This window comes from Dipodomys spectabilis, unplaced genomic scaffold, assembly GCF_019054845.1.
Source record: "Dipodomys spectabilis isolate Male_0828 unplaced genomic scaffold, ASM1905484v1 ptg000140l, whole genome shotgun sequence".
In the NCBI taxonomy this organism is placed as follows: domain Eukaryota; kingdom Metazoa; phylum Chordata; class Mammalia; order Rodentia; family Heteromyidae; genus Dipodomys; species Dipodomys spectabilis.
Genome location: NW_024870817.1, coordinates 24,373,745 through 24,662,102, shown reverse-complemented (window position 1 = coordinate 24,662,102; position 288,358 = coordinate 24,373,745). Strand labels below are relative to the sequence as shown.

At 38.5% G+C, this 288,358-nt stretch overlaps 3 protein-coding genes and 2 pseudogenes across 13 annotated transcripts; 2 read left to right on the top strand and 3 right to left on the bottom strand.

Annotated features, from left to right (window-relative positions):
• Positions 1–26,694: 26,694 nt before the first annotated feature.
• Srek1 (splicing regulatory glutamic acid and lysine rich protein 1) lies at positions 26,695–65,219 on the bottom strand. Of its 2 annotated transcripts, XM_042691035.1 has the most exons (12): positions 64,951–65,219; positions 56,047–56,180; positions 49,803–49,918; positions 46,284–46,448; positions 45,721–45,899; positions 44,482–44,612; positions 43,534–43,648; positions 36,653–36,772; positions 35,938–36,300; positions 32,856–32,951; positions 30,572–30,716; positions 26,695–28,986 (listed from the first exon to the last, which is right to left on the bottom strand). In XM_042691035.1, exons 1-12 carry the CDS (start codon positions 65,109–65,111, stop codon positions 28,837–28,839), a joined length of 1,875 nt encoding a protein of 624 aa, XP_042546969.1. In that variant the 5' UTR covers positions 65,112–65,219; the 3' UTR covers positions 26,695–28,836. The 2 variants fall into 2 exon arrangements, with proteins under 2 accessions (XP_042546969.1, XP_042546970.1); XM_042691036.1 differs by lacking the exons at positions 56,047–56,180; positions 64,951–65,219 and adding an exon at positions 50,203–52,178.
• Positions 65,220–87,183: 21,964 nt separating this feature from the next.
• Erbin (erbb2 interacting protein) lies at positions 87,184–212,232 on the bottom strand. 10 transcript variants are annotated; one of them, XM_042690780.1, is made up of 27 exons: positions 212,072–212,205; positions 172,222–172,269; positions 168,813–169,009; positions 166,030–166,147; positions 154,505–154,583; positions 152,229–152,318; positions 151,176–151,232; positions 146,164–146,227; positions 144,559–144,633; positions 142,757–142,901; positions 140,569–140,641; positions 139,981–140,110; positions 139,587–139,702; positions 137,797–137,866; positions 132,333–132,432; positions 124,298–124,419; positions 122,986–123,159; positions 121,787–121,972; positions 112,986–113,100; positions 111,008–111,191; positions 107,014–108,559; positions 98,959–99,102; positions 96,106–96,225; positions 92,616–92,744; positions 91,198–91,290; positions 90,426–90,500; positions 87,184–89,194 (listed from the first exon to the last, which is right to left on the bottom strand). In XM_042690780.1, the coding sequence occupies exons 3-27, from the start codon at positions 168,999–169,001 to the stop codon at positions 89,087–89,089; spliced, it is 4,302 nt and encodes a 1,433-aa protein (XP_042546714.1). In that variant the 5' UTR covers positions 169,002–169,009; positions 172,222–172,269; positions 212,072–212,205; the 3' UTR covers positions 87,184–89,086. The 10 variants fall into 10 exon arrangements, with proteins under 10 accessions (XP_042546714.1, XP_042546713.1, XP_042546712.1 ...); XM_042690779.1 differs by having other exon boundaries at positions 92,616–92,822; positions 122,998–123,159; positions 212,072–212,203; XM_042690778.1 differs by having other exon boundaries at positions 92,616–92,822; positions 212,072–212,202.
• Positions 89,902–90,002, bottom strand: LOC122117391 (annotated as a pseudogene).
• Positions 212,123–213,734, top strand: LOC122117319 (uncharacterized protein DKFZp434B061-like). Its single transcript, XM_042691053.1, has 2 exons — positions 212,123–213,022; positions 213,120–213,734. Exons 1-2 carry the CDS (start codon positions 212,123–212,125, stop codon positions 213,732–213,734), a joined length of 1,515 nt encoding a protein of 504 aa, XP_042546987.1.
• A 46,504-nt stretch (positions 213,735–260,238) lies between these two features.
• Positions 260,239–276,247, top strand: LOC122117318 (annotated as a pseudogene).
• Positions 276,248–288,358: the final 12,111 nt, after the last annotated feature.

The following is a 288,358-nucleotide window of genomic DNA, read 5'->3' as shown; positions in this document are numbered from 1 at the left end:
TTATTCCTAAGTATTTTATTGAGGCTACTGCAAATGGGATTGTTTTCCCAATTTTCCTCTCTAGCTGTACATTGTTAGTATACAAGAAAGCTACAGAATTTTGTGGGTTGACTTTGTATCCTCCTACGTTGTGGAGCTTGTGGATAGAATCTCTCAGGTCCTTTAGATATAAGATCATGACATCTGCAAAAAGGAATAGTTTGACTTCTTCTTTCTCTATGGGAATCCCTTTATGTCTTTCTCTAGCTAGGGATTCAGTATTGCATTGAAAAGGAGTGGAGAGAGTGGACATACTTGCCTTGTTGCTGGTTTTAGAGGAAATAGTTTTAGTTTGTCATCATGTAGTCTCATACTGGCTGTTGGTCTGTCACAGAGTCACTTCACTCACTTTCACAGCAAGCCTCTGTGGAGGGTATTGTTCTTCTGTAGTTTAATACCAACAGGAGGGCTGGGAAGGTGGCTCAGTGGTACAGCGCTTGCCTTGCATGCATGAGGCCCTGGGTTCGATTCCTCAGTACCACATAAGCAAAAAAGAAAAAACCAGAAGTGGCGCTGTGGCTCAAGTGGTAGAGCGCTAGCCTTGAGCTGAAGAGCTGAGGGACAGCGTCCAGGCCCAGAGTTCAGGCCCCACGGACCAAAACAAAAACAAAAAAACAAATACCAACAGGAAAACAGAAGTTCAGAGATGTAAATTAACTCACTCAAGGCCACCCAGCCAGACACCTGGGTGGGCTGATTTGCGCCTGCAGACTTACTCATTAGTTTCTATACTACCTTCCATACTCACTGATTCCTGGAGAAGACCAGACAAAAGCCTTTGAAAATACTGAAAGGGCCACACTGCCTTTGTGTGAGGGTAACAACATGGGTACCCAGGGTGTGCCATGTTTGGGGGAGTTAAAGACATGTAGGTGGCTCCTGTGTTGCTCCGGCAAATGGCAGACTCTGCTCCCCCTCCTCCATGGAAGAAAACAAAAGCAGATGAGTCACAACTCCGGCCGATGGAGCACAGCTCAGCTGTACAAACACTTCATTTGGTCATGACCCTAGTGTCAGCGCTGACCACTCTGGCCTATGAGGAAGGCCAAGGTCATCTGCCCAGAGGAACAGCACAACCAGGCTCTCTGCTGCTCAATCCTGCTGTCTAAGAGGCTCATTCTTCATTGCCAGAATGACAGATTGCCTTGTGTCACTGGGGAAGACACACGCACGCGCAGTCCAGGTGTGTACACACACACACCGTGATAACTCAAAACTCAGCCTCCTTGAAGAGCATGAGGGAAAATAAATGAAGAAATTTTGCTTACATGTGTATTTCCAAATGGGAAAACCAGGAAGCTAGTTGTTGTTGTTGTTGTTGTTCTTATTCAATCAAAGGATGATTTAAAACATGAAGCTGAGACCGCAGCCTCTCCACAGGCAGGAGTGTCTTGTAAACGTTCATTGTCAAAACTGCAAGTCAGATGCAGTTCACACAGGGCAGGTCAAGGTCATCTGGGGGGTAAAGGGCAGAAAGCCCACATCCCAAAGGGCACAGGAAAGTCAGAATGGCAGGCAGCAGAAGGCTAAGTGTCAGCGTCAGCTCAGGGTTAATAGCCACAAATGGATTAAATGGCTGAAAAGAGAGCTTAGGCCTCTGGAACTATGAGCTGATTTATGAATGGTAATAATGATAAACATATTAATTTATTGAGAATCAACTGTGTACCAAACAAAGGTGATTTCCAACTTACAGAGCGGGAAATTGAACCTTAAAGAGTCCTGATGTGGTTCTGCGGCAGAAGTGGGGAAGCAGGAGGGTCTCTCGAGGGACCCTCAGAATTTCACTGCATCTTCTACTGTATCTCACTGACCAACACTAAAGGCCACAAAGCTCTGAGGGGAACTTGTCTGCCCCCTGCTGGCGGGGAGGAGGGGATGTTCCTAATCAGATTGCAAAAAGTCTGATTACAGAGAAAAGGAGAAAAGGGTCAACAGTCCTTTTTCTTTTTTCTTTTGCCAATCCTGGGACTTGAACTCAGGGCTTGGGCACTGTCCCTAAGCTTCTTTTGCTCAAGGCTATCGCTCTACCACTTGAGCCACAGCAGTGGTTTTTTTCTGTTTATGTGGGACTAAGGAATTGAACCCAGGGCTTCATGCATGCTAGGCAAGCACTCTGCCACATTCCCAGCCCTGCAGTCCATTTTTTTACCAGCCTGTACTACATTATCCCAATTACACTGATATAATTAGAAAAAATTATGTTTAGGTACTTTAAGTAGATGTATAAATAGGTAGACTTGCATACTCTGTCACATACATATGTACCATATACTTGAGGTATATATGTAGCAACATAGAGCATGTATGTAGAAATAGATCTAGGCCATCCATTGAAATCTACACATTGAAATACAACACAAAAAAGAACATCTGAATAGCCAGTAAGTCTATTTTTTTAATGGCAGTCTTAGTTCACCATAGAAATGTGATTCAAAACCCCTAAACATCTCTACCTAGCCATGGCTAAGGTATTTAAAAGTAAAAGCCAAAAATCCTACATGGTGGTTAGTATGGAGCTACTGGGACCTTTACACAACCACTGGGAACATAAACTGGTAGAACTACTTAGGAACTTGTCCACATCTATGCAATAAACATGTGTACACCCTCTGGCCTAACATATTCCATCTCTAGCTACATACCCAAAGGTAAGGCACATGTTTACATCAAAAGAAATGTGTAAAATATGCACACAAAGGCTGGGAATGTGGCTTAGTGGAAGGGTGCTTGCCTAGCATGCATAAAGCCCTGGGTTCAATTCCTCTGTACCACATAAACAGAAAAAGCCAGAAGTGGTTCTGTGGCTCAAGTGTTAGAGTGCCAGCCTTGAGCAAAAGAAGCCCAGGGACAGTCCCCAGGCCCTGAATTCAAGCCCCAGTAATAGAATTGCACACAAGTATATTCTTAATAGCCCAAATCAACTCAAATGCTCATCAACAATAGAATGGCTAAATTGTGAGGGTTGCTTCTTTTTTTTTTTTTTTTTAATGAAATTGAATACTGTATAGCAATGGAAAGGAAACATACTACCACTAACAACAACCTTGATGATTTCTTTTTGTCAGTCATGGCTTGAACTCAGCCTACATCTTGTCCCTGAGCTATTTTTTTTTTTTTTTTTTTTGCTCAAGGCTAGCATTCTACCACTTTGAGCCACAGCACAACTTCCAATTTTCTGGTGACTAACTGGAGATAAGAATCTCACAGACTTTCCTGCCCAGACTGGCTTTGAAGTGTAATGCTCAGATCTCAGGCTCCTGAGTAGCTAGGATTATAGTCATGAGCCACCAGCACCCAGCATAAATTTTTAAATATTAAACAACCACAAAAATTACCCCCAAAAGTACATATTTATGCTTCTATTGATTTTAATTTTTAAAAAACTTTCAAATACAGAAATGAGAATAACAACAGAAAACTGTTGCCTTAGGCAACAGGTTGAGTAATCTGGTTTGGCACAAGGAAAAGCAGTGGGATATTGCTAGATCTCAGCTGTAGTTTTACAGTGCATACATTCAAACTATGCACTTAACAGTTGGTCTCCGCTGCATAGTCCCCAAATTAATTAATACAATTAGTTTATGACCAGTCGTGGTGGCACATGCCTGAAACCCCGTCACTAGGAGGACTGAGGCAGGAAAAATCTGGAACTCAAGGACAATCCAAGCTATCAAGAGAGTCCTAGGCAAATATAGACTGCCTAGCATGAGACCATGTAAAAAAGTTAAGGTTTGTTTAAGTGCATTTTCTTTAAACTATTAAATATAAATAAAACACCTCTCAGGGAGAGTTCGCATTTTAACCCATCCCAGACTATCCTGAATAGAGACTGGTTTGGCAGCAGGCTGACTGCAAGCTTCCAAAGAGCTTGTCGTGTTGGCCCTGCGCCCCATGGCAATGTGAGAGGGGCTCTGCCAGCACATGCAGCAAACAATATGTGTTGCTGGCTGGCAACCAGCAGAGGACGCCAGAGGACACAGGCGGAGGCGGTCCTCGCTGACAGCAAAACCCACCTGAGAACCTTGACCCAGACAGCTGTTCCGCCATCCCTTGCGCGGCTCTAGGCCTGTGGGCAAGAGCTCAGCTTTCACAGTCCTCCTGACCTTGAAAATCACCCACGCTTGTATCACAGACCTTACTGGCTGTTCCTGGGGAGAGTGACTAAAACAGGCCATGGTGGATAGTGTTTCAAGGGACCTGGCTGTTCCCAGCAGAAAGAGCTCTTTCTTGGGGTGCTCTCTCTTCCTCCCCTTTCCTCCATTGAATTTCCCCCTTGTTGGCACGTTTAGGATTTCCTCGCTGACAAAAATTAGACCCATGCAGCTGGGCACTCATGACTCATACCTGTAATCCTAGCTATTCAGGAGATTGAGATCTAAAGATCATAGTTCAAAGCTATGAGACTCATCTCAAATAAAATACCAAAAAAGCCAGAAGTAGAGCTGTGGCTCAAGTGGTGGCTAGAGCACTAGCCTTGAACATAAAAGTTCCACTCAGGCCCTGAGTTCAAGCCCCAGGACCAGAAGAAAACAAAAAAAAAAAGCTTTCTTGGCTTGGGCTGCCTAACAGGTATTTGGGACAAGCAGCTAGTGTTCAAGAAAGGATGTAAGTCAGGTGCCAGTAGCCCATGCCTGTAATCCTAGCTACTCAGGAGGCTGAGACAGCTCAGGCAGGAAAGTCCGTGAGACTCTGGTCTCCAATAAACCACCAGAAAACCACAAGTGGTGCTGTGGCTCAAGTGGTAGAGTGCTTGCCTTGAGCTGAGGAGCTGAGGGACAGCACCCAGGCCCAGAGTTTAAGCCACACAACCGGAAAAAAATATATATAATATATATGGTAGAACTCATTCAGGAGGCCTCTGTCATGAAAAAAAATTGTTCAAATAAATGACTGCATATCTATAACCACACGGGAAATTTATCATCTCATTCATCCCAACTTTGCTCAATAATCTGTGTGTGCATGTACACACACACACACACACACACACACACACACACACACACACACACACACACACATGCACAGGCACCAGTACTGGGGCTTGAACTCAGGTTCTAGGCATTGTCTCTTAGCTTTTTTGCTCAAGGCTGATGCTTCACCTCTTGAGTAACAGCTTTACTTTCAGCTTTTAGCAGATTTGTCTTCACTGACTGATTTTGAACCACGATCATTAGATCTCAGGCTTCTGAGTAGCTGGTGTGAGCCACTGGCACTTGGCTCCAAAAATTCTTTAAATGTTTGTCCTACGGGGGTCTTGAGACGCATGTGATTTTAACCAGTGTAAGATTCAAACATTACTAGCTTTTATCAAGGCTGAAAATGTAGCAAAGTAGGACAGGGCAGCCTGCAAGCCGCTTACAATGAGAGAATGGGACAGGAAATGAATTTTTTTTGGGGGGGTAGGGTGTCATGAGGTTTGAGCTCTGGGCCTGGGCACTGTCCCTCAGCTCTTCAGCTCAAGACTAGCATTCTACCACTAAGCCACAGCACCACTTCCGGTTTTATGTTGGTTAATTGGAGATAAGAGTCTCAAGGACTTTCCTGCCAGAGCTGGTTTTGAACCATGACCCTCTGATCTCAGCCTCCTGAGTAGCTAGGATTAGAGGCGTAAGTCACCAGTGCCCAGCAGGAAATGGATTATTTGTTTGTTTGTTTGTTTATTTATTTAGTCTGTCGTGGGGCCTGAACTCTGGGTCTGGGCACTGTCCCTCAGCACTTCAGCTCAAGGCTAGCACTCTACCACTTGAGCCACAACACTACTTCCAGCTTTTTCTGCTTATGTGGTGCTGAGGAATTGAACCCAGGGCCTCATGCATGCAAGGTAAGCACTCTACCACTAAGCCACCTTCCCAGCCCCAGGAAATGAATTTTTGAAATGGAAAATTAAACAGTGAGCCAGCTGTAGTGGAACACATCTGCATTCCATGCTACTTGGGAGGTAGAGTGACAAGAATCACAGTCCGAGGGCCAGCCCTGGGAAAGAGAGCTTGAGACACTCTCTGAGAAATAACTAAGGCAAGGAAACAAACAAAAAGCCTAACGGTATGATGGGTCTAGCTCAAGTAGTAGAGAACCTGAGTTCAGAACCAGTACTACTACCACCCCCCCCCCCACCAAAAGAAGCACCCACTTCGAAAGTTTAACACTGTTTGTCTTACAATCAATCACCAGGACCTGTTCTTGTGGCCATGTCTGACTGAGACCTAGAGTAATGCAAACAAGACCAAATCCACTTGGCAAGTAGAATCTGGGGAGATTAGGCTGACGACATTGTGTTCCACATCATGTAAACCAACTGAGGCCCAGTTAAATACAACCCAAAATGGAGAGGACTAAGCATGTTTCCTATAAGCCAATCAGAGTTACTTCCAGTATCCTACATACCCCATAACAAAGGGAAGAGCACTGATAGATGCCAGATACTCCACCTATAGTCCTGAGACACCGATTTCCATCAGACAGCATGGGCCACACCCTTAGTACCCCACAGCTCTCCTCAAGGACACCTCCAATTAACCAGCAAAAAGCTGCAAGTGGAGCTATCACTCAAGTGGCAGAGTACCAGCCTTGAGCATAAAAGCTAAGAGACTGTGCCGAGGCCTTGTCCTGGTACCAGCACAGAAAAGGAAGGCAGAAAGATAGGCAGGTGAGGAAAGAGGGACAAGAGGGAAGGGGAGGAATTAAGGAAAAAGTACAGCTGATGGGCAAATGTGTTTGGAAACTGACCCTGCTTTCTACCTTCATAGGATCAGGAAGTCCCAATAGCACACAGCAATTGCAAACTCCACTTCACGAATCCACCTATGATCTGGAGACTGAGCTGGAGTAGGGAAGACAGATTGCTGATAAGAAGAAACTCTTAAAAAACCCTAAGAAGTGTTAAGACCTGAGTGGGTTGGTTCACGCCTGAGTGGGCTCACATGCTCAAAAATGACCACTACCAGCTGGACTTGATGATCCAAGTCCAGGCCACAACTGCCTGAGCTACACAGGGAGACCTTGTCCCCCAAAACAATAGCAGACAAATAAAGCAAGTCATTATGGCTGGGTGTGCAAGTGCTGGGCCTGGGGTTCAAGGGTCTCTAACAGGAAAGTGGGCTGAGGTATGGCCTCACACAGCCATGAGCTCCCAATTCCTGGAACCAATAAAGCATACCTTATGAACTACAAGGTCTTGGCCCATGGGATTAAATTGCCTTGGACATCCAAGTGCCCTTATGTAAAGGAGACAGAAAGAGATTTGATACAAACACAGTGAAGAAAAGAAAAAGAAAAAGAAATGGGCCAGGTGCTGATGGCTCATGCCTGAAATCCTAGCTACTCAGAAGGCAGAGATCTGGGGATCACAGTTTGATGTCAGCCCAGACAGGAAAGCCTGTGAGACTCTTATTTCCAATTAATCACAGAAAATCCAGAAGTGGAGCTGCGGCTCAAGTGGTAGAGCATTAGCCTTGAGCAAAAGAAGCTCAGGGACAGCACCCAGGCCCAGAGTACAAGCCCCAGGTCCATCAAAAAAAAAAAAAAAAAAAAAACCATTCCCTAATCTAAGGCATAAAAATATTTTATTTTAAAAAATACACAGCAAAATGAAAGCAAGAATCAATCACTGAAGCTGAGTGTGTTGGTACACAATTGTAATACCAGCACTGGTAAGATGGAGGCAGAAAGATTGCAGATTCCAGGCCAGCATGGACTACACAGTAAGAATCTATGTCTGTGCTGGCGCTGGTGGCTCACGCCTGTAATCCTAGCTACTCAGGAGGCTGAGATCTGAGGATTAGGGTTCAAAACCGACTCCGGGCAGGAAAATTCATGAGACTCTTATCTCCAATTAACCAACAGAAAATTGGAAATGGTGCTGTGGCTCAAGTGGTAGAGCGCTAGCCTTGAGCTGAAGAGCTGAGGGACAGTGCCCAGGCCCAGAGTTCAAGTCACATGACCGACCAAGAAAAAAAAGAATCTATGTCTAATATCTCAAAACCTAAAATAGAACAGAATAGCTCGCTGAGTTACAGAGAGCTGGCCCAATGGAGATCATGTAGCTTTGTATCTTATGTGGCAGTACAGCTGAGGTGCTCAGTCAGGAGGTGACTCTCTTCTTCCTTCCAGGCAGTGATTAAGAGACCCAGACCCCTTCTACCTTGTGGTTCTCACATCCCTGGAAGCCTCATTAGCACTTGCATCCTGCCAGCAGGAGAATCCTGAAGAAAATACACCTGGAACTTCAAAGTCTTCGCTTGAAAGCGACCCGCTCCCCGGCCACTGGTTAGATCATACATGCATGTGTGAGTCTGGGAAATGAATTCCTAGACTAATTTACCACCCTCCCTCACAAAAGGAGATTTTGGTGGACAGTGAGCTTTTCTGACAAGGAGAAACTTTCTTCTCCTTTATATTAGTTTCATAAATGCTCTAGAATGAAAAAGTATACTTTTCTAACCAAGATAAGAGGACAATGTTCATGTATGATTCAGTAACTTCATTCTTTTAAGTCTAGGGTAAGGAAATAAGCAATGGGGAAAGATGACGGCTGGGTGGATGCATAGACGGACAAGCAGGTGCATACATAGAGAAAAAGACAAGCATTCGTGAAAGCTTATTAGCACAAAATGTGAGTAGGAAAAGAATTTTCCTTCTAACATTGCAAAATATTCAATCATGGGATACAATTTTTCATAGTATACACAAAATCAAAAGTAAGTGGAGTTTTTAAATGGCCTTTTTAATCTATTCAATTAGAATACATATTTTAAATAAAGGCACCTCACTTGACATGAGTGCAGAAATATGAAAATATTCTACATAGTTACCAATCCTCAATTTGGCAATCAGTATAAAATGTCTTCTTTCCTCAACTACATTCTAGAATTTATCCAAAATATAAAAGTAGAGATATGTACAAAAAGAGTTACCTCTGGGGCTGGGAAGGTGGCTCAGTGGTAGAGCGCTTGCCTTGCATGCTTGAGGCCCTGGGTTCGATTCCTTAGCACCACATAAGCAAAAAGAAAGAAGCTGGAAGTGGTGCTGTGGCTCAAGTGGTAGAGCGCTAGCCTTGAGCTGAAGAGCTGAGGGACAGCGCCCAGGCCCAGAGTTCAAGTCCCATGACCGCACCAAAAAAAAAAAGTTACCTCTATGAATGCTAATGGTGTTTATTAGATTTTCATTCTAAAAGAAAAATTTGTAAATAACCTAAATTTATAATTTCTGATTATTTATCATTTAATATATCTGGTAAAGAATGTAATAGAATATTATGCAACCCTTAAAATATACCATAGAAGATTATTCAAATGTATGGAAAATACAATGTATTAGGTTATTTATTTAATGTGTGTGTGTGTGTGTGTGTGTGTGTGTGTGTGTGTGTGTGTGTGTGTGTGTGATGCCAGAACTGGAGCTTATACTCAGGGTCTTGTACTCTTGCTTAGCTTTTTTGCTCAAGGTTAGTGCTACACCACTTGAGCCACATCTCTAGTTCTGGCTTTTTGCTGGCTAATTAGAGGTAAGAGCCTATCAGATTTGTCTGCTTGGACTGGCTTTAAACTTTGATCCTCAGATCTCAGCCTACTGAGTAGCTAGGATTACAAACATGAGCCACCAGAGCCCAGCCAATGAATCAAGTTAAACCAAAAAAAAACAAAAAAACAAAAAAAAAAACTTTCAAAGTAGTATACATAATAATTTAAATATATAAAATTTATAGAAGAGTGAAGAAATTCCACTCTGTGTTCACATCAAAATGTTGAGTTATTTCTGGGTAGTAGAAATACAGATACTAATTTTGTATTTTTTGTGATGTTCTCCTTTTCCAACATTTCAGTGATAGATAAGACACTTGGAAATTCAAAATATTTTACTCATATTTTAATTTTTTTAATATTTTAAAAATATTTGGGAAATTCTCATAATAATTATTTTAAAAAACTAATCTGTTAATCTATACATAGATTTCAATTGTGTTTAAATGTTTATAAAGAAAACACACAGCAGCTACTTGGAAAATGGAGATGGGAGTGCTGTGGTCAAGGCTAGCCCAGGCAAAAGTTAGCAAAATCGTATCTCAAAACAATCCACTACATCCCTGTAACTCGTTATTCAGAAGTTGAAGTTAAGATGATTAAGTTCCAAGGCCAACTTGGGCAAAAACTCAAGACCCTTTCTCAAAGTCACTAAATGACTTGGGGTATGGCTCAAGTGCTTGCTAGGAAAATGTGAGTTTAAATCATAATACTTAAAAAAAATACATTGAAAGAAAAGATACCAACACATTAACAATGTTGATTTCTTCATAGTAGTATTCTAAATCTACGAAAATGAAAACAGTTCTTCCTCTTATTCCCCCACTGAATCAGTTTTCTTTTTTTTTTTTAATTTAATTTAATTTTATTTGTGAACATACTGTACAGAGGGGTTACAATTACATGGGCAGGATAATGCGTACATTTCTTACCAAGCATTGCAGCCTCCTCCTGAATCAGTTTTCTGTTATCAAAATAAATCAAATTAGCTGGGCACCAGTGGCTCATCGTGTAATCCTAGCTACTTAGGAGTCTGAGATGGGAGGATCATGGTTCAAAGCCAGCCTGGGCAGGAAACTCTGAGACTCTTATCTCCAATAAACTACTCAAAAAAGAAAAAAGTCACAAGTGGCACTGTGGCTCAGGTGAAAGAGTACTTGACTTGAGCAAAAAGGCCCTTCAGCATAGCATGTGTGAGTGCATGCATACACACACATATACACACACCCTGTACACGTGGTAGATTGGTTTTCACAGGCTATTTAGTAGGAAAGAAGCAAAGAACGCCTATAATCTCTGTTATGTCCTTGGGAACATTGATTCTATGACTTATATTAAGAAATATACAAAGCCAGGTGCTGGTGGCTCATGCTTGTAATCCTAACTACTCAAGAGGCTGCAATCTGAGGATGACAGTTCAAAGCCAGCCTGGGCAAGAAAGTCCATGAGACTCATCTCCAATTAGCCACCAGAAAACTAGAAGTGAAACTATGGCTCAAAGTGGTAGAGTGCCAAGAAGCTGAGACAGATTGAAAGTTCAACACCACCCTGAGCCACGTAGCAGGATCCTCATAAAAACAAAAGTAAGAAAAAAACTTCTTGAGGGGAGAAGGGGGAAGTAGTTGTGGAGGTGGGAGGGAAAGGATGGTAGGGGGAAAACAAAGGAGGAGGCAACAATGCTCAATAGGAAATGTACTCATTACCTTGCTCATGTAACTGTAACCTCTCTGTACAGCATTTTTGCAATAAAAAAGTACAAAAATAAAAAAACTGGTAGAGCCTTGAGCAAAGAGCTCAGGGACAGTGCCCAATCCCAGAGTTCAAGACCCAGGACTAGCAAAATAAATACATGCATACATCCACACATACATGAATTAATTAGTAAGCATCATGGCACACACTGTAATCTCAGCACCTGGGAGGTGAGCAGGAGGATAGCAAGTTTGATATCCATATAGATCTTATCTTAAAAGAGAGGAAGTGTGAGGTTTAATTTGTGCTTACAGTTCTGGAGGTTGGCCTCATCGCTTTGGGCCTGTGATGAGATAGCACCTTGGGGCAGGAGCACGTGGTAGGAAAATCCTGTTCACCGCATGGCAGGAGCAAAAAAGAGGAAGAGACCGATGTGGGCATCTCTCCCCACACACCTCCCATGAGGCTCTGCCTCCCAAGGCTTCCTACCGCCTTCAAGCAGCACCGAGATGAGGACAAAGCCTTTTACACACAGGCCTTTGGGAGATGTTGAAGATCAAATTCACTTGGTATAGTTTCAAGCAGCATCTTGTTAAAGAAGAGCCAAGAGTGGCAGGAGGGCTGGGAAAGTCAAGTATTGAAGAGCTACAGAGCCAGTGGAGAGCTAGCTATGTTTTCAACTTGGACAGCAGGAGGATGTGAAGCGGGGGACAGTGGAGAAGAGGACCAACAGTGGGCAGCATGAAGTAGTAGGCGGGTCTCCTGGGAGTGTCAGTGGTGGCAAAAACCCTGGCCTGTTAGGGAGGGGCACTTGCCTAAGCAGAAGACCCCTGTGCCCTGCAAAGCCATTGCATTGCTGTCACTATCTTACCTGTCTTACCAGTGTTTGCCCCCCGAAGGAAGACATGATTTAGGGCATGAAGGGGGAGAACAAGATAAACAAGGCCTAGCTCTCTGGTAGGAGACCAAAAAAAAAAAAGACATTCTGGGAACCAGGAAGTACTGAAGGAAGCAAACCCCCAAAAGTCATGAGGCTTGCCTCTGAGCTGCATGACGTGCATCTGGCTCGAACCCTTGACCAGCACAGCACCAATGTTGAGATAAATCAGAACCCCAGTGTTAGATATGAGTTGGAACAGAAAGAATATTCTCCAGACCAGAGTAAATCCTGTCATCAAAGGTCTCTCCCAGCGCTGCCCTCCAAAACCCAACTTCACTACTCCTTACTTCCAAATCTTTAAAGCCTTTCCCTCCCTTTACTTGATACCAGCTTAGCTACATGAGGGTCTTTTAAAAATATAACTGGGGACTGGGAAGGTGGCTCAGTGGTAGAGCACTTGCCTTGCATGCATGAGGCCCTGGGTTCAATTCCTCAACACCACATAAGCAGGGGGAAAAAAAGCCAGAAGTGGTGCTGTGGCTCAAGTGGTAGAGTGCTAGCCTTGAGTGGAAGAGCTGAGGGACACACCCAGGCCCAGAGTTCAGGCCCCACGACCGGACCCAAAAAAAAAAAACTGATAATAATACTAATAGTAGCAGCTATATGTTAGATCTACCACTTAAGATTACTTAATAGACTATTAAGTATCTATTAAGTTTCTTCTTTGTTCTAGATACTATGCTGGACACTTTATGTGTTACTTCTAATTCTCTTTGTGTGTATCTGTGCAAGTGCCAGACTTGAACTCATGGCCTCATACTCTTCTGGCTTTTTCTGTTTATGTGGTACTGAGGAATGGAACCCAGGGCTTCATGAATGAAAAGCAAGCACTCTACCAGTAAGCCACATTCCCAGCTGTAGGGCCTTGTACTCTTTCACTCAGCTTTTTCCACTCGCAGCTGGCACTCTACCACGTTAAGCATGTCTCCAATCTAGTATTTTGTGGTTAACTGGAAATATGGTCTCTCAGATTTTTCTACTTGGGCTGACTTGGATCCATGATCTTCAGATCTCAGCCTTCTGAGTAGAATTACAGTCTCACAGTTATAAGCCTTCAGAGCCCAGTTTTTATAAGTGTTATTAATTTTTGTTGTTGTTGTTGTTAATCATGGGGTATAAACTTGGGGCCTGAGCACTGGCCTTGAGCTCTTTTGTTCAAGGCTATCACTCTGCACTTTGAGGCACAGTGCCATTTCTGGTTTTCTGGTAGTTAATTGGAGATAGGAGTCTCACAGACTTTGCTTCCCAGGGCTGGCTTTGAACTGTGATCCTCAGATCTCAGATTCCTGAGTAGCTAGGATTACAGTCATGAGCCACCAGTGGCCAGCTTATTTCTAATTCTTAACAAAATACTGTGAAGTAGATTCGGTCATTTCCACTTGACAAAAGAGAAAACAGAGTTGATTGTCATAGTGACTTTTACCGTTGCATTATGTGTAATAATTAGGCTTACTAATTTCTGCTAAATTATAGCTAACCTGAAGCCAGCATCTCCCAGGTTTAAAGAACCCGACCCAGAATAACCTTAGCATGTGCTTCTACTTTAGTCTTTGAATTCTAAAATGGATAAAATTGGGCTAGTTGGGTTTGTTTTGAAATTGAGTTCAACCATCCATCTAAAAGAAGAACAGGCCAACAAAACAGTTGGGGACAGGTAGGGCTTGGATGTGGCTCTTAAGCATGCAAGAAAAGATGTAGACAGTTGGGAGGATTTCGCACCAACTGCAGAGCCATTCTGCATTCTTGCTGAGGTCAGAATGAAACAATTTACGTTTGAGAGCGTCAATACCTTCCACCGACCTTGCTGCTGAATACTTTATTGTGATTTTTGTGCAGCAGCACATTCCAAGTTGAAAGTAAGATAGATCTATCTTAGTAATCCACGCTGGAGAAAAATCAATTTCTATGATAAATGGTGTGATTCCTGTCTTGTCTAGGGGCAGCTTTGGCAGCTCAGTCTGAGTACAACACATGCATTGCCAAAAGGCACAGGGCTGTGTGCACACAACTGCTTGTTACCTTGGAATATTTCTGGCTGAGCTGAAAAATGCAGGACAAGCAAGCCTATCTAATTATCCCACTAAATATCTGAAGAAACTTTTCCTGAAGGCAGCATTGGGCCTTGAAGGAGCAGTGAATTTGAGCTTGGAGAGATGAGATTGGAAGGGGGGGTGGGTGTGCAGAGGGCATTGTAAGTTGACCAGAGGACAGGAAATGGGGCAGTAAGATGGGGTCAGAGGGTGAGTGGAGAACAGACTGTCCAATCGAAGGAGGAAAATGGAACTTGGACCGGGAAAACTGATGGGGACTGCATTAGGTATGACTTTTTAGTAGAGTAACTGAATCTCACTTCAAACAAACATAGTGTGTGTGTGTGTGTGTGTGTGTGTGTGTGTGTGTGTGTGTGTGTGTGTGTGTGCGTGCGTGTGTGTGAGTCCTGGGGCTTGAACTCTGGACCTGGGTGCTGTCCCGAGCCTTATTGATCAAGACTAGCACTCTACTACTTGAGCCACAGTTCCACTTCTGGCTTTTAGGAGGATAGTTGGAGATAAGAGTCTCACAGACTTAACTGCCCATGCTGACTTCAAACCCTGATCCTAGATCTCAGCCTGTGGAGTAGCTAGGTGAACCACTGGCACCAAGCTTGGTGCCTTTTTTATTAAAGGTAGAAAAGTCATTATTTTTTAACCAAGATTGTCCAGAGATACTGTAGGCCAAAGATATTTTGGCTCCAGATACTAACAAACTCCCGTTTCTCTCCCTGTGTATACCTCCAAGGCCAGCTTGTTAACAGCTGTGTGGCCTTACTCCCTCTGACTCAACTTCCCTCAAGTTACCTTGCGGGTCCGAGAGTCTAGAATGCAGAATGAATGGGATCAGCCATATCCCCAGGCCTTCCATGCTCTGGAGCAATGGAAAGCTTCTGAATGGTTTTCTTTGGGGGCAGTGCCGTAGCTTTGGAAAGAGCATGAGCAGTAGAGAGGAAGACAGGTAGGAGAGCCCTGGACCATCCAGGTGAGGAGCAGGAGGACCTGGCCTGGTCCAGCCAATGTAGGGAGGGTGGTGGGGAAGTGTCATGTGATGCGAACATGATAGTGGGTGGGGTACAAATGGGACTGAAGCTACTTTTTCTGGCCTGAACTGCTGCTTGATGATGACAGTTTTAGCCCCCAAAGGAGGCTATGGGAGAAAGAGAGCTTTCTCCAGGGCAAGTATCTATTGGCACTACAAAGCAGCACCTGACCCCCTGCCCACCCTCAACACAAATGCCTGGTAGGTTAATTACTCCCACTATTCATGGGAATCACTACTAGGAAGGCCGGTTGGATAGAGCCCTACGTCAGCCACCCTTGCACATCTAGAAAACACCCATCTTCGCGTCAGTGCATCTTGTTGCTCAGGTGAAGCCACGCAAATCCATTCTAATATTCCCCCTTCCTCAGCACTTTTGTGGGCACTGTGCTCAGAGAGCCATGCCTTGCCCTTCATCAACAGCGCCCAGGCCTCAGCAAGCAGCTCAGCACACTTCTGGATGGGCTGGCCGTCCATAAACGCTACCCTTCCCACCCTTATTTTCTTCCACACTTAGTTCCAAACCCTCAAGCTCATCTTTCCCACTCAGCCCCTAGGTCTTGCAGGCCCATGCTATTTAGGCAATTTCCCGTGGCTTTCCTGTTTCATCTGTGCTCAGGGCTGTGCTTTCAACTGACTCTAGCTCTAGGCTGGAGGCAAATCCTGGAGGGGCAAATCTCAGAGGGACAAATGCCATCTTGTGATGTCATGCAAGTGTAGCTGGCTACCTTGGCTGCCCCAGGGTATAAGAGGGCAGGAGCCGGTGCAAAGGGCACTTGCTCTGCAGTTCCAGACTTTAGTACAGCCTTAGGGAGCTAAAGAATGCTGTAGAATTTAGTCAATGGGTGTCAGCATCTGAGTATGCATGAAGTTACCTTCCTCGATTGTCCTCCTACCCCTACGCCTCCTTACCCCCACCCCCATCCCCAGCCAAGAGCACACAGTGCCCAGGCTCCCTGGCTGGCACTGTTCTGTGGGGCTCAGTCTGGACAATAAGGGCCCTCAGAAAACATGGCTAAGGCAATTGGGATCTGTGAAGCCAGAGAACATACTCCGTCATTTTAAAAGCTTGTTATTTTTGAGGCCCCCAGCTCCAGAAATGAATTCAGAAAGAAAATGAAAACCAAAACCAAAACAAGACAGATAGCAGGAGCCTGGCCTCCACTAACAAAGGCCATTAGCTGAAACCAATTTGGGCAGCTCAGCTCCGTCTCGGCTCATGAACTCCACTTTACTTCAGAAAGCCCTTCAGCACAGCATGCATGGGTGTATGCACGCATGCACACACACACTGTACACATGGTAGGATTGGGTTTCACAGCTATTTAGTAGGAAAGAAGCAAAGAAAGTCTATAATCTCTGTTGTGTCCTTGGTCACGTTGATACTATGATTTATATTAAGAAATATACAAAGTCAGGTGCTAGTGGCTCATGCCTGTAATCCTAGCTACTCAGGAGGCTGCGATCTGAGGGTGGCAGTTCAAAACCAGCCTAGGAAAGAAAATCCATGAGACTCTTATCTCCAATTAGCCACCAGAAAACTAGAAGTGAAGCTATGGTTCAAAATTCCCAGCGGGGCTGGGAATGTGGTTTAGTAGTAGAGTGCTTGCCTAGCATGCATGAAGTCCTGGGTTTGATTCCTCCGTACCACATAAACAGAAAAAGAAATGAAATTTAAAAAGTGATAGAATGCTAGCCTTGAGCAGAAGAACTTAGAGGAGACAGTGCCTAGGCCCTAAGTTTAAGCTCCACAACCAAAAAACTAAACTAAATAAAGTATAGATTTTGTCTGTCAAGTTTTATGGCCCTAAGACTTTTGGAATCTCTTTAGTGATAAATGTCTTTTGGGGATACTAATTATAGGATCGGGCCAGGAACCGGTGGTTCATGCCTGTAATCCTAGCTACCCAGCAGGCTGAGATCTGAGAATCGAAGTTCAAAGCCAGCCCGGGCAGGAAAGTCCTTGAGACTCTTATCTCCAATTAACCAACAGAAAACCAGAACTGGCACTGTGGCTCAACTGATGAAGTGCTCACCTTGAGCTGAAGAGCGCAAGGACAGAACTTGGCCCAGAGTTCAAGCCCCACGACCGACAAATAAAAAATTAAAAAAGGAACATAGGTCCCATGGTTTCCCTTATTTGCAATATCTAGTATAGGTATGAGTCAAGCGGAAAAAGTCAGAGAATGTGATGTTAGGAAAACGAACCCTCAAATATGTATTTTAATGTTCTTGTTTCTTTCATGCATGTGTTTCTAACGCATTTATAAGATTATTTCTTTGTTGCTTTGGATGTCCCTCCCCCACAGTGTAACCCCCGCTTTCACTATATTTGATGTCAGTATAACATGTGGAGGAGATGGGGACAAACAAGTCATTTAAGGATTCAGGTGGACCTGTTGCAACAATGAGAAGTACAAAATGTCATGTCAAAACCAGCTTTACAATGTCGGTGGGGGGGGGAGAGGGGGTATGATTGGGTGGGGGGGAGGGGGGAGGCTGGGAAGGGAGGTGAAGGGTAAACAAAGGAGGAGGCTGCAATGCTTGGTAAGAAATGTATGCATTATCCTGCCCATGTAATTGTAACCCCTCTGTACAGTATGTTCTCAAATAAAATAAAATAAAATTAAAAAGAAAAAAAAATTAAAAAAGGATTGGATTGGGAGTTGTGGCTTAGGTGGCTTGAGGGTAGACAGGGGAACAACCCAGGGATTAGAGAGAGGGCTAGAACTTTCAGTCCCTCATTCTAACCATTTCTCAAGGTGGGGAGAAGGACTGAAAGTTGAGTCCAATCACTTTTGTTAGTCAGCTTTATGTAACTATAACAAAATACCTAAAGTAAAGAACTTCCTAAGGAGAAGAGATTTCTTTTGGCTCTCCATTTTAGAGATTTTCATCCTGGGTCCAGGCTTTCCTTTTGAGCCTGTGGAAGTTTGTCTTGGTGGGGAGTCTGTGGTCTATCAAAGCTGCTCACATTGTGGCCTGCAGAGCGGAAGCAGAGAGGAAGAGGCCTGGTACCCAAGGTTTCCTTCAAGAATACACCCTCCTCCTACTGGGGCCCAGGTTCCATCGCCTCCTCGCCCACTGGAGATCAAGCTTTAATTAACTCAGGCCTCAGGGACATCTGCACAATACTCCGGCAGTTACCAGAGGCCATTACCAATCATGGCTACATAAAAAAAAGCCACTGTAAACACTCAGAAGGACGGCACTCAGAGAATTTCTGGGTTGTAGAACATGTGGAAAGCACACCCAGAGAGAGCGTGGAAGCTGCCAGGGCCTTCCCTCACAGCTTTCTCTACTTAAGTCCTGCACCTGTGCTCATCTGTATAAACCCATAAGTAAAATGCCTTCACGAGGTCTGTGAGATAAATGCAGAGGGGATCATGTATATCCAGTTGGGCAGAAACACCTGGGATTTGCAATTCATATGAAGCATTGAGTTTTTGTGGGGCCAAGTCCTAAACCTGGGGATCCTGACTCAACTTCAGAATTGAATTGAACCAGAGGATGCTGGGTTGGTATGTGCTGGAGACTAGCTTTTTTGGGGGAAAATGCCCCAGTCTATTTTGGTGACCAGAGATGAAGTACTGCCGTGAGTGTTAAGAGAATAAGAGAATCCTTTGTTTTCCTGCTAGAATACAAGTGTTTTCAACTTACCACATTGTTTATTTACAGCCCCTCCTTCCCCAACAAAATCCTTATGCTATCATAGGCTTTGCGATTTCACTTGCCAGTAATAACTCAACACCTGGTTTGGGTCTTTTGCCTCTGTGGTCTCAAAGAATGAGTCCATGGACACAGAGGGAGAAGCAAAATGGCAGGTCTCTCCCAGGGGAGAGACCCATCTGGAGTGCATTGAACAGAGCTTAATGAGTTATCTCTACAATGGGTACCCATATCTCATGCCTGCAATCCTACTCAGGAGGTTGTGGTCTGAGGATCATGGTTCAAAGTTAGCCTTGGCAGAAAAGTCTAGACGATGTTTTTTTGTGTGTCAGTTGTGGGGCCTGAACTCTGGGCCTGGGCACTGTCCCTCAGTTCTTCACCTCAAGGCTCTATCATTTAAGCCATAGTGCCACTTCTGGCTTTTTCTGCTTATGTGGTACGTAGGAATCGAACCCAGGGCCTCTTGCATGCAAGGCAAGCACTCTACCACTGAGCCACCTTCTCAGCCCTGTATGAGACTCTTAATTCCAATTAAGCTCCAGAAAAGCAGAAGTAACACTATGTCTCAAAGTGGTAGCAAAAAAGCTCAGGGACAGTGCCCAGGCCTGGGGTTCAAGTCTCACAACTGACCAAAAAAAGAAGATACCTGAGGAAGTATGTTAACCCTCTCCCCTATATGAGAATTCAGAAGGCACCATCTTTGAGGAAATGGACCTTCTCCAGACATCAATCTGCCAAGACCTTAATCTTGTACTTCACAGCCTCTAGAACTATAAGCAACACATGCTGGTTTTTATAAGCTATACAATCCAAGGTATTCATCATAGCAGCTCAAGCAGACTAAGACACTACACATGTTGATTTTTTTCTAATTAATACCTCAGTTTCATGTTAACCACTCGTTTGTCCACAAGCAAGTGGTGCCCTGCATATTTCTACTTTCACCTAACTCCAAGAGCCCACGAAAACGATGGTAATTAGTGAGTGCTTGTACTCACAGAGATACCAAAGTGAGTAGAATTGTCTCCTCTAAAATAATGCTTACAGGCTACCTCGTGACAGCTGATGAGTATGTGATTTTATTCAGAAACAGGCTTATTGCAAAGGTACTTTGTTAAGATGAGGTTAGTGGAGCAGGATGTGTCCTTAAAAGGAGACACAAGGATACCCACAGGAAAATGTCAAAGGCAGAGAGAAATTGCGGTGCTACTTCTGTAAATTAAGGAATACCAAAGGTTGCTGGCAACACTAAAAGCTCAGAGAAAGGTACTAAACAGTTTCTCCCCAGAGTCTTCAGAGAGAACATAGCCCTGCTGAACTTCCATTTCTGACTTCAAACAACTTCCCAAACCCATTGTTTTTGCAATTTTAAGTCCCTCAGCTGTGGTGTTTGAGAACATGGGACTATTTCCCAAGGGAAATCCAGCTCTCAAGTTTGTGGATTTACTCAGCAGTATTTAGAAAAGAAGTCAAGTGAAGAACTTGGGAGGGTTGGGAAATATCTCAAGCAGGTCCCATTCCTTGAAGGTAAAATTTTCTAACCAGAATTCTGCCATTCCGTTTGAAACAAGGTCACTCCAACCTTTGGAACAACAACAACAAAAAGCCTGTTTCATCAAGCAATTAAATTGCTCATTAAACTTGTGCCACTTGATATGGAAGAACAGAAAGATCATATTAGAATGCATTAGGAGATATCCTCGTTTATTTTAGAATCTATAATACTTTTTATAAGTCATGTACTAAAAATTAGGACATCTTTGAACATAAATTGCATTAAATCAGATATCTTGGTCGATTGATCAAGAATAATGAAATTACTACTGCCAGAAACCAGGACTTCCTTGAAGACTGTATTTTTCCAAATGCTATAAATAACATTTGCAAACCCTGTAATCATCAAACCAAAGAACTGATTTTTATCTGTATTTTTCAGGTGGATTGCAAAACAGCACATTGAAAGAAAATCTATCCAAACTTGACTAAAGTGGCAATTAACTGTTGGAAAGGAAAAATGATGATGGTCAAGAACTGGTCATGGATGGAAACACAGCCTAGAATCACCACATTCATGGGCAGGACACAGAGTACCTGCTTCTCAATTGGACCTGAGGCCCCTCCCTGCCTCCTGCTAGAGCAACTCACCTGTAAAGTTAGGAAGGAAAGAACTAATTCATTTCCATAATCCTCTTAATGTCCTAAATTACTGTCGCCTCATGCAGTCTGTCTATCTATCTATCTATCTATCTATCTATCTAATCTATCTATGTTGGTCCTGGGGCTTGAACTCAGAGTCTGGGTGCTGTTCCTGAGCTCTTCTGCTCAAAGTATTTTGAACCACAGTGCCATTTCCAGTTTTCTGGTGGTTAGCTGGAGATATTAGTCTTAGGACTTTCCTGCCTGGGCTGGCAGATCTCAGCCTCCTGAGTGGCTAGGATTACAGGCATGAGCCATCAGCACCCTGTGCAGTTTATTCTTATTGGCCTGCAGTGTAGTTACATGAGCCTAAGATTTCAGTTACATTCTGAACCCTTCTCAAGCCAATTAATCTCTTGGTTACATGGTAGTGCTTCTATTTGTTTAATGGGACAGTAGCGAAAGATTTGCTGTCACAGGTGGCTAGCCATGTCTTATGAGGTCTGTTTATCACACAGTGCTCAGAACAAGGAAGCCTACATGCCAAACTGAATTCCACTTGCCAAGCAATGGACCAGGAGGTTGCTTACAACTCTCACTAACCCTCACTATTTAACAACTGAACTACAAAGATTATAAAACTGAGCAAAAGCAAGATCAAATTACACACTGCCCACACAAGAAGCACTTTAAATATAAAAATGCAAAATATGAAGTTAAATGATGAGAAAAGACCATGCTAATGTTAAAAGTAAATAAAGCTGGGAGCTGATGGCTCACACCTGTAATCCTACTCAGGAAGTTGAAATCTGAGGAATGTGCTTCAAAGCCAGCCTGGGCAGGAAAGTCCATGAGATTTAGCTCAAATTAAATACCAAAAATAGCCAGAAATGAAGCTGTGGCTCAAGTGGTGGAGTGGTATCCTTGAGCAAAAGCTCAGGGACAACATCCAGACCTTGAGTACAAATTATCCTGGCATGAAAACAAAACAAAAAGGGAGAATTTCATCTCAACAAATAAACAAGGTATGGTGGTGCAATGTTCCAGCCTACCTAAAGGTGTGATTTGGCAGTGGAGTACTTGAAACATAAGATCCTAAATTCAAACACCGGTACCACCAAAGAAAAGCAAATCTAAAGCTTGTCAGAATTCAAGACCTTTCACTAACTGGGGGTGTGCGGGGAGGAGAGGAAGGGTGGGAGAGATAAGAATATCGACCATCAGACAATACCTTTTTTAAAAAAGTGCACAAGGAACACTTAGTAAAGTGATTTATTTTGTGGGCCATAAAACAAGATAATTTACTTATGTGTAGGGAGGAGGTTGAGAGTTGATTCAATGGCTTAACATTAAGACTAAGTAATTTAAAAGGAATAAAATCATACAAAGTATGTTCAACTGCAGCTTAATTACAAATTAGTAACAGAATTGTTTGAAAATTTCTAAATATTTAGATGTTAAATAACACACAAAACCTAGGAGAAAATTATGAAACATTTGAACTGAATGAAAATAGACTTCAAAACTTAACCGGACGAAAGCTGTGAGCAAAAAACCCAAGAGAAGTCAAACTCAGTACTGGCACAAAATTTGTGAGGATGTAGTTAAAAGTAGTGTTTTAAAGAAATGCATAGCACCAAAGTGTATGTGTGTGTGGGCGGGGCGGGGGGAGGGGAGGGACCCAAAGTCAAAATAAGTGAAATATCACAAGCCAGGATACCATAAAGACAATTGCACATCCATGCTCATTGCTGCACTATTCACAATAACACAATGACTGGAAACAGCCCAGATGTCCTACAACAGATAAGTGAATGCAAAAAATGTGGTACCTATACACAATGGAATTTTACACAGCCATTAGAAAGGATAGTATGTCATTTGCAGGGAAATTGGACCTAGAACAAATGTTAAGCGAGGTAAGCCAAACTCAGAGAGACCATGGTGCATGTTTTCTCTCAGAAGTTAGATTGAATATAAACTGGAACATGGCAAATTAAGTAGGACTCTGGACATTCACATAGTGACATCAAAGGAGGATATTCTTAGGAGTACAAAGGTGCAATGCCTATGTGTATCTGATCATATAAGATATTTACCAAAATGAACTCTAGGACATGAAAACAAGTTTTTTCTTTGTAGTTTGTTTTTAATTTTCCTTTTGCCTTGTTCGTGTCTTTGAAAAAGGGTGGCTGGGAAATAGAGGGACAAAGAATAAACAAATGCAGCACTGGCACTCACTAAACACTGTTGAAAATGAACCATACAAATTGTGGGTGGGAATGGGAGGGAAAAACTGGAAGGAGTGGCATTGTCCACTCACTACCTGACTTTATATAACTGTAAACCCTCTGTATTATCACCTTTATTAATAACAACAAAAGTTTTCAAGTTGTCCCATATTTCAATAACAAACATTCAATGTGTCAGATAACTGTAGGCAAATACCTACATAACTAATTCTATTTACCACCTCTCACTAGACACTATAGCTATATTATACTTTCTAAGAGACTTTTTTTCAGTGAATCTTAGGATGTTTTTCTAAGGTTAAAAAAAAAAAAAAGAGGGCTGGGAAGGTGGCTCGGTGGTAGAGTGCTTGTCTTGCATGCATGAGGCCCTGGGTTTAATTCCTCAGCACCACATACACAGATAAAAGCCGGAAGTGGCGCTGTGGCTCAAGTGGTACAGTGCTTGCCTTGAGCTGAAGAGCTGAGGGACAGTGCCCAGGCCGAGTTCAAGCCCAGGAGGCGGCTCATGCCTGTAATCTTAGCTGATCGAGAGGCTGAGATCTGAGATCTGAGGATCGCAGTTCAAAGCAAGCCAGGGCAGGAAAGTCCATGAGACTTTTATCTCCAATAAACCACACAGAAAACCAGAAGTGACACTGTGGATCAAGTGGTAGAGCACTAGCCTTGAGCTGAAATGCTCAGGCCCAGAGTTCAAGCCCATGACCACACACACACACACACACACACACACACACACACACACACACACACACACACCAATTATAAAAATTACATGTACTATAAAATTGTGACCAAATAATCTTTTAACGATTATTGGATGGGTATTCTATTAAGTCACACACAATTCTAAACTTATCCCAACAGGTAATTTTTAAAAAAGAGGTATTTTTGATTAACAGGCTCTCACTTGATGATAACTATATCAAGTATTTAAGCCCGCTGACCAAAGGGATACTATACTTCCAAAAAATGGGGGAAGGCATTCATTCCACTTTTCTGTTTTAAGACATGGAGACTATTTTTACTGCACAAACATCCTAGGAGGCTGATTCCATGAGCAAAAGGGAAGCTCAGAGAACAACTGTCATCTACTAGAACACTACAAAAAACTGTTCAATATGAAAAGCAGTAACCCCAATTTTGGTAATAACTTTGATCCCTAGAAGAGCCCAACATTACCTTGCAGTTATAAAAGAAAGTTGAAAAATGCAAATTGTGTCACAAATGTGAAATTTTAAGATTTCAAGATTCTCATTTCATTAAAAATATAGCAAAATATCATCATTTGATAAAATTATATTATAAAAACATTTAAAAACAATCCTACTCCCATAAATATAGACCCAAACTCTGACCTGGATAATCTGTAGTTCTGTTCTATTAAACTATACAAGACTAGGACAGCTTTTTTAAACTATTAATTATGTATCTATATATATATATGCTCCACATTATATTCAAGTTTAATGTTGGTGGCAATTAGGAGTTCTCTAGATTATTCCTATAAAATATGTTGCCCCCCCCAATACCTTTAAACTGGTAGAAACCAATCTCTATTCTTCATGTGTAATTTTCACAGACTTGAATTAATGTAGTTAATTACCTAGCAAACAAAAACTCATCAAGAAACTACTACTCCATTCCAAGATCTGGTCTCCCCAAAACTGCTAATTTTCCAAATTAAAATGTATTTGCATTTAAGCTTTAAGGCAACAAATAAAAAACCCATCTTAAAAATATTAGAAAACGTTGCGTTAGAAGTAGAGGGTATAGGACACTAGGATGTGGGATCAGCATGTGGGCTGATCCTCAGCACCACCGAAAATGAAGTTACATTAGATATGAACTGATCATTGTAATTGCTAGAAACCATGAATTACTTTAGATTGGGATAAAAAAAAGAGATTAGTCACTAAATCTAACCTAAATATTGACCCCAAAAAAATCCTAAGTCACTTTAATTTTTTTCTAGCTTTATTTTTCCTGAGCAAAAGGCCAAATTCAGGGCCTTGAATCTGCTAGGCAAGTAAGTGCTCTTCCATCGAGTTAAATCCCCAACCACAAATTTTAATTTTTTTAAATAATATTACTTTTAAGGCAAAACAATCAATAGTAGTAGTAATACTAGTAATAATAATGTCAATAAAACAAAATAAATCATCCACAAACCAAAGATTAAAGTAGGGAAATAGTTTTATTCTAGCATTACTTTATATTTATTCTAGATACCTGCTTCCAGATGTGCAATTAAACCTTTTTAAGAGCACTAATTTTGAAATATAAAAATAATTTGAGTGACTATTAGTAAATTAACATGAGAGAACACTAATTATACACAATAATTAAAATAAAAAATACAAAAACACTAACACAGTGGAAATGGCTTGACTTCACCTTTTGTGAAAATATAAGACATGACTCATTGATGAAGCCCTTCTCATGGATACAAATGTTAAGTCAACAAGTAAAACCAATTAAGTGAAATAAATCATAATCTATATTTGTTATATATGTAGGTTAAAAGTCAAATTTTAAAGCTTATTAGTAAACATTATAACCCTTAAATATGGAAAATTTTCAGCTGAGAACAGGTCTAGATTAAGTTTCTTCTTCTGGTTTTGTTTTTTTACTTTTAAAATAAAGATAGCAATACAAAAGAATAAAAAAATTATTTGACAAAAAAGTTTTGTAATAAATGCCAGGTTTATTTTTGAGTATGTCGTCTGACACTTATAAAGGTCAACATAACAATGAGCCTGTTCAAAAAAATTCCAAACACAGAAAAGGTCACAATCTTACTAGTGTATATAATTATCAGCTATTTAGATGAGGTGGAAAATAACATGGAAATAATTGTCCCAGTTAAGAATATTTAACTCCCCCATGTGAAACTAGGCAGTTTATAAAGGATTTCACCTGATGTTATCAATTAGTGTGCACTGCTAAAAAGTCAGATTAAGAGAGGGCACCAACACAAATGGTTCAGAACTGTGAGAAAGACAAGTCACTCCGTTACCAGGCTGTCACGTGAGAACTACCTCAAGTTTTCCTGACATATACCTTGGATGAGAAAGGAGTCTTAAAGAAAAACTAAAATACCCTGAAAGAAATAGAAACTTACCAAGTCTAAGTGAACAACAGAGAAAAAAAGTCTATCTATATCTCTCATATACACTTGCACCTCTAGACCTAAAGAGCTTTGCTTCCATGTAAAAGTCAAATCCTACATACAAACTAATTTCACTTTCTAGATCTCTTATGTTCCTGTCCATTTTCAACGTTAACTATTAGTTCTTCATGATTGGTATGATTATTTTAGTGCTGAATAAATTATCAGCAACAACAACAAAAAAAAGCAGTAGGAATCAAATTAAATATTAACTTCCAACATAAAAAATATTTTAATGAAGATCCAGAGTACAAGAATACACTTAAATTTTAAAAGATTTTTTTATAGTCCCCACACAAACATGCACCCTCCCAAAAACAATCTCTGTAACAACTAAAACAAGAGCAAGATGAAGTTAGATGGTTTATGAAATGCATAAACAAACAAAAAAAAAAACTTTCCTCTAAAATACTTAGCTTTATTAGAGAAATGGTACTGAAAAATAACAAAGATCCAAACATATGCTCTATTCTACTTACATATCATAAATAAGACAGCTGTTGATGGAAGACACACACGCCTTCACAATCTTCCCATATGCATCCAAGCATTCTTATATCAGAATAAGCTGTTTACCAGCCAACATATGTGGCTGAATGATTACAATGACCATTTATACTTTACATAGTAAAGCATTTTCTAAAATTTTAATGTACACAGTGAAAAAAACACAGTAATTCTGAACACATGAAGATGATTAAGCAGCTTCATAATCAAATCAGGCTTCATTACTTGCAAAAAGGGCAACTCCTTCCATTCTCCACCAAATGCTTAAAAGTTTCAACAGTATTAACATTAAAACTCAAGTTGAAACCAAGTAACTTATGTGCTACTTAGCTTTAAATCTATAACTCATCCCATGAGGTAAGGCAACTGAGTAATTTGATTGTATTAGACTGCATTAAAATAATTATACTTGATTTTTTTAACATGCTAATTTATCACTTTTTTGGAAATGTAACAATGCAAAGAGTTCAGAGACTACAGGTAATAGTTTGGGGAGAAAACTTTAGCACTGTTGTCATTTAAATACTTTTCTGTGAAAAGCAAGCCTAATAATGATGGATGACCTATATTTTAAACTCAAGTAAATGCATCTTTAAACATAAAACAAGATCCTGTATATTCCTAGTCCTCCCTTATAATATAATTTCTACACATCACTTAGGAGAATATGATTGAGAGGTAATAATTAAGGCCATCCAAAATAGTCAACTAAATGGTTTGATTTGAGGAAAATAAAAGCATGTTCATTTTCAATTATCACAGTATAAAACAGATGGTCCCAAAACTGAATTGTTGTTTAATTAAACCCTAAAGTCTTCAAAACAGGAAGTAAGCTCTTCTGCATACCACTTATATGCTTCTCTATGGGTGTCAATAGAGTAACCATTTAGATTACATATGAATTGAGAATGACTACCACATATAAAACTCTAGAAACAGTATACCACATTGTAGAAGGCACTAAAGCTTCAGCTTGTGCTCCATAGCCCATTTTGAAAACCCAGTTTCCTTTGCCACCTACTGCTGAAAAAATACACTGCAATAGTACTCATAATAAGCTTGGAAATATCAAGAAACTTCTAAAAGAAACAGTTACTGTGTGGGTAGACCCGTTGACTCTAAACACTGAATACTAATATATTTTTTTAGTATTCAGCACAGTTGCTCTTCCTTTTTGAAAGAGAACAGTAGCATGCATTGTCAGTTGTTTTATAATCCACTTATTTAAGTAACTTTAATCTGTAAAACTATTTAAAGAAAAACTGCTGTCCTAAGCAGTGAGCAAAAGAAAACACAATAGTGAGAATTTACCACAATCACTGTAAATCCTGTGAAGTAACTGTTAAAACATCTTACATACTTTGCACTTACAAGTGTGTGTATATATATCTGCACCGATTTCAAGCACATCAACCTATATATATTGAACTTTTTTTTAAAAAAAGTAAAACAATACAAAATTCAGTAACTAGCATTTTTTAAAGAGTCTCCAATGCTTATCTCAAGTCTTTAGGGAAAATAGAAAGGTGGATCTTTGATGTTTAATTTGTTTGCAATGGTTCTTGGCAAACACTAACAAACCACACAAGTGTGTCAGCCACCATGGAAATGCACAGATTTTAGATGATAAGTTTGGGTAACATCTGGTATTTTCATGTTGTCCATGCTTTATTTTTCTTACTCAGTAACAAGATGTCCACAACATCAATTAAGAGTTGGAGAAGCTTTAGAGCCTATTTTTATACTCCATTAAGGTTTCCTTGCTGTTTACGTCTTGCTGAGAGAATGGAAAGCTTTGGATTTTATTTCAGCGTTGACTATAAAGGTACATTAGTCCTATACCACTTCTGTTTTGGTAGTGAGGCTCTCTTCATTTGGCTGACAATTCCCATTCTGTTGTACTTTGCTTTCTTCAGTCCTTGGTGCATCTTTGTCATCTACTTCTTTGCTCACATTTGAATCTGGTTCTTTATTGTGCTCTTTCTCCTACAATATTAAAGTACATATTTACTACTTTCAACCTGCCTATTTTCACTAAATGATGTAACTTCATCTTTGGGGAATAAATAAAACTGGAGTCTTTTCTTCCACTAAAAATGCATGTATCTGTGTGTTAATGGCTCATGCCTAGAATAGTAGCTACTCAACTTAGGTTGACATCTAAGGATGGCAATGGGAAGCCAGCCTGGGCAGGCTAGTCCATAAAACTCTTATCTCCAAGTAACCACTGAAAAGCTGGAAGTGGAGCTGTGGCTTAAATGGCAGTGCTGGCATTGAGCACAAAATCTCAGGGACAGCCCCCAGGCCCTGAGTCCAAGCCTCAGGACTGGCACATATACAAAAAGAAGCATGCAAAAAGCTATCAAAATTTGCCCTTTCTGCTTTCTTCAAAAGATGGACAATCCACAGAAATTAAAATAAGTGAAACAAAAATTCCAAGTGTAGAATGAATGTTACGGAAGACCTAAGAACAGGAGCTATATCTATTGAAACAATGCAACTGCTTTCAGCCGGGAGCCAGTGGCTCATACCTGTAATCCCAGCTACTCACGAGGCTGAGATCTAAGGATCACTGTTCAAAGCCAGCCTGGGTAGCAAAGTCTGTGAGATGCTTATCTCCAATAAACTCCTCAGAAAAAGCTGGAAGTGGAGCTGTGGCTCAAGTGAGAGAGCACTAGCATTGAGCACAGAGGCTTAGGGGCAGTGCTCAGGCCCAGAGTTCAAGCCCCAGGAATGGAGAAAAAAAAAAAGAAACTGCTTTACAGATCCAATGAGAGGGCTGGGATGTAGCTCAGTGCAAAACACTTGCCTAGCAAGTGCAATGTCCTGGGTTTGATCCCCAGTACCAAAACAGAAAAGCCCTGCCCCCCCCCAAAAAATAGTTAAAAAAAAAAAAGATGCAATGAGAAATAAAAATAGGAGAATGGAGAAAATCCTATCAGGAAAGACTATTCTAGAACAGGCCAAATTCTGCCCTCAGCTTAAATGAGAACAAAGAATATGTGGCACATATTGAATACACATTCAATAGATATTACTGTTATCACCAGTGATGGCAACAAACCTCTACAATGAGAGTAAGTAAAAATTACGTAATTTTAGAACTCATGATGTACAAATATAAATATGCCTTAAGGATAGTAAACACATACAATTCTGTAAGTATTTAAAATATCCAAGAAAAAGTTTGTTTGGTGGAAAATGGCTTTCAACTATGTATTATTCAACAAACCTGACTTTAGCTATGTTACAAAAGCAGTAACAGAAAGCCTCGTCAAATTTGCAGAAATGTATATATTGAGGAAAACGGCATCAGGAAGAAATCTTAACCAAATATATTTATTAGCTGTAGATTTTCTAAAATATTTTCTTATTGCATGCCACTTTCTGAATTCTCTAAAGAATGCAATTGCACAAATACTGTCTCTTTAAATTTTAATTTTAAAAATTGTTAATAAATATTAATAATATTTACCAACACTATCAATACACAGGATACAGCTGCTTCAAAAAACTTGCAGTTTAAAAACAATCTCAGTTATTTTATGCCCAGGTCCTGATTGCTCCTTACTTTAACTGAGGTGCTGTTCTTCTCCAGCTTCTCCTTCCCATCTCTGTCATTAGAACTTTTCCTAGTGGACGTTGAACGTTCTCTTTCTCTTCTTTCACTGATATGGTCCCTTTCTTTTTCTCTCTTTTTGTCTTTCTTGTTTCGACTGTAAGAATATTGATATATGTCAGTAAAATTCTAAAAAACTACCTATTGTATTGACTAAATACCCTTATTTAATACAAGATCTCTAAAATAATCCACTACAAATGATACTATTAAAATGGTTTGATAAAAAAAAAATGGGATGGGGAGCCTATGATCTGACCTGTACTCTTTAGCTCAATTCGTTTTTTACAGATACATATCATTTTGCAGCAACCACAATGTGTTCACATAAAACATGACACACTGTCAGTTTGTATTACTTTTTAAATATTCAAGACATTTATCTACTGGGATAAGGACAAAAATAAGACCAAATACAGTTGGCTTGTATCTGTGGATTCAACAGAATCCATAGATTCAATTAACAACAAATCAAAAATATATGGGAATAAAGACGCATCTGGGCTGAATATGTGGCTTAACGGTAAAGTGCTTGCCTAGCATGCAAGAAGCCCTGGATTCCATTCCTCAGTACCACATAAACAGAAAAAGCCAGAAGTGGCACTGTGGCTCAACTGGTACAGTGCTAGCCTTGAGTGAAAGAAACTCCGGGACAGTGGCCAGGCCCTGCGTTCAAGCCCCAGGACTGGACAAAAAAAAAAAAAAAAAAAAGGTGCATCTGTACTAAGTATGCATTTTTTTGGTGGTACTGAGAACATGCATTCTACCACTGAATGACAGTCCTAGCCTTGACATTTTTTCTTGTCTCTAAAATAATATAACAATCGTTTACATAGAATTTACATTGTATTAGGCATTATATATAATCTGGAGATGAAAAAGTTCCCAAGAGGATGGTGTACATCATTTATAAATATATCACTTTGTGTAAAGGTTGAGCATCCATGAATTTTGGTATCCATAGGAAATCCTGGATACAATCACCCGTGGATTAGGGATTAGATGTAATTGTGCAGTATTTTCTTATGTATTTTTCAAAGCAATATGGGAATAAAATGGACTAATGAAGGAAAAACAAAAATAAAGAACCAGATGTAGCTCTAGGCAGAGCTGAATGACCACTAGCAAAGTTCAAATAACCTACTATTGTATCACTAGCCTTCTCATAGGAAACATCTGGCCCAAAGGCCACAAAGTTATTAGGTACATGACTAGACAGACACATATGCTTCTTGTGAGCTGTCTGCAGTTATTAGCCTTTGTTATGCAATATTTTTTTGGGGGGTGGGAGTGTGTCCGGTCCTGGGGCCTGAACTCTGGACCTGGGCGCTGTTCCTCAGCTCTTCAGCTCAAGGCTAGCTCTACCACTTGAGCCACAGAGCCACTTCTGGCTTTTTTTTTCTTTTTGCTTATGTGGTGCTAAGGAATCAAACCCAGGGCCTCATGCATGCAAGGCAAGCACTCTACCATTGAGCCACTTTCCCAGCCCCTGTGCAATGTTATAAATACCAAAATTGCCATTGGCAGACACAGGGAAGGGGAAGAGAAAAAGATAGGAAAAGATAGGAAAAGTAACTGAAGACAAAAAAAGGCTGAAATAAAAACTTAATGAAAGGGGCAAAAAAATTGTACACTGGAAAAGATAACACAGTGCTGAAAGACATAAATAAGATTTAAATATTGTTAAGATTAAAATACCAACCAAGAGCAATGTATTGTCTCAATGTAATCACTATCAATATTCCAATAGCAGCCAGGTGTTGGTAACTCAAGCCTATAAACCTATCGAAGCAGGAAACAGACAAGGAAGGAATCACAGTTTGAGGCCAGTCCTGTCAGAAAAATCTGCAAGACTCCATCTCCTAATTACTAAGCAAAACGTCAGGGTGGAGATATGGCTCAAATGGTACACCTCCAGCCAACAAGTGACAGGCTCTGAGTTCAAACCCCAATATAAAAAGAAAAAAATACCAATAGCATTGGTTTGCAGATACAGAAAAACATTCTAAAATTCATATGGAATCCTGATGGATCTGCAAAAGACCATAACAATGTTTAAAATAAAAAAACAAAAAGCTGGAAGACTTTTCTTGATTTCAAAATAACTGTAAAATTACAGTAACTGAAAATTTGATACTAGTGTAAGAATCAAAGGTCTGCAGAAGAAAGCCAAGAAATAAACTCTCATGTATAGGGCCAAATTGTTTTTTTAAATTATTTCTTATTATCAACCTACCTCCTAGGGGATGGAGACCTAGAAGATTTTCTTTTTAAGGTTTTTGATGTTCTTGGTGATCTGGAAGAACTCCTGCTTCTCCTCCTCCGCCTTTCCCTACAAGTCAGAAATGTCATTTTTAAAAATCACAACTGGGTAAAAAAACAGTAGTGTAAAAAATGTAAAAGAAAGTTGGGCACCACTGGATCACACCTATAATCCTAGTTCCTTAGGAGATCAGAAAGACTGAGACTTAAGGACTAGCTTAACATACATTCATGATTCTTTCTCACTTTGTAGCTGGGTATGGTTTAATTGTCATCCAAGCTACAGCAGCAAGAGTAAAATAGGCAGAGATGGTATAGGCTCAGACCTGGGCAAAAGCAAGACCCTACCTCAATAATCAGTGCAGAACAAGGCTGAAAGCGTGGTTCACTGGTACAATGTCAGCCAAGCTAGCATAAGACTTGGTTCAAACCCTGGCACTGCCTTAAAATTTCTTTTAAGTGTGTATGTGTATATAAATGTAAAAGAGACCTTGATATTCTCAAATAAGTAGTATTCTTCAGAAGCCTGTTTATTAATTTAGACAGGATCTTAAGATATAGCCCAAGCTAGCCTCAAAGTCATAATTTGATTCCCTTAACCTCCCAAGTGCTGGAATTTCATAAAAGCACCACTACTCCTTATGTGTACTTTAACACCCCCCCACCCTGCCTTTTTGGTGCTAAGAGTCACATGAAGGGACTTCCTTCAAGATAAACACTTTACCTCTAAGCTACATCTCTAACCCCCTTAAAGGCCAGTTAAATTCACATTCTTTATAAATATGTACTATTATCTGATTTTAGTGAAGGTTAAAATATAAACCATAAATTATACAGACTTACAAAACCATCATGTAAGACTTGAAACGAGAAAGGGTATAGGATCTCATTTTTATGTTACACATAAACAATAATTGATGTCTCATATTCTTTCAAGTTAAATCTTCCTTAATAATTTATAATGTTTTTCCTATAGGTCCTTAGTCATGCATCTAATTACGCTTCTTGCTGCCCTCTGTGGAACAAACTTTCTGTGAACTAGTATTCGGTATCTCAAAAAAAAAAAAGGTATGTAAATTACTGTTTTATAGAAAAATTGCCATTCCCACTATTATTGTTATCTATCAACTTAATAATCAGAATCTAAATATGGCAAGGTAAGCAATAAATACCAAATAGTTTAAAAACTATGGTGGCTACTTGGGAGGTAAATACTGGGAGCAATGCAGATCCAGGCTATCCTGTACAGAAAAATTCATGAGACCCAATTTCAACAGAAGAATTGTGGTCTGGACCTGCCTGAAACAAAAAACAAGACATTATCTGAAAAATAATCAGAATAAAAAAGCATTGGATGATAGTGCAAATGGTCAAAAAGAAATGTCCTCAGCTGGCCACTGGTGTCTTATGCCTGTAATCCTAGCTACTCAGGAAGCTGAGATCTGAGGATCATGGTTCAAAGCCAGCCAGGGCAAAGAAGTCCATGAGACTCCAATCAACTACTCAGAAAAAGCCTGAAGTGGTGCTATGGCTCAAATGATAGAGTGCTTGCCTTAGACAAAAGCAGCTCAGGGACAGTGCCCAGGCCCAGAGTTTTGCTCTAGGACCAGCAAAACAAAAAAACAAAAAGGGAAATGTACTCATTACTTGACTTATGAAATAGTAACCCCTATACATCACCCCCTTTTTTTTTTTGGGGGTCCGGTCGTGGGGCCTGAACTCTGGGCCTGGGCACTGTCCCTCAGCTCTTCAGCTCAAGGCTAGCGCTCTACACTTGAGCCACAGCGCCACTTCCGGCTTTGAACCCAAGGCCTAAGGCATGCAAGGCAAGTGCTCTACCACTGAGCCACCTTCCCAGCCCCTACATCTTCCTTTATTATATATAATAAAAACGAATTTAAAAATTTTTAAATATCTAATTTTTTAAAGAGTAAAAAAAGGGCTGGAGATGTAACTCAAGAGGCAGAGTGCTTTTCTATTAAGTGTGAAGCTTAACCTTCAGTTTCCTATAAGTCTTCTAATAAGCTGTTGTGAGAATTAAGTAAGATGAGACATGAAAAAGTCAGTAGACATAGTATTTGGCACATAGTAAAGTACCCAACGAAAGTCTGACATTACCTCTTATCTTTTAATATTAAAGGCTATTAATAAATTGTAAAAGCACAAATTTAAAAACCAGGAAACATCTCCCTTTATCTCAAATTGTCTTCAATGAAAACTCATCATTAATATTTGCTGTATTTTTTTTAACATCTTTATGAGACAATTTAACAAGTTAAGAAATTCCTATTTAGTCATGGTTTCATAGGTTTAGATAACTCTGCGGAAGGTTGTCTTCTGCAGCCTTCCTATGGCAACGTGCTGCCACCCGATGGCAGTGTACCTATTGGTAAACTGAAAGGTCTTAAGACAAACAGCTAAGCTGACAAAGGACAATCAACATTTCAGTGTTATACACACAACATGAAAGATAAAATATTAATCCAGGTGACTACGAAACAACTTTAAAAAATCATTTTTGGCTGCAATGCTTGATAAGAAATGTACTCATTATCTTGCCCATGTAATTGTAACCCCTCTGTACAGTATGTTCACAATAAAAATAAATAAAATAAAAAATCATTTTTGCCTGTTAAAATTTACCACGCTATTTCAAAGAATAATAGAAGACTAGTAGTTCAATTTAGATATATATGTAATTTCATATATTACTATATACATAAACATCTTATATATAGTTTAAATTTTAGTATTTTTGAATACCTACAGTGACATCCTACCCTCCAAGAAAATAATTACAATAATCACCTGTGTTGAAATAGTGTACTGTAAAACACAGCTAAAATTTTTCAATTATCTTGTCCAACATCACCTCCTTTCTCATAGATTCAGTACTGTAGCAATCCTTCTCAAGAACTATTTGCTTTGCAATTAGGGGAAATGTTCCGAGAAAAGACTGGTACCATTTTCAGTTTATCTTTTCTCTTTGGCTAAACTCTAAGTTCCCATTTGTCATTAATAAATCGCTTAGTGAAAAACATTAATTATTATCAAACCTGCTGGTACTACGAGATCGTCTGGAGGCATTGTAACTTCTGGGTGGTGTTCTGGACTTCTTATCCTTCTTCCTTTTTTCATCTACCTCTTTGGCTTTGTCCTTTTCACGCTCCTTTTCTTTGTCCTGCTCCTTTTCTTTTTCTTTGTCTCGTTCTTTTTCATGTTCTTTTTCCCGCTCTTTCTCTCTATCCTTTTCCTTGTCTTTTTCCCGTTCTTTGTCTCGGTCTTTATCTTTGTTCCTGCCCCGTTCCTTCTCTTTTTCACGCTCCTTTTCCCTTTCTCTCTCTTTTTCTCTTTCTTTGTCTCTATCTTTAACTCTTTCCTTTTCCTTCAGCTTTTCTCGTGTATCTTTTCTCTTGTCCCTTGAAAAGCAAACAGAAATAAATTCATAACTAAAATAATTCTACGCAAAAAGGACCTCCCCCCTTCAAAAATTACCAACACAAAATAATGTATAATGGCTACAGATACTACATATAAATTTCTATATAACTCAGGTGTACACAGAGCTGGTGAATGAAGTGATTACCAGGCTAAGTAGTTTGGAAACCTCATGAGTCACAATGATAGTCAGATTCAAGTAAGTGACAATGAGTATTAATCCTAGATTACTAAAACAATCAGAAAAACTTATTTCTCTCATAAACATAAACCACACAGATTTTTAAAACATGAAACCAATGACAGCTTATACATAATTTCTCTGAAGCTCACCGTGAACGTGAACGACTCCTTGACTTCCTCCTCTCTCTTGACTTGGAGCGTTTTTTATGTGGGCTCTTAGATCTCCGTCTATCTTTCTGTCTTGAATGCGATCTGTTGTGGGATCTACTTCTGAAGAAAAACAAATGTTAGGAAATCAAAACTTAGAACTTCAACTATAAAAAAGTTACGTCTTTCAAATAAGAAATTGTAAACATTTATCCTAATAGTATTAATAAATATTTTAAAACCCTCTTCGTTTATTAATGAGAAATTTTACCAGATGTCTCAATGTGTAAAACAGGAAGAATTAAATAGTTATTTCCTATGTCAGACTTACGTTGATATTTTCAGGAAAGACTTCCTTTTCCACCAAAATATTAGATGCTTCAAATTAAAGATTTTTCTGTTAGCCTAAGTTTTCACACCATATACTGTCTTTAACTCTTGGTTTGCTTGTAATCTGGTTATGATTCATCTTGACAGAGAGTTATGTGGCTCAGTAAGATCTATAAATGGGTGTGTACTAGTTTGCCACAAAAAAATAGAATCTGGTGTATGGTGTATAACATGTGTACACCGTTATATGTTATTGACTGTGTTAGACAATTTGCTCCAGGAACGTTAGAATGAACTTGTGACTTTAAATGAGCATCATTATTCCACAATACTGTGAAATTCGGGAAATTATGTAATCACTTAATCACAATCAAAAAAAAAAAAACCTCGGGGAAGGTAGGGAGGGAAGGGATGGTAGGGTGAAAACAATGGAGAGGGTAACAATGCTCAATAGGAAGTGTACTCATTACCTTACTCATGTAACTGTAACCCTCTGTATAGTATCTTTACAATAAAAATAAAAAAGAATGTGGAAGGAAATATATCACAGTCCTTCATAACAGTGAGACAAGAAAATAAAAATCATTACACATGAAGTTAAGCTAGATGCACACAGCTTTAGTAACAAAGTAAACAGCTTCACCAGCTTTGGAGTTTTGACAATGCAGCCCTAAAACTTAGCTCTGACACACATACTAACCGTGAGCTCTGACTAGTTCCTATCCTGTCTAAATTTCAGTCTGTAGAGGAAGATTCTCACCTAGACCTCCCATAGGGTGTCATGAGGACTCAATCCCATGTATGTAAAATTGCCTAAAGCCTTACAGAGTAAATATTTAAAACTTTAATTCAAAGTATAATTATTAAAAAAAGAAATGTGTACTTTTTTTTTGGGGGGGGGGGGGTCCGGTCGTGGGGCCTGAACTCTTGGCCTGGGTGCTGTCCCTCAGCTCTTCAGCTCAAGTCTAGCGCTCTACCACTTGAGCCACAGCGCCATTTCCGGCTTTTTTTCTTTTTGCTTATGTGGTGCTGAGAAATCGAACCCAGGGCCTCATGCATGCAAGGCAAGTGCTCTACCACTAAGCCACCTTCCCAGCCCCGAAATGTATACATTTTAAATTATATCTTTATTGCAGAGAAGTCAAATGAACTTTTTGTAAGTATTTTTTATATAACAAACTCATTTTGATGGTTATGCTTTTAATAACCTAGAATACCTACTTCTTTGTGTGTGTGTGTGTGTGTGCTGATCCTGGGCCTTGAATTCAGGGTTCAAGGCTTGGCTCTGCCTTGGCTTTTCTGGGTGGCTAACTGGAAATAAGGAGTCTTATGGACTTTCCTGCCTGAGATGGCTTCGAATTGCAATCCTCAGACCTCAACTTCCTTAGTAGTTAGGATTACAAGCTTCAGCCAATGGTGCTTGGTGAAAACTTTTAATACATATTCGTAGTCAAAATTTACTTCCCTACAGATAATTTTCAACAATTCGTCTATTATACAGCTTTAATTTTAAAAAAATCTTGATATCACATTCTTTCTTGGTAGTACTGAGACTTGAACTCAGGGCCTTGTTCTTGCTTGCTAGGTAAATGCTTACCACTTGAGCCGTGTGTGTGTGTGTGTGTGTGTGTGTGTGTGTGTGTGTGTGTGTGTGTGTGTGTGTGTGTGTGTGTGTGTGTGTGTGTGTGTGTTGGTGAGAGTCCTGGGGCTTAAACTCAGAGCCTCAGTGTGTGTGTGTGTGTGTGTGTGTGTGTTTCTTTTTGGTGAGAGTCCTGGGGCTTAAACTCAAGAGCCTCGGAGCCATACCTGAGCTTCTTTTGCTCAAGAATACATGTGCCACACAGCTCTACTTCCAGCTTTTTGGAGTTATTTGGAGATAAGAAACATGGATTTTTCCCAACCAGGCTTGACTTTGGACTAAAATCTTCATATCTCAGCCTTCTGAGTAGCTAGGATTACAGGTATTAGCCACCAAAGGCTAGGTAATAAAAAGTAATCTTTTAAAGTGCCTTTGCTTTTATGTACTTAAAGTTTAAAGATTTCTAGTCTAGTAAACTATGCTAAAATATAAATTCTTGCTTTATTTTCCTCAAAGCAGTTAATTTCTAACATTACTCAAACAAAGGAACTTCTTTTCTTTTCTTTGTGCCAGTCTTGGGGTTGAATTTATTTATGAGGGCTTTTTTTTTTTGGTCCAGTCGTGGGGCCTGAACTCTGGGCCTGGGCGCTGTCCCTCAGCTCTTCAGCTCAAGGCTAGCGCTCTACCACTTGAGCCACAGCGCCACTTCCGGCTTTTTTCTTTTTGCTTATGTGGTGCTGAGGAATCGAACCCAGAGCCTCAGGCATGCAAGGCAAGCGCTCTACCACTGAGCCAACTTCCCAACCCCCCCTGAGGGCTTTTTTGCCCAAGGCTAGTGCTCTACCACTTGAGTCACAGTTCCAACTCTGGCTTTTTTAATGCTTAATTGGAGTTAAAAGTCTCCTGGGCTTTCCTTCCCCAACTGGCTTCAAAGCATAATCCTCAGACCTAGCCTTCTGAGTAGCTAGGATTACAAGTGTGAGCCAATGGCACCTAGCTTGAAACTTAAAAAAAAACACAACCACCAAAAACCTAAGCATAGGCTGGACCAATCACTTGCTTTCTACTTCACCAATTAGATTTAGAGTTCAAAATCCACTGCCCAAAAGAAATTGCATTTTAGTTTCAGCTCTATCTTACCTACCAACAATTTTGTGATTATGAATGCTAAATGTAATCAAGAGTAGGGATAATCTAGGGCTGGGATGTAGCTCAGTGGCAAAGCGCTTGCCTAGCAAGTGCAACGTCCTGGGTTCGATCCCCAGTACCCAAAATGAAAAGACAAAAAAAATACAGTTAAAAAAAAGCCCAAATCAAAGAAAAGAGTAGGGATAATCTAGCCAAAGATGAAGATACATTATCACTAGTAGTTTTTTCATTCTTTATGATTTGTAAAATTATACTTTTAAATTATAAATAAATAGTAACTTACTGTCATGTTCTAACAAAGTTCATTTCTAAGTTAGCTGCTTTTCATTAAAACATAGTAAAATGTCTTATAGTTCCTATGCTGGTCTATAAAGCTGACTTAAAAATACAACATTCCTACTATACTGATATTAAGAGAAATGAACCTCAAGATAGGGACACAAGAGGTTTTTTTCTTTGTTGCTGTTGTTTTTAATGTACAACGTGGGTTGTTTTTTTTTTTTAATATGTTCTTCCCCCATGATATAAACCCTATTGTCACTGTATTTGATTCCAGTACCCTGCATCTTGTATATACATTTTTCTAATTTGGGGAGGGGAAAGGAAATTACAAAATGCTAAAACAAGGATACAGACTGACCCATTGAAATAATGACATACAAGACACTATGTGGAAAACAAACTTGGGGGGGGGGAGGAACAGTAGGGGACAAACAAAGGAGGGGATAACAATGCTCAATAGGAAATGTACTCATTACCTTACTCATGAAACTGTAACCACTCTGTATAGTATCTACATTCCTACATTTTCTAACACTATCTCTCTGAAGAAAAAATCAAAATTTGAACGAAGTAGAAACATAATTCCCAAGTCCTAGCCACAAACATCATCACAAGAAAAATCTTCCTCTCTTACCATCATAAGGGGAAGGAACAATGGCGAAAGGGAGCGTAAATCATACCAATCTTTCCTTAATTGAAAAAGTTTACACATTTGTGGGATACAGTGTGATAAATCAATACATATACAATATGTAGTAATCAAATGGGAATTTAAAATTCCATCTCCTCTAGTTCTTTGTAAAAGGTATAATAAACTCGTAAACTAAAACCATCCCACTGCAGTGTGGAATTTAAGAACATATTCCTCCCATTTAAGGGTATTTTAGTGCCCCTTTCCAACTTTCTCTGCTTCTTTCCTTTTAGGAACTAGAAATTCTGTTGAATGAAACTCTGTGAGCTCCCACATGGGCATAGTTTTTTATCTGGTGAAGAACAGGTATAGAAGTATTGGAAAAGGCTGAAAAAGTACATACGGTTGGCTCAGGAGCAAGACCCCTGCTAGGTCTAGAGGGTAGAGCAAGACTTGAGGAATTCCAGCTGCCCCTGGCAGGGGAGGGAAAGCCAAGAAAGGCCTGTTACCATCCCTGACTCCTGGAGCCTAAGAGGCTCCTTCCAGGTTAAGATCCTTACATCCAATATTTTTCCCTCTTTCTTTTAAAAAAGAATGCATCTTCTTTTATATCTGTTTAGGAACTTGTTAAGATTACACGTTTCTAAATGCATATGTAAAAACAGGATGTGCTGACCAAAAAGAACATACATGTATCTATGTACTTGACACACATGTGCCAAGAGCTACTATTTTCTAATACTAGCTATATAGGTACACTTATATGAAAGTATTCTCACAAATATCAAAATCAGAATTTTTTTTTTTTTTTTTTTGATTCAGTCAGGGGCCTTTAACTCTTAGCCTGGGCGCTGTCCCTCAGCTCTTCAGCTCAAGGCTAACGTTCTACCACTTGAGCCACAGTGCCACTCCCGGCTTTTTTTTTCTTTTTGCTTATGTGGTGCTGAGGAATCGAACCCAGGGCCTCATGCATTCAAGGCAAGCGCTCTACCACTGAGCCACCTTCCTAGTCCCAAAATCAGAATTTTTAATTTCAATTTTCTCTTTAAACAGGAAAATACCCAAATACATAGTACTTAAAATTAAAATGTAAATAAAACAATAGCTGGGTGCTGGTGATGGTTCTCACCTGTAACTCTAACTACTAAGAGGCTGAAATCCAAAGCCAGCCCAAGCAGACAAATCCAAACTCTTATTTTCAATAAAGCAATAAGCCAGGGGTGGAGATGTGGTTCAAAAATAGTAGAATACCAGCCTTGAATGAAAAGGCTAAGGAAGAACATGAAGCTCTTGAGTTCAAGTGCCAGTACTAGTGCATGCACACGTGTGCAAACACAGGCACACACACACTTTTAGTGGATAATAGATAAAATATATGGCTCAACTATCATAATTTCAAAAACACATAAAAGCTACACAGAGATTATCAGCACTTCAAAATGAGATCGAAGACACTAGTCTTTTTTTCCTCCTCAGAAAAGTTATTACACTTCAGTACAATTTTGTATTTCCTTGGTGTCTCTTCCTGGTCCCTTTCTACGCACATATATTGTCAACATACAGAAATGTCCATGGTCTCAAGCCAATGTGCTTCTGGTTCTACTTTCCTTCTCCAACTCTGGCTTCTGCTGCACTGCTTTATTCCTTCTACACAAAATTAACTTCTTTCTCTTTCCCTTGGTCTTAACTTGCCTTACTGTAAGAGCTCAGAGATAATAAAACCATATCCCAATAGATTTTGCAAACTAAACAGTAACAAAAGTATGTATCAATATTAGTAGTCAGGCAAGAATCAAAGAAAGGTCACAGTATCATATCTCATTCTTTGATTTTCCTTGGTCACCACAAAAAAAACCTCAACTGAGCTTGTAGGTAAGGCTGAATCCACAGCATCCTCCTCTGCACACATCCCCCACTGCACACAATTTACACATATGCTTATCCCTCTCTCCTTAAGACATGAGTAACGTAAGTAACATGCAACTAGTAACATAAGTGACATGCAACTAGTACTCAATACACTTTCACATTTCAATAGCCCTTTACACATGTTATGGAAGACCAAAAATTTATCACTTCAGTCATGTCCATAGGAACCTACATTCAAGATGTACTGCATGTTTACATTTTGAAGTCTTCTTTGCACAAACACAAATCAATGACAGATTATAAAGAGAAAATCTGACTGTCAAAGCTATGATCATAAACCAAATAAATGACAGAAACAAGAGTTTAAGCACAGCACAACAACAGTACCAAGGTTACAAGTTACTCTTGAAGTTTCATGCCTAAAAGTGGACAGAGGAAGCTCTAACCCCCAAAAGTACCAAGGTGCTAAAGTGCGCCATTTGATACAGCACTGGAGATTAAAAAAATATATATAGTCCTAGAGAAGACTAGGAAAAGATGACAAAACAGCTGCAACTTGAACACTATTTTCAGCATTAGCCACTAAACATGTTCCCTTGTTTCCAGGTAAGAATGTAAACAGATTTGCCACTGCTGTGTAAAGACTCACTTAAGAAACATAAAAAAGCTAGTCTTTAGATAGAAACTCAACTTCAAAAACTGAAAATTAGGGGCTGGGAAGGTGGCTCAAGTGGTAGAGCGCTAGCCTTGAGCTGAAGAGCTGAGGGACAGCGCCCAGGCCCAGAGTACAGGCCCCACGACCGGACCCAAAAAAAAAATAAACCTGAAAATTAGTTGAAACATTAAAATTAACAATTAGACAAAGTTCCATTATTATTACAGTATTATGATCAGAGCAATAGTTAATGGTAACCACACTTTTAGGCAAACACTAATTTACAAATTTCATTCTGAATTCTTGTATTTTTGACAAAACTTCTTAAAATCCTTTTTAAAATAAAAACTAAAAAGAAACACTAAAATATGGTGTTAAGAAATTCTCACCTGTGTTTTGATTGTGATCTTTTCCTTCTAGAATGGGATTTTGAGCTAGACCTGGACTTTGAGCGACTGTGGGAACGAGATCGACCGCCTTTTCTTTCATTGCTCTTTCCAGACTCTGGGAGGAAAAAACCACTTTGCAGTGTAAGCTCAGAACAATTAAAGATCCCAATTAATAATTAGGCACAAGTGGAATGTACCACATATATAGTGCAAGGGGCCTACTCTCTGCACATCCTCCTCCTGTGCAATTATCCTTCAGTAACATCCAAGAAAGTCATTGCATAAACTCGTTGAGTGCAGCCACCCTGCAGCAGTACATATAAACCAGATGATTATAAACAGCTGTTCGTAGTATTTTGTTGCTGCCATAATGTATGATTAAAACACGTCTGTAATTCCTATGACAGTGAATTTAATGCCTTCCTCTATTTATTTTGCTAGAATTGAAGTTTAAGTACCAAGTATTAACTCAGAAAATCTACTCAAAGATAAAATATTTTAAATTGGATTCTTATTTATCTGCTCAAAGGTAAAAACACTTTAGAATAGACTCCTTTACCCTGCTAAAACTTATCTGCACATTTTCTAAATCATGGTTTCTCTAGCATTAGAATTAAAATTTACAAAGAATGTAAACCTGCTTAATTGTAACATTTTTAGTGTACTTACTCTTTTTTTAGCTTCACAATATTATTCATACTTTGCTTTCAGGCAAATCAGTTCTGGACACTGATTGTGCTCACAAAGTTTCTAAGTAACTCTTTTGCTTTAATTTAGTATTACAAGAAAACACAATTCATACTAAATCATTCTTTGAGCAAGCCACTTACTATTTCTTGAGTTTCAGTCTTCTCAATGGTAAAATGAAGGAACTGAACAATACGATTTCTACAATTCCTTCCAGTTCTAAGGTTCTATAATATTTAAACTGCAAGGATATGGCCTTACCTGGTTCAATAGCTGCTGAGATAAATGACTGTGCCTCTCGTACTCGCTTCATTACTTCTTCTAATTCCTTAGCTGCAGCCTGAGGCGTCATCTCAGGGGGTTTTACTATTGCATTGTTGGAGTGATTTATTCTAAATTAAAAATATTAGTGTATCACAAATACACACATTTGGTGAAACATGAAACAAAAAAAATGTTACACATATTTATAAATCTGAGGATATCTCAAGAAGCACATTAAAAATGACATAGCTAAATGCAGAGTAACCAAAGTCAGCCTCAAAACCAAGATTCACTTTTTTATCCTCAACTCCCAAAAGCCAGGAAAAAAAAGAAAACTTCTTTAACAATAAAAAGACCAGATCAAGTATTTTCTACACATCTTACAATTTTAAGTTAACGTGTGATATCAATTTGAAAATGGAATCACTTTTAGATATGATTTTGCTGGTAACCTGTACAAGCTAGCAGGATGAAGAGAATACTGTGCATCAACCCTGTCCCACAGGTGAGTCAGACACAGCTTCAAATAAATGTGGGAGGCATGTGATAAAACTTCTACTAAACAAGAGTGGCTTCTCTGACAGACAAATGAATCTGATGTGTCCTCCTCCATCCCCTCCACACTAAGAACAGCTATTTATTCTGTAACCATAAGCTCCTGATCAAACTGTGTAACTGAGACAATCATGAAATTCAGATAAAACTATGGTTGTCTTAATAATCCAGAAGAAATACAGGATTACTAAGTACCTGAAAGAACACACCAAATTTTTACAAACAAGGAGGTGAGCAAACATTAAAAGTTAAAATATTTGGCTTGCTGGGTATACTTAATGTTATTTTTCTTCCTTGGATTTTGAATTTACCAAATTTTTAGTACTATAAGTATTATACTCCCATCTACAGGTTAAGCTGTTCATTAGCCTCCAGTCCTTATTATACAACCAATATAACTTCTTAAACCAAATAAAGACACAAAACCATTACATGTGGTTCATAAATAGTAAATCAAACCTTAAAAATAGGAAGTGACAAAATAAACATCTTCAAACGTATGAGAAATATACAGGCTAAAATGTCGTGTATTTGATTTATACTTAGCAGTCTTCCTTTCCACAAATTGACAATTACTATTAAAAGAAAAAAAAAGAAAAAAAGAAAAAAAAGCCTTAACTACAAAAAATTTAATTAAAAATTATAAAAACCATTAAAATTTCTTTGTTTAGGATTTCTTACTTCAGTGGCCTGTCTCCAAACATAACTCCATTAAAAGCAAGGGCCCTTGGTACAGAATTTTGGTCTGCAAATTCCACAAAAGCAAACCGAGTTGGCTGAGTCTCATCACCTGCCATCCGTACAAACTTCACTTCTCCAACTTGTTTAAAAAATTCAAGTAGTTGATCAGCTGTTGTTGTCTGAGGAAACAAAGTGACACTTCAATGGAATGTACTGTTGTTTTCTAAAATAAAATCCAGTAATTTTTTTTTTTTTTGGTGCTGGTCCTGAAGCTTGAACTCAGGGCCTGAACACTGTCTCTGAGCTTTTGTGCTCAAAGCTAGTGCTCTACCACCTGAGCCACAACTCTACTTCCAACTTTTTGGCGGTTAATTGGAGATAAGACTTACGGACTTTCCCGCCCAGACTAGCTTAGAACCACAATTCTCTTCTTTTAGCCTCCTGAGTAGCTAGGACTAAGTAGGTGTGAGCCATGGGTGCTCAGCTAAGGTAAATATTATTTTATCAACTGAAAATATTTTTAAAAAAGAATGAACTACCGCATTTGGTTTCTTCTTAGTTACCTGGGAATTCAAATTTCCAACATAGACTGTTCTCCTAATTTCATCAATTTTGGAAGGGTCTACATTCCCCATAAGCGGTGGCTGTGGGATCTCTCCAAGTGTGGCAATGTTGGGATCTAGTGCTGCTGCTGGTATAGCTCCCAAACTGCTAAGTGAAACACCAAGCTATATTAAAAAAAAAAAAAAGCACAAAACATACATTTTCTATTTGTATCCAAATTATCATCTGTAACTTTGAGAATACAATAATTCAACAAGAATGGAGAGGAAAGACTTCTAACTTTAAGCTCTGTATATTTCCAAAACTGAACAATTGATTCTTATTAGTCAAAGTAGTTATAGTCTATAAAGTTTCATAAGCAGCATTACTTGATATTGGACCCACTGATCCTAGGAAATATGTAACACTAAATATATGGAAGCCTCTAGTTACATTTTCATCAGGCAATAGACAATTTTCTTACATACATTTCTGTTTGAAGGCTTCTTAATTAGTATATTATTGATTCACCTATCAATGTTATTGATTCACTGGCTCCTGGTCAGCAATCCTACAACTCAGCTTATGTACATGTGCATTTTCTTCGTAAGGCCTATTTTTCCTTTAGCACTATGCTAAGTGCCTAGAAGTATAAAAATTCAAAAACTGTGACACTAAACAGACTGAAAAATTACACGTTTACAGCATGTGTACTGAAACAAGGAAGTGCACCACCTATTTGATTTGGGAAATATGTATATCAAGCAATTGAAATTGCTTGTCAAGCACAATTGTCAAGCTCTTTATAATCTTACTACTTGGGAAATGAAGAAGGGTGAGAGTTTGAGGTTAGTTTGGGCAAAAAATTAGAAAGAACTGTTAAAGAACAAGCCAAGCATTGTGGGGTACGCCTGTAATCAGGTACTAAGAAGTCCTAGGAAGACTCTATCTCATGCCCGTAAGCGTGAGACCCTACCTATCTGAGCAAAAAGCAAAAGGGTAGGAGGCATGGCAAGCTTGTATACCAAGCACAAGTCCCTGAGTTCAAAAATTCAAAATCAAAATTTGTTTTTCCAAAAAAAATGACCACAAAATCAATGCTAGTACTACCCAGAGAAAAGGGGACACACAAAAATTTTTACCTAATATAACTGAATTCACAAACAATGAGGATTAACTGTACTTCAAACCCATCAATTGTCAGTTTCTGATTAACAATCGTAACATTTCATTTTGCCAAATTATTAATATAAGCCTTGTATGAACACTGTGGTTTTATTATTGTTATGCCAATTAAACAGACTAAGACATAAGAAAAATTAAACAATTTGCCCAAAGCTACTTAGCTACCAGTAAAAGCAGGGTAACAAGCATCAGATTTTAGGAAAAACTTCACTGTAAGCTCTTACTTACACTGTGGTACACAGAAACCTTTGAGAAAGCTTCCCAGAGCTTTAGTAAATTCAATTACTAGTAACATACTAGTGACGATGTTAACTATACTGTGAATTTAAACTAGAAGAAACAGAACATCTTAAGAGTTTAAAAAGGGAAAAACTGGGCTGGGAGTATGGCTTAGTGGTACTTGCTTAGCATGCATGAAGCCCTGGGTACCACATAAACAGAAAAAGCCACAAGTAACACTGTGGTTCAAGTGGTAGAGTGCTAACATCGAGCAAAAGAAGCTCAGGGACAGTGCTCAGGCCAAGGACTGGCAAATAAATAAACAAATAAAAACAAAAGCATTTGGCAAAGACGAAAAAAATATATAACCACTTTCATTTCTACTACGTTATTTTAGAAAATACAGACCACCAACAATACCTTCAAATATATTTACTATAAATTAAGGTTTAATAACCATTAAATAATCCTTCCCAAAGGTGAAAACACAAGTTTATAAAACTAATGCTAATTACTCTTGTCACATCAGCCACTTTGATCTTTTTTAAAAAAAAGCCAAATCATATTATCATACTTCTTAGGAATCCTTTAGCAGCTACCAATTTCCTTAAAAATAAGATGCAAACGCCTCTCCATGATATAAAAACCCTTAGGAATCAATGTCCTATACATGTCCAAACATCCACTGCCTTCCAGTCATTCATTCACTACACTTCTCCCACACTAACAAGGGTTGGTTTTCAAACAGTTTGAGCTATAGGCAGGGCTTAGTGGTATAGCACTTGCCTAGCATGCCCCAAGTTCAAATCCCAGGATCACTGAAAAGAAATAAGTGTTCCCTCACAGGCCATAGTCATGCTCTCCAGCAGAACAATGCTATATAAACATTAAAAGACGTAAAGTTTGTATTTCAAAGTTTTGTATTTTCTTTAGTCTTTTCCTCCCCAATCCTGGGGCTTGAACTCAGGGTCTGGGCACTGTCCCTGAGTTTCTTTTGCTGAAGGTTAGCACTCTACCACTTTGAGCCACAGTTTATGTGCTACTGAGGAACTGAACCCAGGCTTCATGTAAGCTAGGCAAGCACTACCACTAAGCCACATTTCCCCACCACCCTAGACTTCTTTTTTGGTATTGGTCCTAGGGCTTGAACTCGGGGCCTTGGTGCTGTCCCTGAGCTTTTGTGCTCAAGTTTAGCACACTATCATTTAAGCCACAGCTCCATTTTCAACTTTTTGGTGGATAATTGTAGATTAGTCTCACAGACTTTCTTGCCTAGACTGGCTTTTGAATACTATCCTCAGATCTCAGGCTCCTGAGTAGCTAGGACTACAGGTGCAAGCCATAGGCACCTGGCTCTAGACTTGTTTTTCAAGAACATAGTGTAAAGAACTCTATTTTTCCCCCCTGCGGCTTAAACTAGGGCCTGCACTCTGTCTTTAAGCTCCTTTCAATAAAGGCTAGCGCTCTACCACTTGAGCCAGGTTCCCACTTCAGCTGTTCTGGGGTAGTTTATTGGTGATAAGAGCCTCATGGACTTTCCTGCCCAGGCTGGCTTCAAACCATGATCCCCAGATCTCAGCTTCCCAAACAGCTATGATTACAAGATGTGAGCCACTGGCATCTGACTCTCATTTTCCTTTTTAAGATGAATATGACAAGAAAAACCAAGTGCCCATACTATTATCTGGTTTAACCTTACTTGGAAATCACTAAGGAGGAATACATTCTGTGATTAATGAAAAATGTTTTTACCGTGTTTGTACCTTACATTTTCTCAGCATCAGATAAATGTTTTTCTAAAATACTTTTCACGTTAAGGTTGTGGATCATCATATATTAAGATGGATTTAGTCTTCATGAACTAAATTTCAATAACTGAGTTTCTAACGAATTATCTACCTTAGTTCTCAAATTTAAATGACTCTCCAATTAATTCCAAAAAACTAGCTCAATTCAGTGATAACATATGGGAAAGATCTAAGTAGATTTTTCAATCCTCTCCCTTAATAACAACAACAAGAGGCAAGTTTAAACTCCAGTACCACCAAAATATAAAAACAAAACAGGTCCAAAGTAGATAAATTGACTACATAGTTCAACACTGACTTCTTTTTTAGATAGTTTATGATACTTACTGTAGTCAAGGGATTTGGGGTTGGTATGGGAAGCAATCCTGCCCCAGGCATCAGACTTGTCATAGTTGGAGCAGGAGCCAATAAAGACAGGGCTTTGGATTCCTCTGGGATTTTACCTGTAGAGGCAAGTTCCAAACATTATGGAAAGCAGAAACACCACACCAACTTTACACTATGATTTTACAATTACCCTTGCACTTAAAAAAATAATAATAATAAATGAATCTATTAGATCCGTATAAAGAAATAAATAAGAACTTAAGTCTTTCCTTTTATCCTGCTCTACTAGGAAAAATAAAAAGTGAGCAAAACTTCAAATACTAACAATCTCATTAATGGAATATTATTTTAAAAACTGAATAATGTAGACAATTATTTAACACTTTGAGCTATGGGTCACCTGTACTGGAAACTTAATGTTCATGAACCAAACGATATCAAGCATGGACGCTTTCCCAGGACGGTGTTTTCGCGGTGATCGAAAGTTGTGTTACACATGACAACCGTTCGTGTTGGCTGCATCACTAATAGCACACAGAACATCAGATACAGAAAAGAAGAACATTTTTTAAAGTTTAATCCCCAGAAATGGCAAATAACCAAATTAGTCAAAAAAAAAGAAAAAGAAAAAACAAATATGTGCGAATTGAATTTGTTCCTTAATGAGTGCCTCTACCCTGTTACTGAACCTACTTGTGATGCAAATAATTAGGATTACCCTCCAAAAGATTCAATATCAAATTAACAGAAGAAAATAAAAACCTACTTCATGTAATCGGCTTCAATTTAGAAGGAAGTCTACACCAATTCAGTTAATAAGGCCTCTCTCCAAGAATACATATCTGATACTTAAGAGAATCTAGTTCTATAGAACAGGCTTGGGAAATTATTAAAAAATTATATGAGAATTAAAAAAAATTCCTTGTCTTTGGAAACTTCTTAAAATATTAACTTTTAGAACCAACTTATGGATACTTATAATTAATAAAATCTTTTAATTAATAACAAGAGTAATACTAATCTTAGAAACTAAGGGAAAAAAGTCTACACTCTAAAAATCAAATTTACTCCAAAGTAAATTCATGATTAGCCATATTCAACTGCTCAATTGTAATAAATTAAATCTAGTACTGAAACTTTCACATTCTCCTTATCTTCTTAGCAAAGAAAATATTTTTTAAAAGTTGACTACATGTTGATATGTTTAGAACTACTCATATGTGGCAATTGGCTATGTATTCCCATTATGAAATCATTAAAAGTACTTTAAAAGTGTACAAAAATTACACTAAGCTGAAATAAATATATGTAATAAATTATCAAAAAGCACCATGCCGGTTTCAGTGGCAAAATCCTGTCTAAAACAACCAGTGGAACAGAAGTAAATATCTAAACAACATTATAGAATTCAAGATGGAATTACAAACTTGCTTTAAGTAATACTCATCTCATCTAGTAAGCAGAATAAAATTATTTTAGTAGCTTTAGCAATTGCCTATTTTCTAACATTACAGTACTAAGTTTATGTTACTTTAACTTCAAAAGACAGTTACTTCTACATAAATTTTGAATAGACTTAACATGCATAGAAACAAAAAGGCCTTACTGAAGATGTGAAATCCTAACTTATTTTATATGTATTAGTTACTTATATTAACACATGTTATCTATGTAACCATATATATTATACTGTTTATATTGATATTACATTCATTTTATCTGTTGTAAAGTTATTTTAAAAATTGTTGTAAAACCTAAGTACCTTTGATAAATCAATTTGGGTCCTGAGGTGCAAACTGTCTTCTGCTACCCTAACTTTTGTACACTAAAAATCCCAAACATTCCAATCTAATAATGTGACAGATTTAAAGCGGCTTGCCAATTAATATGCCAGACTACATATAAAGAGTGTAGAGACTTCACAAACAAAAAAGGATACTCAACAGGGGCAAAAAGTTGATTATACTATGAAATCTCACTTCTACCTTAAAAACATATCTACAGGTTGTCAGATGCTTATTTCTTTCCATGATAGTAATAATTGATAATTAGGCTGACACCTGTTAGGTTCGACTTTATCTTTCCTAAGTGTTAACATTTTAAAAAGAAATATGAAATTCACAACAAAAAATACTTAAATCTGTTAAAAGTCAACTGTATATTTGATAGTTTTCGTCTTAAATTTGATTTAAGGTGCTTTAAAAATACCATTCCTTAATTTCCAAAATAAAATTCCTTATAAAATATATCCTCTATACTGTCAGAGTATACAAAATTATAAGACAGTTACTTTTCCCATATTGTACTCTTCAAAAAAACCAGAGTGGGATAAGGGGACAATTTCTCTTACATTATTAAAATATAAATCCTAGGTATCAGTGGCTCGTGCCTGTAATCCTAGCTACTCAGGAGGCCGAGATTGGAAGATCACAGTTCAAAGCCAGCCCAGGCAGAAAAGTCTGTAAGATTCTTATCTTCAATAGATTACTCAGAAAAAGCTAGAAGTGGCGCTGTGGCTCAAAAGTGGTGGAATGCTAGCCTTGAGCACAGAGAGAGGCTCAGGGACAGTGCCCAGGCCTGAGTTCAAGTACCAGGACCAGCAAAAAATAAAAAATAAGTTAAAAAAATATTTTAACGTACCTATGTGTGTGTAGATTTAAAGGCTAGTAATCTCTAAAGAATTTCAATAAAAAACTCAAGCAAACTGAAAAACACGAATAATCAACATTTTCTCAAATATCCATTCACCACATAGGGTAAGAAAAGGTCTTTATAAAACAAGCTAGAAAAAAAAAAAAAACCCTTTCCTCTCCTTTTAGAATGTTATATAAAATTTACTTATTTTAGTTGATAACTTTTTATGCCTGAGTTCTAGGGGAACAAATTGAAAATTAGAAGCTATCAGTTGTTTTTTTAAGATGTGTAGACTAGGGGGAAAGAAACTTACAAAAAAAAACAGTGCACTGAGATGAGAAAGTATTCCTAAGATTCTTAAAGGGTTTTAATGTTTCAAAAACAAAATGTACCTCATCAAACTATAAACACCAAATAGGACTCACACTGAGCTTCACAACACTATAACTTACTGCATGAAAATGTATCTTAAGGCTGGGTTCTGTTAATCATCTCCCCATATAATTTGCAACACATTATGAACTTTTAATGGAATACCATTTACAAAGAACTGGAAAACCAGCTCACAAGTTAAAAGTGAAAGAGATTTAACAAAACAAAAAAAAAACAAAAAAACAAAAGAAAAAGGGACAAAATAAAGAAAAAGAAATGAAATTAAAAGTAAAACAATAAAAAACAGAGACAGGGCGTCCATCTTCTGCGGTTCAGACTCCGATCGCATTTCCCCAATGAAGGTTTCACTTGACGGCAGGTTTAGTGGCATGGCAAACAATGCCTAACTCAGGCAAGTGTAACAGGTCTGCCTTGGCCAGTCTAGTCATCTAATAATGCACAAATATCACATAGAGAAAACATACAAAACCAAATTAATAGTCAAAATCCATCTACCAGAAAATGTGGACATAAAGTTATGACTGATGATTAGGCTGACACCTGTTTTGTTTGACTTTATCTTTTCTAAGTGTTAACATTTATAAAAAGAAATCTGAAATGCACGCAACAACAAAAAAGAGGTCATATTTAGACAAGTATAATGAAAGTACATTTTATTTTCAATGGCATGTTTGATTAACAATAGTTATTGCTTAATAGTTGTGAACTTGTTAACATAATACACCAAACATATTAGCCCCTCTAATCTAAAACCAGCAAACTGAAGAAAACTGAAAAGACTTTTCACAAATATTTTTTCTAGAGTTTTTTTCTCATCTACATCATGCTATTACTTCTATGGTTGGAAGAACAAACACAGTTAGCAGTAAGTGCAGAGGCTGCTTTTAGTACTATAGAACATCTCCCTAGAGCTTCCTCACTATCCTTGGTCTATTTCAAGCTGCCTCTGCTACCATGTTTTAGTGTAAGAATCCATTATTTCTATGCTGGTAGTGCATAACCAATCACTTTTAATAGCTGTGAAATCTTCAGGTTCCACTGTTCACCCTCATATTTAAATAACTAATGAAAATGTTTATCTGAATGTTCTTAATACCAGTTATTTTACTGGTTTGTGTTCTGACATTTTTACTTACTCAAAGTGCAATAAAAGTATGCTTTAATTTGCAAATCAAAAATTTAGTAAACTGTCTTAAAATAGTAGTATTAAAAATATATTTATTTTGTAACTAAATGCCCATTTATCCATCTCTATATCAAGTAAAACAAACAGTGAGAGAGACCTCTACAGGCTCTATAGGCCCATAACCTTGACCATTTATAACAAAATAGGGCTTGCTTCTCTAATATATGAATGATTCTATGGGAATATGTTATCTAGTTCTTCACTCCTTCCAATTTACCAATAATGACCTAACATAATATAGATCCTATGCTACCGGTGGTACAATTTTCTTATATAATATTCCAGTTTTACAAATTGCATTGTGTAATTTCTTTTTTTTTTTTTTTTTTTTGGGGGGGGGGTCCAGTTGTGGGCCTGAACTCTGAGCCTGGGCGCTGTCCTTCAGCTCTTCAGCTCAAGGCTAGCACTCTACCACTTGAGCCACAGCGCCACTTCCAGCTTTTTTCTTTTTGCTTATGTGGTGCTGAGGAATCGAACCCAGGGCCTGAAGCATGCAAGGCAAGTACTCTACCACTGAGCCACCTTCCCAGCCCTGTGTGGTTTCTTAGTATGAATTTTAGAACTAAACACTAGCTCCATTCTCATTTCAATTTCCAACTTTGGGCTTTCTATACGCTTACAGAATATCCAATAAGCATATATTAAGCATAAAATTAACTGTAATCCATTTGCACATTCCCTACCTATTCTAACCCCGAATCCAAGACGTCTTATTCTGGGACTTCAAAATTACCAGCCTGGTAATTTTTGACATCCCAGAAGAGACATTCTGAAGCAAGCAGCAAACTACTTCAGATACCCTATAATATTTTAATACGAAGCCCAGAACAAGTTTTTTTAATTACCTATCAAAGTCTATTAAACTGTTTGAGAAACCTTTCTGTTGTAAAAGTTACCATCATCCATCAGAAAATATCTATTTGACAGTACACTTAAATCTATTAATAATTCTAAAGTCTGCATATACATGCCAGTCAGTGCTCTAGCTAATTACAAACCAGAAATGTTAAAATTCAGCAAGTCTATTTATTACACGTGAATGGTTCTGTAAAAAGAATTTACTAAAAAGTATTAGCAACAATTAGATCTTTTTTTTTTAATTTTTGGTGCCAACTCATGGCCTAGGCACTGTCCCTGAGTTTTTTCCCTCAAGGCTAGCATTCTACGACTTGAGCCACAGCTCCACTTCTGGCTTTTTTGGTGGTTAACTGGAGATGGTAGTTTCATGGGCTTTCCTGTCTGAGCTAGCTTCAAACCATCACCTCAGATCTCAGCCTAGCTTGGATTACATGCATAAGTACCCAGGAATAATTAGCTCTTAAAGTAGTTTAAGGCATAAAATTTAACAACTATCTGTAAGGCCTCTGACCCTGTACCTATCTTTGATAACTATTTGTTTGATGGAAACTTTGAAGAATGATTTATTTTTTTCAACTTATCTCCCCCAAAAAAGCCAATAAAAGGAAAAAGTTCCAGGTGTATAACAATTACACTGAAAATGAATCAAGTCACAGTAATGATTAAGGTAGATTACCTTTAAAGGATATAGAAAAGTATAAATTAGGAATATTTTTCTAATGAATATAAATATCTCTCAGCATCAAGTTGGCAAAATGTGTACACTGTCTTACTTATAATTTTAATACTGAACAAGGGTAAAGTGAAATATTTTTCCATTTCAAAAACCTTTTCATAATCTGCAAACTGACTATAGAAAGACAAATCAAACTAGAGAAACCAGAGTCTGAGAATATTTCAAATGGTAAGTTGTAAAACCGCATATGGAAGTAATAAATTAACCACTTTAATTTTCTATTAAAGTTCTTTCTTTCTCCAAATTTCTTTGAGTGTGGATGTGTGTACACAAAAGTGTGAGTGCACCATGTGCATACACATGTGCACATATACATACCCACACACCCCAGAGGATAGTCTACTTTACATGACAAGTTCTAGAAGAGCCAGCTAGAAGGCTGTAGCAACAGATAAGACAGTTTAAACAATAGTATAAAAAAAATTCAAGATACCAACCTTCTGCACAAGGAACAACTATCAGAGCTCTGTCAATAAAAACCGTGTTAGTTAGATGCTGGGCCACACCAACACTTGATGGGTCACGAAACTTAATATAACATACTTTGGAGGAAAAAGCAAGAGGTGTGTTGCTGCAAGATAAAAAAAAAAAAAGAAGACTAATAAGCATTTGGTCTTGTCAACTTACATTTAAAATTTCTTCCTTACATCTCTACATAATCTTACCTAACCAAAACTTGGGAAATTTTTGTTGCTAGGGATCATTTAGACAGGAAATGGCAAAAACCTAGTTATTTAATGATGATTTGTCTAATGAAAAAGAAAGCAATCTAGACACTCATACAGTCAGTCTGGGAGGCCTGGTTGAAACACAGTCTCACTGTGTATCCCAGGCTAGCTTCAAATTCACCAAGGCTGGTCTCAAACTCAGGATCCTCTCTCAACCTATCTGGGTAAGGTCTATAGGTTTAATACATAAAATTTGAAAATCAATCCTAATTCCAGGTAAAATTCAAAAACAGCTTTATGCAACCCAAGTGTTCAACCAGTGTGTCATCGTAAATAGGCAAAAATATCTATAAACTCCAATCTCAAGACTACAAATCTGTAACCATTTCAACCCTTCACTGAAATCACTAAAAATGGGTTAAGAGTTGTTCACTGGTAGTATATAAAGTCCTGGATTCATCCAAAGTACTGGTTAAAAAAAATTCATAATTAGAAATTAGAAACAATCAAATAATATGAAATTAAATTAAGGTCCTTCACATATGCCAGATGATTCGGAGTAGATAGTAATGTAATTTTTTTTTTTTGCCGGGGCGGGGTGGAGGAGGGTGTCAGTGATGGGGCCTGAACTCTGGGCCTGGGCGCTGTCCCTCAGCTCTTCAGCTCAAGGCTAGCACCCTACCACTTGAGCCACAGTGCCACTTCCTGCTTTTTCTACTTATGTGGTGCTGAGGAATCAAACCCAAGGCCTCATGCAAGCAAGGCAAGCAATCTACCACTGAGCCACCTTCCTAGTCCCAGTAATGTGATTTTTCTACACAAAAGATTTTTACAAACAAATTTTGCAAGCCAGGCGCTGGTGGTTCACGCCTGTAATCCTCGCTACTCAGGAGGCTGAGATCTGAGGATCGTGGTTCAAAGCCAGCCCGGGCAGGAGAGACCGTGAGACTCCTATCTCCAATAAACCACCAGAAAGCCGGAAGTGGCGCTGTAGCTCAAGTGGTAGAACACTCGCCTTGAGCTGAAGAGCTGAGGGACAGCGCCCAGGCCCAGAGTTCAAGCCCCACAACCGACAAAAAAAAATAAAAATAAAAAAATATATCAATATCCTATCTCATAGGCATTTTGTTAATTTATTCATAATTAAATTTTATTGAAGTTTAGAATTATCTTTTAGCAAGAAAAAGAGCTAACCCATACACACACACACACACACACACACACACACATATTCCATAACAGAAAGCTACAATCATTGGAAGCATTAAGATTTTTCACACTCAAAAAGATAACACAAAAAAATCATACATGACTTGCACAGTAACAGTACTAAATACTCTGGTTACAAAACAGGTCTAGAAAATTATCACAATCTAAGAGATAATAAATGAAAAAGTTAGTATTTAAAACCTAATCATCTAATTCTTAATCACTTCAACTAATCAAGATTGGTAAAATCCTTTATTTCATATTATTTGTTTCTAAAAGTACTATGAATTTTTAAATTTGTTTCCCAAACAAATGTGTGTTTCCCAAGTATATAAGCTGCGTTGGATATAGAGCTGACAATGATTTCAATCTTAATTAGTATCCTAAAGTGCTATATTAAAATTTAACTAGATTGTTCAATCAGTTGCTGTTTCAAAAGTCTCACCATGATCACTATTAAGTTTTGTTATTACAGATTTGATCCTCTGCAGCATTCACAGTCAGACCCAGAGGAATAAATAACTTTCACAAGTATTTATTGGCCAAACTTAACTTACATTCTTAGTAAGTTGCAGGTAAGCCCTGCTTAAAAACTATTTCTATTTCTCTCCTTGTTTCTTTAATTGGAATTAAAAGGGGCTATTGGCAAAAACTCTCATTTAACCTGCCAATCACTCCTCCTCCAATGGGACTCAAATGCCAACTGGGACATGCCATCCCAGTAATGAGCAAAAACACCAACTAGGCCATCATACCAGCAAGAAAAGACCTCCTACACCCACTGGGACAGAACTACTCCTGGTGACAAGGGTCCACTCAGAGACAGTTGAAAAAACTGCACAGACAAGAGGGGGAGATGGTGTCAGATCCTAAATGGAGTCATTTTGTGCTTGCCCTTTCAAAATTAACCAGAGCCAGGTCAAAGAAAAACAGTTCATATGCGTGCCTATCTACTGCCCATACCTGTCTACCTTCTCACTGAGCAGGAATTTATATCTATTCCTTGTTATTTCTATTTATAGTGGACATCCCATCCAGTTTCTATAGCACAGGAAATGATCAAGGCCTCACACTGGGCTCTTAACAACTCCAATCCAGCCCCAACTTCTGAGTGGTTATTCTTAACCAGTCCACCATACTCTCCCCTACCCAGTTTGCCAGATGTTAATCAGTCAGGAATATATAGGGATATGATCTACCAACTACAGGACCGCCTGAAACCCAAAACTGCCTGGGACCCAGGAGACAAGAACTAGCCAAGTCATCCAATTTTTTCTTTTCTGCCCTAAACGGATTGCTGCCCTTCCTTCTGCCGTTTATAGGCCTTCCAATGACTCTTTTATTGTTTGGCCCATCTTGTAAGACTTCTTTCAGATTTCATGCAAAGATGTATACATCATTAAACACCAAGAAACTAACTGTTGCTGCTACCTTCTCCTGGACTAGACAACATCTCTGCCTTTTACCCTTAAAACCTGGCCACCCTCAACCAGTGGGAAGCAGTTAATTAATCTCGCACACCCTCTGCCTTTTATTTTTTAGATCTATACATAAAAAAGATGGGAATCTAAGGTATTGGAGTCAGCTTGAAAATCCTGCGAAGTCCTTGCCCAGCATCCCTACCAGTTTACAAAAATCTGTTAAGTTTTTATTTCCCCAATGGTGTACTGTTTTCCCGGTGTGATATACAAATTCCTGCCCCAGTTGAGGCACTCTCATTACACTCCTTGGAACAAGACTCTCTCCCCTAATTATGGTAGACCATATATCAGCTCCTTCAAATGCCTAAATGCCCACAGTCCACATTATGTGACCCATGTGACTAACCCCTAATATTCTGTTTAAATTTTACCCACACCTGTCCACTGCTGCCACCTCTATTCCCACTTGGAGCAGTACAGCAGGTCAGTTCCCCAATAAAGCCTTGAACCCACATCAGTGGCTCACCTCATATCTCTTTTTTTTTTTTTTTTGCCGGTCATGGGGCCTGAACGCTGGGTCTGGGCGCTGTCCCTCAGCTCTTCAGCTCAAGGCTAGCGCTCTATCACTGGAGCCACAGCACCCTTCCGGCTTTTTCTGTTTATGTGGTGCTGAGGAATCGAACCCAGGGCCTCTTCCTTGCAAGGCATGCACTCTACTGCTGAGCTACCTTCCCAGGCCCTTACCTCATATTTCTTACAGTTAACACATATGATCAAAATTCATCATCCTCCCTCTTTACTATATGCTTTTGTCATGTACTTCCTATCTTAAAGATACTATTACATTTCTCTAAGTTGAATTATGGGAGTCACTAGTTTAACCGTCATTAGTGATGTTTGCCAACATATTTCCAAACTGCCTTTTGAATACTTGGTAAAATTCCATTTTCTATTCCTTGAACTTAAGGTTCAGCCATGTAAATCACTTTTTTCAATTAAACATGAGCAGAACATGTCTTCTGTAGAAGGTTTAGGAGCCATTGACTTACTTTTGAGCTGCCAAAGGAAGCAGTAATACAAGGCTGATAGATCAGCTTCAGCTCAGAGTGCCCCAATAAGTCTATATTATTCCCAACTCTGTCAGTTTAGTTTAAGAAACAATCTATTTTGTCCAACAGGTCTTGATTGTTTTAAAACCTGCCAATCTAAACCAACCTTGAGTTCCATCTTCCTCATCCAATTGCTCAATAAGTCCTACTGGAGACTATCTTCCCAAAACCTGTTAACATTATTTTGTATCATCATTCTTATTATCAATGCCTCAGAGTTCAGGACTGAAGCATGTTTTACCTAGATTACAACTGCTTCTAATATATCACCCTTATTAGTACAACTTCAAGTGTTCATTAATAAGTCTTCCTCAAAAGCTGCCAGTGACCTTTAACTGCTAAATTGCATCCACAATTAAATTTCCTCAAAGGTACCCTCTGTTCTTGTTTCATCTAACTGCACTCAAAACTCCAGATATAAACATATTAGTTGTAGTTCAGAAAGCCAGTCCTCAAGAATTCAAACCAATAATCGGGGTCTTTGCATCTGCTATTCCATCTAGAGAATTAGAGATCCTCCCTAACCTCTTTTTGTATGGAAATTCCATATTTCTTCAAAGCTCAAGTTTCAATCCTTTGGGCATGGGGGGGGGGGGGGGGGATTGAGATAGGGTAGGAGGATCAGAGATGTTTTCCTCTATTTTCCATAAAATGATTCCTAAGATTTGCATATGAAGTGCCAAAAAGTTGGCTCTCAGTTGGTGGCATGATGCAAAAACTTCAGTTGAGAAGTATGGATCATGAGGGTTATAACTTTAGAAAGTCTTAATCCATTCATGAGTTCCTACTGAGAAGGTAGAGGCAGCTAATGAAGTAAGTCACTAATGGTTATCTTTCCCAAGAACAGGACCCTTTCTCCAGTCTCATTGCTTCCTGGATCCCTCAAGTTAATCAGCTTTCCTCCAATAATGATCTTCCAACAGGATGTTTCTGCCTTGACACAGGCCTAAAAGCAATGGAGCCAGCAGATATGAAGTGAAACCTCTAAACTAAGCCAAAATAAATCCTTTCTCCCTTAAGCTGTTTCTGTCAGGTACTTAGCCACAGCAACAAAAAGTCACCAACACAGTAATATTAATTATATTTTTAATTAAATAAATGTAAATAGTTGGTAGATTTCTGCATTTTCTTCTTAGTACTTTGAAGAGGGGGGCTAGAGGTGTGCTCAAGTGTAGAACACTCACCTAGCAAGTAAAAGATACTGAGTTCAAACCCCAGTACACCAAAAAAATAAAAAATAAAAAGGCAACTTTTTCTGGGCATGATGGTAAATGCTGCAATCCCAAAACTACTGAAGAGGCAAAGATTGTAAAGTCCTCAGCTAAAGACCAGCCTGATCAAAAGGTTACCAAAACTTATGCCTGTTATCCCGGCTACTCAGAAGTGTAAATAGGAAGATGCAGGCAAGCCCAGCATAAATGTGAGGCTCTAGTGGAAATAAAACAAAAACAAGAAGCATTAAGGGTACAGCTCAGGTTGTAGTGACTAGAAAGCATGAGATCCTGAGTTTAGACCCCAGTCCCTAAACGTACTCAAAATAGAATTACCCTTAGGGGTTAGTCACTTGGAGGTCACAGAAGAACCTGTAAGGTACTAATACTCCTGATCTGTATGCTCTTACAATAGTATGCTTACTTTGTAAAAACTTCAGAGCTATAAACCGATTATACTTCAATGAAATGTTTACTGAAAAGGGTTTTAAGCCAGGCACTAGAGGCTTACTAAAAGAATTTCAAGCTGGCACTGGCTCACGTCTGTAATACTAGCTACTCAAGAGGCTAAGATCTGAGGGTCAAGGTTCAAACCCAGCCAGGGCAGGAACATCTGTGAGACTCTTATCTCCAACCACCAGAAAACCAGAAGTGATGCTGTGGCTCAAGTGGTAGAGCATTTGTCTTGAGCTGAAGAGCTCAGGGACAGTCCCCAGGTCCAGAATTCAAGACCCATTACTGACCTCCTTCCCCCCCAAAAAAATTCTAGATAATTAATCATATGACAGCACAAAAAGAAGTGACAAATAAGAAGCAGGAATTAGTGTTTACATTTTAAAGCCCCAAAAGTAAAATGAAACTGAATTCCTACTCTATGCTAAACGAGTTAAATTTTTTATCAGTTTTATACAGCAACCAACTTTCAATTATAAGGAATGGACCCAGGGCCTCCTTCAAATGCTTCACTAATTACCTTCTTCTAATCTATAGTCCCATAAAATTTTAGTATCATTTGACTAAAGAAATGTATTTCCAACTTTAACACAAATTAATTTTTCCCCAGTTTCTAAAGATTAATCATAAAATACTGTCTATATGGCACTGCAAAAAACAAAACAAAACAAAACACTACACCTTCAATACAAACACTGCTACTGCATTTTTATCTACTTCAGCCCAAGAGTGCTAATTCTTCTTCAATGTAACAACCAGGTAGTGGCAACCTAATAGAAGAGAAAACCTGTTAATAAGGCAGGTCAACACCACTGAACAAGGATATAGCACTGCACTTATGGAAAAGCAAGTTAAGGATTTTAACTGGCTTATGTGTGTTATATTTATGCTACAGTTTTGCTATGGAGGTCCACAGTTACATTTTAATGAACCAGATATTTAAGCAAAGAACTTTTTATCCTCTTTGACTTTTAAGCTCCAAGTAATAACAATTTGTTTTTTAGTAAGAGACAATAAATTTTATTCAAAGCTAGCTCTGAAGAGGAGATAACTCCAAGCTCTTATCTTCCAAGTGGTAACATTTAATTATGAACACTCAGACCCAGATTTTAGTCACACAATTCAACCACACAATGGTATTGTTTGGTAAGGAAGAATATGTGGGGCTAGGCATAACATCAGCTGTTACACTAATACTCTAGAGGATGAAGCAATAGGGTCCTGTGATAGATTTCTTCTAATTATAAGACCCTGTATTCCAACATTAGTATTCAGTACAGAATATTTTACTGACTGGTTCCAATTCTTCCAAGATATAACACTATAACTATTTCTCAGTTATTAGGAAATATTATACATTACAAAATGGCTGAGCACACCTTCAAAAGTTAAATTAAGATAAACTGTAATACCGTAGCTCTAACCAAAATGTACACACACACATTTATGCAAGATTTTGTCAAAAGATATTACTTAAATCTTATGAAGAAACAATCTATAAACTCAGATTTGAGTCATATAAGACAAAATAAACTAGAAAACAAAATGTCAATACTGTGACAGATCCAAAAGATGAGGGTGAAAGGGAGACATCTGTTGTAGACTAAAGGAATTAAATGTCATGAGTAGTCTTTGATGATACACTAGAATAAAAGAAAAAAAATGGGGAATTTTAATAGTCAACTGTGGCAAAAAAAAAAAAAGTTAATGAATGCATGTGAAGACAATACTGATGAACAGTCAATGAATTATTTCAACTTTTCTGAAAAACAAAATGGGAAAAAAAACTTTTAAGTAAATTTGAATATTCAAATGAATCTTATTAATCTGCATAACTACTGCATGTTGGGAATAAATAAATGAAAACTAGGTCTTCATGCATCCCTACAAGCCAAATAAATCAAATGCAATTTTTTCCAAAACGATTAGATGTTACTACTTTCCCTTCCTTTCAAAGGATTTTGATATAATAAAATGTGGTATACCTTAGTATTCTAAGAAGCTTTCTGTGTTGGTCGTGAGGCTTGAACTCTGGGTCTAGGCGCTGTCCCTCAGCTCTTCAGCTTAAGGCAAGCACTCTACCACTTGAGCCACAGCGCCACTTCCAGTTTCCTGGTAGTTAATTGCAGCTAAGAGTCTCAAGGACTTTCCTGCCCAGGCCGGCTTTGAACTTCGGTCACATCTCAGATTCCTGAGTAGCTAGGATTACAGGCGGGAGCCACCGGCGCCCGGTTTCTAAGAGGCTTTTTAAAAAAATGTGTTTGCAGAAATCTTTACGACTTGTTTTCTCATTAGAATATAATGTGCTTGGAAATTTAGCACTTCAACAAAGTGTCCACAACCTGTAAGTAATCGTTACGATCTGGATTTAAAAGTATACAATTAGTATACAAGTGGGGCTCCAATGATTCATGCCTGTAACCCTCACTACTTAGGGGGTTGAGACCAGGAGGACCGGGGATCGAAGCCAGTCTGGTCCGCAAAGTTTCGGGATGTAGGTATGCTCAAGTGGCAGTGTGCCATACACGAGCAAAAACAAGGCAGAACGAACAGCATGAAACCCTGGGTTCAAGCCTCCGAACCAGGGACTCCCCCCTCCCCCCCAAAAATACAAGTACTGAGCAGGGACAATCTTGTACACATATATTTACGTAATTTGTTGTTTGCGGTTGCTTATGGGTACCACATATGATCATATGTAACATGTGTTACATACACGAAGGTTTGGGTCTGTATGTCCTCCTTGGAGGAAGACGTCAAGTGTGGCTGCCACAAGGACGCATTGACGCGGTTGGATGCACTCAGACGGTGCTCAATCTCCAGCACACACGGGAGAACAAAAACCAGCCCGATCCCGCCGGGCGCTGGCCGCGGGGTTTCCCGCTGGGGGCCTGGGCCGTGGCCCCGCGCGTCCTCGGCGATTCGTTCTCGGTCAGGCGCTGGCCGGGAGGGCTACTCCGGCCCACCTGCGGCCATCTTAAATGGGGGGGGGGGACAGGGACACTGGACGCAAACGCCAGGCCGCGACCGCAGGCCTCAGAGGCTCGGAAAGGGAAGCCAGTCGAAGTCCGGCCTAAGGGTTCGGTGCCGAGGTCAACCCCACAACCAGAACCCGGGGAGCCAGGGCCGAGGGCCCGGTGCCCTCATCAAAGATGGGCTCCGCGGCGCGCCCGGCCGTCACGTGACCGGCGCGCCCGCGCCTCCCCCCCCCCCACCTCCCCGGGTCTCTATGGCGCCGCGCCCCTCCCCCAGCCGAGCCCCGGCACTCACTCTGGGGGGTAGAGCCGCAGCTCCTCGATTTCTCCTAGGAAAGAAAAGAGCGTCCGCATCTGCTCGCTGGTCACCGCCGACGACAGATTGGTCACCTGTATAACCGCCGTGGGGATAAGGCCGAAGCCTAAGCCCAAGCCGAAGCCTCCGCCGCTGTTCATCCCGAGCCCGCGGCCGCCGGCCTTCCCGCTCCCCAACGTCTACGACGCGTCAGCGACCGAGCCGCGAAAGCAAACTACGCGCGGCCGCGAGCGCGCTCCCGCGGGCGAATTCTCGGCGCCGGGCAGGTCTAGCCAAACATTTCACCACTCGTCTGCTCTCAAGGCGGCGCGCCCGCGCGCCAGCCGGAAGCGTCGCCCCGGCAACCGAGAGTCTCGCGATGCTGCGGCCTACGTTCCCCCCAGCCTGCCGGGCGTCTGGTGCCGCTGTGGACTGGGGCTCCTGCTCGTCTCCGCGAGGTTTTCACGCGTGTCTAGCGGGACGTGCCCTCCCGACTGCGTCCTGTTCGTGGGTTCCTCCCCACCTTGGAAACCCAGCTCTTTCCGCTCTCGACGCCTGACTCGCGGTGCGGCACGGTGAGGGCGAGGGACGACGCCCGGCCACCGCAGACAGATCCTACACCCAGCTCTGGCGCCGCCCTTCCCGCCCGCGTGTGGCCCGGGCCGGCGTAGCCCGGGCCGCTGCCCCCGTGGTGAAGCACCTCGCGGATCCTCGGCGATCGGCTCGGCTCTGCCCCCAGCTCCACCCACACCTGGGCCCCTCCCACCCTGGAGTTCCCGCCACACCGCTGGCCCCTCCCTCTCCCCGCCCCGTCCCACCTGAACTCCCACCCACCTCACTTCCTACCCCCCAGACCCTCCTGGATGGGGACCGAGGCCTTGGGCTCCCTCTTGGGGGACCTGTGGCCCCTCTAATAAACCTGATAATAATCTTCCCCCTGTGCCTGCCTGCCTCTGCGTGGTCCCCCGGGATGGATGCGTGGGACCCTTTATTGGACCCTTCATGCATATTTTATTCAACAGCGAGGTTCCGATCGAGTTTCAGGAGGAGGCTTGGCTCTGCAGTTCTTCATTCATTACGTAGGTATTAATTCTGACACGGTTAAGCGAGGTCACATGAAGAACGAACAGGCCATCTAGAATTTGCAACTTAATAAATAAGCGACCCCCAAAGCCCCATAATGCTTGGACAGAACCCCGAAGGTCACGAAGCCCCTTCAGTACGTTTGCAAGATCAAGAAGGCCTTCGGGAGAATCCGAAGATTGTTGACCTTTTCCACCTCGTTGACATTTGCACCGATAGTCTAAAAACAATAGATAGAACTGCTGACAACTTCACAGGAACCCAAAGTGTCCTAGTGGTCCACTCAGTCCACACTACATTCAGATTTACTTGTTGGTCAACGTAAAGATTCCTTAAAGAAGAGCCTCTTGCAGGTGGCTCACTCGTGTAATTCCTAGCTATCCAGGAGCCAGAGATCTGAGGATCACGGTTTGAGTGAAGCCATGAAAGTCCGTGAGATTTATCCCTTAAGTAACTGCCAAAAAACTTGAAGCAGTGCTGTGTGGCTCAAGAAGTAGAGCACCAGCCTTGAGGGGAAAAGCCCCACTATTGGCACAAGAAGAAGAAAATTCTCAAAGAACATCCCTGACCAAGAAATAAAATGATAGTTTGATCAAATCTGTACCTTAGCATATATATCTTTTAAATGGTAACTGCAGCAAGTATTTTTGTTCCCAGTAGGATAGTTGTCTCCAGGTAAAGCATTTGTGTGGTGCTTTTCACATATATCCACACACAAAATGAGTCTTGTTAAACTTGTACCTGCCACCTTGAGCTTAACTTGTTCCTTTGTCAGTACTTAAAAACTGGCAGACATCACCAGTGATATTAACAAATGTATTTCTGGAGTATAGATGAAATAACATTTGGACTATCTCTGCAACTCAGCAATTATTTGGGGTAATATTAACCAAGATAAAAAAAGATTCTTGAATATGAAAGAAAAGACATGGATTTCAACATAGTAGAATGTAAAAACTTTTTGGTATGGTCTAAGTAAGACTCAGTCCACATTGCAACTACACACTTAAACACCACATGTCAAGTTTGGTGTAGAATTGTTACTAGAGCCAGCAGCCAATAAAGCCTAGTTCTGGGTCCAGATGGTTGCCTACATTAAGAAAAAACAACTTCATGTACATAAAAGTGAAAAAAATGAATTTGTGGACAGTTTTGGCCACAAATGGAAAAAGAAATTCTGTCTGTCTCCATCTTTCCCATAGCAGTATTAACTTATAGAAAAAAAAAGAAACCAAAAGTCAGGCATTAGGTTTATATAGATTTATTTATTTATTGCAATTGGCTTTCGGTCCCAGCATGGTATTTTCTGCAGAGATCCTAATTCCTAGCCTCCTGAGACCTTTACACCATCAAAGAAGAGTGTCTAGAATTATCTGAAAAGGCTAATAGCAATGCTTTTCCCCTTTTTAGCTCCTTATCTGTGTGAGATAAGATTCTTCTCACATTTTTCTACTAAAACATACTGTAACAGATTAAACACACAGATAAGAGAATCTTGCAGTTTCAGAGAGGTTTGAAAAAGAAAACAATGCCACTATTGTAAACATTAAATTTCTATTCCATTAAGTCGGGTTATGAATACAATGTATCTTGATCAATGTCACCCCTTTATCTTTCTCCCCTAACTCCCCATTTTTATCCTCAAGTTAGTTTAATTTTTACATAGTGTACTGAATATAATGTATATATAATATAGTGTATATAATATAGTATATATAATATAGTATATATATTATATATAATATAATATAGTGTATTGAATATAATGACTATATTTGTTCACTTTTCCTCCCTCCATTCATGTGCTTTTTCTTTGTCCAACCACTGAAAGAGGGCTCTTCATGGAAGATCGCCCAGAAGAACTAGTGCTTGGGCAGAGTCTTTAACAATTAGAAATTGGCCAGAAAAAAAAAGAGAAGAAAGAGTGATAAAGTGCATTCCATAATAAGCAGGCAGAATACACAAAGGCAGGAAAATATAAAAAAAAATGAGGCCTAAGATAGTCAAAGTTTATTAATGCTGGACCAAAGGCTACGAATGTATTCAGATGCATGCGAAAGAATAAGCCTTGTTAAAAGATTTGTCATGCTAAGAAGTTCCTTTACCCTAAATTGACAGGCCTTAGAGCTGGAAGTGACCATGATGAAATGCATGTTTCAAAATGATCACTAACTCTTCACCTTGGAGGTATGTTGAAAAAGCAAAGATATTTAGAGAGACAAGGTATAGAAATAAGATATAGCATGTGATTTAAGATTGAAAGTAAGAAGCTAGGCACCAATGGATGGCTCATGCCTATAATCCTAACTATTCAGGAGGCTGAGAGCTGAGGATCTCAGGTCAAAGACAGTCCAGGAAGAAAAGTTCATGAGACTCTTAACTCCAATTAATCACCAAAAAGCCAGAAGTGAAGCTGTGTCTCAAGTGGTATGCCAGACTTGAGGGAAAAAGCCAAGGAACATTGCCCAGATCCTGAGTTCAAATCCCAGTACCAGCACATACACACACAAAGTAGATACATTTGTGGCAGAAGTGCCACGCATAACTTTAAAGAGACAAAAATGATAAAGAGGCAAAGGGTCAAGGTAGAAAGTCTTTGCAGAAACTAACTTAATGAGGTCCTGCATAAAGTTATAAGTGGTGGTAGTAAAAGCAATGAGCAATTTCAAATTTGGGACATAGTGAATCCACTTAAAGATGAAAAGAAAGTTATCCATGAAGAAAAAAACATATAGACACACAGTTTTATTTACAATTACTGGTGCTTTTTTGTCTTCCTGAAATCTAATCATGGATTCCCTAGGACTGACAACTAGTTTAAGACATTGGGTCTTAGGTTTCAGTGTGTGTCCAAAAAAAAAAAAGGGAGGAAAAATCAGCCAGAGGGCATGTTAAAGCAGATTGCTGGCCATATTCCCAGAGTTTCTGGTTTGGTAGGTTTAGAATAGGACCTACAATTTAAAAACTTTTAGCCAGTTTGCAGGTGGTCTGCACTGGTGGTCTGTGGGTCTCATTTTGAGGTTGATTACTGGTTTACAAAATTGGAAAGCAGCACACTCGGCAGACTGGGTAATGTACTGTTGGTAATAAAGCCAAAGGAGAAGTATTGAAGGATTGGGTCAATGATACCATAATTTCAGTTGAGAAAAAGACAACCTTGGTGAGGAAGAAGCAGAAAATACTGAGATTCATATCAGTACATTTTTGAAAAGCCATTTAAAGAAAATATCTAGAAATAGGATATAGTTTATGTTTTAAGAATCCTAACTATTAAGAAAGCTGTGGTCTAAGGATGTCAGTTTGAAACCAACCTGAGGAGGAAAGTCCATGAGACTCTTACTAGCTTCCATTAATCACCAGGAGAGCTTTGGCTCAAGTGGTACAGTGCCAGCCAGGAGAGAAAAAGCTAAGGGACAGCACCCAGGCCCTGAGTTCAAACCCCAGTCCTAGTATGTACACACTCACCCCCCACACACACACACAAACACACACACAGTAGGTATACTTATGGCAAAACTGTCCTGCATAACATTAAAGGGACAAAAACATTAAAGAGCCAAAGACAAAGCCAGGAGGAGAGCTTAGAATGAAGATAGTCACAAAAACTAAGGAAGGAAAAAGAAATGGTGAAAGATAACAAATTCTCTGAGGACGACAAGCTAGAGATAAAACATGCCCATACTTGTAACCTCTCCACTATGCTCCACTAACCACTCCACATGCTCAGCAGGAACAAGTGAAAGCTTCAGCTGCTTCTCCCATATGTTGTGTGTGTGTATATCTTTCCACCTGTACTCCATCTTGGTTATTGTAGGTTTATAATAAGCTTTAAAATGGAGACTGTAAAGCATACAATCTTTTCCAAAAAATGTAATATATATGTTTATATTAGTCTGTACATTAATTGTACAAATAATAGCCTTCATTGTATTCCCCTCCCCTGCTTTTTTGCCAGTCCTGGGGCTTGAACTCAGGGCTTGGACACTGTCCCTGAGCTTCTTTTGCTCAAGGCTAGCAATCTACCACTTGAGCTACAACACCATTTCTGGTTTTTCTGTTTATGTGCTACTGAGGAATTGAACCCCGGGCTTCATGCATGCTAGGCCAGCACTCTACCACTAAGCCACATTCCTAGCCCTGTTGTGTCATTTTTATACTTGCATGAGACCTACAAATATTTGATGCATGATTTAATGCAGACATCATTAACTCTGGCATATGGACTCTTCTGTGAAGCTGCTATGAATCCTCATTTCTCACTGCTAATGGAGCACCAACTAGAGACAAGGAATTTTGCTAGATATAAGTAAATTCAAAGAATTAAATGATCACAAATTTGAAATTTATTGCCTGGTGTTGGTAGTTTATGCCTGTAATCCTAGCTACTCAGAACACTGAGATCTGAGGATCATGGTTTGAAGCCAGCCTGAGCAGAAAAGTCCATGAGACTATCTCCAATAAACTACTCAGAAAAAGCTGGAAGTGGTCCTTGGCTCAAGAGATAGAGTGCTACATTGAGCACAAGGAAGCTCAGGGACAGTGCCCAGGCCCCAGGCCCAGCAAAAAAAGGGAAAAAAAATGAAATTTATTGACAAAAACCATGTGTGTATGCTAAAAGTGTTACACAGTATAGAATGGGTAATGGTAAGATTGCAAATTTCCTAGGGATATGAAAAAGGGAAATAGTCCCTTTAGTTGGCAATGACAAGAGAAAAGTAGGCTGAAAAAGCTAAGCAGAAAAGGGACCAAAATTGTTTTTAGCTATTCTAGGTTTTGTTTTTCACTTGCTTACAAATTTCAGGATCTGCTTACCATTTTTTTTAAAAGCCCTTCTAGGATTGCACTGAATCTATAGTGAGATTGGAAAATCTGAGACTTCCTGGTCATGAATATGAATATATTACTTAAGGCATTCCTTACTATCTTTCCACAGCATTTTGTAGTTATTTTGTATTCTTTGTTAAATTAATTCCAAAGAATGTCCTTCTTTTTTTATGCTATTAGAAATGGAGTTATTTTCTTAATTTCAATTTTGTTCATACATAGAAATAGAATTTTTATTTTTATAAAGCTTACTAAATTGTTGAAAAATTTGTGTGTGTTGATCTTGTATCCTGAGACCTTATTAAATTAGTTTGAACACCTTAATGTTTCTTTTGGATTTTCTGCACACAGGATCATGTTTGTCATCAGGAATAGTTTTATTCTACTTCTAATCTATATGGCCCGATTGTTTTCCTCAATTTTAAATTCTATTAGTCTCATGCACAGTATCAAAAAGAAATTCATGATGAGGACAGACATCTTTGTCTTGTCCTAATCCTAATCACTAGCTCTGAGTTTTATTTTGTTATGGCTGCTGTTTATAATGCAGGGGATCAAAACCAGAGTCTTGTGCCTGCTGGTGAACACTCTACCATGAAGCTACACCCCCAGGCCTAATTCCCCCCCCACACACTCCCCGCCACTAAAGAAAGTTTTTATTGTGTTTTGTGGTTGTTTAATTTTGGTGGTGGTGGTTTGAGACAAGGACTCACTGTGTAGCCCAGGCTGGCCTCTAATTTAGTCTTCCTGCCTTAGCGCTTACCTCAGTTTCCTAAGTGTTGGGATTACAGGCACTAAGCACCATGCTCAGGCCTAAGAAAGTTCTTACAAGTGAGGAAGTTCTCTTGTATTCCTAGGTGTTGAAAAGTTTTAACATAAATAAATGTTGTTTTTCAAATGCTTTTTTTTGCATCTGATGAGATGATTTCTGTTATTTGCCCTTTAGGATAAATACCACATGGTCATGGCTTGTAATTTTTATTATCTGTTGTAATACATAACTTTGTAAATATACTATTAATCATTTGTTGGAAAAAAGGTATCCTAAAGATGCCTAGTGGCCTTTAAACATCTTTCAACCCTAATATTAGAAATTTTGCCTTTTTTTCTTTGAAGGCCTAGCTAAATGTTTATAAATTTGCTTAATCTGTTCAAATAAACAATTTTTTTGTTTCATTGATTTTCTCTATTGTTTTTCTTTTTCTGTTTCATTGATTTCTACTCTGATTTATTCCCTGGCTTCGGCTTGCGTTGGGTTTAATTTGTTCTTTTGTAGTTTCTTAGCGTAAAAACTTAAATTATTGACTTGATACTTTGTTTGCTAATAATATCACTTAATGTCATATGTTTTTCTCTAAGCACCCTATAGGCTGTTCAGATGGTCTCTCACTAGAAGCAGAATCAATACAAGAGTCCTTTGTTAGTAATTTATAATTTGTTTTTTGTTAGAAAACATGCTACGAATAACTTTGAAATTTGACTTGTTTTATTTCCTAGTTAATGTCCTACTGGATATTGTTCTGTATGCGTTTGAAGAGAATATATGTTCTTCTGATGTTGAATGGGATGTATAAAAATGTCACTCAGTTCAAGTTGGTTGCTATGGACCTTGTATGACAAGGAAAGATTCTTGATATGACATGTTTGCAGGATAGTAGCTGGAGGACCTGCTCATGATACAGCAGCATGCTTTTTTGGTGGGGAGGCAGAAGGGGGAACCATGTACACTGCAGTAGCTGGACTCCGGGAAACCCATGCACTCTACAAGAGATGCCCAGAGAACACACTGGAACCAGGAGGGAAATTCTTTCCTACTGATTTTCCAGCGCCCTCTACTGACAATATTTAATGTTACATCATCTGGCAAAGGAAAACAATATAAACGGCGCAGATTCATTTTCACAGTGGTGCAAATCAAGGGTGAATTTGGAGCTCAGAGCCACCAAATCTGTCTCTTCTATGGTAGGTAGCAATTTATGTCCTAAATCAGTGCTTGAAGTTCTTACTTGTACGTATTAGCTTACTTCCCAGATGCCACCCTCTCTGTCTAAAGAGTCAGATAGATGCTGATTGGTCTGAGAAAATGCTAAAACAAGGCAGTAGGATTTCCAGTCTAGGTCCATGGATGTTATAGGGATTTATGACTATGTTCAAATTTCAAACAATTATCAATTATTTCCCAAGTGTTTCTTTGTACCAAGTCTTCTAGGGTGCCCCTCACAACTGTGTATAAGCCAGAGATACGGAAAGTGTTTGTCCATCCTCTACATAGATTTCTTGATAGTCAGTAGATCTGCCATTTTTTTCCCAACCAGAACCAGAATTGGAGATTAGTAGAATTTTGTACTTTCTCCCATTCATTTCCTATCAAATTTACTACTTATACTAGTTTTTACTGCACATAGAGCCTAGATGCTGCCCCTGAACTCTCTCCCTCTCTGCCTTCCTCTCTCTTTCCTTCTCTCTTTCTGTATCCCTCTGTATCTCTCTTTCTCCGCCCCCCCCCCCAATCTCCTTCCCCTTTCTCTGCTAGCAATCTATCACTTGATCCACAGCTCCACTTCTAGCTTTTTGGTGCTTAATTGGAGATAAAGGTCACAAGGACTTTCCTATTCAGGATGGCTTCAAACTGTAATCCTCAGAATTTAGCATTCTGATTAGCTAGGATTACAGGCAGGAGTCACTAGCTCCTGGCAAATCAATTATTAATGTATAGACTTTCAGTTAATCTAGACCATCATGAGACGGTCTGGTAAATTGTTGCTGCTGTGGTAATCCTGCTAAGGACTACAAGTTTAAATATGTGGAGTACACATGACTGAGAAGCCAACGGAATGAAGCTGCCATCTGTGAAATTATAACTGAGTGCTTCCAAGTTAGAACCTTGCCCAGGTGAAAAAGTAGTTTTTTTTTCTCTCTGACCAGATGAGGCAGGGAGTTGAGTCCTAAGGGGTTCATACTTGTGGCACCAAGTACCTGGTTATAGCAGCTGGACAGGGCCTGTAGTATAGACAGTGTCAGCTGTGGAGTTTGGGAAGGTTCACCTATAAAATCATTCCATTCTTCCTTTCCAATTTGTGTGCCCTCCCTTCCTTCCTTCCTTCTTTCCTTCCTTCCTTCCTCTTTCTGCATTAGTGAAGTTTTATTACTTTTTGTTTATCTGTCTGTTGTTTTGTCAGGCTCAGCTCAGGCTGACCCTGAGCCCCTGGGCACAAATGGTCCTCTGGCTTCAACTTCCTGAGTAGCAGGGATTACAGGTTAATAGGATTCCAGTACAATGTTGACTAACAGTGACAAGAAGGGCCACTATCCCTTGCCTTGTTCCTGATCTTAGGAGGAAAGTGTCTAATTTCTCATCATTCTGTATGATGTTAATGATGGGTAATTTTAGTTTCAGACATTTACAAAGTAAACAGAAAAGGACAGGCATCCCCCAAAACTAATCACCACCAGTTTCATCAATTATTTATATGCTGCCTTTCTCACATCAGTTATGTCTCCATTCATACACTCTACTTCCACCCAAGACTTAGCTTCTTTGACTTTTCTAAAGTTGAAACTTTAAAAAATTTTACGTACTATGAAAAATAAAATAGCTCTCTTGAAGATAGAGAGCTGTGGGTTCTGACAGACAGAGTTGTGTGAACACCACTCCAACCAAGATGAACAATAGTTCCACTGTCTCAAAATCTATCCTGATCTTCCTGTAGTGAAACTCTGTTCTCTTCCCCAGTGTGTGGCATCCTTTACTCCAATTTTCACCTCTGGAGTTCTGCCTTCTCATATAATAAGTATATAAATGAATATAAACAATACATAAATGGTGGGGCTGGGAAGATGGCTCAGTGGTAGAGTGCTTGCCTTGCATGCCTGAGGCCCTGGGTTCGATTCCTCAGCACCACATAAGCAAAAAAGAAAAAAGCCGGAGGTGGCGCTGTGGCTCAAGTGGTAGAGCGCTAGCCTTGAGCTGAAGAGCTGAGGGACAGTGCCCAGGCCCAGAGTTCAGGCCCCATGACCGGACCCAAAAAAAAAAAAAAAAATCCATAAATGGTATCACATAGTATATAATACAGAGACTAACTTTTAAAATGTGATGTAATGAAGTTGAGACTGACATATATTGTGTAACGAAAGTTTTAGTTTTCTTGCTTTTTTTGTGTTGTGTGTTTGAGACAAGTTCTCCATGTAAGCCCTGACTGGCCTTGAATTTACAATCCTGCCTCAGCCTCCCAAGTGGCTGGATCATAGGCATGAACAATCACACCTGATTTAGTCTGTGTCTGTCTGTCTGTCTGTCTCTCTCTTTTTTTTTGGTTGGTTGTGAGTCTTGACCTCTGGGCCTCAGCACTGTTCCTGAACTCTTCAGCTCAAGGCGAGTGCTCTACCACTTAAACCACAATGCCTCTCCCAGTTTTCTGATGATAAATTGAAGATAAAAGCCTCATGGACATTCCTTCCCGGGCTGGCTTTGAACCACAATCCTCAGATCTCAGCCTCTTAAGTAGGTAGGAATTACAGGAGTAATCCACCAGTGCTCAGTTTATGTCTGTCTCTTTCTACTACTCAGTAATATTCCATTGTACAAATGTACTCATTTATAAATTGAAAAACATGTGACTTATCTCTTGCAGTAATGAGTTAAGCCATTATATAATAGTGCATCAGGGCTTTGTGTGAATGACATTTATTGGGTTCATTGTATGTAAAATAGTCTTTAATTATGTGGAGGGTATTTTGAATGTCATGATGTGGGATGTGAGAATATAGGTCTTATTAAAACAAAAATGTAAAACAAAATGTCCTGGGGAAATGTGTGCACATATTAAGTCTGGAAAGCTACTTCTATCCCACTTGCTATGAGCTATGGTTCCATTGTGAATTCAGTTTCCAGAGCTTTTCCTCATTTTGGATCTGTCCCATGTTTGGCCTTCTCAGGAAGTAGGCTTGATTTATTGATGTTGATGTTTTTGTCTTTAATCCCAGTTTTTTGTTTTTAATCACAGTTCAGCATTTGCATGAAATATGAATATGAATCAAAATGACATCCATCTCACCACAGACAGAATGGCAATCCTAAAGAAAACAAACCACCACAAATGTTGGTGAGGATGAAGGGAAAAAGGAACCTTCACATGCTGTTGGTGGTGCATCCTCTATGGAAATCAGCATGGTGTTTCCTCAAAAAACTAAAAATAGGCCTACTGGATGGTCCTGTTATACCACTCTTGGGCATATATCTGAAGGGATATCTGCCTAGAATAGAGATACTTGCTTAATAACAGCACCCATGTTTATAGCAGCACTATCCACAATAGCCAACCTATGGAATCAACCAGGTGCCCATCAACTAATGAATGCATAAAGAAACTGTAGTATGTATACACAATTGAATAATACTCAGCTTCAAAAGGAGAATGGAATTTTGTTGTTTCAGGAAATATATGGAAAACATCGTGTTATGTGAAATAAGCCAGACTGAAAAAGAAAAATATAGTACGTTCTGTCTCATATGTAGACCTGAAAATTTTTTTTTAAAGAATGACAGTGTAAAGCAGAGATTTTTGGAGCATGGGAAACATGGTGAGGGGGGGGAATCAGAGGGAGGTGGGCAGTGAATATGATTAAAGTACTTCATACATAAGTATGAAAAGAGAATAATGAAAAACATTTAAAATTGTTCAAAAGCAAGGTAAGAAAGAATAGAGAAAACCAGGCTCAGGTGGCTTACTTCTGTAATCTTAACTACTTAGCAGCTGAGGTCTGAGATCATGGTTGGAAGCTAGCTGGGCAGGAAACTCTGAGATTCTTATCTCCAACTAACCACCAGAAAACCAAAAGTTGTGCTGTGGCTCAAAGTGGTAGAGTGCTAGCCTTGAGCAAAAAAGCTCAGGGCCAGCACCTAGGCCTTGAGTTCATGTCCTATACCAGCACCACCAAAAGAAAGAAGGAAGGAAAGAAAGAAAGAAAGGAAGGAAGGAAAGGAAGGAAGGAAAGGAAGAAAGAAAGAAAGAAAGAAAGAAAGAAAGAAAGAAAGAAAGAAAGAAAGAAAGAAAGAAAGAAAGAAAGAAAGAAAGAAAGAAAGAAAGAAAGGAAGGAAGGAAGGAAGGAAGGAAGGAAAAGAAAGAAAGAAGGAAGGAAGGGAAAGAAAGAAAGAAGGAAGGAAGGAAAGGAAGGAAGGAAGGAAGGAAGGAAGGGAAAGAAAGAAAGAAAGAAAGAAAGGAAAGAAAGAAAGAAAGAAAGAAAGAAAGAAAGAAAGAAAGAAAGAAAGAAAGAAAGGAAAGAAAGAAAGAAAGGAAAGAAAGAAAGAAAGAAAGAAAGGAAGGAAGGAAGGAAGGAAGGGAGGAAGGGAGGAAGGAAGGGAGGGAGGAAGGAAGGGAGGGAGGGAGGAAAGGAAAAGAAAAGAAAGGAAAGGAAAGAAAAGGAAGGAAGAAAGAGAAAGAAAGAATGTACTACGTGATTTCTTTTTTATTTTGTGTTTTTTCCCCTAGTTTATCCCCTGTTGTCACTGTATTTGATTTTGGTACTCTGGGCATTGAAGATATGTTTATCTGAATTAGGGAAGGGAAGGGGAACAAAAAATAGCGAGATAAAGGACAAAGAGGGAACCAACGCAACAGGCAGGGATACTTACAAGACAATATGTTGGAAATGATCTGTACAACTTGTGGGGGTGGAAAGGAGGGAAAGAGGGAGAAAAATGAGGGAGGAGTTAACAAGTTTGACAAGAAATGCACTCACTCTACCTGACTTGTGTAACTGTAACTCCTCTGTATACACCTTGACAATAAAATTAAAATTAATAAAAAAAACTAAAAAAAGGAATAGAGAGGATGAATTGATCAAAGTGCATTATGTGCACACCACAGTGAAACTCATTTGCATACTATGCAACAATGAGAAATAAATATAAAATGGTCTTTTCAATTTCACTTTGCGTTTGCCTTGCTTATGCATAGCTCATGATGGTCTGTGTCTTGTGTTTATGCTTTCATATAATCCTGCTCTACATGAATTTTCTCACATTCTCTAGTTCCCAGGGCCCCACTTTACTTGTCCTCTGGTCAGACAGATGTTTTTGCCAGGAGTTTTAGCTGCTTACACACTATGCAGCTCCTACAAGCCTCAAATGGTGAGATAATAGTGATTTTTAAAAAAAATTTAGTGGGAGTCCTGGGGCTTGAACTCAGGGCCTGAGAGCTGTCCTAGAGCTTCTTCTACTCAAGATTAGGGCTCTATGAATTGACCCACAGCTTCACTTCTGGATTTTTTGGGGAAGATGAAGAGGGGTGAGTTTAATGGAGATAAGTGTCTTACAGACTTTCCTGTTGAGACTGGATTTGAACTGCAATCCTCAGCCTCCTGAGTAGCGAGGATTACAGACATGAGCCACCAGTGCCTAAACTGATTTTTTTGCATGATCTCCCTTCCTTTGTTTCTCAGTATCTCTGGGTTTTCTTTCAGACTTGTAAACTTGTAAATCACCAGCAGTGGAGAAGAGCTCTGTGACTCAGCCACTCTTGGGGGGAAAGCTAAAAGTATTAAGGAGGAAAACTTTTTCTCACATACTTTTTGACTCACAAGGACCCATTTTCCTTCCTCTGGACAAACTGGCTGGCAGTGTGTCCCTAGCATTCTTTCCACTGAGCTCATTTCATAGTTGCATGCCATTTTTTGCCTTTCCCCAGCCAAAGCTGGAAAATAAAATAGTGGAAAAGCAACTTCGCTGATTCGCCCTATGCTGTGTGTGTAGGTCATTCTCACCATTTGCGTGATTTTTTTTTTTTTTTCTTTTTGGCCTGTCCTGGGGCTTGAACTCAGGGCCTGGGCACTGTCCCTGAGCTTTTTTGCTCAAGGCTGACACTTTACCACTTGAACCACAGATCCACTTCTGGCTTTTTGGTAGCTAATTGGCAGTAAAAGTCTCATGGATTTTCTTGCCCAGACTGGCCTTGAGCCTCCTCAATCCTCGTATCTCAGACTCCTGAGATAGGATTTCAGGTATGAGCCCAGTGAGATGCATTCTTTTAAGTTGTTGGGGTTTTTTTTTTTAGCGGTACTGTACTTTGAACTCAGCCTCATGTTTTCTAGGCAGGTGCTCTATCATTCCCTGAGCCACTCTGGCAGCTTTTAGTGCTGGCAGAATTTGGGGACATAAGAGCAAGCCCCAGATGGGGTTCTGCAGAAGGGAGAAGTCCTAAAAACTCTGCCTCCTAAACCTGGTCAGTCACAGCCTGGTCAGGTAGAGGCTGTCCCATAGCAGTGGCAGAGACAGCTGCAGGCAGTTGGCTCAATGGTCCAAGCCTGGGCTTGGTTTCAGTGTTCTTAACTCTGCCTTGAAGGATATATAATTTTAACCAAAATTAATGGTTTCTTCATTTGTTCATATAGAAACTCTCTCACTTTTTATGGCTCATGGCCTCCTCTGAGGTCCTCTGAATACCGGCAATGATTTTTCTCCTTCTTGCTACTTGGGGTACCGTTGTTTAACTAATTCTTCTCTCCCTGGAAGAGTATAAGTTGATTATGGAAGAGATGTCTTGCATGCCTTGTATCCCTAGCATCCAACAGAATTATGTATTGCAAAAATAATCATAAACCAATACTTCAGGCTTAAATGTACAGGGTACAGGCCAATTGAAATATGGGGGAAGGGAAACAAACTATATCCCACAAGTCTGTCTCAAAAATAGAAAGAACTCAGGGCACTTGTAGGATCAGGGCACTTGTAGAATAGCACTGCAATTCCAAGACTTGGACTTGAACTTGCTATCTGATGCTGTACACTTATTGGCAAGTGCCCTACCACCTGAACCATGCCTCTAGCCCCGACCCCAAAATAAAATTTTGTGGATCTAGATCAGTTCCTAATACAGTCGCCCCTAGCCACAGGTGACTATTAATTTAAATGTAATGAGCACTAAGTGTAACTAAAACACTAGTTCCTTGGTCACACTTGTCATATTTCAGTGTTCAATATCCAGATGAGGCTATCAGCTACAAAACTGTACAGACCAGGCAGAAAATTGGTTATCACTTCATAAAGTCCAATTAGATGGTGTTAAATGTATACTGTATATATTTTTTGAGGAAATAATACTTTCTTAAAGACATACTTCAATGGAATAATACTTATTCATCTTTTCATATAAGACAGATACTAATGGTGTTGGCAAGAAATAACAAATGAAAACATTCACTTTCTGATCTTAAGATTTATTATTTAGATTTGTTGAAAAAAATATTTTTGATAAAGGAATGTTTGCAATGTTTGAAATACCATCTACCAAAATGAGCAGAAATAAGAAAACCTCAGAAAATGTCTCAGCACTGATTTTTCTAGGAAGTAGTAATCACTGTCTCTCATGATGGGACTGATAAATTGACAAAAATAAAAACAAATACAGAATCCACATACCTCAACAGGGCAGTGAAGATAGCAGCTGCCACGCACACACGCTGCTCCCAGCATCAGCAATGGAACACAGCCACATTCTATCTTGACACAGGTTGCTAACCCGAGTCTTCTTAGAATCACACAGGTTAGCATTTAGCTGTGTTATAGATTCTTGTGAAACACGATTAACTAAAATTATATCTCCTTTAGTTTGGAAATGGCTTGAGAACGACAATTTGGTTTTTTTTTGTGGGGGGGTACAGCAACATTGATAACTACATTCAGGGTCAGAGAGGGTCTGGACTTAGTGGAAAGAGAAGGAACTTTGCAGTGACATATGGCAACTCCCCCCTCAGGCTTAAGAGACCATAAGAGACTGTAGGTCACCTTTCATGTCACATACATCCAGATGATCGAGCTACATTCCAGAATGAATATATTGATTAATTCTCAGATAAATGAAAATTATGAACATTTGAGAAATGAAGATGACCCATTTATTATGAAAAATAACTGCCTTCCATGTATAGTAAATGCAAAAATATATTTAGAGAACTCAATCCTTTTAGAGAAATATTTTAATCATTTAAAATATATTTGGTTTTTAATTATATACACTGCCTACTTCCAAATTCCTCTAACTAGATCTGGTAAGCAAATATTTGTTATCATATTGGATAATGACTGACTCAAGATAACTACTTTTCCTTGAAATTTAGGTAACAAAGCTACTTAAATACCCTGTCTTGCAAGCACTGGTGGTTCATACCTGTAATACTAGCTACTCTGGAGGCTGAGATCTGAGGACCGTGGTTCAAAGCCATCCCCAGCAGGAAAGTTTATGACTCTTATATCCAATTAACCACCAGAAAACCAGAAGTGGTGCTGTGGCTCAAAGTGGTAGAACACTAGCCGAGGGTCAAAGAGTTTAGGGGCAGCATCCAGGCCCTGAACTCAAGCCCCCTGACCAACCCCCTTCCTCCCCAAAACCCCAAAAGACTCTGTCTCAAAAAAAAAAGAGGTAATTATTCAAAAAAAAGTTTTGAGGGGCCAGGAATATTGGTCAGGTGATAGAGTACTTACCTAGCAGGCACAAGGCCCTGGGTTCAATCCCTAGGACAGCAAAAAAAAAAAAAAAAAAAAAAAAAAAAAAAAAAATTTGCTGATAAGGAACTTTCCATTAACCTTTCACTGCAGCCATTCCATGTTTTCTGTAGCAGCAATCATACGTTATTTACAATTACGCTTAATCTTAAGCAATCTTAAGCATGCCATAGCATTTGGCTATAGTCTTCCTATTTTCCTAATTATCATTAAAAATTTTTATACTATTAACTCTTCTCATTCTATTGCCTATTTGTGTTTTTCCAGGCTTTTTGCTTATAACTTTGTAAGACAGAAATCTTATTTTTACCTAATGAAAACCAATTCAAAAGTTAATGCTCTGCTGGGTGTCTGTGGTTCATGTCTGTAATCCTAGCTACTCAGGAGGCTGAGATCTGAGGATCCAGGTTCCAAGCCAGTGCAGGAAAAGTCCATTTAGACTCTTATCTTCAATTAATCACTGAAAAGCCTGAAGTGGAACTGTGGTTCAAGTGGTAGAGCTCTAGCCTTGAGGAAAACAAAACAAAACCCTCAGGAACAGCACCCAGGCCCTTTGTTCAAGCTCCATGACTACCAAAAGAAAGGGGGAGAAGGATTTAAATATGTGCAGTTGTATATCGTTTTGTCATCATAAGTAGTAAGAAAGTTTTCAAAAATATTTAAATAGAAAAGTTGGCATACATCTATGTCAACACATGTATGGTTTCCTCATTAACCAATAAATGCTTGAAAAAGATTACATCCAGCTAATTTTAAAATAAAACCTAGGATAAATATATATTTTGGGGGGGGGGAGGGACTTTGTTCCTAAAGGTAATGAAGATGCCATTGAATTGTAAAAAAAAAAAAACAACAACAAAAACCTGAGGATGGAGAGCAGATGGGAATTTTGGCAAACCTTAGGCAACCCTGACTGCTGGCAGCAGGAACTGGCTAATGCCCTAGCATATGGTGCTCATAATATCTCAGTCAATTAAAGAAGTGCCATCAGAGTCTGCCAGTCAGAAGACATCTTAACTACTTTTTAAGCCAAGAGCAGTAGCTCCTTTAAAACCTCCTGTGAAGCCAAGCAACCATAGTAGAATTCACTTTTGACAGCCTCCGTATTGTCAATTTTCCAAGGACTGTATAAGTTCATGCCTGGAAATATTGCTAATGTGAACCATTACTGCTTTGTGTGATATCATGTTACCATCTGACTAGCACATGAATAATTTATTCATTTATCTGCAAATATTCATTGAACTCAAATGCTGAGTGCTTTGACATAACACATCTTTTGTTTTCAAAGCTTGTAATATGCAAAACTGCCTAGAGCTTCCTATGAATGCCCATGGCTCAGTCTTCCTGCACCTCTATTTGTCACTTCCTTTTTGTGCTCAGGTCATCTTTACAATGCCCTAGAAGACTGTGTATACAAACTTCCTCTGTATCTGATACCATGACCTGTTCTCTCTCTGATTTCAATTTGTGATGCTACCAAATCCAGCTCAAATCTTGGAAGTCACCGCTAACTCTCCAATACTGTTTTCATTTCACTTGACTGACATTTGCTTTATATGTCCCTGGGTAGAGATCCTCTTCTTCTATTCCAGCACTTTAGCTTTACTGGTTTGCCACAATCTTCTATTTTACCAACTCCAGGATTCTATTTTACCAACTCTGCACCACCATCCATTTTACATACAGAATAACCATTCAGGGTTCAAATCATTTATAGCACTAAGACACCCTTAGCATATCATGTACCTTGTCTAGAGGACATTCTTTCTGAGCTGAGAGGAGGAAGGGAGATGTTCTCCCAATGTCCAAATCTGACAAGCCCTAATGGGGACCTTTGTGACTCAAAAGTGGTGGTTGGGAGAGGGACTTTGTGCCATTTACCACTACAGGTTACTGACCTCTAAGCCTTTTAGACAGTTCTTTTGCCCACTTTCAGTACTCAGCTGAATTCACAAATCAGATCCTGTGCAGATCTCTGGTCTTTGGGGGCTGCTCTTTCTTCATATTCTTCCTGGTGAAGTCAATAAGATACCCGCACTCCATCCCCTTGTCTCAACTGCCCACGTTCAGTTTCCTGGGACTTATACTTCATCTTATCACAGGTTATGGGGCAGAATATGCCTGAGTTCCCTCTTTCTGCTTGATGGCTTATCCATTTTCTCAAGAAAGCAATTCAGGGACAATCATAGGGTTCATATCTCCCGGATGCCCATCCCTCTGTACCTCTATCCTTCACTCTTGATGTTCAGTATTTTTAGTCATTGTTTCATATATTTTGCCAGTTTTTGTTACTTCAGGAGGGATCCTAAATCTATCATGGCCAGAAATATGCATGCCAAAACCTAAAATGTATGTGGAAAACCCAGGGCAAAATAATTAAGACAGTTATTTCCAGACCACAGACTTCAGCACCACTTGAGAATTTGTTTAGTTAGAAATGTGAATTCTTGGACCCCAACCAAGACTTAGTGAGCCAAAAGCACTGTGGATTGTGTCAATGAGCCTTCCAGGTGACTGATATACATTGACATTTGAGAATCACTACTATAACAAATGTAATTTTAGTTAGAAAAGTAACCCAACGCATAAAATCACACACACAAAATCATTAATGTACAGAAAAAGGGTAAGTAGAAAATTTACCACATTGCTAAAAATGATAGAGGAACAAAAACAGACTATAAAAGACAACTTTAGAGAGCCCAGAAAGCCTTGTATGCATTAAATACCTAATATATAATAAAATTTGCACTGCCTATCAGTAAGAATCACTATTTTTAACATAGATGGTGGACTCAGGTTGGACTAAAGATCTGCTCAGTGTAGGGATTCAGACTTGGTTATCACAGCTACTTGGGAGACAGGACTGCAATCTAAAGTTGGCCCAAGCAAAAAAGATCCTTTTGAAGTTATGCTCTGGAACATTTTAAGGAAGGTCAACTTAGGAAATCTATAGGCTTAAGCAAAGTAAGATTTGTAGAATGCGAGGGGGGCAAAATTTTATGACTTAAGAGATCTTCCTTTAACAGGGGTAGTTTTTCAAATTTTAGCCTGAAATGAGAAACTGACTGAGAAGCTAAATAGACCATACATGGGCCATCCATACAGTGATGATAGAAGACCATCACTGTTTATAGTTATTTTTAAAAAGACCTATCTGGGGGGGAGGGAGGGAAAGAGGGAGAAAAATGAGGGGGAAACAAGCTTGACAAGAAATGTACTCACTGCCTCACTTATGTAACTGAAACCCTTCTGTACATCACCTTGACAATAAAGACATTATCTCAAAAAAAAAAAAAAAAAAAGTTTGAGCCAGTATACTATCTTTTTTGCTTTCAAAAATTGAGATTAAGGGGCTGGGAAGGTGGCTCAGTGGTGGAGTGCTTGTCTTACATGCATGAGGCCCTGGGTTCGATTCCTCAGCACCACATAAGCAAAAAGAAAAAAGCCGGAAGTGGCGCTGTGGCTCAAGTGGTAGAGCGCTAGCCTTGAGCTGAAGAGCTGAGGGACAGCGCCCAGGCACAGAGTTCAGGCCCCACAACCGGACCCCCCCCCAAAAAAAAGAAATAAAAAATCCCTGCATATAATAATATTTAATAATGATTTTTATTCTTTCTAGGTAGGTGAGCAGGTAGGGAGTGTTAAGCATGAAAAGTGCTAACCTTGAGAAATTTACTAATTACCAGCTCTGTAAGTGGTTCTTACTGTTCCTTTGAAGGATGGTATGTGAACACAGGATGGGCCAAGTGTTAAGACATTTTTAATGTCAGTAAGATTATAGCTCCCAAGAGTACTGAAAATGAGAAGACATAACCATTTATCCTAAAATGTAAAATTCCTGTTCATGCATTTGATTTTCCATTTTTCTTAGTTTTTCCTTTATTATTATTATTGACAAGTAAGCACTGAGGAGAGAGTATGTCATTGTTTTTTTTTCCTGGTCCTAAGTCTTGAACTCAGGGCCCAAGTACTGTCCATAAGCTTCCTTTGCTCATGGTTAGTGCTCAACCACTTGAGCCACAGCTCTACTTGCAGTTTTTTTGGCAGTGTGTTGGGGATAGTCTCATGGTCTTTCCTGCTCAGGCTGGCTTAGAACCACAATCCTTAGATTTCAGCCTCCTGAGTAGCTAGGATTACAGGTGTGAGCCTCTGGTGCCCAGCCAGCCCTACTCTTTATAATAAAGGCATTTAGAAACAAGCAAATACCCAAATTGGTTGCCTATTAAGTAATTCAGAATCCCCTCCTTACTTTTTAAGGCAGCATCTATCTATTGTCATTGCCACTTATACATATATGTGTGCATATATATATATATACCCACATATGTATGTTCATTAATGTTCCTGATAAAATTATATTAAATTCTTACTAAATATCAAAATACATTAATACAACACTGTGCATGAAAAAAATCTTTCTGAATCTCTAATGGAAAAACATTTTTCAGTCTTAATGGCTTCTGTTAGAAACAGAACTCCAATACTTTGAAGTAAATTAAACTCAGAAATATAGGGGTTTAAGATAGTTGTGCATGTTTACTTTAATAAGAATTCCATAAAATAAACCACACAACTTTAAATGGCTTTACTTTATTTTCTATCTTCTATGTGCTACTTCCAACAATCAATCATCTATCTATATACATAAAAGTTTAGCATGGTAAATAAATGCTGACTGATAAAGTTACAAAGTTACTAATGGGATTTTTTTTAAAACTGCAGCAAATTAATACTTAAAAAGTTTAATTCTGTGTTCAAAAGATTTTTTAAAGTATGTACGAATGTTTAAAGATTAGAAAGATCAGAAAAATAGATCAGAAAAGATCGGAAAAATATTTACAAAAATAGGAATTTCAGAGTTTTAATGATGCAGATGAATTTATGATTCTTTAATCAGTATATATCTTTTTGTCAGTAATTCTGTACTAAACAAGTCAATGTGATTTTTTGTTGTTGGTTGTCGGGCTTAAAGTCAGGGCCTGGGCACTGGTTCTCAGCTTTTTTGCTCAAGGCTAGCAAACTGACACTCGAATCTCAGCACTACTCCTGGTTTTCTGGTAGTTAATTGGAGTCTTACAGACATTTCAGCCTGGGCTGGCTTTGAACTGCAATCCTAAGATCTCAGCCTTCTAAGTAGCTAGGATTACAGGCGTGAGCCACTGGTGCCTGGCTCAATATAATTTTTACTGGTAAATTTTTATTTTAAAACTAAAAATAATAAGAGTTCTGGTTAAAATCCATTCAATACTTGCTAAAAATCAGTTCTGGGCATTGGATGATTTACTGAACAGAATATAAATAAAAATGTCTTGTTTTCCTAAAAAAAAAAGTTAAATGTTGAAACTATTTTTCTACTCTAACAAGAATTTTAATGAAGGTTCCTTATAATTTAATTTTCCAGTATTCTTGAAGAAAACTAGTAATTAAGTGAAAAACTTCTTTGAAAATGCTATATATAAACGATATATATTACTCCTTTTGGGAGCCAATTTCTTACCCAATTTTAAGTGCTGCAAGAACATCATAAAATTTGAAATTAGAATGCATAAGAATGCTAATGCATTTCATGTTATGCATATGTTAAAATTAAAGGTGGATGACTAAAAAAGCCCCAGTCTTATAGGGAATAATTCCTTTTCCAAAATTATAATATGTATATCTGGTTCAAGGTCAAGCAGATAAAAACTTCCCAATTATACTCACTTTACATATCCTTATGAAAAGAACTGTGTGAAAATATGAAATCACTGAAAGGACAAGGTGACTATTTTAAATGTCAAAATCAGTATTTTAACGTAAACTAAGAATAATGAGAACACGAAGACTAGTCATAAAGAAGCTGTTTTGTCATTATTTTAGAGATTACAACACACATACAAGTGAATTTTATCAAAATACAGCACATTTCTTCTACTATATCCATAAAAATCAATCCTATGTAAATAGTACTGAAAATCAACTAAAATGAGTTAAAATTTACAAAGAGTTGTTAAAGGGTTTCAATCAAAATACTAAAACTATACAATACAATAACCAATTAACATTTGAAAGAAGTGCAGTATTTGAGTTCACATATCTTTTTAAAAAGTGCTGCCTAAATATGACTAAAAGAATGAGCTGAACCCAACTCAATTTTGCAAAAATTAATGTTGGTTTTTTAGCTAGCCTGTAAGTCTTAATTAAATCAAGGTTGAAAAGAAAGCATAATACATTAAAAATTCCTGTTATATTTCTTTGAAATTAAAAATGAACATAATAATTGCATATTGCTTTAATAAAAGATTTCAGACTAGCCTCAACTAAAACAGTTATTGGTCTTTTATGGCACATTTTTCTGGTCCAAATAACCATGCATTAATTCTTACCATTGCATGTTACTCAAATTTTATTTGATTACATACAACAAAAAATTTAATAGTTTGGATAAACAAAATTAATAAACCTCTATCATTCAATACTTGTTACAGTAAGTAGAAACAAAGGCAGTTGGCGGTAAAACAATTACAACTTAGAAACCCTTTAAAGACTCTGAAGTGTCGAGTTCACATTTAATGTTACCTGTAGGAACAGCCCTTTATTTGAACATCGTTAGATACTGGTAGGCCTCAAGACCCATCCTTCTGCTCTACAACTTTCCACAGCAATTCTCTATCACTGTGCCAGTTTCACAAACTTACTTTGGTTTCCTAGCTCCATGTTTCCTTTTACTTTACCAAGGCAATACAAGGCCAAAAACTCAAAAGAGGTATTCCTGAACTTTCTTACATTTTCTGTCACAGGCAACATAGTCTTAAAACTGGCCTAAAGTTTTAGTTTCATTTTCTGCTTAAAACAAAAATTATAAATTAGATTAAAATGGAGTACTAATTATAAAACAGATTGCAAAGTACCACCATTTGCCAGAAAAAAAAATTAGGGGATTTCCATAGTACAGAAAATTCATGAACATGCGCTACAGCAGAGTTAAAAATTTCCTGTAACTAAAAAATTAAAAATTGAGTCACCAGTAGCAAATGTAAAGTCAGTGGCTATGACAAGAACAGAACTTGTAGAGTTCATAAAATGCAATTATTGTCTTTTACCTCTTTAAAAAGACAGGACATTTTATTGCATTATTCTATTAATAAAAACACATGAACAGACAGTTATTGTCTCATTCTTTGCTTCCAGATTTTTATAGGAAATAACTTTTAATCTGGCCTTGGAAAGTGAACCCACCAGCACCATCTTCACCTACTCATTCTTCAATTCAATATACACATAGCAAAAACCAACATTTCACATCTCTTGCCCACATCAAAAAAAGTAGTTTCAGCAGAAAACCAGTTGAATAAAAACAAGGGCATAAAAGCTATGAGATAGATAGCTCTGCCATCTGTCTCTGGGCTACAATCAAGGCTAACTATTGCCTTGCATACAGTTCAGTCATGTGTATGAAATCCAAAAATAAAACTAAATTTATACAAAAACAACCTACATTTGTTTTTGTAGCTTTGATTGCTATGTTTAAAAACCTAACAAGTTTTATATGGTATGAATTCAACAATCTCCTTTATATTCTGTACAGTGGTTCTTTCCCTCTAACCACAAGCTCCATTATTTCATTAATGTACAAATTTGAACATAATTGAATTCTTCTTTATATATAAAAATAGTCAAAATATTAATTTCCCTGCATGTATCTTCCAATAAATCTTGCTGTCCTTCCCCCCATTTTTTCCACAGTGCTTATGAGGAAACTTCTCGTACAATGATGAGTTCTACTATATTCTGGAAAGTTTTTAGCAAGGATACTGCTTGTCCATGTTCAATATTGATAAAACTGTAGCCATTGGCCTAGAAGAAAAAGGGAAAAATGCTTTTTAGAAAAAACTTTTCAGTCACTTATTTTCATTCATGCATGTAAATTTTTGCTAGGTAATTCATAAATCTAGCAAAAAGAACACAAGAGAACCACTTGGGCAATTTAAAACAGCATGAGGACTAATATACCCTATTCTATACCTAGGAAATACAACCTGCGAAGATGGAACCCAGCAATTCATACTTTGTTCAAGTTCTCAGACAATACTGCCCAGTCAATGATAGAGAGGACTTGTCCAAGAGACTGTCAGACAGGGTGCTCTGTGTATGTCCATGCTGTGCATCCGGGTGGACCAAACTGCAACAGGAACATATTCTTCCCATTGTCTTAATACTTATTAAGGTTTTACTCTGCACCAGACACAGTTTCAAGTGTTTCACATGAATTAATAAATCTTTTGATTTTCATAACACTAAAAAATTCTTTCCACTTATTTAAGAGAAAACACAAGTACAGACAGGAACAGTAACCTCAGTTACAAAAATGAAACCACCAATTCTCAAATGATTTGTAAAAAATAAATGACTTTGAGAGTAAGTGTGTGGGTGTAGAGGGAAGGAGAGGAGAAAAAGAATGCTAAAGATAATATGGTAGCCAAATGAAGTACCGACAAGTGTTGGTTATATTGTTATACAAATTTTCACTGAGCTTGAAATTAAAATTATACATTTATTTTTCTAAAAACTGTTTCCTGAATTTGTATGTCATCTTTGCACAGAGGTCATGTTAATCTCCTCTGCATCACCCCAATTTTAGTATATGTAACATTCTAGTGAGCACTAAATTTCAACTACTGAACTCTAATGTCTTTGTCATTTTTGATTTGAAGGTTCACTGTCATCTGAGCCAACAACAGTGAAGGTAGGGATAGAGAAGGAGATGCATTTGTGTCTAAGGCTTGTCTTTCTATAACACACGTGTTTAGGTAAAATGAGCTGTTCAAGGGATAAAGAAAAAAAGGGGACATGGGAAAGAAAAAACATTTCTTAGATATTCCTTTCCACTTTGACATGATAGTCTGTCTCCAAGAAGTAGTACTTTGAGTTCTAAATTAGTAAAAATTAACATTTTGGAACTTAAAAACAAAATGCTGTATGAGACATAAGTATGACTTGCAAGGTATAATATGGAAATAGTTTAAGCTACAAAAACATTAGGAAGAGTTGAAAATGAAAAAAAAATAGAAACATTTACATTAATTACCTGAATAATTTTATCACCTGGTTGCAGTAATTTTGATGCTGGTCCCTCAGGCTGTACCCTTGTTACAAATATACCCTTTAATAACAACAAAAACAAGGTAATTTAAAATAACAAGACTAGCCATGTTAAACAAGCTGTCTCCCTGACATCTTTGAGTAATACTGAGACAACCTAAAGTAGTTTTTGCTTATAATAATTCTGACTTTAGGGATTTCTGGTAAAGTGACAAAATTACTTTGTGTGTGTGTGGGCCCACACATAGAACATTCCCGCAACAAGCATGCATATGCATCAGAGTACTGGGGTTTGATCTTGGCCTGGGCATTGTCTCTAAGCTTTTGAAAAGTTAAGACTGTCAACTTTACCACTTAAGCCATAGCTCCACTTTTGGCATTTCACTGACTAATTGGAGATAAAGTCTCCCAGGCAGGCTTTAAACCATGATCATAGATCTCAGTCTCCTAAGTAACTACGATTACAGGAATGAGCCACTGGCATCCAGCTGAAATTACTTCTTTTGATATAGAGAAAAGCAGTAAGAAAATTAACAATCACCTGGTAGTATCATGCATATTTAAAACTTTGGTTATTTTCCTAAAACATTAACGTAAACGGACCAAGTTTCAAAACAAAAAGCTAATAGTAAAGAAGGTAGCAAAAATTAATAGCTATATATAGATTTACATAAATATTCACTGAATTTTTCTATTGCATATAAGAACTGAAATAAACAAAACTTTTAATTGTTCTGGAATATATAATTAAAACTTACATCATCCTCAGGTTTGAATGGGTTTCCTCTACCCCCAACACCTCCTGATATGCTAAATCCAAGTTCTGGATCTTTTTCTATTCTTACACGAATCTGATGTAATATGAAAATAAAGGAAACTTTACTATTTCAGAAATATTTACATGACAACATCCATATTTAAATATTGATCAGGATGAATTAAGTTCAAGGAAAAGGGTATGTAAGGATTCATCAAAAATAAACATTTGGGCAGATGAAGGGAAACTACAACACAGAACATTATGTTAATGAGTTAGTGAGTTAAAGGCACAGGGGATTATAAAGCATGGCTCCTAACTTCATTGCTTATTTTATGAGCTAGTGAATCAACAATGTCAACTTTATTTTACTTTTTAGACATTATGAATTTCATGACATGGTGCATACATTCAGAAAATATATAGTATTTTCACTTTCCATTTGTGGAACATCTAAATTACACAATATTTTTTTCCTCCTGGCTTGGTTTTTAAAATAGCTTAAAAAATCCCTTAATTTCTTTTTATAGTGACTCTTCAATTCCTTATTCTATTTATATGCTTCAAAGGAGTTGGGAATTTTTTAAAAACTTATCAATTGGTAATACTGTTTAACTGCTGTAAAAGAAGATGCAAAAACTTTTTTTTTTCTTTGAGACAAGGTCTTGTTTATGTATACCAGGTTAGTGTGGAACTCTTGGAATAACTCAAAGCTGGCCTCTGCTTCAGCCATCTCAATGCTGAAAATTATAGATATATGCTTAGCTTATATATACACCATGCTCAGATTCAAAAACTAAATTCTTTTTACAAAATCTTTTACCAGAAATTCAACTAAAATAAAGCAACTTATCTCTAAGCAAACTTCTAATAAGCTAACAAGATATAAAAATGACATGTAAGTGATATAACAAGATATATAAGCCCATACATTTTAAAAATTAAATACTTAGTAATTTAGAAACTACAGTCAAATTTCAAAATCTGAGAAGACTGACATGAAATAAATATGCCATTTCAGTTTTATAGTGTATTATTTATATTCCTGAGAAAGGGCTATCATCAACCAATTTTGGAAAAGCAATTGCCTTAAGAGTTAAAAATAATACCCATGGGGTTGGAGGCAAGGCTCAGGTAGGTAGAGCACCAACAAATGAGCAAAAGCATCAGTTATCAAGTTTGAGTTCCAGTCTCAAACAGAAAAGTAAAAATTATGGCAAAAATATTAAATCCTATATCATATGTTCATAAAGTCAAATTAAAAACTACAATTTAACACTATAAATTTAACAGAAAACTCAAATTTTAAACAAAGAGGTAAAAATGTTAAAACTCTGTATGAATTTATTACTAATAATTAACCTGTAAAAACACAAGGAAAGCTTTGTCTCAATTTCAAACAGTCTTGATTATTCTTACCTCTTGCTTTGCCAGTTCATGGCCTTGTCTAGGAGAACAATGGGGCTGTGCATATGGAGGCTGGTGGGCCACTTTCAGCATCAAATAATCAATTAGTTGTTCTCTAGAGGGATGCCTTGCCACAGATGCCTGAGGGGGATGATGGATTTGACTATAATTTGCCTGAGCCCTGAGAGGCTGGCCCATCTGTCCATTACTCAAAGGCATCTAAGAAAAACATGAAGTATCTTAAAATGACCAATAGTAAAGTATTATTACAAATACTTGGGTTTTCTTTAGGGAGTATTACAAAGATCACTACAGTTTTACATTCTAAATCATACAGAAACATGCCACGGATTAGTTTCCTCTCTTTTTAAACCTTAAAGGAACACAATGTCTTAATTCTTGCTTGAGTGCTGGTTAATTCATTCTTTTAAGCTCATCTATATACATTTTAGAAATCTTATATTCTTTCATTCTTTAAACAAAAAATCATATTTACATGTTAAATTATGTGAAATATAAATATCCTTCTTACAATTACCAAATGTTAAATAGCAAATAGGAAGCCAAAATTTTGTTAATTAATTGAGCCTCTTAGAAGTGTATCCTTTTCTCCTTCTATATCTAGACACACATATGCAAAAGGAGCATTTAATGTTTTTCCTCAGGAAATAAATTAACCTTGTGGTGTAATTTTTTTCCTAAGCTAAAAATATTTTTCCATAATTATTCCTTTCTTTTCAGAATTAACAAGTCAACCCAGTCATCTGTGTAGTATAAATTGGTTTATTCTTTACATCTGTGAATATGCATGTATCAGCAATTTTAACTTTGTAAATATTAATTCCACAGAATAGCAACCATAAACTTAAATGCTGCTACTCTAATTTTCATAAGATAAACAAAAATTGAGACTACTACTTTGTTAACAGACTATCTTTAATATTCAGTTTTTATAGATTTAATCTGAATTCAAACTTAAAATGACTTATAGAAATGCAGCTAATAACTCTTGTTAATGTGAGGAATTTGGCTGAAAAAGTAGGCTATATTTGTATTATAAATGTTTGCATATAAAAAGATTTTTTGTAGCCAAACATGGCAGCTTGCTTGTAATCCCAGCTACTTGGGAGGCAGAAGTAGGATTCTGGTCTAAGGCCAGACTTATGGGAAAGCTGGAGACCTTATTTGAAAAACAAACTAAAGCAAGAAAGGATCCGGAGATGTGGCTCAAGTGCCCTGAATTCAAACTCCACCAAGGGGTGGGAAGAGAGATTTTCTTGCACAGCAAAGCAAGTAAATGCTTAAAGCTATTCACTCACTTCAAACAACCTGGTTGGTTGTTAACACAAAGGTAACAAGGAAATTTCAGGTAAGTATGAGGAAAATAGATGGGCTCCATTTCTCTAAAATCATTCAAAAGTAGCAATGTTTGGAGAACAGTTTGACAAAAGTTTCAGAAATGAATGCTCTTTGTAATGTGTATCTTCCTGAAAGATAAAAAAGAAGTTTGGTTCTGGTGAAGAAAATTTACCGTGATAGTAATCATTTTGATTACACTAATGTTATATTTAAGAACTTAGTTCTCAGGTCTGAGAACAAGCATATGTGTTTGATGGCCGGGCACAAGGATATTACTCTGCAGCAAGTCCTGGTGAAGAAAAAGCAAAATGAAGTGCTGAATTATCTCTACAATTTTTGAAAATATAAAAAAAGCAAAGCAATAAATTATGGTTGTTATTACTTGGTAACTTGACTTAAAGCAACTAATATGCCAAGAGTAATTAACCCGTTGTGTTGTTGCTTTATTATTTATCACAAGTATGTAGATACTGTTGGCTTTTCTCTACATTTATACTGTTTAATCAGTGTCTTTGCCTGAGAAAAATCAGAAATTACTGGTGACCTCTGCCTTTGTGTATATGTGCACATGCTGTGCTAGAGACCTAACCCCAGGGCCTCTCATAGGCTAGACAAACATGTTACTACTAAGTGTTATATCTCCAGAACACTATTAAAAAAAAAAATCAAAAAACGATAAATACACTGGATTTTCTTCTGTAGCCCAAGCTAGCCTTGAACTTTTGATCCTCTTTCTCAGCCTCCTGAATGCTGGGATTATGGCATGTAATACTATGTGTGGCCTAGCCTATTCTTAAGGTTACCTGACACCTGCACATTTAGTCGTACCTAAGCCAGGGTTAAATACATGGAATACATATTTTAATAAGCTATGATTAGCAAATGCCTTGAAATTTTAAAAAAAGAATAAAGATAAACTCAGTGACCTAAACCACAAAATGTACATGGAAAGAAAAGGAAACTGCATAGCAGTGCCTGATTAAAAGAGATAAAATATACAGCATGTATGAGGGCCTACCCTCAAGAGCAGTATACAAGTTTTAATAAAGTCCTTCATAATTATATCTAGCTATATTAGTGGCATATAATTAGTTAAGAAAATGAGAAAGAATAGCTGAGTGATATCTCTGAAGGTTACTATATATCTATATTGGCCACAAGCAATCTTTATGTGATTACTACTTGTTTTTGCAAAAAGTTCAAAGAATAAAACCATTACTTATTCTGCAACAAAGACTTTCAGGGTGATTTTTAACCATATTCAATTTTTTTTTTGGTCATGGGCTTGAACTCAGGACCTGGGTGCTGTCCCTGAGAATTTTTGCTCAAGGATAGCAGTCTACCACTTAGAGCCACAGTTCCACTTACTATTTTTAGGTGATTTATTGGAGGTAAGAGTTTCACAGCCTTTCCTGCTTGGGCTGGCTTTGAACTGTGATCCTTAGATGTTAACCTCCTGAGTACCTAGGATCATAGGCAGGAGCTACCAGTACCCAGCTCAAAGAATTTTTAAATGATTTAATAATAGTAAGAGTGAATGAAGAATGAAGCATTTAAGAGTAATTTATCTTCAACTCTCCAAATAGGCTTACTGTCAAGAATGCAAAAAAGAAGAAAAACCAAATAAAAAAACAAAACAACAGTTCCCGACTGAAATAATAAGTAGTGGCTTCTACAGAAATCCAAAAGCAAAAGTAACATGGCTTTCCAGTGTAGAGAAATACATTGAGAAGCAGCAGGCAGTCAAATACTACTTTTTTCTTGTCATTTTTTTTTTTTTTTTTGGTTATAGTCCTGGGGCTTAAACTCAGGACCTAGATGCTGTCCCAGGGATTTTTTGCTCAGGGCTAGCACTCTAGCCACTGCTCCACTCCTGACCTTTTGGTGATTAGAGTTAACAGCCTCAGGGACTTTCCTGACTAGGCTGGCTACAAACCTTGATCTTCAGATTTCAGCCGCCTGAGTAGCTTAGATTACAGTCTTGAACCACTGGTACTTAGCTCTGAATTCTTTTTAAGCTGTACTAACTAGAGTAGGAAAGCTCTTATGCAATTAATTAAACCGTGTATGAGATTTCTAGCTGAAAAGCACAAAGTAACAGTAATCTCCCAGATACATCTGCATGTATTTCCTAAGCACCTACTTTCATCAAGCTGTCTGGAAGAACATCTTTGTGACTAAGTGAAGCTGATGAGTAGTTCTGCTGTCCTGAAATGAACATATCATCTTGGCAAGGATCTCCTGGACTGGATGGCTGAGGATGCTTCAATGTAGAGGAAATAAAAAGTAAACAAATGATAATACTCTTTGTGATGTAAAACCAAAATAATGATGATGCCTGAAAGATGATTAGGAAAATATTGCTAGGCAGTATAAAGAGGCAGACCCAAATCAGAGTACAATCATCACTGCTATCTAAAGTTAGTACCTTTAACTTCTTCCAAGCTATGTAGATAATCTATCACTTAAGCCATGCCCTAGATAATTTTTGCTTTTTTTAGATCGGGCCTTATGTTTTTGCTGGACTCCAGTCCAAACCATTATCCTCCTTTCTACAACTGCTACATAGTTGGGGTTATAGCTTGAGATAGGGTCTTGCTCACTTAAACCACAATCCTCTAGCTCTCCGTCTCTAAAAGCTGGGATAAGAGGCATAAGCTGTCATATCTGGTCCTAACACTCAATATTCACGAGCAACTAATATATTCCCATTGAACACTAAAATTAACCGTTGTCTTTTCTGACAGCATAGAAGCATATAGAATTAAGAAATTACAGTGGTGAGCACTATCAATAAGCTTATGGTTCTATAAAACTTGGAGTATCTTAATTCTGTCACATTAACATTAGTCCAGTATTTTAAAAGCACTGATTTGGAGAAATGTTTTAAAATGAATTAGCTCCTATCTTCATTTACCAAATAATATACAATTTACCCTCCCAAATGCTTTAAAGATAGAAAAATGAGATCCAATATATCAACTCTGCGTCTTTCTTTTGACAAATCTACTGGAAAATACATGATCTGTATTTTTGACTATCAGTTCTATTATGCATATATAGCTTAGAAAACAGAACAGATTGTATTTTTACAAAGAAATGTAAACTACGTCATACCTGAAAATAACCTGAATTCCACATAATGTTATACTATAGAAAATGTAAGAATTTAGAATTTAATCTTAAAAGAAACTGTATTTGCATTAGATCTATCACATGTAATTAGTAGTTACTTCAATCTATGGCTTAGCATTTTTTGGATATGGTTTGATCTAATTTCATGTATTCGGAATATACTTCATTTTCCTTCTTCTCTCTTCTTGCAATATGATTTCAGGATAACAACTTAGGCCACAGCTTAAATTTGAACTCAAGCCTGAATGTGTACCTATGTTTATCAACATTTTCAAAAAAACAAGCATATCATGAATGAAAACACATAATTTTATAGACTCAGACGCTGAATTTAAGAAAACTAAGCACAAATGTGAAATGATTTGGAAAGAACAATTGCTCCACACAGCTATCAGTGGCAATGATTACCCCTGAATTAATAAAAAGTGACTGGCTTTACCACATGGACTCTTTTGAGATGAAGTTTGAATAACTATCACTCTTTTATCCCTCCTTTACTTAAGTTGAGAAGTTTCAAAATGACTGCTGCTGTTGTAAGCATAGAAAACAAATGATAGCAGGTAACAGGACAGAACAAGACCAGACCTGGTGAATGCAAAGTAAACTAAATTCATGAATGGACTCTTACTCTAAAACGTAACAGATTAAAGCCAGAGACGCATTTAAGATGGGGTGGGTGCTCAGAAATAAAGTGAAGAGCTCAGAAGAAAGTGAACAATGAAGCGAAGTAAAAACAAAACTATGATGAGGGTGAAATAAGAGGGGAAAGATTTTTCCAGGATTAAAAAAAAATTGTCTAGAGTTCTCATGAAAATATTCTTTAATGAGTCACAGAAATTGTTCTGTTCTTCATGGTAGGGGGACATCCTTTTGACTTACCCATTACTTTCATTAGAACAGTAAATCTGTCATGATTAAGGATGAAATGTGAACAATGAAGCATTTAGGATTTGCCTTCCCACTGATAGTTATACAATTTCTAGTCTGAAATTTATGTCCAACAAAATACGATTAAACTTAGGTACATATAATGCTTTCCAATGGCCAACTTTTCAATTAATGAAGTTAAAATTATTCTTTCTTATCCAGAAGTGTAACTTCTCTGAACATTTAAAATACTATTTATTAAAATGAACTCCAAGGAAATGCAAACACGTTTTTTTTTTCTTGTTACTGTTGTTGGTGGGGTCTTTGCTTTCACTTTTTTTTTTCCTTAGAGGGAAAAGAGGGGGCCAGAAAGGGAATGACAAACAAAAACTTATTCCTCCTTAGCTGGATGCTGGTGATTCATGCCTATAAATACTAGCTACTCAAAAGGCTGAGATCTGATGAACAAGTTTCAAAGCCAGCCTGAGCAGTGGCTCAAGTGGTAGAATGTCAGCTTTGAGCAGAAAAGCTAAGGGACAATGCCCAGATTCTGAGTTTAAACTGTAGTACTGTTAAAAAATATCCTCCTTACAAAAGCTGTGGATTACATATAAAATAGTCCTATAACCATGAGTTTGGAAAAGCAAGCTGATTTTAACACTAAGATTAAAAACACTGTAAAGAATAGTCTTTAAAAACATTTCAAGTAGTTATTCCTACTGTTTACCTCTTTTTGCATAAATGAACAAGAATTGACTATATCATTAGCTTCTGATGGGAGAAACTGAGGAAATAAAGGTTTGAACTAAATCATAACTCAACAGAAATAAACCATACTTGAAGAAAGTTTTAGAACTAAGCGATGAAAGAACTCAGAGGAAATGAAAATTTCTAACCAACAGAGCACTTTTTTTTTCTGAAAATGTTAAGGCATTTGAATATTTTAGTTTTCTCTTCTATGTTCTACAAGTACTGGTCTACTGTAGGTACTCACTCGAAAAATGTGCCCACCAGAACCTCTTCCGTCTGCAACACTCAAGGCAAGACTGCCCTGGCTGCCATGCAGATCCCTAGAGCTGCCATAGTGACAGCTGCTTACAGCAGTAAAATTGGAATTAAAGGACCTTGACAGCATACTCTGAATAAAGAGGGGATAGAGTTAACAGAGATTAGTGTAGCATGCAAAATCCACAGACATGTTATGTATGCAGATTTACTTATAAGTATCCCCACGCAATACCACATGGAAATAATCATGCAACACAACTTTCTGAGCCACTGAAACTGGCACTACTTGCCACACATTACATGACAACACACACATACATAAATTACATGTAAATACAACCATTCACATGTTTAAGCACCGTGGAAGAAAGTATGTACACACATTTGCTTTAATTTATTAAGTAATATTCTTTCCTTTACTCCTAACATGACAGAAAACAAAGTGACATACCCAGCAATACCTGAACTATTTTCTCTATGTAAGAATAATTTTACCAGCCAGTAACTAAGTCCAATGCACTTCCATAGACTCAATTTCATTTTATATAAATTTTGTCCAAGTAACCTGAGCATGTAAGTATACATACTACTAACAAAATATATTGGTAAAAAATACAAGACTAATGGACTAATGGCTCACTGAAATTAAAAATTATCCCCCACACTTAGGAGAAAAGAAATGTAGAAAATGCATGTGTAGTGAATTATTTGTCCTTCAGATAAAAACACATTAAAGGAGAGGTAGTGTTGCAATCTCCCATCCTGGGTTTACATGAATACCCTAGCCAGTAACCCCAAACTGAAGTCGCGATTCTCAGTGTTCCTACTTGTTTATCCCCAAACTTGTTAAGCGCTTGCTGTTCTTTCATGTGGATGCTTTTAGTCACATCCCTGAGTATTAAGAACTGGGTCAAACTGGGGAAACTAAATTTTTGCCATAGCTTGTTATTAAAATTTCTTAACAAGCAATTACATATTAGTATTAGATAATATATACCTTCTCTAATACAAGAAAAAGCACAGGATTTCAGAAAGAGCTGTAAAAGTACTACAAAAGTACTACATACTTTTTAGTCATTTTGTGGTTTCTAAGGTAATAGCTAATTGAAAAACTAAACACTAAGGTTACATGTTCTCAAACAAACCATTTCTCCAAGAATAAGGATTTTACAGAGAAATTTCAGGTTTTTTTTTTTTTTACAAACATTTGATCAGATATGAAAATAGAGAAATCCTTATGTATGCACATAAATATATGTAAACACAGAGCATTAATGTGTTGGGTGGTAGGAGCCTTTTAATATATGCAGATCTTGGAACAAAGCTTTTCCTGTCATCTCTAAACATATGTGAGCTTACTGTAAATATTGAGCTAATAATAAGGCTTAACGCAGACCTCATACGGAATTCGGGGTTGTACACAGACATCATCCATGTAAAATTGCACTCCTTGTAACAACGTACAGAGTTCTATGAAATGCTAAACAAGATATTCTGGGTGATGTTGTCCATATGCTGAAGGATTTACAGTAAGTGATTAGTGTTGGACAGGATTTGGGGTTATGGCTCAGTATAAGCAAGTCCCTGTGTTTGATTATCAGTATTAAAAAAAAGTGAACATGGCAATTTATCATGTATTACTCACATTATAGTTTAAAAGAGGTTTGTATCTGGGTTTTCATAAATGAAAGAATATTATCAAGTGCAGCAATTCAACCTTGTGATTAAAAAAGCTATTTCTTTTCAAATTTTGCTATTTTAATTAAGTCATGAGATTTTCAAGGAAAGGTCTGTGTTTGGATTCAAAGTTTTTATTGGAGAGGAATAAGTAGGTTGCTACTAAAAAGGCTTAAAACTAAGTTTCAATAAAATATCTCATATTACTAAACTTTACTGTGCAAAGAACTGTTCAAAGTACTAAATTTTAATTTCAGGAGTTACCTTACAAAGTAGGGTAGGAACTGTAAAATCTCCTGGGGAAAAAATTAAAATGCCTAGTCTGTCAGAGCTATGCTGTGTACACATATGTCCATCTGTCTATGTGCATGTAGGCAATAAATAATGATCCATATAAATCATGTGCTGCTAAAGTTCCTAATTGGTAATATATTTATGTAGTGCTTTCAATGTGTATGCTGCTGTTTACTATGATTCCTATATTTTATGAATAGCAGCAAAAAAGAATACAGAAAAAGCAAACTTCTAGAATCATATTTAGAAATTTTTGAATACAAGAAAATATCTGTTTAAATTGCATTGGGGACTTACAGAAATAGAATTAAAATGTAAGATTAATTTTTATCATGTAAATTACTCAAATTATGCTTCAGTATTAAGAATTCTAAGTTATTTATTGAATGAGACTTTTAGGAGGAGGATGTCAAATAGTACTAAATTATCCTCAATAAAAACAACCACATATAACATTACAGGATCAAGTTTTCAAACTAAGTGCAAAAAACCCCACAAAATGGTCAAAAATAATCTTTAAAAATCTCCAAAATCCCTAGAATCTACATGGTAAAATATAAGAACCGCTCATCTAAATTAAAGGAAAAAACATAAAAATCTACACACAAATGTTTGGTGGTCTATACCATCAATGAAGAAATTCCTGGCAGCAAGTAATGGGGATAAAGATAGAAGATGTTGGATAAATCTCACATATGTATACATGTGGAATAATGTCTCTAGTACCACTACAAATTTCAAATTAAACAAATATACATGCATATATATTTTGTTGCTAGTAATGTAGCTTGAACTCAAGGTCTCTCACTTGTCAAGCAGAAGCTCTACCAGTTAAACCATGCCTTCAGCACCTTTTTCCATTGGTAATTTTTTTTTTTTTTTTGGGTCTGGTCGTGGGGCCTGAACTCTGGGTCTGGGCACTGTCCCTCAGCTCTTCAGCTCAAGGCTGGCACTCTACCACTTGAGCCACAGTGCCACTTCCGGCTTCTTTCTTTTTGCTTATGTGGTGCTGAGGAATCGAACCCAGGGCTTCATGCATGCAAGGCAAGCGCTCTATCACTGAGCCACCTTCCCAGCCCCTCCATTGGTAAGTTTTGAGGCCAAGGTCTTACTTTCAGCCTCAGCAAGCCTGAGTTGTGATCCTATTACTTGTGCTTCTCCTTTTCTCTGGAGATGAAAAAAAAGCACAAACCACAGTACCTGGCCACTGGTTGATATAGAATCTCATGAACTGTCCAGATTGCAATCTCAGGATACCTATCTCCCAAGTAGCTAGTTACAGGTTTAAGCCACTGTGCCCAGTTTAGATCTCTAATTTACGTCATTAACTCTAATTTTATTTTGTGTTCCAAGCTCTTTGTACACCCTATTATCACGTTAAGTATGTTCAAAACCAATTACCTTTTCCTTTTGCTTAATCTTTCCACTCTACTACATTACTTCAAAGATTCCAATCTCTCTACTACTAATACTTCTAAAAAATAATATTTATGACCAGAAACCAGAAACCTCACTGCTTCTTGAATCCTTTATTTCACACAATCCCCACAATTGTAAAACACTTTATCAGTCTTTCAGATTCATTTCCAATTTCAGCCACAATCCTAGCCAAGGCATATATTATTTGGCAGTTCATGACTGAACTTATTTCCTAAACTAACTCTTACCAGCTCATCTGGAACACTTTTGCCTGAGATATCCTAAAATAAATCTGCTATCACGTCAATTATCAGTTCAGAAAATGAAGTGGCTCTCCTCATGTTTACATTGTTCAACTGAAATTCTCCTTTTGGGCTTTTAAAGTTGTTCCATTCACTTCATATATCATACAAAAATGTTAAAGTAACAAGAGAAATATCAGATTTGGTTTTTAATTTTTTTGGTGTTAGTTCTGGACTTGAACCCAGGGCCTGCCTCAGCTTTTGTGCTCAAGGCTAGTGCTCTACTCCTTAAGTCACAGCTACACTTCTGGCTTTCTTGGTGCTTAATTAGAGGTAAGATTATCATGGACTTTCCTGCCTGGGCTAGCTTTGAACCCCAATCCTTGGATATCAGCCTTGTGAGTAGCTTATAGGCATGAGCCACCAACACTTGACATAATTTTTTTTAACTTTTAATTAAAACAATTGTTTAAGCAGCATACCACAACCTATCAAAAAACTATTTTGGTATTCTAAATAAAAACAATTTTAATTGGCTGACTTTTAAAATAGTTTAGAGTATTATGAAGCCATGTTCATTGCAGCACTATTTACCATAGCCAAGGTATAGAATCAGCCTAGATGTCCCTTAATGGAAAAATTAATCAAGAAAATGTCCCCCCCCCCAATATACACACACACTATATATTGGGCTGGGAAGGTGGCTCAGTGGTAGAGCACTTGCCTTGCATGCCTGAGGCCCTGGGTTCAATTCACAGCACCACATAAGCAAAAAGAAAAAAGCCGGAAGTGGCACTGTGGTTCAAGCGGTAGAGTGCCAGCCTTGAGCTGAAGAGCTGAGGGCCCAGAGTTCAGACCCCATGACTGGACCCCCCCCCAAAAAAAATTCCATTTTGTGTGTATGTATGTGTATATACATATTCATATACTAAGAGTGTGTACGAAAGAATGGTATTGCACTATTTGTTTTCTGTGTTTTCTTTTTGCTAATCCTCGGGCTTGAACTCTGGGCTTGGACACTGTCTCTAAGCTTCTTTTGCTCAAGGCTAGCACTCTACCACTTGAGCCACAGTGCTACTACTGGCTTTTTCTGTGTATGTGGTACTGAGGAATTGAACCCAGGGCTTCATGTATGTGGGGCAAGTACTCTATCACTGAACCACATTCCCAGCCTTATACTGCACTATTTGTAAAGACTTGGAAAAAACTATGGTAAACAAAATAGTCAAGCCCAGAGAGACAAAGGATGTGTATTTCCCCTCATATAGGGAAGCCAAATTTAGCTTACAAACACTTAAGTAAATATATTGGGTGGCATGCAAGTGTATACAAATGTATACACTGAAATACAGCAGGTTCAAGAGACATCTCAAATAGTGTAATCCCTTAGAAAGCAAAAATCAAAATTCAGCAAAATAAAACACAGGAAGTGAGTACTTGAAAGGGGTGGGGTATGGTCAAGAGGGAAGGGGTAAACAAATGAAGAGAAGAACTCAAGGGACAAGACTCCAATTTATCTAACTAGAAATTTAAGAAGAGTAAGGGAAAGAGTGGGTAGATGAGGGTTGAGTGAGTATACTGAAAGGGGTGACACTGATCAAGATATATTGTGTTCATAAACTGCTTTGTTAAAAGGCAGCTCCTTTCTATAACTAAAAAGAATAATTATACTAAAAAATATGCACATCTATAGTCTTTCAGAATAAAGACTTTTTCAGTAGCAATGACCAATACTATTACATACATATGCTATATAAAAAGAAAATGATAGTAACAATCACTATCACATATATCAGATACTATTCTATCTATTAGCTAACTTAATTTTTAATAACAATTCTAGAGTAGCCCTTGCTTTGTACCTATTTTATAGATGAAGCAAGGTAAGGGAAATCTAAGTTTACTTTTCAATTAGCTTACTATGCATTAAACATAGTTCTTTTAAAAAACAACAACAATGGATTATAGATTTTATTAATATCTACCTAACAGGAAATTTTAGGAGAATAACTTTTTTTTATTGTAAAGGTGATGTGCAGAAGGGTTATAGTTACGTAAGTCAGGTAATGAACATTTCTTTTTGAACAGTGTCACCCCCTTCCCTCATTTTCTCCCAGAGAGTAACTATTTTCTTCATGAAGTTTTTTTAGTATCTGAGTGTTTCCTTCAAAAAATAAACTTAGATATCTTCTGATGAGTTGCTTTCATTTCTTATAAGAAAATGTTATCCTATAATGTACGATCAAATAAAGAGAAAAATTTAATTGATATTTCTTGGTTATACTCACATGCATTTACATATGTATACTTACTTAAAAAGTACATGTAAATTTAAAAATAAGTCATTAGGCATGTAACTTACATTGTGCTTCCATTAGTATAATTGATGAACTCTGTTACTTTATGGAGGGAGTTGCACTTTGTAGCTGAACAGGTAACAATATTTTAAGTACCTGGCTACACCTGGCTTTTAATTCCCTGTTTATCTGAGATATTAACTCTGATAAGTGGGAATATTTGGTCCATATCATAGGATCAAACTGCAACACAGAAAGATTTCTGAACAGTAATGCTATGTAAATCCTATACAAGAAAATGGCTAGTTCTTTTTTTAAAGTTTTTTTTTTAATTTAAAGAGTTAACATAATTATTTTAAATTGTGGAACATCAATTTTTTTATAATATACCTGAAGATAAAATTTTTACATAAGCAGTCTCATATGTAAACGTTAAGACCAGAGAGAATAAAACATTAACAAAATCAGTTTACTAAAAAACTAGAGAAAATAAACTAGAAAAAATATGGCAGAGCTCTTAAAAGCAAACATATTCAAGATATTTGCTGGAAATAAGCTGGACGATATGACAACATACTCAACTGGCTATCTGAGAAGTCAATGGCTTGGCAACCACATTATGGGAAAGAGTATCATGTATGTATCTTTAGAAATAGGGAGTTAGCCTATCGGCTGCAGATTTGTGTTCAGACAGTCTTCCTTGTTTTTCTCTGAAGGCCTCTCTTAGTTTCACTGAATTCTTACCTCTAAGTAAGTATACAACCAGAAAACTACTATCCTATGTTCTCCAAGAAATTGTACATCAAAAAAATCTCTTCCTCTAAATCTATAACTCCTTCTCTATGTCCAGTAATAATGGCATTTCTAGTAATCAGTTATTCAACATACAAATCTCAAGCTTTATCCCTTCACTCCAATGACTCAATATAGGAATAAAGTAAATAAACTTTGGTAAAGTCTGTTTGAGAACTGTCTCTTGAACTCATTCCAGTTTCTCAACTCTATTTGAACAGTTCACATTTCATTTCTTAAATGAATCACTTAGCAGTTTCATAACTCGATTTCTTTTCCTCTTTCCCCTAAAATCCAGGTGCATACTGCAATCATCAGTTTACTTATAAAATAGAACTATGTTCAATAGCCTCAACCGTATGTACAGTTGCAGCTGAAACAAAACAAACAGATGGGAATGAAGGAGCAGATGTCCAGCTGCTCAAAGTTGAGAACCTCACTGAAAAGAGCAAGCAATCACAGGCTAGAATTATTCAACTGATAGGCAATTAAGGATTTATTTTTAAAAAAATACTGTTTAATAGAAACTAAACATGGGAAAGTAATAGAGAATATACATAGGAAAAAATAAACATAGGAAAGATAATTCTTGAGTAAAACCCACTGAGAGATATAAAGCTAAATCTTAATTTTTTTCCATATTTGGGTCCTATCACTATTATAATAGCAATTTTATAAACTATTCTTTTAACTCTTTTGAAAGATAAAGATCTACATATAAAGTTATACAGTGAGCATAAGCATTTACCAACTGCACAGAGCCATAAAATACTCATCTGAGTTCAAGTGTATCAGAAATGCAGATCAGAGAAGTCAAGAATAAATGCCATGCCAGAGTCATCTGTGTCAGTGACAATGTTAGTTCATTTAACGTGGGACAAAAAAATCTTAGATGAAAAATGTACATTTGCAAGGGTTTCCTGGTATTTTGTTAATTATACAGTAAACTATTTTTATTATGTTATATATAATATTTACATTATCAGTAATTATTGGTAGTCAGATAAGAAAAATTCTGAACAGAGGTAGATATGTGAGTAAATCTAAAAGGTATACACATAAAGATATAAAGTGAGGATATAACCACTAGAAACACTACATAGTAAGGGACAAAGAAGCCTACAATAGCATCTCAACTCTCCTAGTTAAATTTAAACATGGAACTCTGTTCTTTGTACTAGAAAAAAGTTCCTATGAGTAGAAAATAATTTAGTCTTCTTTCACTTTTGATTTAAAAAAAAAAAAAATCAAAGAATGCCAAACATTTCTAAGGATAATAAGTTTAAAAAGAATAATTTTTAAAAATGTATGTTCAATTACCTTTTCCAACTTTTTGGCTTCAATGTGTCGAAGTACTTGTTCTCTCCAATCATGAGGAACTTTACTTTTTCCTGGAGGATCTAATAAAGAATGTTCAGAACCAACCCTTGCATTTGGTCTTCTCGAAGGACTAGTCCGTGAATAATTGAAGTCACTAACTGACATAGTTCTCTCTGGTATTTCATTAATAGAAGGGCGAGCACTCTGAGGCCTTGATGCATTTGGACCATCCATGCTGTATGTTCGGGCAGAAAGAGGTCTCTGAGATCCTGACATCCCTGCAGGGTTTCTTCCCACTGAGTGTAACTCTCTGTATGATAAATAATCTCCTTCAGGAACTTGGGCACGCCTTGTGGGACCTTGATCACCAAGATTTACAGAGGCTGTTGAGGACACACTACTTTGTCGCTGAATTGTAGTTCGATGAACTGCAGGAACTAGCCGGTCACTTGGTGAGATGGCCCACATTTCTCCAGGTCTTGCCGAACCAAGTCTCTGATGTAAATGGTATGCAGTATTAGCTCTAACATTGTTATGGTTAGAGAAATTCATATTGGCAGAATGTTTGGCGTAACTATGACTTTCTGTGCTTTCTGATCTAGGAAGGCGCTGAGGAGGAAAACTGACAGGCTCTATCTGGGGACTCTGTTTGGAGTGCCACAAAGTGTCTTTGACTGTAGCATTGCTATATTGTATATTATATTGTGGAGGACCATATGTTTGAGGTGTAGATGGTAAGCCACTTACTGTAGGGGCTCTTACTGTATCTGGCTCTTCAGGATTATGATTTGAATCAAACTTGAAAATTGCCTTTGAACCTGATATTAAATCAGAAGATGAAGAAGAACCAGTAAATACTTGCAATGGTTGATCATACAGTAATGTGGCAGACTTGCTCCTTACAATATTTTTCCCATCATTGGCAGATGTGATTTTACCTATTGTACTTGGCTCCTGAGGTCCATTATCACTAAGAATGTCATAAATTTTTAGCCCTCCAGAATCCATATTAGTTACGCTATGAGATTTCACAACAGATCCAACTGGACCACTTTTCTGAGGGGAAAGATTTTCAGTGCTCTTAGAAATACTCATGTCAACCGAAGAATTAGTGTCTTGTGGTTCTGTTGTATTAGGAGACTGTGGTGTTTCCTCAGAATGACCATTTACCTTATTTATGGGTTCCAAATTAGGATACTTATTTCCATTTTGTAAGTGCTCAGTTTCCCTTTTAGAATTAATGTTCAAAAAGCCTGTTCCAAGGACTATATCCTGTGTTTTTGATCTTTCCATTATCTCTGGTTGAAATGTATCATTAGTCACAAGTTTATTAAGATTCATGTTGATATGGTCTAGTTTATGAGATTCATCAGATGTGGCTGCTGAGTCAACACCTTTCCCAATGAGAACTAATTGTTCTTCAATGTTCAAATCATAATGAGGTAAGTTAAAATCTTTTTTATCATGAACTTTGATTTTTTCTTCTGGTGAATCGTTTAAAATATCTCCATTTTGTAAGAGACTGTTAAAATTTTCATCTTCTTGCCTAAAACAAAGATAATTTATGAAAAAGTCAAGTTCTCTTGGTATGGGAGACCATTACTACCTAATTATAAGATGTCTACTAGCAGAAGTTAAAGAGAGCTGATAAAAGCCCAGACGGTAAGTATTTATTATGCATGTACTTTATTGTGTATCAAAATACATATATCAAAACATTACCATAACCTATTTATATGTGTAATTTTTGCTGTTATATATTAACTAAATTTAAATAAAACTTGAGCAGTGGTACTCACTAGACACTATTGTGAAAAAGAACTATACAACCTGTGGGTGGGGACAGGTGGTTTGGGGACAGAGTGAGGGAAGGGGTAACACTGTCCAAAAAGAAATGTACTCATTACCTGACTTATATAACTATAACTCCTTTTTATATGATCTTTATAATAATAATCAAAAAATTTTAAATTGTCTCTCAGGGTACTTGGTGGCTCATATTTGTAATCATAAATACTCAGCAGACTGAGATCTGAGAATTGCATTTTAATACCAGCTCAACCAAAAAGTCCATGAGACTGTTATCTTTAATTAACCACACAGAGGGGGAAAAAAAAAGCTGAAGCAGAGCTGTGTCTCAACTGGTAGAGTATTAGCCTTGAGCAAAAAAGCTCTCAGGAATGGCGCGCGCGCGCGCACACACACACACACACACACACACACACACACACACACACACACACACACACACGCCTCTATAGACAAGTAATAGAAGTTATAGTAAGTTATAGATAAGTAAAACTTACTGATAATATCAAGATTAATTTACTTGTCTATAACTTACTATTTTTTCTGCCCCTTTTCAATCCTTTCATTTTTTAAAACTGTCTCTCAGGGTACTGGTGGCTCAGGCCTGTAATAATAGCTACTAAGCAGGATGAGATATGAGAACAGCAGTTCAAATCCAGCCAAACCAAAAAGCCAGTGAGACTTTTATCTCTAATTAACTACATGGGTGGGGGAAGCCAAAGTGAAGCATATGCTCAACGTATTTTGTCACAAAATGTTTTAATAGAGCTAAACTATGAAGAAAGTTGGAATTATGTATTCCCTTCTGTTCCTGAATCTTTTCATAAATATGCTAAAAAAATGAAAGGATTGAAAAGGGGCAGATAAATTGAAATAAAGATAGTAACTTGAATAATTTAGTAAAAAGGCACAGGACATTTTCATAGGTAATTATGAAGCTTTACATTAGCTATACATAATAATATTAAGTATTAAATTCAAATACACAGGCAAAGATAGTATATAAAACAAAGAACTGCACAATCACCCAAAGTTCTGTGTTAATTATGTAAAAATGATCAGAAGAAAAACTAAATCTGATAACTAGTATCAATGACTATAGTGCATTTAACAAATGTTTTATAAATGATGCTATTCCAAAATTATACAAAACATTTTATTTCTATTTGGTAGTATACAACATATTTGTGTCCTCTTGAATGTATCTTGTATTGCCATATGCATTGATTGCTTGATCAATCCTTACTTCGTAATATAAAAAGCATGATTTATAATATGCTATACTTTCCCAACAATAAAACAGTAAAATTGTTAAATTTTAAAATTAAGCATTATTTAACAGCTAAGTGATTATAAACTAGTATTTTAAAACACTAGGTCATAGCCTAAAATTCAGAGAACAGATACAAATGATTAAATATAATTGCAACTACATAATACCTAAAGGCATTTTGAAACAGAAAATTCTTCCTCTTTGTAGAATGATATAAAATAATTTTCATTAGTATGCCTGTTCAGAACTTAGGAACAATTTAACTCTACATGACAGTTAAAAATATCTGTACTAGGGGCTGGGAAGGTGGCTCAGTGGTAGAGCGCTTGCCCTGCATGCCTGAGGCCCTGGGTTCGATTCCTCAGCACCACATGAGCAAAAAGAAAAAAGCTGGAAGTGGTGCTGTGGCTCAAGTGGTAGAGTGCTAACCTTGAGCTGAAGCGCTGAGGGACAGCACCTAGGCCCAGAGTTCAGGCCCCAGAACCAGACACACCCCCCCCCCAAAAAAAAAAGAAAAAAAAAGTACTATTAGCAGTTGGTTCATCAGCAGTCCAATCTTTCTCCTATGCAAACTCTAGCCAACAGACTGGCGTGGTCTTGCATTGATCTTGCTTTGACAACCAAAGAGCTTAGATAGTACAAATTAACTTTAAACGTCCGCTAAATTCTTGGCTACAGCAATTGTTAACATTTACACTGATCTCCTAAGGTTTGTCATACAAAATTAAGTCTATGCCAAATATATACAGCTTGTCATGAACATTCAACGGTATTTCTCCAATGATGCGACATTTCTTACAAAAATAACTTCAACATAGGTTGTTCACTAATGAAAAGTATTGATGTATAGTCATTTCATCAAGATTAACAATTATTGTACAAGTATTTAATTTTGTTATAATTTTCACAAACCTGATTCTGGAATTAGTATCAGTATGAGTTTGTTTCACTGGAGAGCAGAGTGAGGTGTCTTGACTACTATCAGTATTAAGAGAAACTGAATCAGACATCCGAGATGGGGAAGAACAATTGCTGTTATTCTGGTTGCTATTGTGTGTAACTTCATCTGATAAAGAATCTGTATCCTTTGTATCATCTGAAACAATAAAAAATTTAGTATAATGAAAAACTCACTAAGAACTTACGAGAAATGTTTTGCAGTTATGAATAACGAAATTTATATCATTCTGATTCTTTACAACAGTTAAAATAGATTACAAGGATAAGATAATTAGAGGGACCTGCAAAAGTTCAATCTTAAATATATACCAAAACCCATCAATTTTCAAGTAATCAAAGTTAGGTTAACAAAGAATTTGATTTAGTTTACTGACTACAACTGAAACTGTAAATCAATTAATAATTTAAAAAATTCTTGGGCTGGGAAGGTGGCTCAGTGGTAGATTGTTTGCCTTGCATGCCATGAGGCCCTGGGTTTGATTCATCAGCACCACATAAGCAGAAAAAAAAAGCCGGAAGTGGCGCTGTGGCTCAAGTGGTAGAGTGTTAGCCTTGAGCTTAAGAGCTGAGGGACAGTGCCCAGGCAGAGTTCAGGCCCCACAACTGGACCCCCCCCCCAAAAAAAAAAATTCTTGATGAAAAGTTATAGTTTACCATCCTAAATTTATGTGGGTAAGAAATTACTTCATATGCACATAGGACATTTAAAAAAAATCTTTTCTAGTAATGAAAATATGTAATCAATATACAAACATACAATAAACAAATAAATGGATTTTTCAAAGGACAGTTCTCTCTAAATGTTTTTATGGCAACTTAAAGAACTATGAACGTCAATCTCTCAATTCATGAGATGGCTGTGTATGTAACAATTATATTGAACTCAAACAGTATGTTCTAATATAAACTAGAAGGGCAAAAAGTAGTATGTTTTGAAAGTCACCATAAAAAAAGACTTCTAAACTCTATTGTAGCTAAATTATAGAAATAATGTATATAGACACATCCATGGGAGACAAGGAACTAAGTTATTTTTGCTGTTCTCAGATCCTAGAAGCAGAGCTCATGTAGTTTTGTAATCTCATTTTCAAGGTAACTAGGTCTTAGATTTTAAAATGCTTTCCTATACATATTTCTCTTATTTCTTCTCTTTATAAAGTTATTATGACAACCAGATAATAAAATGTAAAATATTAGTATATTACCTAAACTAGTAAGTGAAATGCTCAATAAATAAGAGGTATAACTACCATAAGGGCTATGTTGATAGTACCATTGATGCCATGAAGGTAAAAGGCAGGATAGACATTTGATATACTGTAAAGATAAGCAGGCTTTGGTGGCAAAGAATAGTAAAGAGCTATCTTTTATTTTTATTTCTAGGAGTTTGGAATTCGTGTGTGTGTGTGTGTGTGTGTGTGTGTGTGTAAAATGGTAGGAACTGGTAGGAAAATAATATTCTAGGATATATAAGACTAAAATAATATTGAATATGATTGTATAACAGTACTGCACTAGATATGAATATAATACATTACATACATTAGCCTCACTGCATGTAAAATTAGGATACAGATGTGAATCAAAGTAATCCAAGGATCATATGGTAGATAAGCAGTAGAATTGGAATTCTAATAATCTAGGATTATCTGCCTGTAAGGTTTATGCCTTTACAAGTAAATCTGAATGAAAGAAAAGATTTGCTATGATTATTCTTAAAAATGAGATATGCACAAGAGTTATTTTCAGGAAGGTATGTTTTAAAACTTTCTCAAACAGGCTTAAATACACACACACACATCAATTCTAGTCATGAAGCATCCAATGGTATCCCTCCAATAATCATTTTTATAAGAAAATTTATTGCAAAAAATGTTAGAAATTTTAGTCAGATCATTTCTGTTCTTTGTGTAATCATTAAACATCTAACCTTTTTTGTTATTACTAAGTGCTACAACTTTTGGCTGGTTAATAGAAGTTTCAATTAATGGTGGTCGCATCTCTGCCATTTTCATCTCTTCATCAGAAGAAAGTTCTTCAGATTCCTATTTTAAAGAAAAGGGAAAAAATTTTATGAAAATCAAGAATACTAAGAACATGTCTAATGTCTAAAATTACCTTTTCATGGTAATAGTTGATGAAAGCCATGATATAACTTTTTTTTTTTTTGGTCAGCTGTGGGGCTTAAAGTCAGGGCCTGGGAACTGTCCCTGAGTCTCTTTGTGCCCAAGGCTACCACTTGAGCCACAGGACCACTTGCAGTTTCTTTTTTTTTTTGTTTTGGTTTTTTTTTTTTGAGTCCGGTTGTGGGGCCTGAACTCTGGGCCTGGGTGCTGTCCCTCAGCTCTTCAGCTCAAGGCTAGCGCTCTACCACTTGAGCCACAGCGCCACTTCTGGCTTTTTTCTTTTTGCTTATATGGTGCTGAGGAATCGAACCCAGGGCCTGAGACATGCAAGGCAAGCGCTCTATCACTGAGCCACCCTCCCAGCCCATCCACTTGCAGTTTTTGAGTGGTTAATTGCAGATAAGAATCTCCAGGGGATTTTTCTGCTGGGGCTGGCTTCGAACTGTGATCTAGCACCTGGCTAACTTTTTAAAGATATGGCAATAAAACTATAGTACTTACTAACAATATGCTAAATTACCTTGCACTACCTTCTGTAGTGACCATATTCAAGTATATAGTGATTACTATGTGTCTGTATTATGCTAGACAAACCAAAAGACTAGAACACATCCATCTCTACCCTTTGGGAAACGAGTTCAGTGATAGAGCCTCAACAAATTATCTCCCCAATTCATCTCTGTCTCTCTGTCCTTCCCACCTCCCTCACAAAACTTTTGTACTTACCCTCCCTTCCCATCTGTCTCTGTCTTTTTCCCTCATGCTGGTCCTGGGCTTGAACTCAGGGTTAGAGTTATTCCTTAGCTGCTTTGCTCAAGGCTAACACTCTACCAGTTGAACCATAGCTCTCCATCTGGCTTTTTGGTGGTGAATTGGAGATAAAAAGTCTCATAGACTTTCCTGACCATGCTGCTAGCTTTGAACCATAATCCTCAGATCTCAGCTTCCTGCATAGCTAGATTACAAGCATGGGGCAGCAAATTTCTTCTATTAAGAATAAATTTGGGGGGCTGGGAAGGTGGCTCAGTGGTAGAGTGCTTGCCTTGCATGCATGAGGCCCTGGGTTCGATTCCTCAGCACCACATAAACAAAAAGAAAAAAGCCGGAAGTGGCACTGTGGCTCAAGTGGTAGAGCGCTAGCCTTGAGCTGAAGAGCTGAGGGACAGTGCCCAGGCCCAGAGTTCAGGCCCCACGACTGGACTCCCCCCCCCAAAAAAAGAAAGAAGAATAAATTTGGCTGAGATCTGAGGATCGCAGTTCAAAGCTGGCTGGAGCAGAAAAGTCCGTGAGATTTCTTATCTCCAATAAATCACCCAAAACCGGAAGTGGCACCGTGGCTCAAGTGTTAGAGTGCTAGCCTTGAGCTGAAGAGCTGAGGGACAGCAACCAGGCCCAGAGTTCAAGACCCACGACCGACTAAATAAATTATTTATTTATTTATTTATTCCCTCGAGTATTTTCTTTCCTGGTTCCGAGGAATAATTCAGTAGACTGAGACAGTCTGATTTCAACATGAACTAATGAAAATTTTTATCTAATGTGAAGACAGAATTTTTATTGTTTTCTGTGATGTTCTAATATTTGGCAACTGTCTCAGACAGCAAAGAAAATGAACTGTGGGTCAATAATTACAAAAAGAATATAAGTATGAAATCAGATCTCTTCTGCAAGGTGTAAGTCATTCATAGATGAGCACTTTACAGCACTACAAGTATTCTATTAAAAAAAGCATGAAAGTTTGAGATGCTTAGTGTCATAATATCCTATAAAGATAGAGACCAGAAAATTATTTCAGAAAAAGGAGACAATGAGCATTTTTAGTTGCTATAGGCCATATAATCAGTTTCAAATTAACTATGCAATTTTAGAATAAAACAACATGCAAACAACTGAGTATGATAGTGTTCCAATAAATCTTTAGGCAAAGCTTAAATTGTATGTTAATTACAGAATATCTTTTTCTGATTTTTAATCAACTTTTAAAAAAGGTAAAGCTATTTTCAGCTTGCAAGTATTACAAAAATAGGTAGTGGGCTAGATTTAGGCCACAGGCTAAATTAGATTTGTCAACAATGTTCAAGACTGTGCTGCAATGGGAGCTGGATAGTACAGTAGGAAAATTAGGTAAATTCACTTAGTATTTAAGTGTGAATAAAGCAAATGACTTGTTGAGTAGAAAGAACTATGGAAATAAGAAAAGGTACCTGGCACCAGTGGAGGACGCCTTTAATCCTAACTACTAGAGAAAGCAACAGAATTACGGTTCTAAGGCAGTCTAGAGAGGAAAGTTCTAAGACTGTTACTTCCAATTAACTACCAAAAAGCTGGAAGTGAAAGTGTATTTCAAGTGGGAGAAAATCAGCCTTGAGTGAAAAAGCTGAGAGACAATGTTCAGACCATGGTTCAAGTTCCACTACCAGAAAAGGTAAAACTAATCAAGATGCACTGTACTCAGAAACTGGCATGTTGGGATGAAACCTCTTTGTACAAGTACTTAAAAATAAACCTATATATATATATATATATATATATATATATATATATATATATATATATACATATACATATACATACATACATATGGGAAGAAGCCCAGTGTGATGGCGCAAGTCTGAAATCCTAAAACTTTGGGAGGTAGAGTCCAGGAAAACATGGCTCAAGGCTTATCTTGGAATAAAATTTGCAAGACTTTATTTCAACCAATTATTGAGCACAGTGGTACAAGAGTATATTCTGAAAATAAGTGACTGGTGGGGTGGCTCAAGTGATAAAGGATTTGCTTAACAGTATGAGGTCCTGAATTAAATCCCCAGTAACACTAAAAAAAAAAAAAGAAGATAACTAGGTGAGATATTGGTAGAAAAGAATCTAGCAATTACCACAGATAATCATGTTTATCCTTAGACAATGGCAAATGGTAGCTGGTAAAGAGGAAAACAATTTCACAGAAGATTTGGAAATATCAAGACCTATATGTGGATAGTGAGAGAACACGAGAAGGAGGGAGGAATGGTCTACTTTAATCTTGGAAACCTGCAACACTTATACTGCTGACTACACTTTCGTGAACATATGTTTACACATGAGCTTTTGGTAACTGTAATTCCTAAATCTCCTCCCATCCTTTGTCTCTGTGGCTAATGTCAACGAATAATTCAGTTAAGCCTATGGTTGTTGCGGGTTTTGTGCTGTTGTTGTTTATGTTTTACTTTTCTAATTCTTTCCCCTTGGCTATGGCATTTTCGCCTATGGTTATGCTTGCAATAAATAATTTTTTTTAATTTAATTTTATTTTATTTGAGAACATACTGTACAGAGGGTAATTTTATAATTTATAATCTAGCTTGATTGAGCTAAAAATCCACATTTGATTTGGAGTTGACTTAGTAATGGTCTTGGCTGTTGCTCAGTTCTATATTCTAAAAGTAAACTATTAACAGCATCACCAACCTAATTAGTAATGATTATGGGATTGTTCCCTCTCTTTTTTTATTATTATAAAGATGATATACAAAGGGGTTGCAGTTACAGAGTAAGGTAACAAGTACATTTCTTTTTGGACACTGTCATCACTTTATTCTCTGATTCCCAGTTTTTCCCTTCCATCTGACAACTTGTATAGATTGTTTTCAATATATTGTCTAGTGAGTACCACTGCTGCATTTTCTTCTCCCTTCATCACAGCAAGAAATATCAGCCAGCTCTTTCGTTCCCACCTCTTTCCCAGCTCTTTCTCAGCTCTCTCTTCTCTTTTCTAGCTCTTTCTCAGCTCTTTCCCAGGTCTTTCCCAGCCCCGTGGAGGGCCAACATGGCCTGGTGCCAGCCAGAACGATGAATAAACCTACCCCTTACCTGAATACCACGTGCGTGGTGCTGTTCTTACTCGGCTTCCTCTTTTTAAAAACCTAACATAAAGGGTGCCACGACCCGGGAAGGGCTTAAAGTCAGGATAGGTGGGATTCCTCTCCATTTTTTTTTCTCTTTTTTTTTGTTTTTCCCTTTTTGCTCTGAGGAATACCCACAGTTCTGACGGCCTTTTGCGAACCCATCTGTCTGCTGCGGACACAGCACATTGATACCATTGCTGGCCTTCACATCCATGTCCACACCACTTCTCTACTCTGGTGAGTGAAACTACTCTCTACGGTTCTCTGTTGCTCAGTCTCTGTCCAGACGTGGCACCATGCCAGAGAGCTCCTACGGCCTTTAGCAGAAAGGCGGGTCACTTCTGAAGCGGAGGACACTTGGTTTTGGGGGCTTGGCCATTGCTCTCTAGAGGGCTCTGGGGGAAGTCGGGATAAAATATTAAAAAAAAAAAAAAAAAAAGAAATATCAGCCAGAGACTGGTGGCTCATGCCTGTAATCCTGGGTACTCAGGAGGTCCCGATTTGAGAATGGAAGTTTGAAGGCAGCCTAAGCAGAAAAACTCCCATGAGACTCTTTCCAATTAACCACTCAAAAACCTGAAGTAGAGCCATGGCTCAAAGTGGTAGAGTGCTAGTCTTGAGCAAAAGAGCTCAGAGACAGTGCCCAGGACCTGAGTTCAAGCCCCCAAGCGCGCGCATGGGCACGCACGCACGCAAACACGTGGGCGCGCGTGTGCGCGCGCGCGGAAGAAAAAGGGGGGGGGGGGAAGAAAAAGAAGTTATCTACACACTCCAGATCCTGGAATACTTGCAAAACTAACTTTCAGCTCCTGCTTATTGATGTTTATATTCCTAAAACCATAGGACAATTCAGTAGCAATTTTAACTCTAACACACAGATTTATCACAGTAATACTCAGGACTGAACCTATCCTATTGATTTTATTTCATATGCTGCCTGTAACAATTTAATCAGATGGAACATGTGCTTTTTCCTATTTTCAAATGCTACTCTTTTGCTCTCAGACCATCCACATTTCATTCAGTTCTCTTATTCTGTCAACTGACATCTTCCATAAATAGGTCAAGGAAGTAGAGCTGTGTCTCAAAAGTGGTAGAGTGCTAGCCTTGAGCAAAAAAGTTCAGTGATAGCACTCAGGCCCTCAGCTCAAACCCCATGACCAACAAAAATAAACAAACCAACCAGGTCAAAAGCCTCATTCTCATTAAAGCATCCATGCATGTTTATAGCTAAGGAAAAAAAAAAATCTCTCGTCTAAATTTCTTTAACACTTAATAATTTTCTTACATACTTAGCACAGTTCAATCTCTTTTTTGTGGGGGGGGGGGGCTGCGGGTGGTCCTGGGGCTTGAGCCACAAGGCCATTTTCTGGCCTTTTCATAGTAGTTTATTGGAGATATGAGTCTCCTGACCCAATCCAACAACGAGATGAACAAGATGCTATGCCGAAAAACGAACTTTACAACTTTGGCAAGGGGGTGGTGGTGGGGGTGAGTGGGGAGTGTGGTCATGGAGATGGGAGGTCAAGGATGGTAGGGGGGGAAAAAAGGAGGAGGTAACAATGCTTGATAAGAAATGTACTCATTACCTTGCTCATATAATTGTAACCCCTCTGTATGGTATTTTCACAATAAAAAAGTTATTAAAAAAAGTCTCCTGGACTTTCCTGCCTGGGCTGGCTTTGAACCACAGTCCTCAGATCTCCATCTCCTGATAAGCTAGGATTGCTGGCATGAGCCACAGGCACCTGGCTTCAATCTTTTTTTGTTGTTGTTGTTGGTCTTGGGGCTTGAACTCATCAGGGCCTAGGGACTGTCCTGGAGCTTTTGTGATCAATGTTAGCACTTCACCATTTTAGCACAGTTCTGCTTCTGGCTTTTTTTTTGGGTGCTTAACTGAAGGTAAGAGTTTCATGGACTTTCCTTCCTAGGCTGGCTTCAAACCTCAATCCTTGTATCTCAGCTTCTTGAGTTGTTAGGATTACACAAGCCTCAAGCACCTAGCCACAATCCAATCTTGATTGAATTTACAACCATTACCTATAAACATAGTACGTAAATATAAAATTACATGAACAAATTTGCTATGGAAAAAAAGCCGGGCGCCAGTGGCTCACGCTTCTAATCCTAACTACTCAGAAGGCTGAGATCTGAGGATCATGGTTCAAAACCAGCCCAGGCAGGACCATCTGTGAGACTCTTTATTTCCAATTAACCACCAGAAAACTAGAAGTAGTGCTGTGGCTCAAGTGGTAGAGTGCTAGCCTTGACCTGAAGAGCTCAGAGACTGCCTAGGCCCAGAGTTCAAGTCGGGAGGGGAGGGGAGGGGAGGGAGGGGAGGGGAGGGGAGGGGAAGGGAGGGGAGGCAGGAAGGCAGGCAGGCAGGAGAAAAGAAATAACCAACCCTTTGGGGTTGGAGGCATGGCTCAGTTGGTAGGATGCTAGCTAATGAACTCATCAGGCACCAAATTCAAGTCCCAGTTTCATACCAAAAAAGAAAGGACAGGAAAGGCAGAGTAAAGAAACGTTGTTCACCCATTAACTTTTTCAGACTATGCTAGCTGCAATGCATACCACAGTGTACTATGTAACTTACCTGTCTAAAACACATTCAAAAGTCATGTAGTCCTTTCCTTCCTGTAGCAGATATTAGCTCACAGGATAACCATGAAAATAAATGGTATACTTTGAATTCCCTCAGATTTATGAGAAATACGGTATATTACTGTTTCTAGACCCAATGATGTCTAAAAGAATATCCCACAAGGATGGAGACATTGTCTGTGCAATGTATGCTAACAGTAGCCACAAATTCGTCAAATATGTCTACAGACCATCCAAAATGTGGTTGTGTAACTGAGACAATGTCTTAAACTACTTATAGCTAAGTACTGAACATTGTGGCTGTAATTATTTATATTAGAAGTTGCAGCTTCATTACTTTATGGTATGATTGTTTACCAGTTCCCTAACAGTTTCTGTATGTTCTAGTAAATCCTACTCTTACACTCAAGACAACTGAAAATACAAATCCAGATAAAAACTTCTTTGAAAATTATCTGCAGCCTTATTCATTATAGCTGAAAAGTGAAAATAAACCCAAGTGTCCAATTGAAAAATAACATGACATATACATACAATGAAATATTACATGGCCATAAAAAACAGGTAGCACTAAAAGATGCTACAATAAACTTGAAGGCAATATGCTAATTAAAAAAAAAGAACGTACTTACAAAAGACCACATACTTATGATTTCATTTATACAAAATATAAAGGATAGGTAAATCTGTAGAGACATATAAAGTAGATTTTTGGTTTCTTAGGGCTAAGGGGGATAGAGACTGAGGAGTAACAGTAAAGTAAACGTATTTCTTCCCAAGATTATAGCAATACTCCAACAGTAGTGATAGCTGCACAACGATCTAAAACTTTAAGTGGGTTACTGTACAGGATGTGAGTTATCTCAATAAAGCTATTTATTTTAAACATGAGCTGTCAATGATTCACTAGAACACAAAGTTTTAAGAGATCAAAAACTTCACATATAATGATAAGTGCTTAAATAAGTAAAATGAATGAATGTACTTATACCAGCTTTTATTCTTTTTTTGGGGGGTCCGGTTGTGGGGCCTGAACTCTGAGCTGGGCACTGTCCCTCAGCTCTTCAGCTCAAGGCTAGTGCTCTACCACTTGAGCCACAGTGCCACTTCCGGCTTTTTTCTTTTTGCTAATGTGGTGCTGAGGAATCTAACCCAGTGTCTCATGCGTGCATGGCAAGTGCTCTACCACTGAGCCACCTTCCCAGCCCCCAGCTTTTATTCTTCTCACTGCTTTTTCCTCCTTTTATTTTTGTTGTGCTAGCCTTGCACATACTATGTAAGTACTCTATCACGAGCTACATCTCTAGCCCTTTTTAATGTATAGAAATAAAGGGTGGAAGATATAGCTCAGTTGGTAAAAACACTTATCAAACATGCCCAGAATCAATGCCACAAAAATTTTAATTTAGAAAATAATTAAAAGCAACTATAAGCTGAGTGCTAGTGGCTCATACCAGTAATCCTAGATAGTCAGGAGGCTGAGATCTGAAGATTGCAGTTCAAAGCTGCCTGGGCCTGAAAGTCTGTAGGACTCACTTCCAATGAACTACCAAAAAGCTATAATGAGAATTGTGGGGCTAGGAAGGTGGCTCAGTGATAGAGTGTTTGCCTTGCATGCATGAGGCCCTGGGTTCGATTCCTCAGTACCACATAAGCAGAAAGTGCTGAAAGTGGCGCTGTGGCTCAAGTGGTAAAGCTTTAGCCTTGAGCTGAAGAGTTGAGGGACAGCACCCAGGCTCAGAGTTCAAGCCCCCATAACCAGCAAAAAAAAGGAATGTGGCTCAAATATTAGCCTTGATCAGAGAAATTTAGGAACAAGGACAGTGCCCAGGCCCTTTAGGTCAAGTCCTAGGACAGGCAACCAAAAATAAGAAAACCATTATAAGTATGTATTTTACAGTATAAATAGACCATAATCAAACTCATTTAGTAGTTAAATCTCTGTGTACAAGGAGTATGTAAACTCTAAGTTCAAAATGACAAATAGGCAATATTTTAGCAAATTTCTGAATGATAAATTCATTAACCTATTTTCTACAATAATATCTTTATATAGCAACATTAAACATACTAAAAATTCTTGTAACTACTCTGGAATAATCATGAAATCATACCTCAAAAACATCATCATGGTTAACAATATGCTTCAAGTTTTCCAAGGCTTTCACATTTGCAGTCTGTGGTAAATTCTCAGGACTGTTCTCAGCTTCGGGTTCACTGATCTTCTGGACAGAGTTTCCTATCATATACTTTTCTCTATCATCGACTTTACTATTTACTGGTGTTGTACTTTCTACAGTCTAGGTAAAAGAAAAGATAAAGACCTCATATCCTTTAAGTTTTATATCTATTTTTACATGAAAGTTCAGATAAAAAAATTAAGTAATATATCACCTTAAGCTTAGATGAATCATAAACTGTAATCACCCATAGATAGTAATGCCCATTTTGGGACGTAAAGACCTGTGAACTACATGAAAATTTTAAGATAGAAAAAAATATTTTCCTTGCAGAAGTGGCAAGCTGGTAAGGACACATGAGTCACTAAGCTCAGCACACTCAACAAAGGATACTTAAAAGTGTGCTCTGCTAATAGTGCAACAAATAGTAAAGGACATGATAAAACTTTTGTTTCAGTGGTACCATGTGCATGGTAAGTTTATTAAAGGAATATTCAACTTAAGAGATTTATGAAAGTGAATGCCCTATGTCATAGAAATTACACTAAAAATTAGTGGATTAGTATTACTAAAATTGAGAGAAAAGAATATTTTCTTAATGATTTTTTTTTGTTAATCATCTTATTCTGTGTCAAACAATGATTTTCTTTTTTTTTCCTTTTTTTTTTTTTTTTAATCAGTTGTGGGGCTTGAACTCTAGGCCTGGGTGCTGTCCCTCAGCTCGTCATCTCAAGGTGAATGCTCTACCACTTGAGCCACAGCACCACTTCCAGTTTTTTGAGTGGTTTTTTTGGAGGTAAGAGTATCATGTACTTTCCTGCCCAGGCTGGCTTTGAACCACGATCCTCAGATCTCAGTCTCCTGAGTTAGCTAGGATTTCAGGTGTGAGCAACCTCCTGGCTAGACAATGATTTTCTAATGCTGACATATCCTAACATTCTGGACAGTCAATGCTTGAGAATAACAGAATAATTAGGGAGTTTACTGAGCTTACCATCCAGATCAGGCAGCAGAGAACATAATCATAAAATAAAGTACATTTACTGTATACAGTGACTATTTTACCAATACTTAAAGTTTAAAAAATAACTCGAAATGGCTTTAGTCAATTATTTTGAATTCAGTTTTCTAACCTTCACACCCACATCTTTATTTGCAACTTGCTGATCTTCATGTGGTTTCAAATCTCTCCCAGAATCTTCACTGGTTTCTTCATCTTTCAATCTATGTACAATGGTTTGTACAGTTTTGACCATATTCTTAAGCTCATCTGGATATGGTGTTGGATATCTTTTTAAATTTCCCTCCTAGAGAAATAAGTGAAATACAAAATATAAAATATTTCTAATGACAATCTCAGAATTTAATGTGCAATTTATCTGATTTGCTAGACATTGAATTCACTGTGGTAATTGTGAAGACATGATAGGTTCAGAAAGCATTTTAGGGTAAATAAATATGTGGTTTTAGCACAAAATAGTTAAAGACGCTATAGTAAATTTCAGTATCATAAAAGTTTTTAAAGTCAACTTAGTATTTTCCATTTGGAGATATATATTGGAAATACTGCCAAAAACTTGTCATCTGTTTGAAACAGGTATTATCAGAATACATGTAAAATTTAGACACATGGATACTTAGGTCTCAAGTACCAGAAACCAAACATTTCAAGGTCAATTTAATTACTATTTTATAGGCTTCAACTAATTTACACAGGGGCAAATAATTAACTTAAAAATAGGCTATATGGTATTCAAACAGTTACCCTCCTTCTCAAACCTATGAAGAATCGAAAAGTTTGTAACAAAGAATTGTTTATTTGTAGGATTTATGTACTTTGGGGCGTGCGTGCGTGCGTGCGTGCGTGTGCGTGTGTGTGTGTGTGTGTGTGTGTGTGTCCGGCTGGCCAGTCCTGGGGCTTGAACTCAGAGCCTAGGTACTTTTTTTTTTGCCTGACTTGTACACTACCATTTGAACCACAGTTCTACTTGCCATGTTTTTTTTCTGGTGGTTAACTGGAGGTAAGCCTCATAAACTTTATTGCATAAACTTTGCCAAATTCCTCGTATCTCAGTCCCCTGAGTAGGATTATAGGCATGAGCCACTAGTACCCAGCTTATAAATATATATATTTAAGGAAAAGCATAATCACTACAAATAGGGCAAACAGAACGAACTACAAAATCCTGAAGTTCAATTTTTAAAAAAGACCATCAAAACATTAAAGTTCTCCCAAGGCTTTTGATGCTAGGCAAGTTTTTCACCACTTGATATAATTTTATACTGCTCTCATATGTGGAATATTTAAATCAATAAGTGACTTACGAACAAAGAATAAATCTAGTAAGTCTTTGTAAATAAAAAACAACATAGTATAGGCACAGATTACACTATTTAAATATCAGTAAACCTGTCTGAAGTTTGAAAGAAAACTAACAAACTCACCCTGGGAGGTGCTTCCCTTTCGTCTTTGTCTTCATCACATTCAAAAGCTACCTGGGCCCGCTGTTTCCTCTGTTCTTCCCACAAGGAAGGATTAAAACTTTCATTATCTGATATGAACATAACTAGAGAAAGGAAAAAAAAACAAGATTATATTTTACCGTAATTACAGAAAACTATTATTTACTCATAAGTTTCATTTTAAGTTATATTCATCACAAGTCTGTCAGATAAAGCTGGTCAATGTCAGCAATAAATCTTAGGGTATATGCAGGCTTTGATTTTAAGATTTTTTTTTTTTACAGGCCAATCACATCATTCTTCCATCTTCCAGGAAGCTTGTCTTATTTTACTACCAAAAATGGTTGCTAAAACACTACAGATAATCTAGTTTTATGCAGTATATCATGATACTACTGTAACTAAGTCCTTTCATTCAAGCTTTTCATTTTTGCATCTTCCTAGTACCAATAGTTTAGTATTTATAGAGGAATAAAGAAGTTTGAAGATAGCTGGCCACTGTCATCCTAGCTATTCAGGAGTCAGAGATCTGAGGATCGTGATTCAAAGTCAGGGGCAGGAAAGTCCATGACACTCATCTCCAATTAAACACACACAGACACACACAGACACACACACACAACACACACACACACACACACACACACACACACACACACACAAAAGCTGGAAAAGTGAAGCTCTTAGCTGAAGTGATAGAGTGTTAGCCTTGAGCAAAAAACTCAGGGACAGTGCCTAGGCCCTGAGTTCAAGCCCCAAGACCAGCATATACAGGAAAAAAGTTTGATTGAGTTATTTTTATTTAAAAAAAAGCATTACTCTGGGCTAGAAAGTATGGCTCAAGTGGCCTGGCAAGCACAGGCCGAGTTCACATTCCAGTATCGCCATCAAAAACAAAAATAAGGATTACTCTAACGGCATTTTATTATGTCTTTGTATTAAATATTATACATAATATAAACTATACATACTAAGTAATGAAGTACAATATATTTTCTATGTAATGGTGTAAAGAAAATGGGAATTTTTACTAACTTACATATCTTAGTATCAGATAATATTTAAAAAAGATTTAACAAGCCTGAGGAATTTTGTGCTATTACTAGACATCTAAAAACTTTAAAATAATGCATTTAACTAGTATGTATCACCCTACAAAAATTACGCAATACAAAATGAAAGCACAACTTGCTGCCTATTAAAAGAAAATGACTATTCTTACTACTCAAAACAAAGAGACTAAAAGCACCCAAAAGTAGCTAAAAACAGAAATTCCTGGAATTATCAAATATAGTCAAATTAAACATTTACATAGAGCATATCCAAAAAATTCAAATTATCATTTATATTAAGACTGTTTTAGCTCTTTACACTTTTAAAAACCTCAAATCCAGATTAAGAATGCTATGAAACAAGTATGAACAATAAAAATGGGACATTAAAAAAAAATCGATTTATTTAGCTCATTTACTTAACTGATTTTGCCAATACTGGGCTTGAATTCAAGGCCTGATAATGCCCCTGAGCTTTTTTGCTCTACCACTTGAACCACATCTACATTTCTGGCTTTCTGGAACTTAATGGGAGACAAAAGTCTCCCTGACTTTTCTACCGGGGCTGGCTTTGAACCACCATACTCAGATGATAGCCTCCTGAGTAGCCAGGATTATAGGCATAAAACGTGGGCACCCAATTGTTTGTTTGTTTTTAAGACAGGGTCTAACCATATAGTCGAAGATGGCCTGGAATTTGAGATCCTTCTGGCTCACCCTCCAAGCACTGGGATTATAGACATGTGATACCGCAATAAAGAGTGAGTTCTTTTTTAACTTGATGAACATGTACTTGATGAATTAGACTTTTTGTTTAAAATAAGAGTGGGATGTAGTTCAAACTTCTGCTGACGATTTGTCTTATCATTAGAAAAGCAAACAGAGATGGATAGTTCTCAACAAAGTCTATTTCTATGATTCATAAAATTCTCCACGTCGTGGGTAGTAATTTGTTACCAGCCAGTCCCAAAATATGCAAGTGTGCTAGATTATGCTGAAGTAATTTTATACCAAAATTAATTTTGAATCCTAGACAGAGAAAGTAAACTCTGACCATGCCTCTCATTCTTACCAACTTCTTACACCTACACTTCTAACTTGTTTGTATAAATCACACATCTTTGAAATTTAGGACACCAGGAAATTATTTCCTACTCATCTTAGACACCAACAGTTGAATATGTAACTGAGGATCCCAGCATCAGACTGCACATTTTCTCACCCAAGACTTGCCAATATCCTGAATGATTTCAATCTGTGATAATCTCTCTCAACATTTTAATTTAATAATTCCTTGATGTCTTCAATTACAATGTTCATCTACACATCAGCTGAGTCATTGATAATCATAGTCATACTCAAGACTTTGGTTCCATTTAGTTTTCTACCTCTTTGACCATCACACCTGTCCTTCAAATAATTTGCTTCCTTATTGCAGATAACTTGCAGTCTTAGTCACAACTTTTTTCCCTATAAAAATACTCCAAGTTTACTTCCTTCTCTAGAAAAGCTGAGACATCATGATAAACTACCATTACGACTTCAAATTTGCCTCCACAGGCAAAAGGCTTTCATATCTTAGTAGAAATTTAATAAAAAACCCTCAGGCTAATAATTCTCCAACATCTGTTCTCCAAGCTATAAACTCTTGTATGATACATACAATCCTTTCTTCTTAAGACTAAGGAATGGGGCTGGGAAGGTGGCTCAGTGGTAGAGCGCTTGCCTTGCATGCATGAGGCCCTGGGTTTGATTACTCAGCACCACATAAGCAAAAAGAATAAAGCTGGAAGTGGCGCTGTGGCTCAAGTGGTAGAGTGCTAGCCTTGAGCTGAAGAGCTGAGGTACAGCGCCCAGGCCCAGAGTTCAGGCCCCATGACTGGAGGCCCCCCCCCCAAAAAAAAGACTAAGGAATGCCTCTATGTAAGCCCAAAACTTTTATTCTTTCAAACTTATTCATCACGATCTTTGTTAACAATCTTCAAGGCAAGAGATTTTGTATGTACTTATCTCTAACATAGTGCTTGTTATACAGGTGAGTAGTGAAAATTAAAGTAAATGTGAACAAAGTGTGGATTTTTCCCAAGTTAGTATAAAACAACAACTTAAGAATAATATATAGAGTCTGAATCATGAGATTCAGAGAATGAGAATAAAATAAATGCGTTTCTACAACTTCAAAGGAAATTCATCTTACAACATCGATGTAGTTTCTGAGTCAGGATTGTGAGTTTATTTTGTCCAGTGTTCTCCTTATATATACTGTAATGCATTCAGTGTTTTCACTCACAGTGAGATAGATGGGGATGTCATAAACAAAGAACTACTAAAAGTGATACATGGGGCTGGGAAGGTGGCTCAGTGGTAGGGAGCTTGCCTTGCATTCTTGAGGCCCTGGATTCAATCCTCAGTACCACATAAGCAGAAAAAGCCACAAGTGGCTCTGTGCCTCAGGTGGTAAGAGTGCTAGCCTTAAGCTAAAGAGCTGAGGGACAGTGCCCAGGCTCAGAGTTCAGGCCCCATTACCGACAAAAAAAAAAAAAAAAAGTGATACATGAACTCTAAGAGGACTTAAAACATCCTGATTGATTCTTGTATTGCACTTGATTACACAAGTCACCAGACTCTTCAACCTTACAACAAATCTCAAAATAAAAACTCATTGTCAAGTTGTTTCTACTTGTACTCTTTTGATCTGAAATGAACTTCTTGCCTGAACTACGATTTAAGAAGTAGGAATATTTGGGTGCTGTAATCCAAGCTACTCAGGAGGCAGAGAATTGTGGGTTGAGGTAAACCCAGACAAAAAGTTTGAGAGGCCTTATCTTAACCAAGATCTAGTTACAGTGGCATATGCTTATTATCCCAGCTACACTAAGAACAGGAGGATCATAATTCAAGGACAGCCCAGGGAAAAAAGTTACTGAGATCCCCACGTCAAAAGAAATATCTGGGTTTGTGTCTGATATGCATCTGTCATCTGGTGTGGTAGTGTGCAGAAAGCACAAATAGCAATCTAGGCCAGTTCAGGCAAAAATAGAAATCTTATCTCATAAATACTGATCAAAAAAGGGATTGAGGTATGGCTCAAGCAGTAGAGTACTTGCCTAGCAAGCAAAAACCCCTGAATTTAAACCTGTACAGTTAAAAAAAAAAAACACAAAAAAACAAAGGAAGAATATGAATGAAATAAACTGAACTGACAGAAAGGGAAAACAAGGGCAGAAGTATTTAAATCATGATCAAGGTATGTAAAGGCTTATAATAAAAGTTTATAAAGAACAGCAAGGAACACTTCTAAAAAGACAATGAGTATTTCAAGTTGTAAGTCAGAGGCAACTGATAACAAACAGTATATATATTCTAAGATATTGTAAAGATGGGAAGTTGTGAATATAAAGTACCCAGTCTCAAATTGGCTATTATGTTAACATTTTTATGGCAGGCTTAACAGTTTCAAGGTAATAAACAAAAACTTATATAACTTGTTTCTGTAACTAGTGATAATAGAAAACTTTCTATCCTATCTCCTCCATTCTTTTCTTGAGACATGTAGGATAGGCTGATTTCACACTTAAAATCCTTCTGCCTCAGCATCCTAGGGCTGGAATTAGAGATGTGCATAACTATGCTGGCTTATTTCTTACTTTGTTATTGTTGTTTTTTTTCTTTTGTGCCAGTACCAGGGCTTGAACTCAGGACCTTCTGCTTTCACTTGGCTTTTTCACTCATTGATGCTCTACCATGTGAGCTATGTCTCCAGTCCAGTCTATTTTTTATGATGATGGTATAGTTGTACAAAGGTTTCCATTCCATAAGACAGGTTATGAATACAAAGCATCTTGGTCAATGTCATTCCTTCCATCTTTCTCATTTTCCCTTCCCATTCCTACCCTAAAGCTATAGTTCAATTTTTACATACTGTACACTAAATATAATGACTGTATTTGCTCACTCTTCTTCCATTCTTGTTCCACCCCCTCTACCACCAGGGTCCTTCCCCTAACTTGAACATGTTTCCATTTCCTGGTTTATTTCTTATTTTTTTAAGAGAAAAAGGATTATTTCATAAGGTGTTGTTTCATGGGCATATTTGATAATATTTATTTAGATGTAGTAGCTTTTGATAATGAATTTGAAGTTCAGGTTTGTGAAATGTTACATGTAAAAGGTTTCATTGTAAGCCAGGTGCCTGTAGTTCATTCCTGTAGGATTTGAGGATTGCAGTTCGAAGCCAGCCTGGACTCTTATCTCCAATAAACGACTAAACAGACAAGCAAACAAAGTGGAAGTGGCATTGTAGCTCAAGTGGTAGATAGCTCACCTGGAATAAAAGAAGCTCAGGGATAGTGCCCAGCCCCAGAGCTCAAGCCCCAGGTCTGGCAAAAAAAAAGAAAAAAAAAAAACTTCATTTTAAGGTCTATAAATAAAACTTTAAGAATTGGCTTGTAAAAGTAAGATTTCTATGCCAGTGGCTCATGCCTGTAACCCTGGCTGCTCAGAAGGTTTGAAGTCAGCTCAAGTAGAAATGTTCATGTATCTCTTATCTCCAACTAACTCTCAAAAACCCAGAAATGGAGCTGTGGCTTAAGTGTGCTAGCCTTGAGCCAAAACGCTCAGGGACAACACCCAGGTCCTGAGTTCAATCCCTATGACTGGCACCAAAAATAAAGACAAAAATATTCATCTCTAACTTTCAGATTTAAGTGAAATATAGAACTATACTTCCATACAAATATAAAACTGCTTAAAGTACCAGGCCTGATGTATTGTTTTATGTAAGTAATAATTTTAATTTAGAAATTAAAAGTCTAAATGATGCAAATTAACTACTAGTACAACATATGTGAATTATACTACTTGGATACACCATTAAAAGTTTTGTTTGACTTGGGACTCATATTTCAATTTTTCATCTTTGATCTCTAAAAATGGTTAATAGGAAATGGAAAGTATAAGTATCTTATAAACAACAATATGATCGGCTATATAGTATGTACAAATAAATGTTTACTTTTTTTTCTTTTTTGTGGTACTAGAGGCTGAGCACAGAGCCTACCATTTCAGTTATGTTCCATTCTGTAACTGTTCTTTGTTTTTGTTGGTTGTAGGACTTGAACTCTGGGCCTGGGCGCTGTCCCTCAGCTCTTCAGCTCAAGGCTAGCACTCTACCACTTAAGCCATAGTGCTACTTCTGGTTTTCTGGTGGTTTTTTGGAGAAAAGAGTCTCATGGACTTTCCTGCCCAGGATGGCTCTGAACTGTAATCCTCAGATCTCAGCCTCCTGAGTAGCTAGGATTAGAGGCATGAGCCACCAGTGCCTGGCTCCGTAACTGTTCTTTTATGTGGGAAGAGAGAATTGCTAATACTTAAAGAAAAGGAATGATTTCTTAGAGACTTAATGTCCTTTTCGCAAATGTGAAAAGCTGTTTCAGCAATGGGCCATGTAGTAAAACATTTTAAGCTTGGAGTGTCTGCTACTAATATGCAACTCTGATGACTCAAAGTGGACATAAACAATATGTAAATGATTAAATGTAGCTGTGTTCAAATGGAACCTTACACTTATTTCTAGATAAGAAATCCAAAGCTTAACTATTTAACCTGTCTGAAGAATATTTTATAAATTAAGAACACGATTATTTTATATTTTCTTCAGTGTTATATTTTCTTATATATTAAGACTTAAGTTTATGAGTAATTCAGACCATAGGTATTTTCACTTGCTTCAGAAAAAAGATGCAAACATATATTACAATCATGTATTTTAAGAATTATTTAAAATTCTAAGTCCCACAAACAGTAAAAAGTCTTGGCAACTTAAAATTCATTTAGCAATTTTGCTTTGATCAGGCAGTGTGTCTTTGTAAAAAAAATAAGTTTCTACCATTCTCAGTCCTTGGCTGCTAAGGAAACATGTAGTTTACACACACATTCAGACATAATACAACATATGTTAAAAACAACTGTTCCTTAGTCTTCAGACAAACTGTATAAAACAACTATAGAGTAATATTTATAGCTAGAGTTTTATAGCTCATCTTCTAATAATATACAGAATCCAAGGGTAGTATTACAAATATTTTCTGGTTCAGTACTTCTAATTACATACATTTAAAATGCAGTCTTACCATTTAATTAAATGTGGTTTTAAAACCAGAAATCTACAATTGAGGGTATCAGCAATTTGATTTAAAGGAATTTAAGGAAGCATATAATACACTTAAATCTCTTAAGTTCAATTGACTGTAATTCAAGAGATATTTCTTTATTTCCTCATTATTATGGGAGAACTTTTTTAATCAATATTTTAAAGTTCCAAAAAAATAGCAATGCCTTTGAGACTTAAGCTCTTCAACCCAAGGCTCTACCACTTGAGCCACAGTGCCACTTCCGGCTTTTTTTCTTTTTGCTTATGTGGTGCTGAGGAATCGAACCCAGGGCCTCGAGCATGCAAGGCAATAACTCTACCACTGAGCCACCTTCCCAACCCCTTCAATATTTGTTTTTAAAAAGAATCTTTGTTGCTGTTCTTCTTAATGTACTTATAATGTACTATGTGATTTTTTTTTTTGTTTCTTTTGTATGTTCCTCCCCCACAGTATAACTCGTTTTCACTGTATTTGAATCTGGTGCCTGCATCTTGTATATACACGTCACTTTTCTAATTTGGGGAGGGGAAGGGAAAAAACAAAATGCTTAAATAAGGATACAGGTTGACCCATAGTAACAATGAGATGTACAAGTCACTATGTTGAAAATGAGCTTTTACAACTTCAGTGGGAGGAAGGAGTGGCGGGAGTTGAGGAGGTGGAGAAGGAAGACATAGTAAGGGAAAAACAAAGGAGGAAGCAACAATGCTCAATAGAAAATGTACTCATTACCTTACTCATGTAACTGTAACCCTCTGTACAGTTATTTGTACAATAAAAAAGTATTAAAAAAAGAAATTCTTAAATTCCTACCATCCTCAGTCCTTGGCTGCTGAGGGAACATGTAGTTAGTAAGCACCATTTTCTGAGTCTCTGAATCAGTTTCTTTTTGAAGAGGTATCAGAGGTTTGGACTAGGGAAAGAAAATAAATGTTTAATCTTCAGAAGCAAAGACAAATCTAGCAATTCCTCTGCACAAAAACTCACCATATTTTACATAAGCAAGGTATAGGTTATAAAAACAAATCTAAATACATACCATAAAAAAACTTTAAGCACTGATTTGAAACATACAGAAAAAATGTTTTTTTTTTGTTTAAGGCAAATTCAGTGTTTTGTAGTGATCACTAAAATATTTCATATACCAGGTGCGCGCGCACACGCACACACACACACTCCAAGAATTACTTTATTACAATGTTTATTTAATAAAATTATAAAATAGGACTTTCTATTTTATGTTATTTTGCCTTCTCAGGTATTTATTTTGCAAAGATGCTTTTGGAAAAAATCATTTGGAAGGTTTAATCTATTTGAAAGTTTATTCTAGTAGCTAAAAGTAGAGTGCTTACAACAACCATTAAGCTATAAACTGCTTCTCTCTCCTCCTCCTGTTTCATCTCCGTAAACGGCACCATGTTACTCAGTGGTGGTGCCCCCAGGTATTGTAGACTTGGTTTTTTCTCAAGGTTTTTTTCCTCTTGACAAATACTTTAGGCTTAATTCTTAATATGCCCAATTATTTTTCAAACTTTTTCAGCTAAAATTTTCCCAATAAAAGCCTTGAGTAACTATAGGTAGGCAGAGGAATTATCCAGCCCACTCTTCTCACCATACTATTAGTTAATTCTTGTGAAAACCTGATAAACTATTCCTATCCTGTAATCTTACTATTGATCAAACATTCAAAACTTTGTGACCCCTTCTTTGTCTGCAATAAGCCAACTGGCAAACCTGGAACATTTTTCTTGACTTCCTAAAATAATGGGAAGGAGAAGTATCCTTTCCAAAGATACTGCTTCCCTGAAATCTCAAATATAGGATGATTATCCTCCTATAGACACCCCAAATCAGGAGGTGAAGACAGCATTTATAACACTGTGAGATCATTGCTGTTTTATTCTCAAATTTAAACTCCTATTCCTTTAAGATATATACACCTTTCCCCTACATTCCATTTCTTTTCTTATTAGCCATTGGCCTACTGGTAGAATTGATATTCAGGTTGATCATCCTCTAAAAAAATCTGTAATGTTCCAAAATGTGAAACATGTTGACTGCAATGTGGTGTCCTAAGTGGAGAATTTCACACCAGACCTCACAAGACATATCTCATGTCTAAAAGTATTATACAAAAATAGATCTCATTTGGTGAAAAGATGTAGAGTGAAGATAAGGTCTGGAGTTACATGGTAAAAAGAAAAATCAAAAGGATTTAAATAGTTTAGTGCTAGGATCAAATGAAAAGATCACTTAAGTTACATAAAATGTGGGTCAGAATGGATGTAATATGGCACTAAAAGTGTGGGCAATAATAGAGACAGAGACCTGCTACAATAGCATAAGTCAGGAAACTCAGTATTATCCAACAGAATTATAATGTGACACAAAACTGGGAGCCATAGCTGGGTGCAGGTGGCTCAAGCCTATAATCCTAGCTACTCAGAAGACTGAGATCTGAGGACTGTGGTTCAAACCCAGCCCAGGCAGGAAAAGTCTGTGAGACTCTTATCTCCAATCAAATACCAGTAAACTAGAAGTGGCACTGTGGCTCAAAGTGTAGAGCAATAGCCTTGAGTTTTAAAAATCTAGGGACAGAGGGCTGGGATGTAGCTCAGTGGCAAAGCGCTTGCTTAGCAAGTGCTACGTCCTGGGTTTGATTCCCAGTACCAAAAAAGAAAAGACAAAAAAAAAAAAAAATCCAGGGACAGTACCCAAACCCTGAGTTCAAGCCCAACAACCAATAAAAATAAATAAATAAAAAGGAAGCCATAGATAGTTTATAATTTTCTAGTTATTTTTTCTTTTTGCAGGGGAAAGGGGTTACTAGTTCTAAAGCTTGACCTCAGGCCTTGGGTACTATCCCTGAGATTTTCTGCTCAAGGCTATCAACTCTACCACTTAAGCCATAGCTCTACTTATGGTTTTTTGGTGATAAGTTGGTAATAAGAGTCCCACAGACTTTCCTGCCCCAACTGGCCTAGAACCACAATCCTCAGATCTCAGCCTTCTGAGTACCTAAGATTACAGTCGTGAGCCACTGACACCTAGCTGCTATACTTTTTTAAAAGGCAAAAAGATGGACTAGAAGAGGTAGTTTATGCCTGTAATCCCAGCTACTCAGGAGGTAGAGATCAAAAAGACAGTGTGTTGGTGTGATCCTCATCTCAACAAGACAGACATTCACACACAGTGAGAACAAAGGAGGACACTTTTACTAGAGGAATAGAAAGGCACGATGTCCTTGTGCATCTGATCATACAAAATAATTTATCAAAATGAACTCCAGGAAGTAGAAACAGGGTTTGGGGGAGGGGGGTTTGGCTGTTTTTGTTTTCTTTTATGTATTGTTTGTCTTTATGTCTTTGGGAGTATAAGAGGAGGCACAGAAATGGAGGGATAAAGAGTAAACAAATGCAGCAATGGTGCTCACTAGGCACTACATAGAAAAAGAACTATACAACTTGTGGATGGAATGGGAGGGAGATATGGAGAGAGCGAGGGCACAGATGACATTGCCCCAAAGGAAATGTACTCTTTGCCTGATTTATGGAACGCTAATGCCTCTGTTATTAGCATTTTCAAATACAAATACAAATAATAATAATAACAACAACAACAGATAGCTCTTTCTTAGTTGGCAATCTGGCTTGGACATAAAGCAAGACCTGGAAAATACCTTAAAGAAACTAAACAAGGGCTGGGAAGGTGGCTCAGTGGTAGAGCGCTTGCCTTGCATGCCTGAGGCCCTGGGTTCGATTCCTCAGCACCACATAAGCAGAAAGAAAAAAGCCGGAAGTGGCGCTGGGGCTCAAGTGGTAGTGCACTAGCCTTGAGCTGAAGAGCTGAGGGACAGCGCCCAGGCCCAGAGTTCAGGCCCCACGACCGGACCCAAAAAAAAAAAAAAAAAAAAAGAAACTAAACAAACAGGACTGGGCTGTAGCTCAAATGGTAAAGCACCTTCCTAACAAACACAGCCCCTGAGTTCAAACCTCAGTATCAACAAAAAAGAGGTTCAATACTCAGTACAGGAAAAAAAAAAAAGGTAAAATTATTTTAAGCTAAATATGGTGGGACATGCTTGCAAATCTCAGGTCTCAGGCAAGAGGATCATAAGTTTGAGGACAGTCTGGCTAGACTACATAGCAGGATCCTATCCCATCTACTCTGGAGATAATAGGATTTGATTTCAAGGCCAACCTGGGAGAAAGTTACCAAGATGCTGCTACTCAACAAATAAACTGGGGGCAACATCACATGCTTGCAATCCCGGTATATAGGAGGCACTGGTTAGAGTAACTGTGACTGAACTAACACGAAAAGCCCTATTTGAAAAATAACTTACTTTATATTTTGTTTGTACTAAGGATAAAAAAAATTCATACACTAATCTCACTTTGGATTTATTTTATGACACTAGTATTAGTGTATTGGACACTTCAAGACAATGTGAAAGATGGAAAACAGCCATTAAGAGAGGTGGCAGCAGGGATAAAGCAAAGTGCACTAACAACCAGGATATTCAGGTTCAGTAGGACTTAAGTGATGGATTGGACTGAAGTACAGATGAAACCATGGTTAAGGGTTACAGTCCCCACAACTTTGACTCATCACATAGTTCTTATTACTGACTTAAGGAACCCAAGAAAATCAATATTTGGAGCAGAAGGTATGCTCAATATCAGGTTGACTGAGACACCTGCATAGCAATGTCAAAGAGCCACCACACTATGTGAAATGCAGTTTAGGTGCTATACTGGATTGAAGACAGTGTTTCAAATAGAATGGAGAAAACAAGAGGGTCTCATGCAATTATGTAAGACACTGGGAGAAGAACTACACCTAAAGAGGAGACTTGAATAGTGAGAGATGAGCAGCAGAGAACGCTAAGACACCACACAGCACTCCCACCCCACTGCTCCTCCCACAATACTTGCTGATCACGCTCACCAAAGCTGTCAGTTTCTAGATCTTTGAACATACTCCTCACACTTTGTTCCTGACTTTGCTACCCTTTGCTGTCTTTTTGTTACACTTGCCTTAGCAAAACTGTAGACCAGATCATTCCAATGGTCTGTTTTCTCCATAACACATAGCTAAACAACTAGTATCACTACAAGTTTGACTTCTCAAACTTGTTCCTGTTCTCAACAGGAATGTCTAACAATTACTCCTGAAAGCATTATGTCCTTTTTTCCCATTACTATTTATAAATTTACTTCTTAGTTTATTTGAATCACAAGTTTGTAGTATTATTCCCAACAGCCAAGATAAAAAAAAAAAATCAACCCAACTGTCTATCAATGGATGAATGATGAATGAAGACAATTTAGTATATATACAAAGAGAAATATTCTTGTCTTTAGAAGAAGAAAATCTTGCCATTTGTAACAATATGGATGAACCTGGAGCACATTATACTAAGTGAAATAAGCCAGACACAGAAACGTAAGACAAATACCACATGTTGTCACTTAATGTGCATTCAAAAATAGAAGAACTCATAGAAAACAATAAAATAGTTAACAGAGGCTGTGGCAAGGGGTAGGAGAGAATATACTAGGCAAAGAACATAAAATTTCAGTTCAACAGGAAGAAGAAATTCAAGAGTTCTGCTATATACCATGGCAACTATCGTTAAAAATGATGTATTGTTTTTGTTGTTATTGTTGGTGATGTTTGTTTTTGCTTTGGGTTTTTTTGGGGGAGGGGCTCAGAAAGGGAGGAAGGAAGGGAAAATAAATGCAATAATGCTATTCAGTATACACTATGTGGAAAATGACCTATATAATTTGAGGACAGGTATGGGAGGGGGAAACTTGGGAGAAGTGAAAGAAGACATGACAATTGTCCAAAAAAACCCAAAAATACTCAATTTATGAAATGGTAACTTCTTTGCACAAACTTTAATTTTACTTAAAAATATAATACATTGTATTCTTGAAAAATGTAAGTAAATTTTAATGAACTCATCCCAAAAAACCACCAAATACATGGGATAATGATATTATAATTTGGCACTACTAAGTATGATTTCCTAATCTCTCTACATTTAAATGGGTTTAGAAACTAGGCAAGGTCCAAGTACATTTACTTTTTATAAACCAGTACCTGCATCATAAAAATTATTTTCTAAATATTTCTGAGATTTTACTTAATATAAACATACAATGCATTTTTCTATGTGCACCTATATGTATCTGCCTTTAATGATCAAGAGTGTACAGTTATATTGCATAATTGGAATTCCATTACGTTACAAAATCAGAATGCCCACCTGATTATCTGAGAGCCACATAGCAGTCAACTGCTGCAGTTTTGTAAAGCTAAAGGGCAAATGCTTTAATCTGCAGGGAAACAAACAAAAATTAAACTGTAAGATGAGAATATTTAAAAAGACTCCAAGTTGGAGCTGAAGATATAGATTAGAGCAGTAATTTAGCATGCACAAGACTCCTGGGTTCTATTCTCAGTACCATAAAAACAAATAAAACAAAACAAATAAAAGCTAAATCTAATGGTTTTCTAAACAATGCTATAACGTGGTATATGCAAACAGAATGAAAAGGAGAGAAAAGCCCAATATCGTCTTTGTATAGAATGTAAGATAATCAAATTTTACAAACAATTTTTCAATTTAATCAATTCAGCAAGCAAAAAATGAATAATCTAGTTACTTCAAATATTATCTGATCTGTTAAGTTGGGTTTCTGTTGGTCATGACTACAATTCTAGCTACTCAGGAGGCTGAGGACTAAAGATCCTGGTGCAGTGACAACCCAGGTAGGAAAGTCATCAGATTCTTATCTCCAATTAACCACAACACAGACTGACAGACAGACAGACAGACAGACAGACAGACAGACAGACAGAGACAGATATACACACAGACAAAGTTGGAAGTGAAGCTGTGGCTCAAAAGTGGTAGAATACTAGCCTTGAACAAAAAAGCTCAGGGAGCAGGGACAGTGCTCAGGCCTTGAGTTCAACCTCCAGGACTGGCACTCGTGTGCTAATCCACACACACTCACAAATAATCTGTTAAACAATAACTGCCAGTTGTCTGCCTTATAAGAAAGACAAGGACACATTAAGCAATAAAATTGCTTTTGATTATTTATTTGTATTAACAGAACCATCTGTTAAAGAAAGCATTCCTAAAGATAGTCTGTTATAAAAACTGTAATACTCTATTTTCTGTGAGCCAGTACTTAAATAGTCAAGGTGACTATTTTAAGATAATAAGTAAAAACAAAGAAACATATTTATTAGAATGTTAAATTAAAATCGTATCATATTTAAACAGTGTCTCTTCAACTTTGCTATTTTAGGTCTCACTAGTTTCTACTACGCCAACCTTTCAAGGCAATTTGTCAGAACCTAGTGCACTAGTTTGGGAAAAATATAAAGTAAGAAGAGACTTAATAAGAAAGTATTTTTAAAAAATGAATCAATATACATTAGAGTATTTAAAACTCTACAAATTTTATGAACATGAAATATGAGATTTAAAATTTTTGACCTAGAACAGAAATACCGGTTGTGCTATTATTTCATAGGATTGTTTTGAAGCTCTCCTAAGATATTATGAAAGTAGTAAAAGACTCTACAAATGGCCTTTACCATTCTCAGTATCTTCACCTCAGGAACAGTTATGAACACTGTTTCTAATGTAAATCCTATTCCAATTCAGCAGTCCTAGTGATTAATTTGACATTGACATTCTGGCTCTGTAGCCCAAGCTGAAAGAATGCCCAGAATAGTATAAGCAATAGACTAAATTCAAATATTGCTTTGTTTAATAATACTATGGAAGGGGCAGATCTGACTTTAGGAATGATTAAAGGTTTATTATAAAAAGAGAATTGGGCTGAATATATATGGATTCAAAATGAACAGTGAAAACCACAGCATGATAAAATCACAGCAGACACAATAAAAATCTTTGTTTAAAAAAATTTCAAATATACATGAAACAAACAACCATCAACTAATCACCTTTCACATGAAACTTTAATTTCAGTCAATGTATTCTATAAACTAACTGAAAAATGTGGTATTACACACCTATTGTCACTTAAATTAATGACTTTCAATTTTTGCATATCACCCATTTCTTCAGGAAGTGTCTCAAGCTTATTAGAATGGAGAAACAACACAGTTATATTTTTCCAGTTTCCAATCTGAAAGAGAAATATAAATGAGATAAAAAATATGGTCTGTAAGTTAGTGAGATAGAAATATTACATATAAAAGCTATGAATAGCATTTTCATTTATAAAAATAACTTTAATTATATGTACTGAAATATTTAGGAATATCTCCCCCAAATTAACATAGCTAATAACTAGTCAGGAAATAATTAACAAGTTACTTTAGGAAGGAAATATTAAAATAACACTGAATAGCTAAACTAAATTAGAAAAAGGCAAAGAGATAAAAGTAGAAAACTTTACAGTACCTCTGGGGGTAACTGTTGTAAGTAATTATGATCTGCAGCAAAGGTTCTTATATTAGTAAGCTGTCCAACTGATGAAGGCAAAGCTTCAATTTCATTGAAACTACAATCCAGTTCTTCTATTGATATTAACCTTTAATTATCAATGGAAATACATTTTATTTTAAAAATATTTTCTATATATAATCCAAAATTTAAGCACATGTAAATATTTGGGCCTGATTTTAACAAACTATATGAAATTTCATAAAGTTAAACTTTATCAATAATAACTTCACCAATAATGTCTATCTTTATTTTTATTATAAAATATCCAACATATATTCCAATTACTTATTTAAATGTTTATGGAATTTCCTTTATATTTTATGTAAACATCTGAAAATATATACATAAGCTGAATTAAAATTAAAATTTTTTCTTTCTTTTAAATCTTTTTCTTATTTTTTTTCCTGAACTTCCAAATCGGGTATAAGAGGATTACAATTTAACAACACCTAGGTGTTGATGCTTCTTGATCAGTAACCTCTTCCATTATAAAAATACAATTCTCAAAGTCTATACATTTAAAACTTAAAAAAAAAAACTTACCCTCCTATAGAGTCTGGTAGATACATTAACTGGTTTTCATCTATTTTAAGAGTTGTAACATTCTTCAATGAACCTATTGAGAACAACATATAAAACTTCAGTTCAAACTAGAAAGCAAGTCCAACAATCAATGTGAGATACTTCATTGACAAAAATTAGAACTTTACCAAGCCAACCTATCTAAAAGACACAGCATTCCAATCCATTAATTTAATTTCATTACATTCAATTTTCAATTTTCACTTATATCATTTTTCCCTTTTTTTCTATATCATTTTTAATATGCTATTTATCTGTCTATTAACTCCTCCACTAAAATATAAACTTTGTAAGATGAGAAAATTGTTCTCAAAACAATGCCACACAACAGAGAAAAAACATATTGCAAACTTTCTGAATTGAAACTTTAAAGATTATTAGGGCACCGGTGGCTCACGCCTTTAATCCCAGCTACTCGAGAGGCAGATATCTGAGGATCACAATTTGAAGCCAACCCAGGCAGCAAAGTCAGGGAGACTCTTATCTCCAATAAACTATTTTTAAAAAACCAGAAGTGACGCTGTGGCTCAATTGGTAGACCGCTTGCCTTGAGCAAAAAAAGCAGCTCTGGGACAGCACCTAATAGAATTCAAGCCCAGGACCAGCAAAAAATTAAAAGCGCTCAAAGTGAGCACTCTACCACTTGAGTCACAGCACCACTTCCAGTTTTTTGGTGGTTAACAGGAGATAAGAGTCCCATGGACTTTCCTGCTCAGGCTGGCTTTGAACCGAGATCTTCAGGCGGGTCTCAGTCTACTGAGAAGCTAGGATTACAGGCGTGAGCCACTGTTGCCCAGCTACACGGAAGTATATCTTAATTTAAAAATTACTGACTGACAAAAGTATTTTTTTAATTAAAAAATACTGGTTAAAGTAAAACTGCTAGACTGGGTGACAAATTTCTACAATCTCAACACACAGAAGGCTAAAACAAGAGTATTAATAGTTAAAGGCCAACAGAGTGCCTATGGTTCACATCTGTAATCATGGTTACTCAGGAGTGAGAGATAGAAGGATTTTGGTTTGGAAGACCAGCCCAGGTAGGATAGGTGACTAGATTCCACCAACAAAATAGCCAGCAAAAAAAACCAAAAAACACAGAAAGAGTGATCAGGCTTTGTCCTCTTGGGAATAGCATTTATTAATCAAACCTTAGATAAAAAATATGTCTGGGGCTGGGAAGGTGGCTCAGTGGTAGAGCGCTTGCCTTGCATGCATGAGGCCCTGGGTTCGATTCCTCAGCACCACATAGGCAAAAAGAAAAAAGCCGGAAGTGGCGCTGTGGCTCAAGTGGTAGAGCACTAGCCTTGAGCTGAAGAGCTGAGGGACAGCGCCCAGGCCCAGAGTTCAGGCCCCATGACCAGAAAAAAAAAAAAGTCTGTACTCAGTATGTACAGAGAACTTGTCTCAAAAACAAACAAAAATGCTAATGAATTTGCAAAACTACCTTAACTATATAGTTTTGAGAAAAACAAAAAAATATTTTGTATTGACATCACAACTATGTCTTTCATCAAAATAATTCAATTCCCTCAATACTTCACTGAACAAATGACTTCAGAAATACAGATCCAGTAACAAGTAAAAGATGTCTACATGATTTTGAAGTATGTTTTTTTTCCCCTTGGACATCTATAATGAAGTAGGCTTGAAAAAAAAAGTTACTAAATAAGGACTATTATTTAAAAGAAAATTGGAAAAATTAACTTCTTTTTAAGGAATTTAACTTTATACAGCAGACCCTTAGTATCCATGGGTATATAACTCCAATGAGATTGCCAAGAGGAAAAACTGTGAATGCTCAGAATACAGAGGCTAAAAACAGATAATAACACAGGACTGAGAGCTTCTCTCCACGTAGCATAAAGCATGTGGAGAAAAAAATTTTTGAGCACACTTGAACAAAATTGTTGTATTATCTCTGAGTAAGGTGGGTTTACTGTATTACAATTTAAAAATTTGTTTTCCTTAGAGTAAATAAAAAGATAGTAACATCATTAAAGGAGCAAATTGTACAGCTGATGACATCAGAAAAATTTAAGTACAACTTGTTCTGTGGTAGTCCATCTGGTGAAACTACTAACAATTTTTGAGTTACATGGAAGGCTGGAATTTTAATAAAAATGACTTGAATCCAAAAGCAAGTTACCAATAGTCTCAGGCAGTTGTTGAAGTGAATTACTGGATAACAGGAGATCTTGGAGGTTTTCACATGCTGAAATTCCTTCTTCAACCATTTCAATATTATTTTTAGAAACATCCAAATAGGTGAGCTGTTTTAAACTACCAATAAACTGTAAGTAAAAAAAAAAAAAAAGGAAAATATAATTACCCTACTACTTACTAAAATTTAGGTAGTAAGATGGGCACAGTGGCTGAAGCTTATAAACCTAGCTACGTGGAAGGCAGAGACTGGGGAGTGGAGATTCTAGGCCAGGCCAGGTAAAAAGTACATGAGAAAGACCTCATCTCAACAGCTGAGAGTGGTGACACAGCTTGTAATTATTACAGTTACAAAAATAGGACTTCTTTAAAATAAATGAAAACATAGTACCATAAACAAAGAAGTAAATTATATAACAAATGAAAGGAGAGGGGAAAAAAAACCAAAAGCATAATCCCTCTGAACATTTAAAATACTATTTATCAAAACAAACTCCAGGAAATAGAAACACATTTTTTTGTTTATTTTTTTAGTGGGGGGCAAAATGGGAATACAGGAAGGGAGGGTGGAAGGGTAAGAAAACACAGTTACTATATGTAAAAAAGGAACTATGCAACTTATGGGTAAAACAGGAGGGGAAAAATGGAGGAAAGAGAAGGAAAGGGACACTGTCCAAGAAGCACTGTACACATTATGTAACTTACAACTCCTTAATAATAACTTCAAAAAATTCTAAGTTTTTTTTCTGGGCAAACTGAATAAGGAAATAAATTCACTTGCTATTCTAGGAAAAATGTTATACTTTGCAATATTAAAACAGACTGTCTTACAAAAGCTTATCATGCAAAGTTTTAGATTTTAATTAAGAAGCACTCATAGTAAAAAACTGGGTATGTACAGCTCACACCTGTAATCCTAGCTACTCAGGACAAGGATTACAGTTCCAGGCCTAGACTAAGCAAAAAGTATGCAACTGCATCTCAACCAATAGTTGGGCATGGTTAATATGATGGTCATTCCAGTTCCATGTTAAGTATAAACCAGACAATAATAATCCAGGATGTCTTGGACATTAGTAAGATGAGCCTATGGCTCATATGTATAATCCTAGCTACTTAGAAGGCTGAGATCTGAGGATCACAATTTGAGGCTAGACTAGGCAGGAAAGTCAGTGTGACTTTTATCTCTAATTAACCACCAAAAAAACAAAAGTGGAGTGTTGCTCAAGTGGTAGAATGCCAATCTTGAGCAAAAAGCTCAGGGATAAATTCTAGGCCCTGTGTTCAAACCTCAGTACTGGAGTGCATTTGCACACATGCACACGTGCATTCACACACACACTTAGAGGGAGGTATGATACAGAATCTACCTATAAAATCTGAGGCTGAGTTTAATTCCCAGTATCAACCTCCCCATGAAAAGTATAGCTAAATTTAAAAATCTATTTTCTTTTAACTAATTCAGCCAGGTACTGGTGGCTCATGTCTGTAATCCTACCTGCTCAGGAGGCTAAGAGTGAGGATCACAGTTTGAAGGCAGACAAGGCTGGCAAGTTCATGAGACTCCTATTTCCAATTAACCACCAAAAAGTCAGAAGTGGAGCTATGACTCCACTAACTTTGAGCTAACTTTGCTAACTTTGAGCACAAAAGCTCAGAGACAGCACCAGGCTAAGTTCAAGCCCCAGGACCAGCATACACTAAAAAAGTAATTTCAAATGCAAAAATTCAAATAATGCAAAGGACATCCACCAACAAGTAAAGCCATTTAAAATTTTCAATACATACCCCGGGAATGAAAGTCAGTCTATTCCCATCCATCCAAAATTCTTTCAATCCACTTAGTTGCTCAAGAACTTCAGGCTGTTAAAAGAGGAAAACACAATTAATTTACATGAATATTTTTATCTGACAAAGAAATTCTAGTAATTTTTAATGTAATCTTTAGTTTTAAAATAATAAATAAAGGGAAAAGTTGAGGGGGACATAAATCAAATAAAACTCTATTGAGCTTTGGATAACACAGTAAAGTTGAGTATATAGTTAAACTGGACCTACTACTCAGAAATGTGTAATAAAAAGATAATCTCATTCATCATTATTAAATATAAAGATAAAGCCTTTTAGAAAACCTTAAAGATATCAAATACATTTATACCCGCTTATATTAGTAAACAAAGAAAAAGGCAACTTATATCCTAAATATCCAATAAAGGAAAAGCATCATCACATGGAACATAGGTTAATTCCTAAGTTGTCCTGAGAAGCTCATGACTATAATACCAACTACTCAGGAAGTGGAAAACAGAAGGACTATAGTTCAGATCATGCTCATCAAAAAGTCTATGAGCCCCCATCTCAACAAAATGCAGTGGCACATGCCAGTCATCCCAACTCCACTGAGAATAAGTAGGAGAATCACAGGCCATACCTGTGCCCCAGACATAATTTCAAGACAACCTGAGCCACACACTCACTTCTAGCTTTTTAAAGGCTATTGGGAGTGTAAAAAGTCTCAGAGTCCGGCTAGTGGGAGTGTAAAAAGTCTGAGTGGCTCACGCCTCTAATCCTAGCCTACTCAGGAGGCTGAGATCTGAGGATCAAGGTTCAAAGCCAGCCCAGGCAGGAAAGTCCGTGAGACTCCTATCTCTAACAAACCACTCAGAAAACCGGAAGTTGTGCAGTGGCTCAAGTGGTAGAGTGCTAGCATTGAGCTGAAGAGCTGAGGGACAGCACTCAGGGCCCAGAGTTCAAGCCCCATGACTGACAAAAAAAAAGAAAAAAGTCTCACAGACTTTTCTACTCAGGCTGGTTTAAAACTCCAGTTCTCAGATCCCAGACTCTTGAGTAGCTAAGATAAAGCATGAGTCATGGGAATCAGACTAGATAAAAATTTTTTCTACTTAGAATCTCTCAAATTTTCTGCATCCTCTGCTAAAGAACACTTTAAAGTATCTCTTCCATGGACCTTTCCTTAATTGCATATTTTATCTATACTTTTGCTAGATTTTTCTCATGTATCTATCTGGCTAATTTTTCTATCTGGCAAGTTTAGATTAAGAACTTTCATACTTTATCCATTATATTTTTAAAGAAAATTACTCCATATTCACATTTGTTCTTAATCAAATATAAGACATTTGGATAGGGGCTGGGAAGGTGGCTCAGTGGTAGAGCGCTTGCCTTGCATGCCTGAAGCCCTGGGTTTGATTCCTCAGCACCACATAAGCAAAACGAAAAAAGCCAGAAGTGGCGCTGTGGCTCAAGTGGTAGAGTGCTAGCCTTGAGCTGAAGAGCTGAGGGACAGTGCCCAGGCCCAGAGTTCAGGCCCCACGACCGCCCCCCCCCCCCCAAAAAAAAGACATTTGGATAGGAAAAATGATGAAAACTTACCACTTCTGTGAATTCATTACTTCCCAAATCCAGTCTTTCCAGCTGAGTCAGTCTATTCATAGTTCTAATAACAATGGAGTAAGAAAAATTAACTATAAAAATATCAGTTACATAAAAGCTTTAAATTTCATAGCTTAAAACACTTATGTAATGAATAGTCTTTCATTTGTTTAAAAAATGTTTATTCTCTAAGAAAATAAATTATCCATCAAATGGGATTACATGAAACTGCAGAGCTTCTGCAAGGCAAAGGACAAAGCTAGCAAGATCAATAGAAAGCCCACAGACTGAGAAAAGATCTTCACTAGCCATACAATGGACAAAGTCCTCATATCTAAAATATACTTTGAATTAAAAAAATTAAATCCCCCAACAACAAGTCCTCAAAGAAACAACCGCCCGATTAATAAGTGGGCTAAAGACTTAAAGAGAGATTTCTCTGAAGAGGAAATAAGAATGGCCAATAGACACATGAAGAAATGCTCAACTTCTCTGGCCATAAAAGAAATGCAAATCAAAACAACACTGAGATTCCACCTCACCATCAGAAAGAATGACATCATCCCATTTGTTAGGAAGTAAGCCAGGCCCCCAAAGAAACATAGGTCTCATGTTTTCTCTTATTAGCAATAATTGGTATACATCCAGGACAATCTTACCAGTCAAGTAGAAAAGGTCAAAAGCTATACACATATAACCATATAAGATGGTGCTAAGTAAAATCAACATCAATAGACACACAAGAGGTTTTTTCTATGTTGCTGTTGTTTTTAAAGTACTTATACTATATGATTTCTTTTGTTTCTTTTGTATGTTCTTCCCCCACTGTATAATCCCTGTTTTCACTGTATTTGATTCTGGTACCCTGAATCTTGTATATACATTTTTCTCATTTTGGGAGGCAAAGGGAAATAACAAAATGCTGAAACTGAAGCAAGGATACAGGTTGACCCATTACAACAATGAGATGTACAAGACATTATGTTGAAAACAAACTTTACAACTTGGGGTATGGGGAGGAGTTCGGGAGGAAAGGGATGGTAGGGAAAAACAAAGGAAGGGGTAACAATGTTTGAGAGGAAATGTATTCATTACCTTACTCATGTAACTGTAACCACTCTGTACAGTATCTTTTTTTTTTTTTTTGTCGGTCATGGGGCTTGAACTCTGGGCCTGGGCGCTGTCCCTCAGCTCTTCAGCTCAAGGCAAGCGCTCTACCACTTGAGCTACAGCGCCACTTCTGGTTTTCTAGTGGTTTATTGGAGATAGGAGTCTCACGGTCTTTCCTGCCCGGGCTGGCTTTGAACCGCGATTCTCAGATCTCAGCCTCCTGAGTAGCTAGGATTACAGGCGTGAGCCACCGGCGCCCGGCTCTGTACAGTATCTTTACAATAAAAAATAGGTATTAAAAATTGATACAATGAAAAACAGAAAATAAATTACCCATAATCCTCTAACTTTGACTTATCAGTATTGTATGAATGTGTGCATGCAAGTATGTGTACACTTAATTCCTGGGGCTTGAACTCAAGTACTGGGTGCTGTCTCTGAACTTTTGTGCTCAAGGCCAGAACCCTACCACTTGAGTCACAGCTCCACTACCAAGATTTCAGTGGTTAATTGGAGGTAAGAATCTCATGGAATTTCTCCAAGGGTTAGTCTCCAGCTTTGATCCTTAGATCTCAGCCTCCTGAATACTACCACACCCCAGTTCTCATCAGTACTTTAATTCTGTTGTTAAGAAGTAGCTGCAATAGGGGCTGGGAAGGTGGCTCAGTGGTAGAGCGCTTGCCTTGCATGCATGAGGCCCTGGGTTCGATTCCTCAGCGCCACATAAGCAGAAAAAGCCAGAAGTGGCGAAGCTTCAATAAACTTAAATCCACAAGCCAGAATATGATTAATGGGCTTGCATTTTCTCAATATAAATCAGAATACAAATTAATTAATGAATTAAGACTATTTGTCTGATACATGGTCATTTCTACCAGAATCTCCAAAAAGTCTTTCCAAACTGTTTATCTGTAAAACTTCAAAGTAACTATTACTCTGAAAAATTTCAAAATCTTAAGAACAATAAACGTTACACTGCTTTTCTGAAAGCTAGAGCCAATAAAATTCAAACTAAAATTACAAGTAAGCCAGGTTCTGGTAGCTCATGCTTATAATCCAAGCTATTTAGATGGCTGAGATCTGAGAATCTCAGTATGAAGCCAGCCTGGGCAGACAGATATGAGAGATTCTTATCTCCAATTTACTACCAAAAAGCCAGAAACAAAAGTGCAGCTCAAGTAGGAGAGTTCCAGACTTGAGCAAAAAAAAAAACAACCAAGAGTGCAAGTTCCTGAATTCAAGTCCCAATACTGGAACCAAAAAAGAAGGAAGGAAGGAAGGAAGGAAGGACAGATAAAATTAACAGATATTAATTAAATACAGAACAATGAGGAAAATTTATAAAAAGTTAAGTCAGTAGTTTTTAAAGTACACAAATATAAAACAGTGCATTGGAAAAAAAACTCATTTGGAGATAATGTCCTAGAAAAGTTTTAAAACTTATTTAGGAAAATATGAAGAATATAGATATCTAATAAAAATAGGAATAGACTGCACCAAGAAAAACATGGCTCTATCTTAACTTTGTTGCTAATAACAACTTAGGTTCTATGTACATACCTGAGAAATCTCAGAAATAAGTTTCCTTTTTTTGTTAGCAGGCATTTATTATATTTTATTATCTTTAATTGAAACTAAGCTTTTTGAGAAAATGAAATAGTGTCCCTCAAATTTCCTTCCTTTACCTTTAAAATTTATTTATACTTAACCCATTTTAGCTTATCTCCTGTCTCACAGGAAGAGTACATAAAATTTGGTGTTTTTGGCATAGAGTGCTCCAGAATTCTTTAGATGGTATTTACTTTTACTTAACTATTTATACAATCAGGTCATCCCACTGTTTTAATCTTTAAATACCAAATGGTCTATACTCATAATCTCAAAGCAAATGACTATCCTAATAGTTAAATCTGTGCCCAGCTCCCTTTCTGTGGTATTTGTTGTTTTTGGCTGCAGTGGGTTGGAACTCTGGACCTCTGCTTGCTAAGCAGGAGCTCTTCCTGAGCCATACTTTTAACCCTTTTTCTACTGTTCATTTTCAAGACAGAGTCTTGCTTCCCACCCAGGTGTATCTGAGCATGATCTAGCTACGTTAATTTTCCCTTTGTAGCCAAGATAATGGTCATGTACCATCACATCCAGCTCTATGTCGAGAAGTTGGTCTCTTGAACTTTTCTGCCTACGGTGGTCTCAAAATGAGATCTTTCCAATCTAAACTTACAGACATGAGCCACCAGTGTCCAGTTTATGGCCTCTACATAGTTTATGAGTACCCTAACGTTTGTAATCATAAATCTTAAAAAGAATTATATTTATAATTTCATCAATATAATCTTATTTAAATCTCTTTGTAAAAAGAATGCAAAACCATTCCTAGAAGGCTCCAGGTCCAAACCTTAGTACTGCACCTGCCAAAAACACCCCAGCTAATTAGCTTCTGTAGTATCTACATAGACCACATGCTATATTCCCTCCCTTCGCATTCACCTACCCTAAAGATAGTTAAAGGCTTGACCCTAGGTTGCAGCACACCGAGGAGCTGGTAGAACCTTTTGGTGAGGTGAATGGAAGGAAAAGAAGTTGAATCACTGGGGTTGCGCCAATGCACAATATTGGGGCCTTGGACTTTTCCTGCTTTTTGTTCTACTTGCTTTACCATGACTGTGCTCCACCACCACAGGCCCAAATTCCTCTTCTAAATATCTCAATTTACTATGGCACTGTGACAGAAAGCTGACTAACAGATTACATTAGCTATTAAAGTAAATAATTACATCATGTTTACTCAAACCTCTTAAGAAATTATTCAAGTTTTGATCTAAGCCAAGAACAAATTAATAAAATATACACACTTGAAATTTTATTATGGAGAATTCTCACTTTAATTTATATTCACAACCATCACTGTCAACTTCATTCATGCAATAAATATTCCATTACTTGGTTATCATCATTTGTGAATAAAGAATAGAAACTGTCTCTGCTTTCAAAGACCAGGGCAAAGCAGTAAATATGCATGTGTATATCACCACTAACACATGATGGCCATTACCGTGAGAGACATAAATGCAATGCCACAGCAACTGAGTAAACCTAACTGGCTTTGAGGAAGATGTTTTTGTTCCGCAAGATGTGACATAAAGTCTAAATCATTCAATTTTTGTACGTTGGCAAGTTTTTTGAAGATTCAGATAATAAATAATCTAGGCTCTGTAGAGCACAACTACTCTACTTTTCTGCTGTGTGCAACAGTAGCCACAAGTGGTTTGTAAATGTGAATGTGGCTGTTTCATTAAACTCTGTCAGAAATAAGAACAAGAAACCATAGGAAATCATCGATTAGTTTTGTTCTTAGACTGACATCTCTTCTTGGTGATAGCTCACCATTACAGAGCCAATCACATTTCTAATTTACAAAGACAAGAAAGCAGACAGCTAAATGCTAAGAAGAATAAAGACCTATGAATCTCTCTCATGAGTGATGTTTATGACCTGCAATACGTGAACCTGGAATTTCTTTTGAGACTCGTTTATTATTTTTACTTTTTACATAAAACAGTGCATTTTGGAGAACTGTAAAATCACTATCACCATAGTGTCATGTTAAACACCAACAACAGACACATAATTTTTGTACTTAATACCATAAAGTAAAATATGATGAGCACAAATGTCCTCCAAAATACGTTGCATTCATATTTTTAGATAATAAAGCTCTAAGCCAGGCATGACTGTGCATGTAATTCCAGCACTAAGTACTCAGAAGCAGGAAAGTATGAGTTCAAGGTCAATTTGAGCTACAGAGAAAAACTTTTTTCAAGAAATAAAACAAAACCAGTCCTTTCTAACTTGAAGATTAAAATTTCAAAATTAAATTTGAAAAGGATAGCACCTTTACTTACTTAGGCAACATTTTCAACTGGTTTTCTCTAAGTTCTAATATCTGAAGTTTAGTTAATCTGAAAAACAAAGAACAAATCAAATATATGTGATAAAACAAGGAACATAAACAAACTAACGTACATTCTAAAGTTTTAAAGCAGCCAACATTAATTGCTTTAACTACTATGCAGACTCATATATTTAAATATTACAAAGGAATAAAAGCACAAAAGAACAGTTTATTTCTGCTTCTTACATTTTAGTGGGGGATGGGGAAGAATGTCAGAACAAATTGTCCTTAACTATCAATCCAAGAAGAAATATCCTATCTTTAATTGAAAACAAACATTGCTTACTATTGTAGATTACAGAACACTAATAGCACTCTAGAGTATAGCTCTGAGAGAAACTAAATAAGGAAGTATAAAAGACATGGAGAAGAAATCCTTTAGCACTTTAGTGATGCACATTTCACTGTAAAATAGAAGGAAAGGAGCCAATAAACTGGTGCAAATGCCAGATACAGAGAGGAATCTAGTAAGTGTACTAATTATTTCAGACAAAAGATGACTCTAAAATTGATATAGTCCCTTCTGTGGTAATTAAATTCAACAGTAAATTGATACCTATCATTCATTCATTCCTATGTTTAAAAACTTATTCAGAGACTTGAGGGAGGGTTCAGAGAAGAGGATCTCAGAAACAACTTCTCATTTTTCAAGTATTTTTATTCCAATAGGGAAGATTGGTAAATCATTTTACAAACTGCTAAAAGCCAAGGATATAGCAATTCAGTATTACAAGTACCCATTAAAACTTTCTGGTCTGGCACCTCTAAACCAATTTAATTTTTTTTTTGTAGTTTGCTTACAGTTTGTTGAAAAAATAAATTCAAAGCAAAAAAAAAAAAACAAAAAAACAAGATCCAAAAACACTTGAAGAACCACATTACTTAGAAATAATTATAATAGAAGAGTCTATGAAACTGTAATTAGTGTTACTAAATTAGTTTGTACTTTTATAAACTTTACAAAAGCTAACAATAAATACCTTAAGAAGAAACTATAATTTACCTGCCAAAATTAGCTGGCAAGAATTCAAGGAAAGCATCATTCAGATACAACTGGGTTAGGTTTAACAGCTGAGAAAATCCATCAGGGAGCCTATATAAAATATACCAGAATTTAAGTTCATATTTAAAATTTCAGTCTCTACTAAAACCTCTACAAGAATCTATATAAGACATCTGTAAATAGATGAGTCACTATTCTACTTTAATAGTGACAACTTAAGATTTGCCTTTTGTAATATCTTACCTATTTTAATATAACTTCATCTCTTTCTGAAAAGGGAGTGAGATTATGTGTCTTTGTGTCATAAAAATCTGTACAAAGTAGTCAACACATGAGCCACAACACACAGAAATATACATAGGGCATAAATATGATATCAGCAAGCACCCTTTAATTTCACCTTACATCAAATTCAAAGGACCAGATAACCAATTTTTAAAACTTGGGAGGAGATATCTTGAGTTGCATTCATTGTTGTGAGGAATCTGTCTTGTACATGGTAGGATGTTCAACCACAACACTGACTTAGTCAACTAGACATCAATAATGTGAGCACACACACAAAACCAAATGCACATCTCCATTGTGAAAACCAAAAACAGCTTTAAAACTGTCAAATATTACTATCTATAAAATGATTTACAGATGTAGAACTTGATATTAGAAGAATATATTCCATGAAAAGAGTATTTTATATATATATATATATTTATCTTATATTTTAACAAGTGTAAAATCTTCATGCAGTATGAGGACTTTGACTCATCTATGTTTCCTTTACTTCACAATCCTCTGTTTTCCATACCACCAAGTAAAGCAACTCTCAGTTTGGAAAAACATCAATAAATACCGTGTTATGTAAAACTCAAGTTTCAACTTTCAACATAGCTATACTAAGCTATACTTTATTAATCTTTAGCTTTATCATTCCATTTCTGAGAAAGTTAAGTTTTAATGCTAGGAAAAATTTGTTTATACCTTTTATCATCACATAACATATATAACCTCTGTTAAACGCATACATCAATCACCTTGTATTTTTCTTTTACTTTCCTTCCTGACCTTCGAGTGTCTCATTATATTAAAAATTTGATGTGTCATACATCTGATTCTGAGGCAAAGACATTTTGACACACTGCAAATAACAGTGAACAAGGAACTCTGGCAGAATCTAGTCTCAACTTCCTTCCTTCCTTCGTTCCTTCCTTACTTGCTTCTTTCTCCTTTTTTTTTTTTCTTGGTGTGTGTACAGGTACTAGGGCTTGAATTCAGGGCCTGGGTACTGTCACTGAGCCTTTTTGCTCAAATTTAGAACTTTATCACTTAAGCCACAGCTTTCATCTTTTCAGGAGATAACTGGAGATAAAGGTCTTTTGAGTTTGTCTGCTCAGGCTGGCTTCAAACCATGATCCTCAGATCTCAACCCCCTGAGTGGTTAAGAATTACAGGCATGAGCTACCCATCTCCAGCTCTAGTCTCGTTTTTTAATTCCAAATATATGTGAGAACTGAAGCAAAAACTTTTGGCTCTTTTCAATCTCAGTTTTGTATTTCTAATATATGGAGTGACAAAAATTATTAAAAGGTTTTTTTTTTGGGGTCTGGTCGTGGGGCCTGAACTCTGGGCCTGGGCGCTGTCCCTCAGCTCTTCAGCTCAAGGCTAGCACTCTACCACTTGAGCCACAGCGCCACTTCCGGCTTTTTTCTTTTTGCTTATGTGGTGCTGAGGAATCGAACCCAGGGTCTCAGCCATGCAAAGCAAGCGCTCTACCACTGAGCCATCTTCCCAGCCCCCTATTAAAAGGTTTTTTGAAAAAATTCTAAACCTGAATTATTGTGTAAGCATTGACATTGCTATAACTATGGCTTGGAGGATACAACAAGTGGTAGAGCATCTGCCCAGCAAGTTCAAGTCCCTGAGTCCAAAGCCCAGTACTGCCAAAAAAAGACTGATATAAATTTCATTAAAACATGTAGGCAATATTTTACTACTGATTCATAATTGTTTTATTAAAAACCACTTAGAGGGCTGGGAAGGTGGCTCAGTGGTAGAGCACTTGCCTTGCATGCATCGGGCCCTGGGTTCGATTCCTCAGCACCACATAAGCAAAAAGAAAAAAAAGCCGAAAGTGGCGCTGTGGCTCAAGTGGTAGAGCACTAGCCTTGAGCTGAAGAGCTGAGGGACAGTGCCCAGGCCCAGAGTTCAGGCCCCACAACCGGACCCAAAAAATAAATAAATAAATAAAAACCACTTAGAATTTAACTGAGATGACTTACTTAGAAATAGGGTTTACACTGGCCTCCACAACTGTCAAAACTTTACAGTTCTTTATATTTTCTGGAAACTCTTGTATTCCTAGAAAACAAACAATAGTCAAATTAAAGAATGTATTCCAAAGGCAATAATAATAATACTAATAATAATAAATCCACATGGTCAGAGTAGAGCTCTATAAGTCATTGTCTATCCTACACCTCAGACTTCATAGTTACATTGGAGGTTTATCTAGTTGAGTCATTTTATAGATAAAAAATATTTGTGTACCCCAAAGAATTAGCTCTTTAGGAGGAATCAAATAAAGGACTTAATTTTCCAAACAAATATGTATCTCAATATATCTATATCAATCTATGCAATATTTATATCTATAGATATATGTTGTGTGTGTGTATATATATATATATGTGTGTGTGTGTATATATTGTGTCTGTGTTTTATCTTGCAGGCTCAGAAAGTAATTAATAGAAAATGAAGTAGGTAATAGGACACCACCAATGTAAAACATAGACCATCACCTCCACAACAATTTGTTTTCTATTCTGTCTTTTCTTCATTTACTTATTTATAACTGCCAATTATTTTGACTAGTTTTCTTTCTTTTGGACGTTCTGAAAAGCTGTACTTTATGTGATGATGATAAGGACACAAAATTCCACGTTGTATTGCTTTCACATATAAGAAGAATGATTGCTTTTAAAATGCTAGGCTTCAAATAGAGCTGGCTCCTAATATATATAAACAAAGCTGAAAGCAAAGCTAAAGACAGAAGAGGTGGAAAAGTTGTACTGTATATGACTTTGGATGTGCTTCAGAACAATTTATTTGTCCAAAAAATAATAAAACGGGCTGGGAAGGTGGCTCAGTGGTAGAGTGTTTGCCTTGCATCATGCATGAGGCCTTGGGTTTGATTCCTCAGCACCACACAAACAGAAAAAGCCGGAAGTGGTACTTGGCTCAAGTGGTACAGTGCTAGCCTTGAGTTGAAGAACTGAGGGACAGTGCCCAGGCCCAGAGTTCAGGCCCCATGACCAACAACAACAACAATATAATAATAATAATAAAACATCTTTTTCCAGCACATGATGTTTCTTTCCTGTCACTTTTCATACTCCCTTTTTTCACCTTCTTTTATATAATCCAGTGGCATGCTCACAGTGTAACTGCTTCAGGAATACAGTGATTTCTACATACCACGATCTATGTATTCAAGAGATCCTTAGGTATTTCAATGTTGAGTATCCTTCTAGAACAGTGCTTAGTGACATTCATAGAATGGTTACAAAACACCATACTATTATGTGATGTAAAATTTTAAACTCTAAGCAAATCTGACTTCCTTATTATACACATATATGTATACATATGCACAAACTCCTACATTGATTATAAAGCAAAATAGTACAGGTAATTTTAGCAATTTGAAGCGTAAGATCAAAATACAGATATTTCCTCCCCAGCAACCTATCACTTTTTTTTTCTGCAATGCCCTCTTAATTAACTTCTTTTTAGCTTAAAGAGAAAAGACTTTTCCACAAGTTTTTTTTTACTAGTGATCAGAATTTTTTGAGGTTCAAATGATTTCTCCTTTGACCATAAACTTTCAATTCACTCAGGACATTTAAGACTAAGTCAAAAAGGGCTGGGAAGGTGGCTCAGTGGTAGAGCGCTTGCCTTGCATGTATGAGGCCCTGGGTTCGATTCCTCAGCACCACATAAGCAAAAAGGAAAAAAAAAGCCGGAAGTGGCGCTGTGGCTCAAGTGGTAGAGCGCTAGCCTTGAGCTGAAGAGCTGAGAGACAGCGCCCAGGCCCAGAGCTCAGGCCCCACAACCAGACCCCCCCCCTACCCCAAAAAAAAGACTAAGTCAAAAAGAAAAGGCCTTCGTTAACTTTGCTAGCATTTCTATCCTAAGACCGAAGATCTGAGCTGCTCTTTCTGGTTTCTTTCTTATAATTCTTGTCATTTTAGTTAGTGTGCTCTTCAGAGAATAACTAAATCCTAAAGAAAGCATTTTAAATATTACTTGCTACACTGTCTTTCTCTTTTCTCCCTTCAGCATTAACTTTCTTCCATCAATTACTTGACAGAATTCTATCACCCTTTTATCATTTTCCTAGTTAATCGTCTCTAGAATACTGGTCATTTAAACAGAAGAAAAAGTAATTTCTAACAATGGTTCCTACTTATAGTGACTTGGGAACAGTAGCCTAAACAACTTGCTTTTTCTTTTATTTTTTAGTGTTATTTTCATCTATTTGATCCTTTAAATTTCATTTTATCTAAAATTTCATAAACTTTTGAGTTCACATTTTACAGATGTAATGAGTTTTTCTGGTTTTCTCCATCTTACTGACTGCAGCTTTCAAATTTATCAGTTGTAGGGACCATGCTATATTTTTTTCCCAAAAAACAAATATGAACTAGAGAAGATACTGCCATGATAACACCTGAGAAAACACTGCCAAACTGGTCGATGGCTCATTAGAATAATGCCAAACTTAAAACACATGCAGATACTTTTTTTTTTAAACACTATATATAAGCTACTTTTTTTTTAGAATACAAAACTATACAAGGGGGGATCTGATGCATGTATACAATGTAGTCTAATCAATCATCCCACATCTATCACTCTCTCTTACTCTCTTCCCTCTAACACAATTTCAACGTTTCATCTTTTCTATTTTCATACATGTAGAAATCTATTTCAATAATATTCATCCTTCTACCTTCATTAGTCCAACACCCTCTGGTTAGTACACACTGCTCCCTTCCCCAACAGTCTGTCTCTTTCCCCTTTTTCCACCCCCCTACTGATCAACAGCTTAAATTTGAAAAAGAAAAGAGAAAATAGGTGGCTACAGAGATTAAAAATGGAAAGCAGAAAAATTGGTATTATAGTTAGACATAAGAGTTCCTGTTCTTAAGAAATATGTACTCCCAACATTTGGTGTAAATGTTCATGTTGTCTGCAACTTAAATTTAAATAGATTTAACAAAGAGAAAAAAAAAATTTTTTTTTTGGGTCCGGTTGTGGGGCCTGAACTCTGGGGCTTGGGCGCTGTCCCTCAGCTCTTCGGCTCAAGGCTAGCACTCTACCACTTGAGCCACAGCACCACTTCCGGCTTTTTTCTTTTTGCTTATGTGGTACTGAGGAATCAAACCCAGGGCCTCATGCATGTACGACAAGCACTCCACCACTGAGCCACCTTTCCAGCCCCACAAAGAGAAAATTTAAGTAACAAAATATATTTTTTTCTCCTGGACATAAAGATTATACATAATTTTTACATTATTTCTTTTTTCTTTTTCTTTTTGTCGGTCGTGGGGCTTGAACTCTGGGCCTGAGCGCTGTCCCTCAGCTTGCTCAAGGCCAGTGCTCTACCACTTGAGCTACAGCGCCACTTCCTTTTATATTATTTCTATTCTAATATTTTATAATCACATGTCTCATATATGTCTCATATATGTATACATGTAAATACATTTACATACTCAGACAGGTAAGAAAAATAAGGCAAACACGGCAAAATGCTAATAATTGATAAATCAATGGTGTTTTCCAACTTTTATAAAGGATCCTTTTTGGATAAATTTTTTTAAAATAAAGTGGGGGAAAACAAGCAAGACATCTTTTTGAACATATCCAATCCAATAAAAATTATATATATATATGTATATATATGTATATATTAGAAACACCAATTTTCCATATGCAACAAAAAATTTTAGTCCTAAAGTTAAACAACTCAATAACAAAAGGTAAAGCTAGGCACCAGTTACTTACACTTATAATCCGAGCTAATAAGCAGTCTGAGATATAAGGATTATGGTCCAAAGCCAGCCTAGACAGACAAATCTGAACTAGACTCTTTATTTCCAATTAATCAGTTAAAAAAAAAAAAAAGGAAAAAAAGGCAGAGGTATGGCTCAAGTGGTAGAAAATCAGCCTTGAATGAAAAGCCAAGGAGTATCAGTTGTGATAAAAAGAGCTGAGTAGAAAAAATTGACCAACAACATGAGGACCTGATTCAAGAAACTATTCCTAAAGTTATAACTATTATTTTTGCCTTTTCAGAATCAACCACCTAACCTAGGATGAAGGAGTAAATCATTCACTCTCCATTCATTTTCCTACAAGACATACAATTCAATTGTTTATACGTACTATCCATTAACTAACATTTAGTAAATGATTGTATATAATATATGCACTTTTACTTTGATCTTCCATTTCTTTGTTTTGGTGTAGACATATAGACATTTGGTAAACTGATTTGCCAAAATTAACACTGCTAAGTAGAAAAACAGAATGAATATTTTACTTTATTATTAGTTATTGGACTATGGGGGATTTGATTGATTCCACACATTTACATTGTATTTCAATCAATTTCATACCCTCTCTTATACTACCTGACACCTTCCATCAAAATAATAGCATCCATGTTTTATTTGACTATGACTATTTTAATTGGTCCTAACATGGTTCGTATGTCTTGAAATTTAGAAGTTATATGTAGAAAACTTACTTTTCTTAATGCATCATTAGAGCAAAGAGTAACTCTGGAACTAAGAGCTATGAAATATATTTCTACTTCCTTTTATTATAGAAATAACTTGGTAGGAGCTAGTTAAATGATTCCTTGCAAATGTTAGAAAGATGGTTTGAAAATTGGTTTGAAGATTTGACATTTAGTAATATTCAAAGTCTTATCTTTGATCTGAACATTTAAATTATCCTTGTGTAATTCCTTTTTAGAACTATAAAAGTAATATATGCTCATTTAAAATTGATCATGGACGACTTTCTCTATTAAGGTTCAAAATTTTTTAAATGTTGGGGCTGGGAAGGTGGCTCTGTGGTACAGCGCTTGCCTTGCATGCCTGAGGCCCTGGGTTCGATTCCTCAGCACCACATAAGCAAAAAAGAAAAAAAGCCGGAAGTGGCGCTGTGGCTCAGTTGGTAGAGTGCTAGCCTTAAGCTGAAGAGCTGAGGGACAGCGCCCAGGCCCAGAGTTCAGGCCCCACAACTGGACCCCCCCCAAAAAAAATTTTAAATGTTATCTTCTATTACCTTCAGAGTACATAAAACTAAACAAGCCTTTTTGTTGTTGGTGGTGGTGTGTCAGTCTTGGGGCTGAACTCAAAGCTTAGATGCTGTTCCTAAGCTTTTTTGCTCAAGACTATACTACTCTACCACTTGAGCCACAGCTACACTTCCAACTTTGTGGTGACTAACTGGAAAGAAGAGTTTCACGAAGTTTTCCTGTCCGGATTTGCTTTGAACTGTGATTCTCTAATTGCAGCCTCTTGTGTAGCCTAACTGCAGCCTCTTGTGTAGCTAGGATTATAGCAATGAGCAACTAATGCCTGGAAAAACAAGATTTTTTTATTCTTAATAGTTTCAATATTTATGAATTTATACACGATATCGTAACAGAAAAAGTCAATAAATGCAATAAAAAGCATTTGATAAAATTCAACATTCTTTGACAATAAAAACTCAATAAGCTAGATACAAAAAAATGTATCTCAGTACAAAAGCTATGTAAGAGAAAGTAATTACTTATATCATATTCAAGGTAGACTAGGGGCTATGAAGGTGGATCACTGGTAGAGTGCTTGCCTTGTATGCATGAAGCCCTGGGTTCTATTCCTCAGCACCACATAAACTGAAAAGGCCAGAAGTGACGCTGTGGCTCAAGTGGTAGAGCGCTAACCTTGAGCCAAAGAGTTGAGAGACAGCACCTAGGCCCATAGTTCAGGCCCCATGACCAACAAAAATAAAAAAAATTTAAAGAAGAGTAGACTAGTATCAGGAATAGGAAGAAGATGCCTACTCTTGCCACTTCTACTCAATGGAGTGTATTCATGTACCACAAATGTTTTAGCCAACAGTGAGCTACATACATACACGACAGTTGTTCTACAATATTATTTTTATTGTGAAAATACTGTACAGAGGGGTTACAATTACATGGGCAAGATAATGAGTACATTTCTTATCAAGCATTGTAGCCTCCTCCTTTGTTTCCCCTTCCCATCCCCTCCCCCGCTCCCCCCACTGAATCCACCTCCCCCCTTCACCAAAGTTGTAAAGTTCGTTTTCCACATAACGACTTGTACATCTCATTGTTGCAATAGGTCCACCTGCATCCCTATTTAAAAGATTTGTTTTTTCCCTTCCCCTCCACAAATTGTACCAATATCAAATACAGTGAAAGCAGGGGTTATACCATGGGGGAGGGACATACAAAGCAACAAAGAAATCATCTTATAAATATGTTAGAAACAATTGCATGAAAGAAAAGAAACATTTGAATACATATCTTAGGGTTCATTTCCCTAACATCAACTTATCTGACCTTTTCTGCTTGACTCAGACATATACTAGTTATTGCAAATAAGGGAAACCATGGGACCTATGTGTCTTTTTTTTTTTTTTTTTTTAATCGGTCGTGGGGCTTGAACTCTGGGCCTGGGCGTTGTCCCTCAGCTCTTCAACTCAAGGCGAGCGCTCTACCACTTGAGCTACAGCGCCACTTCCGGGACCTATATGTCTTTGGGCCTGGCTTACTTCACTTAATACACACACACACACACACACTTTTTTTTTTCGGGTCCAGTCGTGGGGCCTGAACTCTGGGCCTGGGTGCTGTCCCTCAGCTCTTCAGCTCAAGGCTAGCGCTCTACCACTTGAGCCACAGCACCACTTCCAGGTTTTTTCTTTTTGCTTATGTGGTGCTGAGGAATTGAACCCAGGGCCTCATGCATACAAGGATGCATACAAGGCAAGCGCTCTACCACTGAGCCACCTTCCCAGCCCTTAATATAATTTTTTCCAAGTCTTTTCACTTCCTAACATATGGGGCAATGTCATTCTTTCTGATGGAGGCATAGAATTTCATTGTGCATATATACCACACTTTCTTGATCCATTCATCTACTGAGGGGCATCTGGATTGGTTCCATATCTTAGCTATGGTAAATAATGCTGCAATAAACATAGTCGTGCTGGTAGCTTTAGTGTGGTCTTGTTTGTGATCATTTGGGATTGCTGGCTCATAGGGGAGCTCTATGTGGAGTCTTTTGAGGAACCTCCATACTGCTTTCCAAAGTGGTTGAGCTGTTCTACAATATTATAATAGAGCTAAAAAGATTTCTATCACCTAGCACTATGTTACTCGCTCATTCTAATGCCTGAGCACAATATATGCATTTGTGGTGATGCTGTTTTGAAAAAAATCTATACTGTTCCAGTTATATAAAACTATGGCAATACAGTTATGTATAGTACATAGTAGGTAAGATAGTAATTGTTTGAATTTATGTACTTACTATGCTATATACTATACTTCTATTATAAATTTAAAGTGCAATTGTTACAGTTTGGGATACAAAATGTTTCCCAAAGGTCCATAAAGCCTCTATCCTGTGAGACTTCTCTAGAAGGGTAGCAGAATCTTCTAATAGAGAAGCCTAGTAGAAGGAAGCTAGATAATTGAGGTGTGCCTCTGAAAGAGATATTGAGATCTTCATCTCTCTTCTCTCATTCACTTTTTGCTTTTTGGCTGCCATGAAATGAGCGCACCTTCATCACATGCTCCTGCCATGAGGTTCTGTGCCACTACTATCCCAAAGTAATGGGGCCAAGAAACCATATACCATTAAACTAGGCCAAAACAAATTCTTTTCCCCTTACAATATGAATTTCTCATGTATTCTGTTATAGATACGGCAAGCTAAATAGTAGCACTTCTTATTTTTTACTGCATTGTTATACAAGCAATATCATTACAAACCTCATATTCTATCAAGAGACTGTATCAAGTCACTGACTTATACCATTGGAGTAATTTTACTCTATAATGATCACAAAGCAAAATCATCTCATGACATATTTCTCAGAACACAGTCCTATCATTGTATTTTTTTAAAAAATATCAATTGGGTAAGAAAAATAAAAGGAAGGGGCTGGGAAGGTGGCTCAGTGGTAGAGCGCTTGCCTTGCAGGCATGAGGCCCTGGGTTCGAATTCCTCAGCACCACATAAGCAAAAAGAAAAAAGCCAGAAGTGGCGCTGTGGCTCAAGTGGTAGAGCGCTAGCCTTGAGCTGAAGAGCTGAGGGACAGCACTCAGGCCCAGAGTTCAGGCCCCATGACCGGACCAAAAAATAAATAAATAAATAAAAGAAAAGAAAAATAAAAGGCATCCAAACTGAAAGAAGATAATTTGTCCTTGTTTAAAAAAGATTTCGCACATAGAAAAACTACTAGCTCCACAAGAAAATTATTGGCATGTGCTCAGTAAGTTGCATAATATAAAGTCACAATGCTAAACCTAGTCACAATTATGATATACTAACAACTCTCTGTTCAAAAGATGGATTCAGTCCAATTTACAATAGGAACCAAGAAATACTTATAAATAAATTTAACCAAGGAAATGGAAGATCCATATACTAAAAACTCTGGGCACTGGTGGCTCACGCCTGTAATCCTAGCTGCTCAGGAGGCTGAGATCTGAGGACTGCAGTTCAAAGCCAGCCCAGGAAGGAAAGTTCATGATACTTCATCTCTAACCACCAAAAAGCCAGAAGTAGGCAGCTCAAGGGGTACAGCACTATCTTTGAGCACAAAAGTTCAGGGGCAGTGCCCAGGCCCTTAGTTCAAGCCCCAGAACCAGTGCAAAAAAAATGTTTTTTACCTCAAACAACCATCCCAATTAATAAGTGGCTAAGGACGCAAATAGAGACTTCTCTGAAGAAGAGGTAAGAATGGCCAATAGACACATAAAAGAAATGCAAATCAAAACAACACTGAGATTCCACCTCACCCCAGTTAGAATGGCTATTATCAAGAAATCTAGGGGCTAGGAAGGTGGTTCAGAGGTAGAGTGCTTGCCTTACATGCAAGAGGCCCTGGGTTTGATTCCTCAGCACCGCAAGCAGAAAAAGCCAGAAGTGGTGCTGTGGCTCAAGTGGACTTGAGCTGAAGAGCTGAGGGACAGTGCCCAGGCCCAGAGTTCAGGCCCCACAATCCACCAAAAAGAAAAAAGAAAGAAATCTAGTAACAACAGATGCTGGTGGGGATGTGGCCAAAAGCGAATGCTACTGCATTGTTGGTGGGAGTACAAAATTGTTCAACTACTTTGGAAAGCAGTATGGAGGATCCTCAAAAAACTATACATAGAGCTCCCCTATGACCCTGTAATCCCACTTCTGGGCATTTACCCAATGATCACAAACAAGGCTATACTACAGATACCAGCACAACTGTGTTTATCGCGGTATTATTCTCCATACCTAAGAAATGGAACCAAACCAGATGCCCCTCAATAGATGAATGGATCAAGAAAATGTGGTGTGTTTGTGTGTGTGTGTATGTGTATTATATACATATATATGTATATATACATACATATAGAGAGAGAGACACACACAAACACACACAACAATGCAATTCTATGCCTCCATCAGAAAGAATGACACTGCCCTATTTGTTAGGAAATGTAGACTTGGAAAAAATATTTTAAGTGAAGTAAGCCAGACCCAAAGAAACATAGGTCCCATGATTTCCTTATTTTCAGTAACTAGTATACATCTAGGATAATCTTACCAGACAAGCAGAAAAGGTCAAAAGTTATGCACATATGACCATTTAAGATGATGCTAAGCAAAATGAACCCCAAGACAGGGACACAAGAGATTTTTAATTTGTTGCTGTTGTTTTTAACGTACTATATATCTTTTTTTGTCTCTTTTGTATGTTCTTCCCTCTATGGTATATACCCTGTTGTCACTGTATTTGATTCTGGTGCCCTGCATCGTGTATACAGATTTTTCTAATTTGGGGCGGGGAAGGGAAATAACAAAATGCTGAAACAAGGAATACAGGTTGACCCATTGTAACAATGAGACGTACAAGACACTATGTTGAAAACAAACTTTACAACTTGGAGGGGGGAGGAGACAGGAGTTGGGGAGGTGGGGAGGGAAGGGATAGTAGGGGAAAAACAAAGGAAGAGGTATCAATGCTTGATAGGAAATGTACTCATTACCTCACTCATGTAACTGTAACCCCTCTGTACAGTATCTTTACAATAAATTTATCTTTTAATTTTTGAAAGGCCTGATTAAAGCAACTTAAGTACAAATAAATGGAAAGATTCTATGTTTACATTTCCAAGAATCAAGATTGTTAAAATATCCAAAGCACTTTGTGTGTTGCTCTGATTCAGTATATTTCACTATCAAAAATCTGATGACATGTTTTTCACAACATTTTTTTAAAGCAAATAATCTCAATATAGAATTATAAACGGCCCTAAATAGCCAAAATAATCTTGAGTAAGAACAAAGCTGCAAGCATCACACTATTTAATATCAAAATATTCTGCAAAGTTATATTCATAAAAGCAGCATGGTTCTGGCCTCAAAACAGACATAGAACAGAACAGAACAGGAGAGCCCAGTAATAAATACATATATTTACACTCAACTGATTTTCTACAAAAATGCCAAGAATACAAAATGACCAAGGAGTAGTTCCTTTTTAATAGAGTTGGGACAAGTAGATATCCATATTCAGGATAATGAAAATAGACCTGTATCTTACACAATATACAAAAAAATCAACTCAAAATGGATTAAGGATGTGAATATACAACCTGATGATGTAAAAATCACTAAAACAGATACCGATACACACACACACACACACACACACACACACACACACACACACACACGATGGCAACCCTACAGTTTTGCAATGGCCTAGACAATTATTTTAATATGCAAACAATGGACAGTCTTGTGAATAGGAGAAAATGTTCACAGGCCATGCATCTTCTCAGAGGTTAATCTCAAAAGTATTCTTGAGTGAAAAGGGAGGAAGAGACAGAGAAAGAGATCCACCCTCAAATACAAAGATATTGCAATATTATTCACAATAGTTAAGGGAACCAACCTGAGTTTCAATCAACAGATAAATAAGGAAAATGTGGTACATATACACAATAATGTTATTTTTCAGACTTTAAAAAAAGGAAACCCAGTCATTTTGACAATATGGATGAGATTATAAAACATTTTATTCAGTAAAGTAAGGAACAAAGAGATAAATACTACCTGATTTCGATTTCATATGAAATCTTTAAAAAAATAATAAATTCACAGAAGTAGAAAGTAAAATAGTTGGCACCAGAGGCTGGTGAAGAAGGTTAGAGGATTAGTTGTCAATTAAAGAGTACATATTTTCAGTATGAGGAATAAAGTAGCAATAAAGATACAAAAATAACGTATTTTTTGCTTTTAGTTATCTTAAATTTTGTATTTTTAAACTAGTTCCAAACCAAGCATACAGTATTAAAATTTTACTATATTTTATGTAAAACAAGATGCAAAACCTTTGCAATTAGAAAAGGTATTTTATAAAACATTAAAAATTTGACTCTTCATTTATAGTTCTATTTATAGGAATGATAGAAATCAACTAATGAAACATGTTCTATGCTTACCATTTTTGCTGACATCCAGTTCCCTGAGATTAATAAGATTTGCAATGGATGCTGGTAACGTTGTTAAATCATTATCTGGCAAACTCAGTTTGTGTAGAGACTGACAGTTAAAAAGTTGCTATTGAAAAAAGAAAAACACTTTCAGTTTCCTTTTGTATTATACAAAGTATTATTGCATTAAAATTAAATAAGATATATACACAAAAATACCAAAAAAGGTTTCTCATTATTTCTAGTTATGCTATTATGGGTCTCAATATGTCTAAATACTACTTAGAACAATTTGCAGCCTCAAATTTCTACCTTAAACAAACTGAATGTAATGAGAATACATAAGTCTCTGCTGAGCTAGTAAAAAATAAGTAATGTTACATATAACAAATTCTTGAGCTTGTCTTTGAATTAATTTTATTGTGAAATGAAAGCTATATTTAAGAACATCTCTAAAAAAATGTAGTATCTGTTAGGAATAGATAAATGATCTAGTTATTTTCACTACTAACTCTCTCTTTTGAACACAACCTCCAGTGACCATGAAAAGGTAAAGGATTAGCCTTTCATATTCTCTAGGAGAATGGCAATGAAAGATAAACTACATGCTAAAGAATGACATAAGTGAAAAGCAATAAATAACAAAACACCCTACCATATAACCTTAGCTATGTAATTCATAACCAAGTAACTGTCAACTTTTCACATTTTATCTACCATTACGGCTTTCTCCATAAAATTATCTATTGGCTTTCAAAATTATTACTGGCAATCAGAAAAAAGTAACAAATAAAACCTATTATTTGTATTTATAAACACTAATACCTAAAACAAATCATTTCGTGGCTAGGAAGGTGGCTCAGTGGTAGGGTGCTTGCCTTGCATACATGAGGTCCTGGGTTCGATTCCTCATAACCACATTAGCAAAAGAAAAAAGCCGGAAGTGGCACTGTGGCTCAAGTGGTAGAGTGCTAGCCTTGAGCTGAAGAGCTAAGGGATAGTGCCCAGGCCCAGAGTTCAGGCCCACGACCGGACCCAAAAAAAAAAAAATCATTTCATTAAACAAAGACCATATATATACAACACACATTTTTTTTCTTTTGTTTCATAGTTAAGAGTTGCCAGATTAAATACAGGACACCCAATTACATTTGAATTTCAGAAAATCTGTACCTTTTTAGTACAAGTATTATCTTTTGTGCTCATCTAAAAATTCTTAAGTATTCTTACTAAGTATTCTCTATTTCTGTTTTCTAATCCTAAATCCAAATTACAGTTCACTTTTCAAAATATACTATCATTTAGTTCATTCATTTTTGAGATAGGTCTCTATAGCTCCAGCTAGCCTTAAACTAAACATCTTTCTACCTTGGCCTCCTCAGTGCTGGGATTATAAACATGGCCACTCACATACAAATTTAAACTCTTATAAGTCACCAAGGAATCTCTATCATGGTTTTAAAAGCACTGCTGTTTGGGTAGTCAAAGATCCTAACAATTAAAACTAATGCACCCTTTTCCTAAAACACAAGAAACTAAATACATAATGAAAAGAAAAAGTATACTAATAAAATGCTAGGTGTCAATGGCTCTTGCCTGGAAGCCTATCTACTAAGGAAGAAAAGATCTAGAGGATTAGAGCTCAAGACCATCTAGGGCCAAAAGTTAGCAAGATCTCACCTCAATAGGAAGAACTTGGCTATGGTAGTACGTGCCTGAAATTCTAACTGTGGTGGGAAGCAGAAATAGAAAAGATTTCATTCCAGTCCAGCCAGGGCAAAAAGTGAAACCCTACCTTAGTAATAATCAACACAGTCCAGTGTTGGTGCCTGTAGTCATAGCTACTCAGAAGGCTCAGATCTGAGGACTGCAGTTTTAAGCCAGCCCTAGCAGCAAAGTCTATAAGACTCTTCTCTCTAATTAACCACCAAAAAGCCAACTGGAACTAGGGTTCAAGTGGTACAGTGCTAGCTTTGGGGGCGGGGAGGGAGAGGGGAGAACAGCTCAGGGGCAACACCCAGGCGGAGTTCAAGAACTAGGACACACACACACACACACACACACACACACACACACGCACACGCACACGCACACGCACACACACGCACACCAGAGCAAAACCGAAGTGTTGGAGGAGCCAAGTGGTAGAATGCCAACCTAGAAAGCATGAAGCCCTGAGTTCAAACCCAAACAATGTCTTTCCCTCTCTAAGTAGTACTTTTTTAAGAAAAATGTGAAAAATCTTGATGGAAATAACCTTAACCTCCCAGTTGTTAGCATAAATTACACAAAATCTTTCCAAACTATAAATGGAGGAAAATATTACTACCTTTATAAAGCTATTTAACAATGAAATTGTAATTAAAATGACAATTATCCCCAACTATAATGTAAATTGATGACCTGAGAAAACAGGTCCATATCATTTTAATTGTTTGGCTTCATCTGCTAGTTTCCAAAATTCCATAATCTCATTACCTACCTTAGCAGGTATGACAAAAGTAAATACAAATTTTTTTTTTTTCTGTGTATGTGGTACTGAGGAAATGAACCCAAGGCCTCATGCATGCAAGGCAAGCGCTCTACCACTGAGCCACCTTCCCAGCCCAGTAAATACAAATTTTAAGTTATATAATTACTAAAGCAGTTCATTTAAACAAGTTTAAAATTAAAATTTTTTGGAAATGTACAGTATACCTTAAGGTAAAACTAACCCCCTAAAATAGAAACATGTATGTATAGCATTAGGGCAACATTAGGTATAAAGAAATTTCCTGACAGTATTAACATACCTTTGGAAGTTCTTCAATCTGATTAGCATCTAAATAGAGCTCTTCTAAAGTTTTTTCAAAAGTAAATATCTCTTTGGGAACCTGTTCTAAACTGCAATGAGAATAATCCAGAGTAGTGACAGTCTCCTCTTCCCCTCGCAGACAGCGACATGGTACCAAACGCACAAACAAACTTCGTTTTGTAGTCATTTTAGATACTGTAATATTTGAATAGAGAAAGTAAAACATAACAGTTTTTCAGAACAAATTATTGCAATTCATTTGTCACAATTCACATATCATGTATAAATTCTTCTCTTTGGTACACCCACTGAAAACCATTTAGCACTGCTTTAATATCAGTATTTGTATATACTCAAGTATTTTAGCACTTTACAGAATAATCCAAGAAGTAGCCATTTATACGCTTTTACAAAAACCATGCTTCATGAATATGACTGCTCTCAAAGCACTTCTAATATAGCAAAGACTTAATTTCTGGTTTTATGTTTCATAGTAAAGTGATTACATGCAGTTCTGAGTAGGAAGTAACACTGCAAAGGTATTTTTAGGACTTCTTAGCCAGTCATCAGAGATCAACCACTATTTAACTTACCTATGCTTCTTATATGTGGAAATCTCCACCTACCTAAATATATATAGTTTCACTCAAATACTGGTCTTAAGATTGTTTTAAAAGAGTTCACTTAAATAAAGGAAGACTTTAACTGAAGAAAAAAGCCAATTTTGTACAGTGAAAATTCAACACCAATTTTACTATGTATATAGTGTAGTGCATAGTTGATTTTAAATAGGCTATGATTATGTTAGCAAAGAAAGATCTATTTTAATAATTAGGAATGGCTGATAATTATTGTCATCAATTTTTGTACAAAAATAGTAAGTTCTTCCCCTAGGGAGAGACCTAGAGTATTAACATCTAACCAGGATCAAACCCAATTAAGGGTAATGAAGCTTTACGCAACAAAATATAAGAAAAATGTATTTTTAAAAAACCTCCCTTATCTTGCCCATGTAATTGTACGGTATTTTCACACACACACAAAAAAATTAGAAACAAAAACAAAAACAAAAAAAACCTCTCTATCAAGATAAGTACCTGAACACAAGTTTTAAGTACTGAATAATAATCCATTTATGAACAAAATTTCAAGTGTTCAAATAAAGGCAAGACCAGTATTACTGATTTTTCCCATGACTCAGGATCAAATATGCTCTAAGCTGGGCACCATTGGCTCACACTTGTAATCCTAGCCACTCAAGAGGCTGAGATCTGAGGATGGCAGTTCAGAGCTAGCCCAGGTAGGAAAATCCATGAAACTCTTATCTCCGATTAACAGAAAACCGGAAGTGGTGCTGTAGTTCAAGTGGTAAAGCACTCACCTTGAGCTGAAGAGCTGAGGGACAGCACCCAAGCCCAGAGTTCAAGCCCCATAACCACCAACAACAACAAAGGCACTATTCTAACAATTCTTTCACTTCAAATTACACAGGATACGAAAGGGTTTGAACACAGATAGGATTAGCATTACTACCTTCACTCAATTACTAAATGTCAAGTATGGTGCTAAAAATTCTTTAAGTACATACATTTTCTGATTTCATCACAATTACAACTTTCTAAGGCATAGAACATTGTCTCTTTTCCATAAAGTAACTGAATTTGCCCATATATGCTGTTTCTCTGTAATAATAGATACTTGAACTAGATGCTCAAAATGCTTTGCATAGCCATAGGTCTTTGCTACATACTACTTCAGGACTCACAAAAAGACACTTAAGTGTCAAACACCAAATATTTCCATCCACGTCTAGGGGTATAGCTCAGGGGAAACTTGCCAACCACATGTAAGGCTTTGGGTTGGAAGCCCAGGATTGAAAAACAATTTTTTTTCCATCTAAAATTGTGGTCAATATTCGGAAAACCTTACAGAATACAATTTATGTTTCTGCCAAACACCAGTGGCTCACTCCTACCCATGAGGCTAAGATCTCTGAATCATAGTTTGAAGCCAGCCAAGACAAAAAGTCTGTGAGATTTTTTTTCTCCAATTAACCAGCAAAAAAAAAAAAAAAAAAGCCAAAAGTGGAGCTGTGGCTCAAATAGTACATACAGAATACCAGAGCCTTGAGTGAAAAAGCTAAGGGGCAATGCCCAAGACCTGATTTCATATCCAAGTACAAAAGACCACAAACTACATTTCTATAAGGGTACATTTCAGGAATAAATAATTCATCTATTTAATACAAATAATTTAATTGCTGGCTTGCTGTTTGCTGTGTGCTATTAGATAAGCTATGCTATGACTTGCTTCCTATTATGATGTTAACATTTTCACAGGCCTACAACAACAAAGTCATGTACCACTTACTAAAACATCTGAAGCTGTGAGGCAAAATAAATCCTTTTTCCCTTAAAAATAGAAAACATTAACTGCTAAAAGAAAATTTAGCTTACATTTGTATGCTTATGATAATGAATTAGGATGACATTTGATTACAACAGGAAAGAATCTTGAGGGGGCAGGAAGGAGTTGGGGAGGTGGGGAGGGAAGGGATGGTATGGAAAAACAAAGGAGGGAGTAACAATGCTTGATAGGAAATGGACTCATTTCCTTGCTCACGTAACTGTAATCCCTTTGCACAGTATCTTTACTATAAAAAATATATATTAAAAAAATATAAGGATACAATCAAAAGGGAGAAAACTTAACTAGTTTAAAAAGAGCTTCTTTATAACAAAGAGAAAGAAAGAGAAAGAGAAAAAGGAAAGAAAGAAAGAAAGAAAGAAAGAAAGAAGAAAGAAAGAAAGAAAGAAAGAAAGAAAGAAAGAAAGAAAGAAAGAAAGAGAAAGAGAGGGAGGGAGGGAGGGAGGGAGGGAGGAAGGAAGGAAGGAAGGAAGGAAGGAAGGAAGGAAGGAAGGAAGGAGAGAGGGAGACAAGGAGGGAGGGAGGGTCACTGCCAGATGTCAGTAATCCTAGTTATTCAGAAGGCTGAGATGTAAGGATTGTGGTTCAAAGTCATCCCAGATGGAAAGTCCCTGAGACCTTATCCCGAATTAACCACCAAAAAGCAGGAAATGGAGCTGTAGCTCAAGTGATAGAATACTAACTAGCGTTGAGCAAAAAAAGCTCAGAAACAGAACCCAGGCCCTGACTTCTAGCTCCAGTACAGACGACGGACACACACACACACACACACACACACACACACACACACACACACACACACACACACACACACACACACACACACACACACACACACACACACACACACACACACACACACACACACACACACACACACACACACACACACACACACACTTACTTTTCTACTCACAATGGAGAAAAAGAGCCAATCCATAAAAGGGGCATGATAAACAGAAGAAATTAAAACTACTTACCACTGGGCTGAATTTATCTCCCTGGTGTTTCTTAATGGAGCCAACATTCTATGGAAAGCAAAAGAGAACCAAAATTAACAATAAAAATGGATCTTTATAACTAAGGAACATTTCATCTAATTCCTAATTTACATCAAATGCTAAATTGACATTAAAATATTAACCATTGTAAACTGAAAATAAAATTGAAATGCCAAACCAAAATACTAGCTTAACATGGACAGCCAGGTGCAGGTGCTCACACATGTAATCCTAGCTACTCAGGAGGCTAAGATCTGAGAACTAGTTCAAAGCCAGCCCAACAAGAAAGTTCATAAATCTCTTATCTTAAGAGTTGTGACTCAATTGTTAGAGTGCTATATATATTCTTGAGCAAAACAGAGTTCAAGGATAGCACCTAGGCCCTCAATTCAAACCCCAGGATCTGTACCAAAACAACAATAACAACAAGTAAACCTGAAATAAAAGAAATGAGGTATTTTTGTTTAGAAACTTCAGCTGGAACACCTAAAGGATGATTCAACTAAAATCCTGAGTAGGCAGTTGGATATGGGATGGAAGAAAATAAACTCCATATAGGAAAGATCTAAAATGGTAATATAAATTTGAAAGTTATGTGCTTATAAGTAATACTTAAAGCACACAAGTACTACCAATAAAGCAAATCCACTGTGGTTTTGCAACAATAAAAAACAGACTAGTTTCCAGAGTGAAGTATGAATAAAAAGATAAAACAATGAGTTTGTATAAGCAGATGAGAATAATGTAGAAGAGAAACAGAAAAGGCCTTAATAAATTAGGATTTGGGAAATCACTACAGATCACCCTAGTAAAACCTCCTGTCACTAAAAACAGTAGTGAAGAAGAAAACAACAAAATAAACTTTAGGAACAATGTGCAATAGATGAATACAACTCCCTCATGGAGGACAGTGATGTACAGCTTAGCCGAATACAGCCTAATGTACTTAAGACCACAGCATCAAAATCCACTCAGAACATTTTTCAAAAGCAGATTAGCATATTCTTCCTCTAGAGGATCTGATTAAGTAAACCAGGCATAAGACTCAACATTATTTATCTAAAACAAAATGCCCATCAAGTTCTTTTTCTAAAGCATCATTTCAACAGTAACCAATACACGGTCATTCTTACTTATCTATACCAAGCTACTATCATTTAGTCCTCCTCCATTCATTACCAGAGATTATTTTGACTAAAGTCTCAACCTGACAATACAAGAACTGAAAAGTAAAATTATAAGCTTTCCAAAACAATATTGTTCACTATATTCCTCTGCTTACTGAAATATAGCAAGCCTTCATTATATGTGGATTAGACAAATGCAGCCAAAATCTAATACCAATATTGTCATCAAATTACTTTTCAAATTACTGTTTCCATCTTTCCACTTATCCTATAGAGCTCAACACATCCTAAAAAGAGAATTTTCTGTTCCTGAGTGAAAACAGTAAACATGGGAGATTTGCCAAACCAAAACATTAAACCCTGAAAAAAAGTTATAAACAAAATATTATCTATAATTTTCATAGACACTGCTTGACATATGACTTTGCTTTCTTCACTATACCTCAACGAATTAAGAGCTATAGTCAAAGCTACTTGACTGCATAGGCACAAGGAGGTCAAACCTGCACTGGGTGCTAGTGGCTTACATCGTATCTGTAATTCCAGCTAGCCTGGACAGGAAAGTCTGCGACTCTTACTTCTAATTAACCACCAAAAAGCTGAAAGTGGAGCTATGACTCAAGTGGAAGAGCACTAATGAGAAAAAAACAAAAAACAAAAAACCTCACAGTGCCTAGGCCCTGAGTTCAAGCCCCAGGAACAACACACACATATGCGCACACCCACACTCACACTCACAGCAATTCTGCATTAAAAATCCTAAATGGAATCAGATTAATGTTGAATGAGTACATTTGGCTTTCTGATGCTAGTAATAATAAAAATTAAAGTACAGAAACTGAAGAAAGTACAGAACATTTGCTAAGTGCTCACGACTAAGTGCTCAGCTCTATGTGTAACTCTGAAGGAAGATAGAATAGCCCCTTAGTCATAGTGGTTAGTACATGCTTATAATCCAACTACTCAGAAGGCTAAGCCTGGAAGATCAGGAGATTGACTTGGATCCAGTGGCACCCACGTGTAATACTATGTAGGAAACTGAATTTCAGAGGATGGTATTTCCAAGCCAGCCTAAGTATAAAAGTCCTAAGGCTCCATCTCAAAAATAACCATCAAAAAGCAGGGCTAGAGCTGTAGCTTAAGTGGTATAGAGCCAGCCGAGCAAGCAAACAGATCAAGACTGAGTTTAACTCACAGTATTGTTAAAAACAAAGTTTGCACCCAGCTTGGGCAACATAAAATAAGGTAACAGCCTCACTCTTAAGGAGTTTCTATTTGAAACATTTCACAATATAATGGATAAAATATAATGCAATAAAAACACAAAATATAGGAGCTGGGAAGGTGGCTCAGTGGTAGAGCGCTTGCCTTGCATGCATGAGGCCCTGGGTTTGATTCTTCAGCACCACATAAGCAAAAAGAAAAAAGCCGGAAGTGGCGCTGTGGCTCAAGTGGTAGAGCGCTAGCCTTGAGCTGAAGAGCTGTGGGACAGTGCCCAGGCCCAGAGTTCAGGCTCCACAACCGCACCCCCCCCCTCCAAAAAAAAAATACAAAATATAGCTAGACACAATCATACAGACCTGCAAACCCAGCACTCAGAAAACAAAAGTAGAAAGATTTGAGTTTGAGGCCAGCCTGGGCTGCCATACACAGATCCCCTGTCCAAAACAAACAAACGAGCCTAAAGTACAACTTTAGGGGAAAATAATCCAATGGTAAGATTTTAAAAAACAGAACTCAGCATCTATAAAGTGTAGAACAGCTCTGTGCAGGAAGGAAAAAAAAAACCACAGTAAGTTATAAAATGTAAGGGCAATATCTGTTACATAGTATTTTATAATCAATCTCTTATACAAACAGGAAGCCAAAAACAAACAAGGATATTCATCACTTACAGCTGGTCTTATGTCCAAGTTTATAAAACGTAAGTATCTCTCCCAAGATTACAATTAGAGAACAGAATCTAGTTCTATGACTAAAATTTACCATTTTCTTATAATGTATCTCCCACTGTCAGGCTGAATAATAACACTTTCATTTTACACCAGACTGTAATGCAGTCTTCATACTGCATGGCATTATGCAACTGATGTAGGCAATTAAAATATCATGTTTTCTTCATTTGCTAACTTAATTATTTTTGAGCAAGGCAATAAAAGTGAAGTTACAAACACAGGCTTTAAAAATAGGATCTGCTGAGCACCAGTGGCTCAGGCCTGTAATACTAGCTACTGAGAAGGCTATTTATCTGAGGATCTCAGTTCAAAGCCAACCTGGTCAGGAAAGTCTGTGAGACTGTTATCTCCAAGCTGTGACTCAACAAGTAAAGCACTAGCCTTGAGCAAAAAGGGTCAGGAACAGTACCCAGGCTCTGAGTTCAAGCATCTAAACTGGCAAAATAAATAAATAAAAATAAAAAGGAAAGAAGGAAGGAACTGGGCTCAAGCCTATAATCCTAGCAATTTGGGAGTCAGAGATCTGGACAATGAGGTTCAAGGCCAACCCAGGTATAACAGAGATTCCATCTCTACCTATGGCTGTGTACAATGATGTTTGCCTGTCATTCTAAGCTATGGGGGAAGGGAGTATAGCGGCTGGACATAGTGGTGTGCACTTGTCATCCCATCAACAAAGGGAAGCACAAACAGGAGGATCATACTCCAGGCTAGACTAGGTATAAGTGAGACCGTATCTTGTAACATAGACCAAAAGGTGATGGCAGAATGGCTCAAGTAGAACAGTACCTAATTAGCAAGTATGAGCCCAAGTTCAAACTCCAGTACAACCCCCCAGAAAGATAAACTTTAGTGACTCCCAAAATGAAAACAACAAAAGAATTAAATCTGATTATTGTAAAATAACAAACTAAACTAAAAGCTTAGAATATCAGAACTTTGGAAGCAATATCTGAAATTACTGTTCCCAGAAAACTATGTCAGTATATTGTTAATTGGTTTTACAGGATTTGGGGGAAGGGGAGCATCATCCCAAATGATTGGGATTAAACCATGCTAGGCAAGAAAGTACTCTTCAACTCCAGTATTATCAGAAAAGAAAAAGACCTTCATTTATGAAATGCCTGATTATAAACACATCTTTATTTAACATATTAAATATTAAAAAGTTACAGAAGCTTTTTTTAAAAATTAGAAACTTAAAAAATTAATATCTACTCAAGAAGCTGAGATCTGAAGAAAGTTTCAAAGCCCATCCAGGAAGACAAATTCCAGAGACTCTTATTCCAATTAACCAACAAAAAACTGGAAGTGGAGCTGTAGCTCAAATAGTAGTGGCAGCCTTGAGCAAATAAAGCTCAGCACATAGAAAGCTGGTGCTGGTGGCTCCTACTTGTAATCCTAGCTACTCAAGAGGCTGAGATCTGAGGCTCTAAGCTAGCCAGCACAGCAAAGCCATCTCTGAGACTCTTATCTCCAATAAACTACTCAGAAAAGGCTGGGAGTGGTGCTGTGACTCAGTGGTAGAGCTCTAGCCTTGAACTCAAGGACAGAGCCCAAGGCCCAGAGTTCTAGCACCCATACCAACAAATTAAAAAAAAAAAAAAAAAAGAGCATGTATGTCCTGAGTTCAAGCCCAAGTATACATACATAAAAACATACACATACACACATACACACACATAGAGGATGTGACATTTTTCTAGTAGCTAAGGCAATTTCTCTAGTCTTACAACAAATGGTAATGAACTAAGAAAACATGATATGGGGCTGGGAAGGTGGCTCAGTGGTAGAGCACTTGCCTTGCATGCCTGAGGCTCAATTCCTCAGCACCACATAAGCACAAAGAAAAAAAGCCAGAAGTGGCGCTGTGGCTCAAGTGGTAGAGTGCTAGCCTTGAGCTTAAGAGCTGAGGGACAGCGCCCAGGCCCAGAGTTCAGGCCCCACGACTGGACCCCTCCCCCACCAAGAAAAAAAGAAAAAGAAAATATGATATGATCTATCCAAATACATTACATAAATTTTGGGACGCAGATCAGAAAAGAAGTCAATGACTTACAAACCTTTTGTACTAAAATGTAAAATCATTACTAATTTTCTTCCTACAGTTATCTTTTATAGTATATAGCATATTTATAACCACTCTCCCATCCATAAAGCTTTAAAAATAAATGTGACATATTAAACTTGAGTAATTAATCTAGCCAACATTTCATTCAGATATTTATATTCATGCACATACTTTATTTTACAACTCATCTGTGGTCAAGTATCAGATATTTAATTTTCTTCAGGAAAGTAAACATATTATGGTACTCTAACTTGTATGTTTTAGTATCAGTAAAAAGAGAATATCAAATTGACTTTCTCTCAAATGGTTGTTTTGAGGGTTGGGAAGGTGGTTCAGAGGTAGAGTGCTTGCCTTGCATGCATGAGGTCCTGGGTTCAATTAGAATAACGAATTGATGAAAATGTCATCAAGAATTATCTTTAAAGAAACAACTGCCCAATAAATAAGTGGGCGAAAGACTTAAAGAGAAACTTCTCTGAAGAAGAAAGAAGGATGGCCAATAGACACATGAAGAAATGTTCAACATCCCTAGCCATAAAAGAAATGCAAATCAAAACAACATTGAGATATCACCTCACTCCAGTTAGAACGGCAAAAATCAAGAACTCTAACAACAACAGATGCTGGAGGGGATGTGGACAGAAAGGAACCTTAATTCATTGTTGGTGGGAATGTAAACTTGTTCAACCACTTTGGAAAGCAGTATGGAGGTTCCTCAAAAGACTCCACATAGAGCTCCCCTATGACCCAGCAATCCCACTTTTGGGCATTTACCCTAATGTTTACAAACAAGACCACACTAAAGCTACCAGCACAACTATGTTTATTGCAGCATTATTTACCATAGCTAAGATATGGAACCAACCCAGATGCCCCTCAGTAGATGAATGGATCAAGAAAATGTGGTATATATACACAATGGAATTCTATGCCTCCATCAGAAAGAATGACATTGCCCCATTTGTTAGGAAATGGAAAAACTTGGAAAAAATTATATTAAGTGAAGTAAGCCAGGCCCAAAGAAACGTAGGTCCCATGGTTTCCCTTATTTGTAATATCTAGTATATGTATGAGTCAAGCGGAAAAGGTCAGATAATGTGATGTCAGGAAAATGAACCCTTAGATGTGTATTTTAATGTTTTTTTCTTTCATGCATGTGTTTCTAACACATTTATAAGATTATCTCTTTGTTGCTTTGTATGTCCCTCCCCCATAGTATAACCCTTGCTTTCACTATATTTGATGTCAGTATAACTTGTGGAGGAGATGGGGAAAAACCAGTTGTTTAAGGATACAGGTGGACCTGTTGCAACAATGAGAAGTACAAGTTGTCATGTCCAAAACGAACTTTACAATGTTGGTGGGGGGGGGGGGGGGCTGGGGGGAGGGAGGAAGGAGAAGGATTGGGATTAGGGGGGGAGGGGGGAGGCTGGGAAGGGATGTGAAGGATAAACAAAGGAGGAGGCTGCAATGCTTGGTAAGAAATGTACACATTATCCTGCCCATGTAACTGTAACTCCTCTGTACAGTATGTTCACAAATAAAATAAAATTAAATTAAAAAAAAAAAAAAAAAAAAAAAAAAAAGAATTATCTTTAATTGTATAGGTTCTTAGAGGAAATAATTCTAGATACACTTGATTAGATTACTCCCAAAATAGTATATTTGCTAATGTTAACTTTTACCTACTGGTAATACAGATCTATAATTTCTTATCTAAACCCTTCAGGACAGCAGATATGTTTCAGAATTTAGAATTTTTCATCTAGTAGAATAACTCTGCAAGTAAGTGCAAGTGCAAAGGTAACTATAATGGCAAAATACTATAAATTAATACCAAAATCAGGCTCACATCAGTTTGGAGTAGGCCAGATTTTATGTACCAAGTGAATTAGGGGGAAAGTACAATTTTCAGAACTGTTTGATTCCAGAACTTCTGAGAAGGGATCATGAGACTTGAAACTCAAGTGTTTCAAGGACCTTTTCATCACGTTAAAATCTCTCCTTTTATTATAAATTAAATGCATACAGATTGCAAGGCATAGGAAATTTCAGTCCAACAGTGGCTTTCAAAGTTGTTAGAGTAAATGAATTTGCTTGAAGCTGGAGATAGCTGATGTCCTAAAACAGAAGTCAATCCCATACCCCCTTTTCAAGTATCTTCAGTCAACAAGTTGGAAAAACACAAAAGGGTGGATGGGAGAGGAATGCGTTCCTTGAATAGTACTTTAATACACCATAAATACCCAGCAAAATTAACAGAACATTAAACTTTTTGTTTGAAATTTTACCAATATTTGTTTCTCTATCTCACTGAATCTTATCACAAAAATGAATGCCTCTCCTAATTTAGTTGTTAATACAACGTATGTGTATCACAATAGGTTTGCATCTAAGTGCAAGCATCTAACCAATGTTTCTTAACTTTCTGCACTGAAGAGAGTTCAAAGATTAGCTTACCTTTGAATTTCATTTCAAATAATAAAAAGGGGCATTAAAATGTTACATTTATTGGTAATTTTCCATTGCTATAACAAAATGCCTGAGGCTGATACCTTGTAAAACAGAGGTGGGGGCCAATACTGGTGGCTCACAGGTAAATCAGCTACTTGGGAAGCTGAGATTGGATCATTACAATTTGAGGCCAGTAGTGCAGAAAAGTTTAAGAGTGCCTGCACTCCAGCTGCACCTCAGAATTTATGGCCAACTGTAACATCCTTAAGAAATTAAATCAGAATCTCTGTAATGTTATCTTGTGCTGATTTGAGTAAAGCTTATGTACAGTGAAATGCAAACATCTTAGGTGTACAATTATATAGGAACAACACTCCAGTGAAGGTACAGGATATTTCTATTACCCAGAAAGTTCTCTTATGTCCATCTGGTTTATGGTCCCATTCTCCATAAACAATCCTCCTCCTCTGTCTTATGTGTAAAACTTTAAATTTATATAAATAGAACCATTGAGTATCTGTTCTTCTTTTACTAAATACAGTTTATGTTATATATATATTTATATATATATATATATCTCATTAATTCACTCTTTTTTGACTGAGAGTAGCATCTTGGTGTTGAGGTTATACTACAATCTGTTTATAAACAATCTGTAATAAACAGCTGCTTTCATTTGGGAACTCTAAGAATGTCACACATCTCCCAACAGATTTCTGGAATATCATTTCATTTTTCTTGGGAAAATATTTAGGAAACTGATGTAGGTATATATGTTTTTTGTTTTTTTTTTTTTGGTCGTTTGTGGGGCCTGAACTCTGGGCTTGGTAGCTGTCCCTCAGCTTTTCAGCTCAAGGCTAGTACTCTTACCACTTGAGCTACAGTGCCACTTCTGGCTTTTTCTGCTTATATGGTGCTGAGGAATTGAACCCAGGGCCTCATGCATACAAGGCAAGCACTCTACCATTGAGCAAGCACCTTCCCAGCCCTATATATAATTTTTTGAAGTTTATGTCATTTTATTGTTATTACTATTATTACAGCTTTATTACATCTCTTTTTCTTTTTTTCTTGTCAGTTGTGGGTCTTGAACTAAGGACTTTCCTGCCTGCTTTGAACAGTGATCTTCAGATCTCAGCCTCCTGAACTACAAGATCACAGGCGTGAGCTCTTGGCGCCCAGCAATGAGTACATGTCTTTCTTTTATTTTTTGTCATGGGGCCTGAACTCTGAGCCTGGGCGCTGTCCCTCAGCTCTTCAGCTCAAGGCTAGCGCTCTACCGCTTGAGCCACAGCACCACTTCTGGATTTTTCTGCTTATGTGGTGCTGAGGAATCGAACCCAGGGCCTCGGCCTTTCAAGGCAAGCGCTCTACCACTGAGCCACCTTCCCAGCCCCCCTATACATAATTTTTAAAGAGTAGGAAATTAAATGTTTTGGTTCTTTTTTAACCCTGTTATGTGGGTTCGAAGTTTAGTCTACCTTTGAATTTCATTTCAAATAATAAAAAGGGGCATTAAAATGTCACATTCATTAGTAATTTTCCATTGCTATAACAAAATGCCTGAGGCCGATATCTTGTAAAAGAGGTGGGGGCCAATACTGGTGGCTCACACATAATTTCAGCTACTTAGGTTGGATCATTACCATTTGAGGCCAGTAGTGCAGAAAAGTTCTAGAGTGCCTGTATCAATCCATAACTTCATGCAGTGGGCACATGTCTATCAACCTAAGCTGTGTGGGAGGCTGAGATTGGGAGAATTGCAGTTTCAGGCTAAAAGTCTAAAAATTCTATCACCGCTGCTAAATGTGGTGGTGTGTGCCAGTGATTCCAGCAACCATGGGGAAAGTCCAAAATAGGATCATGGCTTAGGAACAGACCTGAGCGAGAAGCAAGACCTGTTCTCAAAAATAACCAAAGAAAAACAACGCTGGAGGAGCTCAAGCTGCAGACTGCTAGCCCAGCAAGCATGAGTCCCTAAATTCAAAACCAATACCACCTAGAGAGGGAGAGGGAGAATATTTAACTTGTAATTGGGGGGGGGGGGGGGGGGAGTTAGATTTTTTTTTTATTGTCAAAGTGATGTACAGAGGGGGTTACAGTTAGGTAGTAAGTACATTTCTTGTCAAACCTGTTACCCTTTCCCTTGCTTTCCTCCTACTTTCCCTCTCCCCTACCCCCACATTGTACAGATCATTTCCAATATATAGTCCTGTGTGTATTGCTGTTGCATTGGTTCTTTGTCTCACCATTCTGTTGTTCCCCTTCCCTTCCCTAATTTAACTTGTAGTTTTGAAGGCTGAGAGTCTGACCAGCAAAATACACAGATGTAGAATGAATATTAAACAAAATGCAGACTCAGGCCTGGCAATGGCTTTGAGCATGTCACACAGCTACTTGGGAGGCAGAGAATTACTACTCAAAGCTAGCTCAGATAGAAAAGTTAGTATAAAAAACAAAAAGCCAGGCACAGTGGTACACACCTGTAATTCCAACTAGATAAGAAGCAGAGACAGGCAGATCCTGGCCAAAGGATAACCTAGAGATCCTATCTGAAATATACTAAAGCTAAAAGGGCTGGCGTATGGCTCGGGACATATCACTTGCTTAGTAAGTATAAGGCCGAGACTAAAACACCAACTTCATACACAAATACACACAAAAAAATGTACTTCATATCTGAAAAGTAAATCTATAGTGAGCTAGGCATCAGCAACTCACATTTGTAATCCTAGCCACTTAGAAGCTGAGATCTTGGGGTAGGGGAGCGGGGAGATGGGAAGGGATGGGAAGGGGAAACAAAGGAGGAGGCAACAATGCTTGATAAGAAATGTACTCATTACCTTGCCCATGTAATTGTAACCCCTCTCTATGGTATTTTCACAATTAAAAAAAAAAAGCTGAGATCTGAAGACTGAGGTTAGAAGAGAGTCTAGGCAAGAAAGTTCAAAAAAACCACAACTGGAGCTCTGGAAGTTATACAAGTTTTATAATATGGTAAAAATTATCATAAAGCACTATTAGAATATATTTGTCAAACACCAATCAATCAGTTATGATTAAACCACTTTACTTTCAGGAAAGCATCATGCTTAAAGAATGTAAAATTGTTGAACTGGACATATGGCTCAATGGAAGAGTATTTGTCTAGAAAGTGTGAGGTCCAGAGTTCAATCCTCAGTACTGGGGTGGAAGGAAAAGGGGAATAAGAAAAAGATTTAAAAATTTATATCAATTTTATAGTTTCTTTGTGTCTTGGATGCTAAAGTATTTGACTAGAAAGTGCAGGAAATTGAGTTCAAATATCACCCCCCAAATTACAAAAGTTTAGGAATTACTTTTATGAGAATGTACTGCGTGGGATAAAACCCAGTCAAGTGCACACGCTAAGCATGTGCCTTACCTTAGAACAATATTCCTAGACCTAGAACAATATTCCTAGTCTACAGACTGGAGATAGTTGATGTCCTGAAACAGGAAAGTCATAGTTATAGTGACCAAGCCTGCTACATTATTCACTATAAAAGTTTCTCGAGTCCTAGTTACTTAGGAGGTTGTGACCTAGAAGATTAACAGTTAAAAGCCAGCACAGGCTGAAAAGTCTATCACAGAAAAAGCTGGGTTAGAAGTGTGGCTTACATAGCAGAGTGCCAGTTGTGAGCAAGAAAGCCAAGCAAGCACAAGGCTCAAGTTCAAATTCCAATACCAGTACCTCCTCCCAAAAGAAATCTTTCCAGAGAGCCCTCAAGTTACACACCATTTCCAGGTCTACATTAATCCTTCACAATTACACAGATATTTAACTGAATATACCATCAATATAGAAATTCTTCATCAGAATGTTTTATTTTTCCATAAGCACTTACTATGTGCCACATACTGTTCAAGGGACAGAACAATGGATCCTTAATGGATCCTTAATGCAAGAAAGAGACAAAAGAGACAAGAAAAATAAAATAGTATACAGAATAAGGTAAGCTTTCAGAAGGAGGTATGAAAAATACATTGAGAGGCAAGTAGTTTTCAGAAATACTATTCTAATGATCTCAATTTGAATTGCTTTTGACAAATATGTTTGTGAAGAAGGTGAAACTGAGGGTTTCCACTAGCCTGTCACTGGCATTTAGTTTCTACAGAAAACCCAACTGCAGCCCAGTGCACACTTTATCTACATCTTAACATTATTGGGCCTAGGTCCATCGTATAGATCAAAAGAATTCAAAAAATATAAAGTGACTGTACTTGACTCATGCATTTAATAATGTATTCTTCACTGGTTTAAAGTTTTTGGATTCAGTAGATATAAGCCCTCCTGCTATGTCATATTCTCATCTATATACTAAAATATTCCATTCCTTAAAAGACAACTTTTATCCCCACAAGATAAAAAATTTACAGATCAATGCTAAAGTGGACTAGACAAATCCTTCAGAAGAAACAGTGTATCTACAAAGTGAAAAAGTATCTCCCCCAAAATAAATTATGGGTTTGTCTGAACAAAAGCCTTAATATTTTCTCTCTCCAGGAAGTGGAGCTTAGTTAGTTCTCCTTCCTCTTAAGTTAGGCTGGATTTCTAAGTAACAGATTATGGAAAGGCAAAAATAGTAACCTTACAGTGAAGACACTTGTCAGATATTACGTGAGTGATCAAAGTTAACATCTTGCTAAGATTATATAACCTTCCTAACAGAAGCATTTCCCTTCTGTGGTAGTCTTGAAATTGTCACAAACTGAATACTAAGATATAAAAACTAAATGTTACATGGTATATTGGACTAGATCCTACAATACTAAAAGGACCTTAGCTGAAAACCTGGTAAGATTCAAATGAAGACTGTAAATTAATTAAACAGTACTATACTGAAGTTAATTTTTTACTTTTGCCAAATGAGCCATGGCTATGCATGCTATGTAGAATCCTCTAAACTGTCTTGGCAATTCCTCTATAAATACAAAATTGTTTCAAAATAAAGTGTTTGGAAACAACTAATTCTGTTATAGTGGAAGAAAAATAAATGGTTATATATTAACTACAAGAATTGTAATCTCTGTCAGTGGCACTCACTTTCCAACATTCAGTCACTGAAAGTTTTAAGTAACACTTTACTGCAACATAACCCTCTTCAATTACCTGGAAATGTGTTGTTTATTTGCTTTTTAGCTAACTCAGTTTGCCAAGCAAAGTAGAACACCATCCTATTCAAAATTAGACATTTCTGGAATTATTATTGAGGACGGTTTTTGGGTTTTTTTTTAAAGCAGAAAATCTGAAAATCTCCTAAACCAAAATTATCTATTATATTCAGTGGTCTCAGTAAAGCTCTTCAATTAAGTGGCAGGAGAAATCTAAATCTTATTCCTGAGGAAACTACAAGCTTTCTAATAAGTGTAATTACTCTGGTAGAAAAAGTGAACTTTACATAGACATAAATGTTTTCTCAAATGTGTGTGTGTGTGTGTGTGTGTGCGCGCAGGCACGGGGCTTAAACTCAGGGCCTTACACTTATTTGGCTTTTTCATTCAAGGTTGGGATCACCTTAGCTACTTTCACTTTTAACTTTTTGCTGGTTATTGTTATTTGGAGATAAGAATCTCAGAGACTTGACCTCAGTCTCCTGAGTAGTTAGAAATATAGTTATGAGCCACCAGTGCTTGGCTTCCACTTTCCTGATATTAAATATTTCATTTCTTTAAGTGATTTCTAGAGCATAAGTAAGCAAAACAAAATTCTGATATGCCATCCTTTCACTAGAAAGTGAAATCCTGAGTGGGACCAGAGCGGCTCCAAATGTCTATAATCCCACATACTCAGGAGGCTGAGATCTGGAAGGTAGGAGTTTTCAAAGCCAACTGGAGCACAAAAGTCCATGAGACTTTCATCTCCAACTAACCATAAAATAGGCTAAAGCCAGTGGCTCACACCTGTAGCTACTCAAGAGGCTGAAAGCTGAGGATTGTAGTTTGAAGCCAGTCCAGATAGGAAAGTCTGTGAGACTTATCTCCACTAAACTACAAAAACGCTGGAAGTGGAGCTGTGGCTCAAAGGTGATAACCTTGAGCAAAAGAAGCTCAGGAACAGCTCCCAGTCCCTGAGTTCAAGCACAAAAAAAATTATAAATAAGCCAGGCTGGAGGCATGACTCAAGTGATAAAGCACCAGCTTGAGCAAACAAGCAGTGACAAAATGTAAGACCCTTAGCTGAAGCCTCAGTACTGGGAAGGGAGGGAGGGAAGACTTAAAACTATCAATCATAATTTAGCAAAAGCCCAAATCTGAACAATGGAACTTAGAGGAAAGTAAGAAATACTGGACTATGACAGAATCTCTGTAAATGTAAACATTAGAGGAAGTCTTTCTAACAGAAGTCAACCATCAGCAAGCATTAGAGTACTCACACTAGAAATAAACCCAATATAGGAAAAGCTTTGTCAGAAACCTCTGTAAATTCTACAGAGGAATACTTCATGGCAACATAGGCTAGCTGTAAAGGGAAGCCATTCTTGGGCATTCACTGACCCAACATTTCTCATCCTCTCATTATGTTGGGTGGGGATGATGTACCTGAATATTATTCAAAGGATTTGGACACAAGTGATGGGCATTAATTACTTCCAGGCTTACAAATAATGAAGAAAGTGAAGTTGCTGACTCGTGACTTTGATAATAACGAATGGTATGCTAACTCTTCTCAGAAATAAGAGCTGTGGCCCTTTGATACTGGAGTCAGATCATCTCCAAGGTAGTTTGGGGAGCTAAGTACATGGATCTGAGCCAAGCACATGAGAACATCGATTTCTCCACTGCTCCCCTAAAGTCCCCACTGTATTTGTCGTCCATGTATTATAACACAAATGACTTACTATTTCCAGTTCTGTTTTTGAATGGAAAATCTGCTGGAAGATACCATGCCTTGTTTACGACAAAATGTACACAGTGGTAAAATTTGTCTCATCACCTTTTTTTTTTTTTTTTTTTTTGGTCAGTCGTGGGGCCTGAACTCTGGGCCTGGGCACTGTCCCTCAGCTCTTCAGCTCAAGGCTAGCACTCCACCACTTGAGTGTCAGCCCCACCTCCGGCTTTTTCTGCTTACGTGGTGCTGAGGAATCGAACCCAGGGCCTCATGCATGAAAGGCAAGCACTCTACCACTGAGCCACCTTCCCAGCCCCTGTCTCATCACCTTTTGTCTCCAAGTTAGTTCATGAAACATTCAGAAAACATGGAAGGGCACACATTTGGTGATACATTTTCTTTGTGTGTTGGATACAAGTCCTGCAGCCTAGGCACAGTCTTTAAGCATTTTTGCTCAAGGCTAAAGCTCTACTAATTGAGTCACAGCTCCATTTCTGGTTTCTTTAGTGGGTAAATAAAAACAAGAGTCTTAAGCATTTGGTTTTGGATGACTTCAGTGATTACTTTATATTTAATTAATCATTGGTGATGAATCATTTGTGATTGATTCACTCAACAGAATGGGCTAAAACACCAGTGTGCATGAAAAAAAAAAAAAACTTTATATGTGTATGTGTTTATTTTTCCTTAGATCTAGTTGAGAGTAATAAACCAAAATTCTACACTTATGAAACACATTAACCTGCATTTTCCCTAAGTTATATGCTTATTTTATGCGTCTCTTTATTTAAAAATAATGGGCTGGGAAGGTGGCTCAGTGGCAGAGCGCTTGCCTTGCATGCCAGAGGCCCTGGGTTCGATTCCTCAGCACCACATAAGCAAAAAAGAAAAAAAAGCCGAAAGTGGCACTGTGGCTCAAGTGGTAGAGCACTAGCCTTGAGTTGAAGAGCTGAGGGACAGCGCCCAGGCCCAGAGTTTAGGCCCCGCGACCAGACCCATAAAAATAAATCACTACCCGGGTGCTGGTGGCTCATGTCTGTTATCCTAACTACTAAGGAGGCTGAGATCTGAGGATCACGTTCAAAGCCAGCCTGGGGAAGAAAGGCCATGAGACACTTATCTCCAATAAACCACTCAGAAAACCTGAAGTGGTGCTGTAGCTCAAGTGGTAGAGCGCTCACCTTGAGCTGAAGAGCTCATGGACACACAGCATCCAGAGCCAGAGTTCAATCCCCAGAACCAACCCCCCCAAAAAAACCCACTATTAAAGACATGAAGCTGGGTGCAAGGCTCATGAGCCTGTAATACTTCCTACTCAGGAGGCTAAGATCTGAGGACTGCAGTTCAAAGCCAGCCCATGCAGGAAAGTCCATGAGACTCTTATCTTCAATTAACCACCAGAAAACTAGAAAACCAAAAAATAAATAAATAAATAATTAAATAATTAAAAACAGCATGAAGGGTTGGAAATGTAGCTTACTGGTAGAGTGCTTGCCTAGCATGCATGGAATCTGGGTTTGATTCCTCAATACCACATAAACAGAAAAGGCCAGAAGTGGCGCTGTGGCTCAAATGGTAGAGCCCTCGCCTTGAGCAGAGAGAGGCTCAAGGACAGAGACCACGCCCTGAGTTTAAGCCCCCAAACTGGCAACAATAATAATAATAACAATAATGGCATGAACTCTGAACTTTTAAAATACTATTGATTGAACTAATTCCAGGAAACAGAAACATGGGTTTTTTTGTTGGTGGAAGTAGTGATATCTGCTTTTGCTTTTGGGTTTTTTTGTTTTTGTCTTTGGGGGAGGTAGTGGAGGAACAGAAATGGAGGGAGGAAGGATGAGCAAAAGCAGTAATGGTACTTAGTAAACACTGAAAAAGATGAACCATGTAACTTGTAGACAGGGACAAGAGGTGGAAGCTGGAAAAAGTAAAGGAAGGGGTAACACTGTCCAGGAAGAAATGTACTCACTGCCTGACTTATGAAACAGTAACCCCTCTGCACAACACCTGAATGATAACAACAAAATATTTAAAAAGCCGGGCGCCAGTGGCTCACGCCTGTAATCCTAGCTACTCAGGAGGCTGAGATCTCAGGATCGCATTTCAAAGCCAGCCAGGGCAGGAAAGTTCCTGAGACTCTTATCTCCAATAAACCACTAGAAAACCAGAAGTGGTGCTGTGGCTCAAGCGGTAGAGCGCAGCGCAGGGACAGCGTCCAAGCCCACAGTTCAAGCCCCACAACAGACCAAAAAAAAAATTTTTTTTTAATAAAAAGGTATGAGATAATAGAATATGTGCATAAAATCACTTCCAGTAACACTGTCCATTCACTTATTCAATAGTTCATATAAAGAATGCTAAAGGAGGGCTGGGAAGGTGGCTCAGTGGTAGAGCGCTTGCCTTGCATGCATGAGGCCCTGGGTTCGAGTCCTCAGCACCACATAAGCAAAAAGAAAAAAGCCGGTGCATGTGTTTCTAACGCATTTATAAGATTATCTCTTTGTTGCTTTGTATGTCCCTCCCCCACACTATAACCCCTGCTTTCACTATATTTGATGTCAGTATAACTTGTGGAGGAGACGGGGGAAAAACCAGTTGTTTAAGGATACAGGTGGACCTGTTGCAACAATGAGAAGTACAAGTTGTCATGTCCAAAATGAGCTTTACAACGTCGGTGGGGGGGGGGGGGGGGAATGGGGGGGAAGGAGAAGGATTGCGGGGGAGGGGGGAGGCTGGGAAGGGATGTGAAGGGTAAACAAAGGAGGAGGCTGCAATGCTTGGTAAGAAATGTACGCATTATCCTGCCCATGTAATTGTAACCCCTCTGTACAGTATGTTCACAAATAAAATTAAATTAAATTTAAAAAAAAGAAAAAAGCCGGAAGTGGCGCTGTGGCTCAAGTGGTAGAGCACTAGCCTTGAGCTGAAGAGCTGAGGGACAGCGCCCAGGCCCAGAGTTCAGGCCCCACGACCGGACCCAAAAAAAAAAAAACAACAAAAGAAAAAAGCCGGAAGTGGCGCTGTAGCTCAAGTGGTAGAGCGCTAGCCTTGAGCTGAAGAGCTGTGGGACAGCGTCCAGGCCCAGAGTTCAGGCCCCACAACCGGAAAAAAAAAAAAAAATACATTTTTAGAAGTGGCTTAGAATTCAATGCAAGGAAAATGTGGAGAGTTTGTGGTATATTTCTTTATTTAGGGTAATGAGAACCTTGGTTACAAGGAACTGTAATGTTTTATCCCAGTAACAACTAAATTACTACACTAAACTTACTTATATTTCTTCACTCCTTCTCTTGGATCTTGTTTCCTATTTCTATCTAATGACTATGTATCTACATCCTATTAAAAGTCATCTCAAATCTTTATGGGGAAGTTCTAAAACAATCAACCCCCTCCGAAAAGTATAATCACATTGAACATATGGGGATCCTATTTTAAATAATTCTAACAAGGATAAAGAATTATTTTAAAGCTGTCCTGTATCATTTGAAAAGATTTCTAAAAACAAACAACAAAGAAAAACCCACTGGTAAGTTAATAAAAACAATCTTATTGCATAAAGATGTAAAATGAAATAGTGGATCATGTCTCTCCCTGCAAAAAGAAGCCTATGTGCTTCAGCTTCTTTATTTGAAACAATCTAGACAGCTGGGCACCAGTGGACCACACCTGTAATCCTTAGCTACTCAGGAGGCTGAGATCTGAGGATCACAGTCAGAAGTCAGCAGAGATAGGAAAGTCTGTGAGACTCTTATCTCCAATCAACTACTCAGAAAAAACTGGAAGTGGTGCTGTGGCTTAAGTGGTAGAGCACTAGCTTTGATCCAAGGAGCTTGGATCAAAGCCCTTTAAGTAAAAGCAGACACCCTGAAAACATTACAGAAAGGAATAGGAGAAACTCTAGGGCTCCTTGACACAGGCAGAAATTTTCCTATTAAAGACCCAGTAAAGACCCAAAAACACAACAAAGTAAGGTTGGACTAATGGAATTGCATGAAACTTCAGAGCTTCTGCATGGCAAAGGACACAGCAAGATCAACAGAAAGCCCACAGACTGGGAGAAGATCTTCACTAGCCAAACAACCCAGGCCTCATACCTAAAATATTCTTAGAACTCAAAAAATTAAATTTCCCAAGAACAAATCCTCAAACAACCATCCCAATTAATAAGTGGGCTAAAGACTTAAGAGAATTCACTGACGAGGAATTAAGAATGGCCAAAGACACATGAAGAAATGCTCAACTTCTCTAACCATAAAAGAAATGCAAATCAAAACAATATTGAGATTCCACCTCACCCCAATTAGAATGGCTATAATCAAAAAATCTAAAAACAACAGATGCTGGAGGGGATGTGGCCAAAAGGGAACACTACTGCACTGTTGGTGGGAGTGTAAACTTGTTCAACCACTTTGGAAAGCAGGATGGAGGTTCCTCAAAAGACTCCACATAGAGCTCTCCTATGACCTAGCAATCCCACTTCTGGGCATTTACCCAAATGATCACAAACAAGGCCACACTAAAGATACCAGCACTATGTTTTATCACAGCATTATTCACCATAACTAAGATATGAAACCAACCCAGATATCCCTCAGTAGATGAATGGATCAAGAAAATGTGGTGTGCGTGCGTGCGTGCGTGCGTGCGTGCGTGCGTGTGTGTGTGTGTGTGTGTGTGTATACACACACATAATGGAATTCTATGCTTCCATCAGAAAGAATGACATTGCCCCATTTGTTAGGAAATGAAATAGTCGGAAAAAATCATATTAAGTGAAGTAAGCCAGGCCCAAAGAAACATAGGTCCCATGATTTCCCTTATTTGCAATAATTTGTACATGTCTAGGATAATCATATCAGATGAGCAGAACAGCTCAATAGCTATGTATAAATGACCATATAAGATGATGCTAAGCAAAATGAACTCCAAAACATGGACACAGAGGTTTTTCTTTGTTGTTGTTGAATGTATTATGTGATTGTTTCTTTCTTTTTTTTTTTTTTTGTCAGTCATGGGGCTTAAACTCTGGGCTTGGGCCCTGTCCCTGCACTCTTCAGCTCAAGGCGAGCGCTCTACTGCTTGAGCCACAGCACCACTTCTGAGTGATTGTTTCTTTTGTACGTTCTTTCCCCTATGGTATATCCCCTGTTGTCACTATATTTGATTTTGGTACCCTGGTATTGTATGTATGTTTATTTGAATTAGGGAAGAAATGGGAACAACAGAATGGAGAGACAAAGGACAAGGGGGAACCACTGCAACAGCGACATACACAACAAGACAGTGTGTTGCAAATGATCTGTACAACTTGGTGGGGGGTTGGAGGGGAGGGAAAGTAGGAGAAAAATGAGGGAAGGGGTAACAAGTTTGACCAGAAATGTACTTGTTACCTTACTTATGTAAATGTAACCCCTCAGGTACATCAATTTGACAATAAAAAGGGGGAGGGAGCTCTGGAACAGCACGTAGGCGCAGAGTTCAAGCCCCAGGACCTGCAAAAAGAAAGGAAGGAAGGAGGGAGAGAGGGAAGAAGGGTGGGAAAGAGGAAGGAGGGAGAGAGGGGAAAGAAAAGAAAAGAAAAGAAAAGAAGAAAAGAAAAGATCTAATGCCCTTCGATGTGGAATAGTTAAACTGGTAGTATATCCATACTATGGAATATTACACAATAATAAAAATGAACAAACCTCAATGAAGTCCAAATCTCCCTATTGCAAAAGCACACCCCAAAAGTTACCTACAGTACTATATAATTTCACTATTTAACACTTGTGAAAAAGATAAAAGGGAGGGAAGAATGTGAGAAGAAAGGATCTGGTAGTAAAAGGACATCTAGGATCCTTGTGTTAGAACTATTCTTTACTATCAGTTTAAAAAAGATGCTATCGGCAGCTATGAATGTGGTTTAGTGGTAGAGTGCTTGCCTAGCATGTATGAAGCCCTGGGTTCGATTCCTCAGTACCACATAAACAGAAAGAGCCAGAAGTGGTACTGTAGCTCAAGTGGTAGAGTGCTATACTTGAGCAAAAAGAAGCTCAGGGACAGTACCCAGGCCCTGAGTTCAAGCACCAGGACTGGCAAAAAAAAAAAAAAAAAAAAGATGCTGTAATTCACAAGATATTTCCACTAGGAGAAACTGTATAACACAAAACCAACAAATTGTACGTATGTAAAAGGAAGAAGAAAGGAAAACAGAGTCCAAAGGTTGAGAGTAAAATATACTCTAAGTATGTATGGAAGGTAAGGTAACAATAAAACTATCCCTCATCTCATAACTAATGTAAAAAATAAAGTCAACAAAAAGGCAATGTAGAATGGAAGAAAATAATCAGTATTTAAAGAAAACTCAACAAAATCAAAAACAAGTACATTATAAATTTAAAGAACCTGTTGGGTGCTGGTGGCTCACACCTGTAATCCTAGCTACTCAAGAGGCTGAGATTGGATGATGGCAGTTTGAAGCCAGCCTGGACAGGAAAGTCTGTGACACTCTTGTCTCCAATTAACTACCAAAAAGATGAAAGTGAAACTGTGATGCAAGTGGTAGAGTGCTAGCCTTGAGCAAAAGCTTAGGGACAGTGCCCAAGCCTTAAGTTCAAGCCCCCAGACTGGCACGAACACACATACACACACACACACACACACAAAATAGAACTTGAGTAGAATTTTTTTTCCAAGTTTGTGAATACCTAATAATTACTTGAGAAGATCAGTATCACAAATCATTAGGGCAATGCAAATAAAAACCCACAATGAATTACAATCTCCCACAGTAAGAGGTTACTCCCAAAGAAATAGAAAGTGCTATTGTAGATGCTGAGAAACTGGATCCCTTATTCCTTACGTATGAACAATTCCTCGAAATTGCCAGAATTACCATACCATCTTACAATCTTACTTCTAAAAAGCAATGTCTGAATGAGATACTCTTATACATTCAAAGCAATTTTATCCACAATAGCTAAAATGTGCAATCAGCCTAACTGGCCATCCAAAAATGAGCAGAGAGGCAAAACATGGTAAATATACACAATGGAGTGTTAGCCTTAAAAAGAAAAGATAGGCTGACACATGCTACACTGAGAATGAACCCTGAGGACATTGTGCTAAATTACTTGCAAAGTAAGCCAGAGAAGAATTAGAAAGTGAAATAGTGGTTGACAAGGACTGGGAGGAGTAGAGTTGTTATTGTTTAATGAGAGGTTTCACTTTTGCAAGATAAAAAAAGAGTTCTGAAGACGGATGATGGTCAGGGCTGGGCAAAATGTGAATTTACCAAAAAACTATACACTAAAAAATAACCAAAAATCTGGATGCATTGGCTCACTTATCTTAGCTACTTGAGAGGCTAAGATTGGGAGGATCATGGCTCGATGCCTGCTAATGGCAGAAAAATCTGCAAAACTCCATTCCAATGAGAAGCTTTTCATGGTGGCTATGTTTCTGACCCAGCTGTAAAGGGAAGCCTAAAATAGGTGGATCACAGTCCAGGCACATGCCAGGACAAAAAGCAAGTTCTATCTCAAAATATACCAGCACAGGGCTGGGAAGGTGGTTCAGTGGTAGAGTGCTTGCCTTGCATGCATGAGGCCCGAGGTTCAATTCCTCAGCACCACATAAGCAAAAAAGACAGAAGTGGCGCTGGCTCTGTGTGGCTCAAGTGGTAGAGTGCTAGCCTTGACCTGAAGAGCTGAAGGACAGCGCCCAGGTCCAGAGTTCAGGCCCCACAACAGACAAAACACACACACACACACACACACACACACACACACACACACACAAAACAGCACAAAAAGGTCCCTGGGGAAGGGAGGTGCCTGGAGGCATGGCTCAATGGTAGAGCACCTGCATTGCAAGAGCCAGGCCCTGAAGACCAAGAAAGTAAATCTGGCACATTTCACCACAAGAAAATTAGGAGGTAGAAGAGAAAGTTTTAAAATCCAAAGAAGAGAACTTTTAAATACTGGAGGGCAGCTTTAGTGCAAAAATATTTGAGTTGGATTTGATGGACAAGTCAAATGCATATGGACGTCAATATAGACAGCTGTGGAACAATGATGGAAACAATTGAGCTTTTAGTGCTAGAGGTGTGACTCAAGTGGTAAAGCATTTACCCACTATGTGCAAGGCCTTAAGTTCAATCTCCAGTAAAACACACACACACACACACACACACACACACACACACACACACACACACACACACACGTACGTGTTTGGTTGTTCAGGCATATTATCCCAGCACTTAGGAGATTGAAGTAAAAGGATCATTAGTTTTTATAGCCTGAGCTATATAAGGAGACCCTGTCTCAAAAAAAACTTCCAATGATCTACAATCATTTACCTATCTCTCAGAAATGAAAGACCAATATTCAAATATCAATTTCCCAGAAATTGTAGACATAAATTACCAATTGTTTATCATCTGCTTAAAAATGTTTCTAAGCAAAAATCATTTTGAGGGAGATAAGTCAAAAGCAAAGAGACTGACAGCACATGGTCTCCCTGATTTGTGGATGTTAAATACAATATATAAGGAGATACAACAAAGTAAAAAGGACTTGAGAAAAAAATTAATTAATTAAAAAATAAAAAAGACAATGCTAAGTGAAATGAACCTCAAGATATGGACACAAGACGTTTCTCTTTGTTGTGGTAGTTTTTAATGTACTATGTGATTTTTTTTTATTTCCTTTGTATGTTCTTCCCCCTCTGGTATATCCCTTGTTGTCACTGTACTTGATTTTGGTACCCTGCATCTTGTATATACATTTGTGTAATTTAGGGAGGGGACAGGTTATAACAGAACGCTGAAACAGGGACACAGACACCCATTACAACAATGATACGCACAAGACAGGATATTAGAAATGATGTTTACAACTTTGGGTGGGGAGGAGGAGAAGAGTAAGGGAAGTAGGGGAAGGGAAGGGAAGAGAAGGATAGTGGGAGTAACAATGCTGGACAAGAAATGTACTCATTGCCTTACTCATGTAACAGTAACCCCTCTGTACAGCATCTTTACAATAAAAAATGTTTCTAAGCTGGGCATAGGGACATATTCCTTTAAAAACACTACTTTCTCACTGCTCAGGAGTCAGAAGTAGGAAGAATTTGAATTTGAGACCAGTCTGAGTTATACAATGAGACCTTGCCTTAAAAAGTGTGAAAACTGGGGAAAGGGAAGGAAAGAGTGACTCTGTCTAAAAGAAAAACGTATACATTATCCTGAATTGTGAAATGGTAACCCCTTCCCTTTCCCAGCAGGAAATTAAACCACCAAAAAGCCAGAAGAAGAGCTGTGACTCAACTGGTAGAATGTAAGGCTTGAGGGAAAAAGCAAAGGGACAACTTCCAGGCCCTTAGTTCAAGCCTCAGGACTGACATCAAAATAAACAAACAAAAATGTAATTTTCATCATGATAATACATTATTCACATATTATGTGCCAGTAAAAAGCAGTCTGTTCTCTGCTATTAAAAATTCCTTATAAGAACCCTACTACATTATTGGTGGGAGTGTAAACTTGTTCAACCACTTTGGAAAGCAGGATGAAGGTTCCTCAAAACACTACACATAGAGCTCCCCTATGACCCAGAAATCCCAATTCTGGGCATTTACCCAAATGATCACAAACAAGGCCATACTAAAGTTACCAGCACAACTATGTTTTATCACAGCATTAGTCACCATAGCTAAGATATGGAACCAACCCAGATATCCCTCAGTAGATGAATGGATCAAGAAAATGTGATGTGCATATGTGCGCATATATATATACACACCCACATATATACATATATATAACACATATACATATATAACATATATATATACCACATTTTCTTAATGTTATATATATATATATATATATATATATATATAAAATGGAATTCTATGCCTCCATCAGAAAGAATGACATCGCCCCATTTGTTAGGAAATGTAAAGACTTGGAAAAATTATAATAAGTGAAGTAAGCCAGGCCCAAAGAAACACAGATCTTATAGTTTCCCTTATTTGCAATAACTAGTATATGTCTAGGTCAAGCAGAAAAGGTCAAAAGTTATGTACATATGACCATATAAGAAGATGTTAAGTGAAATGAACCCAAAGATAGGGTCACAAATATTTTTTTTGGGGGGGGTTGTTTTTTGTTTTTTTGTCGGTCGTGGGGCTTGAACTCTGGGCCTGGGTGCTGTCCCTCAGCTCTTCAGCTCAAGGCAAGTGCTCTACCACTTGAGCTACAGCACCACTTCTGGTCACAAATATTTTTTTTCCTGCTTGCTATTGTTTTTAACGTACTTATAATGTATTATGTGATTTTCTTGTTTCTTTATGTGTTCCTCACCCACGGTATAACCCGTTTTCACTGTATTTGATTCCGGTGCTCTGCATCTAGTATATATACTTCTCTAATTTGGGTAGGGGAAGGGAAAAAACAAAATGCTTAAATAGGGATACAGGTTGACCCATTGTAACAATGAGATGTACAAGACACTATGTTGAAAACGAACTTTACAACTTTGGGGGGGAGAGGGAAGAGATAGTAAGGGGGAAAAACAAAGGAGAAGGCAACATTGCTCGATAGGAAATGTACTCATTACCTTGCTCATGTAACTGTAACCCCTCTGTACAGCATTTTTACAATAAACACCGTGCAAAAAAATTCCTTATAAGAAAGTCTCAATCCCTTATTCACATCTCTTATAAACTTTTCAATCAATTCATTTAATCCGTATCACTGAATACACTTGGTAGCAACATTCATGGATGTCACCACCGATTTGTCAAAACCCACAGAATGTAAAACACAAGAGGGAACTTTAATGTAATCAATTGGCATTATTAATAAATATCATCAGTGGGCCTGGGAAGGTGGTTCAGTTGTAGAGTGCTTGCCTTGCATGTATGAGGCCCTGGGTTCAATTCCTCAGCACCACATAAGCAGAAAAAGTCAGAAGTGGAGCTGTGTCTCAAGTGGTAGAGCGCTAGTCTTGAACTGAAGAGTTGAGGAACAGCACCTAGGCCCAGAGTTCAGGACCCATGACCGGCAGGCAATAAATAAATAAATAAATAAATACATAATACATACATATATTATACATATGATTGGTGAGGGGGTGAGGCTAAAGTTATAAAACCTCTGCTTACCAAGTGCAAAGGCTTGCGTTCAAAGCCCAGTACCACCAAAACTTTTTACTATTAATAATAATGTATCAATAATGGCTCTTAAATTCTAACAGATTACTATGTTCATTCAAGATGTTAACAAGAGAATCCAGAGGAAGAGGGCATGGCAACTTTAGTGTGTGTGTGTGCGTGTGTGCGTACGTGCGTGCGCGCACACACACCTAATACTGACAGGGCTAAACTCAGGGCCTCATAATCTCACTTGCTTTTTCTACTCTAAGCTGGCATTCCAACAGTTGAGACACACCTCTACTTCTAGCATTTTGCTTGTTAACTGAAAGTAAGCATCTCATAGACTTTTCCATTTAGCCATGCTTTGAACTGAGAACCTCAGATCTGAGGCTCCTTCTTGTTAACCAAAATCAAAGGCATGAGCCGCCAGCACCAGGCTTGATTTTTTAAAATAAGACTAAAACTAGTCAAACTTGGGAAAACATAAACAAGACAAAGCAAAAACCACTTAGATCATATTCCTGACATGCATACTACTTAAGCATAAAAACTTTTCTCCTGAAGCTGGGCATCGGTGGCTCACGCCTGTAATCCTACTCAGGAGGCTGAGATCTGAGGATCACAGTTCAAAGCCAGCCATGAGATTCTTATCTCCAATTAATCACAGAAAAAGCCAGAAGTGGTGCTGCTGCTCAAGTGGTACAATGCTAATTTTGAGTGAAAGTAGCTCAGGGACAGCGTCCAGGCTCAGAGTTCAAGCCCCAGGACTGGCAAAAAAAATAATAACAACAACAAACTTTTCTCTGGAATTCCTTGTCTCATATATTGATACCAACATTTCTTGTAAAATTAGCACGTTTTCTCTCCTATGTATATGGAAGCTAGATCTAAAATATAATGGGACACGATAAATTATACAGGATTCTAGCTAGGCATGCATACACTGTAAGAGGAAAGAAAGGAGGATATTCTTAGGCTCAATGCCTATGTGTCTCTGATCATATAAAATAAAATCTATTGAAATGGTCTCCAGGAAATGGAAACAAGAGGTTTTTCTTCATTGCTGTTTCTGTTTTCTTTTCTTTTTTGTCTTATTCATTCATATACCTGTCTTTGGGAGAGAAAAGGAGGGACACAGGAATGGAGGGACAAAGGGTGAACACAAAGCAGCAGTGGTACTCAAGACACTACGTTGAAAATGAAGTATACAACTTGTAAGTGCTAACGGAGGGAAGAGAGCGAGGAGAATGACAATGTCCAAAAAGAAATTATGAAACTGTAATCTTTAAAATAACAATTTAAAAGCTATAAAAAAATAGGAAAAAATTAGCTCTTGTTTCAGTTATTCCTAAAATTAAAAAAAGCAATCAGCAATACAAACTGGCACCTGCCAAGAAGAATTTTCTTACTTACATAAAGTCCAAAAATTTTCCCCTAATACTTAATTAAAATCATTAGACAACAGTATTATTCTAAATAAATTATATTTTTTAAAACATACCCAGAAAAATGTTAATACTAGAAAAAACACTAACAGTATTGGAAGACCTGGATTTATTTTTCTAATCTCACTTAATGTCACTAATAAACTAAATTACCTTCAGGATTTCACTTCCCCTAATAGTTTCCGTTTGTGTTAATTAAAAAGAAAAGAAGGTGGCTTATCCAAGCTCAACTACTTCTAAATCAACTAGTTACAATGATAAAGTGAATATGAGGAAAAGGTCAATATTCTGGGGAACATACTTTCCATTTTCACCCAATTATCTATTAAGTATAACCACAAGAAGATAAAAATATGTGCATTAATAGATATTAACTCTAAGGGGTAAACAGTGATAAAAGTCCTTAGTGAGTTGGCACCATTGGCTCACACCTATAAACCTAGCTGCTCAAGAGGCTAAGATCTGAGGATCACAGTGTGAAGCCAGCCTAGGCAGAAAAGTCCATAAGACATCAATAAACCCTACACACAAAAGAGCTGTGGCTCAAGCAGTACAGCACTAGCCTAGTGGAGCAAAGAAGCTCAGAGACAACACCCAGGTAGCATCCAAGCCCCAGCACCAGCACACACACAAAAAAGGTCCTTCCTGAAAATCATGTGTAAATTCCAAAAGTAGAGCCAGGCACTGGGGCTCATGTCTGTAATCCTAGGTACTCAAGAGGCTGAGTGAGACCTGGAGGATCAAAGTTACAAGCCAGACTGGAAAGAAAAGTCTGTGACTTCAATTAACTAGCAAAAAGCCAGACTGGTTGTATGGCTCAAGTGGTAGAACGCTAGCCACGAGCAAGCTAAATGAGAGCTCAGGGCCCTAAATTCAAGCCCTGGTAACAAAACAAGAAGAAATACCTAAGTAGAGTGTTTACAATTAAAATCAACTGAAGGATCCAATGACTCTCATTTAATGACATAACCATTACTGTACATCATACTAAATTAGTTCAAGGACAATGTTTAGAAGAAATTTTAGACACAGGATGACTCACTGCAACAATGACACTCACAACTATGTGGGAAATGATCTTTACAACTTGGGGGGGAGGGGTAAAGAGAGAAGAAAAGGGATGGCAGGAAAAAAACAAAGGAGGGGGTAATGTTCAGCAAGAAATGTACTCATTACCTTACTCATGTAACTGTAATCTCTCTGTACAGCATCCAAGAAATTTACCTTAAAAAAAATTTTAGAGACAAATTAAAAGGCAGTAACGACTGGGCACTGGTTTCTCACACCAGCAATTATAGCTACTCAGAAGGCTGAGATCTGACCGTCACAGTTCAAAACCAGCCTGGGCAGTGAAGTCCATGAGATTCTTCTCTCCAACTGACTACGAGAAAACCAGAAGTGGTGCTATGGCTCAAGGTGGTAGAGTGCTAGCCTTGAGTGAAAAAACTCAGGGACAGAGTTCAAGCCCCATGACAGACATTTAAAAAAAAAAGCAGTAAAGAAAGAGCAAGTCTCAAGAGTTCCTTCTCATATGATTGAATGTATCTCCCAGTATCTCCCAGGAACAGTTAAGGGACAGAACAGGAAAAAAAAAAAAAAACTTCTAAAAGAAGGATCCAAGGATTTTTGCTTCTTTAACCAAGATTTATAGTTATAGTTAGTAGATTTCCTATTTCTCATTTTCATTGCTGCCCCTGGAGCAGCAATTAAAAAAAAAATCTGTAACCCCCTCACTGAAGATATTACTTAGACTGTTATCCTAAAGTTGGGGGATTATATCCAGCAATGAGAGGGAATTAAGGGAAGATTTTGTAGTTAAAAAGATAGGTTATACCACCAAAAAAGCCAGGAATCTCCTGAAATATGACTGAGGTGGTAGAATGCTAGCCTTGAGCAGAAAAGCTCAGGAACAATACCTAGACCATGAGTTCAAGCCCTAGGACCAGCACAAAAGAAGAAGGAGGAGGAGGAAGAGGAGGAGGAGGAGGAGAAAAAGGATGGGTTATAAACTAATAATTATTTTTAAATATGTTAGTATACATATTAAGTTACAAAATACTAGATTATACAACTTAATATATATGGTTAATTAAAAATATGCTTTTGCTAGTAAATCTATAATTATACACATAGAAAACATAGGATATTAACCACAAATCTACAAGGAATTTTTAAAGAGTCTTCAGCAGAGTGTAATTAAAATGAAAAATCAATTGCTTCCTACATTCACGTAGCGAGGTAAATGATTAAATAGCCCCAAAATAGCAGCCTCCATGTTTTTAAGAATACATAAAATATATTTGTTTCTTAGAAATAGCATGAAATATACACATTAACAAGAAATACATAGCTGAGTGTGGTGAATCGCATGTGTAGTCCCACTCACTTAGGAGCCTGGGGAAGAGTACCAAAGTCCAAGGCTGGTCCTGGACAGTAAGTATGAAACAATGTGAAATATACTAAAAGCTTAGGGCTAAACATGCAACTCAGTGACAGAGCAAGTGCCTAGCAAAACTATATGATGGGCTTATGACCCTCATATAACCAAAAAGACAAAAAAAAAAAAAAAGTGAGGCCTAGGGGGAGGCCTTGGGCATTTGTGGAAGTTTAGTAACTCCCCTGGCTTCTTTTCTTGCCAGGTTGCCCTTCCCACCTGCACTCTGCCAAAGTGGTACCATCAACCATATAGGGATATAGCCAAAAGGATCTTTATCGGAATCAGCACTACACTGTTTAAACTTTAAGCCTCACAAACTGTGAACTACATAAACTCTTTTATTGTAAGTACTCTTAAGTATCTCTAAGTATCTCCTTAAATAAAAAACAGACATACAGAAAGCTAGTATCTACTTTGGACCAAAAGTTTACAAAGATGCATTTCTATACTGTTAGTAAAATCCAAAGTGATGTGAACCTATAACCCTGTCAAGAATCCTATCATAAAAATCCAATTATAAAACCTAATGCAAAACCTAATCAGAAAAAAAATCAGACAAATGAAATTAAAGATTCTACAAAATAATGATGGTTGTAATTGTCAGAAGTGTCAATGCTTTCAACTAAAGACAGAAATTGTTCCAATTGAAAAGGCATAAATCTGCCAGCTAAATATAATACATGAGGGAACAACTGTTGAGGTTTAGTAATAAGTATCTGTGTTGACACTCTTGATTGTGATGCCCATGATGTCATGCATTACATCCATGTTTATAGGAAATAAACATGAAAGCATTTCAGAAATATTGCACTGGGTAGACAACTGTAAAATAGGTCAGAACAATCTGTTTCAACCTTTATGTATGTCTAGCACTTTTAAAAAAACCATTAAAAAAATAAGTTTCAAAAGCTCCAAATAATCTGTAGCAATGCTAAAAACCTGGGAAGGAAATGTACAGACAAGAACAGAAACTAGGGCTGGGAATGTGGCTTAGTGGTAGAGTGCTTACCTAGCATGCATGAAGCCCTGGGTTCAATTCTTCAGTACCACATAAACAGAAAAGTTGAAAGTGGTGCTGTGGCTCAAGGGGTAGAGTGCTAGCTCTGAGCAAAAGAAAAGAAGCTCAGGAACAGTGCCCAGGCTCTGAGTTCAAGCCCCATGCCTGGCAAGAAAAGAAAAAAAGAAAAAGAAAAAAAAGAACAGAAACTAATTTGAGAAAAATGCTGTAAGGATTGGAGAGGCCTAACAGCAAAATGCAATATACAGATGGCCCCCTCCCTACAGTTTCAAGATCTACTTTCACTTGTCTGTGGTCAGTTATTGTCCAAAAATATTAGACAAGGCTGGGCATGATGACACATGCCTACTATCCTAGCACAGGAAGCTGAGGAAGGAGGATCATGAGTTGAAAGCCAGTTTGGAATACATAGTGAGACCCTGTTTTTAAACACCCCCGTTCTAAACTCCAGAAATTATTCATAAATTTCAATCATGTGCCATTTTTGAGTAGCAAAACTCACATCATGCCCTTTGTGCAGAGTTGATCATCTAAGTACATTTCCCCTGCCTAGATAAATAATCTTTTTTTTACTTTGATATGTGCTTAAAAGAAATATTTAACTGAATATTTAATATATTCTGATTATACTGCCACCACAGTTCCACTGTAGAGGTATTCTTAGTGTTAATGTTTACATGACCCTTACTGAAGAATGGCCCGAGAGCAATTTTTAATTTTTAAGCAAAAGACAGCCATAAAGTAATTACTTTTCAGTAAAAGGGTACAAATTCTTAATAAAGAAAAAAACAAAAAACCTGTACTCTCACCAGAAAACTGGAAGTGACACTGTGGTTCAAAGTAGTAGAGTGCTAGTCTTGAGTGAAAAAGCTCAGGGACAGCACCGAGGCCCTGAGTTCAAGCCCCAAGACCGACAAATAAATAAATAAATAAATAATAAATACCCTGTACTTTGAGGCTTGATGTACAAGGGCTAGAGGTATGGCTCAGTGGCAAAAGTGGCTGCCTAGTCTATATTACATGTTCTATTCAGGTGTGGTAGTACCTATTTGAGATGCAGGAGGCAGGTTAGCCCATGCAAAGTCAGCAAGACCCCATCTTAAAACCAAAAATACAAACAAAAAGGCTGGGGGCATGTTTCAAGTGGTAAATCACTTGATGCCTAGCATGTAGAAGGCCTTAGATTCAATCCCCAATACCAAAAACAAGGGGAAAAGAAGAATTGTAAAGAAGAAAAAAAAGAATTCTTGCTAGGTTTGCTATCATACCTCAAACTGCAAAAGTTACAGCTATGGGGTGGGGGAGGATGTCAGTGGTAGAACATTTGCCTAACAGGCATGAGGCCCTAAGTTAGCACTTAGAAGGAAAAAGAAAAAAAAACCACAATGTGTGCCAAGTACTTAGTTCAGATGGAAAAGCCATGAAATCATAGTATTAGTATATTGGTATTATCCATGGTTCAGAATGGATGGGTAGAGGGGTGGAACTTATTCACAGGGGATAAGAGGCCACTTACTACTATACATCTGAGGGATCAGATACCAGAAACAAGAATAAAGCAAAGGTGACAAATTTTCTTAGCAAGAACATGACTTGGCAAGAGAACTGTGTCTAGGCAGTTAGTGGACTAGTTAGTAAAACCATACAAGTCCAGCTCTGTGTGTTGTGGAAGATCTTACAGTGTGACTGAAAATAGAAGGGTACCTCCTAAGGGACAAGCAACACGTACCAAGAAATCAAGCTGTCCACATACCCTAAAGGAGAAACTCATTCATTAAATATTACCTTTTCCTCTTCTAAGCAATTACCATAGCAAAAAGAACAGTATTCACCTGCGATAGGGAAATAGGTTTAAATGACCAACACAGTACGTATGAATTAGACCATATTATAAAACTTGACTACCAAAAAATTCTAATATTTGGAAAAAATGAACAGATATACTAAACACAATAATACTCAAATCTGAGCAGGAAACAGAAGACAAGGTTAAAATATCAGAGATTCTATTACATGTAGACCAAAATTATGGCTAAAAAAATAAAATAAATAAAAATAAAAATCAGGGCCAAGCCTTGGTGACTCATACTTGTAATCCTGTCTACTCAGTAAGCTGAGATCCAATAGATAAATATTTTAAGCCAGCCTGGGTGAAAAAAGACTTCATCTTTTAAATAGCTAGCAAAAAGCTGGGTTTGGAGGTGTGGCTCAAGTGGCAGAGTACCAGCTGCAGGCTGGTTCAAACCCAAGGACTGGCAAATAATAATTATAATCATAGTAACAGTAACATTAGTAATAAAATACAAATCTACTACAGAAAAAGTTGTTAAAAACTCTTAATTCCAAAAATAAATAATGAAAGAATTGAAAACCAAGGAAATGACCTAAAAGACCATAATCTTAAGTGATCCCCACAATGCAATGTCAAAAAACGAAAACAAAAAAATTAAGTGAAAGTTCCACAAATCATCTACCTAAGTCCTCAAAGTGTGGCTCACAGACCCTAACAGTCTACAGCTCTGGAATGACACGTTCTAGGCATCTTCAAAGTTCAAACTATTTTCATTTTAACACTGAAAAGTCATGTTTTTCCTTTTCCATTATGTTGGCAGTTTACATTGATGGGTCTCTGTATCAAAACTAGGCAAAACTTTTTACTACTTCAGCAGGAATGAAGCCAGTGCTATTACATATTCCAGATTTGTTTTCTTTGTTCTGTTAAGACAAGTTTTACTATATTGCCCAAGATAGCCTCAAGATCCTCAGGAGTCAAGTGCTAGAGGTGTATTCCTAGCTACTCAGAAGACTGAGATCTGACAATCACAGTTCAAAACCAGCTTGAGTAAGAAAGTCAGTGACACTCATCTCGACTCAGTCAAAAGCTTAAGGACAGCATCCAAGCACCCAGCCCTAAAGTCTATCCCCCAAACCAGCACAAAACAACAACAACAACAAAAAAAAAAAAACCATAAAAACCAAAAACGCACTGTACATGTCAAATTCTGGTATCAAAGAGTACCTATAAGATCTAAAGATTCCTTTCCTTGTAGCAACCTATTTCAATAAGGCTGGATTTTCTTCATATACTTCAACCAAAACATTGCAACAAATGAAATGAAGACTCTGATGTGAGATCTGAGCTTCTTTCCATCAAGCCAAACATAATTTAAAAATAAACTAAATACTTTTTGCTGAATTACTGTCAACCCTTCATGTCCATGGATTCAATCAATACCAAGTTGCAAAAATTTGAGGAAAAAAAATCATCTGTACTAAACATATAACAGACTTTTCTTTCGTATTATTTCCTAAAGACAGTATAATAATGACTTACCATAAGTACTACAAGTAATCTAGACATGCCTTAAAGTATACTGAGTAGATATACACTCTATCATTTGATATACGGGACTTGAACATCACAAAATTTAATATAGAGGAGCCAGGTGCCTGTGGCTTATGCCTGTAATCCTAGCTACTCAGGAGGCTGAGACCTGAGGATAGGCATTCAAAGCCAGCAGGGGCAGGAAAGTCTGTGAGACTCTTATCTCCAATTAACCACCAGAAAACCGGAGTGGCACTGTAGTGCCAGGTGGTAGAGTACTAGCCTTGGGCTGAAGAGCTGAGGGACAGCACCCAGGCCCAGAGTTCAAGCCCCATGACCGATGAAAAAAAAAATTAGTATTGAGGGAGGCAGCTTGGAATAATCCTTCATAGATACCAAGTAACAATTTTATTTGTTTGAGGAAATAATTATGTTTTCATTAAAACAATGTTAATATGCAGTGGTTTATTGTCTTCGTTTGTTCTGGTTTTGGTTTTGTTTAAGGTTACTGGGGTTTGAATTCAGGGCTTCACGCTTGCTAGACAGGTGCTTATTGAGGTTTTTTTTGTTTTTTGTTTTGTTTTAATGTCTAACACAGGAATAAATAATGCACATAAAACCAAACACCCAAGGATGGAATAACCAAAACTTGAGTACAGTAGCCATAGAGTTATTACTATTTCTTATAATTACACCATATCTGAATAGAGTAACACCTCAAACAAGAAAATATTTGAAATGTGTTAAGCCACTCTGCTCCAAAATAAGTCATCCCAGACTACTCTACCAAGATGTCCCTAACTTAACAAGGGTTGGGTTTGCTGAGATACAAAAGCAATAAACATTCAGTAGATACTATGTTTCAAATTTTGATCTCCTCCTCCCCCCCCCCCCCCAAGCAACCCAAGGTACTAGGTACAAGCCACAACAAGAGATCACAAGTAAACAACAACTAGTACTCTACACTGTTTTGGGTTTCTAGAATATCTTGGATACAGGTAATGCAATATATATTAGAAATTCAATATTATACATAAATGTACTAATGTATAATAGAAATATACTAAAATATTACAAAGTAAGCCTTGTGTTGGATTATTTTGGCCAATTGTGAGATTAGCAAGTAGATGAATACATTTAATGTAGGCTAAGCTATGGTGCTATGGTGTGCAGTAGGCTGGACATATTAATTCATTCTTACTTCTCCCCCCTTCATTAACCTGTACTTGGACCAAACTCAGGGATTCACCCTTGGTAGGTGAATACTCTACCACTTGAGTCACACTCAGTCTAAGAACTGTTGACTTGGTTTCAGTTACAACGGGCTTATCAGATATAATTCCATCATAAATTGAAGAGCATCTGTTATTTTCTTAGCCTTCTTTCCATTTTTCTATTCACTGTAATTCTTTTCCTTTTTATTTTTTTTTGGTCAGTTGGGGGGCTTGAACTCAAGGCCTGGGTGCTGTCCCTGAGCTTTTCCCCTCAAAGTTAGTGCTCTACTACTTTGAGCCACAGCGCCACTTTAATTGTTCTGGTGGTTAACTGGAGGTGAGTCTCATAGATGTTTCTCCCCAGGCTGGCTTCGAACTGTGACACTCAGATCTCAGCCTCCTGTGTGGACAGGATTACAGCTCCCAGCTTACTCTAATTCTTGTAGATAATAGCATGACACTGCCTCCTTTTTTACCCCCTTCTGATACACAAAAAAAAATAGTAAAGAAACAGCTCAGTACAAAAATCAGTGGGCTCTGAATAAGGATACTCCTATGAATGAAAATCAGAGACTTCATAGTACCTATTCTGATTATACTGGTATCTTTATTTCCTAGGGATAAATAACCTTCAGATAAGTAACCTTTATTTTACTAATATATATATGTATGGTTTTTGTTTTGTTTTTTTTAAAAAACTATTGTCTTGTTTATTATCACCTGTAAAGCCTGTTAAGCAAGGCCTTCATTCAATGGCATCTAGAACAAAATCTGAAGTGACAGGGAATGAGTGTGACAAAATTCCAATGTGCTTATTTCATGATAGGAAAGAGAATATTTCAAAACTGTAGGGACACTAACAGAAATGAAATCTAACTTGAGTGCAAAGACATAAAAATAAAGAATAAAATAAAAAGGAAGATAATGAGTTTATGTTTAGAGACTACAGTCAAGCATAAGAATATACTGTATAAACACCTAAACAAGCAGTTAATTATGGAAGAGGATAAAGAAAACTGAATAAAACATGAACAGAACTGTATACTACTGAATATCAAATCAAAATACTAGCACATACACAAAGTTGGTATTAAAAGAGACATTCAGAGCTAAATGGATTGCTCAAGTAAAACCTGCATGTTTTGAACAGTTTTTTTGAGGTGATAAACATAATTAAGTTTAAAAAAGAAAGACAAAATATAACAGAAGTAATTAGCATGGAAAAATAAGGGACGTAAATAAAGCTAGCTATTGAAATAGGAAGCTAAAGGAATCTGAGGAGAAAGTTGAATAATAGCTATATTTCTTCCCTACAATTAGGAGGAAAAAGAAGAAAGTTTAAATGTAAATCTGAAAAACAGAAGCAGTATAAAAAGTTAGTGATGATAGACACCAAGAAAGGGGAAATAATGTGAAGAAAGGAGGAAAGGAGGTAGGGAGAGAGTGAGGGAGTGAGGGAGGAAGGGAGGGAGAGAGGGAGAGAAGGAAAGATAGGAAGAAGGGAGGGAAGGAGGAAAGGAGAGAGGGAGGGAGGAAAGGAAGGAAGGAAAGGAGGGAGGAAGGAAGGATGGATTTGCTTAGCTACTGCAAAAGTACATATTACAGGGCATAATTCACAAATACACTTTTCTATAGCAACAATTAATTTGCATTCAAAAACTGAATAATCGTGTGTGTGTGTGTGTGTGTGTGTGTGTGTGTGTGTGTGTGTGTGTGTGTGTGTGTGTGAGAGAGAGATCAGGAAAGAAAACAGGAAAGCCACCTGTAAAAGTACACAGGTATTACCAGAATTAATAAAGCATACAAGAGAAAAATGAATACCAACAGAGCCAAAATGAAAATGTAAGCAACAAAACAGGCATATTTAAAAAGAATCTGGGTAAGTAGCAATTACAAAGCGAATTATTTTTCTATTCAACGGGACTAAAATTCTTCATAATCCTCTAATCCATTCCTACAATAAAAGCAGCTTAAATTCTAAACCATATTATCTATGAGCAATTATTTCACAAAAAAAATGCCTAAATATGCACTCAATTTTCGGAAATTTAAAGTGTGTTTCTTAGATACTGTTTACTCAATCAATACAATGTCTACAATAACCTGATTTTATGGATTTACCAATTATAGATGTAAAATATCTATTGTTAACACTTGACTCGGTTAAGAAATATCACACAATAAAATTCTGGTTCCCATATTTCAACCTTTGTAAGCTTTTACCATGTAAATTTTCAATAGTTTGATCTCAAGTGGCAAGGGGACTCCATAACCTAGTACTTGAATTAGCTGAAGCTCTAAAAAGTAATGACTACTTTCAATAAAGTGTCTTTAAATATACAACTTGAGCAAACACTTTGGAAGAACTCAGCCTACTTTTAAAAAAATATATATAAAAACCCACAGTACTATGAATACATCAATCTTGAAGTCATTTAAAATACTAATGACTGCTTTTTAAAACCTTTTTTTATTTTTTAAATTATCTTTAAGTAGTTGTACAAAGAAGTTCCCATTCTACAAAACAGTATATGAGTACAAAGTGTCTGACAACATTGTCACCCATCCCTTCTCTCACTTTTTTCTTTAATTGAAATTAGGTGATTACATAAATTTCACAGTATTGTGGAATAGTGATACTTAGAGTCACAAACACATTTTAACTTTCACAAAGCAAATTGTCATTATCATGGTCTATACATTTTGTGAATTCTATGAGCTTTGACAAAATTATTTTTTCCACATCAGGTAATGTTTACATGTCTTTCCTTTTGCTTAGTTTAAAACTTCTTTCTACTTGCCCATGTAATTGTAACCCCTCGGTACAGTATCTCCACAATAAAAAAAACTTCTTTCTAAACCTGTTGTCAATTTTTAAATGAAGCTTTAAAAATATTTACAGTGAGAGAATAGTATAAAATCTAAAAGCTGTCTAAGTGCTAAACTAACAATTTTAAGAAAATCTGTTGAAGGGAAAAGGAACCAAAGACAACTACAAAGATGAACACATCTTTAAAAATATGTTGTCAGAATCTCAAACTATTCGGTCCTCAAGGGAAAAAAAAAATCAAACTTCCAAAATCAAGGATTTCATCATTTTCAAGTGCTATGATTCATTTTATATACAAATTGACTAACATAGAGAAATATCTTTGCAAAGTGATAAGACATGCTCTATTAAGGCTTTATTGCTTTGAGGCCAAGTATAAGCCATAAAAGGAAACTGAAGTTCAATGTCATTTATTATGTTTCCCTCTTTCAAATACCTAAGAATAAACACTTTTGCTGCCTAATGCTATGTTTCGAATCATAAAGTAAATCAGTTAGGCATCTCAAATTCCTTAATAAAGGTAGTTTGACTTAACAGGAAAATTATTACTAACAATTTTTTTTCAACCTTCAGGGAAACAATTCACTAATCAAATCTAGAAACAAAGCAATACAGAGCAATAAAAAAAATTCTTTTTGAGATGTTCTTAATAAAAATATGCAATAGCAAAGAGCAAGCTGTAAAATAAGTTGATCCTGACCTTTAAGACAGATCTCTTTCCACTCAGGAAAGGCAATTCTTTTTCTTGAAATTTCTAGCAATTAATTTGGTACCATTTGATGAGCTAATTTATATTTAAAGGTACACACTAACAGAAAACTGAATTTAATATTTATTCAAAGTACAGTATTCTCTTTCACGTCCCTTTAATACAAAAACACTGGGGAAAAGGTAAAAAAAAGAAAAAAAGACATTACAACGCCACTGAAAAGAAGTTGGAGTTTGCTGCAGGCAAAACTAGTTTGGTGTACGGAGACTACCCATTGGTTCCAAGTGTTGCTAACTGACTGAAGGAATGTCTGCCAAACGTCACGAATTCCTTCCCGCACAGCCCCTACCTATCTCTTATTAGGCAGAACCAAACGAAAACAGATGGGCCAACACAAAAATGTGAAGACCGTGCAACTCAAAGAGCCCTGCTTTTTATCACCAGTTCCCATGAAAGTCGCCTTAGGAGCTTTACTTCCCTTCTTACTCAATCTCTTCTCAACTGCTCAAATTCCAACAAACCAAAAACACGCTGTTTTGTTTTGTTTTGTTTTGTTTTTTTCTTACCCCTACCTCTCCTTTCCCCTAACCCTTCCCACCTCCTTTTCCTTCCTAATGGGTCAGTTACAAGCAAAGTCTAGCGAAAAACTGCTTTCAGTTATGTGCTAAGCAACACTCAGGTGCTGAATTTCCGAAAAGAACACACTCCGACACACACACACACACACCCCCAAAAAAGACAACGAGAATGGTAAGGTTTGTTTCTAACTTCCAACACAAACGCACCCCTAAAGATTTGGGCAAACAGATCTCCCGACACGCACGCGATCAACACAAGAAACCAAAACATAAGCCCAGGCGGCAGCCATCTCAGGAACCAGCAAATCACTTTCGGCCGCGACCTTTCTTCCCACACAAAAAGTTGCCAAGTTCGGCAACTCGTCGTGTAGGGTCTACGTTCCAGAGAAGTAAAACTTGGGGACCGGAGGCCGAACAAAGGCAGCTTTCTCCGGACGGCCCCTACGTTTCCGTCCCACCTCCTTCTGACGACCTCTTACAAAAACACAAACCCCAGAGTCCAGATGGTAGCCAGGAGGGAATGAATCCGTTCCACTATTTAGCTCCGAAAACGCCATTCAGGGAAGGATTTAGGACAACTTGGGCAGAGCGGAGAAAGAAAGAAAGGACCCACGACCGAGCGGGGCTTTCCGGGGAGGCAGTCCGGAGGCTCGCGGACCTGGCGTGAGAATTACCTTTCGTCCGGACCCGCGTCTCAGGGCAGCTGCGTCGGGGCTCGGCGGGCCATGATTTCCTCCCTCGCTCGGTCCCCGGGAGCCAGCCGAGTGTCTGCGTCGGGGGAGGGCGGATGTGGGGCGGCCTCCCGCGGCCCGGGAGTGGGTGGCGGCTGCGGCGGGGGGCCCGGGGTGCGGGCCGGCTTCCTGGTACCGACTTTGGCCGGAGTTTCCCAGCCCCAGCTAGGTTCTCCGTCGAAGGAGGGGAGGGGGGAACAACTTTTCACTCGTGACACCGCCCGGAATTGCCGTGCGAAACTCACTTCCTGCCTTGGCGAAAAGCAGGATCCAGCTCGGGCCAGGGGAACCCGGAAAACCAGCTCGGCGCGCGCCGCCGGGGGGAGGGGACGCGAGCCGAGCCCAGCGGGGCCGGGCCGGACCGAGGGGGGCGTCGGCCGCCAGCCGCGGGCTCGGGGCCACCGGCGGGCCGCGCCGCGCACACCCGACGGCGGCCCAACGCGGCCGGCGGGGGCGAGGACGCGGCCGGGGCGCTCGGCGAGCCTGGGCCGCGCTAGGCCGCCTCCGCCTCGCCGCCACCCCCCGAGCCGGGCGGCGGGGTTATTGTCTCGGAGGCGCCTGCCGCGCCCTGCGCCCGCGTCGCGCCGGAGCCCGGGTAACCGAGGAGCCGGGCGGGCTCGGCGTCGGCCCCCTCTCCGGGCCGTCGATCGGTCCTTCCGTCTGTCCTTCCGTCCCTCTTCTCCGCCTTCTCCACTCGCCCGAGAGCCCTCTCGGCTCCCGCTCCCGTTTTCCCGCCGCCGTCCCTCCGCTCCCCTTTCTCGCCTTCCTCCCCGGCGTCCGAGGCTCCCCGGTGAGGCGCGGGCGGCAGGGGCCGGCGGCAGCCCGGTCTCCTCACGGGGCCGCGGCAGGGGGCGAGGCTGCGTCCCCCCACGCCGCCGCGCCGCCTTCACTCGAGTGAGAGACCGCGAGGGGAGGCGAGGAGGGAGGGAGGGAAGGAGGGAGAGAAAAGAGGCGGACCGGGGCAGGGGCGGGGGGAGTCACCGCCTCGCAGACCGCGGCGGCTGCGGCGCCACCGCCCCGGCGGCGGAGGGGAGGGGGCGGGGCTGCCTCCCGCCGCCTGCGCCCCCGCCGCCTGCGGCCGGGCCCAGGGGCGGCGCGAGCCGGGCTGCGCGCGCGGGGGCGGCGCGGGCCGACGTCGGCGGCGGGCCGGGGGCCGCGCGGGAGGCGCCGCCGCCCTCGGCCCCGCGGGCGACCCCGGCCGCGCTCCCGTAGCCGCGACCCCCGGCGGCCTCCGCGCGCCCAAAGCCTAGTGGACGGGGACCCCCACCAGGCCTCCGCCGCCCACCGGCCTCCCGAGTTTCTTTGTACGGCTACGATCGGTGCCCGGGGGTGGCTCGAGCCCCGTTCCGATTTACAGGCAGCAGGTATCTGTTTTCAGCCGCTGCGCTGCGACATCCTCCGCAACCTCAGGTCGCAGGAAACCACCGCGGCGGCTCGGCGGAGCTTCCCACGCCCGCCCGCAGCCCGGGCTCCCCGAAGGCTCGGCCTCACCCCGGCCGCGAGACAAAGCTGGCGCGGGGAAGGGGAAAAATGGCCCGCGAAGCTGCCTCCCGGTAGCGCCTTTGTTCGAGGAAACACGGGGTGCACGCGGAATGCGACCACGTAGGCGCCGGGCCCCGGCCCTTGGCGGCTGCAGTTGTTGAATTGCGCTGGCCCGGATCGTTCCGCCTGGCAGGGTTTGCGTTTATTGCAGGGAGAGACTCTTTAAGCATTCTGTCAACACATATGGCATCGAAAGCCTCAACCATAACATTGCACAGTTTTCACACTTGCTGCTTTAAATATGCTAACAAGACGTCCTTGTGTTACCCGGAGAAGGAAGGAAGTAGAGAGCAAACCATCCTACACGCACGCACACTCGGCTGTACTTAACTGGGTACAGCGAGGGTGATTAGCCTCTGGGTCCCTGAAGTCACTGGTTTAGTTCTTCCATCTGTACCCCAGAGATAAATGTATTCCCAAATTTGAATAGAGCGCTGTATGCCCTACAAGAGAGCTTGTATCCAAAGGAAAAAAAAAAAAAACCAAAGTCCATCAAAGAATGATACCAAAGTGAGTTCTTTGCTATGACAAACACTTGAAATAACTCCAAAGACAGTCCCTTTGAATAGAAGTAAGCATCTTAGCCACTTACGGAATCAGCACAGGTTTAAGTTCCTTAGTAAACAGCAGAATATTTACAAGAATACCGAAGAGCTTGGAAATGGCAGATAGCCATACTGGTAATACACAGATGGATATCTAATTTATGTGACTATGAATGGGAACCACTGCACACACAAACATCCTAAACCTAGAGTATTGTACTGGCCGTTTTTAATAGTCACGAGCAAGGTTTCTTAGTCCACTGTTTTGAGTCTGACCAGAATCCGGTGGCATGACTCTAAACTCAAAAGGTTGTTGTCTTTAAGCATTCCATGAAGAAGCATGTTCCAAACCAGTGGAAAACCAGCTGGATCCTGCTATTCCAGTGTTACATCTTGTCTCAGGTTAATTTTAAACCGTATTAATGTTTTTTTGTAATTCCGTGCAAGAGAACTTACCTAGCACACACAAGGCCTTGGGTTTGATACCCAGCACCACAAAAAAAAAAAAAAAAAGTACTGTACTATACATTCAAATAAATCTAAACCTTCCCTCCAAACCACAATAAGTAGAACCAGACAACATCTGCAGGCAAAAATCTTGCTTTGGTCCTAGCCTCTCTTAAGTTTAAATTCATACCCAGGGCCAATCTTGGAATCTTTCAGGCTAGAAAAGTCCCTATAATCAAAACCCCATCTCTACCATTCACCATTCAGGCTTTATCCCTCAGAGTTTATTTCTCAAGCACCAAATCATAATCCTGGGAAAGGCAGTGTTTTAAGCCTTACTATTCATTCATACCTAATTCATCACATTGTTTCCCTAAAACAGCTTTTGAAAAATAGAAATAACATATGCTGAATCTGAATAGATAGGAGAGGGAAATGTATCTCAATTCCTTGGAGCAGCATATGGAAAATAGAGCAATACTGGAATATAATGATCATCATTTGATTGTTAAATAAGTCCTGCTTACTCATGCTGTAAAAAATGTATCGCAAAACAGTAGCTTTAAGAGATTGGAAGCCAAGTTATACTTGTCAATAGCCATCTACATTATCAACTCGTTCTTTAAAATCATCCGTTTATAAAGTATCTTCCCAGAAATTCTGTATCTGTAAAATTAGGAACTATTTGATCAGGATATTCAGTAATCAGAGATAATGATTCATCTTTGTTATTCATCACTGACTCTAATTCTAAATCATATGAGCAGCACACACAGAAATAGCCAAATCTTCCATTTGGACTTTCTTACAAGGCATTCCTGTTTCATGCTTTTACAAATTCGTTTCCTTTGATAATCCTCCCACAGGATCTTGAACTAAAGATGGATGGACTTTTCATTTATAATTAAACAGAGAACTAAAACCCCACCTTTAACAAGACTGCCTAGCTGTGATTCTGAAATGATTAAATGAATTCCAGGACCACCTTAGAGAGTAAGCTAATGTATTTGAGGGTAAAGCATCATCTTTGCATTCCATTTCTCTGAGATTCTCTGTAAAGGGCCTGAAATACTTCTTTGGGATTCCCACTCCCAAAGCTAGAGTTCAAGAAAGAAATACTGTCTGCTAGAGATAAGCGACATTATCTCACGACAGCCTGAAGGCCTTAAGCATTCCATGGAATCCACAAGGCATCCAAAAAGAGCTCAAAGAAAAAGTATGTGTACTGTTTTCAAAAGGACTCCCTGTCAGAGCAACCAAGCACAAGCACTGGGAAGGCCAACAAAGCACAGGGCAAGGGAAAGGTTGAAATCATTATTCTTTTCTCATTTTCCTAGCCCCCATCAAAGAATTACTTGTCTAAAACCATGCTTTTGTCAGTTTCAGTGTTTAGGAAAAAGGAATCTTTGGGCTAGCAAAGACTTAGATTGAAAACATTAAATGAACTAGGTCAAAACGCGCTGCCACGTGTTTTTTATTAAGCATTTGACTTCTCCATTTTCACTTCCATCTTAGCTTCTTGATAAAGGGCAGAAGGTCAAGGGGACCAGTCTGGAAGAAGGGATTATTGGATTCAAAAGAGGCAGGACATTTTATGATATTATACTATCTGGGGGATGAAACTGCCCCTCCCATAACACCTTTCTACCTTTCAAGCTTATTTTCAATAATATTTTATGAATTACATGAAAGATTTGCCTCTATTTGTGAAAGGCTTTCTGAAAAGTTTTGAAGTACTTTTTTTTTGAGGGGGGTGAGTGTGTGTGTGTTTGTGTGTGTGTGTGTTGATCCTGGGGCTTAAACTCAAGGCCTATGCTTAGTAGCTGCACTTTTTTGCTCAAGGCTATCACTTTACTACTTGGGCCACAGCTCTACTTCCAGCTATTGATAGTTAATTGGAGATAAGAGTTTCATGGACGTTCTTGCCTCTTGATCCTCTGATCTCAGCCTCTGATTTCAGGCATGAACCTCCAGCATCTTACAAGTAGTACCAAGCCTCTATGCCATATTTTTCTTATACATGCACAACTATGAGAAAGTTCATAAATTAGGCATGGTAAGAGACTAAAAACAGTAGTGAATAAAATGGAAGAATTACGACAATATACTATAATAAAAGTTATGTGGATATCTTACTGTTAAAAATATTTTATTGTACTATCCTTTCCCTTCTTATAATGGTGCCTATATAATGAAATAAATGATATGACATAGCATTAATCTATTACATAAAATATCCTGATCACAGGCACTGCAATACCATGACAATCTCTTAACTGGGTCAGCTCCAGAGGACTAGTGGGTGGATAATATATACAGTGTGAATACACTGGACAGGGATGATTCACATCCCAGACAGTACTGAGCAGAACAGCATGAGCTCCCATCATACTGCTCCCCAGAACAGCATGCCATTGAAAGCTTGTGAATTGTTCATTTCTGGACTTTTTCATGCAATATTTTCACACCATGGTTGACTATAGGTAATTGAAATTCTGGAACATGAAACTGTGAATAAAAGGAAACTACCAAACAGGCTTGATAATATTTTTTTTCTATCCTAACCATGTTGTACCCTATCAAAGTTAAATTTATGTTTAGATGAATTAAGAAATGTTTAAATGTGTGGAGGAAATCCACAATGCCCAATGATTATGTTGTGTGTCTTCTGAAACAAGGCTGCTGGTATGAGCAACAGGGCTGTTGATGGTCTTGGGCAAGAACATTTGCAAAAATAAATTTGAGCTTCTTCATCTCCAGATTGGGGACTAAAATACTAACTGCTTCACAGATCACTGGGAAAACTAAATGGAACAATGTTAGTAAAGTGCTCAGCACATTACTTGGCAGAGTTAAAAGTGGGAACTATTATTAGCAGTGTACTTTCAAATGAACTATAATGCGACTATGTAGCCATCACTGGGAAGGCCACCACAAGTCATCCAAACTAGACCAGTTTGAAAGTGAAAGCAGCACTAGTAAATAAGAGTTACATTGGGGCAACAAATGTAAAACCAGACCTGTTTTGGACCAACTGGGGCAAATGGTCACCCTAATAATTTCCATCGCCATTGCCTTATTCTGGCCCACTTCCCTTCTCTAGCCCTTCCCAGTATGAATCATCATCTATTTCTATCATATTTTAATGTGCACCCTCTTTCTATATCATCGCAACATCAGCAAAGCAAGGTCAAATGCTGATACTCATTGCTCTTCAGTTCAAGCTTTTATTTAGAAATATGTGTGCACATTGAAAGTGGTGCTGTGGCTCAAGAGGTAGAGTGCTAGCCTTGAGCTGAAGAGCTGAGGGACAGCGCCCAGGCCAAGTTCAAGCCCCACAACTGATGAAAGAAAAGAAAGAAAGAAAGAAAGAAAGAAAGAAAGGAAGAAAGGAAGGAAGGAAGGAAGGAAGGAAGGAAGGAAGGAAAGAGAGAGAAGGGAAGGAAGGAAGGAAGGAAAGTAAGAAAAGAGAGAGAGAAAGGAAGGAAAAGAAAAAAACATTAAAAAATTTTAGAAATATTTGTGCACAGATCTGGGTGTAGTGACCTGTGCCTATTATCCCAGCATTCAGAAGGCTAAAGCAGGAGGATCGTGAGTTTAGGTCCAGCCCAAGCTATATAGTGAATCTGAGATTAATCTGGGCTATGTGGCAAGACTGTCTCAAAAAAAAAAAAGTTTTATGTTACATATTTTCTCTCATTGAGTAACAAAATTACTCTTTTCCTACTAACTTAAATTTATACTTCATGAAGTAAATATTTTTTCATAGCATTTTATTTATTTTCTGCTAGTACTTGATCCAAGGCCTCAAAATTACTTAGCTTGCTTGCTTATGGCTGGTGCTCTACCATTTGAGCCATGACTCTAGACCTAGCATTTTATTCTTCAAAACTACTTAGCATTAAAAACATCAGGGGCTGGGGGTCTACTCAGTGGAAGAGCGCCTGCCTGGCCAGCACAAGGCCCTGAGTTCGGTCCTCAGCTCTGGAAAAAAAAAAAAAAAGCTGTAAAAGACCAAAAAAAAAAAAAAAAAAAACCAAGGCAACTGCACACTTAGCATTAAAAACATCATAAAAATAGCCAACACATAGTTATTAAAAAACATAATTTGAGATGTAGTAAGAGACTAAGTGCCCTGCTCTAAAATGTCAGCTATTTTACAAAAAAAAGTTAAGCATTGTGTCATTGCTATTTCAGAGCAAGAGTTAGCCATCTCTATATGTCAAAGCCATAATCATGCATAAATTCCACCTAAATCTGTTTTAATCAGTATTTGGAAAATTATATTCCTCAATAAGGTCTAAAATTATTCTGGCTGGGTGTGGTAGTACATGCCTGTAATTTCAACACTAGGAAATCCGAAGCAGAAGGATCCTGGGATCAAAGTTACCCTCACAAACTGCACAGCAAGAACCTGCCTTTAGATATACATATATATATAGATATACATATATCTATATATATATGTGTGTGTGTGTGTGTGTGTGTATATATATATATATATAATTGTGAATACTCTGTGTATGTGTGGGTGCGCGTGTCATTCAGATACCAGGGCTTGAACTCCAGACCTCATGCTCTTGCTCAGTTTTGGGTTTGTTTGTTGTTGTTTTTTTGTCAGTCATGGGGCTGTCCCTGAGCTTTTGTGCTCCACTACTTGAGCCACAACTCCATTTCTGTTTTTTTTCTTAAGCTGGTTAATTGGAGATAAGTCTCATGGACTTTCCTTCCTGGGCTGGCTTTGAACTGTGATCCTCAGATCTCAGCCTCCGGAATAGTTAGGATTACAGGCGTGAGCTACCAGCTCACCATTTACCCAGCAATTCATTCTTGATATTTTATTTCATTTACTTGCTTTCTGGCCACCCATCTACTTTATACCTCATAGATAAAGACTATTTCAGCTTCTCTAGTGATGGAGTCATAACCAATAAATTCCTTCTAATTCTTATGATCATCTCCAGAAAAGTTCAGAAATGGCCATTAGCATTCGTTAGTTGATGATCTTGGATAAATTATTTCATCTCTCCATGAAAAAGTTCAGACCTGTAAGTGGAAAAATAAATCTTATTTATCTTATTGGGTTACTATATCACATAAAATGACAGACATTAGAGGTCACAATAAATACTCTACAAAGAAAAGCTATCTCAGTGAAAGACCCCTTGCACAAATAATGTATGCTAATGAAAATGTCATAAAAAGAAATTATCTTCTTTTTTAACAACAGTAGGAAGATGATTCATTACTATTACCAGTAAGCTATAGTAAACCATCATAAATGTCTATTGACTTAGTAGCTCCATAGTATGTGTTATGATCTGATCTTTAAAGTATCCTCTAAAATCTAGTGTAATAAATGCTTGGGTGCCAGTAGCTAGACTGTTGGAAGGTGATTAGATCATGACAGCTCCAACTTCATCAATGAGTTAGCCTATTGATGATTTTATAACCAAATGGACTATTAGGAAGTAGGTAGAGCCCAGTTGGAGGAAGTAGCATTTAAAGGATATATCTGTCCTGAGCTCCTTCCTCCTTGTCTCTCTCTGCTTCCTAGGTGAGCTTCCTCAGTGCTCTCCACCATGATACGCCTCTACACAGGCCCAAAGCAATGGAGCCAGTCCACCATGAACCAAAACCTCTGAAACCATAAGCCAAATTTTGCTTCTTTGAGTTGCATATCTCAAGTATTTTGTCACAGTGATGAGAAGTGACTGCTGCATATATTTATTTAACTTGTAAGTCATCTAATTATGACTTTATACTGGAGAGTATGTTTAGATTAATGTTCAAATTTTATATCATTTTATATAAGGGATATGAGCAACTGTGGATTGGGGTATTTGCAGAGTATCTTAAAAGACATTAAGAGACAACTGCACTAAGCTCCTCAAAATTAGGGCTGGACAGATAAGGTAGTTGCACATCATTCTAGCAAACCAAGTGTTGGCATGTAATGGACTTAAAGCTCTGAAAGGAATGATTTCTCAAATTCTTTCCAATGTAAAGACTGATTTAGTCTTTAGAAAATCTATAACCTGGGATTGGAAGCATAGCTCAGTTTGTAGAGAGTTAGCCAAAGAGGGAAAATGTCAGGTACCAAGTTCAAGTCCCAGTTGCTGTCATCACACGTGATATAAAAGTTCAAGTTACTAATCCAGAGGCCAAGTGAATTATGGCTAATGGATTGGAGTTGTGATGGGACCAGAAAAGTCTGTGGGAAGATGCAAGGAGAGGAATACAGAAGTGACTGAACAAATAGGGAGTAGAGGAAGATAGTTTTGCTCGCACGCACATACCTTCTTGGATTTGCTTCCTGAAAATTGTAAAGATGACTAATAATTTTTTAAATAGGATCAAGTATAAGAAGAGAGAAAAAAATGAAGCTTAGCATCATTTTTTAAAAGATTAAAACATATCTAAAACCAGGAGCAGAAATTACACACACACACACATATCAGGTCTTGAGTTTAAACCCCAATTGTGACAATAAAATAAACTAATAAATAAAATAAAAATACTGAAGTTTATAGAAAATAATTTAAGAGCAGTGGTTGAAAGAGTCAAAAATCACTAAAAAGATCAAGCATAAGAAGAAAATGAGCTGGCTCATGCCTATAATCCTAACTACTCAGGAGGCTGAGATCTAAGGATTGAGGTTTAAAGCCAACCCGGAGAAGAAAGTCCATGAAGACTCTTACCTTCAATTAACCACCCAAAGCCAGAAGTGGAGCTGTGGCTCAAATGATAGAGCACTAACCTTGAGAAAAAAATCCTAAAAGCTGGAAAATGAGATTAGTTTCAATTTACTGTACATATGATAAGAAAAATTAAGTCAAAATATTAAAAGGAAAATGGCATGACATTAGTAGAAATAGGGATAATTTTTAATCTTTAATACAAAAAAAACCATAACAGGGCTGCAAATATAGCCTAATAATAGAGCACTTGCCTAGCATACCTCAGGCCCAGGATTCCATCCAGGGCACCATTAAATAAATACCTACATACATAAATAAATAAAACAGTAGCAGCTTTAGTTTAAAAGAAAGAGAACTGCTAGAGGCCATTCATTTCCTAAGTTGCCTGACTTCCCTGGGAAACAAAGGTCTTGCTGCTCAAGGAATGTCTTGTTAGATATAAATGAAGCAGAAGGCCACTCTGAAACTCCCCTGGACTGTCAAGTTCATGGCTGTCAGTGTTCTTTACACCCCAGGCAAGCAAGTTTCTGACTTCTAAGAGCTCAAACTTCAACAGCCAATAAAACAGCATGGACTGGCCTGTGTACAGTTCTTCCAAGCCCTTTATCCTTTTTACTTCTTCAACACATCCTTATTGAAGAATAAGTTATGATACCAGCTAATAGATAATCTTCTTGTTCAAGATCAAGGTAGGAACCCAGTCACCTGACTGTTGATTGTAAACACCAACTAATAAACTATTACGTCTGCTACTACTTTTTTTTTTTTTTTTGGGTCCGGTCGTGGGGCCTGAACTCTGGGCTTGGGCGCTGTCCCTCAGCTCTTCAGCTCAAGGCTAGCGCTCTACCACTTGAGCCACAGCACCACTTCCGGCTTTTTTCTTTTTGCTTATGTGGTGCTGAGGAATCGAACCCAGGGCCTCAGGCATGCAAGGCAAGCGCTCTACCACTGAGCCACCTTCCCAGCCCTGCTACTACTTTTAATACCTGCACCAATAGGGTTTTCACACAGATGTAAACTAACATTTTCACTTTCTTTTTTTAAAAATGGTCAGTGTATTTTATTTGCATGTATGGAAATAGAACAAGGATAACTGTTGGAGCTGTTTTAAGATGTGGATGAGGGAAAGTGATAGAGGGAGTGAGGCTGTGTAGGGTTCATTGTATTCATGTGTGTAAATGTTGCAATTAAATCCCCTTTGGAGGGAGGGAGGGAAGGAGGGAAAAGAGACAGAAAGGAAGGAAGGAAGGAAGGAAGGAAGAAAGGAAGGAAGGAAGGAAGGAAGAAAGGAAGGAAGGAAGGAAGGAAGGAAGGAAGGAAGGAAGGAAGGAAGGAAGGAAGGAAGGAAGGGAGACAGAGAGGGAGGGAAGGAAAGGAAGAAGGAATCGTGAACGTGATAGGACAATATTTTGTCTCTACCTTCCAAGTTATTGACAATGAATGTAGGTGTGGACTGTTTGGAGAAGAAGCGGGAAGGGCAAGAAGGAAAGACAATGACCAAGAATTAATAGCACTAAAATACATGGTATTTATGTGTGAAGGACACTCACTGAAAGCTATTGAACAGTAAAAGTTGGGGGATGGGGAAAGAGGGCAATAATTGAAGTTAATCTGACTAAATTGTAATAGATGCATGTATAAACTATTATAGTAAATGTACCCATGAAAAGTGAACAATGAAACTTGTTGAAGTTATTTTAAGAAGGGGAGGGTTGCTGGGCACTGGGAGTTCATGCCTATAATTTTAGCTACCCAGGAGGCTGAGCCCTGAGGATTGAGGTTCAGAGCCAACCAGGGAAGGAAAGTCTATGAGACTCTCATATTTCCAATTAACCACCAAAAGGCAGAAGTGAAGGTGTGGCTCAAGTGGTAGAGCACAAACCTTGAGAAAAGGAAAAAAAAAAAAAAAAAACCCTCAGGGATAGCACCGAGGCCCTGAGTTCAAGTTCAAGCTCCACAACCACCACAAACAACAACAAATAAGGAATGGAGGCAAGTTTGACCAAGATATACTGACCACTATACATAGGTATGGAAATGCTACAGTGAGCCCTTCCCCATGAACATATTAACAAAGCAATCTTTTAAAACATTATCTGCATTTCAAAGGACATGATTTCCTTCCTTCCTTCCTTCCTTCCTTCCTTCCTTCCTTCCTTCCTTCCTTCCTTCCTTCCTTCCTTCCTTCCTTCCTCCCTCCTTTCTTTCCTTCCTTCCTCCCTCCCATCCTCCCTCCCTTCCTCCCTCTCTCCCTCCTCTCTCTCTCTCTCTCTCTCTCTCTCTCTCTTTCTCTCTCCTCCTTCCTCTTTAAAAAATAGTACTAGGGTTTGAACTCAGACTCTTTGCTTGCTAGAAAGGCTACTCTACTTCTGAGCCACACCTCAAGCCCCTAAAATGCTTAAAAAAAAAAAAAAAAAAGAACAAAAACAGGGGCTGGGAAGGTGATTCAGTGGTAGAGCGCTTGCCTTGCATGCATGAGGCCCTGGGTTCGATTCCTCAGCAACACATAAGCAAAAAGAAAAAAAGTCGGAAGTGGTGCTGTGGCTCAAGTGGTAGAGCGCTAGCCTTGAGCTGAAGTGCTGAGGGACAGCGCCCAGGCCCAGAGTTCAGGTCCCATGACTGGACCCAAAACAAAACAAAACAAAACAAGAATTTAAATATGTAAGCATTTTCACTTCTTATCATCCGGGAATTTTTTCATAGTCCACAATCCTCTGTCAAATAAAACAAAAAAAGTTTTCATTTTTTCTTGAAATAGTTCCTGTTTCTTCAGCTTCCTCTTCTCCTTTAAAACAAAAGTGGTCTCTTTCTCTTCTATTCTTTCTTATTACTTTATCTCCATTTTAAAGACAATATGTATACATAAAGTTTGCAAAGTATTTAAAAAGAGGACAAAAATATTCTATCAGGCACAAACAGCTAAGAATAGAGTCCTGAAAATTGTGTTGTTGAAGTACCACAGTATAACTGTATGGAATAGATGATTTCAAGGCCTTTTATTCCAGAATATACTGTTCATTTTTTTTATTGCAGCAATAGTTGCAGAAATAATCTGTAGCGAGGGTAGATCTTTTTCTTTTTGATCTGCTAGGGTTGAGCTCTTGCTAGGCAGTCCACTCTGCCACTGAAGCTCCAGACAGCTCATTTTTGTTTTCGTTAGATAAGATCTTGTGTTTTTCTTTGTTGGGCCAACCTCAGATCTCGATCCTTCCTACCTATGCCGCATAAACTGCTGCGATCCAGGTGCATGCCCCATCTCAGCTTATTGATTGACCTAAGGTTTCAAAAACTTTTTGGCTGAGCTGGCCTTGATCCTTGATCTTCCTGCTCTCTGTCCCCTGAGTATCTGGACATGAATCATCATGTTCAGCCTAGTCCTCTTTATTCATCGGCTTGAATGAAAAATAAGCCATTCCAATTTGGTGCTTCACTAGCTTACCTTGAGATAAAGATATGCATTTTTTATTACTTAAAAAAACTTATTAGCATAGGTTAGTTATAAAAGGAGGTTTCATATTTTCATACATGTATTCAATGTATCCTAATAAAACTCATCCCCTCTGTATCTCTTTGTCTCTTCCCTCCCTTCTTAAAAAGAATCTCAACAGTTTCACTGCTCCATTTTCACACATGCCTATGGAGTGTTTCAACCATATTTACCTTCCTCCACCCTATGCACTCACCTTCCTCCCTTATATCTTTGAAATTAGGGATTTACACTCATGAGGCAGGCGCTCAACAACTTGAGCCATACCATGATCCTTCTTTTTCTTTTCTAAAGATATGCTTTTTCTCGTAACTTCGTTTATAATAACCATTTTTTCCAGTCCCGGGGCTTGAACTCAGGACCGGGGTGCTGTCCCTGGACTTCTTTGTGCTCAAGCCTCGCACTCTACCACTTGAGCCACAGTACCACTTTTTTCAGAGTAGTTTATTGGAGATAAGAGTCTCACAGACTTTCCTGCCCAGGCTGGCTTCAAACCATAATCCTCAGATCTCAACCTCCTGAGTACCTAAGATTGCAAGTGTGGCTAGCTCTGTCTTATTTAACCAAAAATCTAGAATCTTGTTGATAACTCTTCTTCAGACATGTGTAATGTAATATAAGAAAAGCAGAGTGTGTAAGTTACTCAATGCTTATTTTCAAAATAGATACTCTAAGATCTTGGTGTTCTACCTGTCTGATAATGTATTTAGGTCTCATTGATGCATCTCGGACCATAGTTTTATTTAGAATTATTTAGAATTATTACATAATTTCTATCCACAGACTCTACCTTTTACTGACACCACTTCATTTAACACCTTTTGCACTTAAAACTATGTAATAGCTCTAAAAGAAGGTATTATATATCTCATCTGTTGCTTCAAAAGAAGCGAAGAACTAGACTGTCAACCTGCTGTGTAATCCCTGCACAGACTACAACAGCTTTCAGTGGGAAGCCAGCCTCTGCCAAGAGCAAGGAAGAATTGCAGTTTAAACTCCACAGGGTCAAGTTCAACATTTGTTCCACTCACAGAACTCCCACTGACATCAATGAGAATTGTGTGGCAAGTAGAATTTCTCCCTCAGTTAAATGATTTGTACATGGTTTTCTAGTTGCTAGAACATATTACATAAAGAATAAATAAGGTAGTGGTAGGTATGTGGTATGTGGTAGTCCTTTTTTTTTTCCTTTCAAAGAATCATTCTCAGTGAGGTACTACTGGCTCATGCATGTAATCCTACCTACCTATTCAGGAGGCTAAGATCTGAGGATTATGTCTAGAAGCCAGCCTGGTGAGAAGAGCCTGCGAGACTCTTATCTCCAATATCTCCAATAAACTACCCCCCAAAATCACCCAAAGTGGAGCTGTGGCTCAAGTGGTAAAGCATGAGCCTTAGGCAAAAGAGCTCAGGGACAGTGCCCAGGCCCTAAGTTCAAGACCCAGAACCTTCACATACACACACACACACACACACACACACACACACACACACACACACAAAAGAAAGAATTATTCTCAATTTCAATAAAATTTTATCTACAGCTTTCTTATAGGATATAATTTATGAGGCAACTAAACCATTTTTCAGAGTCTGTGATAAGACTTTATCATTCCCACATTGATCTGTTTGTAATTGTTGAGATTTCTTTTGTTACCTGTGACATAAAGAGTACAACTGAATTCAGTAAATAGTCTTTGAACCCCTGAAAACATTACCTCATATACTATCTCATAAGTGACTGATCTGGATCACAGAGTTCTTGGGCTTATTAGACCAAAATATGTGAATCTTAATATCAATACCTCAAGTACCCCTAGATAAGTAAAAGTGGCTAAATAGGGAAAGTAAAGACATTGACACTTTTTATAATTATTGGAAGGCCAACCAAGCCATAATAGTGAAGCAATGAACACTATGATATAGTTTTATTGTTGCTAAGTAATATGAGACCATCAAAGTATTTTAATAAAGTCCTCATGATTTACAATTTACCCATTGCTTATGTGACTAATAATTTTTAAGGAACTTTGAGTTTGATATTGTTTTCTTATTTAATTAACATGATCACGTCAGGATATAATGTGCTAATTTATATCACAAGTGAATTATACCATTACCTAATAGCATACTTAAGGTGATCTTTAAATTTTATGATTTCAAAAGAAAATTTGAGTTTCTTAGAGCCAAGGAAATGATGTAGATTCAAAAATCTGGTGTATGTTTTGCTCAAACTTCAGAAACATTTTTAAAACAGAATGGATTGAAATTTCATTAGTTTTCTCTGAAAAGCTTTGGCACGATACATTCATATTTCAAATAGGAAGATGTTCCAGTTTTTCTGTTGCTCAGGAAAGTTTCAAAAAAAAAACAATCTGGGAAGGAAGAGAGCCAATAGAATCTGAAACAAAATGGAAAACAGAATAAACAAATAGACACTTCCAGTGTAACAACCCTTTCCTTGTTCTCAGCAAGCATTTCCCTGATGGCAACAGTTGTATATATCCTACTTTTCTAGAGAAGCTCTATTCATCATTCTCATTGTAACTGTTCTTTCATAGAAGCATAAAATAGCACCAATTACTATTTGTTAATGGTGTGTTCAGGAAAAATTCTGAGAAATTAAGCACCAAATATCACCATTATGTATGGAATGCCTATTACAGACCTAGTACCAGGCTGAGCATTTCACATATGGTATCTCATCAAATAATATAAGAAACATCCAATTACAAAGTTCTAGATAAATCTGTAAGGTATATGGTGATTGCCATATACCATAATTCCAGGAGGAATCAGGCAGTCTATGGGTTAATTCTGGGAATCAGAAAAGTCTTCACTGATTAGTAAACATAACACGGTGCCCATTTTGAGATAAACACCAGATGTGTACACCAGATGTATTCACAAATTCTTCTTGTTCCTCTCACCAAGAGGTGTAACCTATGAATCTTCTTGAACATAGGTTAACTTTGGATTCTGCTTTAGCCATAAGATCTAGAGTTAATGTCATCATATGACTCCTCAGGCCATAGCCTAACAGGCAATTCAGTTTCCACTGAGAGAGTTGTAATACTTGCTCTTGAAGATATCAGCAGCCTTGAGCAATTCACCTGCCTTAAGGTCACTATGTGTGAGAAAGGCCAAAATAACCCATATGGAAAGAGCTCACATGAAGAGACCACGACTGCCTGCAGACTGAGATAGAGAGAATTGCCCAGCCAGCCCTGGCTCTTCCATCCTGTCCTCCTCTCTATCCTCCCTTCCCCAATTGCTTCAGCCATCTTCCCAAGCAAGGCCTTCTCACATTTCAGGCTTAGATTAAATACGGGATATAATGATGTGATTAAAGACACTTAATCCAGTAAATTTTGGGATGATTTGCTACACAGCAATAGTAACTGTCACATAACAAATTTCGGTTTTTTAAATTCAAATATGCAGTGTGCTGGTAGCTCATGACTCTAATCCTAGCTAATCAGGAGGTTGAAATACAAGAATTGCAGTTGAAAGCTCCTAAGGCTCCTATCTCCAATTAATTAATTCCAATTAAAAAGATGGAAGTGGAAATGTGGCTCAGGTGGTAGAGCACTAGCTTTGAGCAAAAAAGTTCAGGGACAGTGCCCAGGCCCTGAGTTCAAGCCCCAGGATCAGCATCAAAAACAAAACAAAACAAAAAGCCCTTTGTTCTTAATTTCAATATAATTTAACCACTTGTCATTATACTACAATTTATTCTAAATAGCTTTGAAATAATAATGACATAATAATGGAATAATAATCTTAGTAAAAGGAAATAAGATTATCTTGAACAAGTAAGCTATGAGATAAAAGTCTGTAGTTCCTCTATACTTTATATATTTCTTTCAACTTGTATCTAGAATATATTCTATTAAGCTACAACCTTAATATAATTCTTTTGTTTATGTCTATTAGTTGTGTCTTTTGTCTTATTGTCTTAGTCATTAAACCCATTTGTTTTAATTCTTTCCTTTTAGTTCCAATTAGAGTCATTTGCTTCAGTTTGTTTTAAATTTTTGTAAACTGCTTTTTTTCAAACTTTGTTTAGGGGCTGGGAAGGTGGCTCAGTGGTAGAGTACTTGCCTTGCATGCCAGAGGCCCTGGGTTCAATTCCTCAGCACCACATAAACAAAAAGAAAGAAGCAGGAAGTGGCGCTGTGGCTCAAGTGGTAGAGGGCTAGCCTTGAGCTGAAGAGCTGAGGGACAGTGCCCAGGCCCAGAGTTCAGGCCCCACGACCAGACCCAAAAAAAAAAAAAAACGAACTTTGTTTAATTTGTGAACCATTTGTTTACTTGACATCATCAAACTATATAAAAGCTAGATTCAGAGAATGCTTTCTTCTTTTTACTACTCTGAGCCTTCCTTTTGAAATGGTCACTTTTATTACTTTTAGTTTTATTGCTAAATATTTTAAAATTTTTCATTTGCTTAAGTTCACTTAGAGACACATTAAGAAATGACTTTAGGTGGAACTACTACAGTAATTCTTAGGATTAAATATTACTCAGGACAGAGGTAGATTGAGGGAGAGTTCTTCTTTAGTTTTGCTTCCTATAAACCCCTTTAAAAAGAAGCAGTAGTTCTCTGTTTCTCTTTTTCATGGTCATTTGCTACATTTACTGGACAGTGCTCACCACTTTTTAAAACAGTTAGAAAATAGAATTCATAATATAATATATATTATATGCATATATCCATATATATGTTTTAAGAGGAAAATTAGTGACAACTATATACGAAAATATTGATGCTACTTCTTTATAGAGTATGATTTTAGATTATTTAATCTTAATTTTTATCTACTTTTTCTAAATGATGATATGCGTAATATTAAAAAAGAAATGTGTTTTCCTGACATAAAAATATAAAATAGTGCTGGGAGTATAGCTCTGTAGTAGAGTGCATTCCTAGAATGCATGATATCCTATGTTCCATCCTTTGTATTGCAGGAAAAACAAGAAAGAAAATAGTCATTTAAAAATGATAACTTAGGGCTGGGAAGGTGGCTCAGTGGTAGAGTGCTTGCCTTGCATGCATGAGGCCCTGGGTTTGATTCCTCAGCACCACATAAGCAGAAAAAGCCAGAAGTGGTACTGTGGCTAAAGTGGTAGAGCGCTAACCTTGAGCTGAAAAGTTGAGGGACAGCGCCCAGGCCCAGAGCTCAGGCCCCATGACTGGCAAAAAAATAAAAAATAAAAAAATAAAAATGATAACTTGAATATAGAATTATTGTTTAGTGAGTGTAGAACCAGCGTCTGTCATAACCAAAAGTTCTAAAAATGGGTAGGTGTGGTAATTTTACAGTCCTGTAAATGTACTTAATGCCTGTGAATTTTACACTTAAAATGTTTTAAATGGTAGTACATGTATTATAGTACTATATAATATTATAAAGTGTTACATAGTATTATATTTGGTGAGTGTTTCTCAAAGGCCCATGTGTTAAGGGGTGGGTTACCAGCTTGGGACACTATGGGAAAGATACTGGAAACTTAATAGGTGGGACCTAGTAGAAGGAAGAGATGTGCTGTTGAAGGGGATATTGGGACTCCAGCCCTCCACCCTCTCTGTCTCTCTTAGCTTTGGTTCCCACCATTACTAAACAAACAAATACACAGAATAATAACTATAAACTATTTCTTATTGAGAAGCTAAATAAACATTTTATGTACAATATGTCATTTTGTATTTTCAAAAGTCCATGAGATAAGTGTTAGCATTATTCCCACCTCTGGTTCTCAGCTCCACCCAGACCTGAGCTCCTCCCTGCCCTAGAGTGCCCACCCTATAGCTGGCCACTCCCTCTCTTCCCCCCAGATATGACTGCACACAGGACCTGCCCCAGAGCTACTCACCTGGATAGGGCAGATGCCATATTGCTCCCTCTTCAGGATATATGGTCCCTCTAAGAAACCTTATAATAATCTTTCTCCTGTGCCTGCCTGCCTCCCTCTGCATGGTCCCCTAGGATGGTCATGATGGATCCTAACAATAAGTACCATTATTATTTCCCTTTTAGACATAAGGAACTAAAGTAAAGAATGTTTAGGCAGTCTGTCAAGAACTACTTAGCAAGTATGTAGCACAATCAGGCCTTGACTCGAGTTCTGTTTTTGTTTGTTTGTTTTTTTGGGTCCGGTCATGGGGCCTGAACTCTAGGCCTGGGCACTGTCCCTCAGCTCTTCAGCTCAAGACTAGCACTCTACCACTTGAGTCACAGTGCCACTTCCGGCTTTTTTCTTTTTGCTTATGTGGTGCTGAAGAATCGAACCCAGGGCCCCTGGCATGCAAGGCAAGCGCTCTACCACTGAGCCATCTTCCCAGCCCCTCGAGTTCTGTTTGGCATAAAATCATTGCCCTTCACCACGTAGGTTCTAGCAGTCTGACCACATCAGCTCTAAGTTGCCATATAGGGATTATTACACAGCATTTCTGTGTAACAAAATTCTTTCATAACTTTCCAGTTATGAGTTTACTTAAGGAGTCTGTTGTGTTTACTTTTGAGTTTCTGTTGTGTTTTAAAAACTGATTACTAAGAGTTTCATAGAAATTATTCACATTCTTATTATTCATTTTATAATCATTCTAAATAATGAAAATTATGATCCATTTTCTTTGTTTTGGTTAGAGACCTTGTCAACAAGGAGTTGTACTTTACAATGCATTTTAAACACATTTTTCCAAGATGAAGCCAGCAGCTTTCTGGAAATACAGGAGAACAGAGTCATCCAATTATTGTTGTAAACAGAATTTGAGCATCTGCAGGGTCTGGAGAGTAGATTAGGGTTTGAATTGGGCCTGAGTTTAAAAAACATAGTTAACGTATTTTTTCTCCCAATTTGGATGTTTAAATTGAAATCTTTTAAAGTATACTCTTTATGTAAGTCCCACTGGTCCTCACACTCCATATTCTTAGGAATGTGTTTCTGGTTAAATGTTGGTAGAATTTTGATCCACTGAGGTCTTCAGGCATGCCTTAGAGGTCCTACAAGCATCCTGGGATCAACCCACTCCCTGAGATACTAGTGTGAGTTGAGATCCTGCAACGGATGTGGCGAACTTCTCCCTCCCTCTACTCTCCTTCCCCTCCCTTCCCTTCCCTTCTCCTTCTCCCTTCTAGCCCTTCTCCTCCCTCTCCCTCTCTCAATACTGGCTGTTTCCATTTGCATATCCTAGTAAAGCCCTCTTTTTGTCTTAGATACATTTCCAGATAGGTCTTCCATTTGTTTTGCTTTGATTTTTTGCTTTTGTTTTGCCTGAACTAGCTTCAGACTGTCATCCTCTTACTTATACTTCCTGTGTGGCCAACAGCATGGTCAACTTGTTTGTTGAAGTCTTACTAACTTTCTTCTCCAGATTGACCCAGATCCACCATCATCTTTTTTTTTTCTTTCAGTTGGCTTATATTAGTTATAGAGAGGGGGATTTTATTGTTATATCTCCACATATGTTTACTCTCTATAGTCTAATCAATTATATATATATATATATTTTTTTCTTGGTTGTGTGGCTTGAACTCTGGGCCTGAGCACTGTCCCTCAGTTCTTTAGCTCAAGGCGAGCACTCTACCACTTTAGCTACAGCGCCACTTCCGGTTTTCTGGTGGTTTATTGGAGATAAGAGTTTCATGGACTTTCTTGCCCCGGCTGGCTTTGAACTTCAATCCTCAGATCTCAGCCTCCTGAGTAGCTAGTTTTTTTCTTTTTTCTATCACACTCCCTGTCCCCCTTCCTCTACAAAATTTCATCCCCAACAGGTTTTTTTTGTTCCATTTCTGTGATCATCTGGATATCCAACAGTGGGAGATGCAGGAAGCTATCTAGGGTTTGAAGTACAGACGAGTAGCCACAAAGTGTAAAAGGGAAGAAAACAAAAAAAGAGGAAGCTTGCTTATAACAACATTGCAACGCATTGGTTTCATTTTCCCAAATAAAATATACTAATGAAATCATTTAAAATAAGGAATGATGTTTCTAGACTTATTAAAAACAAATGGAAATTGTGAACATTGAGAGATCACCACTGGAAGAAATATGAAAAGCAATTAAAATTATCAATATTAACCACACGGTTAGTATGAGGATGAGGAAGTAAAAATTGGTGCCAAGAATTTGTGCAGTCATGCAGAACTGAGCGTGCAAGTAACTCAGTTCATCAGAGTCAAATGAGGATAATGAAATAAGCCATTGGGATATATAAGGAATATATAAAAACTTGGAAGAACACACAGAAACCAAAACCTGGAAGTCTGACTTTCTTATAGACCAAAAGATTAACCATTGAGAATATTTCCCACAGCCCTAGTTAAGACTAAGGGATGTCCTTCATCAGTTTCTATTGCCCGTAAATATACAAATAAACAACACTAGATATTTCCTAATCTGAAAGCTACAAACTCACTAAAAGTCATGCACAGGCAATAACTGCATGTGACCCTTCTCCTTTTTCATGGAAGGAAACTGTAGCATAGAGATTCCAAAAGAGAGGCTAACTACCATGTCAGTCATCCTTCACATTAAAGTATACTTGTTAAAGCTTGGCACTGGTGGTTCATGCCTATAACTAGCTACTCAGGGGGCTGAAATCTGAGGACTGCTGTTCAAACCAGGTTGGGCATAAAAAGACTTATCTCATGAACTAAACAGCAAAAATCCAGCAGTGGAGCTGTGACTCAAGTGATATAGCATCAGCCTTGAGTGAAAAAAACAAGCAACACATGAGGCCTTTGTTCAAGTCCCAGTACTGGTATGAAAATTATTTAATTATGGGGCTGGGAAGGTGGCTCAGTGGTAGAGCACTTGCCTTGCATGCATGAGGCCCTGGGTTCGAGTCCTCAGCACCACATAAGCAAAAAGAAAAAAGCCGAAGTGGCGCTATGGCTCAAGTGGTAGAGCGCTAGCCTTGAGCTGAAGAGGTGAGGGACAGTGCCCAGGCCCAGAGTTCAGGCCCCACGACCAGACCCCCCCCCAAAAAATTATTTAATTAACTAATTAATGTAAGTGTTCATTGTAAATTACTTCTGGAGCTTTAACTCTGGGTCTGAATACAGTCCCTTAGCTTTTTCACTCAAGGTTGGCTCTCTAACACTAGAGTCACAGCAATACTTCTGGCTTTTTGCTGCTTAGTTGGAGACAAGAATCTCATGGACTTTTATGCCCAGGCTGGCTTTGAACAACAATCCTCAGATTTCAGTCTTTTGATTAGCTAGGATTACAGGCATGAGCCACATACAGCCCCCTATATCTTTATTTAAACTAGGGGTCTTCAACTTCAATTAGTTATACTGGGCCTGGATAATTCTCTATGGTGGGGGCTGATATTACCAGCATCTTATCTTCTACTAAATGTCCAAAACATTTCTCACTTGTGGCAACCAAATATATCCATAGCTATCATTAAATGTTCCCTGTAGAGTTAAAACTGGTCCTAGTGGAAAAGCACTGATTTATACTAATACCAACACAACTTTGCCTTTTCTGTATAGATACCAATAGAGAAGTTAGCCCAGGACAGCACAAGAAGAAGCTGGTTCAGGACAAAGAAAATTTATTGCAGATAATCTACAGTGTAGATAATCAACAAGTAATTCATAGGAATTAAATACAGGGCTGAGAGTATCTCATTAGAGCCAATTGGTAGACAGTGAGTGATTGAGGTTGATATAAATACCGGACATAGTATAATCACCTTCCGGGCGCCAGATCCTGGCCACTGAAGATCAAATCAAGTATTCCTTTTATAGAACGCCATGACTTGATACACATTGTGCAATGAGAGCTTGCTTGTTTTTCAGTCATCAGCAGCTGGCATAGCAGAAAGGCTGCCAGACATTTGGGTCAAATAACCAATCGCAAAAGGCAAATTGGGCCTGAGAAGGTATAAAGATGATGATTAAGGAGTTTATGAAGTAATCACTTTGAATGTAAATAGAAATGTGGTATTTCTGCCATCCTTAGACAGCATATGTTATAGCTCTTTTTATGTGTCCACATGTACTTTATAGACAAAAATCTTATTTTTATGAGAATCTTTTTTCTTTTTCTTTTTTGTCAGTCTTGGGGCCTTTTGAGCTCTTGAGCTCTTTTTGCTCACGGCTAGTACTCTACAACTTTGAGCCACAGTGCCACTTCCTTTCACCTCATGATTAATTGGAGATAAGAGTCTCACAGACTTTTCTGCCTGGGCTGGCTTAGAACTGTGATCCTCAGATCTCAGCCTCCTGAGTAGCTAGGATTACAGGTGTGAACCTCCAGTGCTGAACTTTAGTTCAGTTTTGATAAGGTCTTATACTTTTATCCATGACTAATCTCAGACTGCTTGATTCTCTCATCACCTTTTTCTACACAGCTGGGATCGTAGATGTGAGCCACCATGCTTGGCTTGTTTTCCATATAGGGTCTTACTAATATTGTTGCCCAGGCTGGCCTTAAACTGTGAGTGTCCTGTCTCAGCACCATGAGTAGCTAGGATTACGTGTATATGTTACCAAGCTAAGATCTCATTAACAGATTTCTATTTATCCACTTAGACAAAAGCCTAACATTAAGAGATGTATCCTGGAATTGATCTTTGAATCTGCTTTACACAATAGTGTAAATTAGTGTAATTAGTGGAACTAATTAGTGGAACTAGTGAAAAAATCCCAGAAAAGATACTTATTGTATATATGACACAGTACTTGCCCGTAGAAAGTACGTTTTTATTGAATGAATGAGTAAATGAGTTGATGGATTAAAAAAATGACTATGTAAGGGATAAAGTCATTCTGGCTAGGAAAAAAATTCTTTTTTAAATTTTTGTGAGATTGGGACTTGAACTTGGTTCCTGATGATTTGCTCATTAGCTGGTGTGTTACTAACTGAGCCATGCCTCCAACCCTGAAAAAAAAAGGTTATTTGAAAATATTAAAAAGGTAAAGCAGTTTGTCCAAGCTCAGCCCATGGAAAATAGGTTGAGCTGAGTTACAAGTTAAGAACCTCTAAGGCACTTAACCTCTACTATAGGTAAATACTCAGAAAAGAATTGCTAACAGTACTAAAAGCAAATTCCTGCCCTTCAGAGGAGTAGTCCATATATAAAAGAGACCCATAGACAGGCATTGGTGGCTCATACCTGTAATCCTAGCTTCTCAGGAGGCTGAGCTGTGAGGATTGAGGTTCAAAGCCAACCTGGGGTTTGTCCACAGGATTCTTATCTCCAATTAATCACCAAAAAGCTGAGAATGAAACTGGGCTTAAGTAGTAAAGCATTAGCCTTGAGCAAAAGAGTGCAGAGACAGTACCCTGAGTTCCAGCCCCAGACCCAGCACATACATCTACACACATATATGTACACACACACACACACACACACACACACACACACACACACACACGAGACCTGACAGCTTTGGCCTTTTGGCCAACCACAATCTCAGTCAAGCTCCCAGCATGTAGTCCAAAGTGGGATGAACTGCCTGTGGCCACAGGAATACATATAGGAGAGCAGTGAAAGTCTTGTTAATCCCATACCTTTCACTTCTCTCTTTCTCTCTGTGAACAAAGTCTTGGACAGGATGTTGAAAGATTCTGTTCCTTTTGCTTGGGGCCCTATGTTTTACCATCATAAGAAGTTTTTAGGCTTCTTCTCATATAAAAAAAGTAACAAGAGTCACTGGCAGCCTGTAATCCTAGCTACTCCAGAGGCTGAAATCTGAGGATCAAGGTTTGAAGTAGAAGTGTGGCGCAAGTGGTAGAGTGCAAGCTTTAAGCAAAAAAGCCAAGTGAGCGTGTGAGAGTCTTAACTTCAAGCCCCAGTGTGGGGCAGGGTCGATTTTAAGTATTTTTGATTTCTAACCCTTTGCTTCAGGCCCAGTTCTTGTTCTCTGACTGTTCCCCTTATTTGGCACTTTGGACTGTCTGTTACTTCTGGTTTATCCTGTTTTGGGAAATGGTCACCAAATGCTGATGCTTTCCATTCCTAAGACCATGCCAGTGGTCCTACAACCACTCTAAAAAATTCTTCTCATCTGGATCAAGGCAGACCCTTAGTAATCCATACAGAGAATTGGGCAAGTCTTAGTTTATTCTATGACTGAACATTTTACTTGGTTGTGGGAATCTCATTAAGATGACATTGAGGACCAGGGATTGTGGTATATGCTTGTAATCCCAGCTACTCAGGAGGCAGAGGTAGGAGGATCATGTTTGAGACAACCCAGAGAAAGAAGTCTAAGACCCTGGCTGGAAAGAGAGAGAGAGAGAGAGAAGGACTCATAGTATGACTCAAGCGGTAGAACACTTATCTAGCAAGTATTCTACCCTGAGTTCAATCCTTAACATCAAACAACAGACACACAGCTATTGATAACAAAAATAATGAACTATTTAGAAAACATGCCACACACCCAGACCAGCATAGCCAACAGACCAACAAAAAATACGTTATACAGTCATCTTTAACTCCCATTTCCTTCTGGGGGAACAGGAAATGTTTTCCTTTCTTTTCTTCTCTCTAACAGAGTTAGAGAGAAATGAATCTTTGCAAAATATGTTGGTTTTTTTTTTAAAAAAAGAATATGTTATATAAAGGAAAGCTAAAAGTGAACTAGACAAGAAATGGAGGAAATAACCTTGGTAAGGTGAAAGAAGTAGAAGCCTAGTTCTATAGGTGAGCAGCTTCTTCACAAGAGATGGAATGAAAGCCTTAATCTCATTTTACACCTGGGAACTACAAAATGGATGGGAGGTCTAAAAGGGCGATGAGGGCAGGAAGAACTCAACCATCAAAAGACATCTTTATTGTTCATGCATATTACAATTCAACTCAAGGGACTGGGGAGGTGGCTCAGTGGTAGAGTGCTCACCTAGCATGCATGAAGCCCTGAGTTCAATTCCTCAGCACCACATACACAGAAAAGGCCAGAAGTGTTGCTGTGACTCACGTAGTAGAGTGCTAGCATTGAGCAAAAAAAAAAAAAAAAAAAAAAGAAGCTCAGGGACAGTGCCCAGGCCCTGAGTTCAAGCTCCAAGACTGGCAAAAAAAAAAAAAGAAAAAAAGAAAGAAAGAAACACAAAACTCAAATCACTTTATATATGAGAAAACATGGACTGGACTGTCTTTTTTAAAAAAAATTATTTTGGAATTCATATGGAACAACAAAAGACCTAGAATAGCCAAAACAATTCTAGGGAATAAAGACAACATGGGAGGGATCTCCATGCCGAACTCCAAACTCTACTATAGAGCTATAATAACAAAGACAGCATGGTACTGGCACAAAAACAGACCCGAAGGCCAATGGAATAGAATAAAAGATCCAGAAATAAATCCACAGGCCTACAGTCAGCTGATATTCGACAAAGGAGCCAAAGACATACAATGGAAGAAACACAGCCTCTTCAACCGCTGGTGCTGGGAAAACTGGGCAGCCACATGCAGAAAACTAAAATTGGACTCCAGCCTATCACCATGCACCAACATCAACTCAAAATGGATTAAAGACCTTAACATTAAACCTGAATCTCTGAAACTACTGCAGGACAGAGTAGGAGTGACACTTGAACTAATAGGCACAGGAAGGAACTTCCTGAACAGAGTCCCAGGGTCACAACAAATTGGAGAGAGACTCGACAAATGGGACTACCTTAAAATAAAAAGCTTCTGCACAGCTAAATCTATCGCAACCAAGCTAGAAAGACAACCAACTAATTGGGAAAAAATATTTACCAGCAATATATCAGACAAGGGGTTAACATCCAGTGTATACAGGAACTCAAGAAACTAATCCCTCCCAAATCTAACAAACCAATTACTAAATGGGCAAGGGAACTAAAGAGGGACTTCTCAGATGAGAAATAAAAATGGCAAAGAAACACATGAGGAAATGTTCACCATCCCTGGTGGTGAAGGAAATGCAAATAAAGACAACCCTGAGATACCACCTTACCCCAGTCAGAATGTCCCACATCCACAAGTCAGCCAACGACAAATCCTGGAAGGGATGTGGAGAAAGAGGAACCCTATTACACTGCTGATGGGAATGTACACTTATATAACCACATTGGAAAGCAGTCTGGAGGGTCCTCAGAAAGCTAAAGATTGACCTCCCTTATGACCCAGTCATACTACTTCTAAGCATCTACCCTGAACAACAGGAACCAATATACAAGGACACATGCACCTCCATGTTTATTGCAGCACTGTTCACAATAGCTAGGATATGGAAACAACCCAGATGCCCCACCACAGATGAATGGATCCAAAAATTGTGGTCTCTATACACAATGGAATATTATGCAGCCATTAGAAATGACAAAATAATGGCATTTGCAGGGAAATGGATGGAGCTAGAAGAAATCATGTTGAGCTAGGTATGCCAAGAGCAAAGAGACAAACGGTACATGGTCTCCCTGATAAGTGGGATGTTAAATCCAAAATGTTAGGTGATATGACAACATTAACAGGACTTAAGAAACAGAGAACTTCCACTCATCTGGTCGAACCACTACTAAATAACCCCATGCTGCTGAACACATGTATGGTGTATATGTGTACACCGTTATATGTTATAGACTGCGATAGACAATTTGCTCCAGGAAAGTTAGAATGAGTTTGTGACTTTAAATGAGCATCATTATTCCACAATTTAAATGAGCATCATTATTCCACAATACTGTGAAATTTGGGAAATTATGTAATCACTTAATCACAATAAAAAAATTTATTTTGGTGTCAGTTCTGGGCCTTGAACTCAGGGCCTGAATGCTATCCCTGAGCTTTTTTGCTCAAGGCTAGTGTTCTACTTCCAGCATTTTGGTGGTTAATTGGAGATAAGAATCTCACAGGCTTTCCTGCCTGGGCTTGCTTTGAACTGTGGTCCTCAGATTTCAGCCTTCTGATTAGCTAGAATTATAGGTGTGAACTATTGTTCCCTGGCTGAATTGTCTTTTTAAAAAACTAAGAAGATTGGCTGTAGGCGTGAGAGTGAAATGGGACAAAGAAGAGAGGAAAGTAATCTATATTCTTTAGTTGTCCTAATTATCTGTAAAGGTTAGAATGTTTTAGGGTCCATCTCTTTGAAGATAGTGTTAATTTTTTTTTAATTTTTAAAAGAATAGATGGGAGCCATGATTCTAACTACTTAGGAGGCTGAGACCTGAGAACCGAAGTTTGAAGATAGCCCCAGGCAGAAAAGTCCATGAGATTCAGTACCCAAACTAAAAAATAATAAAAGTTTTTTAAAGAATAGAAAGGAAATAATGTTCAGGAAACAATGAAAGTGTATTCTGCATCGTTCAGGTGGGAGAAGAGAGAAGAGAAGAATATGTATAGTAGAGGTTCGCTGACTAGACTAGAACAAGAAATGTGTGAGGGGCTGGGAAGGTGGCTCAGTGGTAGAGCGTTTGCCTTGCATGCCTGAAGCCCTGGGTTCGATTCCTCAGCACCACATAAGCAAAAAGAAAAAAGCCGGAAGTGGCGGTGTGGCTCAAGTGGTAGAGCACTAGCCTTGAGCTGAAGAGCTGAGGGACAGCACTCAGGCCCAGAGTTCAGGCCCCATGACTGGACCCCCCCCCCAAAAAAAAAAAAAGAAATGTGTGAGAAGCTGGGACGCTGGTGGCTCATGCCTGTAATCCTAGCTACTCAGGAGGTTGAGACCTGAGGATCATGATTCAAAACCAGACTAAGCAGGGAAGCCCTTGAGACTTACCTCCAATTAATCACCCCAAATACTGAGACTGTAGCCAAGGCTCAATTGACAGAGCACTAAGCTCTACCAAAAATTCTTGGGGATAGCTTCCAAGCTGAGTTCAAGCTCCAGGATTGGCATGCGCACAATCCCCTTCCTCCCTCCCCTCCAAAAAAAACAGCACCGCCACCACCAACAACACAATAACAACAACAGTAGTATATGACAAGCTGGGCGCTGGTAGCTTACACCTGTCATCCTAACTACTCAGGAGGCTGAGATCTGAGGATTACAGCTCAAAGACAGCCTGGGCAGGAAAGTCTGTGAGACTCTTATCTCCAATTAACCACCAGAAAACTGGAAGTGGCACTGTAGCTCAGCTGGTAGAGCTCTAGCCTTGAGCAAAAATGCTCAGGGACAGTGCTCAGGTCCTGAGTTTAAGCCCCACAACTGACCCAAAAAAAAGTATATGGCAGAAGGGATAGGAAATATGAGATAATGATAGAGCAATTGATGAGTTAGTCTTATTCTAGCTCCTATGATATATATTAAAACAATTCAAGTCCCAAACATCTAAATGTTCTTAAGTGTTTACGCAAACGTAGAATGAGATCTGGAAAACAATTATTATCTATAAATCTATGTTAGCTTGTTTCTAGAATATCTAATGCTATTGGACACTTTGCTAGCAAGTCTATGATAGTATTTATGGACCTGATATGTCTAAATAAAAACCAAAGGTAGCATCCAAAGTATCAAGATACTATACTTGGACATATCATTCTGTATTTGTAGTATATAATTATAAATACAATGATTCTGTATGTACAAGAAATCGGTTGTATTGTCTCTAGGAAGTAGTAAAGGGCAAGGGCTAAGGTAGCAAGGAAATTTTTCATTTTATACCTTTTGGAATCATCTGATACTCAACATGAGCCAAATAATTAAAATAACATTTGTCCCTGACTCTTTCAATGTAAAAATTAATATCAAATCAATATTAAAACTGAATAAAAATCAATGTTAAAATTGAAACACTTTCTATATAATTCAATTGATCTTACTGTTGTTTTTATTTTTATTTTTTTTGGGGGGGTGTCCGGTGGTGGGGCCTGAACTCTGGGCCTGGGCGCTATCCCTCAGCTCTTCAGCTCAAGGCTAGTGCTCTACCACTTGAGCCACAGTGCCACTTCCAGCTTTTTTCTTTTTGATTATGTGGTGCTGAGGAATCGAACCCAGAGCATGCAAGGCAAGCGCTCTACCACTAAGCCACCTTCCCAGCCCTTTACTGTTGTATTTAATTGCTCTCATATTCGTACATAATTTGGATCTTTATTTAAGATCATTGACCAAAATTACAACTGGAGCCACCTTGTTTGAAAACAGTATCTTAAACCAAACCAGGGTTATTCTGTTTCCTTGCCATTTGGTCATTGCGATTCCTTGGTAGAAAATTTGCTGAGACATACATGGCTGTAATTTATTTATTGACTCAATATTTTTATTATCTTTAATTACCTGTACAAAGGAGTTGCCATTCAATAAAGCAGTCGTGCCAGTAATTTCAATGATCCTTTCTCAAATGAGTTCAATATTTTTCCATTCCCACTGTCACTAACTTGACTTGGGATATCAGATGCTCTCTTCTAGCTGTTTGCTCAGGCTCCTTAATAATCTCTCTATAGTCCTTTTACCCTCAAGTATTTCTCAACATTGTGTCCAGCAACCTAATCATGTCATTTCCAACAGACCCCTTAGATGAGTCTCTCTTGTCCTCGGGAGCAGTCAAGACTCCCTTATATGACTCTAGGAACCACTCAGGATGTGGTTCCTGCTTCTTTATCATCTGTGGCCACCCTCCCCTTCTGTACCCTAGCTTTTCCATTCTTGGAACTCACCATGGCCTCTTCGACTCCTCAAACAGTTGGCTACCCAATCATTGCCTGAGAAACTGTTATTTATACTTCAGTTCTTGTAGAAATGCAACTTCTGGGGCTTCTTACCAACTTAAAAAAACAAAACTCCTATGTGCTTCCAAAGCACCTTGTGCTTCCTTTCTTTGTCTATTATTTCATTGTACTATATTTTACTCCCCCTGATTCCAACAAGACCTTGAGTCCATGCACTCATAGCTATATGCCCAGATCTTACCACAGGTTCTAGAATAGGTGAGCACTTAAATAAATCAGAAGCATATTCTGGAGAAAGGAGATACTTTGTCTTATTAAAAAAACAAATAATATTATTTTGCCATATTGATAATGGAGACTAGCCTGTCAGGAACAATGGAAGATTATATCATTTTAATTTATTAAATCGTGTTAATATAACTTTGCTTATAAATATTGCCTTTACTGAATTCCTGGAAGGAAGGCATTAGGATGTTTCCTTTGGATTGATGGTTTATTTATATTTAGGACACATTAATAAGGCTTGCTCTCATATTAGAAAATTCTATTATGTAGGCATTTTAAGTAGCGTAAGGGGCTAGCACATTGGTGACTGACTTGTATTTCTGATAATTAGTGATGTTGAGTAACTTTTCATGAACTCATTGGTTCTTTGCATGTCTTCTTCCAAGAAATGTCTGAGAAATATTTTTGTCTGTTTCAAAAGTTGGTTATTTGTGTTTTACTACTAAAATGTTTGGTTTCCTTACATATTCTGGCTATTAACCCCCATAGATAGTTTGCAAATATTTCTACTCCATTCCCATACACAATGCAGAACATTTTATGTTGTAAATGAAACCAGATATAAAAAGAAAAAATGCTACACATCTTACTTGCATGTGGAATCTAAAGGAGTTTAGTAGTAGTAGTAGTAGATTCATAAGAGCAGAGAGTAGAGCAGTGGTTACCAGAGAGAATGTGAGAATGGAAGAGGAAGTTAAGTAGAAAGAATATTCAGGTTCTCCACTGCATGGTGGGTAAGGACATATTTCAAAATAACTAGGAGAAAGAAATTTGAAAACTTTAAACAAAGTAGTGAATGTTTAAGGTGATGGATTTGCTAGTCACACTGATTGGTAATTACACAAGGTACACATGCATCAAAATAACACATTGTAGCACCAAACTTTGTGTAATTATTGTGCTAATTGAAAGTAAAATTAAGTAAAAGAAAATGTTGTATTATGAGTATACCTGAGTGTCTAATGTTATTTGATGAGGACTTTTTTTTTCTGTACAAAGTGTTCCTGAATAATCTCTTTCTAGTTTGTAGTATTTTATCCTAATATGGACACATTACATTTTGTTGTTGGTGGTGGTTGTAGGGCTTGGACTCCGGGCCTGGGTGCTATCCTTGTGCTCTTCAGCCCAAGGCAAGCGCTCTACTACCTGAGCCATAGTACAACTTCTGTTTTTCTGGTGGTTAATTGGAGATAAGAATCCCACAGACTTTCTGCCCCCACTGGCACCTGGGGGGCCAAAGGTAGCTGGAATACAAAGCAAGATCATGTCTCAGGAAAAATAAAAGTTTAACCAACAATGTATAATATGAATTATATTTTATGAGGCAAAAATCTTGTTATAAGTATTCTCACACATACACATATTTGGATAAAATAAATCAGCAACTAGTTTTAAAAAGAAATGAGCCTATGCTGGTGGCTTACTCTGTAATCCTAGCTACTCAGGAGACTTGAGACCTTAAAATCCTGTTCAAAGCCAGTCTGGGCAGGAAAATCTGTGAGATTAACCACCAAAAAGATGGAAGTAAGGCTCAAATGGTAGAGCACTAACCTTGAGCAAAAAAGCTCAGGGATAGTGAGTACCCAGGCCCTGAGTTCAGACTACGATGGCAAAGGAAGGAAGGAAGGAAGAAGGAAAGAAAGAAGTAAGGAGGGAGGGAGGAAGGGAGGGAAACTGCCAATGTAGCAAAATACTAAGCTTGCTAGAATAAGACATTATGAATAATTTTTGTTTTATTCATTCAGATTTTTCTCATGTTTCTTTTACATGTGGAATAGTTACCACTTTGTAATCAATAAAAATGAATAGATGTGAGGTCTCTTGAGTTTTTAATTTATGAAATGAGTGGACACATCTTGAATGTAGACTGTGTTCCCTTTTCCCTTGGCTCTGGTATGTACAATTGTTGTTTTTTCTTTCCTTGTGCAGGAATGCTGTTTTTCCTTCTGGATATAATTCCATAGAAAGAATTTGTAATGAGTCCTTGTGTGGGTGCCAACTTTGGTCACCAGTACTTGTATGCTTTAGGATATTCAGAAAATCAGTTAGGACCTCTCAGTTAACTATGCATTCTAATACAAATAGAGTGTTACGGAAATCTGTTTCCAGGAGCTTGCTAGATTTTCTTACTAATCAAATTTGTTAATGGTAGAGAAAGTGCTTAGTAGATATCCCAGAAAAGCAGTCTTTCCTTATGCTCCTGATGCCCAGGGAAAGGACAAAGCAACACAAGAACTGTTTTTCCCTTTTATTTCTTTGGTCTGTATTATTTCTTACCCAAACAAAATGCTTAGTTCTTTTATGAATTCCTTTCTCTATTAGTCACTTTCCATTATTGTAACAAAATACCTGACATAGTCAATTTACAAAGAGAGGAAAAGTTTATTTGGGCTCACAATTTCACAGGTTTCAGTCTATGCTCATTTGGTCCAGATGCTTGTGAGCCTAGGCTCATCATCATGGTGGGAGCATGTGACACAGGAACTTTCTCATTTCATGGCAGCCAGGAAGAAACAGACAAAGAGGAGGATCTTTTTAAGAGCCCACTAATGATCTAAAACCTGCTGAGCCTCCTTCCTAAAGGCTCTGCCATGTCCTTATTGCACAACCTTGGGAATCAAGCCTTGAATGCACAGCAGACACTTATCTAAACAATGGTGCTTCTCTCTATAAATAAAATGCTTAAAACATGGCACTTCCAACAGAACAAAGTTAATGTCAGTTTTTCACAGGTTGCTTGAGAGTTGTTACACTATGTTATAGAAGTAGTATTAGCCTGGCAGAAATAACTATAGTCAGCATTTGTACTTCTCAGAGCACTCTTTAAATAGGGCATTAAGAATTGGGCTCCTGTGGCTCAGACCTGTGATCCTAGCTACAGCGAGGAAGCGGACATCTAGAGGGTCACAGTTTGCTCTTTTCCTTTCCTTTCCCTTTCTTTCCCTTCCTTTCCTTTCCTTTCTTTTCCTATCCTTTATCTCCTCTCCTTTCCTTTCTTTTCCTTGATTTTTTTAAAGACTGGGTTTTGCTATGTAATCTAACTTAGGATCCTCCTGCTTCAGCTTCCTGAGTGTGAGTATTATAGACATGTGCCAGCAGGCTTTGCTTTTTGTCTTTCTGAGTGCACTTCTGTTACACTCTAGCTGACCTTATTGAAGAAAATCAGTTCATTTTTAAAGAACTCATGATTGCTTTTTCCAGTGGGTTTCATGTCATCCTAGTATAGGCTCATCCACGTCATCATCCCAGTATAGCTCATCACCAGAAACATGTCATGTGCCATGTCGCGATCTTCTTTCCATAGCCTCTTTTTGTCTTTAATTTTTTTACCATCTACCTGCCAACTAACTGTCATCTTTGACCCATCTCTACCATCATTTTCTTCCTCTAAATGCCAAGTCTTATGCATTTTACTCATTAAGCATATTTCAAATTATTTCTCTCCATCATCACTAACCATCCACACCAGTATCATTTCTTTTTTTCTTCTGCTTCAGGCTAGCCCTCTACCACTTGATCCATGTTTCCACTTTTGGCTTTTAGCTGGTTAATTGGAGATAAGAATTTCTCAGATTCATCTGGTTGGAATGGCTTCAAATCAAGATTCCCAGATCTTAATACCCTGACTAGCTAGGATTTCAGGTGTGAGTCAAAGAACCTGGTTCATACTGGTATCATTTCTTGTCTCAGTCACTGAGAGTCATAAATATACTCCTTTACTTCAGTATCTGTCCTCAAAGACCCAGACTATACATGATAGCTCAAATGATTGTTCTAAATCAAAACCATCCTGATACCAAGTACACACACACACACACTAAATTTCTCAACCTGGCGTTAACAGCCTTGTGTGTGTGATACTGGGGATTGAACTCAAGGCCTTGTGCTTACTATGCAGGTGCACTTTTTCTTGAACCATACCTCCAACCCCCTTTTCCATTGCTATTTTCAAGCTTGCTTTGTGCTGCAGGTAACTTCATCTGTGATCCTTGTACTTATGTTTCTCCATGTCCTTTTGGGATGACAAGCATGCATAAGCCCACCTAGCCATTGGTTGAGATGGAGTCTCACAAACTACATTTTTTGTTCAGGTTGGCCTTGAACTATAATCCCTGATCTTCGCCTCCCAACTAGCTTGTATTACAGGCTTCAGTCACCACATCCAGCCTACTTGTTCTTGCAGCTTCACCTTCTCCCGCTTTCCCTTCCCCCAAACCCTGTCGCAGCTACAATGAGCTTCTTTCTTTGTGTTTTGTTATTTTCTGACCTTTTGCATAAACTGCACTCCACTCACCACTTGGAACACTGCCTTTTCTGCCTCACCTGATACTGGTTATCAGCTACACTCCGTTTCAGATCACAGTGTAAATGCCATGTCCTCCTGGGAAGCCTTCCAGCCAGGTTCCTCCCTAGACTTAGGAAGGTGTCCCCTGCTACACCCATAACACCTCAGACTTACTCCTGTGAAAGCATAGTGAGGCTGGATTTTCATTTTTTTACTTTTTTTTTCTGTCTCCATTATAAGATCACTAGCTCTCTAAGGACAAATGCAGCCTCTTATTTCCTTTTATGTCTCCTGTAAAGTGATACTGTAAAGGTCCTGTAAAAGATCTAGTAAAGTCCTGGAACCAGTCAGGGCTCAGTTCCCATTGGCTGAGCTAATGAATGAAGTTATAGAAATGACAGGCTCCCTGGCTGCTAGAACATTTGCAAATAAAGCTTAAGTTACTCTGACTGGATTAACAAGTAAACCATCAGACCTAAACCAGATTGGGGGAAATCAGGACTTTGGGTTTTGATGGAGCTCCTGGCCTCTAGACCGAGCTGACTTTACCTCAGCTATTGCCCCTTACTGGGGGAAGGCTTGAATTGTAAAAATAAACAAACAAGGAAAAATATCCCTAATCTCTAAGTCTGATAGACGCAACTTTATCCTCATACATGGGTTTCAGACTAGGTAAAGTGCATTTTGCCTTCTTCTTTCACTTTGTGCTGCTACAGGAGCTTGAACTCCAGACCTGGGCACTGTCTCTTAGCTTTTCTGCTCAGGCTGACACTCAAAACACTTGAGCCAGAGCTCTACTTCTAGCTTTTTGGTGGTTACTTGGAAATAAGTGTCTCACAGACTTTCCTGCCTGGACTGGCTTTGAATTAGGATCCTCAGATCTCAGCCTCCTGAGTAGCTAGGATTATAGGCGTAAGCTACCAGTATATACCTTGTCTTCTTTTCTTAGAATATTCATCTAAGGATTATATGGTTACAACCTAGAGGATCCTGGATAAATGGGTTTGAATAGTTGGAATCTTTTTACAAAATTATGCCAGAAACTGAGGTGAACAAGAAACTCTGCTGTGTAGAAAGGAAGAGCCTGAAAGGGCAAACAAATAAATCAACCAGATAAAATCAGAAAGTGATAAATGGTTTGAAGTCAAGGATGGTGACGTGACAGGCAGGTGGAGAGGTTGTCCCAGCCAGGAAGTTCTCTTCACCTATGAAGAAAGACTCACCCTGGGGGAAGGAATAGTAGATCATAAAACTATAAGTTCAAGAAACCAAGAAAAAGAGCCATCTCAAGAAGGGGGGGGGGGGGCTACTGCAGAGGTAGGAGAGCTCCTTTGCTGAAGAGTTGGAGAAGACACTGGCCACTGAGTACCTGAAGCAAGTGATGGACTGCAGGTAGGTACTTTAATGTATGGACTGAGGAGTTAAGGGCCAAAAGTAAAAGAAGAACTTTTGGCCTCTCCTATTTAAACTAGAGCCATGTATTGTGCTTTTCCCCTTTTCAGTACTCAGAATGAACTGTTGAAGTATTATCATGCACTTATTAAAATGCATTTGTGATACATTGCATTTCCTGAAGTGAAGGAAAGCTTAGAAAATATCTTTGTCATTAGTGACTCGAGCTGAAGAATGAAGACTCCTTGCACATTTTCATTTTTACTGTTCTTACCCAATGGGAGTGCAGAAAGTAATTTGGCTTAAGAACTAAAATTAAAGCAATTACTAATTTTAACCTGTTCTTCTCCCAGGTGGTTATTGTAATAATTAAAATCAGAACTTGTAACAGTCACGTCCAGCTATACTCAGGGATCTTAAGCCTTTCACCCTAGACCTTCCGGCAAATTGCTGACATTTTTCAAATTTTCTCCATTTAGTTGTAACTTACGTGCCTGTTCTATGAGATTTAAAGGTGAATTGAACCAGGAGCTGGTGGCTCCTGCCTGTACTCATAGCTACTCAGCAGACTGAGGTCTGAGATCATGGTTCTAGGCCAACTAGAACAGGAGAAAGTCTGTGGGACTCTTGTTTCCAATTAACCACCCAAAAGTCAGAAGTGGACCTGTGGCTCAAGTGGTAGAGGGCCAGCCTTAAGTTAAAAAAAAAGGTAAAGAACAGTGCCCAGGCCCTGACTTCAAGTTCCTACATTAGTACTAAATCAATTAATGTAGTTGAATTTGAGATGAATTAAAAAGTCATGTGGATAGCTTTCCTTGCTGGGAGATGCTGTCTGCACGATGTTTGTTAGTGATTATAGAGCTGGGTTTGCTGTTTGTAATTCAGAAACTTTATGAAAGTCTTGATGAAGACAAGAACTTAATGTACTGAAGTACTGAAAAAAGTATTTTTCTCCCTAAAGACCTCGGAGAATTTCACTAGTGTTTTCTCATTTGCCCTCAACATTTCCTCAAGGTGAGTAGATGGAAAGTATTATGCACAGGCAATAGGTGGAGGAACAGGGCCAAGAGAAATGAATGAACATGCCCAAGGCCATGTACTACGTCAGTGGCAGGGGAGGGATGAATCTCAGGTTATTTAATTCCCAGGGATCCGGCATTTGCTAGTGTTAGGCAGGTACCAAACCAGTTCTTGTTTGGTCTTCATGTATATGATTATGGTGAACTAATAAGACAACTGTTCTAAGGTATATCTCTATGTTTGGTGTTTATGTTGGCAATGGCTCTTAACTTTATTTTTAGTCTCCTGTTTTTTTTTTCAATTTGCTGTTTATAAATGATGACATTCGAAGGATTTAAGTATGCAGTAATATTAAAATATTTATCTCATCTATTGCCTGTGGATTGTCTGGGATTCTGACTACAGCAACCTTATTGTTTTGCTAAAGACTAAGATTTATTGTCTGTTGTTTAAGGGATTAGAAATATAAACACACACACACACACACCTTTCATTGTATCATTTTCTCATCCAATATTCGTTCTCCATTGTAAAGTATTTGAAGGATATTTGGAACCTGTGGGTTTCTGTAAAAAGTACAAGTTGGTTCTTAGATATTATTTTTATGTTTACATGTGTTTCATGCTAGTATATATTCCTGCTGGGCTTTTTAAAAAATGTTTTTTGATTGTTTGTAAGGTGAGAGGGACAAAACACTTTTAATAGAGATATAGACTATTCCATATATGAACAAAGTGCCAGAAACTTCATGTGCCTCCTAGAAGACAAGCAAGAAGGCAGTGGCATTTACACAAAGTCCACGTGCTACGTCCAAAATAAGGATGCTGCGGCACCCCTTCTGTGGGACTGGCTTTTGAAGAGCATTAGTGCATTTGTCCTAAGTCTCCCCTCCTCTTCAATTGCTTGCTCAGGAGTGAGAACAAGGGTCAAATTAGGAGCAGCGGGATCTATAGTTAGACTCTCACAGAAGATCACATGAACAGACAAGAATCTTGTCTAGGCAGGTGCCACATTCAGAGGATAAGAACAGAGAAAATGCCAAAAGATATGTGAAACTCGGTGTTAATTGAGGTACAATGGGAAAACCAAGCCACTATCTAGGTGCCTACTGTAACTCCAGTGAAGTTATGAAGTTTTGGTCCTAAAACCAAGGTGGACCCTAACTCTTACAACAGGGCTAGATTATGTGGGAGACAGAGAAATTGTCATTCTTCTAACTTAAGACTCACTCTGAGAAAGCCATGCTGTTCTCAAAGCCTGAGTTCAATTATTATTGTTATTGCTACCATTATTGTTGTTGTTGTTACAGTACTGGGGATTGAACCCAGGGCTTCATCATGCTAAGATAGCACTCTACCTCTTGAGTCATGCCCCTAGCCTCATTTATTTGTGTGTTTTTGTGGTGCTAGGGTTTGAACTCAGGGCATCCTGCTTGCTAGGCAGGTGTTTTACTGCCGAATTATGCCTCCAGCCCCTGCATTTATTTTTGAAATAAGGTTTCCCTAATTTTACCCTAGCTAGCCTTAAACTTGCAGTTCTCCTTCCTCCACTGGGCTCAGTTCTGAGAATCTTGATTCAACAGTTCCTAGGATACATGGCCAAGGAAAGATAAATCCAAAGAAGACAGATCAATTATAAGAACACAGACCAATAACATGGGTGAATTTCATAGACATGACAATAAGCAAAATAAGAGACACAAAAAGAATATTCTGCATGATTCCATTTCTTTGCTGCTGTAGTACAGGAAAATTAATAAACAGTGGTAAAAGTCAGGTTAGTAGCTATCTTGGGGCATAGTGATTCATACCTGTAAACTCAGCCATTCAGGATATGGAGTGTAAGCATTATGCCCACCTTTGGTCCTCAGCCCCACCTAGACCTGAGCCCCGCCCTGCCCTGCAGTTCCTGCCCTACAGCTGGCCCCGCCCTCTCTCCGCCCAGACCCACCTGAACTCCCATCTACCTCACTTCCTACTCCTCAGACCCTGCTGCTACCTAGAGCGGAGGCTGCCATGTGCTCTCTCTCCAGGAGAAATATGGCTCCTCTAATAAACGTTCTAATAATCTTTCTCCTGTGCCTGTATGCCTCTGGTGGTCCCCTGGCATGGGTGTGATGGATACGTTTATTGATCCTTTCATGGAGATTGGAAGAATTGTGGTTGGAGGCCAGCTCAAGCAAACAATGTTGCAACATTCTGCACTTGTAGAGTGTGGTGGGGGATCTGTGGGTTGTGACTGCAATCCCAGCTTCTAGGAGAAAAGGGTAGTGCCATCGCCATCTGAAATCAGGCCCCGGCAAAAAATGTGAAACGCTGAGAATATGGCTGGGGGTGTGACTCAAATGATAGAGAACTTGCCTTACAAGCTCAAAGGTCCTGAGTTCAAACTTCTGTATAGACAAAAGAAAATAACAGCAGAAAATTTTGGAGCCAGGCTGTTTGGTGTGTTATAAAGATAGTCTGGGAAGGAATTTGAAAGAGGATTTTGAGGTGTGGAAAGCATTTTTCACTGATTAGTGTAAGAATATCTAGATTTATGAAAAATACAAAAATGCCAAAAAGCTAAAATTTATATACTTCCCATTTTATCTCAAAAAGAAGTAGAAAGGCTGGGTGCTGGTGGCTTATGCCTGTAATCCTAGCTACTTAGGAGGCTGAGATCTGAGGATCACAGTTGGAAGCCTGCCTGGGAAGGAAAGTCCATGAGACTCTTGTCTCTAAATAACCAACAGAAAACCAGAAGTGGTGCTATGGCTCAAAGTGGCAAAGTGCTAGCCTTAAGCAAAGAGCTCAGGGACAGTGCCCAAGCCCCGAGTTCAAGCCCTATGACCGACAAAAAAAGTGGAGAAAACAAATTTTCCTTTCTTTCTGTTTTTAATTTGAAATGGGGACTTGAACTCTGTATCTGATGCTTTGCTTATTGGCTGGTGCTCTATCATTTGCACCATGCCTCCAAACCCAAATTTTTCTTTTTTGTTCAGTCTGGTTTAGAACTCATATAACCCAGGCTGGCACTGATGCTCAGGATCCTCCTACCTCAGATTCCTAAATACTGGGATTGTAGACATGCACCTCCGCTCCTGGCATTTCACCTCCACTCCATTTCACTTCTCTTCCTCCCCTCTCCTAACAGACACATACACAGACAGACAGACAGACAGACAGACACACACACACACATGTGCACACGCGCATGTGTGCTTGCTACATGCCTTGGCCAAGTTACATCTGCACTCTTCTTCCACAGAAAGTGAGGTATCAGGACAGTGACCTCACATTTCCCCTAGTGGCAGAGGTGTTACAGATGCAACAGCACATAGCATAGATACACACAGACCTCCAAGTGTAAGGATGGAACTTGATTTTCCCAAAGGAAGGACTGGGGGAAATGTCTAGAACTCTAAAGCCACAGGGCTAGACAACAGTATTTACAGGGACTAAAGAAATGAACACAAAAGGATGCCCTAGAGTCCCTTTCTGCCTGGAAGTTCAAGAAAAGAAGAGGCACAAACGGCAAGGATGTTGCTAATAATGTGAATCTGTGGTTGCCTCATCTGAGCACAGGCTTAGCACCAGACTGCAGCGACAAACGGTTATTATGAGACCTAGGGTTTTTGAAAGGAGCTAGAGCCATCCGAGGTTGTCAAAAGCCAGGGAAAGCAGCTTTGCTGGAGGGATCAACCTGAAACCTTGGACTCACTCATAGTGTGTTTTAATTGTGTCCCCTAAGGAGATAACAAGCACTCAAAACAAAAGCAATATTAGGAGATCATGTCCATTACCTGCATGGCTTTCAGCCTGGTGGTATGTCAGTGGCATTGCACTCAGAGCAGAATGATAGAGTGGGTTCTCCAATCGCAATCCACGGGCCCACGAATACAAGTAGAGCTTGTTGGAGATCAGACATAGGCACTATTGTAATCAAAAGGACAGAGTGGCTCTCCATGCAGTCATGTAAGGATAACATTAACCATTTTTGCATGCAGGGACTGACAATGCTGTCAGAAACAACAGCTGCATCTGAGCATTCACAATAGTCACCAGAGGCCAGCATCAAGCTGAGCAATCAAAAGTCTGGTAATTACGTTTAGAGATTATTTCAAGCTAGCTGGTCTCTTCAGCTATGCTATTTATTACAAGCAACTTTTTGTACTCTTTACCTGACTTATGCAGCTGTAACTCCTCTGTACATCACCTCTATAATAGCAATAAACAAGTTAAAATTTTTAAAGCAACTTTTTAGTTTCAGTCAGCTTGAGAGCATGTGCTTATGAAAGCGTAGGTGCTCTCTGAAGGGTCATGAACGGCTGCGAGTTCACCTTCCTGAAACACACTTAGGTTGTTCCTTTTCCAGTGCAACTTGTTCGTGGCTCTTTCTTCCCAGGTATCAGAAATGCTTCATTAAAAACAGCTTTCGACGTCTGGTCCCGGTGGCTCACGTCTATAATCCTAACTCAAAGCCAGCCCAGGCAGAAATGTCCGTGAGACTCTTATCTCCAATTAATCACAGAAAAAGCTAGAAGTGGAGCTGTGGCTCAAGTGGTAGAGTGTTAGCTTTTAGCAAAAGAAGCTCAGGGGCAGTGCCTCAGCCCTGAGTTCAAGCCCAGAAAAAGAAGAATCAGCTTTTGAGAGTCTATGATCAGGCCCCATTGTGAGTACTAAAATGCTTTCTGTCTTGAGCCTTTCTGCTTTGGCCAGTCTTTGCTTTGGCTCTGCTGGTTCCGCATCACTTACTTTCCTCTCAGGTCCTCCACCCTGAACAAGCTTCGAAACCTACTTCTAGATTCTCCTGTATGACCTTGATCCAAACCACTTTCCATGAGTTTAGCGTTCCATGCTTGTCCTCCAGTGCTTATCCTCTCTAGACAAGTTGCCTCTCATTTTACAGGAGCAATTATTTTGTTCCTTGTTCTGGCTTGAGGTAATTTAATCTTTTCCAGTACCTTTGAAGTCCTAACATTCTTACATACGATGACCTCCTCATTCCTTCCCCCAGAAGAACCTATATTATGAATCTTGCATAAGAATTTCTCTAGAGCCGGGCGCTGGTGGCTCATGCCTGTAATCCTAGCTACTCAGGAGGCTGAGATCTGAGGATCGTGGTTCAAAGCCAGCCCGGGCAGGAGAGACTGTGAGACTCCTATCTCCAATAAAAAAACCACCAGAAAACCGGAAGTGGCGCTGTAGCTCAAGTGGTAGAGCGCTCGCCTTGAGCTGAAGAGCTGAGGGACAGCGCCCAGGCCCAGAGTTCAAGCCCCACAACCGACCAAAAAAAAGAAGAAAAAAAAAAAAGAATTTCTCTAGAATATATATTTAAGAGTAGATCTCAAACTGTAATATATCCAGAGCGTCCGCTTTATTGGGTAATTGCAAATTGATTTATGAAAGGCTTATAACAGCTTCCATTTCCACTAGGCATGCAAGTGTGGCAAGGAGAGTTGCCCCATGCAGGTACTCAGATACTCTGAGACAGAGATTCCTGGGCAGAACGTTTCCTGGAGAATAGTCTTTGGATCAGCAGTTGTGGAAGGGGAAGGGAATGGAGCAGGTTTGGATAGAGGGATAAGCAGGACTGCGATGGAATCGAAACATCACAGCTCACAAGGAGCTCTGATGATGAAATGGCTCTTCTGATTGTCCTTGTTTGGGGCAAGGACACTTAGACCTTTGTAACCACACAAAAGCAGTCATTGGTATACAACCTTGGGCAAGGCAATTCTTTTCAGTTGATTTATGACAATTTGTTTCCCTATGTGTGGTTTGTTTCTTGGCTCTCTGTTCTGTTCCATGGTTTATTTGTCTATGCTTCTGTCAACACCACATGCTTATAATCCCCATGCCTGAATTGTAGCTATGAATCAATCTTGTGAATTGAATTTGTGAGAATTTTTTTAAAAAAACATTGAGTCTATCTAAGAAGGTGGCTTATCTCTCCAGATCTTGAAGTGTTCTTTAGTGACACTCAATAAAATTAATCATCATCTCTTTTCAGGTCTTGCATATGTTTTGATAGACTTACTCCCAGATACTTTATGGTTTTGCTGCTATTGTAAGTGGTATGGTCGAATAGCTTGCTGCTGCTGTTTAAAAATATAATTTATTTGTGGTTTGCTCCAGCAATCTTATTATATGTTTTGCTAATTATAATCATTTTTCTGTCCCCAGAGCGGGTGCTTAACCTTGGGCAAGACATTCTGTTTGCCAGTAATATAGAACCCATTGCAAATACTGAATGGATAGCAAACTGCTTTTATAATAATTCCTTATAATACAAAGACTCTAAAAACAAAACTAATATGCCAAGTATGGTAGGACATGCCTGTAATCTCAGCTTTCAGGAGGGAGGTAGGATGGACAAAGATCAAGACTAGCCTTGGCTATATATAGTACAGAGAAACTCTGGCTCAAGGAACTGTGTATATACGCCTATCTAGCAGTGTTTATTTGTTTTCTTTTCCTGCACAGGATTATACCAAACATATTGCTTTGCCACCTAGATTCTTCGGCTATTATCTTGAAGTTCTAGAACTTTATCTGTTTCCTAATATTCTATGCATTTTACATCAATGAACTTAGAAATGCTGGTTAGATTTCTTAGTTGGTCAGTTTGAGTGCCTCTTTAGGGAAGAGAACCCTCAAAACAACTAGATAATTAAACGTACAAACGGGAAGGCCTTGATTCTTTCTGAAAAGACTATAGAGCTAGTGCTGAGGAGGTACAGAACTCCTAGCACCAACACAAACAAAAAAAGATTGCTGAAGTTGTTCTCTTTATCCTTTGTAAATTTAAATAAAATATTTAAGGCACTTATGTATCTTTTTTTCAATGCTTCATACTTCAACAGACCTTTGGTTATTAACTAAAGAGATTTTGGGCTCGAAACCAAAGTACTGAAGGACAGTCAAACAATTACTAAATGACAGATGGATATAAACCAAAGTTGCCTCCCTGCTCCCCAAAAAATACTTGTTAGGCTCCAAAGACAAAATAACCAACTGACCTCCTTCACCGCAGAGTGAGCTCCTGGATCAGGTGACTCCAGCTGTTTTAGCGGCTCCGAGCCAGGCTCCTGGATCCTGCCTATCCGGTGAGATTAAGCAAGAACACAAGCCGGTCCAATGGGGCAGAAATGACCTTACTAAGACTTAAGTGAGTGAGTTAGTACTGATTTTAAACTAGACTAAGGTGAGGAACAAACTACAAGACATTCTAGCAAGCCGTGGTCAGTCTTGCTACAGTCTTAAGGGAGAATATTCAATATTCTTGGCACCATTTTAACTCCCATATGTCAAAACTTGAGAACACACGGAGCCTTCTATAAAAACATGACATGTTATCTGCCAAAAAGATATTAAACAATCCAAATTCATCTGGTGTTTTCTGTAAATAATCCACTAGACTTCCTTAGCATCTTGTAAGTCTTGGCTGTGTTTGTGCAAATAGAATTCTCAGGATGACTATATTTTCTGATTTCAGGAAAGAAAGAGTGTGTAGTTTTATTTGTGTATGGCAATGTTTTGATGTTATAATTCTGTGTACATATTTTATTCTTGACATCATGAAGTGACAATATTGTTCTAATGAAGTGATTTATTATTTCTTTGCAAGATTTTTTTTTATAATCTCAACTCCATCTCAATTCTAAATATTAACAAATATCCCACAGAAGGCCCATTACAGATAGTTTAGAAAAATACAAAATGCAGTCCAAGCATTGACTGAATAGATGGGGAGATAATATGCCAATAGATTTGAAAAGATAACCATAGCTTTTTATGAACTATGAGTTGCTCTGCTCTGCTTTTGTGCTAAATGTGATATACATATATTTTATATATATATACATATATATCACTTAATCCTCACAATGGCCAGGTGTGATACATTAGTAGGTCACATGTTCTAAATGACAGCACTAAATTTAACAGGATCTTGAACTTAACCATGAGTATTTGTTCCATCTAATAATCATTTATTGAGTGTAGGACATTGCAAAATGTAAGAATTCAAGGGAAAGCGAGCATTATTGAGTAGCACTCAAGCTAAACTTCATATCTCAGTTGGGTTTTAGGGAGTGGTGAGAAAGAAGAAAGGTGTCTCAAGCAAATAAAAGGATACTCCAAAAGGTGCAACACAGGAAAGCAAGTATGGGAAAAAGCAGTGAGCTTCAGTGAGTGAACATGGACCACCTGAAGAGGAAACTCAGTTCAATCAATAAATGTTTCTAAGGGCTAGGAAGGTGGCTCAGTGGTAGAGTGCTTGCCTCGCATGCACGGGGCCGTGGGTTCGATTCCTCAGTACCACATAAGCAGAAAAAGCCGAAAGTGGCATTATGGCTCAAGTAGTAGAGTGCTAGCCTTGAGCTGAAGAACAGTGCCCAGGTCCAGAGTTCAGGCCCTACAACTGACAACAACAAAAAATGTTTCTAAAACAGTAGTCAAACGTCTTTTGGGATGTGCTGGGAGTGTGGCTCAGTGGTAGCGAGCCTGCCTAACAAAAGCAAGACCCTGAGTTCAAACCTCAGTACCACCAAAATAAAAAACAAAACAAGAAAGAAAATATCTCTTTGGGTGCCAGTAGCTCACTCCTGTAGCCTTAACTATTCAGGAGGGTGAGATCTGATGATGAAGGTTTTGAAGCTAGCCCAGGAAGGAAAGTATGTGCAACTATTCTCTCCAATTAACCACCCCCAAACAAGAATGGAGCTGTGGCTCAAGTGATAGAATGCCAATCTTGAGTGAAAAAGTTAAGGGACAGAGTCCAGCTCTGAGTTCAAGCCCCAGCATTGGCACATCCTGCCTCCCCCAAAAACAATATATAGATATAGTAATGCAAAGTTTTACCTCCCATATGCCATTGTTTCGCTCCTCAAACATGATCAGTTAGTAGTTTGAGTATAATTTCCAACATTTTAAAACTCATAATAATATAGATCTACTTTTTTGTTGTTGTTGTTGGTTGTGGGGTCTGAACTCTGGGTTGGGCACTGTCCTCAGTTCTTCAGCTCAAGGCTAGTGCTCTACCACTTGAGCCACAGTGCCACTTCTGGCTTTTTCTGCTTGTGGTGCTGAGGAATTGAACCCAGGGCCTCATGCATGCAAGGCAAGCATTCTATCACTGAGCCACCTTCCCAGCCCCTAGATCTACTTTTAGCATAAGTAGAATTCTACTAGACATGCTTCTTTCTGCCACCTTTTTTTCCTCAGTGATATACTGTAATCACCTTTGTATGTCGATGAATACTTTAGAATCTTTGAACAGCTTTAAATGTTCCAAAGCTCTAGATATTTAAAAACGGAAATAGCTAGAAAACATATTATAATACACAAATAACTTCATACATTGGTCTAGCTATTTCTTTAAGTTAATTTTTTTAAAGTGGAGTTGTCAGATAAATTTGACATATGCTTTCAAATGCTACCCTGAACAATTTATCTCAATTTAGACTCTTCAAGAGGAGTTCTCAGCGCTGTTTTCCTCTCTGCATATTTACTAGCATCAGTTCCTAACCACAAAGCATCTTTCTGAGCAAAGCTGCCATGGCCATAGCTGTGACATGTCAGATAGCTGGCCTCTTCCAGATCATTATTTTTAATGCATGACTCATTGTCTATTTAAAGTCCTAAAATCAAGGACTGAGCAGTCAGACATTAAGAAAATGAAGATGTATAATACATTAGGAAGAGTGACTACACATGAAATAAATCTCACCTGTAAGAAACCAGTTTTATTGCTTTGAGTCCGTGGTTCTCAAACATTGGTGCACCTTGAAATCATCAGGGGAGGGTTAAAAATTATTAGTGTCTGGGTACCATCCCCTAAACATTTATTACTAAGTTGCTTTCTGGTGTGGCTCAAGTATTGATGTTATTTTACAGCCTTATGAGAGGCAATTCTAATATGAACTGAGAAATCCTCCTTTAGATGTTAAATTTTAAAAGACCCTTAACTCCATGCCCACCTTTCTCATAAGCTTGCTAGCCTTAGCTGTCTTCATTTTCCCCCCATTAGACCTTCTTAAAAGAAGGAAAATTGAAAGCCAGGTATCAGTGGCTCACGCCTATAATGCTAGCTACTCAGGAGGCTGAGATCTGAGGATTGCGGTTCAAAGCCAGCCCAGTCTCTGTGAGACTCATATCTCCAATAAACCACCTAGAAAACCTGAAGTGGCGCTGTGGCTCAAGTGGTAGAGTGCTTGCCTTGAACTGAAGAGCTGAGGGATGGCGTCCAGGCCCAGAGTTTAAGCCTCACGACTGACCAAAAAAAAAAAAAGAAAGAAGAAGAAGGAAATTGAGCAAAGTATAATATATCTAATATATCCAATACAACATCACCATGAAAATCCTTTATACAATAGACACTAATAAAAAAGGAACAAGTGTTAAAAATATGATATGGATACTAAATTGGGATAGATCGCACCAGACTCAAACCAGGTGCTACTTATTAATAACTAAAGAGATAAATAGGTATAGAATATAGATGATATATAGATGATTATAGATATAAATGGTAGAGATTATAAAGCCAGAGATGCAGAAATAGAGATAGAGATAGAGCTAGAGCTAGAGCAGCACCTTGGCAAAGACCTGTGTTGTTTTCCAGGACTTAATTTAATTTCTGCACTTTGAATCAAGAAGAGTAAGGAACATAAGTATTAAACAGGCTTGAGTCAGATATTGTATTAGGCCTTGGGTAAACAAAATAGAGGCCTAGTAAGGCTGTAGAAAACAAATGAAATAAACAAGATGGTTCTTAGAACAGTCTCTACCAGATGAAATCAACTAGTTGGAACAAGTCTGGCATGGCTGACAAGCGGAGAAGTGAGGATTTACACAAGCGGCAGAGTAGCATGAGTAACCGCTCCTGTGGAGATTGTTCTTCAGGTATTTCAGCTGTGTGCCGTCTAATTTCTCCCATCTTGTTACTATAAAATCCTCAAACATATTCACAGTGATTCATGATATCTGAAGGGAAATCCCATCATGTTTGGAGGAATAAATGTCCCCTCACTCTGGTGACTGGCAGAATGAGTCATTCACTTTCCACAAGCCTTCCGAAACTTTGGGTGCTCCCTGCCAACTTCGATTGCCAAGTAGCAGCTGACACTTTGAAGAGGACTTCTGACCTTCAGAGATGAAAACTTAGCCCTGAATATCAGCACGCTGGGTTTCACATTTGCCTGAGTTGATGACCAAGACTTCAAGGCCTGTTACTTTCTAGGGTTGCTGATCATTGGCAGCAGGACATCGGGCCTGGATTAATTTTTGTCATTTATTGAAGATAGAATGGCTGTACCCAGGAGTATGCAGGTTAACCAGCTCTCAGGGTGGGAAGTGGAAAAACAGGAAGGGTTTAGGGTGAAGGGGGCTGATTTGTAGCATCTGTTTTCTGTGGTCTGAATACATCTGATTTCAAGCTACCAAGGCTAACAATCAACCCACAAAATTCCTGAACACTTAATAATCAACTCTTCCCAGCCTGTAGGTCTGGCTCCAACACACTGCTGCTGGCTCTGCCTCATTAAGAACTAACAATCTTTGTAATATAGTGTAATTATTAAAGCTAAAGTCATGTTATTGCTCAAAAGTCACCCTAAGCGAGCAGCAAATGCCAACTTATATCTAGACCACAAGTTTTTCACACTTACTCTCAAAGACTTGAAACGTCTAATAATGGAAAGGCTGTGTTAATACCTCCAGGAGATGTATTCATGAAAATCAAGGGTCTGAATTAGTTTAATTGAAAAGTTTCAACAAATTGAACTAAAAAGACATTTAATGAAATAATTAAATTGATTTACCAACAGTAATGGCTATATGGTTGACCATTAACCTCTTCTCTCATAAAATTCAAATTCTTTTTAAAGAGAAAACAATCTTTTTAAATCCCAATTTACTGACTCAAATATAAATTATAATCTCTTTGGAAAAAAGACCTCTCTCTCTCTCTCTCTCTCTTTCCCTTTCTGTTTTCTGTCTCTATCTCTGTCTCTGTCCTGGGGCTTGAACTTAGGGCCTGGGTATTGTCCCTGAGCTTTATTTGCTCAAGGCTAGTTCTCTACCATTTAAGCCACAGCTCCACTTTTGGCTTTTTGGTAGTTAATTGCAGATAAGAGAATCTCATGGGACTTTCCTGCCTAGGTTGACTTGGAATGTGATTCTCAGATCTCAGCCTCCTAAGTAACTAGAATTATAGGCATAAGCAACTGGCACCTAACAAGACTTCTCTTTTTTTCCTTCCAAATTTTATTGCATTAATTAATTAATTAATTCCTTCATTAATTACATGTCTTCTAAAATAAATGAGACATTAGTTGATCTGGAATTTATTTTAAAATGTAGCCAGTCTACCTTTCCCTGGGAAAATGGACAGTTTCTCTACACATATGTAGAAGGTAACTTTGCTTAGCATTATTCCCTTAGAAGTGTCAGAAATGTGAGTCAAACATATTAACAAGTTACAACTTGAAATAATCAACTGCATGTGCTTTCCATACCACCATGTTATAAAAAAATGCTTGCTCTATTATTAGCATGCAAAAATAATAACCTATTTGTATAATAGAGAGGGTAAGAGTTAACTGGATACTGATGTTATTTGGCACACAGTGTTTACTGTGACTCTGGGAGAGTTACGTACTGTTTCTAAGAGTTAGGCTTCTCCTTGAACTGAGCATTAAAATAGCACCTATTTCAGGAGGCTATCATGAGAGTTTAGTGAGATAATATAAATGTAGCAGTTGGCATAGGCTTGGTACTTAGTAGATGCATAACAATCATAAAAGTACTATTATACTGTTATTCTCTTGGCTCTTTACAAAGTTTTAAAGTCAATCCCACATGATATAATCAAATATTATAATCATAAGAAATATGTTAGGTAAATAACAACGATGAAAATGTGAAGCCAGGCAAGTGGCATATACCTATAATCTCAGCTACTTTGGAGTTAGAGGCAGGAAGTTTGGGAGTGTGAGGCCAGTCTGGGTGATATAGCAAGACTCTGTTTTTAAAGAGAGAGAAAAAGGTGAAGGTTTAGGCAAAACTTGGACTTACTTCTCACTATCATATATTTTATGTATAATTAACCACAACACTACTTTGCTAACTTAAAAGAGGTTCAATGTATTAAATGGCAGTAAAACTGGTATTCTAATCAGAAGATATTTTTCGTTCATAGATAAGGAAAATGTTGCTTACTACTGATTTTGGAAATATTATTTGTTAAAAACAACCACAAGACGTTTTTTTCTACTAGTAGCAGCAGCTATTTTAAGATGTTTCCTGTATGCAGTGTTACTGTACATATATGTTCAATATTTTATATCTCTTTTGATCTTCTAACAAGCCTTTGAGGTAGGCTCTGTGGTCTCTCATTTTTTTTAAAGTGATACTGGGGTTTGAATTCAAAGCCTTGTGCTTGCTAGGCAAGTGCTCCCCTACTTCAGCTCTTTTTGCTTTTGAGTTATATTATTAATTGTTATTACTATTATTATCATTGGCAATATTGGGGTTAGAACTCCGGGCCTCATGCTCATTCAGCAGGTACTCTAGCTTTCTGGGATTTAAAAAAAAATATTGTCATGTATTTTTGCTAAGGTTGGCATACTTTCTGTGCAGCTGGGTTAGAATATGTGTACCACCATACCCAGCTTGTTCGTTGAGACAGGGGTCTTGCTAACTTTTGCCCAGGATGGCCTCTAATCATGCTTCGTCCAACCTCTACCTCCTGAGAAGTATAGAATTACAGATATGAGCCATCATGCCCAGAGTACTTTTTATAGATAATAATAATAATGCTAACATTTATGGTCATTTAGTCTGGGCCAAATATTATGCCAAGTATATTATCTGCATTATCTCATTCTAATGAGCCAATAGCCTTTGAGATAGGCAATCACTGTTATGATTCTGGTTTGCTAATGGAGATCCTATACTCCTCTTTTTAAAGCAGTGCTGGGGAGCAGACTCAATATGAGTGAATGGTAAATTTGCTGTTATCACTGTACAGTAGGACATTTTCATTAGACATTATCTTATTCTGTTTAATTACATAACTCAAAGTTCTTCACAGTTTATCTTGCCAGAGATAGCCCTATTAGGAACAACCATTCATTCCTGAGATTTGACATTTTGTGGATGTATAACAAATAATGAAAATACTATTGTATTGTTATCCTTTTGTAAAGATTAAAGCCTAATGGTTGTTGGGGTAAAATTTTGCTCAGCATATGTTTGTATATTCCTTTAATACTATCACTGGTCCAAGAGCTGTAGAATAAGAAGACATACTGTATAAAATTTGAAATTTGGGGGAGTCCTTATATTAGCCAGGTCTGGTTGAGTTTGAATAAAAATAGATCCTGTTTGGCAGCTACACACTTAAGAGTAAACTATTCTTAACACTCAGTAACATGTTCTACCCTTTCCAAAGATAAAAATGATGATGGGGTCAAAGAAGTAGTTGTTTCAGGGCATTTGCTGCTATTAATAAAGCAGCCTCTGGGCAGGAAGTGTATACAGACAGCTCACAAAAACAGGAAAGTCACTCAGGAACCGGCTCCAAGATGCCTGCTCTGGATGGGTGGAACTGCCCTACCTTTTCAAGGGGTAGAGACCACAAATTAGAAGTCAGAGCAAGAACAGAGGGCTTCTCAGACTTTAAGTCAGGCCATGCTATGTTTCTAATCCTGTGAAGACTTATCTAGGGAAACAAAGACATAAATTTTCTATACTCACTCCGTCATTTTACACCAAAGGAAACAGATCAGGGCTGGATGTGCTGCCAATCTAGTGTTTTTGCCCATTCCGAATCCATTCTACCTTCTGCTAACAGCCACCCCATGGACTCTCCTTTGGGGACCCTTTCTAACTTGGATCTTTTGAGCTTGGAGAGAGCTGATCTCCCCAGATCAAAAGGGACTGAGTGGATGAAACATGGACACACATGGTCCCCTCCAAGATTTCAGTAAGGAAAGAGGCAGAATTGGGATGGATTTATAATGGAAAGAAAAGTCAGCCCAAGATCATACAATTATGGCAAAACTGGGACTATACCCTAGTCTCCTACCTCTCAGCCTGAAGCTCCATTCATCCTACCATGTCACAGAACACACAGTCAATATTGTTTGACTAATTCCAACAGTATTTTAGGTTCTATTTCAGTGCTATTAAGCCAGTCTGTCTCAGGGTCTGTGAGTTTTTCTTGTACATGAAACACCCAGAACATATTCACACATGTCCTATGGATTTCAAGAGAGCAACAATTTCTATCAGGGCAAAGAGAAGACAATGATAATTTACTTTGTAGTCAATGTTGTTTTAAGACCATTTAAAAGGTATTTCATGTTACTCAGATACTATTATTTATATTTAGACCATTAATGGCCACACTACAATTTATAGCCATGTGCAAAGTAAACTAATAGGATCACCAATTTAAAAAAAAAAATGCAGAAGTTTGTCAGGCGCCGGTGGCTCACGTCTGTCATCCTAGCTACTCAGGAGGCTGAGATTGGAGAATTGTGGTTCAAAGCCAGTCCAGGCAGGAAAGTCCATGAGACTTTTCTCTCTAATAAACCACCAGAGAACCAGAAATTGCCCTGTGACTCAAGTGGTAGAGCACTAGTCTTGAGCTGAAGAGCTGAGGGACAATTCCCAGGCCCTGTGTCAAGCCCCATGACTGACAAAAACAAACAAAAATTCAGAAGTTTTAAAAAATGTCACCCAAACATGAAGTAATTTCATTCTTTACATATGGATAAAAGTCAATACAACAGACCTGCTAATTGATAGAGAAAGAATACTAAGAAGTTTCTTAACTACTAATGGTCAAAATAAAATACTAATGATGAAAAAGAAAACAAGATAATCTGAAATGATGCCAAATTTTCAAAGACTTTAACATAATGTTTCTGCCCACCAAGGTCAGGAAAGATTCTTTTACAAATTTGATAAGCAACTTAAAAATATAAATGATTAAGGGAAAGGCTTTGACATTTTTCTGGGAATATAGAGAGTTCTGTTGTGGGCAAGTAGCAGATAGAAATGGAAGGCACCAGGGGGCTGGGAAGGTGGCTCAGTGGTAGAGCGCTTGCCTTGCATGCATGAGGCCCTGGGTTTGATTCCCCAGCACCACTTAAGCAAAAAGAAAAAAAGCTGGAAGTGGCGCTGTGGCTCAAGTGGTAGAGCACTAGCCTTGAGCAAAAAAGCTCAAGGACAGCACCCAGGCCTTGAGTTTAAGCTCCATGACCCCCCCTCCCAAAAAAGAGTAAAGAGTAGTGGGTGTGTGGAACTGTGCACTAAGCTGACTCAAAATCTCTCATTAAGTTCACCAAGAGACAGGATGGAGACAGCAGCAGGAGGAAGCAACACCTGCTGACATCTAGAAGCCTTTCTGCTTAGGAGAGGCATGTGCGGAGTTAGTTAGCCTTCTACACTGAAAGATCCGGGCTTCCACAGGGATTTGCTCTTTGGTTTGGTCAGGATTTTATTCTCTTAAGAACACCTTTTCCTGATTAAAAAATCCAAGGGGCAAACCAGATGGTGTGGCTCACACCTGTAATCCTAGCTTCTGAGGATTGTGGTTTGAAACCAACCCAAGCAGTATAGTCTGTGAGACTGATCTTCCATTAACCTCCCAAAAGCCAGAAGTCCAGCTATGGCTCACATGGTAGAGCCCTACCCTTGAGCACTGTGATTTTGCTCAGGGACAGTGCCCAGGCTCTGAGTTCAGGATCCAGGATTGGCACATGCATGCGCACGCATACACATTATGACTAATGTGTGTACTTTCACAAAGATTGAGTAGTCCTTGCTGTTGGTGTGAGTTTTGTGTTGCATTATGGTGCTGTGCAGTAGGTTAAGCACTCACTGGAGTGTGTCCAAGATTCAGGCTGGGGTTGCTTTGTGCTGTAGTCTCAGTCCATATGGTCATAATGTTCTCCTGAAGCAGACGGAGACCACAGCTCCACCCGTCTCCCCGCAGCAGCAAGCCCAGGATGAGCTTCTCTCATCAATAGGAGGCCACCATGTGCCACCATGTTTGATCATCCTCCCACATAGGTTTAATTCCTCCTTTGAAAAGATGGAAGTCCTGGTGTCCTGTTAGGTTCCTGAGATATATTATGTGGGTATAAAACTTCCAGAGCTTCTCCATAGAGGCATAGGTGCCAATCTGCTTGACAATTCTGTTTATTGCTCTGTGAACTAGTGGGACCTCATGGTCCTCCTGATTAGTGGAAAATGTAGTTAGTTCTACTGCAGAGGATGCTCTGTGGCCCAGGGACAGCAGCCTTCATCTCACTGCTGCTTGGAGCTTGCCATCTTTCTGCGTGTGTTTTCCTTCATTCTCGTTGGTCCCCATTGTCATCTTTCAAGGCATGAAACTTGTTCATTCTCTCATAACTGCCGTCACCAATGCCTTATAGGGTGACTTCCACTCTACTGGGTTTCTCCACCAAGGGCCTGATCACCTGAAAATACGCTACTGTATTGTTCTCCTCTTTCTTTTCATCGCCTTGTGATGATGGGAGGTGATACAATGTCTAGGTGATGAGATGACACGAAGTGAATGTGACCAGCATCAGGTGTCTGTATCAGGCTGTGACGTGAGGGTCGGTTGAGCACAGTCAACAGTGGGGACAGCAAGTGGGTCACAGGGGAAGGGGATAGGCTGGGAGAAGATGACTCACATCCTGGGCTTGTGGAGCCTGGAGAAGTGAGTTCATCGTGCTATTCAGAGTGATATACTCTTGTAAAGTTACTGCTTCCACCCGGAACTTTTCCATGTAGTACTTTGGAACTGAAGTTGACTACTAGTGACTAAAATTATAGATGGTGAGAATTTGGAGGAGGGGGAGACTATGATGCTTCTTATTTTTTTTTCCCTTTCGTTGTCAAAATATTTTAGTCATTTTCATTTTACATTTCATGATTTGGAGAGAGAGAGAGAGAAAGAGAGAATGATTTTGGCATTGGAACTCAGGGCTTCACACATGCTAAGCAAACATTCAGCCACCGAACTACCCCTAGCCCTCAAGACTTTTCTTATTTATCAGATCAACCTAGTCTCAAGTAAACATGCTGTCCTAGTCAGCAGAATGTCAAATGTCACCTCAGGATGTATGTCGTATCCTATTGTGTTTCTTCTGTGGTTTTTGTGTGCACAGCCCTGGACGCTCACACAAACAATTCCTTCAGCACTTTACATTCTTCTATTGGCCACAGAATGCATCATATAGAACTGAAAAACAATTGACTAAGTTGAAATCAATTTAATATCTAGGTCATTTAAAAATTAAGCTGGATATTTTTCAATGTATGCTTGGATTTTAAGTTTGTTTCTCCCTATCAGGACTTGTTCAAATGAACAGGAAAAACTATTGGAATGCTTCTATGTTATTTAGAGATCTAGAGAATATTCTGTGTGTGCATGTGTGCACTACCAAGGCTTGAACTCAACTGCTTAGCTTTTCTTGTGCATAGCTGGTGCTCTACCACTTGAGCCAAGTCACCAAATCTCCAGTCTAGCCAGCATTTTACTAGTTAACTGAAGATGAAGTCTCACAGACTTTCCTGCCCAGGCTGGCTTCAAACCATGATCATCCAGGTCTCAGTATCCTGAATAACTAGGATTACAGGCATGAGACACCAGCACCTGGCTGAGAAAATTGTTTTTGCAATACAGTTTTCAAGGAGGGCAGACAGAATATCTCAAGTTTGAAATACAGTGAGAATTCCAAAGTGAACATCTCACCCTTGATCCTTGGAACTAAGACACACTTGAAATCATTCACAACTAAAGTTAGCCAGGGTCCTTCACACATCTCATGCCAGGAAGGCTTGAGGAACCACACCAGTGATTTGTGGTGAACAACCAGGACAATTACACAGTTAAGCAAAGGTAAGTTCTATTGGTTCACATGACTGGGGAGGTGGAACTAATGTGGGCATATCAATTCCCAGGGGCTGAAATGTGGTGTGATGTATCTCAGGAGGAACTGTTTGGTGTTGTTTGGGTCTTTTCTTTTGCTAGAGTCAGAGACTGAGATGTTTACATTGGCAAGGACTAGGCCATTCTATGAAAGTCAAGCCAGATAAGCATGGAAAAGTAAAGAGTAAGGTGAGTTTTCTACAAGAAAAGGGGATCTGAGCCGGGTGCTGGTGGCTCACTCCTGTAATCCTAGCTACTCAGGAGGCTGAGATCTAAGGATTACGGTTCAAAGCCAGCCCAGGCAGGAAAAGCTGTGAAACTCTTATCTCCAATAAACCATCAGAAAACCGGAAGTGGCGCAGTGGCTCAAGTGGTAGAGCGCTAGCCTTGAGCTGAAGAGCTGAGGGACAGCGCCCAGGCCCAGAGTTCAAGTCCCATGACCGACCAAAAAACAAAAACAAAAACAAAGGGAGTCTGATGCTGTTTTGAGTAGGAAAGGGTTTGAGCACAGGTTTATCTTTACTTGCTCTCTGTGCTTCTGGAAACCAATGAGGATCAAAAGTCCACATCGTTTGGGTTCCAGGACATGCTTTACCTTTGTTAGTATGACTAGACCAACTTTATTGAACTGCCCTTTCCCCCGCCATTGCCTACCTGTAAGAAAGCCATAACAGACCATCAAAATTCATCTTCTTCATCTCAGAAAATGATTAGCCCAACTATTTGTCCCCAGAGACAAATTTGCACAAAATTGCTACTAACTTGGTTAAACTTGGCAGGTTCTTCTCCTTCCTCCAGGTCCAGGAAGGCAGCCTGCCCACCTTTAAATACTGGGACCAGGAACACGAACCCCAAGCAGCCCCTTCCAAGAGTCAGTGACCTCAGGGAAAACTGCCTGGGAACTCTTCCCTGTCACCACAGCCCTCTCCCCTGCTGACTTCTCCCCTGCTTTCCTCCTCACCATAAAAGAAAAGCCTGTTCTATTTGACATTAGAGATGACTGCAGAGTTTATGGTCTAGTATCAGATCATTCTTGCTGTTCTGCCTTAGAGCTGCTCCTCCCCTTGACTGAAATAATTCTTTTGAATAAAGTCTCTCCTTATCTTGGGTCAGATTTTTTTTTAAAAAATTAAACCCTGGATAGACAAGACAGTAGACGTCTACCACGATTGCCCAGTCTGATGGGGATGAGGGGATTGAAAGTAATGATGTTTTCCATTCCATTCTCAAATGCAAATCAGTTGAGAAGCAGAAGCAACAATCCTATAGCTTTAAAAAGGAAGCTTTAATACCTTCCTTTTAAGGATGGTGAAATGGTCAATTGTATGACTGAACTTCGGGGACATTGTGCTAAGTAAAATAAGCTGGCTGAGAACAGAGAGTACTGGATGATTCCACTAAATTTCATAAAGTTTCTAGAATGTCAGATTCATAGAATCAGAAAGTAGACCAGCAGTTGCCAAAGGATGGAGAAAGGACAAAATAGGGAATTGTTGATTAAATGGTACAGGATAGAGTTGCAGATTTTTATTTGTCTTGGCTTGTTTGGGTTTTGGCAGTCCTGTAGATTGAACTCAAGGCCTTTTGCTTGTGTATACTGCCAATCCCAAAGTGTAAATTTTGCCAGACATAAATGTTCTGCAGGTGACACAACAATGTGAACATAGCCCACACTACCACAACTATACACTTGGAAATAGTATGAGGGCACATTTTATGTATTTTTATCACTTTATTACTAAGAAAGTTGGTTGGAGACTTGCCATTGTGGACAATGAGTAAGAGTACTGGACTCCATTCCCAAACTGCAGCCATTCTGCAGGGCAGGGTTGAGTCCTTAAGGACAGGCCACTGTGAGAGAGGGAAGGGCTGAGTCACACAGGGAGTTTTTCCCTCAAGTGTTCTTTCTTCAAGTTGTATCAAGGAAGATGGCTTTCTAGGAGGTGAGAAGAGGAGAGGCTCAAGGCCAAGCATGACACATCCCTCCCCCAGCTCGATGGTCCCTTCTGGGGTAGAATGAGAACTGAGGGGTGAACATTTACCCCTGACAGATCTGTTAAATGAGAAGAGAAGGAGGGGGAGAGGAAGAGAGAGAAGGGAAGGGAAAGGGAGGGAAGGGAAGGAAAGAGGACAAGAGAAATGCAAGAATATAGCCTGGGAAGGAATTCTAGTCAATATTGCTAAAATTACGGGATTTTGAGTAATTTTTTTCTAAATTAAAACAAGTGTTACTATGCCATTTGGTACTATTTTGTCAACACTAGAAGTACCACATTTATTATAATTTGATAAACTCAATTTATTAACTGGTTAAAGGGGAAAAATAAAGAGGATTATTAATATACAGTTTATATTTTCTAATTATCCTAATGAATTTCTGGCTTTTGTCTTGTAAGGTTCGTTAATATGTGAGACTAAATAGTTTGCTTTTTTTTGGTTGGTCGTGGGGCTTGAACTCTGAGCCTAGGTGATGTCCCTGTGTTCTTCAGCTCAGGGCCAGTACTCTACCACTTGAGCCATAGCACCACTTTTGGTTTTCTAGTAGTTTATTGGAGATAAGAGTTTCACAGAGTTTTCTGCCTGGGCTGGCTTTGAACCATGATCCTTAGATCCTCAGCCTCCTGAGTAGCTAGGATTGCAGGCATGAGCCACCGGCGTCCAGCAGGAAATATACTCTTGCTTAGATTTTTAAGGGAAATCCTACACTGAATGTAAATTATATCTCAAAACAAACAAACAAAAAACAAGTTGACAAGTCCTGCTATGTTGCTTGGGCTGGCCTTGAAACTGAGGCTCAAATGATTCTTTGTTTCAGACTCCTAAGTAGTTGGGACTAGGAGAATGTCTCCATCACATGATATACCTTCACTTAAAAAATAATATAAGCCTGCTGGTGGGAATGTACACCAAAACAATCACTTTGGAAAGCAGTCCAGAGGTACCTCAGAAAGCTAAGTATAGACCTCCCCTATGACCCAGCCTTACCACTCCTAGGCATCTAGCCTGAGCAACAGGAGCCAGGATACAAGGACACGTGCACCTCCATGTTCATTGCAGTACTGTTTACAATAGCCAAGGTATGGAAACAACCCAGATGGCCCACTATAGATGAATGGATCCAAAAATTGTGGTATCCGGGGCTGGGAAGGTGGCTCAGTGGTAGAGTGCTTGCCTTGCATGCATGAAGCCCTGGGTTTGATTCCTCAGCACCACATAAGCAAAAAGAAAAAAGCCGGAAGTGGTGCTGTGGCTGAAGTGGTAGAGCGCTAGCCTTGAGCTGAAGAGCTGAGGGACAGCGCCCAGGCCCAGAGTTCAGGCCCCACGACCGGACCAAAAAAAAAAAATTGTGGTATCCATACACAATGGAATATTATGCAGCCATTAGAAAGGACAAAATAATGGCATTCTCAGGGAAATGGATGGAACTAGAAAAAATCATTTTGACTGAGGTAAGCCAAGAGCATGTTCACCCTGATATGTGGATGCTAAATCCAAAATGCAAGGAGATACAACAAAGTAAACAGGACTTAAAAAACACAGGACCTCCACTCATTTTGTCATATCATTCACTAATAAATGACTTGACCACATATATGGTATATGTATATGCGCACATCTGAAGGAAGCTAGGAGAGGGACACAGAATCAGAGGGAAATGGGAAAACATACTAGAGAGGAGCCCATCAGCTGCACTGGACATTGATGAAAACGAACTAAGCAACTCAAGGGCAGCGATGAGAGGGAGACCGTGAGAAGGAAAGAAGGAAGAGCTTGCACTAAACAAAAGGAAAGAAGTTTATATAAGAAATGTGGAAGAAATAGTTGTATTATCAAAGCTCACAGAATTCACAAACTTTATAGATCATGATAATGATAATTTGCCTTGTGAAAGTTAAAATGTGCTTGTGACTTTAACTAAGTATCTCTATCTCACAATGCTGTGAAATTTCTGAAAGTTATGTCACTTAATCTCAATAAAAAATATTTTAAAAGAGGCTGGAAAGGTGGCTCAGTGGTAGAGTGTTTGCCTTGCATGCATGAGGCCCTGCACCACATGAGCAAAAAGAAAAAAGCTGGAAGTGGCGCTGTGGCTCAAGTGGTAGAGAGCTAGCCTTGAGCTGAAGAGCTGAGGGACAGCGCCCAGGACCAGAGTTCAGGTCCCATGACCGGATCAAAAAAAAAAAATTTTTTTTTAAAAAATAATATAAGCTGGGGCTGGGAAGGTGGCTCAGTGGTAGAGTGCTTGCCTCAGCACCACATAAGCAGAAAAAAACCGGAAGTAGTGGGGTGGTTAAAGTGCTAGAGTGAGTGCTAGCCTTGAGCTGAAGAGCTGAGGGACAGCACCCAGGCCCAGAGTTCAGGCCCCACGACCAACCAAAAAAAATAAAATAAAAAATAAAATAATATAAGCCAAATGCTGGTGGCTCACACCCATAACCCTAGCTACTCACAAAGCTGAGATCTGAAGATCATGGTTCAAAGCCAGCCTGGCAGGAAAGCCCATGAGACTCTTACCTTCAATTAACTACTAGAAAACCAAAAGTGGTGCTGTGGCTCAAAGTGGTAGAATGCTAGCCTTGAGCTAGCATTGGGACTGAGCGTGAACTCAGGTCCTGAGTTCAAGCCCCATGACCAACAAAAATAAATAATAAAATAAATAAATAGCCAGGCACCCATGGCTCACATCTGTAATCCCAGCTACTCAAGAGGCTGAGATCTGAGGATTGTAGTTTGAAGCCAGCTGGGGCAGGAAAGTCTGTTAAACTCTTATCTCCACTAAACTACCAAAAACAAACAAACCCAAAACAAAACAAAACAAACCCTTGGAAGTGGAGCTCAGGTGGCTCAGAGAATAGAGCAAAAGAAGCCCAGGATAGGGACCAGGCCTTGAGTTCAAGCCCCAGGATTGTCGCCAAATAAATGCATGAATGAATGTAAAACAAAGCAGAAGAAAAAATTTCTCTGTGAAAAGTTCAGACATAAGTCTGAATATTCTATAGTATAATATTTTGATACTATAAAGTAAAACTCTTTGCATCTTTAAAATAGTACTTAGTATTACATTAAAAAAAAAACAACCTTATATCCCCTATCAGCCCAAAGCACATTTGGTTTGAATAATTCCTGCATCCTTAGAGACATTCTCTCTAAGGAATCAATCCACTTAGGAAATTACTTCCTAGAACTTGTACTTATCCATCACATTTGCTTTGAGGGGAAAATGGTGCTCTTCAGATAAAACATTACAGTGACCAAAATACCTCCCATGTGTCAACTTTATATTCCTCTCATTTAGTTTTGCCTCATATACTTTGGCAGGACTTAAGAAAAGCAGACAAGTTTTTATTTTTACCATTCATGAAAGCAAGCCAATTTGGCAAGGGTGTGGGGCCACGAGCATTTCGTGGGCACAGCAAGAGTATAAAGACATTCAGCCTTCCTTCTCCAAAGCAATTTGGCAATAAGTAGCACATCAAAAATTTTACATATGGATATTTTTTGGCCTAGGAATTCAACTTCTGGGAATTTATACTAGTGAATGAATTGGATAAATATGCACAAAAGGGTTTTCATGATTATAGTGAGGATAAGTTAGAAATGACCCAATGCTTATTCCTAGGCAGGATTGGTTAAATACGTTATGGTGTATCTGTTCAGTGGAATATTTTAAGTACCACTTCTTTAAAAAAAAAATCCTTAAAGGGCTGGGAAGGTGACTTAGCGGTAGAGTGCTTGCTTAGTATGCATGAAGCCCTGGGTGCAATTCTCAGTACCACATAAGCATAAAAGGCTAGAGGTGGTAGAGTGCTAGCCTTGAGCAAAAGCTTAAGGACAATGCCCAGGCCCTGAGTTCAAGTCCCAGAACTGGAAAAAAAATCCTTAAAGCCAGGCGCTGGTGGCTCACATTTGTAATCTTAGCTACTCAGGAGGCTGAGATCTGAGGATTGTGGTTCAAAGCCAGCCAGGGCAGTTCATTATCTCTAATGAACTATCAAAAAAAGCCAGATGTGGAGCTGTGGCTTAAGTGGTAGAACATTAGCCTTGAGTAGAAAAGCTCAGGGACAGTGGCCAGGCCCTGAATTCAAACACACACACACACACACACACACACACACACACACACACACACACACACACAGAGGATCTTGAATGACTGCAGCATCTGGGTACTTCTTGCGCTTCTCTTGGCAAGTTTGCACAATGGGTGATGGCATTTCGCTTTTCAGGATCTCCTTTGTTCGTGTTTAATTGTTTTGTCCTGGACAAGACAGAGTTGTCCAGTGCCCATCCGTCTTTCCTTTACCCTTATGCTGTCTCAATGGAATTCAACATCTGCAGTGGCTGCAGTGCGTAAGTGAGACTCAGCTCCCCACTCTGCTCTGCGGCACTGACTCAGTTCTTCCATCCTGGCTTGTAGCTGGCTTTCCTCTCACTGTGTTCTCACAGGGCAGAGGGAGTGATTTTAGTGTCTCAGCCCCATCTTATAAGAGCATTAACTCTATTGGATCAGGGACCCCATCTTTATGACCTCATCTTTGGAGTCCTGGCTCCAAATTGGGAATTCCACATTTAACATGTGAATTGGGAATAGAGAAGAACAAAAAACATTCAGCTGGTAATAGTTTTCTAGCTTGAAAAAAAAAAAAACAAACGCTTTTTTTTTTTCAGTACTGGAGTTTGAACTCAGGCCTCCTTTTCAATCACTTTACTTTTACCAGGGAAAAAGCAAAAGGATAAAAAAAAAAAAAAAAAAACCCTAAAGTTAGTTATTCTCGATGGCCATGAATTAGATGTTAGTTTTTGTGTTGAAGGAAGTTAAAATTCACGACTAAATAATTTTGTAAAACTCAGTTTGCTAAACATGTTCCTATTTTTGTGGACATATGAGCCCACAGAATTTCGCATACACTACAATTAGCTGCACAGAATGACTATAAATAAATACAGGCACAGTGGTGCACACCTACAATCCCAGCACTTGAGAGGCAGGAAGATGGAAAGTTCCAGGCCAGCCTGAGCAACATAGTCAGTTCTAGGCTAGTGGCTTGTCAAAATACAAAGAATATAGGTGATACTACAGCAAAATAGCAGCTTGCAAAGTGAACTAGTTTTTGTGAAAATATTCCATCACATAGTTAGCATCACATAATGCTGAATAGTTTCAAAGCAAGCTTCGGAAAACTGGGTTCTTGCTTTTGGAAAAGACCCTGCTCTCCAGCAACAGCCAAGGCCGCGACCGGGGAGGGAGGCGGCTGCTTCTAGAAGACACCATGGAGAGGGGGGGGGGCAGGAAGTGGCAACAAGACCACCGGGGGCTGGCCGGCTGCTTTAGCCAGTGGGGCCGGCTACTCGCACGCGGATTTGTGAATCCTCTACCTCCTTATTTAAATGTGGATCCACGATATCTGGTGCAGGACACCGATGAGTTTATTTCACCTACTGGAGCCAATAAAACCCGGGGCAGATCTCAACTAGGCTTCTTTACTATTGGGGGATGTGGCATGACAGAGGCTGCATCTGGAGCGGTGAAGGATTGAAGGAAACCCAGAACATGGCCTGGTCCAAACCAAGAAACGTACAGGTTTTGAATATGGTAACTAGGCAAGGAGCACTTTGGGCTAATACTTTAGGTTCTCTGGCTTTGCTCTATAGTGCATTTGGTGTTATTATTGAGAAATCACGAGGAGCAGAAGATGACCTGAACACAATAGCAGCTGGAACTTTGACAGGCATGTTGTACGAATGTACAGGTGCCTTCGAGGGGTAGCACGAGGCGGACTGGCAGGGCTAACACTTACCAGCCTCTACTGCACTCTATGCAGTATAACAACTGGGAGCACATGAAAGGCTCCTTGCTCCACAGTCGCGCTGAAGATTTTTGTCACCTCGGAAACGGAGGACACTTCAATAATCTTTCGAATCAATTAAGTCAGTCTGGAGTTAAGTGCCCTCTTCTACCTACAACTACTTTCAAAAATTGGAGGTTGTGATTTGCTGTGGTGAAGATCATGAATGGTTGGCCAGGACCGGCATTCCTTTCCCTTAATGAGTTGAAGCCAAAATCCTTTGGTAGCTCACTCAGTATGTGGTTCTCCTTTGGAGATGATCTTGGACCTGTCCTCTCTTCCTACCCTCTGAACTGGAAAACCACTCCCAGAATTCAGGTCCTGCTGATTGTCAATATTTTATCACCAAGTGTATTAAATCATCTGAAACTGTAATGCTGCCCATGTTCCAAATAAAGGGTGAGAATAGAACCAAAGTCATAACTCTAATCTAAACACAGTTGATATCTGTTTTAAAAAAAAAAAATCTTTCCTAGATATCAGGCGAAAGGTAAAAGTTACTCTTGAGCCAGGCCCTGGTGGCTCACGCCTGTAATCCTAGCTACTCAGGAGGCTGAGATCTGAGGACAGTTCAAAGCCACTCCAGGCAGGAAAGGCTGTGAGACTCTTACCTCCAATAAACCATTCAGAAAACCAGAAGTGGCGCTGTGGGTCAATTGGTAGAGCGCTAGCCTTGAGCTGAAGAGCTGAGGGACAGGGCTCAGGCCCAGAGTTCAAGCCCCACAACCTACAAAAAAATAAAATAAAAAATAAGTTAAAAAAAAAAAAAAGACCCTGCTCTCCCTGGCACTTGTGGTTCGTTAGAGTAGGTATTTCTGGCCAGATGCCGGTAGCTCACACCTGTAATCCTACTCAGGAGGCTGAGATCTGAGGATCACAGTTCAAAGCCAGCCCAGGCAGAAAAGTCTGTGAGACTCTTATCTCCAATAAACCACCAGAAAACCTGAAGTAGCACTGTGGCTCAAGTGGTAGAGCACTCACCTTGAGCTGAAGAGCTGAGGGGCAGCGCCCAGGCCCAGAGTTCAAGCCCCACAACTGACCAAAAAAAAAAAAAAAAGAATAGGTATTTCTGATCACCCTTGATGCCATGCTTATCTGGTAGCTGCATGGAGTTGTTAGCTGCAGAGGTTTAAGATCTGCCCAAGGTTAGATAGCAAGGTGGACCTACTGGCATGACAGAGTAGCCAAGGCTGGTTGGCTCTGAAAGCCCAGCCAGCTGGACAGGCCTGTCACCCATTAGTGTCCAGAGGACACATTTATTTCAATTCCAGATATGGTAGGTAATGGGTTGCCAGTGAAGTAGTCTGGGTTCAGTAGAATAAAGTCCGAATGAAACTTATGACTTAACCTACTTCAAACTAAAGGGTAAGGTACCTAGCAAGGGTGAGGGCAGGACTTGAGTGTGAGATAACATGGGAAAGGAGATCAATACAGAGCTCATAGCAACAGGCATGGGACGGTAGTAATCACAGTCAGTCAGGGCCAGTCCTTGCTGGTGCCTAAGTCCAGTTAATAAAGTGAATCCCAGGGGTGAACCTGCCCTAGGGATTCTCACCAGACAAACGAAAGAATTCACCTATCTTTTGTACGTCCAGGGGCTATTCATCACATGCACGCATACTTGCACACATGCACGCATACTTGCACACATGCATGCATGCTTGTATGCACAGACTCACCTAGTGGGCAGAGAAAGAGAAATGGAAAAAGGGATGGAAGGAAGGAATGAAGGATGGAGGGAAAGAAAGAGGAGGAGGGAGAGGAAGCCAGGAGAGGAGGCAAATAAAGGGCAGGGGAAAGGAGGGGAGGCAAGAAAAGATGGCAGAGGAAGTGGGGGGAGTGGGAGAGAGGAAGGGGAGGGATTTATTGCAAGGAATTAGTTTGTGTGATTATGGGGGCGAGGTAGGCAAGTCTAAAATATGCTGACCAGGCCATTGGGGAAGACAGGCAGGAATTGACATTTAGGTTCAAAAGCAGAATTTCTACCTTCTTGGAGACATTTCAGTTCTGTTCTTACAGACTTCCAGCTAACTGGATGGGGCTCACTAGGGCTTTTTTTGGGGGGGGGGAATCCGGTCGTGGAGCCTGAACTCTGGGCCTGGACACTGTTCTTCAGCTCAAGGCTAGCGCTCTATCACTTGAGCCACAGCACCACTTCCGGCTTTTTTCTTTTTGCTTATATGGTGCTGAGGAATCGAACCCAGGGCCTCAGGCATGCAAGGCAAGCGCTCTACCACTGAACCACCTTCCCAGCCCTCACTAGGGCTTTAAAGGAGTATCTTTTCTTAAAGTCAACTGGATGTAGATGTTCACTATGACTACTACTCTATGCCTTTTCAACAACACTTGGATCTGTACTTGAGTGAATGACTAGGACACATATAATCTATCCAAGGTGACAAATAAAAGTGACCATCATACCAGTGAAAAGCTATTTGGTTAAGTATCTGATTTGGGGTTTGGAAATGGGAACCTCTGAGGGGGAATAACTCTTGTGCTGGAAAACAGACTGTGTTTATCACATCATATCAGGCTTCCCAGGGGAGACACACACACACACACACACACACACACACACACTCCAATCATTTCTCTGATTTCAGGGTCTGAAGCTCTTGAAAACAGAAGATAATAACTAAGAGCACATTGTCTGTCCCAGAGATAGTATAACAGACAACAAATGTGGGAGTCAGACACATTAGAGTTGAATTGTAGCTTTGTCACCTTATAAAATGATGGGAACTTTGATGCACTTTGCTAACATTTAAAAAAATTCCCATCAGTTTTAATCTGAATATGGTACAATTACTCAGTTGAATATCTCAATGCATTTAAAATCAATATACCTATATAACTATACATGTAATAAAGATATAGAACAAGTTTTTCAAACTCCTTCTTTGTCACCAGCCCAAAGTAACTACCTCTCTACTTTCTGTCACTACAAGTCACTTTATTTATTTAAATATGAATGAATAATTTTTCTATCTTGTGTATCTCTACTGAGATATAGCAGCAAATAAAAGAGACAAAAGTAGCTTCCTTGGAGCTAGGTATGGTGGTTCATGACTACAACCCCAGCACTAGCTAACCTGAAGTGAGGGCATCCAGAGTATGAAACTAAGGAGTTGGCAGGGGATGGATCAAGTGGTACAGCACTTGCTTAACAAGCATGAGGCCCTGAGTACAAATCTCAGTATTGCAAAAAAAAAAAAAAAAATTCAAGTCAGCTTGAGATACCTGTGAACTCTACCAGCTAGACAGGAGTAGATTCAGGAGTCTGACCCAACTTTTGAGGCTAAGCTTTGATTTCCCCAAGACAACTATACTGAGCTACATCTCGGTCTTACTTCTATGCTTTTCAGACTATGGCTTCAACTGTTTCAGATTTTCAATAGATTTTTGGCACTTGTAGGATGACCCAAGGGGTAGTCTTAATCAAAAAACCTGTATGGAAACTCCATACAAGTTTTGCATGATTGAAGTTATGATATATAATGAAATTAGGATATATAGATATATCATGACACAATGGATTTAGAGATTTGATTTGAAAGCCATAAACTTGACAAATTCTTCAAAAATATGTTTTAAAAGAATATAAAATGTTTCAAGCAATTTTTTAAAAAGGCTTTTAAAAAACATTTATATTTGTCATATTTGCATTGGAGTTTTAAAGAAAAAAATGTTGTAGCTGTAAATTGCAGCTTTCTCTGTGCTATCCCTGTATTATCTTTCCTTTTTTGCTCGCCAGAGGAACAAGTCTTGAATTCAGTGTCCGTTTTCCCATCCAAGTACCAGCTGTACCTAGCTTCTGATCAGGAAAGATGGAGCATGTGTAGGGTGGTATGGATATTTTATATGGCTATGCACAGATCCATAGTATTGTTTTGAGTACACATCTATACATGTAACTGTAGATGAGGGGTAATCTGAACATATACTTCCACGATAGCACTTCTGGGCTATTTGGTCATATCTCTATGGATAAATGTCGCTTCAATTCACTCATCTTCATTGCAATAAACCCCAATTGTTCAAAGAGACCCACTGCCTGGGTGTCTTGATATATGGACACTTTGCTAGGTTTCAGTCTTTCACTATCATAAACACAGATCTTGTGAGCACTCAAGTAGCCATCTCATGGTGCATGTGTGGAAGTTTAGTGATCTATGTCCATGGCATGGAATTGTGTCCATCTTCAATACTGACAGACAGATCCCTACCAATCCAAGAGAGTTGTGACAGAATCATCGTGCTGGCTTTAAAAGTATAACCATCTTTTTCTTTTTATATTACCTATATATCTAAAACCTTTCCAGTCTGTTTCTTTCCTTTCTCATGGGAAATCAGGGTAGCTATTATGGACTTGGGCGGGGAAGTACTGTGGATTGAACTCAGGACCTTACACTTATTAGAACAAGGCCTTATACTTTTGTTTTTGCTGTAGATTTTTTTTTTTGGCGGGGGGAGGTCCGGTTGTGGGGCCTGAACTCTGGGCCTGGGCGCTGTCCCTCAGCTCTTCAGCTCAAGGCTAGCGCTCTACCACTTGATCCAAAGCGCCACTTTCGGCTTTTTTCTTTTTGCTTATGTGGTGCTGAGGAATCAAACCCAGGGCCTCGGGCATGCAAGGCAAGCGCTCTACCACTGAGCCACCTCTCCAGCCCTGCTGTAGATGTTTTGAGAGAGAGCCTTATGCTTTTGCCCAGGTTGGCCTGGAAACACAATCCTCCTATCTACATCTCTTGCATAGTTGCTAATATAAATGTGAAGCACTATATCTGACTTGTTTGTTGAGATCTCACTAACTTTTTGCCTAGGTTTGGACTCAAATCATAATTCCATCTCTGCTTCCTGAATAGTTGAGAAACAGGTGCATACCACCACAAACAGCCTTTATTCCTTTTGATATATCTTAGTCTATTTTTGTCCTTTGAAATATATTTGAACATAGATTAAAAAAATACAACTATCTAGTCCTTTTGACTACAAATTGTTAAGAGTCAAAAGAATGCTTTCTTGCAATTTCTTGCTCACTTGGTAAATATGTAATGTGATCAGAATTATTATGTTTTGTATAAAGCATAATTATTGTTGGAGAAACTTCAATATCAAGAATAGCATAGATAACCAGTTGGTTTGAGCAGTCTTTAGCAACTCTGGTTAGTGGAAACCTTGAACTTGCACTGGGATGCAGTGATGACACTGGTGAATGAAGTCATCCTACCTCTCTAAACACTGCTATTTTTAGGGTGTCTACCTGGGAGATTCAAGAGTGCTTGGATAAGCTTACAGGGAGCTCCGTGAAGAAGAGTTCCCCTGCATCTGGGGGAAAATGCTGCTTAACTAAATAAAAATTTGTACCCCATTGACCTAGGAAAGGCACAGACCATGTAATAAACAAACCTATGATTTATATTTCTTTTCTTTTCTTTCTTTCTTTCTTTTTTTTTTTCTAGTTGTGTGGCTTGAATTCTGGGCCTGGGCACTGTCCCTGAGCTCTTCAGCTCAAGGAGAGCGCTCTACCGCTTGAGCCACAGTGTCACTTCCAGTTTTCTAGTGGTTTATTGGAGATAAGAGTCTCATGGACTATTGTGCCCAGGCTGGCTTTGAACCACAATCCTGAGATCTCAGCCTCCTGAGTAGCTAGGATTACAGGCATGAGCCACTGGCACCTGGCCTTTTTTTTTTTTTTTTTTTGGCTGAGGACAAAAAGGAACTTTAAAAAAAAAAAACAAAAAACAAAAAAAAACAGTCCTGGGGCTTGAGCTCAGGGCCTGGCTCTCTGGGCTCAAGGCTAGCACTCTACCATTTGAGGCACAGCACCACTTCCCGCATTTTCTGTGTATGTGGTACTGAGGAATCAAACCCAGGGCTTTATGTATGCTAGGCAAGCACTCTACCACTAAGCCACATTCCCAGCCCCCAAAAGAACTTTTAATCCTGTGTGCAAAGGGAGGATATAAACTGTGGGCTGAGACTGTACTTTCTCTTACAGTTTGCTTTGTAAACTCCAGATGGGAAAGGAAAAGACATGCCTTACACTTTCCACCTTTATATTTAAGTGTTCTAGTGGTGAAAACATGAAAATATGCTTTCTTTGCTCCAAGAATGGTCAAAAAGGAAGATTCAAGATCAAAACTCTGATTAAAATGATTGCTAAGATTTAAGACAGAAGCATCTGACCCAGAAGAGTTATTTATACTTGTTATCGCTCAGTGAGGATTGAGGCCACAATCTGACCTCTTAGTTACTGATTAACTTGGCTGTTTGGAAATATTAAAAACTGCCTGTCAAGTCTGCCAAAGGGCTCCCTCCTCCTTCCTCTGAGGAGGGGTCTCTCATGGGGGCAGCTAGATTTTTTTTCTAGCTGGCACAATAAAGTCACTTTGAGTAATACTCAAACAAAAGGCCTTATACATTAAGAAGTAATGAAGTTTTGAGGCGTTCCTTGGAACTTACACTTGTAATTTTATTTAACAACTTCTGGAAATGCTTTGGAAGCAGTTCAACATTTTATAACAATATTTTTGAAAAGTAAAACTTCCCTCCTTCACCAGAAATGAAATGCTTGTTTGTGGAGCAGATCTTTGAAACTGAACACTCCGTCCCCTTGAACTTCCATGCTCCCCTTACATTCCTGCCACAGTCCTTGTTTATAGCTACTTGCCTTCAAGTTCCAGGGCTTCCCAGGTGGAATTTATCTACAATTACTTCACACTGGCACCTCAGCTTCCAAAGCAACAATTGTCCTTGCCATCAGCAATATCATCAAACTTCCAGGTTCCTTAAACAGCGCTCTGGTCTCCCTCCCTCCTGGCGTTTAGTTCTGTTTAGTGACCTTTACCTGGGAGAGTCAAGGTATTCAAGGTAAGAGAACTTTATCCTGGACCCAAGATTCACATTCTAATGCATGATTTAATTTCTCTTGCCCCAGAGGCACGCAGCAGGCGTACTGACATTTTGTCCACAGGCACCAAAGAAAACTGTGTTGCCACTGTTCTAACAAGCCCCTAGTTGAATTCTGGAGTACTGCGAAATCTTATCTGGTAGACAGCCGAACTAATCAGGTCTTTGTAGACTTCAATATGAAGATACATTCCACTAATAGAACAAGTTAGTTTTAACTAGATTTTACAGACTCTATCTTAACTTGAACTTCAATGGCTACAGCCTAGTAGCAGTTTAGCTTTCCTGAAATAAATTCTCATCTTTGGAGGGAGGGGAGGGAGCAATACTAGGGTTTTTGTTTGTTTGTTGGTTGGTTGGTTGTAGGACCTGAGCTCTGGGCCTGGGCTCTATCCCTCAACTCTTCAGCTCAAGGCTAGCGCTCTGCCACTTGAGCCACAGCGCCACTTCCGGCCTTTTCTGCTTCTCTGGTGCTGACGAATCGAACCCTAGGGCCTCATGCGTGCAAGGCAAGCACTACCACTAAGCCACCTTCCCCGCCCAGGGTTTTGAACTCAGGGCTTTGCACTTAGTAGGAAGGCGTTGTACTCCTTGAGCCATACCCCTAGCTCCTGGAACAAGTTCTTTTTTTTCCTCTTTTCTTTCCTTTCTTTTTTTTTGTGTGCTGGTCCTGGAGCCTAAACTCAGGCCTGGGTGCTGTCCTTGAGCTTTTTTTTGGGGGGGGGGATCCAGTCGTGGGGCCTGAACTCTGGACCTGGGCGCTGTCCCTCAGCTCTTCAGCTCCAGGGTAGGGCTCTACCACTTGAGCCACAGTGCCACTTCCGGCTTTTTTCTTTTTGCTTTTGCTGAGGAATCGAACCCAGGGCCTCAGCATTCGAGGCAAGTGCTCTACCACTGAGCCACCTTCCAAGCCCCTGTCCTTGAGCTTCTTTTGCTCAAGGTTAGTATTCTACCACTTGAGCCACAGCTCTGCTCCTAGCTTTCTTTTCTTTTTTTTTTTTTTTGTGATTAGAGATGAGTCTCACAGACTTTCTTGCCTGAACTGCCTTCAAACCAAGATCCTCAGATCTCAGTCTTCCAAATAGCTAGGGTTACAAGTATGAGCCATTGATGCCCAGCCTGGAACAAGTTCCTGTTCTTACTTAAAATGATTTAGTGAGGCTTACGTGTACAGGTCTGTAATTCCAGCTCTCAGGAGACTGAAGCAGGAATTCCGATCTATATTTTTGTACAGCCTGAGCTACATAGTAGGACCCTCTAAATATGTTAGTTTATGAGTTATGAAAAGAACCAAGTCTGAAAGCTTCTCTGCACAATTTGTGTGTGTGTATGTGTGCTCGCGTGTGCGGGCGTGCATGCCCACGCTGCTCTATGGCTTGAACTCAGAGCCTAAGCAATATCCCTTAGTTTTTTGTTATTTGCTAGAGCTCTACCACTTGATCCACAGCCCCACTTTTTTTTTTTTAAGAACTGGTCGGCTCTAATATTCTTTCTTTTTTTTTTTTTTGGGTCGGGTCGTGGGGCCTGAACTCTGGGCCTGGACACTGTCCCTCAGCTCTTCAGCTCAAGGCTAGTGCTCTACCACTTGAGCCACAGCTCCACTTCCGGCTTTTTTTTCTGCTTATGTGGTGCTGACGAATCGAACCCAGGGTCTCATGAATGCAAGGTAAGCGCTCTACCACTGAGCCACCTTCCCAGCCCGACTCTAATATTTAATATTGGGTCTCAGTCATGCTAGCTAAGCAAAATATTCTACCATTGACCTATGTCCCTCGGCCCAGCACAAACATTTTAAAAGGGAGTTTACTTTTAGGAATGGTTATATATAATATATTCTTATCCTGACCCTGCCACACCTCTCACTTAGCCTTCGGACATTAGACATTAGCCTGTGGTCCTTAGAACCAATGCACTGAATAGAATCTCCCCCATCAGTCTTTGTTCCAAAATTTGAAAGGATCTAGATTGTTTTCAGGATCACTGACCACATTTTCTGCCTCTGACTTCTGTCATGTTCATGCAGAGAATTGCCCAGAGTCTTCTATTCACCAAAATGGGACTTTTGGAAGAAAACAAAGAAAAGGAAAAATGGCAGGAAAGAAAAAGATGCTTCTAGGCTGGGGGCGTAGCTCAAGTCAAATAGCACTTACTGAGAGAGCAAGAGAGCAGAGCAAGAGAGCTAGAGAGTGAGACACACACACACACACACACACACACACACACAGAGCGAGAGAGAATGGAGATGCTGCCTGTATCTGGTTAAACCACAGGATGTGCCATCTATCTACTGAAAAATCAGTAGCGTGACCATAATGAAGTACAAAGATGGAACTCAATACAGAGCCCCTGCCTTCTTTTAGAAATAAACATTGTTAGGGTACCTTTTATTTCTTTTTCTTTTTTTGCCTTTCCTGGGACTGGAATTCAAGGCCTGGGTGCTGTCCTTGAGCTTTGGTGCTCAAGGCTAAAGCTACCTCTTAAGCCACAAGTGGAGCTGTGGCTTGTGGCTTTTTTGGGTAGTTGGTTGGAGCTAAGAGTCTCACTAAGTTTGCTGCCTGGGCTGACTGCAAACCTTGATCCTCATATCTCAGCCTCCTGGGTAGCTAGGACGATTACAGGCCTGAGCCACTGGTATTAAACTACTCTGAATTCCCTCCTTCTCCTCCCACTTAACTAAGGTGAGGTTAGGGAAGGCGATGCAAGGTTTTAAAAAATGTCCCAGCTCAGGGATCTCCAAAGAAAGGGGTCTACAGGGGTAAGAATTTTGTCTCACGGTACCTGATCTCAGTTGGAAATTCACTGGCTAATGTGCTGCTGACCGAACAAAACAGAGGATAATTGCCTCTGACTGAAGATTTTTAAATTGAAGCTGAGAGAGAGTGGGCCATGTGCATGTTTAGAACAGTGATGGCATTGTGAATCACAGCACAAGTCCCACTTGTCAGGCACACAAATGCTCCAGACCATAGAAAGGCATCTGATTTGGGACAGGAATGACAAAATGGATCTTCTGGTTTTCTCCACTTTACCATGAATACAAAGGGACTGATGCCTCCTTTGTTCTGAGATGAAGTCTTGCATTCCTTTTAGGACCTATCCAATCATTAGGAGAGTGAGAAAATTCCCATTTGGTATCACTCCTATAACTTTCTGAAAGAAGTAACCTTCATTCTGTGTCACCCATTAGAAAAAGAGCAATATAAAGGATGGCTTACCAGAATATTTTACTTACTTGCTTCCGTTACTTTTCTTTTCCTAATTTATTTTTACTAATTTTCTCATTGCTAAATGAATGTCTTAAACAGTACTTTTTTTGGACAATATTGGTCACTTTTTTAATATGCTTGTACCCATTGGACTAGAAATTACATTTTAAAAATGCATCTAGCAATTAAAGTAGCAGAGGCAAAAAATAATATGAGGATAGTCTTGATAACAGGGTTTATAAGTCTAAAGACTGGATACATGTCAGTATTAGAGCATTTGTTTAGCATGTAAGAGCACCTGGGCCACCAGGGGGGAAATAGAGGGGCAAAAACCTAAATGTTCAATAGAAAATGGATTAAATACATCATCCTACATTTATACAATGGGATTCTAGGCAATCATTAATTGAAATGCAGTGTCTCAAGCTGGTAATCCTACTTTCTCAGGAGGCTGAGATCTGAGGATTGTGGTTTGAAGATAGCCTGTGCAGGAAAGTCTGAGACTCTTATCACCAATTAAACACCAAAAATCTGGAAGTAGAGCTGTAACTCAAGTGGGAGAGCACTAGCTTAGAGAAAGTATAAGCCCAGGACTGTCATGTGTGCACACGCATGTGGACACACACACACAATCTTTAAATATTCACTAGTGAAAAAGAAGGTACAGAAAATGATGTCTCCCTTTAGGACTTGGCTTCATTCTTTTCTTGCCTCAATACTTCTCATGATTTAATTCCAAAGGCCATTTTCCATCCTCCAGCTTGTACAAAAACATAAAAGAAAAAAGATCAAAAGAAATTGTGGACCTGATTGCAAAGCAATGATTCCTTTCCCTGAAGCCCTTTCATGAGACAGGCGTTTTCCTCCTTGAAAACTGAGTTGGTGTAAGATGAGATAAGGAAAGTGAAACGAAAGAATGGTAACTCAAAAACTCAGAAGAAATTTCAAGAACAGGCAAAAAGAAGGGACTCTGCAAATGGCCTGTCCATGGATGTGAACCCCCACTTCACATCTCATTTGAGGAAAGTCTGTTAATCTATATTCCCAGAGATTGGAAAAGCCACTGCCTCCATCCTACAGACTTTGACATGCTGTATGTTTAATATCATTCTGTGCAAATTTCATCTATGATTTCTTGAAGTCAATGATCTAAGTAAAGTTTCGATTATCTTAATGTTAAAAAAAAGGAAAAATAATGGTGTCACTATGTGTAAACTATCACTGGAAAAATATAAGAAACTGGTTCTAGTGGCAGCCTATGAGAGCGCTGGATATGTAAGAGACAATGGTAGATGGGTAAACTTAAGTTTCACCCTGTTTTTTTTTTTTGCCAGTCCTGGGGCTTGAACTTTGGGCACTGTCCCTGAGCTTCTCTTGCTCAAGGCTAGCACTCTACCACTTGAACCACAGCACCACTTCCAGCTTTTTCTGTTTATTTGGTACGGAGGAATAAAACCCAGGGTGTCATGCATGCTAGGCAAGCACTCTACTAATGAACCACATTCCCAGCCAACTATCTCCATTTTTATACCCTTTGATTTGTGTAAGCAGTATATATGTACATGTACTATCTCATTAAGCTTTAAATTACAGTGATAAATTACAAACATATACAGGTCTGACAGGAACAACAACAAAAAAACAAGAACTTTCATGAAGCATGATTAAGCAAATAAAAGGAATTGGGATATCAAGGCTAGCCTCTGTCCAAGCCTTGTCAGAAACTCTGTTAAGATCAGCCCACTACTGATCTGCCTAATCAGTTCCTGTCTCTGTAAAAGGAAATCACAGATGATACACAGTAAAGGATTGACATATTGGGAGATTGGCATGGCTGTCAATGTAATACTTGAGAGAAATAAAACTTAATAAGGGGCATTATTTATGTTGCTCATGGTTGCAGAGATTTGGGTTTGTTTTTTGTTTTTTATAGTAGGGAGAGCAAAGGAGGAATAGCTCCCATCATGACAGCCAGAAGCAGAACAGAATCAGGACTGGCCAGGGCAAACTACACCCTTCAAACACA

Coding starts and splice junctions, on each gene's coding strand:
- Srek1 (XM_042691035.1), bottom strand. CDS start 65,111: ATGAACAGCGGCGGAGGCTTCGGCTTGGGCTTAGGCTTCGGCCTTATC. Junction 49,919..56,046: donor AGTTGTTCCTTGTGCAGAAG/GTTGGTATCTTG, acceptor TTGCCTCTACAG/GTAAAATCCCAGAGGAATCC. Junction 36,773..43,533: donor AGATCACAATCAAAACACAG/GTGAGAATTTCT, acceptor GTTTTTCTTCAG/AAGTAGATCCCACAACAGAT.
- LOC122117319 (XM_042691053.1), top strand. CDS start 212,123: ATGATTTCCTCCCTCGCTCGGTCCCCGGGAGCCAGCCGAGTGTCTGCG. Junction 213,023..213,119: donor GCCGCGCCGCCTTCACTCGA/GTGAGAGACCGC, acceptor ACCGCCTCGCAG/ACCGCGGCGGCTGCGGCGCC.
- Erbin (XM_042690778.1), bottom strand. CDS start 169,001: ATGACTACAAAACGAAGTTTGTTTGTGCGTTTGGTACCATGTCGCTGT. Junction 142,902..144,558: donor GACTGACTTTCATTCCCGGG/GTATGTATTGAA, acceptor TTTTACTTACAG/TTTATTGGTAGTTTAAAACA. Junction 111,192..112,985: donor ACTTAGTAATAACAAAAAAG/GTTAGATGTTTA, acceptor TTATTGTTTCAG/ATGATACAAAGGATACAGAT.